We start from the raw sequence: 288,358 nt of genomic DNA on the forward strand, positions 1-288,358 counted from the left end.
TGTGGGCCCCCGGGAGGACGGCTGGAGCTGGTGGAGGAGCAGGGAGGAGCTGGACAGGAGAAGTGAGAGGCCTCCATTCCAGGGGAGGAGACAGGGGGACAGGTGGGGCTGAGGGGCCGGCTGGGGACACAGGGGATGGGGTGGTGGGGTGGGGGCTGGTGCTCTTCGGCCACTTCTAGGACTCACCTCTCAGACCCAGGACGCATCTGTATCATGGCGGATTTCACGTCGGTATCAGGCAGGAGCCAGAGCATGCACTTACCTCTTTATTACAAGTGCAGTTGACAGTAAATTAGGAGGGAAAGACACAAGCTTTGCAAATCTCCTTTGAAAGGATTTGGGGATCAGAGACACGGGACAGCTGAAATCACCTGAGGCTTAGCGTCACAAAGCGGGAAGTTCTGTTCTGTTCGCAGAGGTGGGGACGGGGGGCACTGTTCCACAGGAACTGCTGGACCCTGGACGCTTCTGGCTGCTATGCAGATGAGGCCCAGGCAAAACCAACAATGAGGTTTAATTAGCATGAAGATCTTCCTTTGGATGCTTAGGAGGGAGAACATATAGTGAATGACAGCATTTTTCTTTTTTAGTCTTATGAGGTTGATCACCAATTTAATAACTAGATTCCAATAAGAAATGACAGGTCTGAGGACCCTTTTATTTTTTTCTTTTCAGAAATGCTTTCTAATATGTTGCTATTGTTAACTGGGACCTTTTCCTCAACAGTGTAGATCTCACCAACATTTTCAGTAACAGTACAGAATCTTGAAGCCCTCTGAGCCACTTCCAACCAACTTGAACTTGAAGGTCTATGGGAAGACCACAGCCACTGGGGCACTCTGGGGTTGAGAGTCGGATGGGCTGAAGACTGAGCTAGCAGGCAAGGACTGGTAGTTTTGTGTTTAGAACTTGAAAAATAAAACTGCTGTTCAGCTCATTTCCTGGCAGATTTGCCTTTTGGAAGTTGTTTCCTCGGTTTCTTTTCTTTCTCATGCCAGTGCCCTTTCCTGCCTTTATAGAATGATGTCGTTAATGAATGCTGTGCAAAGTTGAGACTCCTGAAGACGGTTCAAATGAAGGATCAATGACAGTGACAAATCTTCCATTAAGGATTTTTTTTTTTTTTTTTAAAAAGCTATATTTGTTGGAAACCCAGCAGAGTTTCCCATCTAGAAAATGCAATGATAGACACCGAGAACAAAGTTATGGGATGCACACATTAGGGTGCCAACATGCATAACTTAAGTCACGAATAGAAGATTCTATGACATCCTACCAACAAGTTTCACAATTAAAGTAACTCATGGCACCTCTGAGACCATGTGGACAGGTGGCTGGGGTGATAGGAAGTGACCCTCTGACCAAGATGACAGAGAAAACAAGAGAAGGCACAGGCAGAAAGGCAAGATATTGAACTCGAGACTGAATGGGGCACGGGCCCCACCGGAGAGAGGGCTGAGAGCCCTGAACCCAGATCTGTGTCATCTGCAGGACAGCTCAGTGATGTGGTCGAGATTTTGCCTTGGGAAAGTCTGGTCTGAAAATAGGAGACTTAAGTTTTTTGCTGTGGTCTATAGCTTGACCCTCGCTTAGTGCATAATTGTTGTATACTAGTTACAATAAGCCATTTTATAAAACTAGATATCCAGCGGAAAATTCTTATCAAGCCCTTATAACGTCAGGGATCCAGTTATAGTTCAGACTGACTCACACCCCCTAGGAATCTATTGATAATAACTCTGGCCCTCCTGGTAATAAGAAAACATGATGATGCAAATGTAAATTTTGTTCAGCATTAGTATCACAAGGGGCATGAGATTCACTGTGAAGCCAGACTCACAATTATAACATTGTCTATCTGAAAGATTCTTTTTTCAGCCACCTTGATTCATGTGTCCTGGCCTTCACTCTGAAATGATGCGCTGGAAACCATTTGGCTACATTAGGCTACCCTGAAAACCTCTTAAGAGAAAGTGTTCGCTCCACTGGTAAACTGCTTGGAGGCTATACACACAGCCTGGGGCTGAGTGAAGGTGACTGATCCATGGGATTCTCCAGGCAAGAATACTGGAGCTGGTTGCCATGCCCTTCTCCAGGGGATCTTCCCGACCCAGGGATCGAATCCAAGCCTCCTGCATTGCAGGCAGCTTCTTTACTCTCTGAGCCACCAGGGAAGCCCTACAGATTCCAGGGCAGTGGACATCCTGGTCTCAGAGATCTAGTCTGGCTGACGCTGAGGCTCCTGGAGGTTCACTTGCAGAGGTCAAGTGCACCTCCGGGAACCCAGTACTGCCACGGTCTTCCCGTTGCTTCAAGTGTGATCGGATAGACTGGCTTGCAGTGGCCACCTGTGAGTGTTTGCCTCCTCCCACCCTACTTGGCGATTTTAAGTTCCTCAAAACATGAACTATTTTTTTTTTTTGCCCTTGATGTCTGATTTAAATAACAAGGGTGGTATTCATTGCTTTGCTTAGCGATGTCTGCTGGGACATAAGGAAGCATGGTTTTGCTTAGCGGGAGGGTGGGGCAGACGCCCCTACTCCTTCACTCAGCTGTGCCTGCTGGTTCGAGCCACCCATGCTGGGCACCGGAGAAAGCCCCTGACCTGGCCCCGTGCATCCCAACAGTTGCCCAGACCTCACATTTTAAGCCCTGGGCCGGCCCTCAACTGTCAGTGGAATGGAGGTTGCTGCAGGTACCGTGGGAGCTCCTGCACTTTCCCGCCAGAAGGCAGGATCTTCCCAGGTCCCTCCTCTAACTCCAGCCTGGGGGGGACCCGGAGACAGGGTGGGAGGGGACAGCGCCTCCTCTCCCCCATCTGCCCTACTGCTGCAGGGCTGTTTCTACCAGGTCTGGGAGAGCATGGAGGCCCCGGGCCAGCTCTGGATCTCCCAGCTTGCAGCTGACAACCCAGGCAGCCAGGGATCAAGGCTCCTTTGCGTCAGGTTATTTGTCCTTTTGCTCCCTAGTGTCAGCAGTCCTGGGAACAGGAAACGGTTTTATGCAATGGGAAGTGACAGGAAACTGGTGACCGACGACTTTTGAGCTTTGCAGATACAGTTTCAACGTGCACGGAGATACTGACACACATTCCGAGACACATGTGCATGGATAAATAAGAGCTAAATCTAGACCTTACTCTGCTCAGGTTTTAAGGTGGTGCTGTTTATTGACAGCTTCCTGTGCTCTTGGGACTCTGCTAGGCCCTTCAGTCCTTCACAGAATCCTGACAACTTCCCTGGGTTCCACGGTCTGCTTTTACAGGGGAGAAGAGAGTCCGAGGCAGCTGACGTAGTCGCTGCTAAGTGCCAGGACGTCCTCGGCTCCTGGTCTAGACGCCTGTCCTCAGCTGCCTCCTCTAAGGGCTGGCAAACTTCAGGCTGAATGTTCTGGGGCGTGTTGCACTGCATGGGGGTGAAAGAATTCCTCCAAATCATCCGTGAGAAGAGCGTTCCCATGGCTCGGCAGGTCACTCCATGGCCGGGCAAGGTATTGTGATTTCGTATGTTCACTGTGCAGAAGGAAGTACTTCTCAGGCCCCCACTGGCATCGTCTTGAGTCTAGAGATGAAAGGCCTCTATACCCCCACCAGGCCTGGAGCTCGCAGCCCAGACAGGGAGATGGCCAGCTCCTCCCATTCTGCTTGGTGTCCGCTCTGAAGCTCCAGCTGAGTGGCCAGGCCATGGTGATTAAGTGAAAGCATGCCTTCCTGGAATCAGGCCCTACGCAGGCTGAAATGCAGAGACCTGGTCAGCTGCGGGGGAGGAGAAAGTCAAGTCCGGCCATCGGTCCTGGAGGTCAAGGAGCCTGGTGCAGGGAAGGGCCTGGGGCTTCCACTCACCAGCAGCCAGGCGGCTGGAGAGGAGGCTGGTCCCCAAGGTGGGTGGTGGATTACCACTAGCCTGTCCACTGATGGGACAGCTTATGAGAGTGCCTCTGAACCCCGTGAACCCGAGTCTTTCTTCCCTTTCCTCATTTCACAATTTAACAGTTTCGTGTTCTCGATTCCCTCCTTATATTCTCTCGGCTTTCCTGATAGCATTACCTGGATGGGGAGATGACGGAAGCCCCGCCCACTGTGTGCCACCAAGCCGGCCGGCAACTTCCTGCTCCCACTTCATTCCAGACGCAGCTAGAAACTGGTTTTAGAACTTCGGGGACAAAACATGTTACTCAGTTCACTACGCTATGTTTTATTTCCACCTAGAAATGATGCCTCCTGCCAGTGGATATGAAGAAAATGTCACTGTAATTAATGCCAGTTAATCAAGTTGGTGGCCCTTGAAGATCTATAAAAGGGAGCTGAGACACAGTTTTACAAGTGGATTTGAATAGAGTATTTAGGAAACAGTAAATGCTGTCATCATCAGCCTGACTTTGGACAGTTTAGCCAGGGTATGTGAATGGCCCTATAGGACTGGGGAGAAAGCCAGGCAGCCGTACTTCTTTGGTGGGAAATATAAAGAGTTCACCATAAAGAGGATGAGTCATCATTTTTAATCTCTGGAAACCTGTTTCTGCAAGCATTATTTGGTGAAAAGTAGAAAATAAGACTGAAGACTTTGGTATTTCATTGTAACCCAGTAAATATGATTTCTAGAAATCTTCTAATTTTGGATATGTGCTCAAAGAACTTATGCATATTTTAGACAAAAAAACTATCCATTTTAGGTGCAGTTAGTAGAAACTAGCAAACTCAAGCTTAATGGACATGAAGATGTGAGGCAAACAACCAAATAAGCTGACACAAATAGAGATGATATTGAAAATGTTTTTAACAACTGGTATGGCAGGTGTGCAGATGAGCTCAGAGCCTGCTGGCCAGGTGGGAGCAGGGTGCCAGGTGTCAGGATCGGGGATTCTTGGGGGTTCTGGGAGAAGGGCTCGGTCGTGTGGCTAAGAGCTCAGAGCAGTAACTACGCTCTAATGGGTACTGAATATCAATGTTGCCAATAATTGCTTTTTTTTTTTAGTGTATTAAAATTTTTTGTGAATAATTGCTTTTAATTTTACATCTAAATAAAGTTAAAGTGCCTCTGATAAAATATCATTGCTATACAAGTCCTTCAATATTAAATCAAGAGGTACCACAGATTCAGGGGACCGTGGATGCTATGGGCCCATTGTCCCAAGCAGTCTGTTTCTTGCAGACTGAGACCATCTCACACTCTAGGAACCGTTGCATCACATTACAAAAGCTCTTCCCACAGTGGCAGACACTGTGGCCCCTCCCTGTACTTCTGTTTCCTCGGTCACCAAGGGCAAGGATTTTCAGATGCTACTGTTTACTTAGGTAATTATTCTGGGGTGTGAGGAGATTAACAGCTGCTTGCCTTCTCTGGAGCTCAAATATGTCTGTGTTTCTTTTTGTTTGTTTATTTTATTCAAACAAATAATTATTGAAAGGAGATTACTTGTAAAGCATTTAAAAAGCAGAAAGAGCAACAGGCCTTGAAGTCTACCCTCTAGGAATTTTTATGTTCTCCTAGTGTAAGTTTTCCACTAGGAACGCTAGATGCAAGTTTTTAGTGTTCTGCTTTTATTAAGTTGTAACACGATTTTTAAAAAGGAGAAGATTTGGTTTTAACCCTTTGGAAATTATAAAAATAAGGCTTTCAGTCAAATGCATTGTATTGTTTAAGGGAAACAAAAACCCATACATGTAATTTTATTTCAACGAGGAGTACAAAATTGGACAGCTAAGATTTTAAAATACAATTTTTATTGCTGTTGCGAGACTACCCATCTGTACACAGGGTTATCCTAGGCACAGAAATTAAATTACAACAAAATACTTGTGGATGTGGATGAAAACACCTTATACAGAGTCACAGGATTTCAGAACTTCTAAAGACTTCCAAGATCACTCAGTGCAACTCTCAGGGACTGAGCATCTCCTTCAGTGCCACACAGCTCCTTCAGCTACAACTGAGAAAGCCTTTTTATACCCAGCCCAGCATTCCTTTCTCTATGTGACACCAGCAGTATTTCAATTAGACAGAAGAACTTGACGTTTGAAAAGCTTCAGTATCACTATTGGTTAGAATACTGAAAAAAGACAGGCAGAGTTAGAAGACGACAGCATTTTAGCCATGAATAGACACACTTCTCAGGGCACCCAAATGTAAGTTGTAAGAGGAGGCAGCAGGGTGCTGGAGGAAGTCACTTGGGACTTGGAAGGTCTGGTTTGAACATTGTCCCCAGAATTGTCCCCTTGTTGTGTGACGAGTCATGTCATTTTGTTAACTCTCTGAGCTGCTGGTTCTTCGCTATGAAGTGGGGTTAAGACTCAGTTCAGAGCTGCTATGGACTTAGCGAGGTAGTAACTGAAGTGCTTGGCACTCCCTAGGGATTCAGTAAACATCAGCCCTCTGTCTCCCTGGTCCCACTGGGAGCTTAGAAGATACAATATGTGGACTCTGTTGGGTAGGGGATGATTTGGGAGAATGGCATTGAAACATGTATAATATAAGAAACGAATCGCCAGTCCAGGTTCGATTCAGGATACAGGATGCTTGGGGCTGGTGCACTGGGATGACCCAGAGGGATGGTATGGGGAGGGAGGTGGGAGGGGGGTTCAGGATTGGGAACACGTGTACACCTGTGGTGGATTCACGTTGATATATGGCAAAAACCAATACAATATTGTAAAGTTAAAAAAAAAAAAAGAAAATACAATACGGAAGAGAGAAACTCTGGAAAAACAGAACATTTAGTCTACCATCAGTTGAATTTCAGTAAAGGATAATGGCATTTGACTAAACGGCTGGGATGTGAGTAGGCACACTTCCCATGCTCCTAAAATGTTCACTCACACGAGCTATTTAAAACTTAATGCAGAGATTAGGAGTTACACAGTATCCGTTCAGTATGTCAAAAAAATTTAACCACAGATTCATCCTGAAGGAACCAGATCCTAAAGAACAACACATGAACCCAGTCCAGGGACACTACGGAAATCATTCTGCAGTCATAAAATCTTGAAGGTCGGAAAGGTGATCAAAACGCTACGGGTATTTAATTCACTCCCATAACCCTGTAATTAACAGACAATTGTTTTTTAGTTAGTGTCTGTCAAAATATGGAATGAAGATTGGATTTCATGGCACAAAGGCCTGCATCTTGGCTGGGAATGGTTTTACCTCTAAAGTTTCCTTCAGGGTCAAATGAGTAGAAACCTGATACCACCGGCTAACATTTAACCCCAGAAGAGGTTTAAACTCAGTGTTAGTATTACATCTTCAAGGATCTTAGTGGTTTAAAAGGTGGCACAGTTAACATTAGATGGGAGTAGTGCCTTTATTTTACAAATGCTATATTTATGCTAAGAGATATAAATATGCCTCACTGAAGGAATCCACAGTACCATTTTATTGATTTTTTTGGTATTAAAAACAATTCCCAAAGCTCTTCTCTAGGAACACACTCGGAGAAGGCAATGGCACCCCACTCTAGTACTCTTGCCTGGAAAATCCCATGGATGGAGGAGCCTGGTGGGCTGCAGTCCATGGGGTCGCTAAGAGTCGGACATGACTGAAGCGACTCAGCAGCAGCAGCAGCAGCAGCAGAAACACACTAGCTTGATACTCAAGGCCAACCCCAGTCGGGCACCTCCTGTTTTTTACGGAAACTCCTACTGTAAAGTCTGTAAGTCCATACTATCCCATTTTCAAAGTTTTTCTTTATGCCCTCCCTCAGTTCTGTTGCTCTGCCCCAAGCAAGACAGCAAACTCAGCTCCCCATGCTGCTGCTGCTGCTCAGTCGTGTCTGACTCTTCTCGACCCCATGGCCTGTAGCCTATGGGGACAGGCTCCTCCGTCCATGGGATTTTCCAGGCAAGAGCACTGAGGTGGGTTGCCATTGCCATCTCCGTCCCATGCAGACTCACTTAGGTACTCATTTCCATTTGTAAGGCATCGTGTCTTAAGCATCTGCTCTGTTTTGGTTAACTTTTCATATGTATGTGATATTAGCTCCCAGCTTAGTCTGTAAGCCCCTTAGGGTTAATGACAGGTATTCGCTCAGTCCTGCCCGACTCATTGTGACCCCATGGATAGTAGCCTGCACCAAGCTCCTCTGTCCATGGGATTTTCAAGGCAAGAGTTCTGGAGTGGGTTGCCATTTCCTTCTCCAGGGAATCTTCCCAACCCAGGGATTGATCCCAGGTGTCTCTCATTGTAGACAGACGCTTTACCGTCTGAGCCACCAGGAAGTCTCATTTAGATATAACGGGGACTCAAATATTTGTTAAGATAGTCACGCTTAAAATGTGTCATTTTCAACCTTTTAAACAGCAGCTGATAAACCATCTCACAATTTAAAAGGATACTAAAAAAATCTATTCAGGTGATAAACTTTACAAAGATGTTGGAAAAAGTCCATTCCTTTTTTGGACAATCTAAGGACTAAGACTTTTAAAAACAGAACATTTATGACAAAAAGCCGTCAGAGGCTGATGCTTAAAGTCTGAGCAGCATTTTCGTTCCTGTGAGAACTCCATGGTGCTGATGAAAAAAATACTATAACTTTCTATTTTGAAACGTCAAGAATGGCAACAAATATTGCCAGTCAAATTTAGGAGAACAGAAAGTGTATTTCCACCCATGGTTAATTACTGATAGATGTGGCACATTTTCAGTGTCAATGTATTAGATGACGTGGGCCTCCAGGGCGGCTCAAACAGTAGAGAATCTGCCTGCTTCTCAGGTGGTGCCAGTGGTGAAGAACCCGCCTGCCAACGCAGGACACGCAAGAGACTCGGGTTTGATCCCTGGGTCGGGAAGGTCCCCTTGAAAAGGAAATGGCAACCCACTCTAGTATTCTTGCCTGGAAAATTCCATGGACAGAGGAGCCTGGTGGGCTATGGTCCATGGGGCTGCAAAGAGTGGGACACGACTCAGTGATTGAGCAATAACAGTATTAGATGACATTTCTCACAGTGAAAAAAGTTTTATAAGGATCTTCAAATAGGAGCTCACCCATACATATATTGTAACTTTCTGTGTAACATATGAATATGTTGTATCTTATTATGAATATCAAAAAGATGTTTTTGTAATAATATAGTGTTTTCCACTGGAGAAGGCAATGGCACCCCACTCCAGTACTCTTGCCTGGAAAATCCCATGGGCAGAGGAGCCTGGTAAGCTGCAGTCCATGGGGTCGCTAAGAGTCGGACACGACTGAGAGACTTCACTTTCACTTTTCACTTTCATGCATTGGAGGAGGAAATGGCAAGCCACTCCAGTGTTCTTGCCTGGAGAATCCCAGGGACAGGGGAGCCTGGTGGGCTGCCGTCTATGGGGTCGCACAGAGTCGGACACGACTGAAGCGATTTAGCAGCAGCAGCAGCAGTTTTTTCCACATTAAGTTTTAGCTGTTTAAGCTACTGCAAGGCAAACAATGTATTCCAGGAATTTCTGTTGCTCCCTGTACTTGTCATTTGTTGTGTAATTAATGGTGTAATACACATCAAATATGCGCAAGATTGGAGTCTGAGATAAAAGGAAGAGCTACTGTGGATACTGGTGGACAGGTGGGAGGCCTCACCCTGTCTGGACCCAATTCTGCCCTGTATGGTCCAGCTACTTAACTGCTCTAAAGCACTCAATCTCCTTTTGAAATCTGGCTATTCACAGCCACCCCAGATGTTTGTTCTGTGGATTACAAGAAATAATGTAGGTAAGGGTTTTGCATAGTTCCTGGTGCCTAACAGGTACTTAATATTTTTTGGAACATATTTTTAATCTGCCTACACGTACATTCAGTCTTGAAGGGTTGGGAGTTCCAAACAGAACAAAGTAAAGTCTTTGCTCTCAAGGAGCTCACAGTGTAGGGGGAGGGGACAGACAAATTTAACCATAGGAAGACAGTGTCATGTAGGTATGTGAGAGTTGGACCACAAAGAAGGCTGAGTATGGAAGCATTGATGCATCTGAGCTGTGGTGTTGGAGAAGACTCTTGAGAATCCCTTGGACTGCAAGGAGATTCAATCAGTCCATCCTAAAGGAAATCAGTCCTGAATATTCATTGGAAGGACTGATGCTGAAGCTCCAATACCTTGGCCACCTGGTGGGAAGAGCAAGCTCATTGGAAAAGACCCTGATGCTGGGAAAGATTGAAGGCAAAAAGAGAAGCAGGCAACAGAGGATGAGATGGTTGAATGGCATCACTGACTCAACAAACCTGAATTTGAACAAGTTCTGGGAGATGGTGAAGGACAGGGAAGCCTGGTGTGCTGCAGTCCATGGGGTCGAAAGGAGTCAGACATGACTGAGAGACTGAACAGCAACAAAAACAGTGTCAGATGGAAATAAAAGCCATGAAAAGAATTATAAGAGGGGTGGATGGGTAAGCAGAGAGCAAATGGCAGGTGTGTGTGTCTTAAATACATGCATACACTATTTTATACAGGGTGGCAAGGGAAGCCGTTTCTTGTAAGTCTTGAGAAAAAGTGTATGGGGGGGCGGTGCTTAGAGATGTGTGGGAAAAACTCAGCAAGGAGAGGAAACACTGAAGCAAAGTCCTGGAGTAGAAGGACTTTGAACAGAAGGGACTAGGGGCTGGAAGAGCCCAACACAAGGTCACCAAGGCAGCAGGAGCCGAGAGCACCTGGACCCACAGGCCTCTGTAAGATCTTTGGGCTTTTTGCATCTGTGGTGGGGGGACCACTGAAGAACTGTGGGCAGAAAAATTATCTTCAAAGATTTGAAAAGGCAGAACAGAGTAGCTATTGTCAAATGGTGTAACCATAAGGGATTTGATACATAGGAAATGAATACTGTCTATCACTGTTCTTTAACTCTGATGTGGTTCATCTAGACTGTAAGAACCAGTTAGTCATATGAAACTGCAGTTTCTATGGGTCAAAAATGGTGGACACCATCAAAAGTCCCAACCTTATTGGATAGGGTTAGTAAAGGGGCACAGAACACAGGCTTTAGAATACAATATAACTGGATTTGAATTCCACACCTAGGACTCATGAGCTATAACCTTGGGCAAGATATTTCATCTCCTTCTTCTTGGGTTTCCCCTTATGTAAAATGGGGCTAATAGCATAACCTAAGTTACAAGGCTGAACTAAAAATTAAATGAGATATACATTCAGCACAGGGCCTGGGAGCCTAATAAAGAAGTGAACAGATTACAGAGACTGAACATTTTACACTAAAGTCAAATGAATAACTGAGTACCAAAACCCTTCCCAACTATCATTCTGCCGGCCACTAAGGAAACACACCTTACCTTAGTTTTTGAAGAGACAACAGGTTTTGATTAAATTACCATGCCCTGCATTTAGAATATTCATCCTTTAATAGATAATTAGGTGAATATTCTTGGCAACCCACTCCAGTCTTCTTGCCTGGAGAATCCCCGTGGACAGATGAGCCTGGCCAGGCTACAGTCCATGGGGTTGCAGAGAGTCGGACAGGACTGAGCGACTAAACACAGCGCAGCTCAGGTCAATCTTCAATAGCTCCACTAACAATGATGGGTGTTGGTGAACTTAAAATATTTCAGTTTAATGTTTACAACTTTGTCTAGCAAAGCAATTCCATTTCCTCTATCGACTTAGCTTGATTTTAAAAGCAAACTCACTTTATGCTTTTTAAATGAATAGGCCAGAAGCTACTTGCCACTCTAGTTTTTGAAATTCATTTAATAGTTTCAATACAACTCAAAAAGTGTTCCTCAGAATCTTAAACAAAATTTTATGAAAAAAAACAAAAAAACACCCAAAAAACCCACTTATTTAGAACACGGTGGACATGACTACGGCCATGAAACTATTTCAGCACATGTCACTCATACAACGGTCGGTTTTTGTATACAATATTTTGTACACATTATCAATTGAACATGTCATAAAGGGCTTGCAATAAAATGCAGATACACATTTGGTGGCTGACCACATTCTGCAAACCAAATTTTTTGAACGGCAGTGTGGCAGTTCAGAAAATTCCTTCCCAAATAAATAAAAATGTTTGAAATGTACTCTAACCGCAGGAAAATCCTCCTTGCCCAGTGTACGGTTATTTCTGCATGTGTGCAAATACCAGTGTTGACTTTGCGCTTTTCCAACTCAGGCACCCGCTCCTCGGTTCGCCTCGCCATCGCGGCTGCATGGGATCATTACTGGACACCGAAGCCGTCGCGAAGCGCTGCAGACGGCGCTCCCGATCTGCTCCGGACTCGGCCCCGGCGGTGCGCGCGCCTCGCCGCAGCGGCTCAGGGGAGGGCTGGGAGCCACGGAAGCGCGGATGTCCCCCACGCCCGGACCCCGCCGCACCGCCCCGGCTACGCCGTCTGGGGGGCCACGGACGCCCACGGTGGAGGGGAACCCGCCGCGCGACCCCCGAGGCCGGAGGCGACCGCGAGGAGCCCGGGGGGATCGCCGTGCGCGCCCACCGTGTACCCGTCCTGGCGCAGGACGGCCCGGGGGCCGGGAGCGGAGACTACGCTACGTCGCCGCCCCCGCGGGCCCGACGGCCGGGCCACCGCGCGGTGGTAGCGATGGTGGGGGTTCCCCACACCTGGACCCCTAAGCCACCCCGGCACGCGGCCCTCCCCCTCCCCCTCCCGGGGCGCGCCCCCTCCCCGGCCCCGCCCCGCCCCACGCAGGCGCGCGGCAGGCCCCGCCCCTTCCCACTTGGCTCGCGGGGCCCTGTTGGGGGCGGGGCGACCCTCGGAAGGGGCGTGGCCGCCGGCCTCGACGCACGCACGCACGCGCTCTCGGGCCTCACGGCTACGTGTCGGGCCACGTGACGCCCACCCCGAAAGTCCCCCAGTGAAGCAACAGGACGTTAAAAAAAAAAAAAAAAATTTGTTTTGGGGGGGGGTGGGGGCGGGGAGGGTGGCTGAGTGGCTTTTAAAAAACCTATAGTAACGGGGGAAGGGGACGGGGCCGTGCGGCGGCGAGCGCGGCCCTGACACGCCGTAGCCCGTCCCGCTGGAAACCCCACTCCCCCTAACGCCAGAGTCCGACCGCGCCGCCAAGAAGAGCCGGCCCGGCGGCACCCTCTCACCCCCCACACACCCCAGTCCAAAACACCGCCGCCGCCCTCCCCTGTCAAGCGGCCCCTCCCTCCGTTCTCCGCTCGCCCGAAGCGGCGACCCTCCGGCCCGGCGCCCAGGCCGGGCTTGCCGTGCGCCACCTCCGTCACGCCAGCCGCCGCCGTTCTCCTCAGGCCGCCTGAGGGAGACGGCGCGGCGGCGGCGGCGCCTGGGCCGGGGGCCGCGGGGGGCGGCGGGAGGAGGAGCGCGCCGGCCGGGCCCCGCTAACGGCCGCCCTGCGCGGCCCCGCCCGCCGCCCGCCCCCGGCCCTCCCCGCGCCGCCGCCCCTCCCCCCGCGCCGCCGCCGCCGCCGCCGCCGCTGGCAGCGCCGCCTGAACTGAGGCGAACTCCGCCGCCAAGTGAGTGAGGAGGAGGAGGCGGCGAGGAGGAGGAGGAAGAGGAGGAGCGGAGTCAGAGCGCGGCGGCAGCGGCAGCGGAGAGGCGGCCGCGGCGGGGACCAGCCCAGAGAGACCCCGAGCCCGCGGCAGAGGCGGCGGCGGCGGCCGAGCGGGCGCGACCAGCCGAGCGAGCGAGCGAGCGGGCGGGCGAGCGGCGGCGGCGGCGGCCCGGCTCCTCCTCGTCCGGCGCCGAGCGGCCCCGCGCCCGCACTCGGCCCGCGGAGACCCGCCTCCCGCCCGCCGGCCTCGTGAGGGACGCGCCGAGCCGGCGGCCGAGGAGCGGCGGCGGCGGGCCGGGAGCGCGTCGGGCCGCGGGCGGAAAGTGCCTGCGGGGGCGGGGAGAGCGCGGCGAGCGCGCGGTCCGGCCGCCCGGGCGCCCGGCGCGGGAGCGGAGCGGAGCGGGACGCCGAGTCCCGAGCGGCCGGCGGCCGGGGCTCCCCGCCCCTCCCTCCCTCTCCGGCGGCGGCGGCGGCGGCGGGCGGAGTGAGCTGCGGAGCCTGGAATATGGTGGGGGAAATGGAAACGAAGGAGAAGCCGAAGCCCACCCCAGATTACCTGATGCAGCTGATGAACGACAAGAAGCTCATGAGCAGCCTGCCCAACTTCTGCGGGATCTTCAACCACCTCGAGCGGCTGCTGGACGAAGGTGAGTCCTGCCCGGCCCGGCCCCTCGCGGCCCGCGCCCGGGCGGCGGCCCCTCTCCCCGGGACCCGACGCCCGCCGGAGTGTGGGGAGGGCGGGAAGGTCGCGCGGCCGCCGGCGGGGGGATCGTGCGCCCGGGGCCGGGGAAGCCCGGGCGGGGCGCACGGAGGCGGCGCCGAGGCCGGGGGGCGCGGGGCGGGCGGGCCGGGGCCGCGGCTCGGGCGGGACCCGCGGGCGGGACGCTCCCCTTCTACCTCGGGCTTCCTCACCCCGGCCCGGCCCTGCGCCGCTGCCGCCCCGGCGGGTGCGCTCGGGGAGGCTGCGGGGCCGCCGGCTCCCGGCCCGGCCTCGAGCACCGCGACGGCCCCGAGCTCCGCGGGCCTCCCGGGGAGCAGCCCGGCCTCGCCCGCCTCGCGCCTCGCGGGCGCCTGAAGGACACCGGCCTCGGGGCCGCTGCCGGAGGGGCCACCCCGCCTCCGTCCCCCATCGGAGGTCCTGGCGGTTCCCCGAGTGGGGCTTGTGCTTTTGTTTTGGAAGTTTGCGCAGCTTGTAAATACTCGAGGGGACCGAGGACCGTGGGGCTGGGTGAATTAAAAGGCATCCCAGAGCCGACCGAAAGTACAGCCGCCGTAGCCGAAGGCGAGGACAAAATGACAGCGGAAAGCACTTTTCTGTCCTTTTGTTTGGGGAAGCGAGCCCCGTCGGGGAGTTTTAAGTTCACTTTCGGGGTGGGGGGTGGTGAACGCGAAATACCGCGAGGACGCGTGCGGGCGGCGTCCGACTTGGAGAGAACTTGGGCGGAGAGCTTTCCCCCGGGGCCGCGGCCGCCTCGGTGTGTAGGACAGGAAGCCGAGGCGCCCGAAAGGGCGAAGACGAAGCGAGCAAAAGTTTGCAGCAGGGCTTCGTCGGCGGAGAGCTGCGAAGAGCGAGGACCTCCGAGGACGTTCGTTCCGGCCGACTCGAAGAGGGCTCGACCGAGGTCCGCCGGCGCGGCCGGGCCGGAGTGTCCCCGTCCGGGGACGTTTCCGTGGCCGCCAGGGGAAAGGCGACGACCACGAAGGGGGTCAGTTTTGAAAATCGAGTAGCGTGGAGTTTCTTTTTTTTTCTGGTTAGAAGCATCTCCTTGAGGACTGTTCGAAGAAAACGGAAAACTGCTGCATAGCGATGAACATTGGATTGTAGGTTTTTCGCAAGGATTTTGAGAGATTTTTACAACAGACCTGGGAGAAAGGAATCTGAAGGTTGGGGAGTTGGAATGTCACGCAAGAACAAAAGACCGGAAATATCTGCGTGATAAAAGGTGGTTGAAGAAGCATCCCAGGAGCTTTGGTTACCATGAAAGTCTCAGAAACAACTCGAAAGTTAGAAAACTGTTGGATATTACTGTGTACTGTTTTTTGTTTGTGTGTGTGTGCTTATATGTTAAACATACGGCAGTAGATAGATCTCATTGAGATGAGCTTTTTGCCCCCGTAGTTGAAACAGCAAATCTGTTCATATCAAATTGTTCCGGGGAAAACTTGAGCTGTACCTTTAAGGGGTTCTGCTTTTCCTATTTGTGTTGGCATTTGAAAGATTGTGGAGGCAGAAAACTTTCTGGAATGTCAAAAAAAAAAAAAATTGTTGGAACTCTTAAATTGAGTATTTCCAATTGTGGGCGCTAAGGGGCGCCAGTTATTTTTTTTAAGCATAAGAGATGTTTGGAGCAAAATGTGTAACATTCTCAGTTACCTGACCTATATTAAATTTAGTTGAAACTTAAATCATAGGTTATTTTGTCATTCTGTGTCCGTATATATATTTGAAAACACTTCGGAACACTTTTATCACATTTCATGTGATTTCATGAATTCCACATGCGCTGTGGAAGTAATAACGCTATTTTTTCTTGGCACATTTTGATGCATTTAAAGTTTTAGTAGTATTCGTAAAAACTTTTGTTAAGCTTTTTCTTTAAGCCTAGTTGTATAGAAGAAATCCTTTATAGTCATTAAAGTGAAAATAGGCTTTGATTATATTAGGGTTAAAGTTAAGTTGAAGTCTGAATTAAAATGTTGGATTCAGTAAGACAGCATAGGAGATTATAAAAAGTTTGCAAATGTTTTCTCCTCATTTGTACTATTTGAAGTAAATAATTTGAGTTTCTCTGACTAGTTTTGAAAGATTTGTAGTGTTATGTTGGTCTGAAATCTCTAAATGGTAATTGAAGTTGGTTCTAATCTTTGGCATGATAATTTTTAATCTTCTAAATCTAGAATTCCAGTTATGTCCATTATTTCTAACAAAGGTTGGTTTGTTCGTTTCTCTCTGTTTGGAAATAGTAATCGTTTGAGTTTTAAATGTTGTAAACCACTGGTTGAGGAGGAAACAGTCTAAGTAATATGTATTTTTTATTTTTATTATGGTTTACTTCATCTCTGTCTCAGTCTCTGTTGAGTTTTAGCCTTTTCAACTCCCCAGCATAAAGAATGCTCCTGTATAGTAGCTAGGATGTTTAAAAAGGGACAGCATAATGACTAGGAAGTTTGATTGTTTTTTATCAGACCAGTACAAACAGGGAGGGAAGGGGGTTATTCCTTAGTGTGGAATAAGCTGCTTCCTGTAATTGTTAGCCTTATTATAAACTTAATTTGACTTAAAAATATTGGTTTCTGAAGTTCATCACGTTTTTATCTGTGCTGGATTGGATTTTCAATTTGGCAAGTTGTCCTTTACTCCTTTGTGGCCTATCATTGTCCAAAACAAATTAATCTACTTGTTTGTGGTTAGGAATTATAATTTCCTTTGTCCATATGATTGGCTGAGGAATTCTTTTTAAATTTATTTAAAACTAAATTTCATTTCAGTGATTAATCAAGATATTGTACTTACTGACAGTAGTTGTATCTTCTGATAATTGGAAGTTTTGAATGAGTAGCAATTTTATTTTGAAATATTTTTCAAAAGCGTTAAACAAATTTCCTGGTCAGTTTGAGAATATTTATTTGCTCGGTTACACATTGGGGATTTCTGGTTCTAGATTTTGTTTGGTTGATTAAAACTTGAATGCTTTAGAGTGAGCATTTTAATTTTATGCCAAGTTAACCTTTATATTTTGACTGTGGACTATGAACAGTCTTTTTTTGTTTACTGTGTTGGTTTTTTTGTTGTTGTGGGACAGGGTGTCAGATTTTTCTCTGAAGTAACTTTATTTAGCATGGTTGTTTTTTTAGGTTGTTGAATGCATTCTAGGTTGGACCATGAAAGACATAGCATCAGTTGATAATTCTGATACTTACTTAGTCTTCCATTGAGATAGAGACGATCACAGATAGGTTTGAGGTTTTAAAGTGTTAAACTGCTCTTCCTTTAAAGAGAAGTTTTCCACTGAACCACCGTGGGACTATCCATGGGAAAGAATAGGTTTTTTTTTGGGGGGGGGGGAACCTTCCCTTGTCGTGAAAATGAGACTTAAGCAGGAACAGTATTTGAATGCAAATTCTGTTTTAATAAAGTATTGCAATTTAGAATTGAGACAGTATAAAAGTAAAAATAAAGTCACTCCACTTAAAAATCCCAAATAGGGGAAAATGGAGATCTAGAGATATTAAAATTAGATTTTGAGTTTTCATTTTTAGGCAGATATGAAAGTTAATGTGAATATATGGTATAGTTTTTGAGGAAGGCTAGCCTAAATCTTCTTTTGTGAATAACTGAAAAAGTAGTGCATGGTTCAGAAAAAGCAAACGTGTTAGAGTTCACATTAGTGATCTGAAAAATTTGTGTTCACTTTTTCATGATCTTTTTTGGGGTTGGGGGGTGAGGAGAGATGTAAATTTTCTTTTTGACCTCAATTTATTTTTTCTCAGTTTCTTCTCCCTTTCTTACACTTCTTTTTTTTTTAAGAAATCTTGCTCAGTTTAGAATTACATGTTTTTTTTTTTTTTATTGAGAGGAATTTTGTTATATAAGTTTATTATAGTTGATTGTTTTTTTTTCCCCCCTGATGAAGCATTGTTGACAATAATCAATATCTGTGACAAACTGATTTTAAGTTGAAGTAATGAATTTGTTCTTTAGAAGCAAAGGTTGTGCTTTTGTATGCACGGACCTTTGCATTATTAGTAATGAGAAAGAAGCTAGTTTTTGTAATCAGTTTTCTCCATTACCTTTTTTTCTCCTCACCCAGGAGGTGTCAGCAGCTATAATAAGGTAATAAAGGAAATGATAATTTGTATCATGGGTCATTTATTCAACATTTATTCAATACTTTTGAAGCTTAACTTCTAGACAGTGTATATAAAATGCTTGTACATACTATGATGCAGATGATTTCTTTTTCTTAACTTTATCCAGTTTACATGATAATGTACTTGAGTTAATAGAAGTAGGTCTCTGCTAATCACATTTGCTAGTGTGTTTGGTATGAGCACCTTTTCTTAAATGGCTTTGAGAATATCAAATGAAAACAAGATAATTTTATCTTTTAATGCTTTGTACATATTTTATTCCTGTTGTTATCCCCCTACTAGTCACAATCCTGAAGTTGAAATGCATCCGTTTTTCATAAGAACAGATGGTTTTTGGCTTCCTTCTTAAGGGAAATAGATTCCTGCAACAAAAGACACGAAGTGAACCCTCCTTCCCTTTCCTGAGCATGATTCAGGTGCTCCTTTTTTGAGGCCAGTATAAGGTTTTTGTTTCGTTTTTTGACTTTTTTTTTGGGTGTTAAGGAGAATTACACCAGTATGATTATAAGGGCAACTTTTATAATCTGACTGGAACCACATTTTATTTTACTTGAGAATTTACTTTAATATACTTTGATTTATAATGATGCAGTTGTAAGTAAAACTTGGCCTTACTCTGTTGGAGATGTTGGAAGTGCTATGCTGTTGTTTTAGTTTTTGATTACTTAAAAGTTGGAGCCCACTGAGCAGTTTTCTCTTACTTACATGTCAGCTATTGTGAGATATGTAAGGATCTATTTTAGGGTCAGCGGAAGGGGTCAGTGCATGGGCCCATGTGAAGAAGTCATAGTTAAAATTATGTGCTGATTTTTTATTTACATGATTGACAGGACTTTGTCATGTGCTCTGACCCCTCTTGTTTTGACATTGACAGTTCAGTGTGAATTCTACGTGCAAAAATGTATCTCTTAATGAGAACTTTTAGGAAGTGCTTATCCCTTTTTTTGAATTGGCATTGCAGTGTTGGGACTCAAAATAGCTAGGTTGTTTGATGCCCAAGTAAGATTTTTACAGGTTTATTTTCATTTAATAGAAAGCAAAAATAGCATTAATCTTTTCATAGTGAGTACAGTTTGTTTTGTTAGTGTGACTCTGTTACGAAATTTGACTATAAATATAACCCCCCGGCCTGTGTTAGGTACTACTCTCTGTATAGTTATCAACATACTTAACATGGTAATATCATCTCTTTTTTTGTCAGTCTCTGGTTTGTAACGTCATCTCTCTCGTTTGTTTGTTAGAAATAGTTTCTTAAAAGTGGCCACCTCATAGCCTGCATATGTGCGATCTCAGGTATTTGTTGAATTAATAAATAAGTTCACAGTTTAAATTCTTTTTTCATTTCTAGTTTCTCTAAAATACAGGATTAAGCAGATGGTTTTGGGTAATTAGAAAAAAAAGGTACACGTTTTTCTTAAAAATGGTATTTTTTAGAAATTTTAAAATATTTTTTGAAGTACACGCCCTCAAGGAGCTTAATTTTATTTTACTACCATTGGTATGAATGAGAATTAGAAAGATGAAGTTGCTTTACTTAAGCAGTAGTTTCTAGCCAGTCTTATACAAAGTGGATCAGTCCATAGGCAGAGAAGATCTGTCAGTGTTCATCTCAGCTTGTGCATGTTTTGGCATTTATGGAATTACGTAGGTGAACCTTCCCTTAGTCAGTTAAGTATAAAGGCAACATTCAGCAGATAGGTATGTCTTGTACTCTGTGCAAAGCACAGTGAATATGAAAGACTTCTTTTCCCTAATGCTTTGATGTGCTCAGGATAAATAAGGACTATTTGAATGGTTTTAGTTTAGAGGAAAGCTGAGTAAACTTATGTGGCCGTTACAGTAATTTAACACAAATAGCAGGTTTTAAGACACAGGTGTTTATTGAAGCTAAGTTGAAAGTGTCATTACTTAGAAGACTGATAAATTGAAAATTTCAGTTAACTGAAATTTAATTCTCTTAAAAGGAGTCTACTTCTCTGCTTTATCCGTAACAGTGTTTAAAGTAAATCTGTCAAGAGTTTAACAAATACATAGCTTGTCGAAGTTAAGTGATTTATCCAAAATTCTTGTAATTAACAAGGTGATGACTGTACTTAATGTTCTCAACATTTCCTCAGTTTCCTGAAGCAGAAACTCATTTCAAAACCTAGCAATCCTGTCAAGTCTTAATAAAATAAACAGAATTGTGTTTATGTTCATACTGTTGTTTCATATATTTGATTCTAACCTACATATTTTTATTAAACTAAGTTTTGAGGTTGGTGAAATGATTCAGTTTACATTTAGCATTTCTTTCACATTACTTTTGTTAAAGCAGAATTTATCAACTTGAATGCTATTCAGGGAGGTTGAAGTCTCAGAAAAACATGAAAGTGCAGTTAAGTCCATGAAGCGGTCCTGTGCTACGCAGCCATGGTTGTAAGGAAGGGGTGTATGTGTTTGCATGTGTCCAAGCCTGCCTGTGTATAAAGGGAGCCATGCAGTGGATGTGAGCTGGCCTTGAAATCCTTGCGCATGGGTGCTGCAACTGTGAAGTTCAGAGCAAGCATGTTTTTCAAAGTAAAAATCTGTCTGGCCTCAGGATTAAAATGATTATGTATCAACAGTGGAAAAGGGAGTGGATATTAAATATCTTGCTTTTGACTTTAGTGCAGGACGAGTTGTTGTAAAGATGGGGCATGATCACCTGGTCATTTGCAGATTCTTGGAGGAAAAGTACGTAAGATACATATATTTATTACATTAAAAAGAAAGCACTAGTAAAAAGCAAACTTTTATGCAGTTTTTACTTGAAACTTTTCCATTAACTCAATGTCATAATATTTTACAGGGTCTGAAAATTCATTTACAAAGAGTGTTTGAAGGGGATTATACGTGGAAAAAACAGGGAGAAATATGAAACATTTCTTAGATGCAGTTGAGTGTAAGGTGTGCTAAAGTGATGCCCGAAGATGATGGAATTTCAGAGCTACCAGGGATTGTGAGGTGGGGGATGAGGTTTCATTTCACAGGTGCAGAGACCGAGTTAGGAAGCCTTGTGACTGGTCCAGATCACACAGCAGGGTGGGGGCCTTGTGGGTTGACTGCGCTACTGCCTACAAGGAACAGAGGAGGAGAACTGCTGATGCCTTGGATTGTGGACATGATGGGGGAAAAAAAAAACACATGAGGGTTTTCCTGATTCTGTGAAATGTTGGGCTTCAGCAAAATGCTGGTCATAGTTTTGGAGCTAGAATACACACACACACACACATTATTATTACACTATTACACTATTCAGTGGTAGATCTTTATGATAATTGAAGGGCTAATAATAAAGTAAACACATTTTTAGAGAATTTCAACTCATTCACTTAAACTGATTAGTAGCCAAAGGATAGAGCTTTAGCTCTTAAAATAACATGGTGCAAATAAGTCTAGTGAATATTGAGTATTGTTTCTACTCTTCATTACTGTAAATTCCTATTTTTGAAAACTACTCAAGAGGAAACTTGTGTCCGAGTTTACTGTTGTTGGGCAATTTAAATCAGGACTATACACACTTGTGTCAGTTTCAGATTAGCACAGGGCGGTTACAAGCATAGGGAGGCCACTCTGATGGCACCAAAGGCGGATGGTGATAAATCCCGTGGAAGTAGAGCCGCACTAGATGGCCCCTGCACCCTGTTCCCGAGGCCCACACCTGGAGCTTTCACTGTTTCCAGTAATGCGAGAGAATTGAGTATAAACCACCGTTACTTGCCTTTTTACGGTAATGTGTCAACTCTGATAGAATTGATAAGAAGAAATAAACATTTCAAACTAAGACCATGTGTCAGTTGCTCTGAGATTCACTGCCCCCAATCCTTTGTTAGCGTCGCTGCTGCTGTCCCCATTGTGCAGTGGTGCCCCCGGTGTTAGAGCAGGCATTCAGGTGTTGACTGTGCATGGGCCTGTGTACACGTGTGTGCCAGCATGAACATGGAAATGAATGTGTGTTTCTGTCCATATGCTAATGAGACTTAGGTCGCAAAGTGGTAACAGTTCTTTGGCTTGGGAATCTGTTCATGACTTTACAGCTAACTGATTAGTTTGGTGATCTTGGACAAGGTCTGTAACCTTTCTGAACCTTAGTTTCTAAATAGAATTATCAGCTACGCTGGTAACTTCAAAATGCTCAGAAGATGGGGAGAATATTATACGCAAGAGAATTTCTTAGGCTATAAGGCAGCAGCATCTGACTTCTGTCAACACTTTCAGGTTGTTTTTCCTAGGATGGGCAACCAGATAAGCAAGGCAGTTTGTAGAGAATGAGAGAAGAAAACAAAAAGGAGAAAGGTAAATTATCCAAATGAATATCACTAGTTTTTGTGTTCAGGAGAGTCATTCACTTCTAGCATTTTGGAAGTTCAGACACTGCTGAAGTGTCTAATAAGGATTTTTTAAGAAGTAGTTGGTATTAATAGGTGAATGGTATTATTAGTTGGTTTTTAATGAGGTGAATGGGAGGGTAAAAGATATTCCAGCAGAAGGGAAAAGTGAAGTAGTATCAAAACAGTGGTGATGTTTGATTGAAAGACTTTCATAAAAGTGTTTTTCAAGGAGGTTAGTTGAGATGACAGATGCGTCAAGAGAAGCAGTGAGAAGGAAGAGCAGGGCCAGAAAGCCAGTTTACAGCTTTATTGTGCTGGGCTCTGAACTGGGGCGAATGTTCAGGCTTTACTCTGTCCTGTAAGGAACCATTGATGACTTGGGTTGTATCAGGATGACATGATGAAATCTCTGGGGATAAACTAGCAAGAGTGTATAGAACAAATAGATTTAAGGAAGTAGACTTTGGACACTGGAGAATTAAGACAGTAGGGAATTTGGAAAGAATCTTATATTTTCTCCAGATATTTAAGAAAAAATATTTTTTGACTTTTCTGTGTTTTAGATTTTAACTTTTTAGAGTTTTTTTAAAATTGTATTTTAACTGAAAATATACATGCAAATTATTGTTTTCTTTACCTGTAAGTTACTGTATTCATATTAAAGTATTGAGAACACATGGGGCTCATGTTTTTACCTGTCAGTCCAGTTTTTGGTTACTTAGAGTTGAACTTTCATTTCTGTGTGAGTTAAAGAGAATTGAAGAAACTCTTGGTTTGGGGAATCTTGGGAATTTTTGACATAGTTTGACTTAAATTTTTATTTCAACTGTACTTACCTAATACTGTTAAATATATGTTTTATCAAGTACAGTGAAGACTTGCTGGGAACTTGACTGCTTATCATCCATTTTACTGTGTGTGTGTGTGTGTGTCTGTCGCTCACTTGTGTCCAACTCTTTTGCCACCCCATGGACTGTAGCCTGCCAGACTTCTCTGTCTGTGGCATTTCCCAGGCAAGAATGCTGGAGTGGGTTGCCATTTTCTTCTCTGGGGATCTTCCCAATCCAGGGACTGAACCCAGGTCTCCTGCATTGCAGGTAGATTCTTTATTGTCTGAGCCACCAGGGAAGCCCACACTTTAATTTATTTAAGGTAAATTAGAGATTTTGGCATTCTATCTCTAAATATTTATATATCTCTTTAAAAATTAACAAGTTTTCTACATGGTAAATTCACACTGAACAAAATGGATTAATCCTGCAATTCATGTAATAAGCAATCTGTAGTCAGATCCCCTTGTGTGCCAAGTTGGTTTGATCCTGTCGAACGCTTTGCAACCCCATGGACTGTGTAGCCTGCCAGATGCTCTGTTCGTGGAATTTCCCAGGCAAGAATACTGTAGTGGGTTGCCATTTCCTTCTCCAGGGGAACTTCCCAACTCAGGGATCGAACCCCATCCTGCATTGGCTGCGTCTTGGGCACTGCAGGCATATTTTACTGCTAAGCCACCAGAGAAGCCCCTCAGATTTCCTTTTATCTCCAGAATATTCTTTATAACTGAACTGGCTTGTGGAAATCAGAATCTGACTCAGAATCACTCAGTGAATCTGACTGTTAGAGCTTGAAGCCTTAAATCTAGAACCATCTCTCTCTCTTTTTTTAATGACACTGATGTGACTTTCTTGTTACTGAGCTTGTTCCTTTATGTCTTCTGTATCTGTTACTTTGGAATCCATCTAAGGATGGACAGGTTCAAGTATAACACCATGGGTGTCTCTTCCCCCTGGGAACCCAGTTTTGGTTCTGCCTGAGGGAACCTAGAGTATGTTCCCAATGGAAGAATTAGATAGATTCTTATTAAATAATTAATTTTTATTAAGCGTTGGTTTTCAAAGTAAAGTGTTGGTTTGCTAGCTAGCTCAAAAGATGACTAATGAATTTTTTCTGTGTTTCATGATAATTATTAAGGGCTCAAGAATCTTAATAAACTCACTGCAATTAATATTCTTTTTGATGTTCAAGTTGTCACAATTTTGGCCTGTGATAATCTTAACTGGCTTTTGTGTCTTTTGAAAATCTTCCTTGTTTGCTGGGACAGTTTGATGCCCCAAACTCCTTGCCCCACGGCTAGAATTAACCCTTTCTGCAAGGTGTTTTTTTGTTTTTTTTTTTTTAGTGGAAATGGTACTAGAGATGTGAATTTAGTCCCTGAGCATATTGGTTGCTGTCAGGGTGAGGTTACTTCCAAGCCATTGGCCATTTTCTGTGAACAGAGCTCAACAGTTAATGAGTTCATGTTTGTACTTTCAATTCAATCTTAACATTTATTTAATTTTATAATCGTATCTTTCTTTTTCTGCCAACACCAAAATAATGTGGTTTCTGACAGTGACAGAATTTCCTATTTACTTTATGCTACAATATAAAGAACATACTTTCAAAATAATATTGCTAATAATTGTAAAACTACTGAATATGTTTATAACATTTTTAATATATTTTAGACGTGTTACAAATTATAGATACAACCAGTGATCTCTTATTCTTCCAATTGATATAATTTTCTTCTTTATTTCTTTGGATTTATTCAATTTGTAATAAGTATTTTTTTCTACCAAATCTTGTTTTTGAGCTTTTGATGTTGTCAGTTATTAGCTAAGTTCTTTTGCTGTTTTACTGCTGTTTCTATTAGTTTTTACCCCATGTCCAGCAGAAATTATGGGAAAATATATTTTATAATCAGGGGTTAGTGAGTGTGTGTATTTATGGAGATATGTTCCAGAGCGATAGAGAACTTTAAGATAACCTAAAAGGAAAAAGATTGTGCTGTTCAGGTTACTGCTTTGTATCTTAAGCCTAAGGATAGAGAGAGAAGAGAACATAGCAGGCAAAGTGTTTTAATTTAGTGAATTTTTCTGAATAATGTTGGTAAAAGAATAAGGATAGGTCTAAGCTTTTAAGGTCCTATGAGTTAGAGGGAAAAAAATCCCTAGGTAGAAATTAAGTATTGAATTTTATTTTTAAGTAGTTGCAAAATCTCTACTGCAGAGTTTTTGTCCTTAGGAACTTTGGTAGTAAGAAAGTTCTGTTCCAGCAGATGGAGATATTAGTACACAAAAGACAGTGTTTAGTGATTAAAATGTGTTGAGAGATAACTGTCTTGCCAGAATAGGAAATTTTTCTTCCTTAAATTGTAAGAGAAGAGTTGTTGTTCAGGAATATGACAAATATTAGTTGCTGAATTTAATTTGGGGGTAGTACTTAAATCAGTTGTGATATTTCTTTAAAGAGTTTTTTTTTAAGAGACCATATGTTACTATGTTGACTATATAAAATATGAATGGTTTAGGACATTGGATTGATTACAGCAATATTCTGAAATATCCTCTGCCTTTACAGCTTCGTTGTTTGAATAGTTTTGGTTTGTTTTGGAAAGGGACTGTGTCAAGTCTCTTTAAACGTATTGTTTGTATGTTACCTTTGCAATTCTAAAATCTTTACCAGGCAGTTGATTTCTGTTTATTAATCTAGGTATGAAAAAAAATGTGTGCCATAGTTTACTATTACATATTGTATAAAGAGAAAGTTCTTTTGGAGATTGTAGTTTTATTATAGTAATAAAAAATTATCAGCAGTAAAAGGTAATTTTGTCTCACTTTATTATCGTTTATAGCATTCCTTATCAGCTTTTTTTGGTTGGGTGAGTATTATATATTTTGCTTTGAAATGGCTTGCAATTTTAAGTTCCTTCTTAGGAACTTTTTGATTTGTGGAAATACGTGTTTTATTATTAGTTGCTGCATTTAAATTATGTTTCTAGTTGTTATACTGAGCGTTTTTTTTTTTTTTTTTTAATTGACAAGTCAGTTGTAAAATACCATTTTTCCTTCCATTACTTGAAGTTGAACTTGGCCATGAGAGAAGAAGGATGGATATGTTTTCTTCGTTAATATTTGGAGGACCAGGAAGAAGAGGTCTACTGTGGTGCCTTTGTAGAGTGGATAATAGCTTGCATTTTACACCCCCAGCCCCACCCCCACCACTTTTGCTCTTTTTTGTTATTCCTGAAATGTAGAGAATTGAAGATGCAAACTTTTTTTTTTTTGGCCTTGTGGCATGGCTTGCAGAATTTTAGTTACTCTAACTTATATGCAGAGTACCTCCTGAGAAATGCTGGGCTGGAAGAAGCACAAGCTGGAATCAAGATTGCTGGGAGAAATATCAATAATCTCAGATATGCAGACGACACCACACTTATGGCAGAAAGTAAAGAGGAACTAAAAAAAAAAGCCTCTTGATGAAAGTGAAAGAGGAGAGTGAAAAAGTTGGCTTAAAGCTCAACATTCAGAAAACTAAGATCATGGCATCTGGTCCCATCACTTCATGGGAATTAGATGCGGAAACTGGAAAGAAACAGTGTCCGACTTTATTTTTTGGGGCTCCAAAATTACTGCAGATGTTGACTGCAGCCATAAAATTAAAAGACGCTTACTCCTTGGAGGGAAAGTTATGACCAACCTGGATAGCATATTAAAAGCAGAGACATTATTTTGCCAACAAAGGTTCATCTAGTCAAGGCTATGGTTTCTCCAGTGGTCATGTATAGATGTGAGAGTTGGACTGTGAAGAAAGCTGGACGCCGAAGAATTGATGCTTTTGAACTGTGGTGTTGGAGAAGACTCTTGAGAGTCCCTTGGACTGCAAGGAGATCCAACCAGTCCATTCTAAAGGAGATCAGTCCTGGGTGTTCTTTGGAAGGAATGATGCTGAAGCTGAAACTCCAGTTCTTTGGCCACCTCATGCGAAGAGTTGACTCATTTGAAAAGACTCTGATGCTGGGAGGGATTGGAGGCAGAAGGAGAAGGGGACGACAGAGGATGAGATGGCTGGATGGCATCACTGACTCGATGGACGTGAGTTTGAGTAAACTCCGGGAGTTGGTGATGGACAGGGAGGCCTGGCGTGCTGCGATTCATGGGGTCGAAAAGAGTCGGACATGACTGAGCGACTGAACGGAACCAGGAATTGAACCTGGGCTCTGGGATTGAATGTGCTGAGTCCTAACCACTGGAGCACCAGCAAATTCCTGAAAATGCAAAGCTTAATTCACCTTTCACAGTACGGTGCTCAGTGGTCTCTGAATCCTTGGAAAGGTGGTGCTGTGAAAGCAGAGAAGTATCCTAGCATGCTGTCTTTGAACCTTAATGTGAATTATTTTTTTGAAATAAATTATGTCATGAGCATTTTCCCCTCCCATTTTATATCATTTAACAATACGGTTTTTATGGTAACAGTTCATCTTATAGAGGTATATTATAATTTATCAACTTTTCACTATCGTACATATCATTTTGTTTTCAGGAAGCTTGAATGATGATATATCTGTGGTTTCAGAATTTTAATTCTTAACTGTTTAAGAAGCCTTAGGTTACTAAGTGTTGTAATTCTTTTATTTTTGTAATGTGGTGCTTGGAAAGCAGTGTTTTATGCTGCATTCCAGTAGGAAGTGATTGCTATTATGTGACATGCAATTTTTGAGTAATGTCAGTTGCAGATTTCACATAGTAGCTTTTAATGACAACATATTTATTTGAAGTTTTTTTATTCTGTTTGCAAATATTTGAATGCATACTATGTGTGGCATCTTAGGAAAAATACAGCAAAGCTTCAGATTCATTCCATACCTTTAAGTTGTTTGAGTAGTAGGGTAGGTCAGTCAGTTCAGTTGCTCAGTCATGTCCTACTCTTTGTGACCCCATGGACTGCAGCACGCCAGGCCTCCCTGTACATCACCAACTCCTGGAGTTTACTCAAACTCATGTCTATTGAGTCGGTGATGCCATCCAACCATCTCATCCTCTGTTGTCCCCTTCTCCTGCCTTCAATCTTTCCCAGCATCAGAGTCTTTTCTAAGGAGTCAGTTCTTTGCATCAGGTGGCCGAAGTATTGGAGTTTCAACTTCAGCATCAGTCCTTCCAGTGAATAGTCAGGATTGATTTCCTTTAGGACTGACCATGTGCAGTGATTTTGGAGCTCAAAAAAGTAGAGTCTGTCACTGTTGCCCTTGTTTTCCCATCTGTTTGTAGGGTAGAAAGAAAGTGACAGTCACTCAGATCAGATCAGATCAGATGACTCGCTCAGTCGGGTCCGACTCTTTGCGACCCCATGAATCGCAGCACCCAGGCCTCCCTGTCCATCACCAACTCCCGGAGTTTACTCAAACTCACGTCCATCGAGTCAGTGATGCCATCCAGCCATCTCATCCTCTGTCGTCCCCTTCTCCTTCTGCCTCCAATCCCTCCCAGCATCAGAGTCTTTTCAAATGAGTCAACTCTTCGCATGAGGTGGCCAAAGAACTGGAGTTTCAGCTTCAGCATCATTCCTTCCAAAGAACACCCAGGACTGATCTCCTTTAGAATGGACTGGTTGGATCTCCCTGCAGTCCAAGGGACTCTCAAGAGTCTTCTCCAACACCACAGTTCAAAAGCATCAATTCTTTGGCACTCAGCCTTCTTCACAATCCAACTCTCACATCTATACATGACCACTGGAAAAACCATAGCCTTGACTAGACGGACCTTTGTTGGCAAAGTAATGTCTCTGCTTTTGAATATGCTATCCAGCTTGGTCATAACTTTCCTTCCAAGGAGTAAGCGTCTTTGAATTTCATGGCTGCAGTCACCATCTGCAGTGATTTTGGAGCCCAGAAAAATAAAGTCTGACAGTTTCCACTGTTTCCCCATCTATTTCCCATGAAGTGATGGGACCAGATGCTATGATCTTCGTTTTCTGAATGTTGAGCTTTAAGCCCACTCTTTCACTCTCCACTTTCACTTTCATCAAGAGGCTTTTTAGTTCCTCTTCACTTTCTGCCATAAGTGTGGTGTCGTCTGCATATCTGAGGTTATTGATATTTCTCCCAGCAATCTTGATTCCAGTTTGTGCTTCTTCCAGCCCACCGTTTCTCATGATGTACTCTGCATATAAGTTAAATAAACAGGGTGACAATATATAGCCTTGATGAACTCCTTTTCCTATTTGGAACCAGTCTGTTGTTCCATGTCCAGTTCTAACTTGCTTCCTGACCTGCATACAAATTTCTCAAGAGGCAGATCAGGTGGTCTGGTATTCCCATCTCTTTCAGAATTTTCCACAGTTGATTGTGATCCACACAGTCAAAGGCTTTGGCATAGTCAATAAAGCAGAAATAGATGTTTTTCTGGAACTCTCTTGCTTTTTCCATGATCCAGCGGATGTTGGCAATTTGATCTCTGGTTCCTCTGCCTTTTCTAAAACCAGCTTGAACATCAGGAAGTTCACGGTTCACATATTGATGAGAGTCGTTCAGTCGTGTCTTATTCTTTGTGACCCCATGGACTATAGAGTCCATGGAATTCTCCAGGCCAGAATACTGGAATGGATAGCCTTTCCTTTCTCCACAGGATCTTCCTAACCCAGGGAATGAACCCAGGTCTCCCACATTGCAGGCGGATTCTTTACCAGCTGAGCCACAAGAGAAGCCCCTTTGTAGGGTAGGTAGCATGAAATAAAAGTAATAAAATTGGAACTTGCGCAGCCGTCCAGTGGTTAAGACTTTGTCCTTCCACTTCAGGGAGCATGGGATTGATCCCTGCTTAGGGAACTAAGATCCTGTAAGCCTCACAGCCCATCTCCCCCACCTTAAAAAAAAAAAAAAATAATATAAAGTCATATAAACAAGAGAGGACTAAAGATTGTTGTTAAAGAGGTAGCTAGGACATGCCAAGTAGGATCACTTCTCCACCGTAGATAAGCTTAAGTGCCTGGAGTTTAGCTTCTGTCCTGTTGATAGTGAAGGGGCTTCCCTGGTGGCTCAGAGGTTAAAGCGTCTGCCTCCAATGCTGGAGACCCGGGTTTGATCCCTGGGTCGGGAAGATCCCCTGGAGAAGGAAATGGTAACCCACTCCAGTATTCTTGCCTGGAAAATCCCATGGACAGAGGCTACAGTCCATGGGGTTGCAAAGAGTTGGACACAACTGAGCGACTTCACTTAGTGTTTAGCTTCTGTCCTGTTGATAGTGAGAGACCCATTTAAGGCTTTTTCCTTTTATATCTTACTCTTAGGATTTTTTCTTCTCTTTTATATGTCTCCGTATTTATGTTCAGTGTGTATTAATGTGATAGATTGCTATGCTTGCTGCATGTTTTCATATTCTTGAATTTACCCCTTTCCCACCCCTATTCCAGTATTTTGCCACTTCAGTTCAGTCACTCAGTTGTGTCTTTGCAACCCTGTGGACTGCAGCACACCAGGTTTCCCTGACCATCACCAGTTCTCGGAGCTTACTCAGACTCATGTCCATGGAGTCATTGATGCCATCCGACCATCTCATCTTCTGTTGTCTCCTTCTCCTCCTGCCTTCAATCTTTCCTCAGCATCAGGGTCTTTTCAGATGAGTCAATTCTTCTCATCAGGTGGCCAAAGTATTGGAGTTTCAGCTTCAGCATCAGTCCTTCCAATGACTGTTCAGGACTGATTTCCTTCAGGATTGACTGGTTTGATCTCTCTGCAGTCCAAGGCACTCTCAAGAGTCTTCTCCAACACCACAGTTCAAAAGCATCAATTCTTCGGCACTCAGCTTTCTTTGTAGTCCAACTCTCACATCCATACGTGACTACTGGAAAAACCATAGCTTTGACTAGATGGACGTTTATTGACAAAGTAATGTCTTTGCTTTTTAATATGCTGTCTAGGTTGGTCACAGCTTTTCTTCCAAAGAGCAAGCGTCTTTGAATTTCATGGCTGCAGTCACCATCTGCAGTGATTTTGGAGCTCAGAAAAATAAAGTCAGCCACTGTTTCCCCATCTATTTGCCATGAAGTGATGGGACTGGATGCCATGATCTTAGTTTTTTGAATGTTGAGTTTTAAGCCAGATTTTTCACTCTCCACTTTCACTGTCATCAAGAGGCGCTTTAGTTCCTCTTCACTTTCTGCCGTAAGGGTGTTGTCATCTGCATATCTGAATTTATTGATATTTCTCCAAGCAATCTTGATTCCAGCTTGTGCTTCATCCAGCCCAACATTTCTCATGATGTACTCTGCATGTAAGTTAAATAAGCAGGGTGACAATACACAGCCTTGACGTACTCTTTTCCCAATTTGGAACCAGTCTGTTGTTCCATGTCCAGTTAGAACTGTTTCTTCTTGACCTGCGTACAGATTTCTCAGGAGGCAGTTCAGGTGGTCTGGTATTCCCATCTCTTTAAGAATTTTCCACAGTTTGTTGTGATCCACATAGTCAAAGGCTTTGGCATAATCAATAAAGCAGAAGTAGATGTTTTTCTGGAACTTGGTTACTTTTTCAATGATCCAGCGGATGTTGGCTGTTTTATCTCAGGTTCGTCTGCCTTTTCTAAATCCAGCTTGAACATCTGGAAGTTCATAGTTTGTGTACTATTGAAGCCTGGCTTGGAGAATTTTGAGCATCACTTTGCTAGTGTGTGAGATGAGTACAATTGTGCAGTAGTTTGAACATTCTTTGGAATTGCCTTTCTCTGGGATTGGAATGAAAACTGACTTTTTCCAGTCCTGGACCATTGCTGAGTTTTCCAAATTTTTCTGGCATATTGAGTGCAGCACTTTCACAGCATCATCTTTTAGGGTTTGAAATAGCTCAGCTGGAATTCCATCATTTCCACTAGCTTTGTTTGTAGTGATGCTTCCTAAGGCCCACTTGACTTCGCTTTCTAGCATGTCTGGCTCTAGGTGAGTGATCACACTCTTGTCATTATCTGGGTCACGAAGATTTTTTTTGTAGAGTTCTTCTGTGTATTGTTGCCACCTCTTAGTATCTCTTGCTTCTGTTAGGTCCATACCATTTCTGACCTTGAGTGTGCTCATCTTTGCATGAAATGTTCCCTTGGTATCTCTAATTTTCTTGAAGAGATCTCTAGGCTTTCCCTTTCTATTGTTTTCCTCTATTTCTTTGCATTGATCATGGAGGAAGGCTTTCTTATCTCTCCTTGTTAGTCTTTGGAACTCTGCATTATATTTTTCCTTTTCTCCTTTGCCTTTTGCTTCTTTTCTTTTCATAAGTGTTTTTTTGTAAGGCCTCCTCAGACAACCATTTTGCCTTTCTTTTTCTTGGGGATGGTCTTGATCGCTGCCTCCTGTACAATGTCATGAACCTCTCTGTCCATCATTCTTCAGGCACTCTATGTCTATCAGATCTAATCCCTTGAATCTATTTCTCACTTCCACTGTGTAATCGTAAGGGATTTGATTTAAGTCATATCTGAATGGTTTAGTGGTTTTCCCTACTTTCTTCAATTTAAGTCTGAATTTGGCAATAAGGAGTTCATGATCTGAGCCACAGTCAGCTCCTGGTCTTGTTTTTGCTGACTGTATAGAGCTTCTCCATCTTTGGCTACAAAGAATATAATTAGTCTGATTTCAGTATTGACCATCTGTTGATGCCCATGTGTATAGTCTTCTCTTGTGTGTTTTGTGGTTTTTTGCCACTTCTTTTTTTAATCTGTGCACACCTGCTTTGGCTTTTTGTTTTGTTTCATTTGGATTTACTTACCTTTCTATTATGATGCCTTTTAGTTACTGTGTGTGTGTCCGTTGGTTATTGTTTTAGAGTTAGGTGCAGGGAGGAGAAGGACATCTGGATTAGTGAATGTGTGGCTTCTAGAATGGTGAGTTTCAGCTGTGTGCTAAAGGTGAGTTGCTAGCCTATCTTGGTCTGCCTGTGTGGTAGGGGCTTCCCTTATGTCTGGTTTTCATTGGTCTCCATTTGCTTGGCTGTAATGGCTTGAGAGATTGCACTCTCATGTTGGAGGGGAGATGTAGAAGATATGCTAATTTAATTGTGGTTTGTGAGAGGCTTTAGGAAAGTGTTTTTGAGGCCTGTTTCTTGTAATGCTGGCTTCTTCAGGTGGTCTGAGAATAGAAGGGTTCTGTAGTCGAAGAAGTGCTACATATTCTTTTGTGAATTCAGTATGTGTTGATACATTAAATATACAGGACCTGCAACCAAGAATTTTCTGAAATTGGGTAAAAGAATGCTTGTTTTTTTTTTTTCTTCTTGGAACAAACAGTCTGAGGATATATTATGGGAAATACTAGAAAGAGGATTATAAAGACCTGTGTATCTGGAGAGAGGAAAGTTTACATAATAATTGTTTGGGAATCTTGATTTTGAATGAGAATGCTGATTCAAGTCAGATCAAAGTACCCTTTGAAAAGACAGTTAAACTTCATTCAGTTTGGGACTATTTCAGATTCCATCTTGAAGCAAGAAAAGTGTCCTTTCTGGCTTTATATAACAACTGAGACAGAGGATTTCAATAGTGAATTTTATTTGAATCAATGTATGTTACTTCAGTAACAATGTAGATATGGTATTTAAAAAAACTAAAGTCCTGAAAGTAAAAACAGAATTTTGACAATTTAAATAACAGAGTAAAACATGTTTTGAAATAGATATGCATATAGAAATATGTTGGTGTACTAATATAAGACTGGCTCAAGTGTAAAATTTTTAAATTTGGAAAGTATTGAATTTTAAGGTGAAGAAGAAGTGTTACATTTTGAAAAGAAAAATACTTGGATTGTTTAATGAACATTGAGATGCAGTGATGTAACAGTTTTTTGAGGTCTGTGAATCAGTAACCTGTTGAGTGTTTTCCGGGACTTCAGGTTTAATTTACGGGTATAAGATGGTCCCTCGCTCTGTTGTTTCAGTAGTTACTCAGTCTTATAAAAATGACGTTTTGATGACGTTTATAGTTTGCAGCAGCCTTTCCAAAGGGGGAAATACAAGGGTTGGATTTCATTTGGAAGGCCTGAAGGATTTTTATTTAAAAAAGTTTGTCCTTGTTCAAAGAAAAACACTATTATTCAGATTTTAAAGCTGAAATGAATATTAGAGATCACAGTTCCATCTTTTCATAGTATAGTATGTAAATACATTTCATTAAAGGATATGAAGACATTTGACAGACTAGAAACTACTGGTTTCAGAAGTGATAGCTCATTTGGCTCTTGCGGCAGAAGTATATCTCTCTAAGTTATGTTAAGTTACATTACTGGCCAGAAGGTACTTTTGGGCCTGATCCCCTCCATGGAGAATTATATCAGGACTGATAATTTGCATAAGGTGACTCCCTTCTGATGTGAGTAGTCTGAATTATTTTAAATTTTATTTTAGTACTTGAAATACCTGCCTACTGCGTTTTAGCTTTTCCTCTAAAGAGTCAAGCCAAGCATCTCACGCACAGCGTTGTTGTCGTTAAACTGGTGTTAAGTCGGAAGGTTCTCTTGTTTGCTGTGGTCTCCTTCAGCATTTTCTTGCAGGCGAACCTCGGTCTGGGAACAGTTTAATGTGTATTTCCATCAGAACTTTCACTGTCCATGTTTTATACAAATCTTTTAAAGTCATTTGTTAAAGGTATTCCCCCTCGCTGTTCCCCCCACCCCGCCTTTCATTATAGATCATGTGTCTTTTGAACAATGTGATAAAGTCCAAGATAGAGATAAGGGAAAGTGAGAAAGCCATGTGGTATGTTCTGAATACTCAGTTCAGATTCGCTGTCATTGCTATGCTAATACTTAAGAGCATCTGCATTGATGTTCTGTAGAGGTTAAAAGAGGTGTCTGTAAGAAACTTTGTCTTAAGTTAAAGACCTAAAGGGTAAGCCAGTAGAGGGATGGATAAATGGATCAGTTAGAGAATGCTGGTAATGAAGGAAGGTGAAAGTAAGATCTGAGCTAGAAAATCCTAGGCTTCTGTCTAGGTTATAAGAAAATGTACAGTTGTCCCTTGAGCGATACAGTTGTGAATTCCACGGGACATTTACGTGGACATTTTTCAACAGTAGATACTACAGTATGGTGAAGTCCATGGGTGACTGAATCCACAGTTGTGGAGAAACTGGATGTGGAGGGCCAACGTAGGCTAATACTGGCTTACTCATCTCTCTGTTCAAGGGTCAGTTTTGTTTATTTTACAGAGTGGTAGGGGGTGTGAGAAGTTAAAATCTTTCACTTTGTAAATTGAGTCTCTTTTGATTGTTAACGTTATTTGTTGAATAGCAAGTATATATAGCCTGACAGTATAAAAGTGAACCAGAACAAATGGTATAAATATGAACCAGAAAAGGTATATATCTTAAATTTGTAAATGTTTCTTAAAAAGAGACATACTTTGTTATGTACACATACATATATATTTATATAATAACTGAAATGAAAGCTTCATGAAATAATTTTTATTACCTGTGGTATAAAGTAGTATTTTTGTGTTCTATTCCATTAAAAAGATACTGGTTTTGACTAATACTATAAATTTAGTGGATTGTGATCTGTGTGATTTTAGGAAAACTTAAGTTGACTCCTGCTGTAATTTAGTTTTCAGTACACTTAAAAAAAAATCTAGTACTTTGCTGGAGATACAAAGATGAATAAGACATAGTCCAGTTTTTAAGGAGACATACAATGGAATGGAGATAGACATGAACTGAGAAGTGCAGTACAACGCTTTAACTGCTGAGGCAAAGGTACGCACAGGTTAAGATGGAAAGGGACCACGTTTCCTAGCAGGAAAATGAAAATTTTTTCTAGGTTCACATTGTGTGTGCGTGTGTGCTAATTTGCTCAGTCCTGTCCAATTCATTGTGACCCCATGGGCTGTAGTCTCTGCCAGGCTCCTCTGTCCATGGAATTCTCCAGGCAAGAATACTGGAGTGGGTTGCCAGGCCCTCGTCCAGGGGATCTTTCTGACCCAGGGATTGAACCCGGGTCTCTTACATCTCCTGCGTTGGCAGATGCAGTTATGTCCCCACCACTGAGCCACCTGAAAGCCAGGTTCACTACGTATGATCTGATAATCTCTCTTACTACAAGCTTCACTTAATGTGAAATTGAGTTCTGTTTTTTCCCTGTAAATTCTAAAATGAATACTGTCAAATTAACTTGAAAATAAGAAATTTCTGAACTTTTGGTGTACAGGCCAAGTTTGTAAATGTTAGTTTTATAGGTAATATTTAAAAAAAATTTAAATCTCACAAGTGAGTAGTATTGTTGTCCTAAATATGACATGGTAATTGTAATGCCATTATTTTGGAAACATTTTTATTTTTTTCCTTTGAAGTTTATGTTGTGACTTATTAAGAAGGTAAAGTTAGATAGAAGGGTTCTATAAACAGATATATCTTATAAATTATCTCTGACCATTGGTTATTTGCCCAGATAGTGGAAGTTAAACTACAATACAAACCATGAACTTTTAAATGATAGGGTAAAGATAGATACTTAATTATCCAACACTTAAAAAACCATTTTGTCTCTGTATTGGAATTTGAAAATATTCTGTATATTGACTTTTGTGGTTAATTTTTGCAATAACATTGATTGTAAAAGTTAGGAAATTGGTTGCCTTTTATTTTAAAAAACTGAAACCACGGCATTTCTGTAGAATTGTGCTGTTTTTGTGGGTTACACGGCTGTTTTGCATCCTTCGTGAGTGACAGGCTACTGCACCTGGTTGAGGGCGCTAGTGTCTATGGGGCTGTGGTGGTTGCCTTAGGATGAATTCGCTGTTAGCAGTGAAAAATGTTTTCCTTACAGTTCTTGTGCAGCAGGCCATGGAGTAAAGCACATTTTTATAATAAAGGTGATGAATTTAATCGCAGACTGACAGCCAAATGGAAATTGCAGACCTTGATACTGGGAGAAAATTGCCTATAAAGCAACTCTTGAGAGAACAGGCTTTAAATTTATCCACCCATTTCGACATTGAGGAGAACATAGGAATCACAGGATATTTTGCTTGGTCTGTTTAGTTCAGATGAATGACACTTGAGTGTTCTGTAAGAGTTAGAGATAGTTGGTTTAAAGTTGCTTATGCTTTATACATAAAGCCTTTAACACATTTTTGTATTTTATTAAAATTCTAAAATATTGCTGCCTTTTTGTATAACAGCACATTGCTAAGAAAGTGAAGTCGCTCAGTTGTGTCTGACTCTTTGCGACCCCATGAACTGTAGCCCACCAGGCTCCTCCGTCCATGGGATTTTCCAGGCAAGAATACTGGAGTGGGGTTGCCATTTTTTTCTCCAGGGGATCTTCCTGACCCAGGGATGGAACCTCGGTCTCCTGCGTTGCAGGCAGATAATTTATAGTCTGAGCCACTAAGAAAGCCCGCACATTGCTGAGCGTAATGAATTGAAATCCATTCACCACACTTCCTGTCATGTGCCATGTAATTCATATTTCGGCCATTTATATGGTGGAGCACAGTCTTAAAGGATGCAGAAAAATATGGGTTTATAAGTAACGTCGGGCCTCTCTGGTGGCTCAGTAAAGAATTTGCCTGCAGTGTGGGAGACCTGGGTTGGGAAGACCCCTGGAGGAGGGCATAGGAACCCACTCCAGTATTCTTGCCTGGAGAATCCCCATGGACAGGGGAGCCTGGCGGGCTGCAGTCCAAGGGGTCGCAAAGAGTCGGACATGACTGAGTAACTAAGCACATAAGTAACATTGAATTGATAAAATGTCTCTCATATAAACTGTCAGTCTTTACTATTTTATATTTAAACAGCTTATATTATAAAATTTAAGCACAGGATGGTAGAATTTGTATTATGGGAAATCTGGACTTTGTCATTTTTTAAGTAATTAATGATTGTCATTTCTTAGGAATAGCTTAACCCTTGATCCAACATGCAGTATTTAGAGTGTTTAACCTTGAATCTTGGTTTTATTGTTGCATGTATTTTGAGGTGTGCTTTCCCCCCATCGTACACATATTGTTAACAGATATGTGTCCAAATTTAGAGAATTATTTGTACTATTGAAGAGTGAGAGGCCTGTCAGAGGATGGTAAATGTTTAGAATGTAAAAGGCCACTGGAAAATATAAAAGTATTTCTTAATATACTTATGGAAATCACTGGGTTCCAGAAGGAAATAAGAATTACCTCTAGGAGGTTATAAAATTTTGCTTGGTTACACAACCCTGTTCTGATAGATTTTATTTTCTGGATAGTATGGTACATTATATTGTAAGAGTCTAGCTGTAATAAGTGTGTGTTCTCTTTGTGTGTGTGTGTGTAGCAGAGTTTTATTCAAGTATGCAAAGGGACAGAGAGGCTTCTGACATGGACATCAGAAAGGGGATGGAGGGCGTCCCCCTCACTGTAGTCTTATCAGTGTGTTCTCTTTAGGTATAGAATTATGGAAGTGTTTACTTTTAAAGTAAATACGGAAATTTAATATATTTTGGTAGAGCAAGAATAGAAGGAAGAAAAAAGTCTTAGAAATTTTGTTTTTAGACAACAACTTACTAAAGTTGTGCAGATGAGACTGAGGGTAAGAAAACAAGAAATAAGAGTATTGTTTTTTCTTATTAAAACAAGTACCAGCAAGTGTGTCTTTGCCATTGGACGTAGTTTCATTTAAATTACTTTAGTGGTAGATTGATTGTAATAACATCCGTATGAGAAGTAAGCTTCCATGAATGTTGAAGGCGGTAGAGTCCTTAACCATCTCGGAAGTTTGCAAAGTTTAAAATAAATCAACTTCTCTCTTCTCTTACCTGTGATGTATGCTTGATCTTTGGTTTATTTGGTGGAAGTAAACTGTGATAGACCCTAAAGATAGTATTTGTGCTATACGTTTGTGAGAGAAATATTAAGTATTTTAACTCTTATTCTCCTGGTCCAGTAAATTAGTATACGGAAAACTGCATTTTCAGTTTCAGAAAAAAACTGTAAAGTTTCATGCACTTAACATACAGGATAAAGTTAGAATAAGGTATATGGACCATATATAACTTGTGTACGTATATAATATGTTTGTTGATAGAGTTCAAAAATATATTTTGTACATATAATATTTGTATATAAAAATATAATGTATGTATATGACATATATGACTGTAATGATATGTAAGCCTTGTGTGTGTATCTGCCCACATGTGTGATATGTGTGTACGTACCTGTACACTTAGAGTACTTCTTTGAAACTGTACTATTTGTCTGTAGTAGGTTGAGTGTAATTAGTTGTAAGCTGACATTGAATTCCTTTTCCATAGACACTGATGGTGGTTTATTTTTTAAAAAGGCTTTTGTTTGTCTTACTGCTGTGCTTCCATTCACATATAAATCTATTATTGTGATGAAGGTAGTCGCAGTTTAGCTCAAGATTATCTATTACTGTGATAAAGGTAGCCACGACTTAGTTCAAGATTGTCTATGTCAGAGTCTGAAACACCTGAGGCATCGAAGATTATGAGTTCCAGGTGGATTTTAGAATTGCATGTTTAAAGAGTCCTATCACTGAATTAGTTCAACGTTGCAGGTTTGCCAGTGGAGTGAAGGAAGGTGAGTGTCCACAGGAACATTGTGGTTTCAAGACGGCAGTGTAAGATACCATCCTTTTATGTTGTGCTGTTTCTGTGTAGATGACTATTTTAAGGTATTAAGTTGTAGTTACATAAAGATATATTACAAACTAGAATATCTCCTCAACTTCCTTCCCTCAAATTATTCATTTGATGTTAAAATAATCTTAAAGCTCTTGCTGCTGCTGCTAAGTCACTTCAGTCATGTCCGACTCTGTGCTACCCCATCGACAGCAGCCCACCAGGCTCCCCTGTCCCTGGGATTCTCCAGGCAAGAACACTGGAGTGGGTTGCCATTTCCTTCTCCAGTGCATGAAAGTGAAAAGTAAAAGTAAAGTTGCTCAGTCATGTCTGACTCTTTGTGACCCCATGGACTGCAGCCTACCAGGCTCTTCCATCCATGGGATTTTCCAGGCAAGAGTACTGGAGTGGGGTGCCATGGTTAAACCTAAGCAAGTCAGATCCTGGAGCAAAACCTTTTTTAAAGACAGTATTGTGGGAAAGGTGCTGTAGAGGACGGTCACTCCCAAGTATTCAAGAGTCATTTTTATAAGCCAAGTGTACTGTGGGGTTTGTATTCGAGTAGTTTGTAAGATTTTCCAATTATATGTTTCACTATTTGAGGATCAGATCAGATCAGATTAGTCGCTCAGTTGTGTCTGACTCTTTGCGATCCCATGAATCGCAGCACGCCAGGCCTCCCTGTCCATCACCAACTCCCGGAGTTCACTCAGACTCACGTCCATCGAGTCAGTGATGCCATCCAGCCATCTCATCCTCTGTCGTCCCCTTCTCCTCCTGCCCCCAATCCCTCCCAGCATCAGAGTCTTTTCCAGTGAGTCAACTCTTCACATGAGGTGGCCAAAGTCCTTGAGTTTCAGCTTTAGCATCATTCCTTCCAAAGAAATCCCAGGGCTGATCTCCTTCAGAATGGACTGGTTGGATCTCCTTGCAGTCCAAGGGACTCTCAAGAGTCTTCTCCAACACCACAGTTCAAAAGCATCAATTCTTCGGCGCTCAGCTTTCTTCACAGTCCAACTCTCACATCTATACATGATTACTGGAAAAACCATAGCCTTGACTAGACGGACCTTTGTTGGCAAAGTAATGTCTCTGCTTTTGAATATGCTATCCAGCTTGGTCATAACTTTCCTTCCAAGGAGTAAGCGTCTTTGAATTTCATGGCTGCAGTCACCATCTGCAGTGATTTTGGAGCCCCCCCAAATAAAGTCTGACACTGTTTCCATTGTTTCCTCATCTAATTCCTATGAAGTGATGGGACCAGATGCCATGATCTTAGTTTTCTGAATGTTGAGCTTTAAGCCAACTTTTTCACTCTCCTCTTTCACTTTCATCAAGAGGCTTTTTAGTTCCTCTTCACTTTCTGCCGTAAGGGTGGTGTCATCTGCGTATCTGAGGTTATTGATATTTCTCCCAGCAATCTTGATTCCAGCTTGTGCTTCATCCAGTCCAACATTTCTCACGATGTACTCTGCATATAAGTTAAATAAGCAGGGTGACAATATACAGCCTTGACGTACTCCTTTTCCTATTTGGAACCAGTCTGTTGTTCCATGTCCAGTTCTGACTGTTGCTTCCTGACCTGTATACAGGTTTCTCAAGAGGCAGGTCAGGTGGTCTGGTATTCCCATCTCTTGAAGAATTGTCCAGTTTGTTGTGATCCACACAGTCAAAGGCTTTGGTATAGTCAATAAAGCAGAAGTAGATGTTTTTCTGGAACTCTCTTGCTTTTTCCATGATCCGGCGGATGTTGGCAATTTGACCTCTGGTTCCTCTGCCTTTTCTAAGAGTAGCTTGAATATATGGAAGTTCACTGTTCATGTATTGCTGAAGCCTGGCTTGGAGAATTTTGAGCATTACTAGCATGTGAGATGAATGCAGGTGTGCGGTAGTTTGAGCTACAATTCTAAGGAACGTAGTGGTGTGTTGAATGTGTAAATAGCTTGCTTGGCTTGAAAGTGTTATTCTTTTCATAAGAAAACTGTACAACATGTTCAGAATGCAGGAAGTATATTAAGCTTCTTTCAAAACTTGTTCCATTTAATATTGACCTTTTGAAAGTGGGTTTACTTTTTAAGTCTTGATACTCTGATGTCTTACTGAAGGTTCCTACCAGTGTCCCCAGGCACCTGTGAATTGACCTGGTGTTGAGAACTTATATGGGCTTCCCTCACAGCTCTACTACCAGTACCACTACCACTACCACGATGCGGGAGACCTTGGTTTCCCAGGGTTTGGTCCCTGGGTTGGAAACTTATATGGCCTTTTCCACCTTGTTGTTGTTTAGTTGCTAAGTTGTGTCCGACTCTTTGCAACCCCGTGGACTGAGCACCCCAGGTTTCCCTGTCCTTCACTATCTCCTGGAGTTTGCTCAAATTCATGTCCATTGAACTGGTGATGCCATCTATCTAACCATCTCATCCTCTGCTGCCCCCTTCTCCTTTTGCCCTCATCTTTTCCAGCATCAGGGTCTTTCGCAGTGCATTGGCTCTTTGCATCAAGTGCTTTAAAAAAAGGTATACCGAGGGGTTTTAGTGTATATCTTATCTTTTTCTTGTCAATGAAATTATTAGTCTTCAAAGGGATTTGGCTTCAAACCACTATTAGGTAGGGTTTCCTCTTTAGTGACAGAATTTCACTCATTTTTCAGTGTGATAAGGGTGGTACAGTGTAATTAGAAATAAGGTTGTTTTTTCGATTTTGGTTTATATAAGTAATTTTCCACTTGTCCCTATCAAGGCAGGCTTTGGTAAAGACAGAACTTTGTTCTTAGAAATTCTGATCATTATGAACTTTGCATGGGGAAAAATACATATAGTTTTCAAGGAACAAATACCCAATTTGAATGGTAACTTGCATATCTTTAAACCTTAGCATGGCTACTCTGTAATAAATAACCTCTGTATTTGAGAAGTTTTTCAGTAAATGAAGTACCTAGAGCAAGAAAAACAGAACCATTTGCCTGAATAATCATAGATATTACTAAAAATAAGTCAGAAAACTAAGATTTGGGGGAAAAAATCCTTAAGTGGGACAGAAGAATATATTTTAAGCTTTTTTCATGTATCACATCCATCAACATAATTATGTATCATAATAGTGATATACATGTCCATGCCTTTTCACTTTTATTCTCCTTTTCTTCATAATGATTAAGGTGAAAGTTTATGTATCTAGAATCCGGTTTCCCCTCGCTTGGTCTTTTCCCACTTGTTCAGTTGCTCAGTTGTGTCGGACTCTGCGACCCCAAGAACTGCAGCGCGCCAGGCTTACCTGTCCTCCACTGTCTTCCAGAGTTTGTTCAAGTTTATGTCCTTTGAGTTGGTGATGCTCTCTAATCATCTCATCCTCTCTCGCCCTCGTCTCCTTTTGCTTTCAATCTTTCCGACTATAGAACCAAATGAAACCATAGAACTCAGGCTTACTCTCCAAAAAGTGCTTTGTCTATTGTTCAGGCCCAGGTATTTATATCCCAGGACACTCAGCCGCATCCATCAATCAGTTCTAGCAGTCTATAATTTGTTTATGTAGAAACCAGTTCTGACTGCTCGAGTGCCCAGACCATGCTGCTTACCGTGTGTCCCCAGCATGGTGCCTTCACCGTAGAAGGATGAGTCGTGTTCAGTCAGGAATAGCTTCTTGAGCATCTTTTATGTGTCAGATACTCTACAAATGTTTACAAGACTGAAATAATTTTTCCTAACTCAAAAGCTTAGGGCTAGATGTCTTTATCTTAGATGTCCTTAGAGGTGAAAGTCATCGTAGGCCATGGAAAGCTTGCACGATTTGTTGGTGGATATGCAGCCAGTTCCTGGCAGAGATTAAACGAGAATCTCTCCTTTGACTTTTCATTTGGACTGTACATTATTCCTGTCCTTAGTTATTATTGCATATATATTTCTCTGTGTTTCCCTCATATCTCTGATTTGTACCCTCTTTACCATCTTTTTTCCCCCTTTTCTGTCTGGCTCCTACTGTCAGCCATCACTGCTTTTCCCATTATTCTAGACCATTTGTTCTAGTAGCAGCTACATTTAATTTTGGGAGATGGAGCAGTAAGGTATGGAGACGGACCTGGGTTTGAATACTGACTTTAACTTTCAAGTTATGTGATGTTTGGGGAAAGTATTTAATCCTCAAATCCCAGTCTCTGAACTGCGAAGTAGAGATGAGAATAGTGTGTATGTGTAAGGAGATCCCCCTACCCAGACTGGAGTCATAAGGTGCTGTCATGCAGGGCAGACTTTGTAGGGAGATGCATCCTTCAGAAAGGATCTGATCTCATGACTCTCCTCTCCTCCCACCATGAGGGAACTCTGTTTCGTCCCCAGTGCCTTCGTGCTGTGGCATTCCAGGCAGCCCTGGAGAAGGTCTGGATAATAGGAAATAGAGACCGAGTAGCAGCTGGCTAATTTGTTTACAGAGGAGAGTTCATTTTAAACTCTTTCCTGTAGGGAGGTGATACTTCTTTGTCCAGTTCTGGTAGGCTCCTTTTTCCTGGGGGTTTTGTCAGCATGTCTACTCTTGGGAGCCCAGTCTCGAGCAGAATGTGAAGCCTGGAGGAAGCAGGAGCTCCCAATCATATTTAGATTATTGTGCATTTTATCTCTCATTTGATCTGAAAATACAGTAGAGGAATTTAACATTGGTGTAATAAACATGTTACTAAGCAAGTGCTGCTGTTGGTGGTGGTTTAGTCGCTAAGTTGTGTCCAACTCTTTGTGACCCTGTGGACTGTAGCCTACCAGGCTCCTCTGTCCATGGGATTCTCCAGCGAGAATACTGGAGTGGGTAACCATTCCCTTCTCCAGTGAATTCTCCTGATCCAAGGATTGAACCTGCCTCTCCTGCTTGGCAGGCAGATTCTTTACTACTGAGCCACCTGGGATGCCCAAGCTAATGCTAGATTCTCACAAATCCAGAATAAAGAGAGCTCATTAGAGAAGGTGAATACGTTCCTGTTACTTTAGAAATAAGAGGAATAAGTTGTCAGCATAAAACCTATTGATGCTTGAGTGAAGTTTCAGGAATGTTTTGTAGCTTTGTATGCCAAGAGCCCTAATGAGGTTTGCTTAGTCTCTGTTTTTTCCAAGGATTTAGATGTTGGGAATATAACAAATGGCAAAAATGAAGCTATCTGCCCTCCCAGGGTTTACATTTCTTTTGTAGGAGACAGGCAGTATATACTTTTATGGTATATTAGACAGTATGGGAGAAGGTAATGGCACCCCACTCCAGCACTCTTGCCTGGAAAATCCCGTGGACGGAGAAGCCTGGTGGGCTACAGACCATGGGGTCGCTAAAAGTTGGACACGACTGAGCGACTTCACTTTCACTTTTCACTTTCATGCATTGGAGAAGGAAATGGCAACCCACTCCAGTGTTCTTGCCTGGAGAATCCCAGGGATGGGGGAGCCTGGTGGGCTGCCGTCTATGGTGTCGCACAGAGTTGGACACGACTGAAGCGACTTAGCAGCAGCAGCAGCAGACAGTATGAGTTATAGGGATACATTGAACAGGATACAGTGAATCACAGTGTTTTGGGTGGATTGGCAAATTGCAGTTTTAAATAGAGAGATTGGGTTGAGCCTTATTGAGAAATTGACGTTGGAGCAGAGATTTGAAGGAGGTAATGGCGTGAGCTGTAGTGCTGTCTGGGGAGAATGGTGTTCTAAGGGGAGAGAAGAGTCCGTGCAGAACTGAGGCCAGAACCAGCATCTCCCTGCATAGGGCGCAGCTGTGGCTGTGAGTGCGGGACGGTGGCTTGGTCAGGAGAGGAGGGCAGAAAGGTTGAGGGGGAGCAGCACAGTGATTGAGATGGGAAATCCCAGCAGGGTACCTATAAACCTTGTCTGGCCTAGGAAGTCTCTGAGGTCTAATTATTTACGATAATGTTATCTGACTTTTTCACTTGTCCTCCTTGCTTGAGTGTACATTGGAGTGTTCAGAGGCTGCGTGATACTGCAGCCGGTTGAATTGAGAAGAAGCTAGGAAAATCCCACTGTCTCCGTTAAGAAAGACATTTAAACCATTTGCAGAAGTATAAAACAGTGCCTCTCCTCACTATTTTGTTGGAAAATAGAGTATTTTCTATGAAATGTTTTCTGTTAACATGTAATAGAGTTCGCTATTTTTTAAAGTAAATCAAAATTAAATACTTCACTTTTTTTGATTTCTAGTATAGTAGGTATTAATAGATATAAATCTCATGGACATAAACTCTCTAGGCTCCTTGTGGTAATATTTTAAGCATGGGGTCCTGAGACCCAAAATTTTGAGAACAGCTCCACTAGAGAGTTTTGAGCAGAGGAGTGACATATCACTTGGCTTATTATAGGCTAGCTCTGGAAGATTGATAATAGATTGACAGGGCAGAGGTGGAAGCTGGGAGACCAGTTAGGTTATTTTAGTAGTCACAGTGGGAAATGCTTGAGGCTGGAACTAGGTGGTGAAAAGTGGGGTTCTGTATGTATTTTAAAAGGTGAGCATGTAGTACTTGCTGGTGAATTGGATATGATGTGTGAGTGAATGGACTTGCCACTTTCTGAGATGAGGAGGAAAACGTCTAGGGGAGGCAGACATGGAATCTGATTCTGAATGTGTCAAGGGTGCGTGTTTAGAAGGTGGTTAGAGACAGGTGTCTGGAGCTCAAGGAGAGGGTTCATCTGAAATGTCCTCCACCTCCACTAGATTTTGTTGGATTGTATCAGTAATCTTTTTATATGATAGCACTTTAGCTTCCATTGCATGTGTGTGCTAAGTCGCTTCAGTTGTGTCCAGCTCTGCAACCCTATGAACTGTAGCCCACCAGGCTCCTCTGTCCATGGGATTCTCCAGGAAAGGATACTGGAGTGGTTGCCATTTCCTCCCCCAACCCAGGGATCGAACTCATGTCTCTTACCTCTTCTGCATTGGCAGGCAGGTTCTTTACCACTAGCGCCACCTGAGAAGCTTCCATTATAATGAGTTAAAGCTATATGACCTTAAAAAGCATGCTGTATTCTGCATTTTAGAAGTTCACATAAAAACTGCTTTCCAAGAATATTAAATGATAGTAGAATGTGCACTTTGAGTTAGTAAAACTTTAATACAAGTAATTATGTCAGTGGCATTTATAGCATTACTTAGATTTTCTGAGTCTAGTTCTTTGTAAAGTAAAACAACTTTGGTTTAAAAAAAGGGGATCATATTGTTTACCATATTAATGTTTTTAATACCCATTATGTTGACATGTGAATATGTTGCTCTTGTTACAAAGATGGAAGTTTTATTCTAATTCAGTTTTGATACTTGATATAAAAGGACCGTTTTGAATATTGCGTATAGTAGATTTTTTATTAAGGCTTAAAAAACTCCTTAGCTTTTTCATCGTATGAGGCATTTCTCTCGTATATGGGCTGCTGTAGCACATGTGAATGTCGTGTGATGTTAATTTGCTTTAGTTTGTGGGAGTAGGGTGATGCACAGGTAAATGTAAACATGTTGCATTATTATACATCTGAGGCTTTTCCTACATTGAGCTTAGGTGGAGTTTAGAATACAATTAAAAAAGAATTAAAAATCTAATTGTCTCCTGCTGCTGCTGCTGCTGCGTCGCTTCAGTCATGTCCGACTGTGTGTGACCCCATAGGCGGCAGCCCACCAGGCTCCCCCGTCCCTGGGATTCTCCAGGCAAGAACACTGGAGTGGGTTGCCATTTCCTTCTCCAATGCATGAAAGTGAAAAGTGAAAGTGAAGTCGCTCAGTCGTGTCCGACTCTTAGTGACCCCATGGACTGCAGCCTACCAGGCTCCTCCGTCCATGGGATTTTCCCTAGGAACAGCAATTAATCTCTCCCCCTTACACAGACATAATTCCTTCGAAATTTGGGGAAGTTCTGTTTCATTTTCACTCTGATTTAACAAATTCCCTGTAAAGCCCTCAGAGACTTGGAGTTTGAAGAGGCTAAAACACATAGAGATGGACACCTTCTCACCTTCTCAAATACAACTGTGGTAGAGCCTGCTTACCCGAGGGTTTGGTGCTTTATAAGAATATCATTTAAACTGAGTCTTGGTGCCTAGGAGTTTAAGACATTTTGGAATGTGTAATTGTGATAAAAGTAGCATTGTTTGGGCTTCTTAGTTGGTCATTGAATTTATTACTAGTCATTTCTTGTGATGTATTGATACAGAGAGAGCACAGAATGGGGTTCTCTATGAAGAAACAGGAGGATGCACCCCTAAACAATTTTAGAGCTGGCAAAAACTATACATGTGATCTGGTCTAACCTCATTTCACAGAGGAGGGAACTGAGACCCAGAGGTTAAGGTCAAAGCCACACAACTACAAATTGCAGGAAATCAGAAATAAAATCCAGGTTGTATAAACTCAAGGTCAGTGTTTTTTCTCCTACTGCATATAGTTCTTAGCTCTTTGCGACCCCATGGACTGTAGCCTGCCAGACTCCTCTGTCCATGGGATTCTCTGGGCAAGAGTACTGGAGTGGGGTTCCCTTTTCCAGGGGATCTTCCAGATCGCCCATGTTGCAGGCGGATTCTTTACCATCTGAGCTACCAGAGAAGCCCATTTCTACAGAAAGGTCATCGTTTATGGATTGTATTTTTCCTTGTTCTTAAAGAGCATTTAAAGTACATATGTTTTTTAAGCAATATCTGATAAAATTAAAGAGATTGTTTAAAAATTTTTAGTTATTTTGAATTAAAGACGATATTGAATGATTTTGAGATCCTCAGTGTTAGTGCTAAACAGATGTTTTCTTTTTCATTTTTTTTAGACACTAGAAAAGTAAGACGTTTGCATGGCTTTCATTCTCTCCCACAGCTATCCTCCTCCATTAGAATAAGTAACTTTGAAGGCTAAAGCAAACAGTTTTCTGAAAAAGTGAGTTTAGACTTACTTATAGAGAAACAGAAAAAATAGTGCAGACGTTAATGTTAACTCACATGACTAGGAAATTAACATTGACTCGAGATTATTTACTCATTTGCAGATACTTCCTCAGATTTCACTAGTGTTTCTACAGGTGTGCTTTTCCTGGTCCAGGATCCAATCAGAAATTCCATATTGCGTTTGGTGGGGATGTCTCTTTAGTTTCCTCCATTCTGTGACAGTGTCACATTCTTTCATGATACTTTTCTTGACACTTGGGAAGACAGCTGAACATTGAAGAACATTCTTGAACTTGGACTTGTCTGAGTTCAGGCAGTTTGGACCAGAAAACCACAGAAGTGCTGTTGGACCCTTCTGAGCACGTCACACCAGAGCACATGTCTTTCTCTTGATGTTGACCATCGTCTGGTTAAGGTGGTGTCTGCCAGGTTTCTCCACTGTGCAGTTTTCTTTTTTCCTTTGTAATTAGTACATGTCTTGTGGGAAGATACTCTGAAACTGTGCATATAGCCTGTTTCTCTTACTTTTGTTCACCCATTTTAGCATCCATTGAATAGTTTTCTTGCTTGCAGTAATTATTACTCTGGTAGTAATCTAGGATGATTTTTCTTATCCGTCTTTCCTACTATATATATTATTGAAATTCTACAAGGAAAACCTGTCTTTTCTCCCACTTACATTATTCAGTTACTTATATCAGTATAAATGGATTATGGATTATAATCCATTATTGTATTACAAGTAAAAGCTTCTTAAAAATATAATTTTGAAAAGTTAATACATGGAGATGATTCAGAACTCAAAGGCCTGTTAAGAGAGTATATGTTGAAAAATCTCTCCTCCACTCCTGTATCATGGTTACCCATTTTCATTGCTATGAATTTATTTTTATTCTTCCAGAAATATTCAGAGGGTTGGGGAAAGAGTTCTTAGTAAAAATTGCTAGATTCTCAAGTATTAACCATTTATCTGGATTCTGATAACACCTACCATTTTACCATTACATATTCTGCAGATATTCATGGAGACATGTTTTTTAACTAGCTTTCTTAACTTTTGGATTTAAATTTTAATAACAACAAAAGTTAATATAAAGACTCGTTTCTCCTGCATATTCTAAAAAATAAATGACAAGAAGGCAACATTTTTATTAAATAATACTTGATATGTAATAGGTAAAACTCACTAGATTTAAAAGTAACTAACCTCCATACAAAATTTAAATAAGTTTCAGTTTTTTTTCAGTTGATTTTTATTCACTTAAAAAATGCTTTCCCTTTTTTGTGATAGCCTGTTGCCATTTTTCAGTTATGTATCCATTTACTCATTTAGAATTGTCACTTTTCTGGGAACTGAGGCCTAGATTTCATTCATAAAACTGCTTTCTTTTAACGTGGAGTGAAAGAGGAGGGCTGCAAAGACTCTTGGGAGTTGCTAGTAAAACAGTGAACATATTGGACTATGCTTGTTACAGTATGGCTGTAGCAATAAACCAAAAATTGGTTTGTTCCAGTTTGTTATTTTATATTTCTAATTATTATTACCATCTCTTAAAGTGAGTTTTAAGGGCTTCTTGTTCCAGAAGTCCTTTCAGTTCAGTTCAGTCTCTCAGTCGTGTCCGACTCTTCGCGACCCCATGAATCACAGCACGCCAGGCCTCCCTGTCCATCACCAATTCCTGGAGTTCACTCAGACTCACGTCCATCGAGTCAGTGATGCCATCCAGCCATCTCATCCTCTGTCGTCCCCTTCTCCTCCTGCCCCCAATCCCTCCCAGCATCAGAGTCTTTTCCAATGAGTCAACTCTTCCCATGAGGTGGCCAAAGTCCTTGAGTTTCAGCTTTAGCATCATTACCTCCAAAGAAATCCCAGGGCTGATCTCCTTCAGAATGGACTGGTTGGATCTCCTTGCAGTCCAAGGGACTCTCCTCTCAAGAGTCTTCTCCAACACCACAGTTCAGAAGCATCAATTCTTCGGCGCTCAGCCTTCTTCACAGTCCAACTCTCACATCCAAACATGACCACAGGAAAAACCATAGCCTTGTCTAGACGGACCTTTGTTGTCAAAGTAATGTCTCTGCTTTTGAATATGCTGTCCAGATTGGTCATAACTTTCCTTCCAAGGAGTAAGCGTCTTTGAATTTCATGGCTGCAGTCACCATCTGCAGTGATTTTGGAGCCCAGAAAAATAAAGTCTGACACTGTTTCCACTGTTTCCCCATCTATTTCCCATGAAGATGGGAAGACCAGATGCCATGATCTTCGTTTTCTGAATGTTGAGCTTTAAGCCAACTTTTTCACTCTCCTCTTTCACTTTCATCAAGAAGCTTTTTAGTTCGTCTTCACTTTTATGAAACCCTAAATAAAAGTTGCTTGGGCTATCTGTGATCTTGGGCAAATTCTTTAATTTCTGAACCTTTTCTTCCTTCCTGCTTTCCATTCTCCTCCCCCACCCCCTTTTTTTTTGGAAAATGTGTATTATAATAAATACTATCTTAGATTCTGGGAGGATCACATGATAATTTATGTACCGAATTTTAACATGGTGAGGTGCTCATATTTTAAAAAATAGGTAAGTCTTTGTGGTTTATTTTTAGACTTAAGAGTCAATAACTTAATCCTCATTATAATTTTATATGGGGAATCCTATTCTGCATTTTGATTTAAATTAGTTTCTACCATCCTAATGAAAATAACTATCATTTCCTAAGTGTTACTGTTGTAAAAAAAAAAAAAAAAAATTCATGAAGTAACATGAAAACTAAATTGTCCCTGTAAACTCACCTTTTAGAGATGACTACTCTTAGTTGTTGTTATATCCTTTTGTTGACTTCTGTGTGTCTGTCTGAAAATTCACATACTTCAGTTGTGATCATATAATAGACTTTCTTTTCTGTAACCTTTGAAAGGGCCTTTCCAGGGAAATGCAGCTACTGTTAAACACCTTTCATGGTACATAACTGCTGCTGAGAACAGTCAAGGAACTAGGACGGACTATTTCATTTTTTTTTTTTTTTCCAGGTTAGGTTTTTTTTTTTTTTATTTTATTTTATTTTTAAACTTTACATAATTGTATTAGTTTTGCCAAATATCAAAATGAATCCGCCACAGGTATACATGTGTTCCCCATCCTGAACCCTCCTCCCTCCTCCCTCCTCCCTCCCCAGGTGAAATTTACCAACAATTTGAACAGTTAATTTTGGGCAGTTTAAAGAGGGCTGCTGAATTTCATTCGTCATTTTTCTTTTTGTTCTTCCAGTTCTGGATTGATTAAAGAGTAAAAAGGGCCCCATCTATAGCATTGGCAGTAGCTTGATTCCTGCCCCACACCCTGCTAGTTTCAGGGTAGTTGACTCAAATTTAAATCAGATATATTGGGTTGAATAAGCAAAATATGTTCCATTAAATAGTGGATATTCTCTAGTAGCCTGCTTCTTAATTCATTTCTTTTCTTTACCTTGTGGCTATGGCTTTTTAAAATTAGAACAGTGAAGTTATATTATTCTGTGGGTTTTGCTGTGCTTAAAATATCTTTAAAACCCTCTGTATTTGGTAAACCCTGAATTAGAGGTTTCTTTTTTTAGAAGAGATGTTTGTTGCCCCTAAGTGTACAGGGCACATAACATCCATCTCGTTGTGTGTTGGCAGGTGTCCTTTAGTTATAAGTAGACTTTTAATATTACTGTTATAAGATTTAATGAATTTCATGTGAATAGAGACTGGTGATTTGTCAATTAAAACCTAAAACAACTAAAATCTTACTTTGCCCTTTGTCTCACTGTACCAGTTTAGTGTCCAGCAAGAGATGGATGCAGATAGTGAAGAAATCATTGATCCCATTTAAACTTCATTTGGAATGATCAAAGCTGTCATTTTAATTTTGTTTATAAAATCTATACTGTGTACCTCAAAGCTTATATATATTTATAAGTAGTTGACTCTTTACTGAATAAATTAAGGGAAAATGTTAAATTAAAAAGCTTTAATGGTCAGATGATACAGTAACCATTTCATTTCTTTCTGTATTTTAGCTCCAGTTATATTAATTATAATACAGATAGTATTTTTGATGAATTTAAGTGTAAAGGTCAAAGAAAAGCATGTAGATGATAAAGTGTGAATGTCTGTCGTTTGATTACAGCCAGTTGTTGTGCAGTTGCAGCTGTGTCTGACTCTTTACGGCCCCGTGGACTGCAGCACACCAGGCTTCCCTGCCCTTCACCGTCTCCCGGAGTTTGCCCAGGTTCGTGTCCATTGAGTTGATGATGCCATCCGACCATCTCATCCTCCGTTGTCCCCTTCTCCTGCCTTCTCTCTTTCCCAGCATCAAGGTCTTTTCCAATGAGTGGCCAAAGTGTTGGAGCTTCAGCTTCAACATCAGTCCTTCCAGTGAATATTCAGGGTTGATTTCCTTTAGGATTGACTAGTTTTATCTCCTTGCTGTCCAAGAGACCCTCAAGTGTCTTCTCCATAACCACAGTTCGAAAGCATCAGTTCTTCAGTGCTCAGCCTTCTTTATGGTCCAGCTCTCACATCCATGTGTGACTACTGGAAAAACCATAACTTTGACTAGACTGACCTTTGTCAGCAAAGTAATGTCTCTGCTTTTTAATACACTGTCTAGGTTTGTCATACCCCTTCTTCCAAGGAGCAAGCATCTTTTAATTTCGTGTCTACAGTTACCGTCTGCAGTGATTTTGGAGCCCAAGAAAACAGTCTGTCACTGTTTCCATTGTTTCCCCATCTATATGCCATGAAGTGATGGGACTGGATGCCATGATCTTCGTTTTTGGAATGTTGAATTTTAAGCCAGCTTTTTAAGTCTCCTCTTTTCACCTTCATCAAGAGATTCTTTAGTTCTCTTTTCTTTCTGCCATAAGGGTAGTATCATCTGCATATCTGAGGTTATCGATATTTCTCCCAGTTCGTAATTCCAGCTTGTGATTCAGCCAACTCAGCATTTCGCATGATGTACTCTGCATATTCCTGTGTGTGTTGGAAAAGACTCTTTGAGAGTCCCTTGGACTGCAAGGAGATCCAAGCAGTCCATCCTAAAAGAAATCAGTTCTGGGTGTTCATTGGAAGGGCTGATGTTGAATTTGAAACTCCAGTATTTTGGCCACCTGACTCATTTGAAAAGAACCTGATGTTGGGAAAGATGGAAGGCAGGAGGAGAAGGGGCTGACAGAGGATGAGATGGTTGGATGGCATCACGGACTCAATGGACATGAGTTTGGGTAAACTCCAGGAATTGATGATGGACAAGGAGGCCTGGCATGCTGCGATTCATGGGGTCGCAAAGAGTCGGACACAACTGAGCAACTGAACTGAACTCTGCATATAAGTTAAATAAACAGGGTGACAATATGCAGCCTTGACACACTCCTTTCCCAGTTTTGAACCAGTCTGTTCCATGTTCGGTTGTAACTGTTGCTTCTTGACCTTCATACAGATTTCTCAGGAGGCAGGTCAGGTGGTCTGGTATTCCCATCTCTTGAAGAATTGACCACAGTTTCTTGTGATCCACACAGTCAAAGGCTTTGGCATAGTCAATGAAGAGGAAGTAGGTGTTTTTCTGGAACTCTCTTGCTTTTTCTGTGATCCAGTGATGTTGGCAGTTGGATCTGTGGTTCCAGTGATGTTGGCAGTTGGATCTGTGGTTCCTCTGCCCTTTCTAAATCCGGCTTGTACATCTGGAAGTTCTCAGTTATACTTTTGAAACCTAGCTTGGGGGATTTTGAGCATGACCTTGCTAGCATGTGAAATGAGTGCAATTGTACAGTAGTTTGAACATTCTTTGATATTCAGTGAAAACTGACCTTTCCAGTCCTGTGGCCACTGCTGAGTTTTCCAAATTTGCTGGCATGTTGCATGCAGCACTTTCACAGCATCATCTTTTAGAATTTGAATAGCTCAGCAGAAATTCCTTAGCCAGTTGAGCAATTAGAATTAGCTGTCACAACGTTAAGTTTAACATGTGGTTTGCATCAGATTTTGTTCAGTGTTTTGAAAAGTCATCCTTAAAGTATTTCTTTTTGGCTGTGCAGGTAGGTCTTAGCTCTGGTTTGGGGACTCAGCTGCCCATTGGCATGTGGGATCTAGTTCCCTGACCAGGGATCAAGCTTGCATCCCCTGCACTGTAAGACAGATTATTAACCACTGGACCACCAGGGACGTCCCCCTGAAAAGTTACATTTTAATCTGCATTGTTAACAGATTCTTAAAATAATTTTTTAATCCTTTTTAAAATGTATATTATTAGTTTTTTTTTCCTTCACTACTGAGGTGGTAAATTTTTTATATTTCCTAATCTTGTTTTCTTGGTTTAAATTTTTTGTTAAAATTCTAAATCAGAAAGTAAAATAGGGCGATTTTATTCTTTATCTAGTTTTTCATTTTTGTAGCATTGAATTTATACACAGTGTTTTCTACTGATCTGGAAATGACTACTTAATTTTGTAATTTAGATGTCTCAGCCTGTATTTTTCTGTTCTCCAGTATTTTTTTTTCATGTTTTTATTTCTGACACTCTACTCTTCCTCAGAGTGGTTAGCTGTTAATTTGATAATTCAGATTTTAAAAGAATGTGCTACATTACTATGTATAAAATAGATGACTAATGAGAATCTACTTAATAGCACAGGGAACTCTACTCAGTACTCCATGGTCACCTAAATGGGATGGAAATCTTTAAGAAAAGTGGATGTATGTATACTTACGACTGATTTACTTTGCTGTACAGCAGAAACTAACACCACATTGTAAAGCAACTATGCTATAAAAATTGAAGACTGTGCAGAATTGTAAGGTGGCAGTGGATGGGGTGCGCGTACAGTGGTTCAGATGCAGTAAAAGTGGTGGTGATGGAAGAGCTGAAAGCCAAAGGCAATTAAGGCTTAGTGAAACATAAGGATGATTCTAAAACAAAGCTTTTAGTTAAATCCATAGGTGAATTAGGGGAAAGGGGAATGACTCAAGGCCAGTGAGGTATTAGTAGGTTGCATAAAACAGAACTGTGTAATAACTGCTTTTCTTCTTAGGAGCATAATTCACTGACTGATAATTGAGCTTTAGTTTGGAAGAGGAAAATATCAGGATAATTAAAGCAGAGAAATATGAAGAGACAAAGCAGTACAGCCAAAGCAGATTTTCAGGACTGGATAAAAGAATAGTTTTTAAGGTATTAGAATTTGAAAAAAAATGTGATGACTGAGTATCAATTCAAGAAAACATGGAAAATGAGAGGAGTCTGACTGCTAAAAAGGTTAATACTCCCCAAAGCTGAAAAAATTATAGCACAGCCTTTAGATTCCAGAAGTGATTGTTTCCTGTTTAGCTCTGGTGGATCCAGAGGAAGATTCCAGTTCTAGTGTAGCTTGACATGTCATCAAATAGTTGATAAAGTATGCCTGAAGTTTTAATATCCAGGTTAGAGAAATATGAGTGGTATGAAATTGCAGTTAGTTGGATCCTTGCCTCACAGAATAGTTATCCCTTAAGAATGTCAACTGATAGATTATCATCAGTCTGAAGGTATTAGTCTGGTAGAAAGCAACCATGAGAAAATGTTAATTTGTCTCCTGCTGTCTAAGGAAACAGCCGTAGAAGTATGGAATGGTTGAAACTTAGCTTTGACCTTGTCAGCAGTGCACTGTGCTGGCCAGAGCAATTAAGGTATTCTTGAAAGGTGCAAAGGAAGCGGAGTGTTTGGGACTGGAGGTAGGCAGCCTCAGGCTGTGCGTACTCATTGGTGGTCAGGGAAGAATGTGTGTGGTACAGGGTTTTCAATTTTAAGAGAGACAGACAAATGAATTACACCTAAATCAGTAAGAGAGTATGAAACTATGTCATAGAGCTTAGAGAAGAGGGCACTTAGATTTCAGAACTTTTTTATGAGCTTTGGAGTATTGAGTGGGGGTGAGTGGGAGAAATTTCCGGAAAGAGAAAATTCAGTAAATTTATAACATTTAAGAACTTAATTTAGAGATGTCTAAAACAAGTTTTCTTGATATTGGGGTTATTTTGGGGTAATTATAAGTAGTAGGAATTTGTATACTCGGTGAGTAAGCAAATGGCTCTGAACTTTTACTTCTGTAAACCACTGTGGTAGTTTGATGAAGGTAGTGTGGAGATGGGGACATTAATCTCATTGTATCTTGTAATGTTTGATGCAACAAAAGAATGTATAAAGCATGCTAATTATGAGACATGTGTATGGTTCATAAATGAACACCTGTGAGCCCACCACTACGAAGGAGTTAGAGCGTTACCCATGCCCATACCCGTGACAAGTTTCTGTAATACTTTGCCTTTGATCATATCAGCTTGATAGGATAGCATTAACAAAAGCTCTTCTTGCTAGCCTTAAGAATGAAATGCTTTGGAGGCAGCTTTTAAAACCATTGGAGTTATGGGGAAAATAATAAATGAGTTTTTGCCTAGTGAGGTTGGAATCCAATGGATTCAGTCACCATCATTCGATAAGCAACCTTTAATTATATGAAGTACAGGCTACCCACTCCAGTATTCTTGGGCTTCCCTGATAAACTTTTGGTAAAGAATTCGCCTGCAATGCAAGAGACCCCGGTTTGATTCCTGGGTTGAGAAGGTCCCCTGGAGAAGGGATAGGCTACCCACTCCAGTGTTCTTGGGCTTTCCTTGTGGCTCAGTTGGTAAAGAATCCGCCTGCAATGCGGGAGACCTGGGTTCCATCCCTGGGTTGGAAGATACCCTGGAGAACAGAAAGGCTACCCACTCCAGTATTCTGGCCTGGAGAATTCCATGGAGTGAATAGTCCATGGGCTCGCGAAGAGTCGGACACGACTGAGCGCCTTTCACGTACACTTTTCACAGGCACTGAGAGGTTAAGTAAGAGACTCTAAAATGACACGGTTACTGTTAGAACTGGCATCAGAACTTGTTCTGTCTTGAGTGTCCTAAGTAATGTGCCGAGAAGTGCTCATGATTTTCTGGCTAGAAAGGTGCTATTGATAAAGGTGTAGTACTCAGCTGGTTGGACTCCACAGTGAAAATTCTAAATATCTTGTGAACTCAAACTGTCTTAGTTGTCTTTTCATTTCCATTAGTGCTGTCTTGTATGTAATTTCTTTTCTGTTATTAAATTGAGTGATATATTTTAGAGATTGAAATAAATAATTTCATTGTAATTTTGCTTCACATACTCCTGTCATTAGAAAACAAAGCCAGAGTTCTTGTCCTCTTGACTTCTTTCTTGATCCTGATACCCTGTCTGTAGCAGAGTTGACGATGCCTGCTTTTGTGTCTAATCCGTATCTCTTACTTACTGTTGTTCTACCTTAGAGTGCCTCTGTATTCATAGACCTCCCATATTAGACTAAATTTTTTGAGAGCTGGGACCATGACTTGTTTAACTTCAATGCCCTGGAACCTGGCTCATTCCTCTCTCCATTCACCCATCCATCAATCCCATTTACTGAGTATTAATTGAGGACCCACTGTATTCCCAGCCACTATTGTAAGAACCAAGGATATAATAGGTAACAAAATTTCATGGAACTTTTAAATAATCACAAAAATGTTTCTAGAAATACAGCTTAAGTGGTAAATGTATCTTTTCTTCCATTATATCATCTGGTCAGATAGGTATATATTACAGGGTTTTTTTGTATATTGTTTTTAAATCTAGTCATCTGAATTTTTAAATTTATAATTGATTATTTCAACTTTTCTAAGTTAGATAAATTTGTTTACCTGAAAATCACTTTTTCCTCTGCAGCCTATGTATTACTATGTTAATAGATTAAAAAAATACTGAATTATTGTTGCATTCATGGTGTAAAATCCACCTTGTCTTAGTGCATTGTGCCAGTGATGTCTGTGCATTTAGGATGTTTCCATCTCCGTCTGTAAGCAGATTTTGTGTATGGTTTCCTTTTATGCTATTGTCAGCTTTTTATTTGAGTGTTATTAGCTTCATAATAAGAATTGGGCAGCTTTTGAAGAGGAAATTTTAATGGAATAAACTAATGTCGGAAGTGCTTCTACATAGAGACCTGGGCTGAAGGATAGATGTGCAATTTTAATTAGATTAAATTTTTCTCATGCCCTCCATTTAATTATGTGCTATAATTACATAATTATGTAAACAACCATTTATATTTAAATTGTCGGTCACTAGAAATTTGAGAATTGCTGTCATATGCTAATTTTAAGATAAACACTGATTTGATACTGGACATCTTTGGGGATGAGTTCATTATGAAAGCAAAAGTATAAAAAAGAACTTAAAGAATCAAATGTTGCCCGCCCCTATCATGTAGTTAAATACAAGGTACCTTCTTTTGATTTTCTGTTACAAAAGATCACTTGCTATAAGAAATAAACATCTGGTAAACTTTAACAAGCAAATTGTTAAGAGATAAGATTTGTCATAAAATGAACATTGCCATCAGTGAAGTAGAAAGTGTACTGTAGTGCAAAATTCTCACCAGTTGGACTAATAAAGCTGGGTAAAAACATCTTTGATCATGCCTTTTTACTGTAGTGGATTTTATTTAACTGAAAGCAATTTAAATAACTAGTTAAGAAAATTAAAAGTGTGCATTGCTTTTGATAGTTCCTTAATAGCAATAAATTGAAATTCAATGTTTGGAAGGGATACAAATATAACAGGAGTGGTAAATGTATCTCTCTTTCCAGGTGAAGTTGTTTTTTTTTAATATGTATGTATTCTTTAACCTAGTCATCTTATCTAAATTTTCTTATTAATAATTAGTTCTTTGGGGATCTTATTTTTAAATATCAATACTAATGGACCCAAGCCTCTTCCCAAAGGAGGACATAGTCTATATCGAGAGTTGGTTACAGAAACATTCAGCTAACTTAATAATGACAGCTGTTATTAGTGTATTGCAGTAGGGTAGGGCCTGTCCTTTAGCACATTGTAAAAGCTACATAAAGAACTCTTGAAAGAATTGATTTCTTTGTATAGAATTTGATCCATTAAAATAAATTTCCCATTTTTTTTTAAGAAGTCATATTTATACTTGAGAGCTGTCATGATAATTGTTTTTTAAAAATCATTGACTTTAGGTATCTCTGGTTTCTTGTATTTCATTCATTAACTCAGTGTAGTTTGACCTCCATACCATCTTCTCCTCACAACTTCTGGATCAACATTGACTTAATGGTCAAATCCAAGGTACCCTCTTTTTGCTCTTTACCTTACCATGCTTTTGTGGTATTTGATACTGTTGATTACCCTGTCCTTGAATCTGTCATTTCATAGCTTCTTAGATGCCTCTCTTCCCTAGTTCTCTTAATCTACCTCCGTTACTTCTTGGTTTGGAGCTTCTTTTCCTACTCCTTAAATGTTGCTTTTCCTAGGGTCATTCAGTTCTTTCTCCTCCCAATCCCCCCTTAGGACATCTTTTTTGTTCTTGTAGCTTTAACCAGTACGTTTGTGTATCACACTCAGACTTCTGAATCTCTGTATCTATTGGACATCTCTGATTGGGTATTCCAGAGATACTTAAAATATCTAAGGAAGTGGTCCAGTTTGAATTTCATTCAGATTATTTCTGAGGTATAAAGGAGCCTTTGGCATTAGTGTTGTCTGGTAGGCATTCTCGGGGAGGTATTTGCCTGAAGCTGTCATTTGTTTAGGCATGGAGAAATTAGGTAAAATAACTGGTTTGTATTATAGTGAATAGGAGTGTGGGCTCTGAAGTTATTTTTTAATAAAATATATTATTTGGTGTAAATTTGGTTTCTGGTAGAATTTACTTAAGACTGTAGTTTGGTTATACACAGACTTAATCCAGAGAATGACAGTATAGGTCAACAGCTCTTGACTTCTTTAAGTTTTAACACTTAATCAATGAAATCCTCCCTCACCGTCTTATTTATTTTTTTCCTGGACTAGTAAGAATATTTTTTTGTCTAACACATTTAAAATTTTTACTTTTAACAGAAATTAGCAGAGTACGGAAAGACATGTACAATGACACATTAAATGGCAGTACAGAGAAAAGGAGTGCAGAGTTGCCTGATGCTGTGGGACCTATTGTTCAGTTACAAGAGAAACTTTATGTGCCTGTAAAAGAATACCCAGATGTAAGTATATTTTGTTTATATTCAATGTTTTGTTTTGCTATTTTCCTGATTCACATTCTTTGGAAAGAGATATATCTGGTGGTAAGCATTGGCAGCTGCTTAAAAAAAATTTCACACGAGGGACTAGACGTGCGAATAATTTAAAATTACTTAAAAATATATATTTTTGTTTGGATGTTGCTGTGTCACTTTGGAAATGCACATAGTAAAGACTTAGTTCTAGATTTCAGAATTATGGAAAGAGCTTTGGCTTGAATGTCAGAAAGCACCAAGTACAACTTAGTGCTTGTCTTTGGCCCAGCCTCTGAAGCTGCATCATCCTCTCAGCAAAATGAGGGGCTAGGCTCTGATAGCTAAGGTTCCTTGCAGTGCTGAAATTTTTATCATAACCACTATTTATAATTTTTTTCATCTTCGTTCCTTGCTCAGCTATTCTCTGAGTATCCTGTCCTGGATAGCCTCCTTATACTATACAATTATTTTATAAAAGGCTCAAAACTCTTTGCCTTTTGTTACAAAGCCCTACGTGATATGGTACTTTCTGTCTCTGACCTCATCCTAAATGATTTTCCTTCTTCCTTAACACCCTGTAGTCACACTGGCTGTTAAGAATAAGTCTATTCCCAGCCCAAGTACCTTTATGTTTTCTCTGCATTGATCTTAACTGGCTGGCTTCTTCTTGTCATTAAGATTTTAGCTTAAATGTCACGTTAGAGAGGCCTCCTCTGACCATTTAATATAAAAGCAATCTGGTTATTCATTTTTTCACATACGTCTCTATTTTTCTGCAATAGCACTTATTATCTAGTTGTTTTTTGTTTTTGTTTTTAATTTGTCTCACCCCAGCAAAATATAAGGTACTTAAGAACCTGTTTTTGTTATTTACTTCTGTATTCCCAGTGCATGCAATATTGGCACATAATAGTCATCCAGTAGCTACTGAATATATCGAGGCAAATCGATGTCTTTTTGCTGAGCTTCAGAGGACTTTTCTGAAAGGAAGTACAAGAAGGAGTTGATACTGTAAAGTCAGAAATGTGATGTGCAGTCTGAGATGGATTGATTATGTGGGTACTATCGTAGTTTGGAGATTGGAAATAAATGTCAAGTTGATGGGGGAAAATGTTGATATTACATAAGGTGCATTTCTATTAATAATACAGTTTTCTTACAAGTTAATAGATTTACTCTTTTTTTTAATAAGTATTTTTGTTGCAAATATATAAATAATTCTGGATGATTTAGGCAAAAAGGAGTTTGTTGGAAGATAATTCGGTGTAGTACTAAGGGTTAAAGGAATAGCTGGAGAACAAAGCTGTATATAAGACAGGAACCAGGGCAGGTTTGAGAACCTCAGTAGTGGAAGTTTAGGCCTTCCCTGTTGAGAGCCTTGCTCTTTTTCTGTTTTTAACTTCCATTTAATAATACTGTGGTAGTTCATACAGATGCATGTATAAATTCTCCTTCAAACTCCGATTCCATCCAGGCTGCCAGGTAACATTGAGCAGCATTCCATGTGCTACATAATTTGACATCATGCCTCTCAGATTTTATTTTTAAACTTCATATTCTTAGGAGAGAGAATGTATTTTGGGCCAGTTTGCCATGAGTAAGGCCTGGGATTAACTGACATAACCTAGACCACCCTGGGTATTGGATTATTTTTAGGGATGGTAAATTGTGATTTGGGCAGCTGTCCATCCCGGTTGGTGTCTACTACTTTTGTGTTTCATTATCTCTTTAAAAGATAGTGACCTTCTCATCTGCTTGTTTAAAGGATAAAGATCCAGCAGTAGTCTTTAACGTAGACTGTGTAAGAGCATGAGACTGTGTTAGAGAATATAACCTTAACTTGCCTGATCCCCATTCTCAAAAAAAATGTCATGTACGGAGTGATGTTTCTATTGCATTACTTAAAAGACACAAGTCCTGTATAATCCTCTTAAGTCAGAAGAGATGTGTTTTATGTTGTGGATCCAAAGCGGGGAGGCACCTTTTTACTATATTCCTGTCTTTTTCCACCAGTTGAGATTCATTGTCATGGTCAGCTTCAGTTGCTGACAGGTGTGTTGGAGTGAAACAATGTCTAGTTCACTGATTCTCGAAATGTGGTCCTGGGACTGTAGTATCCACACCTCCAGGGAACTTGTAAATGTTCAAACCTCAGCCCAGACTAATTGAATCAGCAACTCCGGGCCACAGCTCAGCAGTCTGCCTTCCAAGCCACGTGGACGATACCATGTACGCTGAAGCTTGAGAAGCCCTGCTCTCATTTGTGTAGGTTGTCATCCTAAGCCAGGCTCACAGGTTGTCACGTAGGGTGCTTTTACCAGGCGTTGTTTTAGGAGGCGGATGGGGGCAGTGAACTCCTGAGGAGCAGGCATTGCAGTAGGAGAGACAGACAAGAAGCAAGAGGATGTTTTCTTTAGGTCCTGTCAGTGCTGTGGGAAAAAGGAGATGCACAGTGGCTATGTATTTACAGTCAAGGAATCTCTTACAAGATGAAGGGAGTGCAGAGACAAGAGTAGAGTGATGGGGGGAGGGCATTCAAATCATCTGGAGAAAGGACGTTCGAGGCAGAGAGATCAGCAGCAGTTCAGTGCACGCTTGGAAAGTGTGATGAGATTTGAGGTTAGAAAGTTAGCAGAGTGCCTATCCTGTAGAGATTTTGGATACTCACTTCAGTTCAGTTCAGTTGCTCAGTTGTGTCCGACTCTTTGCAACCCCATGAGTCGCAGCACACCAGGCCTCCCTGTCCATCACCAACTTCTGGAGTTCACCCAGACTCATGTCCATCAAGTCAGTAATGCCATCCAGCCATCTCATCCTCTGTCGTCCCCTTCTCCTCCTGCCCCCAATCCCTCCCAGCATCAGAGTCTTTTCCAATGAGTCAACTCTTCGCATGAGGTGGCCAAAGTACTGGAGTTTCAGCTTTAGCATCGTTCCCTCCAAAGAAATCCCAGGGCTGATCTCCTTCAGAATGGACTGGTTGGATCTCCTTGCAGTCCAAGGGACTCTTAAGAGTCTTCTCCAACACCACAGTTCAAAAGCATCAATCCTTCAGGGCTCAGCCTTCTTCACAGTCCAACTCTCACATCCATAATGACCACAGGAAAAACCATAGCCTTGACTAGACAGACCTTTGTTGGCAAAGTAATGTCTCTGCTTTTCAATATGCTGTCTAGGTTGGTCATAACTTTCCTTCCAAGGAGTAAGCGTCTTTGAATTTCATGGCTGCAGTCACCATCTGCAGTGATTTTGGAGCCCAGAAAAATAAAGTCTGACACTGTTTCCACTGTTTCCCCATCTATTTCCCATGAAGTGATGGGACCAGATGCCATGATCTTTGTTTTCTGAATGTTGAGCTTTAAGCCAACTTTTTCACTCTCCACTTTCACTTTCTACTGACTGTGAAATGGAAAGCTGTGGAGTGCTGTGGGGTCAGTTAGGTTTTAGTAGCTTATTTCTGGCTTCTGTGTGGAGAAAGGCTATGGGTGATACTGACAGCAGGGAGACCAGCTAGGGGTAGAGGAGGAACTTGAACAAGAGCACTTCGAAATACTCAGATCCTACATAATTGATAACCTAAGAGCCAGTAAGATTTGCTGGCAGATTGGATATGAAGGGTGAGGGAAAACTCAGAGTAGCTCGGAGGTTTTGATTGGTTGAAGTAACAGTCACCAATTCCTGAGCTGTGAAAGACTGAGGGAAGAGCAGGTTTGGGGTGGGGCTTCACATTTCTGACTTAGAGCTGAGTTTGAAGTTTGAGATTCCCTGGTGGCTCTGCCTGCAATGCGGGAGTTTGAAGTTTGAGATTCTCTGGTGGCTTCTGCCTCCAATGTGGGAGACCTGAGTCGGACACAACTGAGCAACTTCACTTTCACTTGAAGTCAGAGATCCATATGTAGGCGTGTCAGTGAGGCAGGTGGTGTATGAGTTGTGGGTAATTACTGGCACCCCAAAATATCTATTTTATCAAAGCTTTTAAAATTAGAAATTCAGTGGTTTATAGGAGAGGAATAGATACAAGCCATTTTGGTCCTCCAGACTAGTTTTTTAATACCTTGATTTTAAATTTCCTTTGAAAGAATTTGGCAGAGTTGGAGTCTGCATGTAGTTTCTCTTTGAGGTTATCAATACATACCAAATGAATAGTATCTAACTGCTGTAGTCTGTACTAGAAACTGTATCTCATCATTTAAAAAAAATAATTAAAATGAAACAAGAGTGTCAAATTTTGGCAGTATAGAAAATATTTTTATTTCAGAATTACGAATTAGGTATTGGTCACAATTTTCTTAATATATCTTAGAGATCATTACATATGCGTTTGTCTTACCTCCTCCTTTTGTATGAGGAATTGATTTTGTGAGCGAACTCACGCTCTTTGACTCGAAAATACTTTTAGTAAAGCTGCAAAGGGGCAGGTAGTGCAGTGGTCCACACGTGTGAACTCAGCTCCTGGCTGGCCCTAGTGCTTGCATTGTGCTGTGGGCAAATCCAGTCATCATTTTCTTCATCTCTGTATAGAGGTGGTCTCTAACAGGCTTGTGAGGACGTGTAAGTGAATTAGTACATGTAAAACATTTGGAAAATGCCATAATGCTGTGTAGGTGTTGCCAGGATGTAAGCTCCAGGAGGGTGGTGGTGGTGTCCTTTTTTATAGTCTCACTGCCTGGCATAATGTCCAGTAAACGGTAGCTGTACGATAAGTATCTGTTGTGTGTATCTGTATGAAAATTTGTCTTTTAAATATTGCTGAACTTTAAAAAAAAGCTGTCTTTTAAGTTTACATATAGCAACTTATTTATAAAATAAGTGTAAACTTGGAGATACTGTTTTGGGTTTGGCTGTGTATACCTCTGGGACTGATAAGAGAAGGAAGCCTTAGATTCAGTGTTTGAGAAATGAGATTGTGCTGTATTATGTCCACAGTGTTTTTTGAATCAGTGGCTTAATGGTGTGGGAATGAGAAGATAATATGAGTAGCTTGTTGAAAATGTATTGAAAATTTTTTACAGATTTAACTTTTAGTATTTATACTTATTAATAAAGTGGATTGTATTGCATCTCTGTTAGTATTAAGCATATCCTGGAGGTGGGAATATTAATTCAGTAAAGAAAACTGCTTGATACAGTTGAGGTACTAGTGGGTTTTTGAGTCAGGTTTTGAATCCTGGCTTACTCCTTTAGTGGCTGTATTTGTCAACAATTGCCACAACAGTGCTCTATGTAAGCTGTCCTAAAACTCAGTGGCTTAAAATAACAAGTATTGATTTCTGTGTTCTTTATTTAGTCTACACTGTGTGGGCTGCAGTTCTGCTGATTGAGTTTAGCCAGCTTGGGATAGCTGGGCCAGCTGTGGGTGTTTCGGTTACCTTTATGTTACCTTTATGTTCCTGCTAGGCTCTGCCCAAGGGGGCAGCAGCTGCTTGGAGCAAGCCCTTCTCCTGGCAGGTCACTGGAGCGTCAGAGCCGAGCCAAATTGCTTAAACACCTGAAGGACCTCTGCTGTTTCTCCCTCAGCCAACATTCCCTTAGCTGGATGGTTGTCAGCTATGGATTGATCTTGCCCTTCGGGGGCATTTGGCAGTTTCTGGAGCTATTTTTGGTTGTCACAACTTGAAAGGAGTACTAATGGCATCTAGTAGAGGTGCCACGGATGCTCTTAGACATCCTACAATGCACAGGACAGCCCCAACAACAGAGAATTCTGCCCCCAGTGTCAACAGTGCTGAGGTTGCTAAACTGTGTTACCAAGTCACTCCGTCCACATGAGAAGGGACTGGAAATTGAGACTGTCACATTGACTTTGAGCCCATGTTAACTTTAGAATGTTTCCTTGTCTATAAGATCATCATAGGATTATTTAAGAGTAATGAAGATAACAAATATATGATATCTGATAGAGCACTCAGTAAGGTTCTTACGATCATGAGTAAGGAAAAAATCCCCATCCTTGAAGGAGCCCACAGTATTGTATGAAAGAGAAAAGCTGTTGCATTAAATCCTTTAAGACTATTTATCATACTTTCATAAAAGGACAAACAGGAATGAAGATTAAAGGCCATCATAGTGTTGGTTTGGCCAGTTATTAAGGAAGGACTTGTTTGAATCCATGACGATCTTATAAACAGTATGTGAATGGAGTTAACTCTGATTAATCAAAGATGTTGTATTTCAGTGAGTCAGTGATAATTGTGTCATTAAAGTTGCCTGGTTATCGTTTCTGTGCTCTGAGAAACGGCTTTATAGGATGTGCCAGAGTGGTAGAGCAAGTTCCAAACATTGGCAAGGGCTAGCTGTCAGGTGCCTTAGTTAGCCTAGTGTATATGTGAACAGATAGATTGCAAAACTGTTTTAGCTTCGGGCATGATTAAGTTGTAGTGAGACTTTTCCCAGAAATATTTTATGAAGATAATTTGACTTTGTGATGTTTTAAAAATGGGTCTTAATTTTGAACAGTTATAGTCTTGAAAGGTTTGTCTTGGATCTAAGCTGTCATGAGGACATATATTGTCAGTGTGTTTACACAGATTGTAAGATGGGTAAATGCCCTTTCAAATATTTTTTCCAGCTTGTAGGACTTCAACATGGCAACGCTAATTAATAACGTGGGTTTATAATGTTTTTCACGGTACTCTCTATGGAAAGTGAAAGTGGCTCAGTTGTGTCCAACTCTTTGCGACCCCATGGACTATACAGTCCATGGAATTCTCCAGGCCAGAATACTGGAGTGGGTAGCCTTTCCCTTCTCCAGGGGATCTTCCCAACCCAGGGATAGAACCCAGGTCTCCCACATTGCATGTGGATTCTTTACCAGCTGAGCCACAAGGGAAGCCCCAGAATACTGGAGTGGGTAGCCCAGCCCTTCTCCAGTGGCTTTTCCTGACCCAGGAATCTAACCGGGGTCTAGCTCCTAATAATAATCTATGTTAATGGTGGAACGTAATTTTTAAATTCCTTTTCAGTTTATTTCTCCTGGGCTTGCAGATAAAATTTGGCTAGTCATAGCTTCTGAGTTGGTATGGAATTATTGGTCAGATTCAGTTTCTTAAGATTGTCACCTGCAGAATGGCTGCTGAGCTGACTTTTGTTTTGGAGAAATTATAAGAGGAGAAAAGAGATCAATGCAGTTGGTTATCCTTACTTAAGCCTTTGTCCTTTGACTTTTGTGACTTTCTTGTTGTGTTGAAAGACTCAATATAAACTACTTTGGTCTTTCGATGTTCTGAGAAACTGATGGACAATAAGTAAAAATGTAACGATCGGCCAAGTCTCTCTTTTCAATGCCTAGGTTAAACCTTGATATTTGGCAGGATATGATCTTAATTACAAGTGAAAATAAAAACATCTGCACATCTCTCTTTGATATTTTATACAGAAACCTCTTAAGGATAGGTTGTTGATTTGAAGAAGGTTAGATAATATATTTTTATTGAATGGTGAAATGTTTCAGATTACATATTAACCTATTGGAGTTTGTAATTTAGCAGTACAATTTGATAACATAGAGCATGTCTTTAAGTTTTAGAAAGAGAGACTATTATTGTTGACTTAGAACTTTAAACAGGTCAATTCAGTGAAGGTCAGTTTCATGACATTTGGTTTTTAAGTTTCATTTTTATTTTACTCTGCAAGGATATTTCAAAGGCCTGCTGTGTACCAGATATTTAATAGGCTCTTTGTGGTCTGAGATATACTAAATTTCTTAGGATGTTAATAGAAATTATTCCAAAAAAGCTTTCAAGACAGTCTGAAAACTAGTTTTTTTTTGGTTTAAATTTTTTCAAAGTTTAACGATTTTTAAAGTAATCTCGTCTTAAAATAGGAATGCTTTCTTTTGTAAGTAACATTTTGATATTAAAAAGGACTAGTGTGTAGAAGAACAAGCTAAAAGATGGAGTTAGTTTTTAGGGAAGAATAATTACTTGTAAGCAAATGTTTTCCAAATTCAGTTGAGATAGAAAATTTTGCCTGTGGTTTATCTTATCCAAAAAGAGATTATTAGGATCTACTTGGTTAAAATTACTGTGACAGAGGTCTTAAGGAATTAGATGGTAACCTCATCACAGGCTTTAACCTCCATATCTCTAAGATTCTCACTGAAGTAATCAAAGGAATAGAAAAATTAGAGAGAAACCTGCTCCTCAGGGGTATTGGGTGTTAGATGTTAAAGGAAAGGTCAAGGTGCTGATCTTTTTTGGCCCATTTTGAGAGAACAGTGTCTCCTGGGAGTGAGTGAAACAGTCAGTAACAGAATCTTCTTAATCCTTACCCTGTCCCCTCCAAAGCTGGTAAAAATGAAATGGGGTGTGGAGTAGTCTACAGTTATACCCCTTGAGCTTGGCCACCCGTTTTTGTGCCTGCTTAACATAGGTGATCTAAGTTTATTTTGTGAGTGAATGAACTCATTATGTATACCTTCTTTTGATTTGAGTTTGAGCAAAAAACCACTGTAGCTTTTGATAGAATTTGTCTTAACTTCTGGGCTTCCCAGGTGGCGCTGGTGGTAAAGAACCCGCCTGCCAATGGCAGGAGACGTAAGTGACGTGGTTTTACCCTGCGGACATTGAAATAGAACTTTTTAATGATTAGCCACAGAACTAAATTTAATTACTTCTTTGGTAAAGTATGTTATATGTCTTAGTAAACCCATCCCTTTAGAACTAAATAGTTTATAATAAATTAGGAAATTCCTGAAATCTAACTTTTGATTACAATGTGTGTGTTGCTCAGTCACTTCAGTTCTTTGTGACTCTCTGTGATCCTGTGGACCGTAGCCGGCAGGCTTCTCAGTTCATGGGATTCTCCGGACAAGAGTATTGGAGTGGGTTGCCCATGCCTTCCTCCGGGGGATCTTCCTGACCCAGGGAAGGAACCCCGGGTCTCCTGCATTACAGGCAGATGCTTTACCACTGAGCCACTGGGGAGACTCTACCAGGCTGCTCTGTCCACGGGTTTTCCCAGGAAAGAATACTAGAGTGGGTAACCATTCCCTTCCTCCAGGGGATCTTCCTGACTCAGGGATCGAACCCTGGTTTGCTGCACTACAGGCTGATTATTTAACCGTCTGAGCCACCAGGAAGCTTTTCCTAAATTCAAAAACAATATCAATAAGTAGCCTGCTTACCATGAATTTGGCCACCCCCATGTTTCATATTGGTATGATAATTTTTTCTTCATTACTTGGTAAGGAATTTATTTGAGTTTAAAAAATTTATCACTGTTGTCTTGGTTGGGGTTATAGAACAGTGATTTATTACTTTTTTGCCTTTTTATTTGTAAGATTATATAAGAGCAGTACAAATTTGCAGTTTTAAGGACAGATTAAACAAAATAAAAAAGCAAAATTTGAGAAATGAGTAGAAACATGAAGAGATATGAGTATAAAACTGTAAAATTTTGATATCTTTCAGTAGCAAGGGCCTGAAGAATGGCAGTGACAGTTGGAACAAAGACAGGGAACAGATTAAAATTAAAATCTTAAGATTTTGTAGTCTGTTACATGTGGAGGATAATACTGTAGAGGAACCAAGAGTAAGAGATGGTAAACATACTGTATTAATAGAATTTAATAATTGAAAATTATTAGAATTTTTACTTAGAATAATACAGAATCACTGTGAACTGAGTTTGTTCTTAACAATTTAGGAACATTGAAACAAGGGTAGTGTAAGTTACCAGTAAGTCAAATGTAACTAAAATTTATGCCCCAGAAGAGCAGGTTTCTTTAAGAGCTGTATTAGTACTTTTGGAGCAGTTATGAGAGTGATATTTATGCAGCAAAATTTAAGAAACCAGTTTCAAAGAGCCTTAGGCTGTATTCATAATCAATACATGGTCAGGATTACTAAATATTTGATATCTCAGACTTACCTGCAGGGTCTGAGGTAACACTTGTAAGCTCAGTCTTGATTCAAATAATTGTACTGTTCTCTGTGTGTGTGTCTTGTGCTGAAGTCTATGCATACTTGCCATTGAATCATGTGGATGAAGTAATGATCATGTACAAGTTTTCATTCATGTGAAAGGTTTGGTTAAGGTACAAAGGATGTGGATGTTGAGCCTAGTCAGTAACAGACAGATGAGGATATTGAAAAGGGGTGGTCATGTGAAAGGAGTATGGTAATGGTATGTTCTGTGATATATGTGGAAAATAAATTACATTTGGGCTCATTGTGAAAGTCAACTGAAATCTGAAGAGGGTTTTTCTAGACTTTGTGCTAAACATTTTGAGCTACCCATTGAACACCTGGTGGAATCAGGGTCTTTAGAAGAGAGGCTTTATGCTATACTGATGAAGTGTCTGGACTCTAGGTGTTCTAGGATTGGGACTACTTTTGTAGCCTCAAATGTGTTAAATGGAGAGGATAATGGTAACTACCTTCTAGTGTGTTGTGAGGATTACGTGACTTAATGCAGGTAAGTCTTCCCTGATAGCAGAGTTGATAAAGAATCCACCTGCAATGCAGGAGACCCCGGTTTGATTCCTGGGTTGGGAAGATCCACTGGAGAAGGGATAAGCTACCCACTCCAGTATTCTTGGGCTTCCTTTGTGGCTCAGCTCGTAAAGAATCTGCCTGCAATGTGGGAGACCTGGGTTTGATCCCAGGTTGGGAAGATCCCCAGTGGCTACCCATTCCAGTATTGGCTACCCATTCCAGTATTCTGGCCTGCATAATTCCGTGGACTATACAGTCCATGGGATCGCAAAGAGTTGGACACGACTGAGCCACTTTCACTTTCTTTCACTTTTCAATGTGGCTAAAGTGCCAAGCATCGAAGTTCACTTTTGAGGAACACTCACAGTAGAACATACTTCATAGTACTCAACATCTAAGAAATGCTGAATAACATAGTCCTTGCGCTTACGATGCTTCCATATTGAGGCATCATTAGAGAGAGACCTGCTCCTCAGAGCTACTGGCTGTTAGGTGTTACAGGAAAGGTCAAGGTGCTGATCTCTTTTTGTCCCATTTTGGGAGAGCAGTGTCTCTTGGGAGTGAGTGAAGCAGTCAGTAACAGAATCTTCTTAATCTTAACCCTCTCCCCTCCAAAGCTGGTGAACGAAATGGGTCTGGTGTAGTCCGAGGCTATACCACTTGAGCCTGGCCACCCAGTTTGGGGTGGGAAATAACAGTTGTTTCTGTGACATCATTAACTCTCACTTGAATTTTATTCCGAAAACAGGCGTCCATTTAATAAGTTTTTGGGACGTGTGAGCGTTCCTGTGCTGCCTGTGTTCATTTCTTCTCTGTGCTGTATGTCGTGTGAGGCACTGTGGATTCACATACACACACGTACGCGCGGTGCTGGTTTCCGATTTCAAAAGAATGCTCTATAAAAGACATGCAGATGATTGCAGACGGTGAGACAGGAGGGCTTTAAGAGGTGGGTCCTCACTTAGGGGAAAACAGCAGTCTCTAGGAATTAACAGCCAAAGAAGTCACTGAAGGACTACTTGAGCTTAATACTATGAAATGAGAATTTGATGTGTTTGGTGAGAAGAGAAGAGAAAGAAAGGTATTACAGGGAACAAAAATTCAAAGTCCCCGCTGTTTTAGAGAACAACATGTTTCTGAACAGAAGGCTAAACGCAAAGATAAAGGTTTGAAAAGTAGCTAGGGATCTTTTAAAAGGCCTCGTGTGTAAGTGTTTGGGCCTCACACTTTCACAGATATTGTCTTCTGTTTGTGTCATCAGACCCTTGTTGGTTTTCATTGCCTTCATATCTTTTATTTTAATTGATAATTTCTTGTTTTTCTGAGTACATGTTATTTAGCTTCCTAAAGAATAATCATCTTATTAACCTGAGTTTGTTTTGAATGGTTTCCTCTTTTTTGCAAATTATATTTATACTCAGAAGAGAAAGACTTGACATGATTTAGGTTATCCAGATTCATATGCTATAAATTTAATATTTTGGTTATTATTGGTTACTTTTCTTCACTTTTGCATCTGTTGGTGTAAATGCTTCTTATATGTCCTGTGCCACCAACAGATGTGTATGAAGGCCTAATATACGATTGGTTTGCAGAATGGTTCCTATAGTAATTATGTACCTTAAGGAGACATATCTGGCTGCTTATCTGGAATTAACATGAAGATAGACAAGGGATAAGACATCTGTCTCTCCAAAAGTACATGACATTTTGATATATTCATTTTTTTTTTAAACAGAAGACTTTCATTGATTTTTTTTTTTTCCCCTAAACTCTAATGTCTCTGGCCATACTGGTTTCAGTTGGTTTAGTTCTGACGTGAATGTTGATTGGTGTTTTCATTTATGTTAGTGAGTAGATGAAAGTGAAAATCACTAGACGTATGTCGAAACTTTATTGTTCATAAATGTCCAGGCAGTTTATTTGCTAAATTGGATAATGACTTCAAATATTGGAAGAAGGCTATGCTATTCACAGTGGACTTTAGATGTAGCAAACTTTTAAATTTAACCTGCATTGTTAACCTTTTCTCGTTTACTGTCATCAGTCGAGTCAATGAAACTATAAATCAAATCAAACAAGATATTCTGGTATTTTTAATTAAAAGCAGTTGTATGGCTAAGTAGTCATAACTTTTCTCTCGTCTTACATACTTGCATAAGATGGCTTACTAGTGTTGACTACATTAGAAGTGGTCCATTTTTATCTGCCGAACAGAAGACTTTATCAAGAAATACACATTTGTGTGTATGTGTTTGATACTATGTTGCTTACATGATATGATGTAACATTTATAAATATCTAACTTAAAATTGGAAAAGACCCTGAGGAGGAGAAGGGGATGACAGAAGATAAGGTGCTTGGATGGTATCACCAACTCGATGGACATGAGTTTGAGCAAGCTCTGGGAGTTGGTGATGGGACAGGGAGGCCTCGTGTGCTGCAGTCCTTGGGGTCACAAAGAGTCGGACATGACTAAGCGACTGAACTGAACTTAAAATCACCTTAGCTATACTAGACAAAATATTTAAAAACAGAGCATCAGTTTATTGTGCGAAAGACAATCCAAAGAAGTGCATCTTGCATTTTTAAAATTGTTTTTCCAAAATTTTAAGCAGAAATTAAACATGTCTTAGAAGCATATCATTGAAATGAATGCTTTTGGAAATCATTTTTTAATACGCTTTGATAGTGTGCCACAAAACATTTTATTTTTGATTGTACATTTCTTAAAAGGTTAGTGGAAATATTTGCTATAATACTTTATGTTCTATCATTGAGAGAACTAATTTCTATTTAAAATTAAGTCAGCAGCATCAAATAGCATTAGACATGATTGTTGTTGACCTCTTCTTTAGAAATTTACATGCCACTTGAGGGCGATATAATTGGTAAGCCACAGAGAGGTCTGTACATAAACAGTAGGGTTAATGAGTGTCTTTCTTTTTTTTTTTTTTTCCTCTTTTCTTCTTTCTTTCCCTTCTTTTGGCCTTTAAATTTTGCAGTTAGCTTAGGCTGTTTGAAATTATTTTCTTTGAATGTGTTGTGACATTGTTTTAATTGAATGAAGCTGCAGAACTAGCATGATAAATCAACACAGAATGAATTAAGGCAAACAATATTAACTTGGAAATTGGTTGCAGTAGACAAAGCAGCTGCTGTGATTAAGTTTTTTCCTTCTCTACTTACACCATTTTGAGAAGGATGACCTTGATGGTTTCGAGTATATTTGAGTCCCAGTGGTATGCACTTAAACACATTTGAGCTGTTTTTTGCTGGTTGTGGTGCAGTAGAGGTTGGTTCATTTTTAAGATTAGGAAAATTTTGTTACGGATTTAATGTTTGACTGGCTTTAAAACATTTTTTATTTAGTAAATAATAATTGGGAGTATTAGCTATGGCAGAAAACCTTTCCTGTGTAATGCTGTGGTTTTAGCAAAAGAGATTTAATATATGAAAAGAAAGAATGTGCCAAAGATGGCCTCTTTAGGGTTTGTGTATCAGGAGTGGAGCCAACCACTTTAACAGAGGGCACAAATTCAGACGTTACATATTCGTTATATGACATGCTGAAGTACCTTCATTCATGCTGCATTTTTCCACACATTCTTTTGCTTGTTTCAGATACATAAGGTATATTTTTTATATGAGTTATAAGATCTGTATAGAGCACAACTGTAATAGAGGAAAAGCTGGCAAAAGTTACTTATTTTAAGAAACAGTCAAGATACCAAATAGAATAAAGTCATTTTCACAGATTTCTTGAGAGCAAGGAGAATTTCTCCTCTTTCTCCTCCTCCCCTTTCTCCTTAGGAAAAAAAAAAAAAATTATAGCATCTATTTCACTCTTGACTGAGTAGCAGACCATGGATACATATTTCATTAGGTTGAACTTGAAAATAAAAGGTTGTTTCCTATTTTACTGAAAAATACTCAAAGTCAGTGAGGCATGGAATGTGGAAATTCTTGTCTCTGTTCAGATTGTTTGAGGAAAGGAGAGGGAATGAACTTTACAGAATCTTTGCCTATATATAAAGATAGGGGGTTAGCAAGGCCTGTTGATAGATTTTCTGTGGTAGGTGTCTTTTTCTCTTTCTCAGACCCTCATTCTAATATATTTTTACCCTGTACTGCCTGAAATCAGTCACTTCTAGATCTACTTAGATTTAAAGGCAGCCTTTTTAAAAATTTCATGGGCTTCTCTGTTAAGTACTAAGGGTAATTCAGAGCAGCTGAACAATTTCAGTAAAATAGGATACAGAAGGGAAAAAAACAAACAAACAGCAAACAGACATCTGCTTGAATGCATCAGAGACCCAGCAGGATTGTGAAGAACTGCTAATTCAGGATTCCTGGGAGGACAGAGAATCAAGGTTGGATGTAAGCCTGGCTTTGTGAAACTGCTTCTCCTCTAGCTAGGTGTGTTTGCTGAACCTGGAGAGGACAGCGGCGAGGCTAAGCTTTGGGGGACAGAGGTCTAACCTATGTAAGCTCCTTCCCATCTCCAGTCTGTGCTTTGGGGAGGAATCTGATGGGTGTGCATTCAGGGGTAAGAGGGAACTAATTTCCTAGGCCTTTACAGACTTTGCATGTCAGCATCAAAGTTGTGTCAACCTCAATAAGTGGAATTGTATTGAGATGATCTTAGGTTGCTAGTTAACAATAGGTGCCTGGCAGAAGCTGACATATATTCCCTCTGGAGAAAGATAACATCACCTTAGGCCTTATATTATTTCTGTAAGCTGTTTAGTAAATACGTTGTCTGGCACACGCTAGAAAACAAGCAAACACACAAAGAATACAAGATGATGTTAAAAAAAATCTGAAGAAATAAGACAAAAGAAGCACATTCATCAAGACTCTAGATACTAGGATTATGCCATATTTCTCCAACTTGTCTTTGGTCTTCATACAAACAATAAGCATAACTTTTATATAGACTCAGACTTTATAAAAGTTATGCTTATTGTTTGTATGGAGACCAAAGACAAGTTGGAGAAATATGGCAGAGTTATGGGAGCTATGAAAGAAGAGTCAAACTGAATATGTCAGAGAAATAGAAAGTATAAAAGAAAAATCAAACTGAAAAATTGCTTAACTGGGATTAATAGATTTAACAGAAGACTCAAAGCTTTTGAAGAGGGAATTAATGAACTGAAAATTACCTCAGTTGAAAATTCAGTATGAAAATAAATTTAAGTATCTTATAAATATCTTTATATCTTAATATATGTAGGCTTAAGGGCAAAAGGTACTACTGGAGAAAAGACCACTTCATAATGACAGAAGAATATAATTTTGTATATACCAACAACACAGTTTCTAATTGTATAAAGCAAATAAAACTGAAAGAAATAGACAAAAGTTAGTCACAGAGGAGTTTGCCTCCTTTTTTTTCCTAAGATTTTTTTGATATGGACCATTTTTAAAGTCTTTAGTGAATTTGTTACAATTTTGTTACAACAATTTGCTTCTGTTTTATATTCTGGCTTTTTGGCCCCAAGGCATGTGGGATCCTAGCTCCCTAAGACAGGGAGCAAAATTTCACTCCCTGCATTGGAAGACAAAGTCCCAACCATTGGACTGCCAAGGAAGTCTCATGAACACCCATGGAATATTTAGAAAAATTGATTATGTACTGTGCTTAAAAGTCTGAACAAGTATTCAGTTCAGTTCAGTCGCTCAGTCGTGTCCAACTCTTTGCAACTCCATGAACCGCAGCACACCAGGCCTCCCTGTCCATCACCAACTCCCGGAGTTTACACAAACTCATGTGCATCGAGTCGGTGATGCATTCCAGCCATCTCATCCTCTGTCATCCCCTTCTCTTCCTGCCCTCAATTTTTCCCAGCATCAGGGTCTTTTCCAGTGAGTCAGCTCTTCGCATCAGGTGGCCAAAGTATTGGAGTTTCAGCTTCAGCATCAGTCCTTCCAATGGACACCCAGGACTGATCTCCTTTAGGATGAACTGGTTGGATCTCCTTGCAATCCAAGGGACTCTGCAGATTCTTCTCCAGCACCACAGTTCAAAAGCATCAATTCTTCGGTGCTCAGCTTTCTTCACAGTCCAACTCTCACATCCATACATGACCACTGGAAAAACCATAGCCTTGACTAGACGGACCTTTGTTGGCAAAGTAATGTCTCTGCTTTTGAGTATGCTGTCTAGGTTGGTCATAACTTTCCTTCCAAGGAGTGAGCGTCTTTTAATTTCATGGCTTCAGTCACCATCTGCAGTGATTTTGGAGCCCCAAAAAATAAAATCTGACACTCTTTCCACTGTTTCCCCATCTATTTCCCATGAAGTGATGGGACCAGATGCCATGATCATTTTCTGAATGTTGAGTTTTAAGCCAACTTTTTCACTCTCCTCTTTCACTTTCATCAAGAGGCTTTTTAGTTCCACTTTACTTTCTGCTGTAAGGGTGGTATCATCTGCATATCTGAGGTTATTGATATTTCAGCTTAGAGGAAAACTTAAAGCTTTTAAAGTATATTTATTGGAAAAGAAGAAAGGGTGCAATACGCTGAGCATTCGTTTCATAATATCAGGAAAAGTACAGCAGATTAAATGTAAAAGAAGTAGAAGGAAGGAAGTAATAAAGGTAAGAGTAGAAATTAGTTTAAGACCCCTGAAAACCATCACAAAATGAAGAAAATCAATGTATTGGCTGGCTACTACTGCATTTTAATGAGCTACCCCAGAAACTTATGTTCAAACAACCACCACTTACTTAGCTCCTGCTTCTCTTGTGCATGCTGGTCGCTTTTGTTCAGGCTGGGCTCACCACAGTGGTTCTTCTGATCGGCACCTGTAGTCAGCTGTGGGTTAGCCAGGCCCCTCTGCTCTTAATAGTTACCTGGGTGTGGGCCGGCATGGAGTGGGTTAGTCTGAGACTGTTACATGGGAATAATAGGGCCTAAGAGAGAAAGTACACATAAGACTGAGCCTTAGGCTTTTAACACACACATTATTCTTTTCATACATTGTATTGGAAAGCCAGCCAGCATGCTAACCCCAGATTCAAGAGGTGAGAGGAACTGCAGAATTACACTGCAAATGGCGTAGGTTAAGGATGCATGGGTAATTGTGGTCAGTTTTGAATGACCTGTCTACAAATTTAATTTAAAATTATTTTTATCAGTCTACCCCTCTCAACAGTAGAAAAGGTACATTCTTTGTAAAGACTGGAAGACTGATCAAGAGAAAGGATGATATAGATAGCCAGTCAGAATTGAAGTGGGACCATTGTTACAGATCCTGTAGATACTAAGACGAAAAGTCCATGAAAGCTTTATATCATCAAATTTGAAAATTTAAACTACATTGACATATTTTTAGATAAACACAAGTTACCAAAATTGACATATGAAGGAATAGGAAATCTAAATTAGGTAACTGAATCCATAATTGAAAACCTGAACTGAGAAAAAAATACTCTAGACCCGGGTGACTTCACCACTGATTTCTCTTCGGTATTTAAAGGAGGAATAGTACAAGTTAGCTTCTATGAGCCATTCCAAAGAGCTGAAAAAGGGGGACTACATCCCAACACATTTTGAGTCCAGTATAATCTTGATGCCTAAGCCCTAAGAAACATATTGTGAAAAAGGAAAATTACAAGGCAGTTCCATTTGTGAATGTAAATTTAAAAAATAAAATTGTCACCAAATTGCTAACAAGCTGAACCTAGTGATCTATAATAAAAGATAATGTGATTAAGTTTATTGTAGAACTATAAGCATGATTTAACATTTGATAATGAATTGTAATCCATTGCATTACCAGAATAAAGGAGAAATACTATGATTGTCTCGATGGTGGAAAAATGTGATACATTTAAACATCCATTCATGACTAAAAATAAAAACTCTTAATGAATTAGGGAATAGAATGGAATTTTCTTAATCTGCTGAAGTATACACAGATTACTTCAGACTTCATAGTGAACTATTGAGAACTTTATTCTTGGAATGAGTCAAGGATAATACACTTGATTTGACTTTGAACCCATGATGTGCTGGCCAGTGCTGTAAGGATGGCCAAAAAAAGAAATTAAAAATATGATTGAAGTTAGGTATTTTTTCTTTTCTCTTATTTGCAAGTGATATGAATCTTTACCAAAAGAATCCAAAAGAACCTACAGAAAAATTAAAATGAAGAAAGAAGAAACAGGGTTGCTGGGTATACTGTATGATACAAAAAGATGAATTATGATTTCACATGTAAAAAAACAAACATGAAATAAAAATATGATTTACAGTAGCAAAAACGAAGCCCCAAATGTTTTGGAATAAATCAAACAAAATCAAGTAAAGGCACACCAAGAAAGCTTTGTATTCTTGAGAGAAATCGAAAAACACCTAACCAAATGACAAAATTATACCATATTCATGATCCTGAAGATTGTTCTAACATCCCAGTAAAAATTATTGCTAGTATCATTTTAGAAATTAACCAGCTATTTCTGAAATCGGTATAGAGGCACGAAGACTGAGACATCTTTGAAAGAGGAGCACGGTGAACTAACATGCTATCCTGTGTATTAAGATTTTGAAAATAAAGTTACATTAAATGACAGTGAGATACTAAGCCAAGTAGCTTAATAGAGAACCCAGAAGTAGACCCATATGTATAAGCATGTATAGGTGTTACTTAAAACAAGAAATGACACTGCACTGTAGGGCAGGGGAAAGGATGGTCTCTTCAGCAACATGTGGCGGGACAGTTGGGCAGCCACGGGAGGGAACAGGAGAAGAGAAGATTGTTCTCGCATCATGGACATCACTTCCTGGCACACTGTAGACATAGATAAGAAAATCATAACAGTAAAGCTTCTGCAAATTAATACAGAGGATATCTTGTTGACCTTGGGATGGGGAAAGACTACCTTTAAACAGGACACAGAAAATATTGTTAAGAGAAGACATGAGCTGCATTAAAATTATATATAATTCAATTCAGTCTGCTTAAATTAAGTCATCTTAAGACACCATTAAAGATGAAAATGGTAAGCCACAGGAAGGGAAAAGGTATTTGCCACACGTGTGACCGCAAAGTAGAAATCAATAAGACAGCAAAACAATACAATAGAATGGTCTGAAAACTTCACATGTGCTTCAAAAAATACACATCTGAATGACCAAAAGCGTAAGTGTTGAAATGTATCAGAGCAAAATCCTCTCCTCTTCTCGGAATGTAACTGTGTATGACTGATTTAGAAAGTAGTTTAGTGCTGTCTACTGAAGGAGTTTCAGGGGAATTTTCTGGGAGATGGTGAAGGACAGGGAAGCTTGGCATGCTGCAGTCCATGGGGTGGCAGAGTAGGACACAACTAAGCCACTGAACAACAATCTCCTTTACCAGCAGTCTTTTCCCTAATGGGACAGTCCTTTGTCCTGCTTCTTTATAGTTTGTACACTCTTGCATGCAAGGGCCTTCCTTAAGTTAGAGCATTCCTCAAGTCCTTGGTGAACTTTGTCTATACATACTTAAGAATGAAGCACAGAATATGAATTAGAAGCTCGTATTCTTGAATGGGGCTAGCTCATTGCAGGGTTCAGTGGGAGCTGATCACCTGAAGCTAAGTGTCAGCCTTTGAGAATGGAGCCAAATGCTACAGTGTGAGAGTCTTTTCTTCGGGCATCTTTTCTATAGATGAAAACTCAAGCCTGATACCTGCAAAGTTAGATGCCTGGCTATTGCTCCTCTTTGAGAAGGCTTTGTATCATTTCCATCTTTTCTTTCTGGTTTTCTGCAGAACTCAATGCGTGAGTTTCTGGTCTCTCTGGAGTTTTGTAGGTCAGATTTGCCATTTGATCATATCCCCTTCTGTGGACATTCTGAGCTTACTTGTTGATTGAGGGCCTGAGGCTTCCTAAACTGAATTTGTAGTAGACTTCATAGACTGTGACCCACTGTGTGGCGGACTTTGTATTGGACGTTTCTTATATATTGTGCTGTACACACGTGCAGTTCCTCATCACAGCAGTTCCGGAAAGCGTTGTCTCCATCACATGATTGAGGCTTGTTTTATATGACTTCCCGATTCTTAATTATTGCTTAATATTGGAGCTTGAATACCAGTTGGGGTCTGTATGCTTTCCAAGTATAGACGTGTAATCATAATACAGTCCTTCAAGTACAGTACAGTACTTCAGTTTATTTAGATGGGGGATATGAGAGGAGGGCTCTTTGACTGGATGACTGCAAGGGTTTAGTTGGTTGAAGAGGTAGGTCAAGTCCTATATGCCAAAAACTAGGCAAGGGTAAAGGGTTTTATTTGAATGTAAAGACATAGTTCAGGCAGATTTCAGAATTTGGAATCTTGTATAGCTGGGTCAAGGACCTGAGAGTCTTTGCTTGGGGTGGAAGAACTGATGTCACAGTCCCCTAGGGAATAGGACTTTCTTCCATCCTCAAATGCGTACGCACACATGTTTCATTTGGGAATCACTTCTCTAAGATGTGGCAGTGCTGGTGAGCAGCTGAGGCAAAGCAGGCAGCCTCTGGAGCACAGAAGACTGAGGAAGTGCCCTCGCTTCTTAAGCGCTGAGAGCAGTGAATTCTGGCATGTTAATGTTATGTAACGATACACTAACAGTAGGAATAAAATGCAGGAAAAAAGTAGGAAGCATAGGTATCAGTAACCTGTTTGAATAAGTTGATAAAAACCACCCATGGATCTTTGTGGAACTGATGATATTCATTTTCTTGTCTTTTATATAGATGACATATTAATAAGGAAAATTTACTTTCCAGTGTTTATAGTCAATCTGTTCCTCTCACTGGCCTTTTAAAAAAATTAACTTCTATGTGTGAATATTAGAAGTTTCTGTGGAGGGATGATAATTATTTATACAGTTATTTCTTATCACTGTCCTTTTTGTGACAAGAGTTAAGGTTCTTTGTTAAAGTAGTAGTATGAACTAAAGGAAGAGATGGGAAATAGGAAAATAAGGATGCAGATACAAAATTGTGCAAAGATTGTGGGGAAAAAATGTAGACTCCTACGTCTTAAATAGTATAGTGTGGAATACAGTTTTGGCCATCAGTGTTCTGGCAGCCAGCCCCAAAACACAATGCTTTCTGAACAGTCGCTGAAGTATAACTTAGATCAATAAGATAGGAATTTCCCCCAGGGATTTCTGTATAAAAGGCAGCCACTATTTAACATAATAAATAGCTCCTGGAACCCAGTCATAGAAGGGATTTGTTGAACTTTTCATGTACACTTGTTTAGAGTGTGCATATTGATGGGCAGTTGAATACAGCACCTGTTTTAGGTAGATTCTGCTGTTCCTAATCCATGATTTGTATTAATGCACATGAAAATTTCAAGCTAAACCATGAACTGCTATCATTACACCCTCAAACTTGGCAAGAAATTAATAAGATTTTATTTCAACTTAGTATTTTTAAAAATTTAATTAGAGAAAGTTAAGTATATACTTTAAGTGACTAATGCACGATGTTGGTTTTTTTTCCCCCCAGTTTAATTTTGTTGGGAGAATCCTTGGACCTAGAGGACTTACTGCTAAACAGCTTGAAGCAGAAACAGGATGCAAGATCATGGTCCGAGGCAAAGGCTCAATGAGGGATAAGAAGAAGGTAAGTCCTTGAAAATGGGGCCGTCCTTTATGTGAATAATGTACTTACACTTTTGAATTTTAATAACAAAATATCTAGATCTTAAAGCAGTATATGTTATTTCATGTCAGAAAATTTTTAACTTTTTAAAGGTGGTGTCATGATTTTCTCTTTTTGATTATCATTACTTTTCATTTAGTTAGCTAATAACAGTTAATCCATCATATTCATGTTGGTTTTTACACTTGAGAAGCCGCCAGTTTGGAAGTTAGACTATTCAGTGTTGTATGTATTAAAGATGTAACTGAAACTTTGAAAAATCTAAAATGTTTCTCTTGATGAGATTTACATGAGAAGAATCAAATGAATTACTGTGGATTTATGTCATCTCATCAGGAGAGTGAGTAAGTGTGGAGGAAGGCTTATAAGTAGCCATACAGGAGTCATTTTGGTTTTCACCAGCATTTCACGTTGAGTTTGTTTTCCAGCTATTTTACTTTAAAGTATATTGTTGTTGTTTTCTGCTTTTCTTCCTTTTGCCACTTCTTACTTTTCTAGTTTAATTGATGAACACCTAGTTCCCTGCTTTAAATACTGTGTTTTCAGAAGGTTTTATTTGCCTGTTTCCTTTTATCCAGTGATGCTATGAGGCAGAATACTTTGAATTCTATCTGTGTGAAAAATGTTTGACTGATTTTTTAAGAATAACATAGGTTTTGATTGCCAAAGATTAAATGTATTGTTAGGAAGGGTTTGTTGTGTGTTTGATTTTTAAATACATTGCCTTGAAAGACACATCAAATGATGGAGATGTGGGTGGCTTTGCTAGAGCGTGTTGTGCATTGAATCCCTCTGTGGAGCTTACAGAGTGAATGCCAGACCTGTAGGTACTCTGACTTCATTCTGACTTCTTTCTAAGCTCTCACCTCATTTCATTTCATCTTTCCCATTAGCTGACTGGGGTCTCAATCATTTTCTCTCCTTACAGATAAACAATGACTTAGTAGTTAAGCTGAGCAGAGAGGCTGTCAATAATATTAATTATCTGTAAATTTTATTTTAAGCTGTTCTTGTCAGATGAGTATAAAGATACTTTGAGGCAAGCATGTGAGTTCTCCCTGAGCATATTTAGCAGTTGTATTTAAAACAATCTTTTTTATTAGAATCTTAAAATAACTTCATCACTGTGTGACTCAGCCGAGGGGCAGTCTTGTATTGCCATGCAGTTTTGGTTCCCATGTTTGCGCTTGTGGTTGCTTTGCTTCAAGCAATGCTGATTTAATAGCCTAGGTACAGTACGACAAGCTCTCAAAACTGATGGTGTATTCATCCGTCAAACAAGTTGTTATGTCAGTTTACAAAGCGTGTTTTGCCCTCTCCTCAGCGTCTTGTCGATTCTGCAGTAGCAGCCCTCCACTCACGCACAGACACTGAGGAGTGGAGCTCAGAGCCCTGTAATGAGGCATCGCCAGTTCTGCTTTCAGTCAGGTTGAACTTGGAGTCTGAAGAACAGTTTCCTGCCATCATTTTGGCATACATTAGAGTGGCTAAGAGTGTAACCTCTGTAACCGTCTTGCTTTCATTTGACTCTTGCTTCTATCACTTAGCAGCTTTGTGATTTTAGCAGATGACTTCATCTCTTGGTGGCATGTGAAGCGGGAGTAGTGAGGTTACTGTGAGGTCACTGATGGCGTGAGGATTACAGAAGTTGTAGAGCGCTTAGCATAGTGCTTTGACATACAGTGATCAATCAGTCAATGTTAATGATTGCTCTTTAATAAATTTTGTTTACATTGTTAGTGCATTTCCTGTTTAAACTCTTACACTGTATCATGGGGGAAGTACTTCAGCTTTTTAAGCTTTGGAAATGACAATGCTTTGTTGTTGCTTTGTGACCTTTGAATATCCCGTATCCTCACAGCTTTTTTGTTTGGTTCTCTGGTGGTTGGTGTGTCCATATTCTGTCTTGTCCACTTTGTTCTTAAGCACAAACAGAAGTAGTTAACACATTATATTTTTTTAATTTGTACTGTTGCCTAATGAAATAAAAAAGTTTACAGATTATACATAATGCATGAAAACAGTGATAGATTAAGACACCAACAACATTTTGACTGCAGATTGCATTTTTAGTTTTATTAACTGCTATAGCAGACATCCTGGAATGTGAAGTCAAGTGGGCCTTAGAAAGCATCACTACGAACAAAGCTAGAGGAGGTGATAGAATTCCAGTTGAGCTATTCCAAATCCTGAAAGATGATGCTGTGAAAGTGCTGCACTCAATATGCCAGCAAATTTGGAAACCTCAGCAGTGGCCACAGGACTGGAAAAGGTCAGTTTTCATTCCAATCCCAAAGAAAGGCAATGCCAAAGAATGCTCAAACTACCGCACAATTGCACTCATCTCACACGCTAGTAAAGTAATGCTCAAAATTCTCCAAGCCAGGCTTCAGCAATATGTGAACCATGAACTTCCTGATGTTCAAGCTGGTTTTAGAAAAGGCAGAGGAACCGGAGATCAAATTGCCAACATCCACTGGATCATGGAAAAAGCAAGAGAGTTCCAGAAGAACATCTATTTCTGCTTTATTGACTATGACAAAGCCTTTGACTGTGTGGATCACAATAAACTATGGAAAATTCTTCAAGAGATGGGAATACCAGACCACCTGATCTGCCTCTTGAGAAATTTGTATGCAGGTCAGGAAGCAACAGTTAGAACTGGACGTGGAACAACAGACTGGTTCCAAATAGGCGTTCGTCAAGGCTGTATATTGTCACCCTGTTTATATGCAGAGTACATCGTGAGAAACGCTGGACTGGGAGAAACACAAGTTGGAATCAAGATTGCCGGGAGAAATATCAATAACCTCAGATATGCAGATGACACCACCCTTATGGCAGAAAGTGAAGAGGAACTCAAAAGCCTCTTGATGAAAGTGAAAGTGGAGAGTGAAAAAGTTGGCTTAAAGCTCAACATTCAGAAAACTAAGATCATGGCATCCAGTCCCACCACTTTATGGGAAATAGATGGAGATACAGTGGGAACAGTGTCAGACTTTATTTTTCTGGGCTCCAAAATCACTGCAGATGGTGACTGCAGCCATGAAATTAAAAGACGCTTACTCCTTGGAAGGAAAGTTATGACCAACCTAGATAGCATATTGAAAAGCAGAGACATTACTTTGTCAACAAAGGTCTGTCTACTCAAGGCTATGGTTTTTCCAGTAGTCATGTATGGATGTGAGAGTTGGACTGTGAAGAAGGCTGAGCGCCGAAGAATTGATGCTTTTGAACTGTGGTGTTGGAGAAGACTCTTGAGAGTCCCTTGGACTGCAAGGAGATGCAACCAGTCCGTTCTAAAGGAGATCAACCCTGGGATTTCTTTGGAAGGAATGATACTAAAGCTGAAACTCTAGTACTTTGGCCACCTCATGCGAAGAGTTGACTCATTGGAAAAGACTCTGATGCTGGGAGGGATTGAGGGCAAGAGGAGAAGGGGACGACAGAGGATGAGATGGCTGGATGGCATCACTGACTTGATGGACATGAGTCTGGGTGAACTCCGAAAGTTGGTGATGGACAGGGAGGCCTGGCGTGCTGTGATTCATGGGGTCGCAAAGAGTCGGACACGACTGAGGACTGATCTGATCTGATCTGATCTGATAGATGAATATACTTTGGGAATATCCAGTTAATTTGAAGGCCTACCGTATGTTTGATACTACGATGAAGAATTTATGTGTAGATTTGTAATGCCAAGGGTGTCTTCTGTAATATTAATTCAAATCTATGCATACTAAACTGTCAACCATGTCATTTTGGTTTACTCTGCTCTGCTCATTGAGTTCTTAAAAATGTTAATAGAAGTTAAGTCACAGTGGAAGGTGCTATCACTTGTTGCTTGGCTATTACTTTGAAAAAGAACATGAAAAATATATGGAGACCAAAAAGTATTGAAATAAATAATAAGGCTGATTGAAGCATATTCTATGAGTTTAAAGGAAAACTAAACTTTTTCGTGCAGAATTGTCAGTTTATGTAAAAGCTGAGAAAGCTAGAAAATCTTAATTTGTTGACTGTCCATGGTATTAATGATGGAATGCTGTTTGCTGATTTGTCAGTAACAGCATGCCATGTCTGTTTTATGGAGTGTTTCTCTGCTGTTTGATGAGTACTTGGCATAGAGTAGACACTGGAAAAAACCATCTGAGAAGGGATGAATGTGTAGGTAGTAAATGAAAGACATAGATGTCCCCTCTGCATTACATTCCCCAAAGTTTTTATGAATAGAGAAAATGATAAATTCTTTGTGTTTTCAGTTCTTTGGGGAAGATAGGCAGTACTATATCATCCTACGCTGTTGGTTTTAAGCAGGGGAATGAATATGCTACTTTATATTTTTCATTTTCCTGGATTGCTGTTACTTCAGAATTATTGATGGGCACAGCAGCATTGTCGTATATAATACCCAGAGGAATGGTACTGGGTAATTGCAGGAGCCTTAGGACAAGAACTTCACTCACACTTCATAACTGACTAGGGAGCTGTGCTTGTCTTTCTACTTCCCACTCCCACCTGAAAATGTTAGTGTGTGAGATGTCTGCTGCTGCTGTGGTTCAGTCGCTCAGTCATGTCCGACTCTTTGCCACCCCATGGAGTGCAGCACGCCAGGCTCCTTGTCCTCCACTCTCTCCTGGAGTTTGCTCAGATCCATGTCCATGGAATCAGTGATGCTATCTAACCATCTCATCCTCTGCTGCCTCCTCCTATTGCCCTCAGTCTTTCTCAGCATCAGGGTCTTTTCCAGTGAGTCGACTCTTCCCATCAGGTGGCCAAAGTATTGTAGCTTCAGCATTAGTCCTTCCAATGAATATTCAGGATTGATTTCCTTTAGAATTGACTGGTTTGATCTGCTTGCAGTCCAAGGGACTCTCAAGAGTCTTCTCCACCACCAGAGTTCGAAAGCATCAATTCTTTGGTTCTCAGCCTTCTTTATGGCCCAACTGTCACATCTGTACAGGACTACTGGACGTGACAAAGCTGTGATCCATGAAAGGGGTGAGATGTCTACAGTTGATCAAAGTCAGGTGTTGGGTCTTCTGAAAATGTCCAGTAGGACTCAGCAATTCTGGTTAGAGCTCTTTGCTTGAAATGAAGGGATGTGCACTCAGGGAATCAGATGGCCATTCAAGGGCTGCTAATAGCAGTGGCCAGATGGTATTAACCACATTTACGATCTGTTCAGTGTCATATTCAGACTGTGCAGAAATCTCAAAAGATAATTTTTACTCTTCTAACAGGAATGAAGACTTAAAAGAGGTCAAGTAACTTATCCAGTCCCTATTTCTAACTGTTAACTGCACTCAGTATAAACATGTATCTTGCTGGACATTGACATTCAGCTCTATAATTCATTCTCTTCAGAATATGAACTTTGAATTTAAAATTAGATAAATCTGTTATAAAGTTTTAATTTAGATTTTAATACATTGCCCAAATATATTTGACCACAATCTGTCCATTCTGAGAGATGTCTTAACTTCTTGAGGAGCTACAGTGTTGTATGGACCATGATCTCTGAAGTATTATTAGAGGGACATACTGTACAATTGCAAACATGGGTAGAATTGCATAACTTTTTTATTTGCCACTTTTCATATGCTTACACATTTTTCTCCTATTCTTACAGTTCATAGATGTTTTACTTAGTTAATATGTGATATTTTTAGAAAAGTTTAAAAGTGTATATGATCAGAGAAAAAGTGTGGCGAGGCACCTGATCCTATCGCTTTTAGAGACTCCTCTTGGTGACAGTTCCGATGTGTCTAATAGATCATTCTTCCTGCGTTGGTGTATACACTTTCACATGTGCTGTACAAAGTGAGTCTTCCTATTCTTGATGCTTTGTAATTAGCATTTCCTGCAGTTCTGTATCCTGTCCTGTCAGTTTAATTGACAAATAATTGAGCATTATAATGTCTGAGACTTTGTGCTGTGTGATAAGAAAACTTAAAAGATAGCTTAAGGCAATATTAGCAGTATATGCAAAAATTAATTTGCTTGTATGGGGGAAACTTAGACTTTTATTTTTATGAAGGATGTTATTACTTTCTCAACACTTTGAAAATGATCAAATTGATATAGTTTTTTTGGTTTTACATACTAAAGTGGTTGTGATAGCCAGTGACATAACGTCAGGTACAAACATGGTCTAGACAGCCCACTTTATTAGTCTTGTTGAATGCTAGATTTCTGACAACCTGGAGCATAAGTGTAGTTTATTAAATAAAAAAAAAACAACAACAACCAGAAAAACAGCTTTGATCACTGCAGATTGTAAGCAGTGTCTATTCAGCCCCTAGCGCCGCGCTGCCCGTCTCCTCCCACGTGTGCCTGGTGTCCCCTGTCCTCCTCGCCCCTCTGTCTGCCAGACGGTCTGGGGAGCAAGTTCCGGACATCATCTCAAGCTGGAGATGCTGTATTAGGTGTTTCTAAAATAGAAGGGCTCTTCAGCACTATCATATTTGTGTTTTCTTTCATCACTAGAACAATTTCTTTGTGTTGTTAAATGTCTGGCCAGTGTTCCTAATTCCCCTCTTGTCTCATAAATGTGCGTTTAAGAGAAGCTTAAATGGTGTCCGTGTGAGGGGCTTACACATTGCATTTGATTGATAGATCTGTTAAGCCATTCTCGCCCTGGCCCCCATTTCTCTTTTGTAGTTTATTTGTAAAGGGTCTGAGTTGCTTGTACCGAACAATTCCCGTGGCCTTTGCTGATTGTATTTTCATGTATTTTCATGGTCATGGCCATGTTTATTAACACTTATCTGTGTCCCCTGTATTTTTGGCAATTTGGTAGTGAGAAAGGTTTAATAAGGTTTAGTTCTCCTGCCCTTCCTTCCTCATTTCCTTTCTTCCTTTTGAAAGAAAATTTTGTAAGTAAATGTGGTGGTGATACCGAAAATGTAGTGTTCCTTTGATTTTAGCAATCATTGTCGATTGTTTTTCAGACCTTTTACTTCAGTGGGAACTGCAAAACAGTTATTACCCTGTTTCTTTGCTATTATTAGTTAGATTTAATTTTTTTAGGAAAGGCTGGATAAATGCTCAGTTGTTTTTTTTGACTCAGTCCCTTATTTACTAGGTTTAAAATAGTGAATTGGTTCCTAGGAATCCTCCAGAGGTGTAGAATTAGTTTTTTTGTCTTGTTTTTATTTGACTATCATTATGAATGCATTTTAACAGTTTTGATGGATTTCAGTTCATTGCACCATGGTTTGAAGGCATCAGTTCTTCGGCGCTCATCCTTTTTTATTGTTCAGCTCTCACATCCATACATGACTAATGGAAAAACCACAGCTTTGACTATACAGACCTTTTGTTGGCAAAGTAACATTGTGTTTGTCATTGCTTTTCTTCCACGTAGCAAGCGTCTTTTAATCTCATGGCTGCAGTCACTGTCCACAGTGATTTTGGAGCCCAGGAAAATAGTCTGTCACTGTTTGGATTGTTTCCCCATCTACTTGGCCATGAAGTGATGGGACCAGATGCCATGATCTTCATTTTTTGAACCTTGAGTTTTACATTATATTGTTTGTATTGTAGTAAACTTGTGGCTGGGCACAAGAAATGAATTATTGTTTTAAATGTTTTCAAGAAGAAAAGTGCTATAATTTTCCATTAGTTTACACAGCCTTTCTCAGCTAGGGTTCCTCATCTTAGAAGCTCTTCAGTTTCACTAAGAGTGGTTCAATAATGAGTACCATTCTAGATAGGAGAGAAGTGAGCTATATATAATTTATGCCTTGGGCCACCACTGGGTACTCGATTCCCTTGTGGAGTCCTTAGTTGAGAAAGACTGTACCCTGTGAGGAATGGGTTTTTTTCTCTCTTTTATATTCCTGCATTACCACCTGCTCTCACCCCTGCTCTTGGTGCCTTCAAGTCAATGCGTTGAGAGTAGGAATTTTTTTGGATTCTCTCTTAAAAATGTTACTTTTATAAAGTGCATGCTTAGAAACTTGCATGAATCTGATTGGGATAGTGCATGTGTGCTAAGTCGCTTCAGTCAGGTCTGACTCTTTGTGACCCTGTGGACCATAGCCTGCCTGGCTGCTGTGTCCAAGGGATTCTCCAGGCAAGAACACTGGAGTGGGCTGCCATTCCCTCTTCCAGCTGAATAGTAGTATTTAGCTTAAGAGTAATTATGAAAATTATAGTATTATATATCTATTTGGAAGGAACCTTATTAAAGCTATGAAGTCTAATACTTACTCATATTTAATTCTGTGATATTTTAGTTCCTATGGTACACATGGTTGTCACTCAGTTTTCCCAACCCCCCACCATAGTCAGTACCTTTTCAGGCAGTAAGTAGTTTTGAATGCTATGAATTTTGTCCTCGAAGGTCTTTTACCCTGAGAGACTGATATGTTGACGGTAGACTAACGCACCGTGCGGTGTAAACAACAGTTGTTATGCATTGTGCAGTGGGGAGCCAAGGAAGTGATGAGTGCTTTCACACGTTGAGGACTTCAGGGAAAGCTAGAGAAGATTGGACTGGAGTAGGAATTGACAGGGCAGATGAGTGGAATGGTGTTCTGCTTGGCATGTTGCCGTGCAAGTGACAAGGTTTAGTGGGAAAAGTGGTGTTGGAGACAGGCTTGGACCTGAGGATATAGGGCTTTGCTGCTAAGCCGCTTCAGTCGTGTCCAACTCTGTGCGACCCCGTAACGGCAGCCCACCAGGCTCCCCCGTCCCTGGGATTCTCCAGGCAAGAACACTGGAGTGGGTTGCCGTTTCCTTCTCCAACGCATGAAAGTGAAAAGTGAAAGTGAAGTCGCTCAGTCGTCTCTGACTCTTAGCGACCCCATGGACTGCAGCCTACCAGGCTCCTCCATCCATGGGATTTTCCAGGCAAGAGCACTGGAGTAGGGTGCCACTACCTTCTCCGTATAGGGCCTTGAATACTATATTAAAATCTTTTTCTTTGGAAAGCAGTGTATTGGCACTCATATTTTTAAAGTAAGAAGTTATATGAGACATTGTTTTTTAGAGAAGGTGGCTATAGAAAGGATGGTGTAGGGAGGAGAGAGCAGAGGCTGCAGATAGAGAGCCAGGCCTCAGACAGCTCGACTCAGAGAGTCCTGTATGTGCGGGAAAGCTTTGAGATTCAGAGCCTCTGATCCTAACTCTGCTCTGAATATAAAACGAAATAATCTCTTAACCTTAGGGCCTTTGACATATTTAATGTCCAGTGTCTCAAAGGTGTCCTACACTAGCTATAAACTAATACCCTAGGAACTTCAGTCCTCCTCCACCTTTTTTTTCTTGTTAATGTCATGGAACAGGGCACTGAATTCAGCCTCAAAAGTGATTGATTGGTTTCTTTTTAAAGAGAAAGGAAAGCCTGCATTTCTGGAAGAATTTAAATCAGTACTTTTCAAATTGTCTGCCACAAAAGACCATTACAACAAAATTGTAATTCATCATAGACTGTTTCTTTTGTAAAATTATTATACAGTGAAATAAATTATCAGAGACAACTTTAAAAGACAATTTTCATCCTGTTTAAACTTTATGTCAGCGGAGGAAAATATCTGGTCAGAATGCTGTAAAAGTTTCTAAATACCCCAAGAACTATATAGCGCACAAGGCTTCTCTGTCCGTGGGATTTTCCAGGCAAGAATACTGAAGTTGGTTGCCATTTCCTTCAGGGGATCTTCCCTACCCAAAGATCGAACATGAGTCTTCTACATGTGTCTCCTGCATTGCAGGTGGATTCTTTACCACTGAGCCACCAGGGAAGCCCTAATGGGCAGAAGTATCCAGTCAGAGTGCTATAGAAATTTCTAAACACTTGATTCTGTCCTGGGAGGCTGCACTTGGGGCAGCACTGGCTTAACTGTCTCTTTCTGGCTGATTGATTTAGTGGGCCTTCAGGGCTGGGAAGGGGCCCTCTGCTGTCCTCTCCTCTGCTTTTCTTCTTTCTTCTCATACCCTCATTTTTACTTTGAGTTTTTTTTTTTAAACAAATTTCATTTTGGAATATGAAATTTCATATGGAATTTTTAGTTCTGTTTCTGGTTACATGTTCATTTTGGACTTAAGCAACTTAGCTTTAAGGTAGTATCAGATCAGATCAGATCAGTCACTCAGTCCTGTCCGACTCTTTGCAACCCCATGAATCACAGCACGCCAGGCCTCCCTGTCTATCACCAACTCCTGGAGTTCACTCAGACTCACGTCCATCGAGTCAGTGATGCCATCCAGCCATCTCATCCTCTGTCGTCCCCTTCTCCTGCCCCCAATCTCTCCCAGCATCAGAGTCTTTTCCAATGAGTTAACTCTTCGCATGAGGTGGCCAAAGTACTGGAGTTTCAGCTTTAGCATCATTCCTTCCAAAGAAATCCCAGGGCTGATCTCCTTCAGAATGGACCGGTTGCATCTCCTTGCTCAGTCCAAGGGACTCTCAAGAGTCTTCTCCAACACCACAGTTCAAAAGCATCAATTCTTCGGTGCTCAGCCTTCTTCACAGTCCAACTCTCACATCCATTCATGACCACAGGAAAAACCATAGCTTTGACTAGACAGACCTTTTTTGGTGAAGTAATGTCTCTGCTTTTCAATATGCTATCTAGGTTGGTCATAACTTTCCTTCCAAGGAGTAAGCGTCTTTCAATTTCATGGCTGCAGTCACCATCTGTAGTGATTTTGGAGCCCAGAAAAATAAAGTCTGACACTGTTTCCTCTGTTTCCCCATCTATTTCCCATGAAGTGGTGGGACTGGATGCCATGATCTTCGTTTTCTGAATGTTGAGCTTTAAGCCAACTTTTTCACTCTCCACTTCCACTTTCATCAAGAGGCTTTTGAGTTCCTCTTCACTTTCTGCCATAAGGGTGGTGTCATCTGCATATCTGAGGTTATTGATATTTCTCCCGGCAATCTTGATTCCAAGTTGTGTTTCTCCCAGTCCAGCGTTTCTCACGATGTACTCTGCATATAAACAGGGTGACAATATACAGCCTTGACGAACGCCTTTTCCTATTTGGAACCAGTCTGTTGTTCCATGTCCAGTTCTAACTGTTGCTTCCTGACCTGCATACAAATTTCTCAAGAGGCAGATTGGGTGGTCTGGTATTCCCATCTCTTGAAGAATTTTCCACAGTTTATTGTGATCCACACAGTCAAAGGCTTTGGCATAGTCAATAAAGCAGAAATAGATGTTTTTCTGGAACTCTCTTGCTTTTTCCATGATCCAGCAGATGTTGGCAATTTGATCTCCGGTTCCTCTGCCTTTTCTAAAACCAGCTTGAACATCAGGAAGTTCATGGTTCACATATTGCTGAAGCCTGGCTTGGAGAATTTTGAGCATTACTTTACTAGCGTGTGAGATGAGTGCAATTGTGTGGTAGTTTGAGCATTCTTTGGCATTGCCTTTCTTTGGGATTGGAATGAAAACTGACCTTTTCCAGTCCTGTGGCCACTGCTGAGGTTTCCAAATTTGCTGGCATATTGAGTGCAGCACTCTCACAGCATCATCTTTCAATACAAATTAAATATTTGTTTCAGATTGGATAGTATTTCAATACATTTTTATAAAATAGTCATTCCTTTGCCTTTAGTGATTACTGAGAAAGCTCAGGAAGATTTGAAATAAAACTTTTGCTACTGTTTTTTAAAGTACAGTTTGTTTTTTTTTTTCTTTTTAATTTGTAAGACTCTTTAAGGGATAAAAAGATGGATCCAATGAAAGTAAACCTGTTTTCATTACTAAAGTAACTCTTTAAGTAACCTGTAAAACTTAAGCTAATTACTCTGCTATAGATCTAATACCACGATGAATTAATTGTCCATGTCTAATGAAATGAGACATGAGTTTCAGTGAAAGGGAGAGTCTATTTTATCACTGGATGCTGTTAATGAGCCTTTTAAAATTCAGTCTTGATTGGATTGTAGTCAATTTAGTTAAGGAATCTTTGAGTATCTTATAGTATATTGTGTATAAAGAAGTTTTTTTCCCTCAGAAAGTTCAGTTCTCTGTGAACAAAATTAGTAGTGGAATGTTGCTATGTGCTTATCATTATGCTACATCAGTTGATTTTCTTTTTTAAAACTCTTTAACAGAGAAATTCAATGGAAACCTTTTGTCAGTTATATTACTAACACATTATCAGACAATTTCATAAGCATAGTGAGCCATCTAACTCTGTCCTATTTTTACTTTTTCTTCTGCAGTTATGAAAGATAACAATTTAAAGAAATTATAATGTTGCTCTTTGAATTTTAAACTGTTTTTCTTTTTAACTCATGTGTACTTGTTAACTCTTTGACTTTTAAAGACATGTACAGTTGTTAATTCACAAGTTGTCATAGGACCAGGATGATATCATAGTCTTTGGGTCCAGAAAATTTTAAACTTATGATTCTTCATTTTGCAAATTATTTATTACTTAAAAGAGAAAATACAAACTACAGCAGGTAGTTAGCACTGCTTTTAAAAGGTCTTAGTAAGTTTTTATCTTAAGTTTTTGCTTAATTCAAACACCTATGCTGCTGCTGTTGCTGTTAAGTTGCTTCAGTCGTGTCTGACTGTGCGACCCCAGAGATGGCAGCCCACCAGGCTCCCCTGTCCCTGGGATTCTCCAGGCAAGAACACTGGGAGTGGGTTGCCATTGCCTTCTCCCCAAATACCTATTCAGTTCAGTTCAGTTCAGTCGCTCAGTTGTGTCCGACTCTTTGCGACCCCATGAATCGCAGCACACCAGGCCTCCCTGTCCATCACCAACTCCCGGAGTTCACTCAGACTCACGTCCGTCGAGTCAGTGATGCCATCCAGCCATCTCATCCTCTGTTGTCCCCTTCCTCCTGCCCCCAATCCCTCCCAGCATCAGAGTCTTTTCCAGTGAGTCAACTCTTCGCATGAGGTGGCCCAAGTACTGGAGTTTCAGCTTTAGTATCATTCCTTCCAAAGAAATCCCAGGGCTGATCTCCTTCAGAATGGACTGGTTGGATCTCCTTGCTCAGTCCAAGGGACTCTCAAGAGTCTTCTCCAACACCACAGTTCAAAAGCATCAATTCTTCGGCGCTCAGCCTTCTTCACAGTCCAACTCTCACATCCATACATGACCACAGGAAAAACCATAGCCTTGACTAGACAGACCTTTGTTGGTGAAGTAATGTCTCTGCTTTTGAATATGCTGTCTAGGTTGGTCATAACTTTCCTTCCAAGGAGTAAGCGTCTTTTAATTTCATGGCTGCAGTCACCATCTGTAGTGATTTTGGAGCCCCAAAAAATAAAGTCTGACACTGTTTCCTCTGTTTCCCCATCTATTTGCCATGAAGTGATGGGACCGGATGCCATGGTCTTCGTCTTCTGAATGTTGAGCTTTAAGCCAACTTTTTCACTCTCCACTTTCACTTTCATCAAGAGGCTTTTGAGTTCCTCTTCACTTTCTGCCATAAGGGTGGTGTCATCTGCATATCTGAGGTTATTGATATTTCTCCCGGCAATCTTGATTCCAGCTTGTGCTTCTTCCAGCCCAGCGTTTCTCATGATGGACTCTGCATAGAAGTTAAATAAGCAGGGTGACAATATACAGCCTCGATGTACTCCTTTTCCTATTTGGAACCAGTCTGTTGTTCCATGTCCAGTTCTAACTGTTGCTTCCTGACCTGCATATAGGTTTCTCAAGAGGCAGGTCAGGTGGTCTGGTATTCCCATCTCTTGAAGAATTTTCCACGGTGTATTGTGATCCACATAGTCAGAGGCTTTGGCATAGTCCATAAAGCAGAAATAGATGTTTTTCTGGAACTCTCTTGCTTTTTCCATGATCCATCGGATGTTGGCAATTTGATCTCTGGTTCCTCTGCCTTTTCTAAAACCAGCTTGAACATCTGGAAGTTCACGGTTCATGTATTGCTGAAGCCTGGCTTGGAGAATTTTGAGCATTACTTTACTAGCGTGTGAGATGAGTGCAATTGTGCGGTAGTTTGAGCATTCTTTGGCATTGCCTTTCTTTGGGATTGAAATGAAAACTGACCTTTTCCAGTTCTGTGGCCACTGCTGAGTTTTCCAAATTTGCTGACATATTGAATGCAGCACTTTCACAGCATCATCTTTCAGGATTTGAGATAGCTCAACTGGAATTCCATCACCTCCACTAGCTTTGTTCGTAGTGATGCTTTCTAAGACCCACTTGACTTCACTTTCCAGGATGTCTGGCTCTAGGTGAGTGATCACACCATCGTGATTATCTGGGTCGTGAAGATCTTTTTTGTACAGTCCTTCTGTGTATTCCTGCCACCTCTTCTGAATATCTTCTTCTTCTGTTAGCTCCATACCATTTCTGTCCTTTATCGAGCCCATCTTTGCATGGAATGTTCCCTTGGTATCTCTGATTTTCTTGAAGACATCTCTAGTCTTTCCCATTCTGTTGTTTTCCTCTATTTCTTTGCATTGATTGCTGAGGAAGGCTGTCTTATCTCTTCTTGCTATTCTTTGGAACTCTGCATTCAGATGCTTATGTCTTTCCTTTTCTCCTTTCACGTCTCTTCTTTTCACAGCTATTTGTAAGGCCTCCTCAGACAGCCATTTTGCTTTTTTTCATTTCTTTTCCATGGGGATGGTCTTGATCCCTGTCTCCTGTACAGTGTCACGAACCTCCATCCATAGTTCATCAGGCAGTCTGTCTATCAGATCTAGTGCCTTGTATTCTAAATATAAATTACTAATCACATAGGAAATACTAAAAAAGTTTTCAGATTCTGATATGAAGGGAGTTTTGTAACATTTCACCTTTGTAACTGATAAGATTAATTTCTGACTAGTAACCTTCTTTTCATTCTTGCATATTTGGCAAGAGTATTTAAAAAAAAAACGTTGTGTCCCTCAGTTCAGCTCAGTTGTGTCTGACTCTTTGTGACCTCATGGACTGCAGCACACCAGGCTTCCCTGTCCGTTACCAACTCCAAGATCTTGCTCAGAAGTCCTTCTACTTGTAAGACCATGGAGGCACAGGGGAGGTTCTCTTCACCTGGCTAGTGAGCTGCCTAGTCACAATTTGAACCCAGGCTGAGTGAAGGGGTTTAATCCTTACATTGCCATCTTTTGATCACCTTATTTCCGTTCTTCCTCTCTGTCTCCCTCTGGCAACCAGAGTGATTTTTAAAAAGTAATCCTGCAGTACATTTTTCTGTGTTCAGTGAGAGTCAGCTCTTCACTGTGGGTGACGAGGCCCTGCTTGATCATGAGTCCTCCTGCTGTCCAGGCTGCTTTTCTCTTTGCTGCCTCTGTGCCAACTATGTGGCTCACAACAAACTGGAAAATTCTTCAAGAGATGGGAATACCAGACCACCTGACCTCCCTCCTGAGAAATCTGTGTGCAGGTCAAGAAACAACAGTTAAAACCAGACATGGAACAAGGACTGGTTCCAAATTGGGAAAGGAGTACATCAAGGCTGTATATTGTCAACCTGCTTATTTAACTTATATGCAGAATACATCATGGGGAATGCGGGGCTTGATGAAGCACAAGCTGGATTCAAGATTGCTGGAAGAAATATCTCAGATATGCATAATATTTCAGATATGCAGATGACACCACCCTTATGGCAGAGAGCAAAGAAGAACTAAAGGGCCTCTTGATGAAAGTGAGAGAGTGAAAAAGTTGGCTTAAAACTCAGCATTCAGAAAACAAAGATCATGGCATCTGGTCCCATCATTTCATGGCAAATAGATGGGAAACAATGGAAACAGTGACAGACTTTATTTTCTTGGGCTCCAAGATCATTGCCAGTTGGTGGCTGTAGCCATGAAATTCAAAGATGCTTGCTCCTTGGAAGAAAAGCTGTGACAAACCTAGACAGCATAATAAAAAGCAGAGCCATTACTTTACCAACACAGGTCTGTCTAATCAGAGCTATGGTTTTTCCAGTAGTCATGTATGGATGTGATAGTTGGACCATAAAGAAAGCTGAGCACTGAAGAATTGATGCTTTTGAACTGTGGTGTTGGAGAAGACTCCTGAGAGTCCCTTCAACTGCAAGGATATCAAACTAGTCAATCCTAAAGGAAATCAGTCCTGAATATTCGTTGGAGGGACTGATGCTGAAGCTGAAACTCCAATACTTTGGCCACCTGATGCGAAGAATGGACTGACTGGAAAAGACCCTGATGTTGGGTAAGATTGAAGACAGGAGAGGGGGATGCCAGAGGATGAGATGGTTGGATGGCATAACCAGCTAATTGTTCTTTTTCCCCTCAAGTAATATGCACAGTGTCTACTAATCTTTCAGGGAAGTCACTTTTTCTGTTATTGCTAATATCTTGTATACTTATATATGTATTTGTCTTTCTGTCTAGATATATGCAAGGTTGTAGTACTCTGTGTCAGAAAATAAAGTAAAAGTTCTCCTCACCCACTGCCAAGCAGTTCAATGTACTGTGTCCATTACCTGATTTACCTTTAGTTACTATAAACTTTTTAATTTGATTATTTAAGTTGTATAGATAATTTATACAATAAAAATAATTTTGCCTATCAACTTTTAGAATTCCAGTTATGTATAGGGCACTTTCTTTTTACTTGTTGATATAAAACAGAGTGAGATTTTTGTGTTTAGGTGGTCTTAAGTATTTGTTCAGGTCTTTCACATATCTTAACCTTCGGTAGGTGCTCACAGGTGTTGAGCAGCATCTTGAGCCACACATTGTAGTGGCCGAGGGCTTAGGGCTTTAATGTACTTTTCATAGCAGGCTATAGTAATTACCAGCCTGGCGTGCTGCGCTCCACGGGGCCACAGAGAGTCAGACACAACTGAGGGACTGAGCTGGTTGATAATTATCAAAAGAAAAGTCACCATGGAGAACAGTACATGAAATTTGTTTAGAGCATCATACATTTGTAGAACTAACTGATGAAAGAATTCTAAATTTAAAAAAAATGATGATGTATTTGGTTTGAGGGCAGAAATCAGTTGGTAGGAAATAAACATTATCCTAATATAGTATCTCTCATGGAGGCTTTTTCCACATGGAGTGTTTTCCTGTAGACAAGGTCTAGAGGCACAAGTACCCCACAGTGATCTTTCATGTCCTCTGTCACCACCAGTTAGAGGATACCTTCTGGGACCTTCTGCAGTTGAGTTCAAGGTGCTCACCTCCCTCACTTGCCTCAAGGCTCGTTGAATTATGCTTTAAGATATACCCCAAAGCATATCATCATTTTCCATTAGGGTTTCCCAGGTGGCTCAGATGATAAAGAATCTGCCTGCAGTGGAGGAAACTTGGGTTTGATCCCTGGGTCAGGAAGATCCCCTGGAGAAGAAAATGGCAACCCACTCCAGTATTCTTGCCTGGAGAATTCCTTGGACAGAGGAGCCTGGTGGGCTGCAGTCCATGGGGTCACAAAGACATGAATGAGTGGCTGTGGCTAACAGTTTCGCTTTCTTTTCTCATGAAACCAGTCTTAGCTTGGGGGTTTCCTGATAGCTCAGTTGGTAAAGAATCTGCCTGCAATCTGGGAGACCCGGGTTAAATTCCTGGGTCAGGAAGATCCCCTGGAAAAGGGATAGGCTACCCAGTTCATTATTCTGGCCTGGAGAATTTTAGTCTGTGTGTTTCAAGTCAAGTGCCTAGACCTGTGGTCTCCTCAAGAGAGTAGCCATTGGCCTCTGTGGTTATTACAATGAAAGCTGAATGAGAGAACAGCTGAGCTGCAGCATCACACAGTCAAGTTGAAGTGCTCGGTGTGGACCTGTGACAAGTGGCTGTCCTTTTGGACAGCAGATACAAATCATTCTCACTGTTACAGGAGTTCTTTTGGTTAATGCTGCTTTAGGCAGAAATGTGTATAGAAAATACAGAGAAGCAAAAAGTGGGGAACAAATTATTCCTGTTTTTAGCTTTGTATTTTGAAATAATATTTAATTTTACAAAAAGAATACAAAGATCCCGCCCCATATACTTTTCATTATTCACCAATTTTTGATGTTCACCAGTTCAGTTCTCTCAGACCTCGATGTTCATGTACCTCACCTCCCTTCCCTCTTTTTCTCTCTCCCTTCCCCTTCAAGTTGGAATAATTCTACTTTCTTTTTTCCTGACCTGGATTATTTTGGGGAAATAAGTTTTTATTATTAAAAATGCTTAAGAGATGATTGTGAATGTTTGGCAGGTTTGTATATTTTTCTATTGGAAAATAAACCAGATTCTAAGGGTGCTTATTTTGTTTTTTAGGTTTTTATTTCCATTGCCATTGATATAATTTGTGTTTAATTAGGTTCATTCGGGAGTCACTGACTTCCATGCTTTTTCCCTTTCTGAAAATCTCTTTAAACTTGTTATAAGAAGTATTAAAATAATTCAGAAATATGCTAATGTTTGAGCTCTTAACTTGTATCCATAATCCCCTAGATACATGATTTCTTTTGGACCAATATGCGGTATATGAATCGGCCAGTGATAAGCAAAACCTAGGCTGGACATAGCAAGTGATGAGTTTTATGGCAATAAAGATAATGAATACTGTCCCTGACATCACTTTTGAGCAGTTCTCCTGAGATGGAATGATTGGATGAAAAAAACACTTAATTAAGCTGTCAAGGAAGACCAGGACCCATTGTGACGTAAGTGCCAGGCTTGATGAAAAGTCTGAGAAGCAGTGATAATAGCATGCTGAAATACAAAGTCTTGTCTCATTGCCGTCACCAACAAAGCACATTTAATTTAGCCTTAAATGGCAAAGGAATACAACCAAGTCCATTATCTCTCTCATATAATAGTGTTTTGTTTTCAGTTTCATTCTCTGATCTGCTCAACAAATCAGACGATTCCCAACTGCTCCGCACACATTTATTCACTTTTTTTTTTAATCTAGAAAATTATTTCTTCTTCTTTTCAAAATTTGTTAACATTTAATCAGTATTTTTTTATTTTCTACTTTAGGCCACACCCAAAACTGGGTGGGGTGAGGAGTTGTTCCCATGTAACAAAACTAGAGAGGAAGACAGAAAATAAATGGTAAAGAAATGAGCTAGCTAATATAGATAGTGATAAGCGCCGTGAAGAGACTAGCATGAGATGGTGTGATGGGTGTGGAATGCTTGTGACTTGAGTGGCCAAGAAAGGGCTGTGTGAAGAGACATGTAACACGTGACAGGACAGTGAAATGAGAGCGAGTGTGAAGGCACTCAGAGAAGAGTCCTGGAGGACAGTCAGGAACAGCAAGGGCGGCGTGGGCGGGAAGCGTGGGAAGGGAGGTGGGAGAGCGCCTTCCGTGTTGGCAGGGGAAGGAGTTCGGATTTTATTGCAAGAGCAGTGGGAAGGCAATGGACGGCTTTAAGCAAAGTGGTGTGACCTGGAGCCTTGAGAGTGGGTTTGTAAAGGGATGTGTGTAGAGAAGATGGAAAGAGTTGAAGCAAGGGACGTGAGAGTGAACTCCTGTAGTTTTAGGTCTGAGTTCCTCAGTGAAGTGTGAGCATAATTAGTGCCCATGAGAAAATTATGTCGTCTTACCACAGAATTTCAGTCATCCAGTTTCTTGAAATTGGCATAGCATAGGAGCATCACACAGAAAATGCAGAAGAAACACTTTAAAAATTTACTTAAATACAAACAACTGTCAAGACTTAAATTTACAAAAATAAGGAAAAAAGAGAAAGCCAGCAAGCACTTTATAAGTTAATTGATAAGGTTAAGAAGCAAAGTCGTAATTTAAAACCTGTAAGTAAAATTAATTGCCCGGGTAGAGACAGTAAATAAGTATAGTTTGCAAGAACGCAGGTGGCCATTTTATCCAATCATACCCAGACATAGGTAACAGCTGTTGATCTGTAAGTGTAAACGTTTCCCTTCTCCCCAGTGTACATGATTATCTACCATACTAACGCTTACATACAGCTTTAATGTAAACCTATTAAGTGAGATGAAAGTGGTTTTCTCAGTCAAGTGTTTGGAATATTGAGGAGTAATAGGTATCATTTAACAGAAAGTTTTAAGCGGCACATTTAAACAATTTGTTGACCAGTATTGAATAACCCTAAATGGACAGTGTGAAGTAGGGTGTTCTTTTGGTCACTTAGCATGCCTTCCCACTCAACTCATGAACTAGATTGTACAGAGGTTTATTCCCTAGGGTGTTAATGTTTTTAACATTAAAAGAAACTCAAGGCATTTGAGGCAGAGATTTTTTTAGACAATAGTTGTTTAATGAGTTGCTTGTATATACAAGAGAAGAGAATAGGCCTGATTGCTCACAATCTGATGTTTGGAAAGTATTTTCCTGGATCTTATTTATTTGCATATCTAATTGCTGTGTAATCAAAACTAAGTGAACTGTAGCTACTTGAAACTCTAAAATGAAAGGCAATCATCTGTGTGGAGGGGATGCTTACATGCAGCCTAGCCTGAATATTAGCATTAAAGGCTTCTTGTGTTTAATTACAGGTGTCTGACTGAGCAGTAAATGTATGCTTGTGTAATAAAGAAGTGAATGTGACCCTGAAACATGAGCTCTTTTTTTTGGTAACAGAGCCTTGGCTTTGAGAGAACTTAGCACCCTTTGTGTATTTTGGTGATAAGGGATTGTGCCAGAATGGTTCTTAATTACCTGCTTTGTTTGATACAGAAAGTAGTGATTTCACACTTTTCTTCCTACCAGTGACAGCACTCAATTAAAATGGGTATTAAAGCAGCTGTAATGCCCTAGGTTATCTACTGGGAAGACATGAGGTAAAGAAAATTAACTTGACTTTTTCCTAGCTGCTTGTTGGCAGCTTTGTTTTTCGTAAACGGAAAACAAATAGAAAACTGTTTACTCCAGGATGTACCCTATATCCATTTATAGACTAACATTATTTCTTGCTGCCTTATAAGTGGATTATTAAATTAAGAGGGATATTCTTAAATGTAATTTGGGGGTAGCCACTGATGATCAGTTAAAGCTCTCTGTAAATTTTAACTTCTTTGAACTTCTAAATCTAGCACAAGTTTAAGGCTCTTTTTTTTTTTTTTTTAAGTTTCCTTATTGTCAAATCAGTAAATTCCCTGTTAGTTTGTGTGGCATCAATTGACATTTCTAACTTGGGTCTCTAATCAGTGTACTTTGGATAATGAATTGCTACTAAGGATGGCTGTGGGGAGATGGCAGGTAATGCATGTAAAGGATGTGCAAGCACATGTACACCCTCTGTACATTGCTTGAGGCTGCTCTACTCAGCGTCATTTCTTTTAATGTTTTTTGTCTATTTAAAAAATTATAAGTATATTACAGTAAACTTCCAGTGTGTTATGTGTGTTATGTTTTTCTGTGCTTGGCCTGCTGTCATGTGCTCTCAGCCAGTGAATGCTAGTAGAGTGGAACACGTGCTTGCTTACATAGCACGTTTCTCATTGAGCATAACATCTATCAGAGTAGTCTCAGCCAGTTGAATGTTCTACATTATGTGTGGTTTTACTCTGCTCTGAGAAGGAATCCCAAATTCTGGCTGACCCCTGAATCACATATGTGCAAAACAGACTTAAAGGATCTCAGCTGAAGATCTGAACTGAGACCAGACTTAGCACCTTAGAAAGTTTGCAGTTACGAGTTGTCAACAACCTTGGCCCCATTGGCTTCCCTCGTGGCTCAGATGGTAAAGCATCTGCCTGCGATGTGGGAGACTTGGTTTTGATCCCTGGGTTGAGAAGATCCTCTGGAGAAGGAAATGGCAACCCACTCCAGTACTCTTACCTGGAAAATCCCATGGACGGAGGAGCCTGGTGGGCTACATATTGTGCGGTCACAAAGAGTCGGACACAACTGAGCAGCTTCACTTTCGCCTTACTTTTTCACTTTCACTTGGCTCCACTGGTGTTTATGAAACTTTACACATGACAACTGGGGGATTCACATTTTTTTTCAAGTGCACATGTGCACTCACCTGGGTAAAAACATGGTAGGCCATAAGGTGATAAAGATTGCAGTTATATAGAGGATGAGCTCTTCCCAAAATGAAATTAAACCCCAAATATTTTCATATTGAATACACATCTGTATAATCCATTGGTCAAGAGATGTCCCAGGAGAAAATAGAAAATATTTTAAATTAAATGATAATGAAAATACAACATAAAATTTAAAGTATGAAGCTGAAGCAGTGTTTACAGGGAATTTATATATCTAAAAGTTTATATTTTAAAAAACTCAGTTACCTGGTTTTCTATACCAAACTAAAATTGGTAGGTAGAAGAAAATAAATTACTGAAATAGAAAACGGACAATAGAAAAAAACTTTTTAGACAAGATTAATAAAATAGAGCTCTAGCTTGACTGATTTGAAACCAAAGAGTGAAGACACTAATTACCAGTATCTGTAATAAAATAGGGGGCTTCCCATGTGGCGCTAGTGGTAAAGAACCCACCTGCCAACACAGGAGACCTAGAGATATGGGTTTGATCCTTGGATTGGGAACATCCCTTGGAGAAGGCCATGGCAACTCACTCCAGTATTCTTGCCTGGAGAATCCCATGGACATACGAGCCTGGCAGGCGACGGTCGATAGGGTCGAAAAGAGTCGGACACAGCTGAAGCAGCTTGGCATGCCATGCAGGCACATAGTAAAATAGGGAATATCACTATAGATCCTACAGATATTAAGAGACTTTTAAGGAGTATTATGGGCAACTTTAAGCCATTAAACTGGACAACCTAGATGAAAAGTCTTTGAAAAACATAAACTATTACCAAGAAGTAACAGAAATTTGAATAAAGAGACTGATACTGATTAAAGAGACTGAATTTATAATCGGAAATATCCCTAAAAGAAAATATAAAGCTTAGGTACTCACACTAAAGGATTTTTATCAAACGTTTAAGAAATAGAATGAATCCTATATGAGTTTTTTCATAAAAGATAAAGAATACTTAATTTTAACTTTAATTACCTAAATTGGTAATTACTAGCTTTAGCATGATACCACCACAAAAAGAAAATAAGGATGTACGTTTATCACTTTAACATCTCTGAATTGATCAGTGTCATTGTGTTAATATAGTAAAAAGTTACATGATTATCGCAATCAGTTCAGTTCAGTTGCTCAGTTGTGTCCGACTCTGTGACCCCATGAACCCAGCACACCAGACCTCACTATCCATCACTAACTGCAGGATTCTACCCAAACCCATGTCCACTGAGTCGGTGATGCCATCCAACCATCTCATCCTCTGTCGTCCCCTTCTTCTCCTACCTTCAATCTTCCCCAGCATCAGGGTCTTCTCAAATGAGTCAGCTCCTTGCATCAGGTGGCCAAGTATTGGAGTTTCAGCTTCAGCGTCAGTCCTTCCAATGAACACCCAGGATGGATCTCCTTTAGGATGGACTGGTTGAATCTCCTTGCAGTCCAAGGGACTCTCAAGAGTCTTCTCCAACACCACGGTTCAAAAGCATCAATTCTTCGGCGCTCAGCTTTCTTTATAGTCCAACTCTCACATCCATACATGACCACTGGAAAAACCATAGCCTTGACTAGACGGACCTTTGTTGACAAAGTAATGTCTTTGCTTTTTAATATGCTGTCTAGGTTGGTCAAAACTTTCCTTCCAAGGAGTAAGCATCTTTTAATTTCATGGCTCCATTGAACAAAATTCAATATACTTTCATGATAAAACCATCTAGCAAACTAAAAATAGAAGGGAATTTCCTCAATTTGCTAAAACCAAATATGAAGATAGAGCAACATCATATTTAACATGAAGATGCAATGCATTTTTCCTAAGATTATGAACAAGTCAGAGATGTTTGCTTTCATTATTTCCATTCCAGTTTGTACCTAACGATAGTCTTAGCAAGTTTAGTAAGTCAAGAAAAAGGAGTTAAAAGGCATACAGACTGGAAAGATGTGAAACTCCTTTTCCAGACTGCCTGATTGCTTATGTAGAAAATTCTAAGATTTTTAAAGGGTGAGTCCAGCAAGATGAGATCTTAAATTTGCATATACCAAATAGCATAGCTTGAAAATATATGAAGTAAAGATGGTCAGAACTAAAAGAAAAACACAAACCCACAATTATAATTTTAGCATCACTCTAAATACCTGATGGAATAAGCACGCAAACTCAGGAATATAGAGGATCTGAACAACACAACTAGCAGACTTGACTCAATCAACAACAGAAAAAGAACTTTGCACCCAACAGTGCCATAATTCATTCTTTTAAAGTACTTGTGGAACATTTTGCCAATAGAGAAAGCCTTAGCAAAGTTTGGAGGTCTGACATTATTCACAGTTTGTTTAATCACAATGGAATTGATCTGGAAATCAGCTGGAAATTTAAAACCAAGCATTGATCGTAAATAGTTAAATTATATGTAGGGATTTAAAAATAACAGTGAAATAGATCAAAATGAAAGTGAAAGTTACTCAGTCGTGTTTGACTCTTTGCCACCGCATGGACTATACAGTCCATGGAATTCTCCACGCCAGGATACTGGAGTGGGTAGCCTTTCCCTTCTGCAGGGGATCTTCCCAACCCAGGAATCGAACCAGGGTCTCCTGCCTTGCATGAGTCTTTACCAGCTGAGCTACCAGGGAGACCCCTTATCAAAGCAAAATTTAATAAATAGAAAACATACTGAATAGAAAACTTTAACTAAAATGTGTTTCTTTGAAAATTCACGGAGTAGATAAACTTGTATAAAAGTGATTAAGAAAAAATCAGATCAGATCAGTCGCTCAGTCGTGTCTGACTCTCTGTGATCCCATGAATCGCAGCACGCCAGGCCTCCCTGTCCATCACCAACTCCCGGAGTTCACTCAGACTCACGTCCATCGAGTCAGTGATGCCATCCAGCCATCTCATCCTCTGTCGTCCCCTTCTCCTCCTGCCCCCAAGAAGCAGGGCAAAGGCTAATAGAGTTTTGCCAAGAAAATGCACTGGTCATAACAAACACCCTCTTCCAACAACACAAGAGAAGACTCTATACATGGAGATCACCAGATGGTCAACACCGAAATCAGATTGATTATATTCTTTGCAGCCAAAGATGGAGAAGCTCTATACAGTCAGCAAAAACAAGACCAGGAGCTGACTGTGGCTCAGACCATGAACTCCTTATTGCCTAATTCAGACTTAAATTGAAGAAAGTAGGGAGAACCACTAGACCATTCAGGTATGACCTAAATCATATCCCTTATGATTATGCAGTGGAAGTGAGAAATAGATTTAAGGGCCTAGATCTGATAGATGGAGTGCCTGATGAACTATGGAATGAGGTTCGTGACATTGTACAGGAGACAGGGATCAAGACCATTCCCATAGAAAAGAAATGCAAAAAAAGCAAAATGGCTGCCTGGGGAGGCCTTACAAATAGCTGTGAAAAGAAGAGAAGCGAAAAGCAAAGGAGTAAAGGAAAGATATAAACATCTGAATGTAGAGTTCCAAAGAATGGCAAGAAGAGATAAGAAAGCCTTCTTCAGCAATCAATGCAAAGAAATAGAGGAAAACAACAGAATGGGAAAGACTAGGGATCTCTTCAAGAAAATCAGAGATACCAAAGGAACATTTCATGCAAAGATGAGCTCGATAAAGGACAGAAATGGTATGGACCTAACAGAAGCAGAAGATATTAAGAAGAGATGGCAAGAATACACAGAAGAACTGTACAAAAAAGATCTTCATGACCCAGATAATCACGATGGTGTGATCACTGGCCTAGAGCCAGACATCCTGGAATGTGAAGTCACGTGGGCCTTAGAAAGCATCACTACGAACAAAGCTAGTGGAGGTGATGGAATTCCAGTTGAGCTATTCCAAATCCTGAAAGATGATGCTGTGAAAGTGCTGCACTCAATATGCCAGCAAATTTGGAAAACTCAGCAGTGGCCACAGGACTGGAAAAGGTCAGTTTTCATTCCAATCCCAAAGAAAGGCAATGCCAAAGAATGCTCAAACTACCACACAATTGCACTCATCTCACACGCTAGTAAAGTAATGCTCAAAATTCTCCAAGCCAGGCTTCAGCAATATGTGAACCATGAACTTCCTGATGTTCAAGCTGGTTTTAGAAAAGGCAGAGGAACCGGAGATCAAATTGCCAACATCCGCTGGATCATGGAAAAAGCAAGAGAGTTCCAGAAAAACATCTATTTCTGCTTTATTGACTATGCCAAAGTCTTTGACTGTGTGGATCACAATAAACTGTGGAAAATTCTTCAAGAGATGGGAATACCAGACCACCTGACCTGCCTCTTGAGAAACCTATATGCAGGTCAGGAAGCCATAGTTAGAACTGGACATGAAACAACAGACTGGTTCCAAATAGGAAAAGGAGTTTGTCAAGGCTGTATATTGTCACCCTGTTTATTTAACTTATATGCAGAGTACATCATGAGAAACGCTGGACTGGGAGAAACACAAGTTGGAATCAAGATTGCCGGGAGAAATATTAATAACCTCAGATATGCAGATGACACCACCCTTATGGCAGAAAGTGAAGAGGAACTCAAAAGCCTCTTGATGAAAGTGAAAGTGGAGAGTGAAAAAGTTGGCTTAAAGCTCCACATTCAGAAAAAGAAGATCATGGCATCCGGTCCCACCACTTCATGGGAAATAGATGGGGAAACAGAGGAAACAGTGTCAGACTTTATTTTTCTGGGCTCCAAAATCACTACAGATGGTGACTGCAGCCATGAAATTAAAAGACGCTTACTCCTTGGAAGGAAAGTTATGACCAACCTAGATAGCATATTCAAAAGCAGAGACATTACTTTGCCAAAAAAGGTCTGTCTAGTGAAGGCTATGGTTTTTCCTGTGGTCATGTATGGATGTGAGTGTTGGACTGTGAAGAAGGCTGAGCGTGGAAGAATTGATGCTTTTGAACTCTCAAGAGTCCCTTGGACTGCAAGGAGATCCAACCAGTCCATTCTGAAGGAGATCAGCCCTGGGATTTCTTGGGAAGGAATGATGCTAAGAAAAAATAAACAGGACTAAATTTGATGTCATTAATTGTAGCACTATTATTTTCTATATCAGCAAGGGAGGAAGAGCAAGCAAACAAACTGAAAGCTTATTGTTCATGTAGAAGTTGTTGTGTGTAGACTTAGTTGTCTTTTTTCCTCTGTTCTGTGGTATATGTTAAAAGGGAAATACAAGTGAAATTATTAAATGCAGTTTTAAGACCTTCTCAGAGAGTTCTATCTCACTTTTTTACTCAGTCATGCTGTATAGTACTCTAGTCCAGGAATTTCAGTGATGTAGCATTTTTAAGGAGTGCGTCATTATTCTTCCCTATAGTTTTCCCCAAGCTACTGAGAGTTTTAATACACATTCCCATCAAGGAAAGCAAAGTCTGAGAGTACAAGTTTATCCTACTTGTAATCTAACAAGTTAACTTGCCAGCATAATTTCAAGGATTCTGGTGGAAGACTCAAGACTTCTGAATCAGAGGCCAGACTTTATTATTCACAGCAAAAGCAGTAGCAGACTATCCACATATTTGCACTGATTCCCTGAGCCTCAGTTCCCAGCCTGACCTCTGTACTCTTAGAGTGCTGCTTTGCTGAAGAGGGACCAAGGTCCCAGCACTTGGGAACAAGCAGCAGGCAGTAGTCTTCTGTGCCAGGATTCAAGATGGGATCTCCTTGTCCTGCTTATTACCTGTGCTCGGTTTGAGAAGATAGATGAGATTTGCACCCTTGCACAGCCCATGGCAATATGCGGGGATGTTCCAGGCTTGTGGGAACCTCTCTCCCCCAAGAGAGGTCAGGCAGGGACAGCTATGTCCTGCTGACAAGCTTACAGTGTTAGTAAGACACTGCAGGTTTCAAAGATGTTAAACTATTTTTTAAAAAGATTGTTAGAATGGGTGATGTTCTATAGATTAATGTTAAGAGTGGAAATAAGGGTCAAATAAGAAATATTGGAGATATTTTTTAAATCGAGGAAAATTCAGTGGAGAACTTTAGAGTTAAAATTTGAAAATGTACTAACTGAAATTCTATATTTCATAAGTTTTTTCCTGAGACAAATTTAATAGTAAAATCGAATAAATTCTTTTTTCTTACTAGAAAGTAATGAAAGTTGTGTGTGTGTGTGGAACTGAATTGACTGGTTTTAAAGTTGTGAGGCTAGCAGAACTAACCTTTGGCGCCTGGGACAGTCAAAAAGGAAAACAAACAACATGGAGGCGTGCCTTGTGTACGTTTACTTTCTGTCGTTTTGCTAATTGTGTGTGTTGCTGAGGGACAGCTGGTAGGCTAGTGGGGTTGGAGAAAGAGCTATGTTAGTATGATATGTGTGTGTATATTGTGGAAAGAGGGCTTCCCAGGTGGCGCTAGTGGTAAAGAACACGCCTGCCAATGCAGGAGACGTAGCGACTTAACGTTGCACGTTGTGAAAAGAAGGGGTAGACACGGGAATGGCCCTTGCATAGTTGAGATACAGCTGTTCAACAGTGATGTTGGGAAAGTTGGGTTTGCATATGTAAAAAAAAAACTCAGAAGAATTAAACACATAAAAATTAAGAGCAAACGGTTAACGGAAGAATCTGTAGGAGAATATATTTGTGACTTCAGAGTAAGAAAGGAATACTGAGAAGAAAACTCCAATAAACGTGAATCCGTTGGGGAAAAAATCTTGTTATGCCAAACACACAGTGAACTACTCAAGGACCAGCCACCAGAGTGTTTGTATACAGGATATATAAAGAATTCATTCAAAAACAAAAATAAGACCACACATCCAGTAGATAACTGGGTAAAATGTGTGACATGACAACTCAGAACAGGAAACTACAATCAACAATGAACCCATGGGAAGATACGTGGCTACATTAATACTTAGAGGAATGCATGTTATAGTGAGAGTAATATATATACTGTTGGATGCCCACTGAGTTATCAAAGTTGTCAAAATTCCTACGTGACTCTCGTGGAGAAGGAAATGTCAACCCACTTCAGTATTCTTGCCTGAAGCATCCCATGGACAGAGGAGCCTGACAGGCTACAGTTCATAGGGTCGCAAGAGCGGGACACAACTTAGCAACTACACCACCACCACCTGACTGCAGAATGTGGAGAAGCACACGCTGACTCAGTGCGGTGGAGGGTGTGTATCGAGACAGCTGCGCTGGAGAGCAGCCTGGCAGAGTCTGTTTGGCAGTGGGTGTTTATTTTTAAGATCTTGTGTTTGAAATTCTGTTATTTGTCAGTTCCTTAAGAAACTCTAAAACGAGTACATGCATTCTGGAAGATGTGTGTTTATGAAGCATTGTTTATAGTGATAAAAATATTGGAAAACATTGATGGGGAGATGGAAGTTCTGGTTTCTCTATGTAATAGAATATTATGTGGTAATAAAAAGGATCAAACGTGCTTGAATTCACATAAACTCAATCTTGAAATTAGGATGTTTAAAAAAGAGAGTTTTTAATCTTTATTCTAGGTACTTTTCTGTTTTAGTGTTGAGAAGTATATTGATGTATTCTTTATGCATTGGGCAATTTGAAAATGGAGCCATATCACACAATGACACGATGGCATTGTTCCTTATGTGAGATGGGACTGCAAGAGACTTTATGTCTCATTTATTAAACTATTAAGAGACACTTTAACTATTGAATACTTAATATTTTGGGGAATGGGGGAGATTGGTAATTAGGTACTGTTTTCTGTTTGAGATATAAAATTGGTCTAGCAATTGATGTTTAATAAGTAACCAAAGTTTTTCACTTTGCTTTTTAATTTTTTCTCAAATCTGTCACCTCACTGCAACCTAATCTATTTATTTATGTAGGGAATTGTTTTCTAAGACTATCCTCTTAAGATTAAATACCAATAAACGAAATTCATCATATTCCTGAAAGTTAAGGTAAAAATGAGAATAATCTTTCAGTAGGTTATTAATGGTACAGGCTCTTTGTAGAAAGTTAAAAATATGTATGCATACCCACAACACACGTACATTCTACTCTGTTTCTGTTGCTTGAAGGTCTTTTTTGGGTGAAGTGCAGGATTTCTAAAATTTCATCTTGCATTGTTATATTTAGTTAAGGGGAAGGAGGGGGGCTTGTGGCCCTTTTGATATACTTTAATGCCTTGATTAAAATGTGGCTTCCGTCATAGCTCAGTTGGTAAAGAATCTGCCTGCATTGCAGGAGACCCCGGTTCGATTCCTGGGTTGGGAAGATCCCCTGCAGAAGGAAATGGCTACCCACTCCAGTGTTCTTGCCTGGAGAATCCCATGGACCGAGGAGCCTGGCAGGCTATAGTCCATGGGGTCGCAAAGAGTCGAACATGACTTAGCAACTAAAACCACCACCAGTGCCTTGATGACTTATTTAAGAAGTCTTTTCATTTTCCCTGTCCTGACTCCTTTCCATCATGTTTATTGAGTAAAGATTAATCAATCAGGTTTAGTAAAGAAATTGTTTTTTCACATCAGAAATAATTCTCTCTTAGCAGTGTGGGTTTGTTACCAGCGCAAGTTCATGTACCTACCACAGTGAGGCCAAATGAACCGAAATGTCAGTGTTTGGAGCAGAGAAAGGCTTATTGCAGAGCCATATGCATTTCAGGTAGAACAAAGATTTAAAACGTAAAAGCAAAATTAAGCAAACCCTCTTGCTGCTGCTGCTGCTGCTAAGTCGCTTCAGTCGTGTCCGACTGTGCGACCCCATAGACGGCAGCCCACCAGGCTCCGCCATCCCTGGGATTCTCCAAGAAAGAACACTGGAGTGGGTTGCCATTTCCTTCTCCAAAGCAAGAAGAATAAGTGGCTTAAAAACCCTGTACTCCCTGATGGTTCTGGGAGAGGTTCTTCTAGGCACAGTGTGGGGGCGTGTGACTTTCTTCTGATTGGCTGGTGGTGAGGTGACAAGGTGGCCTTCCAGCAATCTAATGGTCAGCTTAGATTTGCATCCCCAACGTGGAGGGTGTGCCTTTGTTCCCAAAGAGAAACTCAGATACTGTTCTGTGTATTGCATCCCTTAAGGAAGAGCCTGGACCTGCCCCAAGGCTGTACTGCATTTGTTCCCTGAGTGCTCTTCCTAGTTTCTGCATCCCCTCTGCTCCCTCATCAGCAACTGTTTGAACCTGCCCTTTGGAACTCTGGGAAGGCCGAGGAGGCTGAATAAAATAAACTGGTATTTCCTACAAACAAGAAACCTGGGGCCACGAAAAGACTTTTGTGCCTCTTTAGAGTCCTGCTAGATTTTAGGTTTGGTCCAAATTCTGCAATAAGCTTTAATATTTTTCAGCTTAAAAATACTCTGTAAACCTATTTTGACTACTTTGAAACACATGTTTACCAGTGGTTAGCCTCTTTACATTCGTACCAAAATTATGGCTTTGGTGGGGCTACTTTAAATTTTATTGTATTGTTTTTGTGAAGGTGAAACTTTAATGACAGTATAAGTCAAGGGTTAACCAGAGAAGTGGCAGGACACACACACACACACACACACACACACACAGAGATTTATGATGAGAAGTTGATGTTTACACCTGAGTAGTCCTAGTCCAGAGTCCAGAGCCCATAGTCAGGAATGACAATCTGTGGGGAAGGGAGAACAGTTGTAGACCCATTGGGTGTTTGGAGTAACTTGAGTTTAGAAAAGGCCTCATCCCCAAAAGTTCCATGTGAATAACTCAGGCCCACCTAGGATAATCTCCCTTTTGAATAAAGTCCACTGGGTAATGGCTTTAATTACATACACTGGATTCATTGCAGAACAGATTGCTGCTTGGTTGGAGAGTGGAGAGAAGGTGTATATATGCTACCAAATGGCCATTGCTTCCCTTTTGTTTTCTAAGATCTTGGGAAGGAATGTACTTTTGCTCACTCTAACTGGAAACACACTAGAACCCAGACAACTAACTGTTCTTAAATAGTAGCCTGCTTTTTTGGTTATTGACATTAAAGATTAATTTCATAGACGAGCAAGGAATATGAATTTATGTTAGAAGATATGTAGAAGATACACAGCTATTTCTAGGTGGCTAGGATCAGAAAACTAAGATCATGGCATCTGGTCCCATCACCTCATGGCAGATAGCTGGGGAAACAGTGGAAAAAGTGGCTGATTTTATTTTTCTGGGCTCCAAAACCACTGCAGATGGTGATTGCAGCCATGAAATTAAAAGATGCTTACTCTGTGGAAGGAAAGTTATGACCAACCCAGACAGCATATTGAAAAGCAGAGACATTACTTTGTCAACAAAGGTCCATCTAGTCAAAGCTACAGTTTTTCCAGTAGTCATGTATGGATGTGAGAATTGGACTATAAAGAAGGGTGAGCGCCGAAGAATTGATGCTTTTGAACTGTGGTGTTGGAGAAGATTCTTGAGAGTCCCTTGGACTGCAAGGAGATCTAACCAGTCCATCCTAAAGGAAATCAGTTCTGAATATTCATTGGAAGGACTGATGTTGAAGCTGAAACTCCAGTGCTTGGCCACCTGATGTGAAGAGCTGAATCATTTGAGAAGACCCTGATGCTGGAAAGATAGAGGGCAGGGGGAGAAGGGGACGACAGAGGATGAGATGGTTGGATGGCATCACCGACTCGATGGGCATGGGTTTGGGTGGACTCTGGGAGTTGGTGATGGACAGGGAGGCCTGGTGTGCTGTGGTTCATGGGGTCGCAAAGAGTCGGACACGACTGAGGGGCTGAACTGAACTGAGGATCAGTCAGGAGTCACCTGGTCCATTTGTGGTCTGTATTTAGTTTATACTTAATAATAGGTTTACCTGCCTCTGGTAACTTTTTCTCTTTTTTTCTCCCTGGCATTGATTTTTATATGTTCAATGTACAAACCCCTTTTAACACTTAATGTGAAGGAAAGTGGGAATTCAGAAGATTTTTATCTAAGCGAGATTACAGTTTATTAGAATTCAGTATGGATGTGAGAGTTGGACTGTGAAGAAGGCTGAGCCCCGAAGAATTGATGCTTTTGAACTGTGGTGTTGGAGAAGACTCTTGAGAGTCCCTTGGACTGCAAGGAGATCCAACCAGTCCATTCTGAAGGAGATCAGCCCTGGGATTTCTTTGGAAGGAATGATGCTAAAGCTGAAACTCTAGTACTTTGGCCACCTCATGCGAAGAGTTAACTCATTGGAAAAGACTCTGATGCTGGGAGGGATGGGGGCAGGAGGAGAAGGGGACGACAGAGGATGAGATGGCTGGATGGCATCACTGACTCGATGGATGTGAGTCTGAGTGAACTCCGGGAGTTGGTGATGGACAGGGAGGCCGGGCGTGCTGTGATTCATGGGGTCGAAATGAGTCGGAAACACGACTGAGTGACTGAACTGACTGACTGACTCAGGTAATCTAGAGCAATGTCTAATTCTTACCTCAAATTGAAAAATAACTAGAAACTGACTTGAGAATCCCCATTTCCAGGAAAACAGGTCACATCAACTGAAAATTAATTCATTTCTTGATTCTTTTATTCAGCAGACTTAATAGTTGTACATATATATGTGGTAGGTTATATGCTAAGTTGTGAAGATACAGTCAAATACAAAGATACAGTGCCTGCTCTTTTATAGGCAGGATGGACAGGTACAGGTTTTATTTAAAAGGGGCTCAGAGAAGCAAGGTTGGAAAATGCTATGTTTTACATAGAAATAATGTTTTGCTGGCCTATAGACCTATAAAGTTGTGAGGTTTCCTGGGTATATTTTTCAAAATGATTGCAAACTAGTTGAATAGAGTATCTTATACTTTGGTGGCAGGAATGTCTTCATTACTGTTGCTCTTGGCCTTAAAGGATATGAGCGAAGGATATAAATTCACGTTGTTAGATCTGTACATGAATATCAGTTGTTCGCAGTTCATGAGCTGCTAACTTTGAGGTTTAGGGTTCCATTTGTTGTATCATAGCTTCTATTAAGCGCAGAAAAGAAAATCAGTTGTTCTTGTAGCATGGAACAATTAGGAAAAAACACTTTGTTTTTCAGAGAAGGTAAAGGTAAATCAATTTGTAAATACATTTTTTTCATAGGACGTCAATTTTGTGTTTTGTCAAGACTCAGTGAGGTAAGCCTCGGAAGACGGCAACAATTCAGCTGTTTCCAACTCTCCCAGATGCACGCTCTCCCAATAGGTGTTTGTAGAAGCTTGCATTTATAATGACTGTGTGCATTTATTTATTTAGTGTGTATTCTTCCTCTTAGCGTGAAAGTAGTCATCTAACTTTCTGTTCACGATGATGTTTTTTGGTTCGTGTTCTGCTCTACAGATAAACTTAGCTGAACTGAACTCCCGTTGTTGGATAGAGTTGGTGTTACTGAACACGGTATTTTCTCTCCCATTTTCCACCAGACTTTTCACTAGCTAAACATTTGAGTATGAAGCATACTGTTAAGATTTGTCGGGCAAGAATCCTAATCCTGAGTAGAAACCTAACCCATAGTAGAAATGAAAAGATGAAATACACAGACATGCAGAGTTGCCTTATCAAACCCTGCTGGTAGTAACAGTCCGATGACTAGGACTGCGAGAGAGGTTCAGAATGAAAGAGCTTTTGACACAGCTTCACACAGACAGAGCCTTGGGCTCCCCTGGTGCCTCAGCTGGGAAAGAATTTGCCTGCAATGTGGGATACCTGGGTTCGATCCCTGGGTTGGGAAGATCCCCTGGAGGAGGAATGGCAACCCACTCCGGTATTCCAGCCTGGGAGAATTCATAGACTGTACAGTCCATGGGGTTGCAGAGTCGGACACAACTAAGCGACTTTCACTTTCACTAAGAAGAGTAAGGGTTCACTGATGCTTCTGGTACGGCCTAGGGGAGAGAGGGCACGAGAGAAAGAGTCAGATTTGCATACAGTTTTGGATCTTTTACTTCAATCTGTGACCATTTTCAAAAAGATGTTTTCTCAATTATAATGATTACTATTAACATTATTTCAATCGAACTTTGTTCTCAAACTTGGCCACTGTTGCTGCTGCTAAGTCTCGTCAGTTGTGTCCAACTCTGTGCGACCCCATAGACGGCAGCCCACCAGACTCCTCCATCCCTGGGGTTCTCCAGGCAAGAACACTGGAGTGGGTTGCCATTGCCTTCTCCAAAACTTAGCCACAGTAATTGTTAATTCATAAGCATTGCAGTGATTTCATAAGTTTGTCTTAGGCCTGGGCAAATGTTTTCCATCACATTCATATTTCATTTAGATGGTATATAACATCCATTACCTCCATTCCTTAATTAAGAGGAAGTGGAGCCAAGGATACTGTGAAAGAGAGTAGACTTGGGTATCTTGTCCAAGTACATTTTATTGTGTTTAATTGTTAGCGGACAAGTAATGTACTCTTTCTTGGTCAGTGAAAATATTTTCCTTGGTCACAAAGGAAACATATATATATATATATGTGTGTGTGTGTGTGTGTGTGTGTATATTTTAATTGAAGTATTGTTTATTTACAATATTGTGTTAGTTTCAGGTGTACAGCAAAGTGATTCAGTTAAATAGATTCTTTTTCAGATTCTTTTCCATTATAGCTTATTGCAAGATATTGTATATAGTTCCCTGTGCTACATAGTCAGTCCTTGTTTATTTTATATATAGTAGTTTGTATGTTTTCCTTCCCCACCCTTTTCTTCCTTGGTAACTGTAAGTGTGTTTTCTATGTCTGTGAGTCTGTTTTTGTTTTGTAAGTAATTTGACTTGTAGCTGTTTTTTTAGATCCCACGTATAAGTCATACCATGCAATATTTATCTTTCCTGTCTGACTTCATTTAGTATGGTGATGTCTGGGTCCATCCATGCTGCTGCAAATGGCAACATTACATTCTTTTTTATGGCTGAATGCTTTGCCAACAAAGGTCGGTCTAGTCAAGGCTGTGGTTTTTCCTGTGGTCATGTATGGATGTGAGAGTTGGACTATAAAGAAAGCTGAGTGCCGAAGAACTGATGCTTTTCAACTGTGGTGTTGGAGAAGACTCTTGAGAGTCCCTTGGACTGCATGGAGATCCAACCAGTCCATCCTAAAGGAGATCCATCCTGGGTATTCATTGGAAGGACTGATGCTGAGGCTGAAACTCCAATCCTTTGGCCACCTCATGCAAAGAGTTGACTCATTGGAAAAGACCCTGATGCTGGGAGGGACTGGGGGCAGGAGGAGAAGGGGACGACAACAGAGGATGAGATGGCTGGATGGCATCACCGACTCGATGGACATGAGTTTGGGTAAACTCCGGGAGTTGGTGATAGACAGGGAGGCCTGGCGTGCTACGATTTTTGGGGTCGCAAAGAGTCAGACACGACTGAGCGACTGAACTGAACTGAATATTTGTGAGTGTGTATATCCCACATCTTTATCTGTTCATCTGTTGATGGACATTTAGGTTGCTTCCATGTCTTGGGTATTATCAATAGTGCTGGTGTGAATATTGGGGTGCATGTATCTTTTCAAATTAGAGTTTTCATCTTTTCAAGCTCATAAGTGGGGTTGCTTGATATATAGTAACTATTTTTAGATTTTTGAGGAACCTCCATATTCTCATGGTGACTGCTTCAGTTTACATTCTCACCAACACTCTAGGAGGCCTTCCTTTTCTGCTCATCCTCTCCAGCCCATCTCTGCCCATCCTCTACTTTATTATTTGTAGTCTTTTTGGTGATGGCTATTTTGACTGGTGTGAGGTGATAGCTCCTTAAAGTTTTGATTTGTGTTTCTCTAATAATTACTGATGTTGAGCATCTTTTCATGTGCCTATTGGCCATCTCGATGTCTTCTTTGGAGAAATGTCTATTTAGGGCTCCTGCCCATCTTGTGATTCAGTTGTTTGATTTGGATTTTTTCTTTTTATATTAAGCGGTATGAGTTGTTTCTATATTTTGGAAATTAAGCCCTTGTTGGTCACATTATTTTTAAATATTTTCTTCAGTTCCATAGGTTGTCTTTTCATCTTGTTTATGGTTTCCTTTGCTTAACAAAAGTTTGTAGGTTTAATTGGGTCTCATTTATTTATTTTTGCTTTTATTCTGATGGAACATATTTTAAAGCTGTTATTAAGATTTTTGAAGCAAATAGTAGCTGATTATACACTTATATAGATGTCAGTTGATAACAGGGAGAGGAATATAAGAATTTCACTTAGTTCCATATCTCTGGAACTTGAACATGTTTGAAATGATTTCAAATAAGAAAACAAAGCATCTGAACTTTTATTTATTTTTTTATTTTTTGTTCTACTAAGAGATTATTCCTTTTTTAGGCAATAAAATTGAATTAGGTAATTAGCACAAATTGTAATAATAACAATAAAATAGTTGAGCATTGATTGTAACACTGGATAATGTGTGAAATATATGAAAAGTGATGATTTGTAGTGCTGAAAAATCTTATGTATAACAGGCCAGGTTTTAGTTGGCAAAAGTTCAAGATTTTTAAAAACGTTTTTCGGGAAATTATAAATGTTGGCTGCATAATTGTTATTATTGAAGGAAAGCATTCATGTTACTATTTTTGCCTAGTAAAATCCCTATTGAATGAAAAAAGAAGGTAACTGACCCTCTTTTAGCTTGACCACCACCTTGGGCTTCCCTGGTAGCTCAGATAGTAAAGAATCTGCCTGCAATGCGGAAGACCCTGGTTCGATCCCTGGGTTGGGAAGATCCCCTGGAAAAGGGAATGGCTACTCACTGCAGTATTCTTTCCTGGAGAATCCCATGGACAGAGGAGCCTGTTAGGCTGCAGCCCATGGAGTCACAAAAGAGTCGGAGGCAACTGAGCGACTAACACTTTCACTTTCACCACCTATTAGATTGAAGTGTTCTGTTAACTGTGTTCATACTTATATTCAAACTCTATTGAAACCCATTGAAATCAGGCTAACAACATCATGGAAGAATAGTTTTGATGTTTTTAATTTATTAAACATCTTTGACATGTCACAGTCTAACTCTGGATTGGTTATATTTCAGAAATACCCACAGGAAGTGAAAGTTATTCAGTATCTTTAAAAGGAAAATTTTGTTCTGCACTAATGAGCTATATGACTTTTATGGTTATGTCTTATTAATCAAATTATACTAAAGGATTATAAGAAAGATGTCACTTCTTATATTTTGTTAACCAAATTTTAATAAAGATTATATGAAGAGTCTTAGATTTTTATAGATTTGGAGTGATAGGCAATATAATGTGGGAGAAACATGAAATCCTGGATTCACCTGGTTCTTTCAATTAAGTGACTACCCCGGACTTCTCTGGTGACTCAGACAGTAAAGAATCTGCCTGCAACGTGGGAGACCTGGGTTCAATCCCTGGGTTGGGAAGATCCCCTGGAGAAGGGAGCGACTACCCACTCCAGTATTCTGGACTTGGAGACCTCCATGGACAGAGGAGCCTGGTGGGCTAGTCCATGGGGTTGCAGAGTCAGACAGGACTGAGCAATTTTCACTTTCAATTAAGTGAAGTTAACTTTGCTTTTTATCCACTGAGAAGTATAGGTGTGTGAAATATACATGAACACTTTGAAAATACAAGGAAAAGAAAAAAAAGAACTCTGCTGATAATACTTTAGCTATTTGGACAATTCAGTATTGTGTTTTTGATCATCATCAGACATTATATCATCCAAATTATTAGCCAAGAAGTGCTGCTGCTAAGTCGCTTCAGTTGTGTCCGACTCTGTGTGACCCCATAGACGGCAGCCTACCAGGCTCCCCCGTCCCTGGGATTCTCCAGGCAAGAACACTGGAGTGGGTTGCTATTTCCTTCTCCAATGCATGAAAGTGAAAAGTGAAAGAGAAGTCGCTCAGTCGTGTCCGACTCGACTGCAGCCTACCAGGCTCCTCTGTCCATGGGATTTTCCAGGCAAGAGTACTAGAGTGGGGTGCCGTTGCCTTCTCCGAGCCAAGAGGTGCAGAAGTGTATGCATTTCACAGTAATTATACCTACTAATATCTGGCTGTGTATTAGAAGCATCTGTAGAGCTTTTTAAAAACATAGGTGTTTCCAGCACATCCCTACAATAATTCCTGAGATATGTGGTGGGTTCCTGTCTATGTTTATTTTAGTTGAAATAACAAATATAACCTTAAGATACTTAAATACACCAAATGTTAAATTTACAAACATTTTGGATAAACACCAGACTGTTAACCATGGGTTTTATTTACTAATTCTGATCTTAATTGCAGAACTTTTCAAGGGTGATGGTAACTACCCAGAAAAGAATTATGACATTCCGGGTATTTGAGGGTAGGTAAGAACTGGACATGGAACAACAGACTGGTTCCAAATAGAAAAAGGAATACATCAAGGCTGTATATTGTCACCCTGCTTATTTAACTTATATGCAGAGTACATCGTGAGAAACGCTGGACTGGATGAAGCACAAGCTGGAATCAAGATTGCCAGGAGAAATATCAATATCCTCAGATATGCAGATGACACCACCCTTATGGCAGAAAGTGAAGAGAAACTAAAGAGCCTCTTGATGAAAGTGAAAGTGGAGAGTGAATAAGTTGGCTTAAAGCTCAACATTCAGAAAACGAAGATCATGGCATCCGGTTCCATCACTTCATGGGAAATAGATGGGGAAACAGTGGAAACAATGTCAGACTTTATTTTTCTGGGCTCCAAAATCACTGCAGATGGTGACTGCAGCCATGACATTAAAATATGCTTACTCCTTAGAAGGAAAGTTATGACCAACCTAGATAGCATATTCAAAAGCAGAGACATTACTTTGCCAACAAAGGTTCGTCTAGTCAAGGCTGTGGTTTTTCCAGTAGTCATGTATGGATGTGAGAGCTGGACTGTGAAGAAGGCTGAGCGCTGAAGAATTGATGCTTTTCAACTGTGGTGTTGGAGAAGACTCTTGAGAGTCCCTTGGACTTCGAGGAGATCCAACCAGTCCATTCTGAAGGAGATCAGCCCTGGGATTTCTTTGGAAGGAATGATGCTAAAGCTGAAACTCCAGTACTTTGGCCACCTCTTGTGAAGAGCTGACTCATTGGAAAAGACTCTGATGCTGGGAGGGATTGGGGGCAGGAGGAGAAGGGGATGACAGAGGATGAGATGGCTGGATGGCATCACTGACTTGATGGACGTGAGTCTGAGTGAACTCCGGAAGTTGGTGATGGACAGGGAGGCCTGGCGTGCTACGATTCATGGGGTTGCAAAGAGTCGGACATGACTGAGGGACTGAACTGAACTGAACCTATATTTTTTTAAATCAGGAGGAATTGTTCGTTGATTCCTAATTTATCATTTTTCTGTCTTTCTTTTATTTATTTTTTTTTTACTGTGACTTTAATTTAGAGTCTTTTGTAATTGAGGAACTGGTTCTTTCCTGAAGGTTGTTTATGTTAACATAATATCAGGAAGGAAGTCCTGCAGTGGAGTTAAGGGAAATCCCTGTTATCTGAAAAGCCGTCTTTAAGAAGACTTAGGGAAGGAATAAGAATAGTAGGAGTTACATAGCAGAAGTATGAGGTACTGTGAGCTAGTCACTGCCTTCAGCATCCTTTTTTTCATTCAGTCCTAGCAACCCTGTAACCTTTACAAATGAGGAAGTAAAGTTTCATGAGATGTTTATCATATAACCTAGATCAGTCCGGCTTCTGTCCACTTATAGCAGAGTGAACTTTGATGTCTGTCACTCATCTCAGTTGTAAGTAGTTATTGTGTTATTACTTATTTCATGTCTTTCTTCCTTGCTGGCCTCTAAGTTTTTCAAGGGCTAGCATGTTTGTCCAGTTACCTGTTATAAACCTTGTGCACTAAGAAAGTATCTTCTGTGTAGTAGAAAAACCTAATAAGTATTTACTGAAAAATCAATGAATGTATGAGTGAGTTGGTCCAGGTTATTACTGAGGTAACTGAAATATGGTCCTGAAGTAAGGCTTGCATTCAGGTTGTGTTCTCTCCTCACTGTATTATGTGCCTTGTTCACTTCTGTGGGTAGAGAATGTTTTATTCCAGATATTTCTGCAGTGCTTCTTGTTGTTGTTTAGTCACCGAGTTATGTCCAACTAGTTGGACACAATTCCATGGGCTGTAGCCCTCCAGGCTTCTCTCTCCATGACGTTTTCCAGGTAAGAATACTGGAGTGGATTGCCATTTCCTTCTCCAGGGAATCTCGACCCAGGGATTGAACCCATGTCTCCTGCATTGGCAGGTGGACTTTTTACCACTGAGCCACCAGGGAAGGCTTCTTCAATGCTTATTACTGTATACAAAACCTTTTGCCAGATACGTCAGGAAAGTGATTTCTAATATAGATGAACAGTAGTTTAGCATGTGTTGAGTAAAGAAAAGACATAATCATGGTAAACAAGCCTAGTATGAATTTAATAATGTCCTTTAAATGACTTTGTATTGTGTTTATTATGGTAGCATGCATATATGTTGAGAAACTAGTAGTAAGTTTGTATGTGATACAGCATTTAGTTTATATAATATATATACATATAAAATAAGACAAATGCAGATAAATGTTTGAGGAGGAGTTGCTGTTCAATGGCTACGTCATGTCCAACTCTTTGTGACCTCATATACTGCAGCATGTCAGGCTCCTCTATCCTCCACTATCTCCCGGATTTCACTTAAATTCATGTTCATTGAATATTTGAGAGACCTGATTAAAAATATCATAAAAGAGGTACAAGTTCATATCTGTGCAGAGGTGTAAGAACAGAAAAATAGTAAGCTACTGCTTAAATACCAAACTCTTATTTAGGCATTTAAAAATACACTGAGCAGGAGAAGGAGACAACAGAGGATGAGATGGTTGGATGCATCCCTGACTCAATGGATATGAATTTGAGCAAACTCTGGAGATAGTGAAGGACAGGGAAGCCTGGCCACGGGGTCAGAAAGAGTTGCACATGACTTAGCAACTGAAAAACAGCACAGATGCATTGTGCATACATTTTTTAAAAAGACACCTGTCTTGCTCTCTTGAGGCTTATTATTTTATATTGGATGCAGAGGACTGTATTACAGTATTAAAAGTATTATTATATAAAGCCATAAAGTTCTATGGAAGGAAGCAAAGTGGAGGAGATGAATTCTAATAGAGGGAGTAACTTAGGAAAATATTACTAAAGAAGTAGTATTTCAACTTATTCTTCAGTTATTTAATTTTTTATAAATTCCTCTTACTGCTATTAGTCTCTTTGTATAGAGCTGGTGGACAGATCATGGGTTATTCTTATTTATGGGAAACTGTGGTTGTCCTCCTTTATATGTTGTTTCAAATCTAAAGCGTACACGGAAGGCAGTCCAGTCCTGTGATCAGCTGAGCTCTTCTCCAGTCTGCAACCCAGAGATTACAGGTGGATCTTTATTAAGCTTCTTTATCCTAAAAACTGTATTTCGAAACAATCTCTCATGTTTTATTAAATATGTTTAATATATTTTTATTGACAAAATTAATTTTCTTCAGTTAGTACTCTTTATCCCCAAAAGTTTTTTTCAGCTTTTTTTTTTTTAATTATAACTTTAGTCATGCTATTTTATTTGCTATTGTTCAGTCATCCCTACTCCATATTCATAGGTCATTTCCTGTAATTTTCTATTACTCTTTGATTTTATTATTTTTTTAACTTTTTATTTTACTCTTTGATTTTAAATAGCAGCCTGTTCAAACCATGGTAACAGCACTTAGGAGATGCTGGCAACTATTCTATGTGCTGTACAAACATAACACAGTTAGAACTTACCTCTGTTTTATAGATGAGGAGACCAAGGTTCAAATATTTTGTCCAAGATTAAGGGTAATATCATGAATTCCTAGGAATATCATCAAATGGATATAAAAATCATATTTTAAAATAATCTAGAGAAATAAGAGGCTTCCCTGGTGGCTAGGACGGTAAAGACTCTGCCTGTAATGTAAGAAACCTGGATTTGATCCCTGGGTCAGAAAGATGCCCTGGAGAAGGGAATGGCAACCCACTCCAGTATTCTTGCCTTGACAGTTCCATGGACAGAGGAACCTGGTGGGCTACAGTTCATGGGGTTGCAAAGAGTCAGACACGGCTGAGCAACTAATACTATCACTACTAAACAAATAATTGTTTTGTTCTGAATATCTGTAGAATTTGCTTTCTGAATACCTTCCCTCAGGAAACAGGAGCTCTGTGATAGGGAACCAGGCATTGCCACTCAGTCGCTGTGCCCTTAGAGTGATCGTCCAGCACAGGCCTGGGAGTGGTCTTTGCTTAGGGCAGCAAGGTATCCTGTAGGTGGTTTTATCAAAATGTTCACCTTGTTTCTTGTTACAGTTTTGTGTGAAAAAATTTTAATCTTCTTCCATTGTTGTTCTTTAAATATTACAGTTGTTAACCTTTCTTGTCTTCTTAATATACTGTTGTAAAATCTTTAGGGCAAAAGTGTATAATGAGAAGTTTAGCCGCGTGACATTGAGTAAGTCAGATTTCTGCCCTTTAGTTTATGTCATTTTCAAGTGAGAAACAGGTATTATAATAATATCTACTACCTCTACTAAGGTTTAAAAAGTTTTTTAACTTTATGTTGCTTTTCTTCATAATAATATTAGCTATGACTGCATTTTTGTATCGTGCTTGCTCTGTGAGCATGGTTTGATATATTGAGAGGTTATGTGGCACTTATTATGGTCAGTGCTAAAAGATAGGAGTAGAGTCTGATTTCAGATTCCTTGGAGCTTTTTAGATAGTAATATACATAAGACTTGAAAGATTGAAAGTGGGAGGAGAAGGGGACGGCAGAGGATGAGATGGCTGGATGGCATCACCGACTCAGTGGACATGAGTTTGGGTAAACTCCGGGAGTTGGTGATGGACAGGGAGGCCTGGCGTGCTGCAGTCCATGGGGTTGCAGAGAGTCGAACACGACTGAGCGACTGAACTGATAGTAAGACGTCATTCAAAAGAACAAACGATAAGATGTTTCCTGTACTCCCATTTTGTCTGAGAGGACCTGGAAAATGTTTTATTCAAAGGCCATTTCCGAAATTGAGTTTTTGCCAATTTTGGAAATAAAATGGGTATGAGTAGAAATGGTAATCTTTAACTTTTAATCTTCTTTTCTTGATTTGCTGTCAATAAGTAAATACTTAGATTTAACACTTTAAAACATCACATTCTAAGACAAATGGTTGTTTTTCTCTGCCTTTAATAATCTTTATGTCTGCTAGATGGGGGAAGAAATAAATCCAGTACAAGGTTTCATGTGAATAGTGAAAGGGTTCTGTTAATGCTTTGTGGAAGCACTTCATGCCTCCGTGGACAGTAACTACTTGTATGTGAGTGATCGTTAGCAGCAGAAACGTAGCCCAAAGTTTCCAAAAGGATTTCCAGCCAGTTCCTCAGAGTCTTTTTTTTTTTTTAAGCATTAGGCAGCCACTGATATTTAAACTTGGGGAAAATGAAATTAAAAATCACCTGGTCATTTTTGTCCTTCTGTAGGAAACTGTTTAGTTCCTTCTTTTCAGCCTGACCTATGGCATCATCAAGATCATATTTAGCTTCCCAAATTGGGCATGGATACTATAAACAGCTCAGCTCTAGTGAAAGTTTACTGATTTTGGTCATGATGGGGACATTGGCCATAACTGGTGATACTTAAGTTTGGTCTTGATACACGGTAATTACAGTTAAATTAGAGGAATTAATATATGAGAATTGGAATGAGGACCTAACCTGACACCTTTTTGAATTTAGCAAGTTGTTTCACTATGCTAAATTTAATAAGCCTTTGTAGAATACCTACTGCCTATAAAGACATTCCTAGATAATGATTTCAACAAACTGAATTAAAGTATGTACCCTTGCCTGGAAAATCCCATGGACGGAGGAGTATGGTAGACTACATACAGTCCATGGGGTCGCAAAGAGTTGGACATGACTGAGCGACTTCACTTTCTAATTTCTATATATTATTAGAAAGTAACTTGCTTTGAGAACATGATTCCTGTTTTACTCAAGTTAAAAATTTTTTTGAAGTCAACTTTATAACCGGAGTTAGTCAGTGAACAATTACATATAATTATATATATTTCATTATATATAATGAAATTATTATATAATTATATATATTTATATATATATATTGATATATATATATATATCAAGAAATATTCCTCAGTGTACATTTCTTAAACTGATACTGATTTAAGATTGTATGTACAACTGGAGATAGTTATGTTAGGCTTTATCACTTGGCTTAAAATGTTTTATATTATTTATATTATTTATAAATGGGTTATTGAAACCTTGGTTTGTTTAAATACGAAGCACTTTCCAGAATTCCTTTCTAGAAGATTTTGGGTATGAAGTTCCACATTAAGAGCGCAATAGGGAGAGAAGTCTTGTGCTCATTTGCCTGACTACGAATGTATAATTAAAAGAGTCTGTCAGCAATGTTGGGGCAATCATTGTGTTCTGATTCTTCATGTTATACAATTACTTTGTTGTTCAAACAGATATTGTAATTAGAGCATAATTTTAAATTTCAGAGGTCAGTGACTCATTGAGGTTTTTTTTTGGTTTTGTTTTTAATCAAAAACAAAAGTAGTTTCTCAGGTTTTGAGGAATTTTTTTACTGAATATTTTTATATCACTGTAGCAAGTGAAATGGGTGATGTTTTATTGAAAAGTAATGCTTAAAGCTTATTTCACAACGGTGATTTAATCAGCCCTAACTTAGGAATGACATTGGGTGTATATGTGTGCATTGTATATTAAGACCAAATTTTCATCTTCCCCTATTGAAAACTGTAATGATTAGAAGAATTCTGTGTAAGTGGCCACAGGTTTATCATTTTTGTGTATTTGTGTCATTGAAATTTGGTAGGCATTTCTCTCTTCTAGGAGAAAAGCATATTTGTCGGTGTAAGAAATCTGTTTTACCAGCTATTCTCTGCTATTTATTGATACGGTGTGTGACTCAACCAGGAATTCATTGATGGAGAAAGAGCATATGACTTGGAATTAGGGGGGAAGAACACAAAATAAATTTACCAAGTCATCTCTGTTAATCTGTTTCTTTATCTGCATCCAAATTCCCTACCAGCTCTAAAATTCTATGAGAACAAGCTGTGCTTAAAATACATGTTCCCCCACCCAAATGTTTAAAGGTAAAATGATCAGAGTAGAAAAAATTCTTAAGTGTCAAGACTTCAGTGTTCTGTGTCTTTCACTAATTTATCACTCTCACTAATTTGTGGTGCTATTTTAAGGCAGTTTACTTAGTTTTAGGCTCTCGTGTAGACGATATCATGCTCTAGGAAGTGTAGCAGGCTCTGAAGCACTCCCTGTAGAACCTGTGTGTCTGTGTGTCTGGGGCAGCCTTACCGCCTTAACCTCCTCCCCGACCTGTGAGGGAAGGAGAGGACTGGGACCGCAGTCTCAGGACTGCTGGGACGACTAAGTGAGGGGACATGTTTGATTGTTCAGTGTGGCACTTGGCAAGCAGGAAGGTAGGTAGTATCATCATCATTTTCATTCCTGAATTTTCTTTGTCATCACATGAAAGACTCAGAGCTACTTGAAATGTGTTTTTTGATAGTAGACTTGCCAAGAATATAAACCATAATAAAGTATTATTGGTAATTGTGTCCATGCTTCATAGTCAGGTGTGAATGATATTATAGAATCGTTTTATATGTTACTAAACTTTAATTTACCATATAAATTAAGATGCATTCCATTTCCTTGAATGCTGTCTTGTCATTTCAGACTACCTTAAATAAAAAAACCAAGATCAGTGATTTGAGCTTTGTTCTTATTTGTACACGTTGTAATTGTTTATAAATAACTTGCCTTTGCTGTCATTTTATTATATTAAGATATATAAATTTAGTCTTGCAGTTGCAAAGACTGACTTTTTTTTGTTAACTGCATTCTTCTGATATGTTGTAACAAGGTAATATTGAACTGATAGAATAAAGGAAAAGTGCTGTCTTTTGTAGGATATGAAAATCAGACCTCATGAACATTATCCTAGAAAATCTGAGTGAGTTGACTAGAAGAAAAGTAAGAAACCAAGAATAAAATTTAGGGGTGTAAGAATTTTCAAACGTTAGCTTGCTACTTAAATAGGAGGTCAAATAGAAGCAGGCCCAGAAATAGACAAATGATCAAGGGAAACTGGAGACTTATTTGGGCAGACACAGTAGTAATGAATACAGCACAGCACTGTGAGGAAACAGTATGATTTTAGTGATGCTCATCAACAATAAAAGCTCAGTTGTTCATTTCAGTAAATCTAATAGCTAGAGACAGTGCACAGATAACTATCAGTTATAGTACTACACAAGTAGAGTAGTACTATAAAAAATAAAGGATAAAAGTAAGTATTAAAGAAAACATTCTGGACATGGGTGATCAATTGCATAAAGTTTGTGGGTGTGAGAATCCGTGTTTGTGAATAGGCCAGCTTGTTGACAACCTGGAGAAAATGTAATCAGGAAATGGTGTCTGAAGTTAGTGTGGATTGAAATGCACGGGTGAATGCACAGCAGCTCTCTGTGAGGACCGAAGGAAGCTTATAACTGTTTCAGATTTCCCACAAAACCAGTTAGTTGGTCCTTGTTCTGAAGTATTAAAAATTCACAAAGAACTCAGAAAGCTCATTCAGGATCAATAACAGCTGAGACGTAACTGTGGACTAGTTTGGAGAAAAGAATGAGCTGGACATGTTGAGTGCTTTACAGACACTGACAGACACTTGTCAGTGCGCAGTTGAATTTGGAGGTCTAGCAGTAAGGAATGTACTAGAAGTATAAATTTTGGAATATGTGGATACAAAAAATGCCATATTATTGTATATTGCTGAAGATTTGGTGGCAAGTTATATGAAATTCTTTGGGTGAGTATAAAACAGAAATTATAATAATTTGCAATGAGCTATTTTTTTCACATCAGTTTCTCAGCTGTTTATTTCTGAAGTACTATTAAAATATGACTGTAAAAAGAAATTAATGCCTCAACCACAGTTTCTAAGAGATACACCACCTTTGGTGTGTCTCCATTTTGCCATCAGTCCTCTCTGCTTCATTGCATCCCTTTTTTTTTTTTTGTCCCAAATTAGGAAAGTGAGAGATTTCGGGAGTGGCTTCTTAACTGCAGGTACACTAGGATATAGGAGTAGACACTATAATTTTACTCTCTCTCTTGTTTGTCTATAGTAAAAGAAAACCTTTTTGGGTATCTTTTATTGACTTGCCAATCCCAGATTGCCTTTGTTATCTGTTTGAGAAACAAAAAGAGAATAGAGGGAGAAATTATATTTGTATTGAATAATGACTTGGCTCAAATTCACTGTTGACAGAATTTACTTCACTCTTCCTGAGTTAGAATGGATTACAATTGTATAAAGGTGGCTTCTGCATAGAATGATCTTAAAACCTCTTTAAAAATGAGTTTAATACACTCACAGATTAAAAGTATGCAATTCTATAAAGCCTGATGTAGAAAATACCTTCTCTGCTTTCTAACAAACACCACTGCTCACAGTCACTTCCTGCTGTTTAAAGAGATTCTTTTGGTATTCATTCTCTATTGCTGCATTTTGTGCTTACCTTACCCCTAATTGATTTTTTGTTGTTGTTTTGTTTTGATCTCACTTTTTCATTGTGATGAGAAGTTACTGGGCCCTTTACATTTGGAAACTGTTATCAATTTTGTTTTAAAATATGTATTATGTTGATGACTCTTCTCCCTTCTGCTTTTCTTTTTTCATGGTGAGACGTCAGCCATTCATCGTTGTGACCTCTTGTGTTAGTTCCCTAATCTTTATGTTACCTATTCTCCTATTGTTCAGCCATTTTCCACCTCTGGCTTTACTCTTTACTTGGAAAGAAAATTCACTTTTTATCTTCAAGCACCTCTGCCATGTGTTTTTTTGTTTGTTTCTACTGTCATATTTAAGTTTCAAGAATTCCTTTTTATGTTTTGAATTCCTTTAATAGCATGTTTTACTTGTTTCTAGGATGCAGTGTCCTTTGTTAACTCTGAGGACTTCTGAGTTTTTCTTCTCCTTGCCCAGTAATTGCTTTCTTCAGGCAGTTTCTGTAGTTGGGTTGACCATACTTTCCAGAGAAGTCTTCTGGTCTCTGGCCCCCAGTGTGCGGGCTGAGGGTAGAGTGAAAGAAGGCTAGACACCTCAGCCTTCAGTGTTTTGAAGGGTCCTGTCACCTGCCCTTCAAAACCCAGTTCCAGAATATGGAAATCTTTAGGGATACATTTCTAGTATACAGCTAGAAATTAGGAAGTGCTGGATTGCCAGCTATTTAAGGAATGGGGATGTGGAGAGAGAAGTTAGCCAGTTTTCCAGTCTTAGCTCCACCCTTAAACCACTTCCACCGCTGCCGATTTCCTGAGGCTTTATGGAGGCTCTAGAGCGTAAGTGAATTTCTTCTTGCCTGGGTCAGCTAATACCCTGACTACTTAGCCATCTGCTTTCTAGTATAGTTTCCAAATTTTTCCTTTCCCATTTTCTTCTTTCTCATAAGTTAGTTCGTGCATTTAAAACTCTACAGTGTTTCAGAAGAATTTTAGGAAGGAGTGAAAGTACACAACTCCATTAGTTTCACGGTTTTTGTCTCTCAGTGTTTTAGAAACCATAAGCAAACCCTAGGATAAGTATAACTTTCTTTTATTTTTGTAGTTTTAACTGGTACTTAAATTGTTGAATTTATTAAGAGTATCATTTACCAAGTATAGTTTTCATTCTTAGGCCTTTCTGAAATATTTTGGATTATAAATGTTCCTCAGTTGTCCTTGTGTTAGTATCTGTATACATTAATAATATACACATACATATGCTTTTTTAGTGTCTTTGTCTACTAATTATAACATTATGTCAGTCGTAGGTTTTGGTTTTTTTTTCTTATATGTTTCCTTTTTCTCTTCCTTTGCCTGTTAATTTCTGATAAGATGCCAGATAGTGTGAATTTTAGGGTTTCCCATGTGGCTCATTGGTAAAGAATTCGCCTGCCAATGCAGGAGCCACAGGAGATGCAGTTTCAGTCTTTGGGTCAGGAAGATCCCCTGGAGAAGGAAAGCAATCCACCCCAGTGTTCTTGCCTGGAGAAGAATCCCATGGATGGAGGAACCTGGCAGACTATAGTCGATGAAGTCACAAGAGAATTGGACACAACTGAGTGACTGAGCACACACAGTGTGGATTTTACCTTGTTGGGTGGATATTTCATCTTCGTATAGCTGTTCTTGGACTTTGTTCTGGGACACAGTTAAATTGGAGACAGTTGGATCCTTTTAGGTCTTCTTTGAGTATTTATTTAGGCACTGCTGGCACGGTACTGCTTACACTGCTGACTGACTGTTTTCCACTCAGGAGGCGAGACCTCTGTGTACTTGTCCCAGTGTCCTGTGTGTCATAAAGTTTCCTATCTTGAATCCTTTGATCGGTTCTTTCTCTGGCCTCTGGTATTTCCTCCCACATATGTGCTGAGCAGTGTTCAGTTGAATGCTTATGCAGATTTCCACTCTCAAAGTGAAGTGAAGTGAAGTGAAAGTCGCTCAGTCATGTCCAACTGTTTGCGACTCCATGGACTTTAGCCTGCCAGGCTCCTCTGTTTATGGAATTTTCCAGGCCCAGAATCCTGGAGTGGGTAGCCGTTCCCTTCTCCAGGGCATCTTCCCAACCCAGGGATCGAACCCAGGTCTCCTGCATCTCAGGCAGACTCTACTGTCTGTGCCACTAGGGAGGCCCTCCACTCTCTGTGCAGCTCCTTTTCCCAATACTGGTTTAGGTGAGCTCTAGCTGCTGTGCCCTCCTGGGTCTCGAAGGTTAGTCTTCTCCACTCAGAGAGGCAGCCTGGCACCCTTCCCAGGGCTGCAGCCTCGAGCTTTCCAGGCCAGGAAGCCTGGACGATCGTATGTTGGCTTCCCATCCTCAACCTCACTATCCTCCTCCTTTTTGGTTGTTTTTAGACATGAGAGTGAACCTTGTTGATGTTACTTTATCTTGGCCCAAAGCAGACATTGCTTATTTGTATGGATGTGGAGATACTTTCAGGTTCATTAAAACATAAACACACAGAACTTTATCACTTTTATAAAAAGTGATCACTTCTATAAAAACTTCTATAAAAAGTTTTATTTAGCTTTTTATAGAAAAAATTGATCAGATATAAATTTCAGTGAGACGATATTGTCAATGTTTTTCAACATAAAAATTAAACTCTGGATTTTAAAATTGCTTTTTATTGTTACAGTAGAGGTGTGTCTGCACACTTTGTATTTGGCACACAGATAGCCATGAGGTTCCCAGTTCCTTGACTCACTGACTCCTTGAGTCTCTCAGTTTTTCATGGTGTCCCCTTGGCAAAAAAAAATGCTGAAGAGTTTTTCTTCCCATTTTTAAATGGTTACTTCCCAAACAGCTTAGTTTATCAAAACAACTTAAATTGAAATTTTTGTTTAAATTTTATTTATAAACAACCACATTATTTATTAATGGATTTGTTTTTCTCTTGGGTACTGTTCAGATTCTCAAACTGGACACTACCACCCTCTTCCTGTTCCACACTGATTTTGCATGGACATGGCTTTTTATTACAGCAAGCACTGAAAACCTAGCATTGCAAAGATAAGACATCATCAAAAGGAATGTAGCATGATCTAATGTTGATAAAGACAAATATTTTAAACTCAAAGGTTGCATGGTGTCTGACAGACATCGACTATTGCTGTTTCCCTTGAAGCTTCCAAGTATTTTGTGGCACCTGGTGAGTGTGCTATGCTGTCTCCTTGAATTCACTCCTTGGGAGCACACAGGTGGCCGACCACAGGCTGCTGTGCTTTGTTTGGTTTCCCATTTCCCCTCACAACACTTGGGTGCCTTTTCACACTTAATGATATTAATAGAAAATAAAGAGAAGCATTTAACTTTTTTTAAGAACTCATTTCTATCCTTATTGTCTGAGTTCCATATATTTCTTTTCCTTGGCATGACCTCTGCAAACATGTGAGTTGTGGTAGAAAACTTTTTTTTTTGTTTGTTTTTAATAACCAGTTTATTTTTCTTTGATTGGAAGAATTCAGTAAATAGTATTCACAATTCAGTAAACAGAATACTTATAGATGAAACTTCAAAAAAAAGTATTGTTCATTGTTTATGTGTGGTACATTGCACTGAACCATATGCATTTATTTATACCATTTTGATATTCATGTTGATATTGTTTTTAATTATTAAAATTATATTTATGAAATACTTACAAATATATCTGTATATTATCTCTAAAGCTTAAGGCAAGAAGCAGCTCTGAAATGATTATATTTTAGCTGAAAGGAAAGTATGGCCAATCTTTCCTGTAGCTTGACAGTGTTTTTTACCTGGGGATCACTGGGTCATCTGAAGACACAGGGGAAATGAAATGCAGATGTTCTCTGCTAAAACTAGTGTTTATGATGGTATGGTTAAAAGAGTGACTGTACACCTCACCGTTTTTAAAGTAAGGTCTGATAGAACTACAGTTAAAAGTATCGTTACATTTATTCCTTGTTAGTATTTTATAATGAAATGGTTCCATAATCATTACTTGAAATGCTTAAAACAAATGGCATTTGTCTACACAATAATGTCTGTTGGTAAAATACTTTTCCTGTTCTTGAATTCAGCCAATGTTACTAAAAGCAGTTGCAAGAACATGGGAAAACTGCTGAATTTGAGAATGAAGATGTTGATTCAGTTCCTAAATTTGGCAAGTTACTAGCCACATGGCCTTGACAGGTGACTTGCTTAAATTTACCTCAGTGACCTTTTATTTACTCATAGCAAAACAATGCAAGCATAGCTTAATGATTGCAGCAGGTCATTATTATGGATAGAAAGATGTGCTGTCTCTTTGAAAGAAAAATTTGTAATCATGTGCATTGTAAATTTTTTAGGAGGAGCAAAATCGAGGCAAGCCTAATTGGGAGCATCTCAATGAAGATTTACATGTACTGATCACTGTGGAAGATGCTCAAAACAGAGCAGAGATCAAACTGAAGAGAGCTGTTGAGGAAGTGAAGAAATTACTGGTACCTGCAGTAAGTAATAATTTCCAAATCTTAGATTTAGGCCCAAGATCTTTTTCAGTTAATGTTTTAATTATTATAATGTTTATGTTAATAAAGAATAGGTTATTATTTGTTCAAAATTTTAAGCACAAAATATAAAAATAATTTACAAGTCATTTGCTATAGAATAAGAGACAGACAGTGCTCCATTTCTTAAATGGGAAAGTCTGCTCCCTGTTTATTTTTTGTGAAGTGGAGCAAACCGAATCAGTGGCCTGTTTTTCAAAAGTGTGGTTACCTTTGCATCAGTCTGTTACGGAGTAAAAATGTAGGTCCGTCAAGTAGGGCTGATGAAAGCTTTGTCTCTCTTTTAGATCAGTTTCTCATTGCAAACAAGCAGTGAGTGTACACGAAGTCCACACGAGCTAATACTTCTGTTGGGTGATCTGTGTTAGTAGGAGTGCATTACCTGTGTTGCCTATGGATTCCGTGGGCTTCCCAGGTGGCACAGTGGTAAAGAACCGACTTATCAATGCAGGAGACACCAGAGACCCGGATTCCATCCCTGGGTCAGATCAGGAAGATCCCCTAGAGTAGGAAATGGCAACCCACTCCAGTGTTCTTGCCTGGGAAATTCCAGTATCCTTGTACCTATATTCCTTGTGATTTGATTCTAATTTTTCTAATTTTGATAATTTGAATGTATTTCCATCAGTTTGCATAACACCACACATAACTTACTGTTCAGAGTTCAAACCTTTTAAATTCAAATTGGGGTTTCAAAACAGCCTTACAGTAAGTTCCTTCCCCCACCCAAGCCCCTTCCTCCCGACCCCCCTTCTCCCAGCAAGCACAGGAACTCAGACAAGCCTTAGCAGTTTTTAATTTCACTGCAAAAGTATTGTAATAGGGGTTTTGAGATGATCACACTTAATCTGTAGAGTTGTAGTGACTTTACCTGACAGAATTGTTTATGCTGGATAGTACTGTTTTTTTTATTTCAAATGTTTCTTTGATTTGAATAATTAGTTTGTTTTAGTCTCTTTTGTTTCTTCAATCACAAAATAAACCATGCATAACTAGAGAAAAGTAATTTCTTCAGTTACATATAGTGTAACCAGTCTGGCAAGTCTTCACGTGTTACTATGAAATATCTACTAAAGATGTTCTTTTTATCATAGGTACAGTTAGTTGTTCAATCTCATTTCCATAAATCTGAACTATACCTCCTTTAGATTCTTGAGATCTTCAATATACTTTTATAAATACAGTGTAGCATTTTGTGGAAATCACATCATCCTCATTGACAGATAAGGACTATTGATGAGTGCCCTGATTTTGCTCATCTTTGGGGACAGGTTATCCTTGACAGAAAAGAACTATTGATGTAAATCTGCCTCCACTGTATTTCTTGAAGACAAATTCTTGCCAACCCAGTTAAAATAAATCTCTCTTTTCACTTTTAGTCTTAACCCACTCAATTGATTCTCAGAAATTAGTAAGAGTGATTTTTTTTGTTTGTTTGAAAAAACTGTATAAAGATAATCAATGATTGGACACATCACTCCTCTGGAAGCAGGGTAACCAGTGAGTTACCTTGTCTGGAACTCCTTGTTGTATGCTGAAGAAGTAGTCTTAATTGTAAACAAAGTATAGGTAGTTGAGAAAACTTTAAAAGTCAGAGAAGGAAAATGTTTGTGAAATAATTAATTTTAGGATTTTACTAAGCATATAGATAGAACATTAAGCAGAGGTTTTATAGGAAGATATAATGATAGCCTTCTTATTTTAAGTGGCTCCTGTGAGAAAATTAGTTACTTGAAATTGTTAGGAACTTGTGATTCTTACTTGTGGTTTGTGTTTTTTTAGTTGGGTTAAAAAAACTATAGTTTGTATGCTTCTTACGGAGTTTTACAGTGTGGACTGTTGGTTTTAGCTGAGTATTTAGGCAGGGTGTGTCGGTCATTTCTGTTTATTAGGCCACGTTGCAGTGCGCTGCTGCACGCTTTCCTTTAGTTGTGGTTCTTTAAGCTTCTATGAGAAAGTTACTAATTTAATCTAACCCTTTGATAAAATACTATTTTGTAATTAGACAAATGGCATTTTAATAGATTAATTGTTAATCTTATATATGTAAAACTTAGGCTTTGAGATACGCGTGTTGAACTGGTTTATTGTAATTAGAAAACTCAGATGAAATTTTAGTGCTTGTTTTTTTATTCAGATAATAATTCGCACACTTTTCCTGTGAGCCTTTCAAAATAAATGAGGCTGTTAAATTTCTTGGCTGAACTTACAGTTTTTGCTTAGCATTTACCTAATGTGCTTACACATACACAGTATTTTGGGAAATTGTGATCTCTTATCTTTATATGTTCAAATCACTTTAACATAGATTTGATCCTTACAGAGAACTTGTATGTTAATTTACTCATGTTCTGTTATCAGATGTTTTCATTTCCTTTATTCCCACCACACTGATACCGTAATGTGCTATAAATTTCCATTTCTCCCATTCAAGTACCAACCAGGCCCAACCCTGCTTAGCCTCTGAGATCAGACAAGATTGGGCACGTTCAGGGTGGTATGGCTGTAGACTAAATTTCCATTTCTTTTTGCCTTTTTTAACAGAATATCTGAACCTACTTTTAATTAAATTTGGTCTTAGTATCCTCATGTATATATTATGACAATTGATTAATTATTGTACAGGGCCTTGTTAACCATTTTAAGAACTGTGGCTTTTGGTCTAGAATGGGTGGGCTTCCCTGGTGTCTTAGATGGTAAAGAATCTGCCTGCAGTGTGGGGAACCTGGGTTGGAAGATCCCCTGGAGGAGGGCATGGCAACCCACTCCAGTCTCCTTGCCTGGAGAATCCCATGGACAGAGGAGCTTGGTGGGCTACAGTCCATGGGGTCATAAAGAGTCAGACAGGACTGAGCTCTCTAAGTAGAAACCATTGGCGTGCTTAAGGAGAAGGGAATGACATGATCTGATTAATATTTAGTAAGGATTACTGGTCTGCTCTGTTTAAAACAGAATAAATCACACAATGTGAAAGAAAGGAAGCTCTCATAGGAGTTCACAAATTAAGGCCCGTGGGCCAAAACCAGCCTCCCACTGGGTTTGAATAGCCCATGAGCTTAGCATGGTTTTTACATTTTTTAATGACCAGGGGGAAAAAATCAGAAGAATAATATTTGAAGAAGAATAATACTTCATGAAATGTGAAAATTATATAAAATTCAAATTGCATTGTCTAAGTTTTATTGAAGCACAGCCATGCTTATGCTTCTTCGTTTACATATTGTCTGTGGCTGCATCTGAGCTCCAGTGGTGAGTTGAGTAACTGCCACAGAGACCATATGCCCAGAAAAGCCATTTACTGTCTGGTATCTACAGAAAAAGTTTGCCAGTTCCAGGACTCTTGAATTAATTCAGATGAGAGGTGATGATGGGTTGGGTCAGTGTAGCCACAGAAGTGAGTCATGGTCTCATTTCTAAGCATATTTTTAAAGTGAAACTGGCAGGATTTGCTAATGGATCATCTATGGGATGTTAGAAAGCAAGGCGTCAGGCATGATACCAAAATTTTTAGCCTGAACAACTGAAAGGATATAATTGCTGTTACTCTGATGAAGGGTGTGTTAGGAATAGATTTTGAAGAGATTACTTGGAACTCAGTTTTGAATCTGGTAAATTTAAGATGCCAATAGCTATCCAAGTGTAGCTCTTCTAGTATTGTATTCAGATTAACAAATATTTATTCCAGGTTGACTGTATTTTAGAGCATTAAGGGTATAGAAAGTTATTTAAAGCAGGATGTTTAATGTTTAGGACAGTGGCAGTTCCATAACTATATTTCATAAGGTACTTTTCATAGGTATTCTGGATAAAAGAAAGCCGTAAATATAAGTATTGTGAATCTCTGGTAGAAACCATTTCCAAATTTAATTGACCATCAGAATTTTTTTTCTGAGAGTGTATTCACCATCTAGTGTTATAGAGATACTTGTTTGAGGAATGATCTATAAACTGATGGGTCTGATTTAAATACATAAGAGCAGTCTTTTTAACTCTGAAGCATAGCCATTTTGAAGACATGAAAAAAAGGCTCTTCTTCAGGAACTTTTTCTTTTTTCACACAAATAAAAACTCATTAATTTTAAATGTACAGTTTGACCCTTGACAACTGTGTATATTTACAGCCACTACTACAGTCAAGGTTTCCATTACCCTAAAAAGTTTTCTCTTAGCCCTTTTGCCATCAATTCAGATTACCAAGTTACCATCACAATCAAGTTAGCATCCATCATCTCATATACTCATTGGTTTTTTGTGTATAATCCACTCTTAGCAAATTTCAGGAGTACAGTGTATTAATTAAATGTAACCACTATACTGTGCCTTAAATCCCCAGAACTTATTCATCTCATAACTGAGAGTTCGTGCCGTTTGATGGACGTCACCTCTTCCCTAGCCCCTGGCAACCAACATTCTACTCTCTGGTTGTATGAATTTGCCTCTTTTAAATCAGTTCGCTTTTTCTAGATTTCCTTTCTTTGTACTTTCATGCAGCTTGGCTCTTTTGAGTTTCATCCATGCTGTTGCATGTATCAGTGGGTTGTCCTTTTGATTGATAATTAGCATTCCATTGTATACATAAGCCACAGGTTGTTTCTCCTTTCACTTAATTTTTATTTCTGTGAATACAAATGATATGGAGCATCTTTTAATATGCTTCTTGAGAATTCATATATTTTCTTTGATGAAGTATCTTAAATCTTTCTATCATTCTTCTTGGCTTGTCTTTTTTACTTTTTAGTGTTAAAGCAATTCTTTATGTGTTGAAAATGAATCCTTTATTGGACAAATATTCTAATCTGTGACTTGTATTTTTCTTTTGGTTTTGTGGAAAGGCTTTTATTACAAATCCCATTTCATTCATATTAATAAATATTGAACTTAGTTTATTTCCCTGTTCTTGTATTTTTCAAGAAATTTGTCTTTGTCATCTGAGTTGGTAAATTTTTCATCTTGAAGTTGGTCACAATACTCTATCTTTTTAAGGTCTACTCTGTTCATGTAGGTTGTGTGAGCTATACATGCACACATGTGCACACGTCTAAACTGCCATTTCAGTGCCTTCAAGGAGAACACGCTAGGATACACACACATTATTACAACGAATGGAGGTCTTTATAATCTTTCAGTAATTCAGGGGAAAAATGGGAAAGAAGACTTGAACATTATCTACCACCTTCATCTAAATGGGGCTTCCCTGATAGCTCAGTTGGTAAAGAATCTGCCTGCAATGCAGGAGACCCCAGTTCGATTCCTCGGTCAGGAAAATCCCCTGGAGAAGGGATAGGCTACCCACTCCAGTATTCTTGGGCTTCCCTTGTAGCTCAGCTGGTAGAGAATCTGCCTGCAGTGTGGGAGACCTGGGTTCAGTCCCTGGGTTGGGAAGATCCTCTGGAGGAGAGAGAGCCTACCCACTCCAGTATTCTGGCCTGGACAATTCCATGGACTATATATAGTCCATGGGGTCGCAAAGAGTCAGACATGACTAAGTGACTTTCACTTACTTCACCTAAATGGCATTTATAAAACACATAAACAAGTACCGCAGAATACATGTGCTTTTTAAGTATAAAAGTGATATTCACCAAAACAGACAGTATGATGGAATAGTACAAAAATGCACTCTAATTCAAAGAGAATAAAATCTTAACAGAAAGCATTTTTTGGAAACAGAATTCAGTTATCAGTCAGTCACAATAAGATAAATTTAAAAGTCCCAAATATTGGGAAACATTTCGAAATAACTCATAAGTCAAAGAAGAAATCATGAAATAAAATAGGAAATACTGTGAAGTGAATGGTAATAAAAATACCACATAATATTTGGGATGCAGTTAAAGCATTATTCAGAGAAAATATTTTTAGCATAAATAAAAGGTCTCAAAAGTATAAAAGAAAGGTCATAAGTCACTAATAGTCCACCTTTAAGAAGCTGTGGAAATAAAAACAAATCAAGTAGAAAGAAGATAAAAAAGCAGAAATCAGTGAAACAGAAAAGGAACAAATAGAGAAAATCAACAAAACCAAAAGCTCACATGTAGCACTAAAAGATGAATAAAACTAAATAAAATTCTAGAGAGGTGATGACTTTGGAGATAGCACAGTCTGTTTTTAAAGTGCAAGTTTTAAACTGAATTGTTAATTTAGTTCTTGACCAAAGGATCAATAATTGAAGTCTGTGGTATCGTTGGCCTCCTTTTCGTGTCATTGGGAAAGAAGGATTAAAAGATCCAGCTGTAATGCACTCGCCCCTTGATAGAGCTGTAACGTGAGAGACCGTCTCTCATGTACGGAGGGTGTTGCTGCTGTTTTTCTGCCTTGCACAACCATTTTAATCTGAATGGGAAATCTGTCTAGGGACCCAGAGTACAGTAATTAGCAGTCTCTTCAGAGTGTCAGAGCAGAATTACCATTGTAATGGTTTAGCTGCAGGATAAAAGGATTGAATTTGGGTCTTCCTGTCTGCCAAACTAAATGAGTTGCCATGGGAATTTTTAAATGTGAGAGGCGTTTACGTAAAACAATTTGGCGGGTTTGAATAAACTCATAAATTACAGGTTTGAAAGGAACCAGTCCTTGCTTCCTCTTATATAGGCAAGACTGTACAGAAGGCTGATAGCTTCTTACATTCTTCATTGGAATAAGCTGATCCATGCTGCCATGTGGATGGTCCTGTTATTAAGGCTTGTGTTTTCACTAAATACAGCACAGTAAACAAATTTAAGGAAAAATATTTTGTTCCAGATCTCTGGAGAAAAAAGTGAAAATTGTAAACATAAGTTTGTCTTCCTAAGTTAAATATATCTTCAAGTAATGCTATTAAGTGTTTTGTTTTAATAAACATTAATATAAGATTAATTTTTTGCTTAGGGCATATAATAAAGAGGTATCTTTACACTTCTCATATTTGTCACACAAAGATGAACATTTAAAGCTTTTTGGAAATCAGATGAGGTACTCATACTTGTAAATAGGATTATTTAGGTTGCATGTAAATAACTTGCAGAGAGAGCTCTGTCTTTCGCTGTCTCTCCACAGATCTGGGTTTTAGTGTAATGACTTTTTAGTGAGGAAATGTTGCCTTAAACGCCTCAGGTGATGAATATCTCTCTAAGCTTGTTTAACCTCATTCGTCCTCAAGGTATCAGTAATAGTGATAGTTCTTGCATTTGGTGCTTTATATCTGCTCTCCAGAAAAAACATTCAGTGAAATTTAGGTATTTAAAATTTCTAAATGTGAGACTTACTCACACAATGAATACATTCCTCTGGGTGATCGGGGGGCATCTGTTAACATTTTCAAGCCACAAGATTATAGTTTTGTAAGGAAAGGGAAAAATTGGTTGCTGTTAAATAACCTTCGTGGCCTGAAATTGTAGATGCAAGTTACACATGATGATTCTTTAATTCAGATGAGAAAGTATAAAATAAATATTTTTAAAGTATAGTAAATGAATTTTATAGTTTAATCTTTACTAATATAAATTGTATTAATATATCAAAGTAGTTATCTGAATCTGATTTTGTGTTTCTGAGATTGTTGTTAAACCTTAATTAAACTAGACCCAACTATAAGTAAGACTTTCCGAAAATCTCATTTAAATGTGGAATACAAAGACCATCATGGAAGTGCTAGAAGTCCTGGAATCACAATGGCATGACATGATACAGGCTGAGTGTAAGGCTCTCTGATGGGAGTCGGTGTATACTTCTTGTTAAATGTGGTGAGAGAGAAAAGTTCTTTCAGGAATTGAAAGGTGCTTTTTTTTTTTTTTTTTTTTTTTTGCAGAGTGGAACTACTAAATACATTTTAATAGAATTTTACATCAGTTTCCCTGTATGCCCCACCCACAGTGTTAGCTGTGCTGTTTGTTTATTCTGCATTAGACCAGCTACAGGATCGTTGTTCCAGCTAGAGTTTTCACAAATAATTAAAGCACTGTATTTTTGGATAGATAGCAGTCTATCAGTTCAGTTGCTCAGTTGTGTCCAGCTCTCTGCGACCCCACGGACTGCAGCACGCCAGGCCTCCCTGTCCATCACCAACTCCCGGAGGTTGCTCAAACTCATGTCCATTGAATCCGTGATGCCATCCAACCGTCTCATCCTCTGTCATCCCCTTCTGCTCCTGCCTTCAATCTTTCCAAGCATCTGGGTCTCTTCCAAGCAGTCAGTTCTTCTCATCAGGTGGCCAAAGTATTGGAGTTTCAGCTTCAGCATCAGTCCTTCTAAAGAATATTCAGGGCTGATTTCCTTTAGGACTGACTGGATCTCCTTGCAGTCCAAGGGACTCTCAAAAGTCTCCTCCAACACCACAGTTTAAGAGCATCAATTCTTCAGCGCTCAGCTTTCTTTTAGTCCAACTGTCACATCCATACGTGACTACTGGAGAAACCATAGCTTTGACTAGACAGACCTTTGTTGACAAAGTAATGTCTCTGCTTTTTAATATGCTGTCTAAGTTGGTCATAACTTTTCTTCCAAGGAGTAAGCGTCTTTTAATTTCATGGCTGCAGTAACCATCTGCAGTGATTTTGGAGCCCAGAAAAATAAAGTCTGACACTGTTTCCCCATCTATTTCCCATGAAGTGATGGGACCAGATGCCATGACCTTAGTTTTCTGAATGTTGAGTTTTAAGCCAGCTTTTTCACTCTCTTCTTGCAGTTTCATCAGGAGGCTCTTGAGTAGTTCTTCGCTTTCTGCCATAAGTGTGGTGTTCATCTGCATAACTGAAGTTATTGATATTTCTCCTGACAGTCTTGATTCCAGCTTGTGCTTCATCTAGTCCAGCATTTCTCATGATGTACTCTGCATAGAAGTTAAATAAACAGGGTGACAACATACCTCCTTGACGTACTCCTTTTCCTAATTTAGAACCAATGTGTTGTTGCATATCCAGTTCTAACTGTTGCTTCTTGACCTGCATACAGATTTCTCAGGAGGCAGGTCATACAGTCCATACATGCAGATTAAATTAAGAAAGCATGACAAAGTGTAGATTTTAAGACTTCAGTCACTGTCACTGAGGTCTCTTTAATCCCCATCCAGCCTTAATGTTGTCTGGCACTGGGGTCAGGTTTTTTTAAACAGAGGAGCTTTTCCTCAGACTTGAAGCTTCACTTTTAATGAAGCTTCTAGGTGATAATAAAATGTGTCTTATGTACAAGGTCTCATAAATAAAGACTGAAGAAACACCCTCCTTTTTATTCTTAGAAGGATTTGTTGAGGGATAGCTTTTCTAAGTACAGATTCTGTGGGAGTTGACTGTTTAGATAGCTTGTAACTTTTAAAACAAGGGATTCTAGGCTTAGAGTAATAGGGCAGTGTATGTTTACTCTCTAGGAAATATTTTTACAGTTTATATAGGAAGTCCTTCCATTTTAATCTCTTGTTCCATACATCCCTCAGAATTTGCCTGTTGAATCTCCTATGTAACGTTTTACACTTGCTTGAGCCCACTTATTTTTAAATTTTAATGTTTTTATTCCATAATTAAATATGCCACTCACTGGCTGGGATAATGCATTTTAGTTTTGTTATCTGTTTCCCTATTAAATGTATGATACTCTACACAGATCTCTAAAACTAATATAAAATATATTTTATTAAAGAATTTAAATTATTTAATAGAAAAATAGGTGAGTAATGTCTCAGTATGTCTTTAGTTCAATTATTTTCATACATCCCTTTAATTTGTTTGCATGCCCTTCTGATGGTTGGTAAGTAGCATCATGTTCCTTTTATATAGGTGAAGCGTTTGTAATCCATTCACTCTGTACTAATGTACACTGAAATTGAATTGGCAAAAATGTTAAGAAAACCAAACACCCTGTATTTTATTTAATTGCTCCTTATTTTTTTGATCCTTACAGTCAATTTTTCTTGACAACATTTCAAATGTCTTAGAATTACAGTATTTATAAGTAAAATTCAGGTAGCTACCATTGAGAGATTTAAGAAGTATATTAATGATTCAGTCATAGCTCATGGCTTGAATTGCCTTCTGTATTTTTGATAACTGAATTTTGAAAATTTAATTTCAAAAGTGATACTTTTTAACAACAAGATTTCTCCTTTATGGGAATTTCTCTGAAGCCTATATTTATACTGCAGGGTTATGTAAGTGGATGTGTTTTGTCTATTATTTTCTTAATTTTTAATGCCTTTGTGGAAAAAATAATCTGTAATATACATTAAAATCATTTAAGTATATTAAAATCAAATATAAATTAAACTGACATAGCATGTTTTTTAATTAAACATCTTTATGAATATAGTATCTTCAAATAAGTTAGCAGATTTGTGAATTCACTTACATTGTGATACTGTTTTATGAATTCTGTGAGTGATGACAGTATGCTCTGTTTAAATAAAATTCCTTGATTATTGAATTTAGCACCTGTGGAATTACAACATACTTGTTATAATTTTTTTATATTAAAAGACTCGGTGACTGTCAGAAGCGATTCATTTCACAAACTTATATTGAGAAACTGCTATTTACCAGGCTCAAGACCAGAAAGGTTTAGATTTAGTAATATACATGAGAATAGGACAGAACTAATTAGTTTACCAGTTACCTTTTTGATCACTCAATAGTTCTCAGAAATGTCATGCTCTCACTAAAAGTGAATACTTTTTCAGAGTGATCTCTCCAGTTTGTTCTTGGGCAGTCTCATCAGTAACTGTGTCTCCGAGGACCACTGCCATGGTGATTGTTTTTTATTATGCTTTTGATCTTCAACTCCGGATCACCAGTGTTTTCAACACCTCCCTGTGGATGACGTCTTGGCATCTCAAACATAATGTGTCCAGACCTAAAATCACATCATTCCCGGTCCTCCTCACACAGTGATTGCTCCATTGTGTTCTCTGTGGATGGCATCAGTTGCCTGGAAGTCAGATGTCCTTCATTTCCCCTCTGCTTACCTGCAGACCCCCTCCTTCCCGTCTGCTTTATCACCAGGTTCTGATCCTGTCTCTTAATAGCACATGACTCTTAGCTTCTCTGCTTTTTCTCCTGGGCTAGATCTCTGGTACTCCCTCAAGTTGCAGCTGAGTTCCCTCTCCCATACCTCTGTGTGACCATGTACACTGGAAAAGCCTGTTTAGGACACTGTTTAGGAAGATGTGTGCATCTTCTGGCATGAAGTGGGGAGTAAATAAATGCAATTCATCTTCATGTTATTTATCCAAAAGAAATAATCCCCAGTCAGGAGAGCAGTTTATAACAGTGTTCTTTATAAAACAGGTTAATGTTGAGCCGTGGGGAACTGTTCAGTCCCACCTGACACACGTACGGTTGGTTTTATCCTCTGACCCTCTCTCACTCCTATTTTTAACCCTCCATCCCCACTGGAATTAGCTCAGTTCAGACATCATTATGTGTTGCTTGGATTAGGAACCTATAATTGCCTCTTAATCTTTATGATCTTGCTGTATTTTTCCAAATATTCTCCTTACTGAAGCTAAAGTGATGCTTCTAAAATAGAAACCTAATCATGACTCTCCTTAGGTTAAAACACTTGAATGACTTCTAATTATTCCAAGGAGTACGTCCAATTGCTTGAGCATGACTTGCAAACTGTTATTAACCTTACCAGCTTCATTATTTATTTCATACTCTTGATTCTAAATTTTTGAACATGTTCTTTTTTTCAGAACCAACTTCATTCTTCCTCCTCTTTAACTCTTTAACTCTTACTCATCCTTTGAGTCTCACATTGTGTATTGATGCCCCAAAGCCTTCCCTCCCCTGTTCATCACCAACCCAAATTTAGTTCAACACTCTTGCACTGTGTTTCTGGAAAGTCCTTATTGTCACTTTGTTTTAATTGCTTAATTTTATGTTTCCGGCTCCTTTCCCGACTCCTCCAACCCCACCCCCACCACCAGTTTTCTCGAGGGCAAACTATTTGTTAGGTAAGAACTATCCAAGAGATAGTGTTTCAGTAAACATTTATGTAACGAATATAATTTTATTTTAGAATTTCAGGAACTATAATATAAAAATTTTTGGTGGAATATTTCATAAAAATAGTAGGATATAAAATTGAATAGCAAATATGAAAGGAAAAATTCCATTCATAGTGAAACCTACATAGGAATAATGATGTTTTCATATAGTAGTAGATTATGGATAATTTTAAATTATAATTTTAAAGCAATATAGAAGCACCTAGATTTTGTTTGAGTTTTTGCAACTCCACGGGCCGTAGCCTGCCAGGCTCCTTTGTCCATGGAATTCTCCAGGCAGGAATACTGGAGTGGATTGTTGTTCCCTTCTCCAGGGGATCTTCCTGACCCAGGGATCGAACCCAGGTCTGCTGCATTGCAGGCAGATTCTTTACTGCAGAGCCACCAGGGAAGCCCAAATTTGAAAAGACAATAATACTTGAGTCAATTTGTTCCTAAGTCTCGATCATTTCAGTGTTTTCTGCATACAGTTCTTGGGCATATCCTAGTAAATAATGATCCTGCTTAAGATATTACTGTTTTTGCCTTCCTTGGTGGAACATCATTGGTACTTTTTTCAAAATAAATCAGTTTAGTGTGTATGGAAAGCAATCTATGAGGCAGATGGATGCCTTTCTTCCCTTTTTGTTTTTGTTTTGTTTTGCTTTTGTATGCTCCATGAGGCATGTAGGATCTTAGTTCCCAGACCAGGAATGGAACTTGTGCCCCCTGCAATGGAAGCACAGAGTCCTGACCACCAGACTGGGAGGGAAGTTGGTGCCCCCCTTCCTTGATAAACTCATCAGGTATCATAGGGAATTCCTTGGCAACCTGAGCAGACCTGTTCCCTTCCAGGTCTCCTGTTGATACTACAGTACAGTTCAGTCACTCAGTCATATCCTACTCTTTGCTACCCCATGGATTGCAGCAACGCCAGGTTTCCCTGTCCATCACCAACTCCCGGAGCTTGCTCAGACTCATGTCCATTGAGTCAGTGATGCCATCCAACCATCTCATTCTCTGTCGTCCCCTTCTCCCGCCTTCAGTCTTTCCCAGCGTCAAGGTCTTTTCCAGTGAGTCAGTTCTTCACATCAGGTGGCCAAAGTATTGGAGTTTCAGCTTCAGCATCCGTCCTTCCAGTGAATATTCAGGCTGATTTCCTTTAGGATTAACTGGTTTGATCTCCTTGCAGTCCAGGGGACTCTGAAGAGTCTTCTCGGTATGTACGATTTAAACATTCATCCAAGCCTTGGGGCTTCCCAGATGCTGATAGTGATAGAGAATCCACCTGCCAGTGCAGCAGATGCACGAGATGCAGGTTCGATCTCTGAGGTGGGAAGATTCCCTGGAGTAGGAAATGTTAGCCCACTCCGTATTCTTGTCTGGAAAATTCCATGGACAGAGGAGCCAGGCAGGCTGCAGTTCCTGGGGTCACAGAGAGTCGGACAGGACTGAGCGACTGACAGCATCAGGTCACAGCACACAGCTGTCATCTGCAACTTACAGGAAGATCTGTGCTCTTTGAAGAAAATAACTCCTGGGTTCTTATAACGCTTTTCAGCATTTATCATTTTTTTCCACTACTTTCCAGTTTTGTTTCTGTTAGTAATTTTGTGTTACTAGTTTATGGGTTCATTATTGGATATGGTGTGATTCTTACTATTCATAAAACACCTTAGAATAGCAGCCAAGCCCAAAATGGAAGAGCCCAAACCCAAAATGACTGTGCATAATCAGCTTGCTTAAGCAGAGTGGATTTATTGTTGTTCAATCACTAAGTCGTGTCCAACTCTTTGTGACCCCTTGGACCACAGCATGCTAGACTTCCCTGTCCTTCACCATCTCTTAGAGTTTGCTCAACTTGTGTCTGTTGTATCAACGATGCCATCCAAACATCTCATCCTGTCACCCTCTTCTCCTTTACCTTCAATCTTTTGCAGCATCAGAGTCTTTTCCAGTGAGTTGGCTCTTTGCATTAGATGGCCAAACTGTTGGAGCTTCAGCTTCAGCATCAATCTTTCCAATGAATATTAAGGGTTCATTTCCTTTAGGGTTGACTGATTTAATCTCATGCTGTCCAAGGGACTCTCCAACACTGCAGTTCTTCAGCAGTAGCCCTTATTTATGGTCCAGCTCTGTACATGGCAATGACTGTAGCCATGAAGTCAAGACACTTGCTCCTTGAAAGAAAAGCTATGACCAACCTAGACAGCATATTAAAAAGCAGAGATGTAACTTTGCCAACAAAGGTCTGTCTAGTCAAAGCTGTGGTTTTTCCAGTATGTACGGATGTGAGAGTTGGACCCTTAAGAAAGCTGAGCATGGAAAAATTGATGCTTTTGAATTGTGGTGTTGGAGAAGACTCTTGAGAGTCCTTTGGACTGCAGGGTAATCAAAACCAGTCCATCCTAAAGGAAATGAGTCCTGGTATTCGTCGGAAGGACAAATGCTGATGCTGAAGCTCCACTGATGCTAAGAACTGACTCATTGGGAAAGACCCTGATGCTGGGAAAGATTGAAGGCAGGAGGAGAAGGGGATGACAGAGGATGAGATGGTTGGATGGCATCACTGACTGGATGGACATGAGTTTGAGGAAGCTCCAGGAGTTGGTGATGGACAGGGAGGCCTGGTGTGCTACAGTCTATGGGGTCACAAAGAGTTGGACGCAACTGAACTGAACCGTACATGACTACTAAAAAAACCATAGCTTTGATTATATAGACCTTTGTCGTCACAGTGATGTCTCTGCTTTTTAACATGCTATCTAGGTTTGTCATCACTTTTCTTCCAAGGAGCAAGCACCTTTTAATTTCATGGCTGCAGTCACCATCCTCAGTGATTTTGGAGCCCAAGTGACTAAAATCTGTCACTGTTTCCACTTTTTCCCCATCTGTTTGCCCTTAAGCAATGGGACCAGATGCCATGATCTTAGTTTTATGAATGTTGAGTTTTAAGCCAGCTTTTCACTCTCCTGTTTTCACCTTCATTAGGAGGCTGTTTAGTTCCTCTTTGCTTTCTGCCACTAGAATGGTTATCAGCTGCATATCTGAAGTGGTTGATATCTCCTGGCAATCTTCATCCAGCCCGGCATTTCACATGATGTACTCTGCATATAAGTTGAATAAACAGGGTGACAGTATGCAGCCTTGATAAACTCCTTTCTCAGTTTTGAACCAATTTGTTTTTCCATGTCCTGTCCTAACTGTTACTTTTTTGACCTGCATACAGGTTTCTCAGGAGACAGGTGAGGTGGTCTAGTATTACCATCTCTGTAAGAATTTTCCAGTTTGTTGTGATCCACACAAAGGCTTTCATGTAGTCAATGAAGCTGAAGTAGATGTTTCTCTAGAATCCCTTGATTTTTCCTGATTTATCTCATGCCTACTTTAAAATGAGGTTTTTAGATTGCTTTATAAGTTTCCACTTAGGAGTAGAGTATTTGCAAATTACTTCAGAAGTGAAGTATTTTTCATTCCCAGAGGAATGTGTTGTTTCCAAGTTTTTATTTTTTATTATTTGAATCTTCAGGTGTGACTAAAGCAAACCCTGCTTCCTCGCTTTCGTTGGATGGCTGAGTGTAAGAAGTATTTTACACTCAGAGTAAGAGTGCTTTATCTACATAGTTCTTATCTTTTGTTTAATTTTACCCTAAAGTGCAGCCAGTGAAAGAGATAACAGCTGTCTTACATACCTTTAATTAAGTAATTAAGAGGATTAAGCCAGATAACAAAGGTTAAATTCTCTGTAAACACTTAAAATAGAAAAGGTTACTCAAATTTCAGGGGAAACAAATCTTCAAAAAATGAACTAACTATTCTTTTCTGACCAAGGAAAACTGTTCAGTGTCTCCATGATCTGAAACAGTTACAGTGCACACGGCGCCCTGATCTGCCCGCCTGTGCTGCTGTCGTGCCCCTGGGAGGTCAGGCGGCCGCCTGGCGTTTGAGGAGACTCACCGTCTCTCTGCTGTCCTGCTCTGCTTTCCTCTGGCCTTGAGTTCGCTCAGAGTTCTAGTCAACTGTGTGTAATGAAGGTGTACCTTATGAAGCAACAAAGGAAAAACGTTAAGGTGGGAATCAACCAAAATTAAGGACCTCACCGTAATGACTATATCCAGAAGTGCTCAGTGTTTTGAATATAAGGGAACTGGTAGTGGTGACCTCAGGTTGCTCTAAGGACCATGTGGCTTTCTGCATCTGCTCTCATTGAGGTCATTAGACTCTGCTTGGTAACTCAGAAATAGGATGAATATCTCCTAGTAAAAAATGGGTTACTTGAAAGAATTCCTGTAGATGATTAAAACTGAGTGGCAGGTTTTGTCACCGTACCGCTGTGTGTATTGTAAGCAGTCTGTAGCCATCGTTGGATCCTTACAGAGGTTTGTGATCCTTGCCCACGCTGTCCACCTGGTCTCCATTACACTCTTGTGTTAGCTTCTGTCACAGAATAGTGTTTCCTGCTTCTTCTGTATACCTCTCACAACAAACAGGTTTTCAGAGCACGGTTTTCAGGTTCCCACTCCTTGCCTTCTGCTATCGAATGAGGCTCTCCTAAGCTCACAGTTTGCAGCCATCCTTCTACAGCACCGACCATATAGTTTGATAAAGTCCACCTAAAATACAGTCAATTTAGGGTTTGGGTTTTTTTTTTTTTTTTTTTTCCTATAAAGGTGTGGCTCTACTGATACTAGTATGCTGCCTGAGTTTCGGGTCATAGAAATCTTTCAAAAGGTTGTCATTTATGTTAAGCTTACTATAAAAAGTAATATTTCAAATTATACAGTATTTGATATAGAAAGGAATAAGTGCTTTCTAATGAGACCTGGCTCTTCTGAGGTTGTCAGAACTTTTAGATGAATCTATAGCTTGTCAAAAAAAAGACAATGTATTATCCCAAAAGTATTTGTTAGTCTTATATAATAGTTTATGGAGCTTTGTGTATATGTCTTTGACAGTGAGTGTTTGAGTGCTTTAAGCCTTAAAATGAAATAAAATGCCTTATGCTCTCTCAGTGTCTTACTTTGCTTTATCAGTGTTAAGTTGTTGCTGCTAAACCAGGGATTGTGCTTAAATGGGAGAATGTGTAATAAATGGGAAATAGTAAAATATATGCTAGGGTTTTTCCCCCCTTAACTGTGTCTCTAACATTCTGACCCACAAATTTTTCAGAGGAACAGTCTTTTTTTGCCCTTATTTGAACTAAGGGCTTGCTTTGTAAAAGACAATCAGGCTGTATTACCCAGGCGAACTCTTTCTGATACTGAGTTTCTGTTACGATTCTGGAAATCCCTCTAATGTGCTTCAGTTCGTGAACATCATTCTTTTGGTGTGTTGGGCTGGTTAGCAGAGTATCTGCATCCTAGCAGGTACTCAGTTGCCTCTGTTAACTGAACACTGCGAGAAGGAAGGACATGGAATTAGCGAGCCTTAAAATAATCTAAAGAAATAGCAGATCATCTGCTTAAATTTTTGACACAAAATAAAGTTGGTGACATAAAAAGGAAAGGAAGCTGATGTGACCACAAGTATCAGACGGGGAAATTCAGGTTCTGTGAAGTAGTGCTACAGAGCCTCCTCTTCAATCAGGAAAACAGAGACCACACTAGGTCTTCCAACAGAGAGGATAAAGTAATTTGTTAAATGGGTGTTGAAGACTAAAACAGGAGAGAGGAGACGGAGTGTAATACAGTTTTAGGAGCTCTAGGAATTGACTGTTATCCCAGGACTGGGAGATAAAAGAGAGAGAATGGTGCTGTCATCGCCATATTACCATCACAGAAGTGGAGAGAGTTCTGTGCAGAGGCAGGATCTCTGACAGAGCTGCGCCTTAGCTGACACAGAAGCTCAGCAGCTCACAAGAGTGCGCACACTGGTTGTGCCTGAGGGGTGGGGCTACTCCTTGAGGCTGATTCTACAATTGCTGGGGAAGAACCCCGGAGCCTGGGCGGAGCTGCCCTGACGAGGTGCACGGCTGAGAGCAGCAGGCACAGGAGGGGCGCCCCTTCTGCCCTCAGCCAGCACTTCGGTCTCCCTTCGATGCCGCTTGGTGTGTCTTATTTGTGGGCGCCTAACTCACCAGCTGGCCTGGAAGACAGAACTATGTAGAGTCCTAAACCCAGCCTTTGGAAGCGTATAGCAGGCCAGCTTGAAATTTAATAGTTTCTATATCATCTTGGAGAAAAATACTGTGAAAATGGAGTGGGAGGTAATTTTTCTGCTAGCTCTTTATATGCTAAGTTAGGAAGTAGACCTCAGATTTGTATTAGCCATCTCCTTGGCATCTCCACTGGGGTGTTTAAGCATTTCAAGCTTCGTATTTCCAAACAGAACTTTTGATCCATATCCCTTCGCCTTTAAACCTGAATGTCATTCTTCAACATCGCCTTTTCCCTCCTCCACTGTGTCCAGTCAGTCATCGAGTCCTGTCGGTTTAACTCACTTCTCTGTCAGGGTTGGTACCTGCCCCCAGCCCCCCCCCCACCGCCCAGTTCTTCTGTCCCCTGGACTGGGTTAAAGCTGACGGCTGGGTCTCTAATCATACTTGAGCCCCAAACCGTCCATTCACAAAATACCAAAGCAAGCCTTTCAGGCCCTGGTACGTCACTGCCCTGTGTAAAGCCCTCTATTTAAATATAAGTTAGGTTCTTCGTCAGACTTTTTAGCTGACAGAAGCAGATGCAGGTAATGATTGGTATTAGTTCTTTATAAACTTTGTCACTCGTTCTCTTTATTACTTGTTCAGCCCTGTTCTCCTAGTGAATAAAGTTAATGTACTTTTTATTTAATGCTTGGAAAACCTTTTCTACTCATTATTTCAAATTTATAGAAAAGAATCAATTTTTAAAAATGTATTGAGAAGGTTCATATTTGTGAGGCATTGCAGGCTAAAAGAAGACTGGTTTATTGGCTGTTCGTTGATTCACAGCTACAAGTCATGAGATTTCCTAAAAAAAAAAATGAAAAAACAGAAGAGATACCTTTTTCTTCATGGCTGTATGTGATTGATTACCCCAAAAGGAGTAGCATGAATTTAGAAATGTTTAGGAAAGGCTGAACTCTGGAGAGGCCAGTGATCTGCCTGGGCTGCAAGAAGAGGCACGCAGCATGCTTCTGGACCAGGCCTCCTCTCGCTTAGAGGCGGAAAAGCTCGGAGTATATTCCAGGAGACAGTGGACAGACGATTTCTACCAGTGCAAAACATTTGCAGAAAGGCCTGCCTTTAGAAGTTACTCAGCGCCTTGAATGCTAAGCTAGAAAGTTCAGGCTTTTATTACAGGCAGTAGTTCAAATTATTGGGCTAGTTGACATTTCAGTTGGAAATATTCATATATTTGTTTTAGCTCTCTGTTGTAATTAATTACATTACGTTCATTTTTCTTATGTGAATTCTTTGATGAATTCAAAAGATACTTCCACTTGAAGTCACCATAAATTACATTGCAGAAGGTATAATGAGGACTTTGGATCAGATACTCTGGTTGAAAGCCATTTTGGCATTGTGACATTTGGTAAGCTACCTAACCTTTCTGAGCTTTGGGGATAATGAAGTACCAGTGCCATAGATCTGTTATGAAACATAAATGCTTAGATGATGAGGATTTAATATCTAATTCTAATAAGGTAGAATAGTGTATAAATTGTTCTATTTTAAAATGTTACTCTGATCTAATACTAACCATGAACTATTTCTAGCACTTTAACACAGCTGTTATATATAGCTGATAACATAGCTGTATGTTAAGTAATATATGCATAAGTTATATATATTTGTATAGACCCATAATTTGTCATCCTTAATTGCAGAACCCAAAAAGTTCAGAGAAGTATGTTTATAGTCTGTTTTTATCCCACTGAGTTCAAGTAATCTTTATATAATGTCTTCCATGCAAAATACATTTACCCCATGACCCAGCAATTCCACTTCTAGGTAATTATCCAGGAGAATTGAAAACTTAGGTTTACCCAAAAAAGCCTTGTACAAGAATTTTCATAGCAGCTTTATTCACTGTACCCCCAAAACTAGAGTACCCAAATATCCAGTCATGTCTTGAGACACAGAGCATCATGTTCTGTGAGTGCAGAGTGGGTGGGAGTGCTGAGGATGCAAGAGAGGCTGATTCTGCACTGTTGTGCCAGGAGACGTTGGGGTGGCCTGCCCCCCGTGACGTGACGTGACGCAGTGTATACCGTGATTTGTCCCTTGTGTCAGCGGCCTCCGGTGACTGTCACCAGGGTGCGCGTCGCTGACACTACCCAGTGCACGTGGGGCTGCATGGGTTCTTATCCTCCTCTGCTGACGTCCCTAGATGGATTTTTTTGTTTCCTACACCCTGCGAATTGTGCCTGCACATGCCCTACACATGCACACATGTATTTCTTCCATCATCTTTTTCTTTGTCTTTCTCCCAAGTTTGACACTGCATCACCAGCTAATGAGTATGGTTATACTGTTACCCAAAAGAAACTGTTCAGTGAAAACATATGTTCAAGCACCTCTTCTTTGTACAGCGCTGTGTGTGAGGCATTTTGACTCTTCATTTCTTTCATCTTTATTTCTGCTTAATTTTCAGACATTTTCAAATATGTAGCACTTTTTCACTCTGAAAGATGACTGAAGGTATACTTAACTGTCTTTCTTTCTATTTAAATAAGGTATAGTTTATCTACTTCTTTTAGTATTCTGTTGCTGTTGTTCAGTCACTCAGTTATGTCCCACTCTTTGCGACCCCATACCAGGCTTCCCTGTCCATCACCAACTCCTGGAGCTTGCTCATAGTCATGTCCATTGAGTCATGTCCCTCCAACCATCTCATCCTCTGTCACCCCCTTCTCCTCCTGCCCTCAATCTTTCCCAGGGTCTTTTCCAGTGAGTTGGCTCTTCACATCAGGGTCTAAAGTATTGGAGCTTCAGCTTCAGCATCACTCCTTCCATTGAATATTCAAGGTTTACTTCCGTTAGGATGGACTGGTTTGGTCTCCTTGCTGTCCGGGGGGCTCTCAACAGTCTTCTCCAGCACCACAGTTTGAAAGCATCAATTCTTTGACACTCACTCTTCTTAATGGTCCAACTCTCATATCTGTACATGCCTACTGGAAAAATCATAGCTTTGGCTGTATAGACCTTTGTTGGCAAAGTGAAGTCTCTGCTTTTGAATACACTGTCTAGATTTACCATAGCTTTTCTTCCAAGGAGCGAGTGTCTTTTAATTAGGTTTAAATTGGAAACAAGTTTTAATTTTCAGTATTGTTAGCTTTCAGTGGACAATTTAAAGGAGTTTTATCATAGTATATTTCTAATTCTTCTCTTCCAGTGATAATGCTTACTATTTTTCTTTAGCACGTAATTGTTGTATCTTTCAAGTAAATCATATTACTACTTTTTTTTATCTGTTCACCTTCATAGGAATCAGGAAGAGTAGTTCCACAGAGTGCAAGTGTCTTCTTCACTTTCTATAACTGCAAGTAGGTTTCTGAAAAGTCATCAGTGGCACACTAAACGTTGTTCATGCTGTTTTCACTTACCTTAAGAAACGTTTTTTGTAGTTTGTTAAAAGTCCCCTTAGCAGTTCTTTTTGTTACAAATTATGGTACCCTATTTGCTGTTACAGTGCCAGGGAAGAGTTTTGTATAATAGGAAAGGGCTGAGAAGCTTGTTACCTGCTCCTTTCTTGACTCAAGAAGGACCAACGTTACATCAGAAAAACGTATCATTGGGTTTCTTTCATTTTAAAATGTTAAGTCCTGGGAGTATAATGTGTAAAATATGTGAGCAGCACATAGTTCTGTTTCTACCACTTCTTCATGGGTGAACCTCATTTTTCTGTGGCTTAAGTTCATTCTGTAAGATTTAAACATTTGAGATTTCTAAATAAAGTTAAAGATATCTCATAGTGATCATTTAAAAATAACTCCTAGCAAATGACTTGGGGAGATGAGGTGGACCAGGAAGATAGGCAGTGATAAATGAGATCTAGGCTTCGCACTCAGGGAGCTTGCTCATTTCTTGGTAGTTGTGGTATACAACAAACTTTAACTCAAAGCAGAAACATATGCTCTAGGGGTGACCCTCTAAGAAGGTAGCATTTAGATTGAAGTCTGCAAGGATAAAGTAGGATTTGAGAAGAGGGATGAGGGGTAGCGTGGAGTGCAGAGAAGCAGTCAAGATGGAGGCAATAGGAGGAGGCACAGAGATGAATAACAGGAAGTGATTTGGTTTGATTTATGCTATAAGATAACAGATAGTAGGAGATTCATTGATTTAACTTGAGAAGATTTTTGGGATCAGACCAAAAGTAGCTTAAATGTATTATTATTTTTTTTTTTTTTAGCTAGTAAGAGACTACAAGGGTTTTAAGACATAGCCTGTCAAGAAACATTAAGATGGAAGTTGTGATTTGGGCAGTTAACTGGCCATTAGGCATAGATTGATTGGAGAACAGATACTCTTAACACATTATAGTAGTTGTGGTAATAAACCAATAATGCCAAGACAAGAGTGACAGCAGTAAATGAGGAGGGTGGGGCAAGGCCAGGGTTAAGGAAATGGCCGAACAGTTTGATGTCAGAGACATCCCTGGTTTTTGCCTGGTGTATACTTGTTAATATTAGTAGTGCTGCTTTTCGCTGTGAAGTTTTACATGGCTTGGACAGTGTATCAGATGATCTTAAAGACTGATTTGCTTTAGAATTGATAGCATTTGCTAATTGAGGGGAGAAAGGGATTTGGGGATAAGAAACCAGAATGTAGACCAGATTTTTAGAATTTCTTATGTTTATGATTTTGTTAAATTTTCCTCTTTGGGAGAATTAAAATTTCCTTACCTGAATACCACAGTTGAATCCCAGTTTATTTTTGTTTTTTGTCTTTTAATGAAAATTTAGACTCTTTAAAATGGTAGATACTGTAGAGACTATACTATATTTAATTTACCTAACATTTTCATTGATTCCATTTAAAAGTAAAACTTTTTCAGTGATTGTTAATACGTCAGTGTAGCTTACATAGTGAAGTCACTCAGTCGTGTCCGACTCTTTGTGACCCCATGGACTCTAGCCTACCAGGCTCCTCCGTCCATGGGAGTCTCCAGGCAAGAATACTGGAATGGGTTGCCATTTCCTTCTCCAGGGTATCTGCCTGACCCAGGCATCGAACCCAGGTCTCCCGCATTGCAGGCAGATGCTTTAACCTCTGAGCCACCAGGGAAGCCTACGTAAGAAGAGTCCAAATAGAAACGGAGCTGGTGGCAGTTGAGAGCATCTTGTGTGTGAATGTCCCATTACTGAGTGGGCTTCAGCATGCAGCACCTTTTGTTTCCCCTGGAGAGGGAAACGGCACCCACTCCAGCGTTCTTGCCTGGGGGATCCCACGGACGGGGGAGCCTGGTGGGCGACAGTCCATGGGGTCGCAAAGAGTTGGACATGACTGAGTGACTGAGCACTCACTCACTCACCTTTTGTGTCCTGGATCTTTTTTCCCTGGTTGAAACCAGTGGCTGTAGTGACGTGACACCTGTTCTAAGGTTTTTGCACAGATACGGCTGTAATGTGTACGGACCGTTTCAGGTGCTTAGTGCTCTTGTCTTCTCTACGTATAGGCAGAGGGAGAAGACAGCCTGAAGAAGATGCAGCTGATGGAGCTTGCGATTCTCAACGGCACCTACAGAGATGCCAACATTAAATCACGTAAGACCAGAGCGTACAGCTGTCTCAGCTGTTTTGTCCGCAGACCCCTCTTCTTTTGGCAGCACAATACACGAACAGTTAAAGTGAAGAGTTGAAACAATTGTCACTTGATATGGGGCTCACTGTTCCATTTTTATACTGTTTTCAAGAATGAGGGCACTCTTGATTTTATTTTACACCAGCATGCCTAAGTTTTGAGTTCATAAGCTTTTTCTTTTATTCTTTTGTTGAAATTTCAGCTTTTGAATTCAAGAGTTTCAAAAAAAGTTTTGTTAACTACAGATTTAAGACTTCTAGTTTATTTTGTTACATTTATGCAAAGGAGAAGTGTTTTCTAAAAACTAAAAGCTAATTTGGAATATATATGAATGCAGTGATTCTTCTGTTGAATTCTGTTCTTTCACCTCGCTTGCATGGTTTTCCTCCAGTATTTTTTTTCTCTATTGATTTCATACATGAGTTCACAGAGAGCAGTAGATGATACTATTTTTAATCCTGCTTTCCCCTTAATGTGTATTGTGCATGCTTTCGTAAACTTAGAGGATTGCTTTTTTATATTTAAAATGAAATAATGCGAAATTTATATTTTGAGACTGTCTAAGTTTTATTCATCATTCATATGAACATAATATCATTTAAATTACAGGTATAGAATTTTAAAGACATAGCCAGCTTTCCAAAATATAGACACCCTAGTGTGTTTAGAGTGATTACTTTTTTATAAATGGTTGGCTTTAATTTACTCATGAAAAAGAGTATATCATTAATAGTCATGTGTTTAGGAATGTGACTTTTTTATATTTTCTATGAAGAAGTTAATCACTACAAGTGCAGGAAATTAATAACTATTGGTTATTTTGGCTAAGTTAATACAATGAAAATTATTCTTTCCTTCATTTGAAACTGAAGCTACTCTTTAGAAATATACTAAAACTGTTATTTCTGTGGACTCCAATTACAGAGTGTTTTTAACATCTTTTAATGCAAGTGTTTTCTTGTGCTTCTGCATGTACCTTTATCATGAGATCTTAAAAATATAGACATACCAAATACATGAAGTAAATATAACCTATTTAATGGTCTCATTCTTCCCCCCTCCCCCCAGTGGCTTTTTAAATTTTGCACATTTATTCTTAATCACATTGGGAAAGGGGAAGCTGTTTTGCATTTGATTGGTGTGCTTTGGCATTTTTGTGTGATCAGCGCATGTACTAATGATTTCCTTTTATTTTTCTTCTTTTCTGCTTTTTCCTTTTCCTCCTTCCCTCTCATTTTCCGTGTTTTACACTGCTGTCTCTGTACTTCCTTCTAAATTTCTTTGCTTACTGTAGCAGCCCTTGCCTTTTCTCTTGCAGCGACGGCCCAGGCTGCTCCGAGGATTATCACTGGGCCCGCGCCCGTGCTCCCACCAGCTGCCCTTCGCACTCCAACGCCGGCTGGCCCTACCATAATGCCTTTGATCAGACAGATACAGACCGCTGTCATGCCAAACGGAACTCCTCACCCTACTGCTGCAATAGTTCCTCCAGGGCCCGAGGCGGGGTTAATCTACACACCCTACGAATACCCCTACACGTTGGCACCAGCTACATCAATCCTTGAGTATCCTATTGAACCTAGTGGTGTATTAGGTAAGTTGTTCTCCCTGTATGGTTAACAGCATTTTTCTTCATCACTTTTGCTACCCCAGACTTTGAAATGATATATCCATTTTAGAGAGGCAAGACAAGCTTCCACTGGAAAGACTAAAAATTATTTCAGCCTCTTAAAAGTTCCCCCTTTAACTAATTGTACCTGAAATTTATTCAGATGCACTTTGGTGACTGACGGTCACTTTGGTTGGGTAAATTTGCAATGAACATTTTAAACAGAAAATGCTTTTCACGTTTGACATCACCGAGGTCGTTCTGAGTGTTAGATCCCACCCAGAGGCCTATCCCTTCATCAGCTCCACCACCCAGAGTTTTTAGATTGCTTTTGTGTCGGAAATTTATTTGTCTGCTACATTTTCAATTTTTGTGTGAAAGTCTTTTGAGACATTTTAAACCTGATGTGTGTTTTCTGATATTTGTGGTCACTTAAAATATGAAAGGGACCAGATAAATGGTTGCATTCTTCAGGTTTCTTCAGTTTTTTTCTTTTGAAGTCCTAGTTAATATTAAAGATAAGAGACGTTCTTAGTTTCAGTAGTACAGTATGGAATTGATAAGTAATACTGTCTCACTGAATTAGAATCACAATTGAGGCAAAAATGAAGAAACAAAAAGTAAACAAAAAGTGGTGTGCTTGAAAAAGACATTACTGACGCCTTTTTTTTATAGAGTGGATTGAAATGCCAGTCATGCCTGATATTTCAGCCCATTGACTGCTGGATGAAGGACTAGAGCAGCAGCTGTTCTAACACGACCAGTCAATGTGGACACACTGTTTCTGCGCTGCCCCTTTGTTTTACCAGACAGAATTTGAGTTCTTTTTTCTTGAATTGTACATGACTTTGGTGCTGTGTGCATGCTGTTGACTTTTAGGACTTTGATCTTTTAAAGTTATTTTTTCCCCCAGCATTAATATTGATTTATAAAAATTTGAAAGTTTTTAATGAACCTGGACACTAAGATTGAAACTTGAAAATTCATTGTTCAATTAAAAACGCCACAGTGCTCTGTATGTTATCTGTGTGTGTGCATGCACTCAGGTGCGTTTTGTTTCATGAGCAAATACATTTTATTGTACATGTTTTCCGTTTATCTCTAAATCATTGTAAAAAGTATTACAGGTCAGAATCATACAATAGAACTGTTTCTGAGAGGCTTGTTTCTGTCGCACATTTCTTGAAGCATTTTTTAAAATAACATGTAACCTGTAACCTGTTTACGTTTTCCTTTCTGTTAACGCTCTGTCCTGTGGCCCCATGCTGCTCCTTTCCCCAGAGCTCCTCTCTGCTGCACGCACAGCGTCTGTTCGAGGAGTTTGACTGTTGCTTCCCGCAGGGCTGGCACTCTGAGCCACCAGCTGCTGTTCCAGCACTCTCAATGCAAGATCTCACTGATTTTGCCTCAGCGAATTACACTTACATAAGATTAGTTTTTCCAAAATGAAAAAGGGGTGATGGACCAGTTTACTGCTTAGAAATAGCAAGAGGCACTGCAGTAAAATTTCCCATTTTAAAGCAATGTGCTTTTGTTGTGTTGGAAAATTTTTATTTATAATACTTAATTATTAGACTGACAAAATTGAAAGTAAAATACACAGATACCTAATTGACATGCATAAGGTGAATAATAATGAGCACTAAATGGCAAGATTCCATTATCAGTTTTATTTCTCACTTTGCCACCTAAGCAGTGAAACATGATATTGACCACTTGGAGAACTGAGAAAATGAATTTCAAGTTGCTATGTTATAATCAACTTGCACACAGATAACATGCATGCTATATATCAAGTCTCACATGAGTATTTTAAAATAAGCAGTGCCCTTCAAAACAGATGCAGACATGTGTGTTGGTGGTAGTGAGGAGATTGGTATTAGCCTCAAATCTTCATTGATGACTAATTTTTAATTCCCTTCCTTTTATCTTTAGGTATGGCTTTCCCAACGAAAGGCTAAGAATTCAAGAACGGTCTTAACTGAACCCTCATCAGATCTGAATTTAACAAATGCTTAGTCTCAGCAGCCTCCAGGGGGGTGGGAGGGAAGCTTAGCCTAGCAGTCAGTGACTTACTTGCACTTTTTGCACACTGATAGAAAATAAAAGTATGTTATTAATTGGTCTCGTCTGTAATCTTACAGAGTAACGGTAATTTATAAGGAGTGTACAGTAGTGTACTGACTGCTAAGTGTACTGTACTGTTCGCTTTACTAATCACCTAATTCATTGCAGTTCATACTTATTGACTCGAAGTTTAGAACCACGATCTGTAGGCTTTAAGAATTGCATTTAAACCTTCTTAAGTGATAGACTCTGGAAGTGTGGTCTTAAGGTTAGCAAATAATTGTCAGTATTAAACATGGCATTATTTAAGTAGTCCTGCTGCAAGAAAGGCACTTCAGTGAATATGTGACTAGTAAAGCCTAACTATGTTTGGATCTAATAGAGTTCATGAAATCTGTAACTTGGGATTATAAATGAATGGATAAAATAGGTTAAGGCCAAGATGATTGAAATGAATGCAATATTAATAGATGCATATATACGCAACATATAATGGTTAATTTTAAGACTACTGTGCCTTAACGTGTTTCCTAAAACAAAACTTTTGTAGTAAATGAACATTGAAATCCATTGTGATAAACCTGCTGTTAATGTTTGTTTCTTTTCCCTTGTGAATGTTTTCTAACTTTGTCTTGGTAATTGCAATTTAACTAGGTGCGGTGGCTACTAAAGTTCGAAGGCACGATATGCGTGTCCATCCTTACCAAAGGATTGTGACCGCAGACCGAGGTTAGTTTAGTTCTGCAGTTCTTGTTTATGAGAAATGCGTTGGGTGTTCATAAAGTTTGCGACACCACACCTGATGGAAAAACATCACTGCTTGCCTGCCATCGTTTCTTTTCCTTTTCTAAATTAATTCATAATAATTGAAAGATTTAAGGGTTGGGTTTTTTGGATGTTTTCTTTTCCTCCCTTCATATTTTAATTTATTAAATTCTATTTTAGTATGTACAATGATTTATTTCTACTAAAATGTAAATTAGTCCATCTGGGGAGCTATTAAATTCTGATATTGCCTTATTTTTCAGGAATATTTTTTGCCCTAATTTACCTTTTAGTTCTGAAATTTTGGGTTGGTTTTGCAAAAAGAACTAAGCAGATGGTGCTTTAATGAGAGAAGTAAAGGAATATATTCCTCCTGTGTCCTCTTGGAGAAAACTGAAGATTTAGTTTCCATTTTCCTTTTTAATAAGACACTTGAACCCCACTGTATACACACAAGGATATACATGTCAGGTCCTTAGCTGAAATCAGCAAGAGCCTGTGAAGATGACTTTGATGAAGTAGGATTTTTTAATAAATGAGAAAATCATTTCCCTTTTATTCTTACATTCTTGTCCCAAATCAGATCCTTTGATTTTTGTCATTTGCTGCTAAAATGAATTAGCTGAAGGTAAACATTTGTGGTGACATGAATCCAGCTGTTTGAAAGACCTTTTTTGACTAACCCATGACTGGAAAATAAGTCTTCATTTTTCTCCTTTTCCACATGTATAATTTGTGTCCTATATATGCCCTTGGACCCTTCTATAAAATTATTTATGTCTATTGAGGAGTGATGATTTTGGTTTATTGACATTGTTTTCTGAGTTTGTCATTACAAGGTAGCAATCCAAAGCAAGATTTTAAAAAAGGATTTTTTTTTTTTTTTTGCAAACTTCTGTTATAGCACATCTTTACCTACTAATTAATTTGATCAAGGTCTCTAGTATTAGTGGTGGAAAGTGATGTATTTACACCCCAATCCTACATTTTCTATGAACTTGAGAAAGACCTAACCTGTCAGTTTCACATAGTTATCTTAAATACTGATGGACGCAAATGTTGTCCACATCAAAATAAAATACCTTTCCAAAGACATTGATGATATTTATTTAGCATCATACATAATTAAAGAGTTTTAAGACTTTTAACTAATACATATATTACTCATAGAGATTATTGACTAAACAGATCCCCCCAAGGTCAGCGGTTATCTATGAAGATGATATAAATGTAAGTACATCATGCACCACAAGGAAATAAATGACCCTTTTTGTGTCAGAAAGTCTCCTAGTGAAGGAGGAAATTTAAAAAATCTTTTAAGTAACTCTTCAATTTAAGGAAATTGAGTAATTCCACAAAGAGCTGGGAGTTTTTACATTGTTAGTGTCTAAAACAGTTCTAAAGACTATTTTCAAGTAGTTTTCCTTCTGTTAGCCTTTCCCTGCATGCCCTTTTAAAGAGATTTCTCATAATTTTATTTTACCACATTATTGGTCTACTCAACACTCCAGTGCCTTGAGACAATTGAAAATATTAGAAAGATTATACCGTATTTGAAACTGACAGCACATTCCATGAGAAGCTCTTTTGTAGTTCATGTGTTTTCATTAGTCCTGTCACTGTTTTTATTCAAAATGCAATGTCAGCAAACCGAAATGCTCTTTTTTTCTTTTCCTTTTTTTAAATAACAGATGCTTGTATACTGCTGTTACTATCACTGTAAGCACTCACTGGGTCTAAGGGAGAGGTCTGAAGTCCTTCACTTAAATTATTTTATGATACTACTGTTTTCTCTATTTTTTGAGGTTTTTTTAATGATTATTTTTTAATCTTTTGAAGGGAAGATTATGAGTATTCATTTATGCAAGGAAACTCAGCCCTTAGACGTATAACCATGTAATTCTTTATGAGCATTTAGAGTACTGCATGGTTGACAGACATCTAGTTCTTCACTAAAAATAACCCCCCCCGTACACGTATTTCGAGACTGAATATGAAGCCTGTAAAAGACCAACTGACTTTTTAGTTGTAATGAACCGTCAGTGATTTTGCACGGTTGACACACCTGTGTGTACTGCAGGCCAGGACTCGGCAGAGGACATATTCTAGGTTTACTGGTATATATAGAAACAGGAGTTTGCTTGTTTATATGTTCCACACTCAAAAAGGCATAATCAAAATGTTTCTAAATAATGATTTTACAAAAACCATCATTTACATAATTTGTATAAAAAGCTTAATACAATTTTAATCAAAATTTTAAGTAATTTAAAAAATGCTTTAAGATTCTATATTTCTGGAGTACCTATGAAGTGGTATGACTACATCATGTGAAGTATTTATTTTCTTCTTTAACTTTGGAGTAGCAGTTTTTATTTTAATTAAATAAAATTCCAATTTTTTCAACAAATTCAGGGAAGATTTGGTCACATTGAAGATACAGTATTTTTGTAGTATTTATAAGCTGTCCTATGTGATAGACTTTTAGAAAGCATTTTTTTTATATGAAGGTAAACCAGTCCATTATATAGCTCGTTCAGACTCTGTGAACATTACACCTACTAGGTTTCGATTTATCACGTGGCACAGAATCTGCCTTTGCACTGAGTACCTTTTCATTCGCATCTCCTCTGCCTTAGTCACAGTGGCAGCAGTGCAGAAAACTCTCTCAAACCTCAGAATATAGTAGAAATAATTAAAGCTGTTGAATGAGTCTTAAAAATCATACTACTGTTAAGTGGACCAAGTTTGGTGAAGCAGAATGTGACAGAGGTTGATTAAGGAAGGAGCAACTCAAGGACATTGGGAATGATAACTTTTCCACTTGAGAACTACTTTATGTTTTACTGTAATTTTTTTTTAATTTTTTTGTTCTGTTTGTTATTTTGCAAAAGAAAATAGTATTTACAGGTGGCTTCTTTTAAAATATAAAATATAAAGCAGGAATGTATATGAAATGTCAGATTTTATTGTATTTGCAGAGTATTAGCTTTGAAATTGAATAAAGAAAGCTGTTTGTAGTTTTAAAATGCCTTATTGGTATCAATTAGAAATTTCTTCTATTTTTTGATGTACTTAGAGCTTTTTGAGTATAGAATTTTAAATGGCAGGATTTTACAGTGTTTACATGCAAGTGCATTTTATAAGTGTTCTATATGTGTAAAATAGTATTTCCAGCTGGAAAGTGTTGGCCGGCGCAGAAGGCCTGGCCCTTTTCTGGTTCCCATGATGTTGCCCACACTGCTAGACTACAGTTTAGTGTTGCTTTGTATCATGAGGCCAAGAAGTTCCATGTTGTTTGTAAATAGAATAATTGAAAAAGCAATAAACATTTATTGAACAAAAGAAACTTTGTTTGGCCCAGAGTTTATGTTGAACCAGATTATTCATAGAAATTAAAATTTCTTTAGATTCATTTCTGTTAATCATTGATTATTAATAATCACATCCATCATTAATAGTTGCTTTAATGCTTGCATCTGAGAGAATACTAATGCTTAATAGCAGTCAGATACTGATAGCTGCACTGACTGTTTCAGAATTCTGTATACCAAACCTATTCATTGATGTTGTTTTCCAGTTTCCTTCATTGACTGCTACTAACTATTAGTTGTTAGTTGTATTTTATTTCTATTTTTCCTGTTAACAGTTTTTTTTTTTTTTTTTTTTTTGTGGGAGTGGGCTCTCCTTCATTTGTTCAAATCATGATATGGAATTGTCATGATTTTTATTGTATTCTGTAGATGGTGTCAATCAGTTTGTCAGAATTAAACATGCTTTTTTTTTATTAGTTGTGATTAGTTTTTCATGTTGTCATTAAGCCGTCACTAGCTGAAACTAATCTCTTCTCTATCTTTTCTTTTCTTTTTTTTTTTTTTTTTGTTTTTTGTTTCTAACCACCCAGCCGCCACCGGCAACTAACCTATGACCTTCTGACCTCTGAACTCTTCACCCAATGATGACCTGACCATGCCTGCCTGCTGATCAGTTAACTGGTAATCGCCTTTGCTTGCCTGTCGTCAGTGCAGCGAGCTGAGGCACTTGTCCGTTCGTCTTACCATCTAACCAAACAAAAGACAAAGAAATCGTTGTCCTCCAACTCAGCTTTTGTTTGTTTTGTTTTTTCTTTTTCTGTTTGGGTGAAAGTGGTTCTAGAACCTGCACTGAATAGTAGTAAAGCAATAAGGCCCAATTCATCCCACAGCACTGATCATCTTGTAATGTCCCACCCTAAGCGAACGGTAAGAAGGCCTCACTTCAGAAGGGGAGACAGATGGCCCTTAACTACTCAGTGACAGAGGCAGTTACTGTGAGAGACTTCTAGGAACCTCTCTTCATAGCGAGTCAAAGCTCTCTGAATGTACTGTGTGCTGATGCATCATGCATGAACCTTTGGTCAGGGATGTCATTGGTGAAGCGATTTCAAAAAGTATTCAAAATTTGATATGCTGTTTAGTCACTACAGTGCCCTCAAAGGGCAGAAGTTGCAGCCTTTTTTATATTGCCTGCCAAAATTTGAAGTATTAGAAGTGTGCCATGAGAGAAAAACTTAACAAGGAATTTTGGAAAGTAATGCAAAGAACAAAACTGCAACACTATTTTTAAAAAGATAAATATCTGAGTTAAAATTACTGAACCTTTATTTTACACCTCCTTTAAAAAATATATGAGAACAAGGTACATGCATTATGTGTCACATTACTGGGCAAACTGTTCAAATATTTTTTTTAAACCTCCCTGTATAGAAAAAAATCATTAAGGATGTAAAAGCCATGCTTGCCTATTTGCTGTATACATGTAATGAAATTGTAGATAAAGTGTAGTGCATTGAAACAAATGAACAAAAAAAGTAGATACTTTTACTATACAAGGGTGCTGGTGCAGAAAAAATATATATATTTTTGGAAATGTAGCATTTTATACTTTCAAGTGTTATAAAAAAAGAAAAAGAACAAAGAAACCCTTTATTTCATTAAATGATTTTTTCTGGTGGTTGTCAAGAAACAAAAGACCAAAAGAGCCTTTTTGTCTTTCTTTTTTATTTTTTAAGTATTGGAATAAGTCTAAAGAAAAGAAAGTGCCTTATTTTCCTTCATGGTCATTTAGTCAAGTGTCTTGTAAGATCAGCTCCTCCCTCAGAATACAAGTCAATGCCTGTCACTCAGTCGCCCAGTATGTGAAAGAAGATGTGAGGGGAGACACATGAGTTGATGGTTTGAATTAAATGATTTTTTGCCACATTACCTTGATATCAATTTGCCAAATCTGATACTGTGAAAAAATTTGATAACTTTTCTAATTCCTAACAAGTAAGTTTAAAAGCATCGTTTTAAAATAATAATTGAGTGCTTTTGGTAATTGGTATACTTAATGTTAGCCCAGAGGATTCTGAAATAAAAATTACGTGTGATCAGAACACCATTTATTTCATAGACAAAATTAGAACTTTATTTGGTGGGCGTGTTGTTGGATTTTTCTTTATTAATCGGTGGTAATAGTATACACAGCGTTTCTAAATGACCCAAATTTAAATCAGACTCATTTCTTCCGAACCAGATCGCTTGTGTAGTCCATCTCTGCTGGTTTTAGTGGCCTAAGCCGCCACCACACACACACAATCCCACCCACACGCACGCACGCGCGTGCTCACACACACACATACACACGCCCCTAGCCCCAGTTTAACTTTAAAGGAATGTGAGAAACTAGCATCATTGTGCACATTACACTCAACTACATAAGAATATGAACTTGCAGCTTCTCCGGACGTTCAGTCAGTTTTGTAGCTGAAGTGCTTTGTGCACAAAGCTCTACATCTGAACTCTGGCCTGCAGATCTAAATGATCTGTAAGTGATCATTAAATGCCCAGTACCAGATGTGGCAAATGCCGAGTGGCCGTAGGTCCCCAGCTCATCAACTCCTGCCCTCTACATACCTTCACAGCTTCACAGTCAAAGGTCAGCAGTAAGCTCAGTAAGCACCTTCGCGGTGACCTCCATCATCTTGTCTCACTTGGAAACCGTTTTCAGTTTATTTACTATGCAATAGACATTCATTGTTTTGTATTCAGCTAGCTTTGGTTTAGTGCGCCACTGCTTTGTCTTTCTGTTACACATACAGTTGTTTTGATTTATTTACCATATGTGCTGTGCCATTTTGATTTTTATTTTGTTTGGTTGGTTGAATAAATTTGCGACACTCAAACACTTGAGGTGATAGTTTAAAAACGATACCAGTATTTGATCCAGTTTCATCTCAACTGTGTTATACCTGGACATTTTAGATGTTTATCAAAGGTCTTTTATGGGGAAGAAAGTAAATGTATGAAATAAATGCGTGACATTTGAGTAATGTTGGCTCTGAACAAACGTTTGAAAACTTAGTTGATAAAATTTTGGATCAACTAAAAAAAAGCATGACTTTTGAAATCTCTGAATGCCTTGGTTCTCAGTATTATCATTCTTTATTGAATTTCTTTCTTATTAAAATATGTAGTTTTTAAGACTTTTTTTTTTTCTGACAGTATTATGTAATTTTTAGCGCGGGTAGATGGGAGTGTCGCTTGTATGTTACGTACAGCTGACATGTGTTTTGTCGATTCTTTATTATCTCAGTAGTTTCATGCTGTGTATGTACCATAACCAACCTATTGCCTATGAGAAACATGTAAGATAATGTATTTACAGCCATTGTTACAAGTTTATAATGTATTTTTCTATCTTGTTTTATATGTATGTTATATAACATTCAAAAAGAATTTTTTTCTTGATTGAGAAAAGGATACAAAATGCAAAATCCACAATTTTGATAACTGAAAATTGCCAATTGTTTTGCAGTACTTTATTATATTGGGTGTCTTGTCTTTCTTGGGCTTTTAGTTAGCTAATGAATGAATACATTAGACACTTTTGGGTTTTAGTTGGGATTTTACATAGCTTGCATTTTAATTCTTTGGTTCTTTGCTGTTTCTATTAACCCATAGCATTATTTTAATAAATGTTATAATATCAACCTACTAACTCTGGACTATGTCTGTTTATTAACCTTTACATGTTTAATTAAAATAAACAAATAAAGACAAAAGAATGTAAAGTCTTGAATTACTGGACTAACCCTGAAGGAAGTGACCACAGATAACATAGCGTGACTTGTTTGTATGTTGTGTGTCAGCTGACAGTTCCGCACACTGCTGTTAAAGCGGCTTTGGTTATTCTGGCCTTTTACCTTGAGGGGAGGTGCCAGGAGAGATGGGAACAAAGTAGTGTTGGTTTGAGGCGTTCTTCTAGTCTTGCCACCTGCCTTTCAACTTCTGCATTACTAATTCCACACTTTCTTATTTTTCCTTCTCCAAAATAATCACTGTCTGCTCACAGCGTAAAGGGTAAAGAGATTTATCGTAATGATATACCCAAGAAACCAGTTTGATTCTTTGTTGAACCATTTTTTAATTTTCTATAAGTAGATAATCTAATGGTCACATTATAAAGCAAAGCATCTGGTGACGTTTTACCTTTCTTCAAATTGGTGTTTTAATTGGACGTTTTTCCAGTATACAGTTATGAACTGTTTTGGCTAGCTGCTCCTGTTAAGGAAAGCCAAAGGTAGAGTGGCTCCGTGTCTCAGGCCAGCCCCACGTCGCCATTCATGACGACCACAGACGCAGGCCCCCCCAGCACGAGGCCAGACAGCATCGCTGAGCTTTCTCTCTCGCCCTGTTCCACAGTACAGTCAGAATACTTTAGTACAAGAAGTCTGAGGGGGAGGAACAGTGCATTTGAAAAGTGGTGTATATATCGTGGTTTGCATGGGAGTTAGATTTATTAACTTACCTTCACGCTTTTCTTAGCTGCAGCCTAGGTAAACTGACCTCTACTTACCTATTCTTTTAACTCTTGAGGTGCATTTATGTTTCACAGATACTGGTATTTCCTTTTCTGTGAAATGGTCCTCCTGGATAATAAAAATTCTCAGGATGAATTTTTGCATTTGCAAATAATGCCTTATTTCTGTAAATTGCTTTTTATTTATTTTAAAGTTCTAAAATTTGGGGCTGAAATGAGTCACATTGTTCCAGAAGACATAACCACACCAATATGGTATTAACCAGACTGTCAGAACGTAGCCCCATAGTATATATACATACATGAAATACATAGAATAGCAAGAGCATCAGATTTAATCATAATTTAGATGGTTCTTTTGATCAAACATATTGTTTCTCTGATGGGGAGGGGGCAATCTATTATTGTTAGGTAGACAGCTTTAATATGCTACTATCTTTAAAAGTTCACATTGCCGTACAGTTAATACATATTGTTTTGTGAAAATTTGAAGATAACTTTCAAGCTGCTAGTATACAGGTCATCGTGGTACCATGTACGGAAGTTGATGAAGAATTTCTATGTATTTTATTCTACATTTTCTGAAGTCTGTGAATGCAGTCTCATCTCATTTTCAGTTAAGAGTCCTTTTATGTATAATTACGTTGTATTGCCACCTTTTATGTTGGAAAAGTCCAGTTTTAAAAGACAAAAATGACAAAACTCATTTTTATACAGGCTATAATAGTATTAAACTTGAAATCACCAAATTGTCAGAATGATAAAATGCCAGAGTCAGCTTATTGTTTTATACTACTAGTATTTGACAAAGCAATTGGAAGTTAAGCTTTCAGTTGAGAAGTTGGTAAAGTTATGTACTTGCAGTCAAGCATCTTTTTCTTTGGGAAAATGGAGCATGAAAGTCGATATTCACCAGCACACTAGTACACTCTGTGTGGGAGAGCCCACCTCGGGGGCGGTCAAAGCACCCTGTCCATAAAGCCAAGATATGTGAATGTTCACACAAGAGGTGGTTAAGGTTTCTCAATAAATAATGAATGAATATAAAGGGCTGTAAGTTTTTTAGTCCACCAAAAGCAGACAGTAGGTGTGATTTAAATTACATTGATTTGCTCATTACCAAATCAAGACTCTTCTTTACCAGCTAACATTTATAAATGACAGTCTAAAGTTTCTCCATTTTGAGGGGGAGGGGTTTGTGTGTTTGAAATAAGGTGTCTGTTATGTCTTGGTAACAATTAGCAATTGGAGGGTTACCAGCAAGTGATTTTTAGTAGAGTGAAACGTATTGTTGGATTATAATCCATTATTTAATAGCAAAAATTATCCAGAGAACTTTTTAGACTCAAAGTTTCTAAGTAAATGTAGTTTTTAAACATCTTCAAAAGTTTCTATTTTATTTAAAATGGAAAAAGGATTCGTTTTATAGATAATTTTACTTTTAGAAATATTCATATGGTACACACATGTAATTTTATCTGTGGTTTCTCTTAACATATTACCTATGCCTTTGCTATGAAGACACATAACAAAATTACATGCCTCCCTGGTACTCAATGCTGAATCAAACTGGTTCACCCAAGTGTAGAACTCTCCTTTCTGTCTTTCTGCTGCACTAATTGCAGGGGGCTGGCAGAGGAGGAGGAAGTGTCAGTTCACAGGAGACGTGGCCGGTGGGTGCAGCGAATAGCACAGCGTGGGCTTCTCACCGCTTACAGTGTCGCTGTCCCTTCATGGCAGACACCGCACTGCAGACAAAGCGCAGCTCCCAGAGTAAAAAGTACATATCTTTTTGAAAGTGCTGTTATTGAGAAATTTTGATTACCAAATACATCGTTTATGACTTATATTGTAGTGGTGTGTATGAAACATTTAGAACTTGTGGAAATTGTATATACAGAGAAAAGTTGAAATAGGTCTTTCCAAATCGTATGTGAATGGAGAACCACATATGACTGTACATGACGTGCAATAAACCAACTGGAAAAAGTGCATGTGCTTCATCCTCTCAAGCCGACTGCAGCTGAAACGCTGCTCGTGCAGACCCACACGTGTGTAAATACGCTCGTGTCCCATGCCCCTCCCCAGGCCCACACGTGTGAATATGCTCATGTCCCATGCCCCTCCCCAGGCCCACACGTGTGCAAATATGCTCATGTCCCATGTCCCTTCCTAAACCCCACACGTGTGTGTAAATCCAAACCCCACATGTGTATAAATATGCTCATGTCCCTTCCCAGAACCCACATGTGTGTAAATATGAAAGTAAAGAGTGCACGTTACAGTTTTAGCTTCTATTGGTGCTTTTAACCCTATTGAGAAGAAAATAGAAGAATCTGACATTCTGGAGCAACATTACCCCTGCTGTCAGTGATTAGAATAAAGGAAATCACTAAGCTGATTTAGCTACAGTGTTGCTCAGTTCAGTGTGCATCCAAAGTGCTTGTTTCTAACTAAGAAATGGAGGCGCAGCTGTACGCAGTTCTGCTTGTGTTCTGGTGGCCCTGTGGGGCCTTACCTCCCTGACCAGCTTCTCAAAGGGTATAATGTAAAACAGGTTTTCAAGTTTTCCTCCTAAAAGATCAGATGAGTATGGTTTCTATTTAAAGATGGCTTTCATAATTCATCTATTTCTTAATATTTAGGGAGCAATTCCTAATTGCTTGTGTGCTTCCTTGTATGAAGGGACAGGATGAATTTGGGTTTCCTTCCAGATGTCACTTTTTTTTATATAATTATCTACCTCTTTGTAGGAACTCTTTATGGTCTTGTTAGAAAGCAGTTAAGCTAATCGAACATTCAAAAAATATACCACACCTAAAAGAAAACATTAGTGTTAGTGAGTTAATGTTTTTCCAGAAGAAGTACATTAAAATCCAAGTCTGCAGTTATACATAACTGTTTTGTGGAAAACACGGGGGCCTGTTTTTATGGTCTCTGCAGCGGTTCCAGTTCGAGGGAGCATCTCAAAGTGAGAATGGAAAGTTTTAACTCCTGTGGTTCTGATTTCTTCGTGTATGCCCTGGTTACTTAGCTGAATACCAAGGAAAACTAGGGTGAAGTGATTACAAGTAAAATATTGGAAGAAAATACTCGCAAATTAATCCAGAAGTATTTTCTTACATCTCTTCGAGTTGATACTAAAAATTCCATGATCATTTAACTTCAAACGTCTATCAATGTTAGGGGAGGAATAAAGTGCCTTGCCTATACCCAAAACCTGAATTTTAAAAACCTCTTGTCACAGTGTTTTAAGTAATTTAGCCTAAATATTAGAACGGACTAACAGTGCAGGTGAGAAGCTGCCTTGAACACTTTGAAGTAAATTACATAAATGATGCTTTTGCCCAGTGATTTTTCACTTAGGTGAAAGAACATTGGAAAAACTGTTCAAAAGTTAAACTTACTCTAAATTTCTAGATGGTGAGAAAATGGAAAACTTGATAGTGGGTGGAGCGCTGTACATGTGAAAACACCAGTGCTAAGAACTCCGAGAAGCTAAGGTCTAAATTGGTGTGCCAGGGAAGAAAACTGCATCAGCAAGTCAAACGCCCCACCCTAAACTCTAATATTTTTTAAGCACCAGTTTGTGGGGCTATTAGCAGGAACATCAGTTTTTAAGGCAAAGAAAAAAATTAAGAAACTGGGAGCATATGATATCACATCTGAAAGCAGCCTGTCATCACTCACTGTTGGTTTCAAAATGAATTAAATCTCTCTCATAGCTCCCGGAGCTTACCATGAAAGCAACCTGACATAGCGAGATGCAAAAGCAAAAAAATGTCATTTATACTTCTGTGTCTTCCAAAGAACAATGCATTTTCATTGAATTCTACATGAGTCTGTAACAAAGATTCTGTCCTGTGCAAAGGGAAGACCACCGATGTGAACTCTGTCAGTTACCCATACTAATAAACAGCAAGAAAGCCTTGTAAATACCTTAACTCCTTCAGAGGGGTTAACCCAAATTCTTCTAAATTGCTTGTTATCCTCTTCTGCTAAAGATTGTCCATCTCCACCATGCTAGAGGATTTATAGCAAAGAAAAGCTGTTGAATCAAAGTATAGATGAGTATCTGAACTAAAACTAATGAGAAGTCATTGGTGGGAGGCGCAGCTTGTTTTAATTGCTGAAATACACGTGTAATATTTTTATCTACAGAACTCCACATCTGAGTAAACGTGCAGCAACTTGTGGCTGGAGAGCATGTCATTAAGGGAAATATTGGGAAGCTCAGTCTTTTCCTTACCGCTGTCTCCCCCAAATTCAAAGAGAGGTGCTCCTTTCTTCAAGACCCCGTTGGACAGAGCTGGTGGAAAAACAGAAAAGAAAAACATAAATTTAATCTAAAAATAATGCAGACTTGAAGGATGGAGCTGGTTACCACACCAACTCCCATTTCTTAAGTGTTTTTGTTTATCTGCGATCCCACTAGACCCAGAAGTGATGATGAGACAATGCAGGCTGTGAGTTCTGTCTCCTCGCAGGTTCCTAGCTGAGAATTTGGGTAAGAGGGTCGAAATGAACCACCTCTAGGAGAATCTTCTCATGGGGGCAAGGAATGCCTCGGGTTTGGATGCCCAGGAGGCTCTCTGCCCACTCCTTTTCAGTCTGAGTTACCACCTGTCCCCGCTATGAATGTTTCTGAAGAGTAGGAACTCGTTGTAGAACTGCCGTAATGAAATTGAAATTCAAACATAGCGGGGAGAGAAGTTGTTGGGCTATATGTTAGAAAGGGATTGTTGTAGTACCAAGTTGTATACTAGTGGCTTTAACTAACAGCTAAAAGACGCTGGGAAGTGTCTCAGCAGGAATCGGGTCTGTCTGGCACCCTGTGTTACTCATATTGATGAATTATCAGCCCCACAGTCAACTTCTGAGCCCTTAACTGGATTGGACACATGGTGTTTATCAGATGCAACAATCAATCAGTACATGATTCAATAAACTCAGGAATATGCAATGAACAAAAATAACCGTTTCTCTGCATATCGGAATACATTAAAACCAAAGACCTATGCATCAAATTTGTGTTGCCCAAATATGGTAAAGCCATGTAATAAGATAGATTAATGGTTTAAAATCAAACATGTTTCTACTGCCCATGTCCTTTCAAAAATGCTCCCTTGGTGACCAGTTTGGGAGATTTTGCTGTCATTATTCTTGTTACACATAAGCCTCAAGTATGTGGTCTGGGTAGACAGCAAAGATAGGAAGTTTCAATAGAAGACATCAGTTGCACAGGTAATTTTTAGCCTCTTTCTGCAACAAAATTTATCAAAATTTTCTACCACGCATTAGTTATGCTCTTCAAATGAAGCAGCTCTAAGAAGTTGTTAACAAATTTGTGAGGCTGTAAATTAAAAACCAGAGGGACAAGTGTACACTGTGTATGTTGTACATTTAATTCTGTCGGTCAGCGCAGTGTGAGCTTTCTCTCCACAGGTGTACTGTGGAGCTTGGCCGCAAGCATCCAACTACCTAAAACTTGGTGTATTCCAAAGCAGATTCGAAACATATACCTGCTCCTTGGGAGTGTGTGTGGTTTGTCAAAAGGAATTTTAAAACCATATGTCCATTATCCAAATAAGGATTTCAATTCTGCGTGTGTTACAGTGTAATATGCCAAGTTATTTTACAACGTGTGTGTTCTCAGAGATCCTTCGCTTTATTGAGGCTGCTTCATCCGTTATTTTTCCATGTTTCTTCCATCACAGAAAATGTCACAAATAAATAGACATCATTTTATCTTCTCAATTGAATGCCCTGGTGATTCTGGAAAATTTTTGTCTTATTTTGTTTTCAATAGACTTTCTTTTTTTAAAGCAGCTTTAGGTTCACAGCAAAACTGAGCAGATGGTACAGAGGCTTCCCATATAGTCCCCTGCCTGTCACTTGAACAGCCTCCCCCGTTATCAACATCTTGCACCAGAGGGGGCATTTGTTAAAACTGGTGAACTTGCAATGACATGTCATAATCACCCAAGTCCATGGATGACACTACAGTTCACTCGATGCTGTACTTTCAATGAGTTTGGACAAATGTATACAATCATTAAGATATCATAGGGCTTCCCAGGTGGCTCAGTGGTAAAGAATATGCCTGCCAGTGGAGGAGACTCGGGTTCAATCCCTGGGTCAGGAAGACCCCCTGGAGAAGGAAATGGCAACCCACTCCAGTATTCTGGCCTGGAGAATCCCACGGACAGAGGAGCCTGGAGGAGTCCATGTGGTCACAAAGGGTCACACACGACTTAGTGACTAAACAATGATAGAGTGTTTTCACTGCCTTAATAAGAATTCTGTGCCCCATCTATTCATCCCTTTCCAACCACTGATTTTTTACTGTCTCCATAGTTTTGCCCTTTCCAGAATGCCTTGTAGTTGGAATCATACAGTACCTAGCCTTTTCAGACTGGCTGCTTTCCCTTAGTTATATGCGTTTAGTTCCTCCGTGTCTTCATGACTTGATGGCTCGATTCTTTTTAGTTCCGACTACCATTCCACTGTCTGAATGGGCCACAGTTGATACATTAGGTTACTGAAGGACATCTTGGTTACTCCCGTGTTCTGGCAGTTATATACTGCTATCAACATGCGTGTGCAGGTTTTTGTGTGGCCCCGGTTCCTTTGAGTACATGCCAAAGAGCACCATTCTGGGTCATATGGTAAGAGGACACTGAGTTTTGTAATAAATCTGCAAACTGTCTTCCAAAGTAGCTGTATCCTTTTGCATTCAGAATTTAACTGGAGGATGCTGATTAAGAAGGTTAATATATAGATACATGAGAGTGAAAGTTGCTCAGTCGTGTCTGACTCTTTGCGACCACGTGGACTATACAGTCCATGGATTTCTCCAGGCCAGAATACTGGAGTGGGTATCCTTTCTCTCCTCCAGGGGATCTTCCCAATCCAGGAACCGAACCAGGGTCTCCTGCATAGCAGGCAGATTCTTTACCAACTGAGCAATGAGAGAAGAAGCCCGTATAGATAGATATAGATGTATAGATGTATAGGAATTTTGAGAGTGAACTTTCCAGTTATTTTGTTTCAATAGACAAATCCAATTTGGAATCCATGCAGATTTATTAAAATCACAAATCTAAGTGAAAAAAGAGCTCCCAAAATTCCTAAGCCATTTTATTCACTCAAAAAGTACTTATGAGTGGTAATGACTGTGCTGAATACTCTGCCTGTCCTCCTTGAGACAAGAAGAGACAGCCCTTGCTTTAAAGCAGCCCACAGCCTAGGACAGGGAAGACAAAATCATGTAATATAAGACTAGTATGTTAATTATCCAGCCTGCACATCAACGGGCATTCCAAGCCCTAGATCTATCCAGAACATCTAGTAAAGATGTGATTCTCTCTCGTGAAGAGGGAAGCAAAGCAAACGTTTATGGTTAAAGATGGTTGGATTTTGGTAGCAAGTCTTGCTTCCTGGTGTAGCCAGATCTGAAGTAACCTCATTTCCTCAAAGCCCATCTTATTGAATTATTATTCAATAAAAAACATCTTCAAAAGCCACTTCATTTTGGCCATTCAGTCTTCTGGGAAATAAGCTATTTGTCCTCCTCCTCTGGCTCCTTGTTGGGAAAGACATTTCTTAGGCCCAGGCGCCCAGCAGCTCATGCCCTAACCCTCCGTGTCCCGGGGAACAGGGGTCTCTGGATCCAAAGGCAAGCCCTCGTGTGATGTAGCCCCACCCCAGGTAGGATGCTTATGGCCCTGTACTCCTCACTCCATCCCCAAGCACGGAAATCCCTCCTGTTCCCATAGGATATGTGAACACCAGCATCAGCATTAAACAGCTCTCCTCGAATCCCTTTCCTAGGGTCCTTGTCTGAGAAGAGGCATTTTCTGTAACCATGGCAGCCTAGCTTTTAATCTCAAGACAGTCTATGGACTTTCAGAATAAGAGTCTTTTTTTTTTTTTAAGTCCTTTTGCTGGATCTGTTTTATGAAAGCAGCCTCAGGTAGGAGTGGAAACACACCTAGAGTGATCTTGAAGGTAGGAGCACTGCGTAGGGTGTGCCATCAGTTTCATATCTCCTTGCATTTAATTGTGATTGGAACCTAAGTGCTTAATACATATTTGCAGAGTGGATAAACGCCACCATATGCCCCGTTTCCAAAGCTGATGGCTAGAGAACTGTCAGTTCAAAGGTAAGCTGAGGCCTTGAAACTGGCGTGGGAGCCAGTAGACTGGCTGGTGGACTCCCCGTGATGGCTCCAAGCCAGGGGCATGGAGGCGGGCCATCTGTGGCTCTAAAGTAAGCTGGGCCCGCCCGTGGATCATGGTGCCAATGGGTCAGGACCATCCTGTGCCATCTCCTCCATCTCCAGGACTTAGACGGTGCTCCCCACTCATACTCTGGTCTTCAGGGCTGCCCTTGCTCATCGTTTTAAGCAAACACTTAAGTCATAGACGGGACCCGGAGAGCAGTTTATTAAAGTTTCCCTATAGGGACTTCCCTGGTGGCTCAGATGGTAAAGTGTCTGCCTACAATGTGGGAGACCTGAGTTTGATCCCTGGGTTGGGAAGATCCTCTGACAAAGGGAAAGGCAACCCACTCCAGTACTCTTAACTGGAAAATCCCAAGGATGGAGGAGCCTGGTAGGCTACAGTCCATGGGGTCGCAAAGAGTTGGACACGATTGAGAGACTAAACTTTCTAAACTTTAACTCAGAAATGGCCTAGCATCCTTTTATAAGCATCATACATAAAAAGAATTAGAGAAAAACAATGGACCAAAGCCCCTTAGAAGCAAAAGCCACTTTGTGGTCACACAGACTCACACCCTACTGCTTGCAGATGAGGAAACACACCCAGAGAAAGACCTGGAAACGATATTCCTAAACTCATACGCTGAAGTGATGGAACTGGGAATGGAACTTTTGGTTGGTTTGAACTCTGCAGTATTCCAAGAAGAAGTGGCCCCTTTCAGAGCTGCTGCTGCTGCTGCTAAGTCACTTCAGTCGTGTCCAACTCTGTGCAACCCCATAGATGGCAGCCCATCAGGCTCCCCCGTCCCTGGGATTCTCCAGGCAAGAACACTGGGGTGGGTTGCCATTTCCTTTGAAAGTGAAAATGAAGTCGCTCAGTCGTGTCCGACTCTTAGCGACCCCATGGACTTCAGCCCACCAGGCTCCTCTGTCCATGGGATTTTCCGGGCAAGAGTACTGGAGTGGGGTGCCATTGCCTTCTCTGCTTTCAGAGCTGCTGCTACTGCTGCTAAGTCACTTCAGTCGTGTCCGACTCTGTGTGACCCCAGAGACGGCAGCCCACCAGGCTCCCCTGTCCCTGGGATTCTCCAGGCAAGAACACTGGAGTGGGTTGCCATTTCCTTCTCCAATGCATGAAAGTGAAAAGTGAAAGTGAAGTCGCTCAGTCGTGTCTGACTCTTAGTGACCCCATGGACTGCAGCCTACCAGGTTCCTCTGCCCATGGGATTTCCCAGGCAAGAACACTGGAGTGGGGTGCCATTTCCTTCTCCAATGCAGGAAAGTAGAACCATCCAAATCTAAAGGCATAGTTTTCTCACGGGGCTTTGCAGAATATGAACATCTGTACTGTGAGTGAGCCTCAACCTTCTCACCGTTTTTGGTGGCATTTGCTGAAAACAAAACTGAGAACCTAGGAACCACATTTTCCTTGCATGCATCTGATGGAATCCCACCACGACAGGCAACCCTGGCGCCCGGCCCAGGGCTGAGGGAGAGAGGGGAGGAGGTACATAGGTGGACGCTTCTGGCCACCAGCTCTCCTGGGTCCCCGACGGGCTTGGCATGTGAGGGGCTTGACGGTGGTGTCCAGACGAGCAGTCCTGAAGCTCGGAACCCCCAGGCCCTCGGGTCTGGAGTCCTGAGATGGCCTCTTTCCTGCCATCCCCCCTCCAGCTTATGTTAAAATCCACGCAACCTGTGTGCGTGCGAAGTGGCTTCAGTTGCGTCCAACTCTGTGCGGCCCTCCGGAGGGTAGTACCCTTTCCGCCAAGCTTCCACACCTGCTGAAACCCCCTCTGTGCCCCCTGGCCCATGTGAGACAGCACATGCCCCTTCCTCTGCGGAGAGGAGAGAGGAGGAGAAGGCGATGTGTCTGGGTACCTGGCTCTGGGCCCAAGACCCTGGGGGTCAGGTTGGCTCCCCAGAATGGGGCTTCCCACAGTTTTTCCATTAGGACATGTTTAGAAAACCATGGAATAGGTGACTGGAGCAACGGATAAAGCTGCTGACACTCTGAACCAGACCTGGTTCGGGAGTTCCATTTCGAATCCCCCTTTGCTGCCCAGCAGAAACTGACCCAGCAGTGGAAAACAAATATACTCCAATTAAAAAATAATTAAAAATAAAATAAAATCCACTCCCTTTATGGCAAGGGCAGGGGATGGGGTGAGAAGCTTTCACTCTGGGGGAAGTTGTAGTATGATGGCAACTGTGGCAGCCCACTCGAATGAAGGAGCTTCAGAGTGGAGAAACGTGACAGCTGGGAAGCCAGGGTTGGAAGCTCACCTGCTGGCTTCCACATGGCTGTGCCACCTTTCACTATTTGAAATTTATCTCGACTTTCTATTACCAAATATCTGTTCATTTTTCCTATTAAAACATAAGTAAGCTATTATCTACAAGACATGGGTTTTGGCCTTCCTGGATTCTTTTCCTGCATCCCTGGTCTTCTATTTCTGAGCCAGAGCAGAACATTTTAGCAAGCTTTGACCTCTGGGAAGTTATTTTGCACCGCTGTCCATGTTGATGAAAAAGCTATAGAGGACTCGAGACTTAGAACATGCTGAGTGGGATAAAAACTAGCTTTGTTCTCGCCTTGACCTGGAGTAATCATGTTCACATTATCAGGAACGTGGAGTTCTCTTTGGATCTGCTAATAGTTTGAGCCTCAGCTGCTTCTAATCTCCTTTTGAAGAGACTTGTGAATCACTAATGGGAGATTTCCACTTGGTTTCAATGATTCTGAAATCAAGTTGTTGCTGTTTTCTTTTCTCCTCTTTTTCCTCCCCCAGAGTAACCTGAGTCAGGTTCACCATTTAATTTTGTGGGATTTCAGTTTCCTTGAAGTGAGCACAATTTGACTCATTTCCCACAGAATTTAGTTCCCTGTGTATCTTGTGATCCTACAGCATGGTCAGCAGGGTGGTTCTTAACTACAGAAAATGTTCTGTAGACACTGGCGCTTTACTTCTTAAGGAGCTGTTGTCGCTAATGTCTTCATCAGAAGGCTGTCAACTGGTGGGGCGTGTGCATTTGCAAAGTTCTTACACCTGACGTGGGCTTCTCCAAACTGTAGAGTTCACCACTGAAATATCTACTATTAGAACACTACACCACATCTAGATTGAACCCTAGTCTACAAACTCTTAGATGCTTCTGGTGGCTCAGGGTAAAGAATCTGCCTACAATGCAGGAGACACAAGAGACATGGGTTCGATCCCTGGGTTGGGAAGATCCCCTGTAGGAGGAAATGGTAACCCACTCTAGTATTCTCGCCTGGAGAATCCCATGGACATAGGAGCCCGGTGGGCTACCGTCCATGGGGTTGCAAGGAGTTGGACACGTCTGAGCACTCACGCACCTATAAACTCATGTTTATTTAACCTAAAAATCATTTATAGTGGCAGTCCCCAATCTTTTTGGAACCAGGGGCCAGTTTTGTGGAAGATACTTTTTCCACAGACCAGGTTTGAGGGAGGTAGAGATGGTTTTGTGATGTTTCCAGCATATCACATTTATTTGCACTTCATTTCTATTATTATTACAGCAGCTCCACCTCAGATCATCAGGCATTAGATCCCAGAGGACGGGGACCCCTGGTTTATAGCAGTAATTATTAGTGAATACAAAGGCCTCATCCTCTATAACAAAGCCTAAAAAAAAAAAAAAATCACCTACTGCTAATACTTGAAATGATACACCGAAGACTAAAAATGCTCACCAAAACACGTGTCTGACAATTGTTGCCTTAAAATGTGAGTGCTTGGCCTTCTAAAGGGAGTTAGTTCTGTGGTTGTTTTCACCACAGAAATCAATTGGTCTTGACTTACTTTCATTGATAAATCCTTGGAAAGTATAGACTTAGATCAGGACTCTTGGAGAAGGGAAATAACCCAGTGTTAACCACTTTTCAGTCATTGTGGAGTGCACGGTGCAGACTGAGGGGCTCCAGTCCGCACCGGGTGCCTGGTGACGGGGTGAGGCAGCCCGAGAGGATGCTGAGGCCGGCTCTGCTCTTCGACCGGCGGGGCCACACCCAGGAAACCTGGGGACCGCAGCTAGGATTTTGGAGAAAGGCTTGTTCTTAGGCTTCCCTTTGGGAGGCATGTGATGTAACTTGCAAGCCTCTTTCTCCACACGATGCTTGATTTCTCCTTGGGACAGAGCGGGGAGGAAAAGCACCCGAGTCTGTCGAGTCCCTGATCCAGTTTCTTCACCTGGGGTCTGTCCTACAGGGCGTGTTTGTTGTTTAGTCACTAAGTCGTGTCTGACTCTTGGTGACCCTATGGACTGTAGCCTGCCAGGCTCCTCTGTCCATGGGATTTCCCAGGCAAGGACACGAGTGGGTTGCCATTTCCTCCTCCAGGGGAATCCTCCTGAGCCAGGGATCGAACTTGAGTCTCCTGCATTGCAGGTGGGGTCTTTACCTGTATCACTGGGAAAGTCCCCCCTCTTTCCCCCTGGCTTATGGTGTGCTTTTGAGCCATTTGTATTTTCTCAAATGTTAGCAGTAATGTGACTTTCCCCATCCCTCTTTCAAGGAATGAGGCCCTTGTTGCCCTTGTCGTGATTGCTGTAAAGGGATTTTAGGGTGAAGAGGGTCTGAGTGTGTCACTGACCTGGCCCCAGGGGGCCAGGGACAGGCCTGGGGAAACCCTGCTTTGCTGACCTGCAGGGTCACCCCAGCGCCCTCCCCAGTTTGTACAGACTCACAGTCACACCCGAGAGTGATGTGAACTGCAGCCCGGGTGGAGAAAGAAGGAGGGTTTTCTGTGGCCGAGGAGCAGCCTATTCTCACATCCCATAGAACAGGGTTGAGCTCTTTTTAAAAAGATGTGATTTCTATATATTTTTTTTTTTGGAGTTAGAACGTACTTCTCAGTCACTCGGAATCTCCAGTTAGAGTCTGACACCTGTAAGGTTTTATATAAATATCTTTCTTATATCAAAGCAGTTCCATTCATCGGCATGACGTGGGTCTGTGGTAACTTCCCACATCTGGTGATTTTGGACAGGTTACTGAAACCTCGCCTCTCCGATTTCTTATCTATAAAATGGACGAGCAATGCCCACCTCAGGGGCCCTTCAGAGGATTCAATGAGCTAATGAATCGAAGCTTCTGAGCACGGGGCCTGGGGCTGCTGTATTTTCAGCAAGTACGTGTCATTTTTGCTTTGCGCGTTTCCTGGTGCCATGTGCAGACGTGTTTAAACTATTTGGAGCCACTGGCAGGGGCATTTCCTACCGCAGGAAGGTCTGGGAAGTTGGGCACCCAGGCCCTCTGGGAGTGCTGAGCACCGTGTTTTTGCACATGTTCTACATGATTTCAAATAACTGTCACCTTTTATAACCAGACCTGGGGTTTCCAAATAAAACACAGCTAAAGTCCTCCCACAACTGTAATAGTTTAATAGGGAGCTCAGCTTGGTGCTCTGAGATGACCCGGAGCGGTGGGGTGAAGGCATGGGAGAGAGGTGATATATGTAAATGTATAGCTAATCTGTGTTGTTCTTCAGCGCAAACGCACACAACATTTTAAAGCAAGTATACGCCAATTAAAATATAAAATTAAAACATTGCTATACTTTGCAGAAAAACAAAAAAAGGCCACTAGACCAAGGCAGTTCTAATAGCTTGGCAGCCTACATAAGCAAACCCAAAGCCCATAATGCCTCAGAGTTAAAACACTGAGACCTGAGGCCCGCCAGTTGCACACCGCCCACGAGGCTTTCCCAAATAAGGCAGCTTCTTAAATGTTCACCAGATAATTTCCTTCCCTTGCCTTCAGGTCTCCTTGAAGAGGTCTTGGCCCTACCTTCTGTCAATGGAGCACTGCTATCCCCTTCTAATCTGTGTTGCTTGACTCAAATCAACTTCTGCTCAAATAAACTTTCAACATTTAAAAAATGATAAAGTGAATAAAATTCAACCCACACAAAAATGAATTACTGAAGTAAAAACCTCTACATGCATAGAAAGATACAGTAAGAAAAAAAAAGAAAACAAAAGCTTCTCAGCAGAAGGAAAAAATTAACAACAAAAGCAAAGAACCCACAAAGCAGAGGATAATTAACAGTCTTTCAAAATGGATTTTGAGAGAAAGACGTTCCTGTAAAGCAACTGCAACTCTGAAAGAACATCACAGATCACAATTGTTTAAAAATTCAGAGACGGATGAGACTCAGGGGAAATTTTGGAAAAAATGCCAAATCATTTCATATTGCAAGGTACACAAGGGAAAATGAATATCATGGAAATAAAAATAAGAAAAAGGAAGCAAAGAAAAAGGAAGAAAGTTGATTAAAGAAACTAGAAAAAAAAATTGACTAAACACAAGCGAAAGTTGGTATGGAACCAGGTTCCTTTGCCAGGAGCACAGGCCAAACGCTGACAGACCAGCAGGGAAGGGACTTTCTCATGAGGCCGCCAGGCAAGGAAAGGCAAGAACACATCCCAGATCCACTTCCTAAAGGCAGCAGCTCGAGCTATCGGTCAGAGAAAGCTGAGGCGTGGGGAGCGTGGGGAACGGGGATTGGGAACCAAAGAAAGGTGATTGTTAGCTGCAGGGGTCTTCAGGAGACTCACATCTTCTTATTTTCTGAGGGTGGCGTTTTTGGCCCTCTGACATCAGAAGGTCCCTGGGCGGACACTCACACAGGCCCGGTTACAGGCTTGATTGTCCCAACGGTTCTGAACAGACATGTCAGTTCAGAGCTGAACACCGCTGATTTCAAGTTTCTGAAACGCAGCCCTGGCGATTATCTTATTATTTAGGCTACTAGATGCTTGGAGGACTTGCAAGTGTTTTATATCAACAATCGAAGCCACATTGAGCATGAGACAGGTTACAGGTCTAATGGAGCTGATGATTACCCTTGGTTTCAAAGAGACACGGTATTTGTATAATTGGTACGCACAAGGATATACAGCAATAAAATAGGAAAGATATTCTTAAACTATCATTCAAGAAACGTCTCTGATTTTTTTCATGGTGTAAACTGCCCCCAGTGTTTCTATGGGAGCGATCTACACCTGAGAATAGGCAAGAAAAAGGAGATAAGGAGGCAGGACACAAGCCACCTTCTAGTGGGTTTAGGAGTCAGGGTATTCAGGTCTGTCTCAGAGCTGCTTAGAATGTGTGTCAGGGGAAGGGACAGCAGACCCTGGAACACGAATAAACTTTCAATTATATGAGAAATTAATTCACAACAAGGTGGTGTTTCAATTCAGTGGGCAAAGAATGGATTACTTAATACACATTGTTCTGGCATAGACAGCCACCAAGTAAAAATCTATGAGACTCTTATCTTGTCATTCAGTCGCCAAGTCATGTCTGACTCTTCCCAACCCCATGGGGCTGTGGCATGCCAGGCTTCCATGTCCCTCACCATCTCCTAGAGTTTGCCTAAGTTCGTGTCCAATGAGTCGGTGATGCCATCCAACTAGCTTATCCTCTGTCACTCTCTTCTCTTCCTGCCCTCAATCTTTCCCAGCATCAGGGTCTTGCCCAATGAGTAGGCTCATCACATCAGGTGGCCAAAGTATTGGAGTTTTAGCTTCAGCACCAGTTCTTTCAATGAACATTCAGGATTCATTTCCTTTAGGATTCAAAAAACTAACATCATGACATCTGGTCCCATCACTTCATGGCAAATGAAACAGTGACAGACTTTATTTTTTGGGGCTCCAAAATCACTGCAGATGGTGACTGTGGCCATGAAATTCAAAGATGCTTGCTCCTTGGAAGAAAAGTTATGGCCAACCTAGACAGCATATTAAAAAGCAGAGACATTACTTTGCCAACAAAGGTCTGTCTAGTCAAAGCTTTGGTTTTTCCAGTAGTCATGCATGGATGTGAAAGTTGGACTATAAAGAAAGCTCAGTGCCAAAGAATTGATGCTTTTGAACTGTGGTGTTGGAGAAGACTCTTGAGAGTCCCTTGGACTGCAAGGAGATCCAACCAGTCCATCCTAAAGGAGATCAGTCCTTAATATTCATTGGAAGCATTGATGCTGAAGCTGAAACTCCAATACTCTGGCCACCTGATGTGAAGAACTGACTCCTTAGAAAAGACCCTGATGCTGGGTAAGATTGAGGGCAAGAGGAGAAGGGGATGACAGAGAATGAGATGGCTGGATGGCATCACCAACTCAATGGACATGAGTTTGAGCAAGCTCTGGGAGTTGGTGATGGACAGGGAAGCCTGGCGTGCTGCAGTCCATGGGGTCACAAAGGGTCGTACATGACTGAGTGACTGAACTGATACTGATACTTCTTTTAGGGTTGACTAGTTTGATCTCCTTGCTGTCCAAGTGACTCTCAAGAGTCTTCTCTAGAACTACAGTTTGATCAAAATACACTCTATGTTAATTAAATATTCAATTAAAAATAAAAAACAGTATAACTCTTCAAGAAAAATGAACGATTATATTTACAGTCTGGGGTGAGAGACTCTTTTTGGCAGCCTGGAAACAATGTAATGACAGGCTGAGACACCATCTAGAAGCCGAAAGTTTTGTGTGGGAGAAGAAGAGGTAAGCGTACTTAAACAGGAACAGAAATACAGGCATTGTCGAAAGTAGAAGTGAAAAGTGAAAGTGTCAGGCACTCAGTCGTGTCCAGCTCTTTGTGACCCCAGGGACTGTAGCCCGCCAGGCTCCTCTGTCCCTGGGATTCTCCAGGCAAGAATACTGGAGTGGGTTGCCATGCCCTTCTCCAGGGGATCTTCCCAACCCAGGGATTAAACCCAAGTCTCGAACCCAGGTCTCCTGCATTGCAGCCTGATTCTTTACCATCTGAGCCACCAGAGAAGCCCATCAGACATGGCAGAGAAGGTAAAAATTCACAATTGCTTTGGAAAACAAATTGGGAGTATTTAACACAAAAATACACTGACTCTTTAACCCAGCAGTCCCACTCCTGAGAATTCAGCTCATAGAAACAATGCATTGGACCTTAAGAATATTTGTAAAAGATATTTATCACAATGTCGCTCACAGAGGCAAAACCAAATGTAGATGCAGAGTCAGGGAAATGGTTACATAAGTTACCGTACGATCAGAGTATTAGGCAGCTGTCACAAAAATAATAATTAGAATGATACAGAATTGCAGGAACTGTACAGCATATCATTGTATGTGAAACGAGAAGCTATATAATATGATCTTTCTTTCATTAAAAAAATACCTGACCCCTTTGTGATCTCTGTATAGGTAAGTGCATATCATAAACATGGGTGCGTATGATTATCTGAACACTGAGGAAAATATTTAAAAGCCCGTGACGTCATTGACATCATGTGGTGGAGACCTCTGTGCCCCCAGCTTGGACATTCTTCCGCCTGTGACTCGACCATCACACTCACACCACACATCTTAGCTTTTGGCACATCTCAGCTCAACAACTTCTGTGCTCCCTGGGGTGACACATGCTGCTGCAAATGGGAAACCACGGATCTAAGAGCTCAGATTAGGTGGACATTTGCTTCCTGCTCAAGGTAAGTGTTCAGGGTTGACTAGTAGCTGTCCTTCAAGTGGTAATTTGGGGAAACAGGTCACTGGAGAGCTGGTGACTTGTTATACTACAGCAAAACATTTGGGAAAACTATGCCTGTGGGTGGTTTTCCCCTGAGAGCTCAGTTGGTACAGAAGCTGCCCGCAATGCAGGAGACCCCAGTTCGATTTCTGGGTCGGAAAGATCCGCTGGAGAAGGCATAGGCTACCCACTCCAGTATTCTGGCCTGGAAATTCCCTGGACTGTATACCATGAACTTCCAGATGTTCAAGCTGGATTTAGAAAAGGCAGAGGAATCAGAGATCAAACTGCCAAGATCCGCTGGATCATCAAAAAAGCAAGAGAGTTCCCGAAAAATATCTACTTCTGCTTTATTGACTATGCCAAAGCCTCTGAGTCTGTGGATTACAACAAACTGTGGACAATTCTGAAAGAGATGGGAATACCAGACCATCCGATTTGTCTCCTGAGAAATCTGTATGCAGGTTAGGAAGCAACAGTTAAAACTGGACATGGAACAACAGACTGGTTCCAAATCGGGAAAGGAGTACGTCAAGGCTGTATATTGTCACCCTGCTTATTCAACTTATATGCAGAGTACATCATGTGAAATGCCAGGCTGGATGAAGCACAAGCTGAATCAAGATTGCCGGGAGAAATATCAGTAACCTCTGATATGCAGATGACACCACCCTTATGGCAGAAAGTGAAGAATTGAAGAGCCTTTTGATGAAAGTGAAAGAAGAAAGTGAAAGAGTTGGCTTAAAACTCAACATTCAGAAGACTAAGATCATGGCATCCGGTCCCATCATGGGACTTCATGGCAAATAGATGGGGAAACAATGGAAACAGTGACAGATTTAATCTTTTGGGGGTCCCAAATCACCGCAGATTGTGAGTGCAGCCATGAAATTAAAAGACTCCTTGGAAGAAAAGTTATTACCAACCTAGATAGCATGTTAAAAAGCAGAGACATTACTTTGCCAACAAAGGTCCGTCTAGTCAAGGCTATGGTTTTTCCTGTGGTCATGTATGGATGTGAGAGTTGGACTATAAAGAAAGCTAAGTGCCGAAGAATGGATGCTTTTGAACTGTGGTGTTGGAGAAGACTCTTGAGAGTCCCTTGGACTGCAAGGAGATCCAACCAGTCCATCCTAAAGGAGATCAGTCCTGGGTGTTCATTGGAGGGACTGATGCTGAAGCTGAAACTCCAATCCTTTGGCCCCCTGGTGCAGAGAACTGACTCATTTGAAAAGACCCTGATGCTGGGACTGAAGGCAGGAGGAGAAGGGGACGACAAAGGATGGGATGGCTGGATGGCATCACCGACTCGATGGACATGGGTTTGAGTAAACTCCAGGAGTTGGTGATGGACAGGGAGGCCTGGCGTGCTGCAGTCCATGGGGTCACAGAGACTCGGAGACGACTGAGCGACTCTCACTTGCTTTCCTCACACCTGCAGCACCCCAAAGGCAGACTGCACGGCTGCCCAGCCAGCAGCTCCAGGAAAAGGACTGTGTCCCGACCTTCCCCACGGGTGCAGGTGGCCCGAGTGTCCTGGCTCACGGCCGCCCCTCCATCCACAAGTCGTCGGCACAGTTTTACTCTCCTCCCTGACCTCTCCTTTCTTAGTCACGTTTCTCCCTGACTCTGACCCTCTCGCCCCTTTCTTATAAAGATCCTGCGATTACACTAGGCCCACTTGACTAACCCACGAGCTTCTCCCCATCCATGCCGAGGCCCTTAATTAATCACATCTGTAAAGTCCCTCTTGTCAGGTAACATACTCGTGAGTTTCAAGGGCTAATATTATTAACATCTTTGGGGGGAAAATATTATTCTGTCACCAAGGAGGGAAAAGAGAGAAAGGAAAGGAAGAGCAAAAAAAAAAAAAAAAAAGCCAAAGCACCAACCACTGGTATACTATGCAAAATTATGGTTTTCACTGAGCATAAACAAGCAACTTTTATTCTTTTTTAAAAAAATTTAAAAATAATTTTTATTAGCATACAGTTGATTTAACAAGCAAGCTTTAAAGAGGAAACAGTATTTGAAATAAAGTCATGGAGGAAGAGGCGGAGAGCGAGGCGGCAGAGAGGAGGAGTAGGAAGTGGAGATAGCAGTTTTCGAGGCGCAGTTTAAGCTGGTGTATCCATTCATGCCTCCGGGCAGGCAAAGATATTTCGTAAGAATCATTTCAGAATTTGGTTTTACTTCTTGCCGTATGAGTTTCTGTTCCCTTGTTGGGACCAGAAGAGCGAGTGAGGGCGTGAACGGAGGTTTTCGTTTCTGAAACGGTCCCCAGGTGCTGTCTTTTAAGGACAGAAACTTGCGACTCTCTCTTCATTATAGAATCACAATCCCTTTTTCTTCTTCTCCTGGACTGGTGTTCACGGGACCGTCCATCCACCTGAGAGCCAAGCCGGGCTTCATACAGTGCCTGTCTGTTGGTAGATGCTGGGGAGACCCTTGGGAAAGCCAGGTAACTGAAAAAGCACCTAAAATAAAGTTGTTAGAGCATCCTTTGGAGAAGGCAATGGCACCCCACTCCAGTACTCTTGCCTGGAAAATCCATGGATGGAGGAGTCTGGTAGGCTGCAGTCCATGGGGTCGCTAAGAGTCGGACACGACTGAGCGACTTCACTTTCATTTTCACTTTCGTGCACTGGAGAAGGAAATGGCAACCCACTCCAGTGTTCTTGCCTGGAGAATCCTAGGGACGGGGGAGCCTGGTGGGCTGCCGTCTGTGGGGTCGCACACAGTCGGACATGACTGAAGTGACTTAGCAGCAGCAGCAGCAGCAGCAGAGCATCCTTTGGAGAGGAATGAGCTGAAATTAGATGTGATACCTATTTTTATCCTCTTGAAATTCACTTTTTGGAACCAAGAGTGAGGGTTATACAATGAGCTTGCTTTCTTTCGTTTCTAAGGAGTTTTAGGAATAACCATGCCCTTTTCTTCCTTATCTTGCTCTCACACTTAATACTGGATGTATCCTCATGGAGGCCACCAGGGAGCAGACGGCAGCCCTTGGGCATCCCAGAAAAGGAGGGGCGGGGCACGGGCAGTGCCCAGGGAGTGGGCACAGTGAGGGGCATGTGGGGAGTCAGACACGGATCAAAACGTCAGCACAGTTCCAGTCTGCAATGCCCGAGAAGGCCAGATCCCCACCCCTGACAGGCAGACCCTCCGAGAGCAAGTTAGCAATGTGACTCAGACCCTGCCTTTCCTTCTTAACCTGGGCCGCTCCGCCCACCCACCTGTGGTCCGTCCGGAGGACCACGTGCGTTTGCAGGTGAAGCCGGGCTGGGGCTGGCAGGGGCGGCTCGGTGATGATCCGTTTCGTCCACTGCGCTTGCAGCCCTCACTCTGCGGAAAGTAAAGAGACAGATGAATCCTACAGGGACGCAGACCCCGCCGTCGGCGACTACTGTCCACGGGCCTTAAAAACCGTGGCTGGCTCCAGAGGTATTAGAGCTGAACCATCATTTGTGTTGGTCACAGGGGTTGCGAGTGTGTAATAACATTCCAGAGCTCACGTTTTGCATGAAGCACTTAGGAGCCAGGATGAAGCTGGTTTATAGTTCTAATGTGGGGCTTCAGTGAAAGTTTGTAATCAAGGGTGGAGCAAAGGCTGTTGAGACAATGTCAGTTCACAGTCGGATTCACTGGGGCAGCCTGGGGGGAGTTCCTGTTGTTAAGAGAGAGGGAGAGAGAGAGAGAGGGACACGGACAGGTAGATGGACAGAGAGATATAGAGGGATGGACAGAGAGACAGAGGCACAGAGAGACAGATGGACAGAGGGGGAGAGGAGAGACTGAAACAGAGCTCCGGTCTTACTGGGGAAGCCTGAGGGGTCCTGTCTGGAGCTCGGGGCCCCTGCACCCTCTTCCCGGAAAGGCCCTCCCTTTGGACAGAGACGCGCTGGAGCTGCTGGGCGGGCATCCGGGAGGCGGGGGCCTGAGGGGAGCCTCCGGGACTTCGGAGAGGGAAAGACGCTCTGCTTGCTCACTGGCGAATGGTTGTCTCTTTTCTTTTCTGTGAGTCACGCAGGAAGCCTCTGAGCTGCAGAAAAGCCTCAGAAAAGGTGACTCGGTGCCTCCTGAGCGTCAGGAGCCCTGAGTCCCCGCAGGACTAGGTTTCCAGCCCCGGCCGCAGCCCGCCTTCCCGCCGCGCCAGCCTCTGCCCGCGGGCGGCGGGTCAGACGGTCCGAGGACACCGACGTCTCCGTCGGTGGAGCTGCGTGTGGAAGGCGGCTCTCTTGTCCGCACCCGGAGGCGGGGCGCGTGGGCGAGAAGGCGGCTGGTCCCGCCTGGATTCAGCTCTCGGTCCTCCTCACCTCTGATCGTGCTCCCCGCCTGCGTTCTTACTCCACGGGGTCCAGGCCCTAACCGCAGCCAGAAGCATCTTTCCAAAAACGAACAGAACCAGGTGACTCTCTTGCTTTCAACTCTCTGGTTCAGTTCTGTTCAGTTGCTCAGTCGTGTCCGACTCTTTGAGACCCCATGAACCGCAGCAGGCCAGGCCTTCCTGTCCATCACTAACTCCCGGAGTTGACTCAAACTCATGTCCATTGTGTCAGTGATGCCATCCAACCATCCCATTCTTTGTCGTCCCCTTCTCCTCCTGCCCTCAATTTTTCCCAGCATCAGGGTCTTTGCAAATGACTCAGCTCTTCACCTCAGGTGGCCAAAGTATTGGAGTTTCAGCCTCAGCATCAGTCCTTCCAATGAATATTCAGAACTGATCTCCTTTAGGATGGACTGGTTGGATGTCCTTGCAGTCCAAGGGACTCTCAGGAGTCTTCTCCAACACCACAGTTCAAAAGCATCCATTCTTCAGTGCTCAACTTTCTTTATAGTCCAACTCTCACATTCATACATGACTACTGGAAAAACCATAGCCTTGACTAGACAGACCTTTGTTGGCAAAGTAATGTCTCTGCTTTTTAATATGATGTCTAGGTTGGCCATAACGTTTCTTCCAAGGAGCAAGTGTCTTTTATTTCATGGCTGCAGTCACCATCTGTAGTGATTTTGGAGCCCAAAATAATAAAGTCTGCCACTGTTTCCATTGTTTCCCCATCTATTTGCATGAAGTGATGGGACTGGATGCCATGAGCTTAGTTTTCTGAATGTTGAGCTGTAAGCCAACTTTTTCACTCTCTTCTTTCACTTTCATCAAGAGGCTTTTTAGTTCTTCTTCACTTTCGGGCATAAGGGTGGTGTCATCTGCATATCTGAGGTTACTGATATTTCTCTTGGCAATCTTGATTCCAGCTTGTGTTTCTTCCAGTCCAGCGTTTCTCATGATGTACTCTGCATATGAGTTAAATAAGCAGAGTGACAATATACAGCCTTGATGTACTCTGTTTCCTATTTGGAACCAGTCTGTTGCTCCATGTCCAGTTCTAAGTGTTGCTTCCTGACCTACATATAGATTTCTCAAGAGGCAGGTCAGGTGGTCTGATATTCCCATCTCTTTAAGAATTGTCCACAGTTTGTTGTGATCCACACAGTCAAAGGCTTTGGCATAGTCAATAAAGCAGCTTCTGCTGCTGCTAAGTTGCTTCAGTTGTGTCCGACCCTGTGTGATCCCATAGACAGCAGCCCACCAGGCTCCTCTGCCCCTCGGATTCTCCAGGCAAGAATACTGGAGTGGGTTGCCATTTCCTTCTCCAATGTAATAAAGCAGAAATAGATGTTTTTCTGTAACTCTCTTGCTTTTTCAATGATCCAGTGGATCTTGGCAATTTTATCTCTGGTTCCTCTGCCTTTTCTAAAACCAGCTTGAACATCTGGAAGTTCACGGTTCATGTATTGTTAAAGCCTGGCTTGGAGAATTTTGAGCATTACTTTGCTAGCGTGTGAGATGAGTGCAATTGTGCGGTAGTTTGAGCATTCCTTGGCACTGCCTTTCTTTGGGATTGGAATGAAAACTGACCTTTTCCAGGCCTGTGGCCACTGCTGAGTTTTCCAAATTTGCTGGCATATTGAGTGCAGCACTTTCACAGCATCATCTTTTAGGATTTGAAATAGCTCAACTGGAATTCCATCACCTCCACTACCTTTGTTTGTAGTGATGCTTCTGAAGGCCCAGCTGACTTCACATTCCAGAATGTCTGGCTCTAGGTGAGTGATCACACCATCGTGGTTATCTGGGTTTTGAAGATCGTTTTTCTTATAGTTCTTCTGTGTATTCTTGCCACCTCTTCTTAATATCTTCTGCTTGTCTTAGGTTTCTGTTAACTCTCTGGTGGTTTCTTATAACACTTGGAGTAATAAGAGTAAGAGCAAGGGCAGGCCTTTGCTGAGACCCCATATGGAACCTCACCTGGATCCACCTGGGCCCACCTGGACCCTCACCTGGATCTGTCTGCCCCCACCTGGACCCTCACCTGGACCCACCTGGGCCCACCTGGACTCTCACCTGGACCCACCTGGGCCCATCTGGAACCTCCCCTGAACCCTCACCTGGAACCCCCCTGGGCCCACCTAGACCTGCTCCCCTCTCCACCAGGGGCTCTACACCCCTTGGCTCCCCTGTGCCTCTGCGGGGCCACACCCCTCCCCTGGGACTTCCACCGCCAAAGCCTAGACCAGAACCTTCTCTTGGGGCTCCCTCCCCGCCATTCAGCCTCAGAGCTTCTGTGCCCTCCTTCTAGTGTCTAAAGCAGCCTTTGACACGAGCCTGGCCTCAGCACCCAGCAAGGCCTCAGGGCACTCTCCTCTATCTTATTCCTGACTTGCTCGTTCCCTAGGTCTCTTCCCACTGGGATGCCAGCATCGGTAGAGCAGGGCCTTGCTCGGCTGCACCCCGGGGCACTCCTGTCCAGGAACTGCAGGTGAGCTGCCTGGGATCCGTGTGTCCTCCATTCACGGCTGCTTCCCTGCTGTGGACCTGAGTCCTCCCACCTGTACACGACGTGCACTGCTCAGCACAGGTGTTAGAAGACGTGTACAGGTGGGAGACAGGGCTCTTCTTTAGGTTCCTCCTGAATTACCCGAAAAGACATGGCTCTTCACAGTGGGCGTCTTATTATCCCGGCTGCTGGAAAGGCCACAGCCACGGCTTGGCCCCACCTGTCATGAGGGCCAGGTGTCAGCAGGTTGCATAATATCAAGGCAGATTCGACTTTATTCTCCAAATTGGGAGCTGAGAGCTGGGGAAGTGGGCAGACAGGTATGACCTACTGCAAATCTGCTAACATCCAGGGGGCAGTGAGCTTGGACATGCTTTGTGGACGGTGAACAGAGCCTGGCGCTAACCACACTGAGAGCTTTGTTCCAAGACAACCGTGTGTTGCTATTTTCACCATCTCCTGGCCAGCAGTCCACTTACCCCTGCAAGGACATGGTGAGCTGGGGGTGGGGGCTGGGGGCACCCCGGGCTCCAGGCTCCCTGCAGCATCACTTAAAGCAATCACATTAATGGAGATTTCGTGTTAGCAGAGTGAAGGGCTGATGTGAAACCACAGTGTCTGGGCAGGAAGCGGCCAATTGCTATCTGGGCACAAGCTCCCATTTCATTAAGTCTGCTGCTGTGAAGCCAAATGAAAGCTTATGAAGTTAATTGAGTAAAACACTGAGAAACTGGCATCTTGTCCTAAGGTTGCAGCGACTAGTGGGTCCTGCGGGAATCACTAAGACATTGTTTTGAAGGAAATGATTTACAAGGATTTCGTTCAATATTTAAAAACATAAATGAAAGTTCTAGGGGCGTGTCTGGTCGTTCTGTGGCTGTTGTAGACCAAAATATGTCCTGATACGCTTTAAAAATGCATTTTCTTTGGTATATCACAGAATAATAAAATCTCAGGGTTTTTTGGTTGTTGTTTTAAATCCAGGTCTCCGCCCTCCTATTTGTTTATGTCATAATAATTTTACTATTAATTTACATTTACTAACATCAGTGCAGGCACAGTATTTGTGTGTGAGTTGAACCAGTAGACGTAAGTGTTGTTGAAGTAAAAACTAACCTACCTCTGTCCTTCTCTTTTCCCTTCCCCAGTCCAGGGAAGGCAGTGGATGCTGGGATGGCCTTCAGGGAACCAGGGGTCCTGGATTGTTCATACGGGTCGAGGCTCTGCCTGATCCCCTCCTCTCAAACCCTTTATCCACTCCGCTGACATCTTGGTTTTCTGGCCCCTAAAATCCTCTTGCTGTAGCATCCACTGCCATGGAGTAAAGTTTGTTGTTGTCATTGTTTAGTTGCTAAGTCATGTCCGACTCTTTTCGACCCCATGGACTGTAGCCCACAAGGCTCCTCTGTCCATGGGATTTCCTAGGCAAGAATACCAGAGTGGGTTGCCATTCCCTCCTCCAGGGGAATCTTCCCAACGCAGGGATGGAAACTTCCTCTCCTGACTCATCAGGCAGGTCCTTTACCATCGAGCCACCTGGGAGTAAAGTTTAGTTTTTCATTAAGATGGAAATTCCCCAAGAGAGGACACATTTTGAGCATTTGTTGCTGTTGTTCAGTCGCTCAGTCGTGTCTGACTGTGACCCCATGGACTGCAGCACACCAGGCTTCCCCGTCCTTCACCATCTCTCAGAACTTGCTCAAACTCATGTCCATTGAGTCGGTGATGCCATCTAACCATCTCATTCTCTGTCATCCCCATCTCCTCCTGCCTTCAATCTTTCCCAGCATCAGGGTCTTTCCCAATGAGTTGGCTCTTCACATCAGAGTCTAAAGTATTGGAGCTTCATCTTCAGCATCAGTCCTTCCAATGAACATCCAGGACTGATCTCCTTTAGGATGGGCTGTTTGGATGTCCTTGCAGTCCAAGGGACTCTCAAGAGTCTTCTCCAACACCACAGTTCAAAAGCATCAATTCTTCGGCACTCAGCTTTCTTTATGGTCCACCTCTCACATCCATACATGACTACTAGAAGAACCATAGCTTTGACTAGACTGACTTTGTTGGCAAAGTAATGTCTCTGCTCTTTAACATGCTGTCTAGGTTGGTCATAGCTTTTCTTCCAAGGAGCAAGCATCTTTTAATTTCATGGCTGCAGTCACCATTTGCAGTGATTTTGGAACCCAAGAAAATAAAGACTGTCACTGTTTCCATTATTTTGAGGCTTATCTTCACCATATACCCTTGGATCGTTCCTATGAACAGACTTTAGCAGAAGGGGCAGACAGCCGCTGAGGTGGGGAAATGCTGCAGAAAGGCAAGGTGGAATCCAGCCTGGCTCAAAACTGCATGGCTGCAAAGTTGCCCACAGCCATGGCCATCCGACTGCCTCTCACATGCCTTTGTCTGCACGTCCAGACTTTGTTGAACTTTGACTTTGAAGCTTCAGTCATAGGATAACATCCCTTTGAAATTGCATCTTCTATTTTAACATGTTTTGATTTGAATCACCTTTTTGTCATTTTGTCTCATTTGTGTTCTTTTCTTACAAAAGTCAAATACTTTTTCCGTCTTCATGCAGGATAGTCACTAAGATTATTTAGCTGCATAAGTTAATAACAGTCTGCCATCCAGAAAACTAGTTTGCATTTCATTTGCCAAGAAGATTTTAATAATTAAACGCAATCAATAGTGGGATTATCATTCTAGCAAATATGGGAATCTGAAAGAGACGCTGTCAATTTGCACTTAGTGCTAGCTCCATGGATTCCGCTAATGGCTCTCATTTTAACAAGCTTAATCATTTTTATAGGTTTGTCTCTGATTCCATCTCCTTTCCCTGTTTTATTGCTTGGCTCGTATAAAGGCTTCCGTAATTTAGTTAACAGGAGTGGGGAGGGAGACTTCTGTATTTCCCACTTGATATTGACATTAGATAAGACCCTTCGGAGACCTTTTAATTATCCATATCGTGTGTGGGCTATACTTATATTTTTAAAGGCCCGTTTAATCAAAGAAAAATGGGAAGTTCCACGGTCTTAACTTCCAGACATATTTGTTCTTTGCTAAGCATTCATTTCCTCCTGTCCCTTTGGTTCTCGGGTAAAGGCTGAGGGAGGTTGCAAGCTTCTGAGGCCAGACGCTCCCTGCCGCATGGAGATGGTGACGCTCGGGGCCGCAGTGCTCGTGTTCAGCATCGAGACACACTGTTGATTTCCCCAGGCCTGTTTTCATGCCAACACAGCAGCGGAACCCTGGTCACCTCTGTCTGAACCGTAATTCTGTGAGTGTCTCTGCTCCTCTCCCAGGGGTAGCTGGTCCTCCCTTTGGGCGGGGCTACCATAGATGGTGACTGGTGTTAGAGGCGGGTGGACAGGAGCCTGGCCCCCAGGGTGACCCCTCACTCTCACCATCACTGGTGTGCCCTGAGATGCAGGCAGAAGGAGGAGGAGGAGGAGGAGGAGGGTCCCTCCCCCCACCCCCCATCTCCCTCCCTCCCTCTCTCTCCTCTCTCTCAGGCTCAGGACATCTGCAGGCATAGCTGGAGGCTCAGGGCAGTGTCCCGAGGGCTCGGGGAAGCCTGGTGGGCTAGCCCAGTCTGGGCGGTGTGTCCCGGGGTTGGGGCTTTGTGCAGGGGCTGTGTCGTGGAATGCTCCCCAGCCCCTGTGGGACGGTGACCCCTTTGTCCTGCTGGGGTAGCCAGCCTGGCGCTGCATTTCAGAGCCAGTGACTAGAGAGGACGCGCCTGGGACCCTGCCTGGAACTCAGCCTTCCTGGGACTTCTCTGCACTTTCCACGGTCTCCAGGAGAGCGTGTGGCTGGTCTGGAACTCAGCCTTCCTGGGACTTCTCTGCACTTTCCACGGTCTCCGGGAGAGCGTGTGGCTGGTCTGCACCTTTACAGTTTCTTGTTATTTCTACTTATGTTGTTGTTGTTGTTCAGTCGTTAAGTCACGTCCAACTCTTTGCAACCATCTCCTGGAGTGTGTTCTCACCATCTAAAGTGAGAAAACTAAGATCATGGCATCCAGTCCCATCACTTCATGACAAATAGATGGGGAAACAGTGGCTGACTATGTTTTGGGCTTCAAATCACTGCAGATGATGACTGCAGCCATGAAATTAAAAGATGCTTGCTCCCTGGTAGAAAAGTTATGACCAACCTAGACAGCATATTAAAAAGCAGAGACATTACTTTGCCAACAAAGGTCTGTCTAGTCAAGGCTATGGTTTTTCCAGTAGTCATGTATGGATGGGAGAGTTGGACCATAAAGAAAGCTGAGTGCCGAAGAATTGATGCTTTTGAACTGTGGTGTTGGAGAAGACTCTTGAGAGTCCCTTGGACTGCAAGGACATCCAACCAGTCCATCCTAATGGAGATCAGTCCTGAATATTCATTGGAAGGACTAATGCTGAAGCTGAAATTCCAATACTTTGGCCACCTAATGTGAAGAACTGGCTCACTAGAAAAGACCCTGATGCTGGGAAAGATTGAGGGGGCAAGAGGAGAAGGGAATGCCAGAGGATGAGATGGTTGGATGACATCACTGACTCAATGGACATGAGTTTGGGTATACTCTGGGAGTTGGTGATGGACAGGGAGGCCTGGTGTGCTGTAGTCCATGGGGTCGTGGAGAGATGGACATGACTGAGCTACTGCACTGACTGCCTGAGGAAGCCCGTGTTGTCCTTCCCACTGGAATCCGCGCTTCCAGTATTCAGCCAAGAGCCAGCGGCAGGCAGCCCACAGGTGTTGAGGGCTGTGGTTGTGGGTGGATCCCTGGAGGAGCGTCCACCTCAGTCCTCCCTGGGGGGAGGCAGCCAGGCAGGACTGTGGCCTCGCTCACTGCATCTCATGCACCACGATATGCAAATCTTTAGTAATCAGGATGTCACGCATGAATGAAAACAAGAAAAGAGAACCTGACTCTGAGAACCTGACTTCAGTGTCCTGACGCCACAGCTTGCTGTCGGTTCTGCACAGTGCTGGGGAACCTCGGGGCTCACTCGGGGGAGCCTGTGGCCGTGGGCTTTGTGAGGTGCCTGTCTACAGGGGCTCATCTGCTTGAGGCGGGGCAGGCAGGCCCCAGCGGCCTTTCCAGAGCAGCTGTGGGCTGGATGTGATGGATGGGGAGAGGAGGGGTCACTCCTACAAAAATAAAAAGAGAGCAGAGTGGAAGCTGCTTTTCCTCATTTTATAGACATGTGGCGGGGGTGAGGGGTGGGTTGCAGACTCACTGACTCCCATCTGGGGACCCGGGGGAGGGCGTCTCATGCAGCATCAGGCTCCCTTTGGGGATGAAGACTATTGAATTTCTGTCCAGTGTCTTCTGCCTCGGGGAAGCGGGTGGGGCGGGGGGAGAGGACCGGAGTGTCACACATGGAGCCAAGCGAGGTGACAGTAAGCTGTTCTTTTTGTCTCGCTGGGAAACCGTGTCTGAGCTGGAATGAGACTAGTGTCCACTCTGGAGCTGGCAGATGAACCCGCATCACGCTTTCCAGGGGACGAGCTGCTAGGTCTCTGTGTCCGTCAGCAGCTCATCCCCAGGGCCAGTGGCCCCCTCTTCCCTAGAAGGATTGTGAGAATGAGGAGCATAAAAACACACATGCCAAGATGGAGTCACAAAAACACAACAAACACTCAAGACAGATGAAAAAGTTCCTCCCTGATCCCATAAACAGGGGCTCCCCTTGGCTCAGGCACAGTCCATGGGGTTGCACAGAGTGGGACACAGCTGAAATGACTAAGCAGCTGCAGCAGAGCATGAGAAAGACGTGCAATACACAAGATGTTAATTGGAAGAATTGCCAAAAGGAAAAAGCAGGGTATGTCCCTCCGGGGGTTGATGCTGGTGTGAGTTTTCCAGGAAGGACAACAAAATCACAGATCTCAGCTCTGTTCATTCAAATGCTCCTTGAAGCTGATTCCCACCAGGTTGGATTTATTTCCTGGGGCTTCTGTGACAAATCACCAAGCCCAATGGCTCAGAAAGCAGAAATTTATCCTTTCATAGTTCTGGAAGCTGAAAGTCTGAAATTGAGATGCAAGCGGGGCACACTCCCTCCAGTCTAGAAGCGGATCGTCTCTGCCTCTTACAGCTTCCAATGATTCCAAGTGTTCCTTAGCTGGCAGCCACCTCACTCAAACCTCTGTCTCCATCATCATTGGCTTTAGGCCCCACCTAAAATCAGTCCTGAATATTCATTGGAAGGACTGATGCTGAAGCTGAAGCTCCAATACTTTGGCCACCTGATGTGAAGAAGTGACTCATTGGAAAAGACCCTGATGCTGGGAAAGATTGAAGGCAAGAGGAGAAGGGGACGCCAGAGGATGAGATGGTTGGATGGCATCACTGACTCAATGAACATGAGTTTGAGCAAGCTCCGGGAGTTGGTGATGACAGGCCTGGTGTGCTGCAGTCCATGGGGTCGCAAAGAGTCGGACACAACTGAGTGACGGAAGTGAACTGAGGCCCCAGCTGGACAATCCAGGATCTGCTCATCTTTCTTCTACAGCCTTTCTGAGATGTAATGGACACATGACCTTGGGACATATAAGAAAGTGTCAATAGAATACACTCATGTATTTCAAAATGGCCACCATGGAGTAACTAATACCACCACGATGTCATGTATTCACTGTTTCTCTTTTTGTGGGGAGAATATTTAAGATCTGCTCTCTTAGAAACTTCCAAGTATTTAATACTACTGGCTTAAATTGTTGCACTGTGTGGTATTAAGATATTGGATTGTTAACAATAACCACCATGCTTTAGGTAGATCCCCAGAACTTATTCATGTTTTTGCTGAAAGTTTGTGCTCTTTGACCAACATCTCCTCTTTGCCTCCACCCCTCAGCCCTGGGTAACCACCACTGTATTCTCTGTTTTGATGATTTCAGGATTTTTACATTCCACATCTAAGTGGTATCATACACTATTTGTCCTTCTCTGTCTGACTTACTTCACAGCCTAATGCCCTCAAAGCCCGTCCATGTCGTCACAAATGGTAATATTTTGTCCTTTCTCATGACTGAATGACGCCCCACTGTTGCATGTATATCTCTCACATCTTCATCTATTCAAGAGACACTTAGGTTACTTCCATATCTTGGCTATTGTGAATAATATTACGGTGAACATGAAGATACAGATATCTCAAGGAGATCCTGTTTTCATTTCCTTCAGCTACGTGCCCAGGAGCAGGACTGCTGAATCCCATAGTTCCAATTTTAGTTTTCTGAGAAAAGTCCATACTGTTTTCCATAGTAGCTGTGCCAACCTACACGCACACCGATCGTACAGAAGCGCTTGCTTTTCTCCGTATCTTGGCCAACACTTGTCATCGCTTGTCCTTTGGATGATAGCCCTTGTAATAGGTGTGAGGTGATACCTCACTGTGGTTTTGATCTGCATTTTCCTAATAACTGGGGATGTTGAGCACCTTTTCACGTACCTGTTGGCCATCAGTATGTCTTCTTTGGGAAAATGTCTGTTCAGTTTCTTTGCTCATTTTTAATCGGATTTATTATTATTACTGAGTTGTATAGGATAATTTCAAGATCTTTAACTTAATTACATCTGCAAAAACCCTTTTTCCAAATAAAACCACACTTAAAGGTTCTGGGGGTTAGAAAACAGACATATCTTTTGGAGGACCACCCTCCAACCTCCTGCACAGATATAACTGAATGGTATTTATTTCAGAATAGCAAGTAACAGAAATCACAGCTCAAAACTAGCTTAGACAACAAGGAAGTTCATGAGCTCAATAATTGGAGATACAGAGAACCCAGGTGTGGTACAAGCCAGTGGAGAAGACTTCTCAGAGCCACCCTAAACCAAGAGAGACTCCGTTCTGTACTTCCTCCTTGGTGTCTGGTCGAGGTCTTCCGGCCTGAAGGGGTGGAGCCTGGGCTGAGCAATCATTCCCTCTGGGGCCCCAACCGCACCCGTGACACAGACAAATCATGGTCTATGTCAGTTCACGTGACCGCATCCTGAACCCAAAGCCTAAAAGGAGCTAAAAATGGAAAAAAAACAAAAACAAAAACCAACCATCCAACACAAATAATTTCGTTTAACTCCTTTCCAGCTGATGCTGAGATTTTTCTCTTTAAAACCATAGATGTTTTGGTAGGAAATAATTCCCAGCTTTAATATCCTATAGCCAGAACCCGTGTATCCTAATAATGGTAAAACTGAAATCGATGAAGAGCAGTCTCCTTCAGCAAATTTGCTCACTACTCGCTGTGAACCGAGTGGAAATACATCAAATGAGCCTACATTCAGCAACGTCATCAACCTCGAGTGAGATTTCTGCAGCAAGAAAACGACTATTAAGAAAGTTAAAACTATACAGTGACCAATTTGATTTATTTCCCCTTAAACTGATTGATTTTTTTAATGGAACTACAAGACAGAGTGAGTTTGATGGTATAGGTTATTGTTCAAGGAATGTTCTCTGCCAGCCCTTTCTGCTGCAGGAAAGAATTCTGACCATTTAGCTGACCTCAGCCCTGCAACCGTTCCTCTTGACTTCAGCGGATGCAATGCAACCAGTCTTATACCCACTGGTTTGCCTGCCTTGTGTTGAGCTGATCCTCCAACAGAATGCCCTTCCACTCTCTGGCCCAGCCCAGGCCCCATGCAGACCTGAGCATGAAAGTGAAAGTGAAAGTCACTCAGTCATGTCTGACTCTTTGTGACCCCATGGACTATACATTCCATGGAATTCTTCAGGCCAGAATACTGGGGTGGGCAGGCTTTCCCTTCTCCAGGGGATCTTCCCAACCTGGGGATCGAACCCAGGTCTCCTGCATTGCAGGCAGATTCTTTACCAGCTGATCCACTAGGGAAGCCCAAGAATACAGGAGTGGGTAGCCTTTCACTTCTCCAGGGGATCTTCCTGACCCAGGAATCGAACCAGGGTCTCCTGCATTGCAGGTGGGTTCTTTACCAACTGAGCTATCAGGGAAGCCTGATAGAGCATGAAATAAATGTGAAATAAACATGAGCCATGGAAACAGTGGTGTTCAGGGAGCCTTCTTCACACAGGGAGTCTCCTCTTTATTATAGTTGCAACTAATGAAGAAATTCCTATCTGTGCCTCTTCTGCAAAATCAGAAAAGTCACCCCAGCTAAAAGAACATCTCTGCTCGCCAGGTGAGCCATATAGAAAATCTGGGCTCTGACACATGGGAAATTTCAGAGTTATTTCCCCTCAAAGAAAACAAGAGGTTATCATCTGTCTGAAGACCAGATTCAGAGTCAGGAGAAACAAAACCCTTTATGAACACCCAGTGAAAGTGATAAGTGAAATTGTTAGTCGTTCAGTTGTGTCTGACTCTTTGGGACTGTAGCCCACCAGGCTCCTCTGTCCAAGGAATTCTCCAGGCAAGAATACTGGAGTGGGTTGCCATGCCCTCCTCCAGGGGATCTTCCAGACCCAGGGATGAAAGCTAGGTCTCCTGCATTGCAGGGGACTCTTTAGCGCTGAGACACCAGGGAAGCCCTTCTCACACTCTGCCTTTCTCTAAACAACCGTGTGGAATTTTGAGGCTTTGCTTGTCAAATCGCTTCAGTCATATCCGACTCTTTGCGACCCCATCCATGGACTGTAGCACTCCAGGCTCCTCTGTCCATGGGATTTCCCAAGGCGAGAATACTGGAGTGGGTTGCCATTTCCTCCTCCAGGAGATCTTCCTGACCCAGGGATCACACCCACCTCTCTTACGTCTCCTGCATTGGTAGGTGGGTTCTTCACCACTAGCGCAACCTGGGAAGCCCCTTTGAGGTTTTGGAGACACACACTCTAAAACGTGATGGGTTGAGAGTTTTGGTTGCATCTTTGGCAACCTGTTCATAAGAAGAAGGTATGAGCTGGTCCAAAAGGGGGAAAAAAACCTACAAAATCTATGGCATTGTTATTCAGAGGAGATTTTTCTGGTAGAGTTATGTCTACAGTTTTTCAATAAATTAATTTTACAGACTTTTAAGGGGTAGCTTTTAGATGAATGGATATATTACTTGAATTTAAATTCAGCCCATTAAGTCATCAATTATGTTGTTGTTGCAACATCATGTCTTTAATGTTAATGACACACACAAATAAAAAAGAAACGACACAAGAAAGCTATTTGCTTTACTGTTTGGGGTGAGCTGAGCCAAATGCTTAATAAGATTTACCCTTTACAGTCAGAGCCAGGGCTGCCAGAAAGGAGAACACACAGAAGAGACAGACTCTTCTAACAGGAGTCATTTTGCAAAGTGACAGGACGGAAGACGCAGCGGTGGCCACCAGTTGGGAAGGGCACAGCCTCCTCGGCTGTATCCGCCTGCATTCTGCTCTTCTTTCATTTCCCTGATCTACGAAACCATCCCTCTGGTTCCTATTCCGACTCCTCTGCTCCTAATTTTATTTACTTCCTTGTTTCATTCTTCAAATACAACCCAATTCCACTGAGTTTTTGCTCTAACCCCCCAAAACTTGAAACCTGGCTTTCTCTGATCACAACTCCATATTTCCTCTCTCTAGCTCTTTATTATGATCTTTAACTCAAACTATGGAGTGCTAACAGTGGAAACAGTGACAGACTTTATTTTTCTGGGCTCCAAAATCACTGCAGATGGTGACTGCAGCCATGAAATTCAAAGACACTTGCTCCTTGAAAGAAAAGCTATGACCAACCTAGACAGCATATTAAAAAACAAAGACATTACTTTGCCAACAAATGTCCATCTAGTCAAAGTTATGGTTTTCCAGTAGTCATGTACAGATATGAGAGTTGGACTGTAAAGAAAGCTGAGCGCCGGAAGACTCAATGCTTTTGAACTGTGGTGTTGGAGAAGACTCTTGAGAGTCCCTTGGACTGCAAGGAGATCCAACCAGTCCATTCTGAAGGAGATCAGTCCTGAATATTCATTGGAAGGACTGATGCTCACGCTGACACTCCAATGCTTTGGCCCCCTGGTACAAAGAACTGACTCATTTGAAAAAACCCTGATGCTGGGAAAGATTGAAGGCAGGAGGAGAAGGGGATGACAGAAGATGAGATGGTTGGGTGGCATCACCGACTCAATGGACATGAGTTGGACTAAACTCCAGGAGTTGGTGATGGACAGGGAGGCCTGGTGTGCTGCAGTCCATGGGGTCACAAAGAGTTAGGCAGCACTGAACTGAACTGAACTGATGGAATGCTTTTGTGCAAATTAGAAAAAAGGTATCCTCCTTTGGAGAAGCACTTTGGAAAATGGTTCTCTTCTGCTTGGTCACAGACCACAGGCTCGGTACTCAACAAGATGCCAGCATGGATTTCTACCCGCTTTGGGTGGACATCCCTTTGGGTGAACTTCTGTGCAGTGAGGAAATGGCACAGTCATGTGGGTACCCAGTGCTAGCCGCCTCACTGTCCCCCTTCTCAGCCCCCCAGGTTATGCTGGTCCTCACTAGTCTGTCTACCACCAGACGCCTTGGTAAATCTTCCAAATAAGCTCTTTGGGCTGCCTCTGATTCCTCTTCCTCCTGGTCCTTTCCTGGACCACACCCAGAGAATGTGTGTTTGATATGCCACTGGGTCCTCGGCCTGGCATACGGAGCTGGTAGGATGGTGCTACCATTCACAGGAGTCCTTGGCCAAGAGCTTGGAAAGTATTGAGCCGATGAATGCATTGTTTCCTTTCGATCAGTCCATTAATCAGTCTCACAGCACTTTCTGTCTGCTGTTGCGTTTTGCAGAGAAAGTTGTTCATCTCGGAAGACTAACGTCAACTCAGACTCATGCGATAAGACTCAGTGCTGCTGGGAACTGCTTCTGGTCATCTGGAATGGCTTCTTCTCTTAGGTCCCACAGAACGTCCTACAAAACCACCATCCTTCTCAAACTCCCACACGAGTGTCCGTTTTGGGGAACAGAATGTCTTCCCTTCCGCCTTACTAAATCACCTGTGAAAACTTGTGGCCGTTTGGGTTTTCCCAGCTTCTCATTCTCTGTCTTCTTTCCGTCTTCTCTCAACCTCACCGTGTCCTTCACGCCTCAGTAGAAGAGGTGTCTTTTCTTCTCTCCCAGGCTCCGCTCTGACCATTAATCCAAGCGTGGGCCATCTCCTCTGCAAATCCACTTTCCAACGTGGCCTTTGCCATGTCCTAGAGCTATAATTCTCTTGCTTGCTCCTTTGCTTCGTTTTCCTAGAACAGGCACCCCAATTCTAATCCCTACCACCTCTTACCTGGGGCTATTTCACCAACTTCACAACAGTGTCCTCGTCTAGACGCCCCCATTCAACCTTTATACAGGCTGCTAGACCAGTCCTTCAGAGCTTTGGCCTCTGGTTGTAGCACTTCCCCTCCACATAAAGCCATCCGAGGTCTGTCGGTAGTCCACACAGAATCAAGTCCTAACCCCTTAGCCTGCTCTTCAAGGGTCCACATACTCTGGGTTCAATGGAAAACTACAGCCTCAATTTCTATAATTCAGGCTACCCATTTTTACTACAGTAAATGGAAATATTTTCTTTTCTGTAATCATCAATGGTTTGAGTCTCTGATTTTACTCAAGAGCATGTGTTATATTAAATGGTTTTCAAATTTATTGCCAGCTTTCTACAGGCTGTTTTGTCAATGCCTTTTTTTTTAAGTATAAATGCTACCTATATAATAATTTTACTTCTAAGAAGTTATTCTAAGGAAATAATTGTGGATGAATACAAGATTTAGGTAACACTTTCAATTTAAGTGTGTCACTTTTTACACTGTAACCTTGTTCCTAACATTGTTAACAATGATTAAATTTATCCTTAGTATGTATGTGTGTTACAGAATAAGAATAATATTATAACTAACAAAAGATAGAGACAGCAATTCAGGATGACTTTCAGGTGTTTTTGACCTTAGGATATACCTCATTAAAGATATAATCAAAATGTTGTACTTTAAGGTTATTATAATAATTCTTCTGTGTGGATAAGGTACCATTTTGGATATTCTTTTGGCTTATTTTCAGTTTTTTGAGAGATATTTTTATTTTTAAATTAACTTTGCTTTTTAAAATTTATAAAACATTATGTCAACTTAAAAGCCAAAACCATCGATCAGGAGTATTCAGTAAGATCTACCTTCTCACCTTGGCGCCTCTCTCTCTTTTTAGTTACACAGAGCAGCATCCTAGTGATGCTATTCTGCAGCTTGGCTTTCTTCACGTGACCATTTATCCTATATGAGGGTCACCTCATAACCACAGAGAGATTCCCTATTCCTTAGGCAGCTACACAGTTTTCTGTTGCCTTCAGGTTTAATCAGCTCCATCCCCTACTGATGGGCCTTTATCTTGTTGGCCATCTTTGCTATTATGAGCAGCACTAAGGAAATGATTGTATGAATATGCCATTTGAGTTTTTGCCAGTGTATCTTTGGTGCAGGCACCTACATATGGAATTAATGGTTCAAAAGGGTGATGCATGTGTAATTTCACCAACTCCTGCCAAATCTCTTTCTACCGGGACTGAATTGTATTCGTTCCCACAGCAACGTATAAGAGTGCCTCTGTGTGTGGTCAAACTTCTGGATTTTTGCTAATTTAACTGATGAAAACGGCATCTCAGTGTAGTTTTAATGAGCAATTCTCTTATTATGAGCAAGGTTGAGCATCTTTTCCTAAATGCATAATTTGTGTTTCTTTCCAATGAACTGACTTTCTTTATTGCTTGCCATTTTTTCTATTAGGGCACACTGTTATTTTTTTAGATGGCTATAAATTCTTTTCTATTTAATTAACTTCTATTTATTTGGCTGAATTCGGGTCTTAGTTGCAACATGTGGGGTCTTTGTTGTGTCGTGTGGGGTCTTTTGTTATAGCACACAGGTTCAGGAGCTGTGGTACGTGGCCTCAGCTGCTCTATGGCACGTGAGATCTTATTTCCCCAAGATCAAACCCACATCCCTTCATTGCAAAGCAGATTCTTCACCACTGGACCACCACAGAAGTCTCCACACTGTTACTGTTAAGGATGAAAGCTGTTTCGGGCTTCCCTGGTGGCTCAGTGGTAAAGAATCTGCCTGCAGTGCAGGAGCCACAGGAGATTTGGATTTGATCCCTAGGTGGGGAAGTTCCTCTGGAGGAGGGCATGGCAACCCACTCCAGTATTCTTGCCTGGAGAATCCCATGGACGGAGGAGCCTGGTGGGCTACAGTCCCTAGTGTTGTAAAGAGTTGGACATGACTGAAGCTACTTAGTACCAGCGCATGCATAGCCTTCAAAACACAATCATCATCTTTACATAGTTATCATTTTCCTTTAAAAAATTTCCACCATGCTAGAGTCCACAACCGTCAATTAGACCTACTGACTAGTATTTCATGGTGTTGATGCCCACCTCACACCCCTAGCCAAAGACCATCAGGGACACACACCTGTGCTTGAACAAGTTGTGTTGATGACTTGCTGTTTTGAAGAGCAATGTCCATCACTGAGAACCGTGGGGGTTTCAGTAAGATGGTGTTAAACAGCACGTAATGGGTTTGGGCTTTAGTTGGGTGATTTAGGTGAGGCGTTAAGCTTTGCTCTGGCTTGGACACAGTCAGGAAGAGGTGGTAATTCTACAATTGGGTCTTGGAATAAGTTTATCTAGAGGGAAGGCTAGGTCAAGGCCAGGCTATCTCTGGTAAAGAACAGTCATTCATTCAGCCAGGATGGGGGTGTCCAGGATTGTGTGGCCTGGACGCCGTGCGTGGTTTGTCTCTGTCTAAGCATGACTGCTAAGGTCTTACTCTTATCTTCGTCCATCACGGTCACAGAGTAGCCTTGTCTGATGTGACATTTTGTGAAGTGGTCTGTGTTCACTGGGAGAGCACCGAAGGCTGCCAGGCTGGCTTGCAGCAGCACTGGCATCCAGATAACAGAGCCAGGCCAGGCCCTGGACACCTGGAGTGTTTTTCTGTGTCCCACAGGGCACCAGAGCAGAGCCTCAGGCCCTGTAGAGGCAGGTGACCTCCCTCATGATGGCCAGTGACGGAAACTCTGGGGGATTGAGAGTACCCGTATTTAGGTGTTTATTTCACATGGTATTGTGTAATACCTCAGCACACAGGCCTGTGATTCTATTCTGGGCCAGGGTCCAGAACTATGGTCTTCTTTCTGGCTTAGCCTTTCCATGTCCAGAAGGTCTTGTTAAAAATGATGGAGCCTTGGGTAGGGGAAAAGACCTTGATGCTGGGAAAGATTGAAGGCAAAAGGAGAAGGGGGCGGCAGAGGATGAGATGGTTAGATAGCATCACCAACTCAATGGACATGAATCTGAGCAAACTCAGGGAGTCAGTGGAGGACAGGGAAGCCTGGCGTGCTGAAGTCCTTGGGGTTGCAAAGAGTCAGACAGGACTTAGCAGCTGAACAACAGCAGCAACAGGGTAGGGGGGTCTGGCTCTGAGAGGCGGAATTTTGACTCAGGGAAGAAGGAAAAGGTGGATGAGTTGGGGAGGGTGAGCAGCCCAGGGATGGGGGTGATCAGCTCCAGGACGGGCAACTGGAAAGATTCAGAGTGGTCCCATTTTTCTCCAGTTTTTTCTTAAAATTCCCATTTCTCAGTCCTCTCACCTTAAACAGGACTTATAGAAGTGGATGTCTCTGGGGTAAATGCAAGTGGATAATAAGCAAGAGGAAAGAGGGTTGGCCACATTTGGCGTATTAAAGCTAAAAATCATCAAGCTATGTTAGGAGAGCCTAACAAGGAGGGTGTGGCTCTAACACTTCAGAAAGTGCACACCTGGGTTGGATCAGAAATTCTAAGGCAACATCTAAGTCTCTTGAAAATCTCAAAATGCAAATGATTCACACTTCAAGTTTTAAAAATAACGTATTAGGCCAACAAGAAAATAGGTATTTAAGTAATTAGAAATAGCACTATATATCTGAATATTGAAAGCAGGTTTGCAACCACCTGGAAAGCTTTATTGCTTTTCTGAATTTCACCATTTTCATTTGCAAGAGATCCTTCCCTTAAGTTGTGATGATGATTGGATGTGATAATGTGCGTTCACAGCATCTGGTACACTTCCTGACACATAGCAAAGGCCCACTAAATCATCGTCAACTGTAATAATAATGAATCTGTATTTTCTGCCTTAAAATATTTTGTGCACCTCTATCAAGCTGATATTACCATATTTTCTCTTCATAAAGCATTTTTAAGTTATAATTTGAAGGTCATTTAAGTGGGCTTGTCTACACTGCCAGGATGCAAAAAGTTGAAAATAATTAGGTTGTACAAGTCTTTGCAAGGAGATCCAACCAGTCCATCCTAAAGGAGATCAGTCCTGGGTGTTCATTGGAAGGACTGATGTTGAAGCTGAAACTCCAATACTTTGGCCACCTGATGGGAAGAACTGACTCATTGGAAAAGACCCTGATGCTGGGAAAGACTGAAGGCGGGAGGAGAAGGGGACGACAGAGGATGAGATGGTTGGATGGCATCACTGACTCAGTGGACATGAGTTTGAGTAAACTCCGGGAGTTGGTGATGGACAGGGAGGCCTGGCGTGCTGCAGTCCATGGGGTCACAAAGAGTCGGACACGACTGAGCGCCTGAACGGAACTGAGGGGTCTTTGAGACCATGGGGACGCTGCAAGCTCTCTTTCTTGCAGAAGAAGTTGCAGCCTGCCCAGCTGCCCGTGGACCTCTGCACGTGGTGTGGAAAGCCACTCTCGGGTCCTCCAGGAAGTTGCAGAACTAAATCTTAATGACATAGGAGACTAACCTGAGCTTGGTCCCACCTTGGCTTAGAGCGTGTCTGAAGGAAAAGTCTTACCCTGTGTGTCTAACCTCACTCCTCAGAGGTGCTTCCTCTGCACTAAAGATGCCTGAGAGGCAATGTAGTCTCAGAGCTCCCAGGGAGAAGGCAGAAGGGGGCTCGGTCCCTGCACGGTGCTGAAATGGACAGTGCCACTCTAAGCAGCCAGGTCCCCAGGCTCCAGGGAGGCAGCTGCCATCAGCCCTGTCAGTTCCCATGAGCAAGAGCAGCCTGGTGGGGAGAAATACCACTAGGCGAGGGAAAGGTAGGAAGCTGTGGATACTTGGAACTTAGCTGGTTAGATCCTGCCTTTTCCACTGGAAAACAACTTAAAAAGTAACAACAACACTTCTCTCTAGGCCACCAGCAGCTATAAGCCTGTTATTGTTGCTGTTCAGTTGCTAAGCCATGTCTGACTCTTTGCGACCCCATGGACTGCAGCACGCCAGGCCTCCCGGTCCTTCACTGTCTCCCACAGTTTGCCCAATCTCTCGTCCATTGAGTTGGTGATGCCATCCGACCATCTCATCCTCTGTTGCCCCCTTCTCCTCCTGCCCTCCCTCTTTCCCAGCATCAGGGGCTTTTCCAATGAGTTGGCTCTTCACATCAGGTGACCAAAGGATTGGAGCTTTAGCTTCAGCATCAGTCCTTCCAGTGAATATTCAGGGTTGATGTCCTTAAGGATTGAGTAGGCTGATTTCCTTAAGGATTGAGTGGTTTGATTTCTTTGCTGTCCCAGGGACTCTTGAATCTTGTGTAAGCTTGTGGTCCCATTTAAGCCTTCTTCCCAGCACATGGTGTCTTTCATGCTAATTGGAGGGGCTGTCCAGAGCTTATTGACCAGACCCACAAAACCAGAGTTAAAAAACAAACAAACAACTTTTATGGCTTCTGTTAAGTGGCATCAAGAACAACTTAACCAATAACATTTCCTGCCACTTTCCTCTGGACTGACTGGCTGTGCCCTTAGTCTGAAGCACTGATCACTTGATGATGTAGTTAATCACCAATCATAGTCTTAATATGGCTGTAAGTTGCCAATTATTACCTTTGGGAGTGATGTAGAAATGGACAATACTTTGGATAGCTTTTTTTCCTTTTAAAATATGAAATGCTTTGAGGTTGGAATAGTTACCTATTGGCCATGTGATTGTCCTCAATAACCAGAATTATCCATTGACTCAACACTAAACACTTATCTATTGAGCATGATGGTATGCAAAACAGCAGTCGTCCAAAGAGGTCCACCGCCATATGCACAGAACATGTAACTACGTTAGGCTGCATGACAATGGGGGTTGAAGACTGCAGATGGAATTAAGGTTGGTGGCTAGACAACCTTGAAATAAGGAGATTATCCTGGATTATGTGGGGGAGGCCCAAGGTAATCATAAGCTCCCTTCAGTGCAGAAGAGGGAGGTGGCAAAGTCAAGGTCTGAGTGATGAGAAAGACTTCCTTGCTGGCTTTGGAGACGGCGCAAAAGCGGCCGAGAACCAAGGAATGGGGGCAGGAAAACCAAGGAGACCGTTTCTCCACTAGAGCTTATGGAAGCAACCAGCTCTGCCAGGGTCTTGATTTCAGCCCCATGAGATGTGTGTCAGACTCAAAAGTCTCCAGAACTGTACCAAATGTATGCTTTGAAAGGCCAGTATGTCTGTGATTTGTTACAGCAGCAGTAAGAAACTAATACACCACTGTACCAAATGTGTGCTTTTAAAGGCCAGTATGTCTGTGATTGTTACAGCAGCAGTAAGAAACTAATACACCACCCTCCATGATCCGGGCCTGTGCTGGACCCTGAGCATAGAGTGGCAGCGATGTGGTCCTGCCTCAGTGGGCTCAGGCGCACCCCGGTGAGAGGAGGCAGGGTCGCCCCATGCAGCAGTGACTGTTTCGGTCCATGTCTTCTCACTCACCCCGGTCCTGTCTACATGGTGAGAGCCCCTCAACCCTTGGGGAGGGAGTGGCTGGAAAACTGCTGAGCTCGATGAGAGCAGTGGTTGTTTGGAATCACCCACCTCTCCTTTCTTCCACTCCAGTAAATTACATTACTGCCTCCAGGAGGGTGGGTGTGCCCTTGGCCTTGGGGAGCTTGTCACCTGTCAGAGGATGGACAGCCCCTCCTTTTCAGTTACAGATGCTCTGGCTCTAAATCGCTTGGCCTTGGTTTTGTCATCATGGCATTGATGGGAGAAGGGGCAGAAAGGCGCAGCTTAGCATCAGGACAAGAAGCTGAGCGGGAAATGCTGACTTTGGGGAAAGGAGACAAGCAGAAGGTCGGCAGCAAAGCCCTACTTAAGAACCCAAAGCAGAAACCGCAGAAACCCCTGGCTCCGCTGGGACCCAATTCGAGCCGCGCTGGGTGGAGGTGATGGCAGCGGGGACACTGAGCGCTCCCGTTCTGCTGGCAAGGGCTTTGTCCTGAAGGCGGAGAAGGGCGAGGGTTCCCTTTACTACACTGCACTTTCCAGGCCAAGCCATCCCCCTGTTCGCTCCATCTATGTGGACCAGGTGGCTTCTTCAGGGACAGGAAACAGTGAAATCAATACATCACTGTTTGAGGATCCCTGGCTGCCATGTGGGCCTTGGAGCCTGAGCTGAACTCCCAGAAGGAGGCATGGTTCCAGTCAATTCACCACAATTGCCATTTGGGCTCAGTTACAGCCTCGGCTCTCATTACCCCTCAGCTCCCTGGTTGTCACCACCTTGCAGGACAAGGAATACGCAACAAAGTGTGCCTTTTTCTTGGCTCCTTGTGGCTGTGCCTTTCAGGGTCGAGATGGGAGGGGCGGACACAGAGCTGGCTGGCAGGCACGCATCCCAGCGGAGGGCTTCATCCTTCCCACGTGTGTGAGGGCACTTACTCCTTGAAGGAAAGTTATGACCAGCCTGCTGCTGCTGCTGCTAAGTCTCTTCAGTCGTGTCCGACTCTGTGCGACCCCATAGACGGCCTCCCAACCAGGCTCCCCCGTCCCTGGGATTCTTCAGGCAAGAACACTGGAGTGGGTTGATATTTCCTTCTTCAATGCATGAAAGTGAAAAGTGAAAGTGAAGTCGCTCAGTCGTGTAACTTGATGACTATGTGCTTGACATTTTCACATTCCAAGGCGGGAGAAATCACGTGCAAAGGAGTTGGCAAACATGTAATTTTAGGAAGGAAGAGGTGCCCAGAGAGAAAACGTATCAGGACAAAGGGGATGGAGATACTAGGCAACAGGAGTGGGAGCAGCGGACATAAGGCATCGGGAGGCTGCTCTGAGCAAAGGGAGAGCTTCGTGGGCAGAGGCGTGCTCAGACCCTGCAGGGACTCAGCACGCGGGGAGGAAAGTGATGCCCACTGAGTACTCCCAACAGGGCCCCGTGCCCCGCTCCCACAGAGAAGGTCCGCCTGCCCAGCGAGGGGACTTAGGACCACACGATGGTTAACTAATGAAAAATCCCCCCACCCCTGCACAGTCTTGTATAAATTATCAATATATTTGCAGCAAAGGTAGATTTTGCTGGAGAAGGTGCCTGAACTATCCAGAGTTGCTTCTGTTTCCAGGTTATTTTGTAGATGGAGACCAAGTCTGATTCAGGTCTTCTCTTACGAACACTGCTGATGACTTACCTTCTGAAGCACTTGAGCTTCAGATGACTTAGCTGAAGCACCCACCTCAGATGGCGAATATTAAAGATGCTGCTTTAGAGCAAAGTCTTGACTCGGCTGAACTGAGTTAAGATGTCTGGCAGTGTTTGATGCAGCCACCCCAGGAGGCAGGATGAGCGGAATGCCACGATCCCATAATATGCCCACAGTAACCAAAGCATGCATTTACCAAATAATGGGTTCTTCATATTTTGCACAGAGATTGCACGGTCAGAGCAGCAAGAGCATAAGATACGAAAAGGAGCAATCTTTCCAGGTAATGTAGGGAAAAATGTAATTTTGCAACACTTGATAAAGCAGGAGGCTAGAAATTGAGATTGAGGGAGAATGTTCATTTCTGTTTAAAGAGCATGAATACTATTTGCGGAGGAAATATCTGGCTTTCCTTTCATTTCTAAGAGTTAAAAATATAAAAATTTAAAATGTAAGGGGTGTGTCTTCAGGTCCTGTTATAAGCACGGTAGAGAACGAAAAAGGTGATTTAAATCCTAGAGGCTAAATTTTGCCTTTTTTTTTTTTATGAGTGACTCATAAAATATCTTACTAAGAAAAACTGAATGAACACAGAGAAGGTAATTCTTCTTCATCTTAGGGGAATTTGAAATTATTTTTTAAAGAAAATAGCACACAGGCAAGGTCTTGGTTATCTATCACTGTGTAACGAACTACCCCAAAGGTGAGTGAGTCAGTGAAGTCGCTCAGTTGTGTACGACTCTTTGTGACCCTGTGGACTGTAGCTCACCAGGCTCCTCCGTCCATGGGATTTTCCAGGCAAGAATACTGGAGTGGGTTGCCGTTTCCTTCTCCAACCCCAAAGGTAATGGATTTAAATAAACCTTTATCACCTCAGGGCTTCTGAAGGTTAGGAATTGAACGCAGCTTGGTGCCTTGTCCCCGAGTCCCCGAGGTGGCCACAGGGTGTCAGCTGGGGCTGCTGTCTCATCCGGCAGCTCAGGCGGCATGGGAGGGTCCATTTCCAGGCCTAGGACACTCGTGCCAGGAGGATTCAGGCCCTCACGGGCTGTTGGCCGGAGCTTGTCCTCAGCCTTGTGTGCCTCTCCTGAGGGCAGCACGTGACAAGGCAACCAGCATTCCTCAGAGAGAGTGTGAGAGGGCAAGACGTGGTCACAGTCTCCTCAAAGCCTAAGCTCAGAGGTGCCATCCCACACCTGCTGTTTTCTGTTCACAAGAACTTTCCCCAAACCCCAACCCACTCATGTTGCTGAAGCAGAGATACGTAAAGTGAGGCCATGTCATCCCACTGGAGGCCAGGAGCTCGGCTTGGGCAGAAGGATGTTTTTTTTTAGTTAAGGAAGCGTGAAGAAGGGAGGAGGGGGTCTTTGTGGGATTCTGGGTTTCGGGGCTGAGCTTTAGGTTGACCACACCCTGAATACGTTCTTTACAATGGGGAGTCTCAAACAGCAAGTCTTCTCCTCTTCCCTGGCTTTTCCCAGGCCCTGGGCAAAGCCACGCGGTCCCCGCAGCCCCGTCCTCGCCCGCCGGCCGAGCCTGGTACCATCACTGTGTTACTGCCCAGGTTCTGCTCCTGCAGCTTTCATGAGAGCCAGTGACCAAGGAGCCATTGCAGGAGCTCTGAATTTTAGGTTATAAACTCGGATGATTGAGAAAAGTATGCTATTTGCTTTTTATAAAACTTAACTCTGTTTTTCTAAATTTCAGTCTGTTGCTGGATTTCTTGGTGCGTGGTCTTTCCATCCTACTTTAGACTGGGCAGCTTTTCGTCTTTTGTCATCACTTGGTTCATCTGTGGATGTGACCAAGCTGGGTGCTGGTGTACAGTGTCTGAGCGCGTCCTCAGGGCAGTCAGCGCATCCCCCGCAGTCAGCGCAGGCTCAGTGTAGTCAGCATATCCCCTGCAGTTAGCGCTCCTCCGCAGTCAGCGCATCCCTCGCAGTCAGCTCATTCTCCGCAGTCAGCGCATCCCCCGCAGTTAGCGTATCCTCAGCGCAGTCAGCGCATCCTCAGTGTAGTCAGCGCATCCCCTGCAGTCAGCTCATCCTCCGCAGTCAGCGTATCCCCCACAGTCAGCGCATCCTCAGGGTGGTCAGCGCATCCCCCGAAGTCCCCGTATTCTCAGCACAGTCAGCGCATCCTCAGTGTAGTCAACGCATCCCCCACAGTCAGCTCATCCTCCGCAGTCAGCGTATCCCCCGCAGTCAGCTCCTTCCTGTGCCGTCAGCCCCAGGTGGCAGGTGTTCTGATCAGCGCTGTGCAGACGAGGAAACCAAAGCTGAGGCCGAGGAAGCAACCTGGCTGGGTCCTCCCTGCGGGGAAGGTGGGGAGCTGGGATTTGAAGCCTTGGCTTTTTCCTACCAGAGCTTCCACTCCTCTTGTCTTGCTGACCCTCCTCTGCTTTAAATAACGACCATTTGCACAAGCATCATATTCCCTTTCCAGAATATAAACTTCTGAGCAGAGGGACCTGAATACAGCAGATGATCAATAGATAATTTTTTTGAATTGAATAATTAAACATATAGGGATTGAGTAATGTGAGTGATGAAGTCTAAAAACAAGTGGTTTTATGTCCAGGCAGAAAGATTTTTTTTTTTAAGCATAGGTTCTAGAAAAACCTGATATTAAAAAAAAAAAAGTCTTAGTTCTTAGGAATGTAAATTCATGACCTACCACAGACAGCACTGTACTTCTGATAAGCAGTGTTTGTTCCAACAAGACTGGTTTAGTGTTATGAATTATTTAATTTCTCCTTTAACATGGAAAATAATTCAAATCTGATCCCCTCTTTTGAAAATGTCAAGTGTGATATTGAACCGTTTTCTTAGCGTCTCTGCTGGTGGGAACCTGGCATCACTTCCTGGGCAGTCCATTCTAGACGGGCCCAGGGGCTAGTGCCCCTTCAAAGTCAACTCAGGAATGTTTCTTCGGAGGAACTAAGAAATGAAATGGAGGTGGGATGAGAAGTTTACTGTGCTCAGTATCTGGATATCGGAAATACCAGCCAGTGCTTTATTGAGTAAGAACAGGGTCCCCAGCATCTCAGGAGCAGAGAGAGCTCGGGAGATGCCTGTGCCATCCTCACGGAGGCCAGAGACCTGAGACACAGGCAGCAACTCGTGTGGGAAGGCCTGTCACCGGCCCAGGCGAATTCACCCTCCTCCTGACTCTTCAGCCCATTTTACAGATTAGTGAACCAAGTCTCAGAGAGCTTAGGTAACTTCCTCGAGGCTCAGGAGGAAGCCAGAATCTGCATCCAGACCCAGTGGACATCTGCTTGAGTGCACTCCGGGAAATAGTGGGGGACGGAAGCCTGGTGTGTCCATGAGGTCACAGAGTCGGACGCCACTTAGCAAGTGAACAACAGCAACAGTTCTGATGTTAGGAAGTACATGTGCTCGTTTTCTGTAGAACAAGTGTGTCGTTTGACTAACTTCAAAATCTTGACATGATCCAGTGCTCCAGAGAGAAGGTCCACGTTAATTCTGTGGAAAACACACTCGCTGTCACTCAGCCTCCTTTGTGGGGGAGCTCGGGGCTGGAAAGCTGGGCCTGTGGGATGAGCTAGGCGTCTAGGTCATGACCTGGGGGCGTGCACAGAGAGCGAGGTTAACTCAGTTAACTTGCTTCTGCCATGAAATGACTCCCCTCCACTAAAGACACTGCCTAGGTCCAACATGTTGTTTATGTCAGGACATGTCTGATGAACCCTGGGAAATACGGGATCAGGAGGAGCCTGACATTTCCACTGGGCCCACAGGGAGGCTCGGCGCCACCCCCGTGCTTCATTCATCCCATTTGGAATCGACTCACACACGACCTCTGCGTACGGGGGAAAAACCACTCGATTGGCCGCGTATTTTCCTACTTTCCTTGAATAGCTTCAGATCATTTCATTTCCAAATGGGGATTTGCTGTAAGCCTTTCCAAATCTCCCCTTGGAAGTATGTGGGTGTTGAAATATAAATGTGAGCGCATAAATATTTCACTCTGTACACAGACCTCCTCCCACTCTCCGTGTGTAATGAGGCCAGCCCAGGTGGCAACGTCAACATCCTGTGTCCACAGGCATCCGACAGAGCAGGCGCTGGCAACCACCGCACGTGGGCTCAACCCGGCCCACCTCATAGTTTAATAAACACAATTTAACTCGAAAGACAGCCACACACATTTTGTTTCTGTACTGTCTATGGCTGCTTTTTGTGTTAAAATTACAGATTTGAATAGTTGTGACAGAGACCTTATAGATAGCCTCCAGATCCCCAAAACATTTACAATGTGACCCTTTATTAGAAAAAAAGTTTGCTGACTCCTGAAATAAGATGCAAAATAACATAATATTATAGAAATTCATGTTTAAAGATAGCTTCAGCTGACCCTCATAGCTCAGTTGCTAAAGAATCCGCCTGCAATGCAGGAGATCCCAGTTCAATTCCTGGGTTGGGAAGATCCGCTGGAGAAGGGATAGGCTACCTACTCCAGTGTTCTTGGGCTTCCCTGGTGGCTCAGCTGGTAAAGAATCTGCCTTCAATGCGGGAGACCTGGGTTTGATCCCTGGGTTGGGAAGATCCCCTGGAGAAGGGTAAGGCTACCCACTCCAGTATTCTGGCCTGGAGAATTCAGTTCATCGGGTCACAAAGAGTCAGACACAACTGAGCGATTTTCACTTCAGCTGACCCACATAGCACTTCCCTGGTAGCTCAGATCGTAAAGAATCTTCCTGCAATGCAGGAGACCTGGGTTCAATCCCTAAGTTGGGGTCGCAAGAGTTGGACACAACTGAGCGACTAAACCACCAGCATGGAGGTAACAGGGGAGCACTTTTTGGGGGTGCTGAGACCACATGCAGGGGTCCCCAACCTCCAGGATCTAATGCCTGATGATTTGAGGTGGAGCTGATGTAATAATAAAAGAAATAAAATATATAATAAATGTCGTATGTTTGAATCATCCTGAAACCATCCCTCCCTTGCCTGGTCTGTGGAAAAATTATCTTCCATGAAACCGGTGCCTGGTGCTGAAAAGGTTGGGGACCACTGACGTGGGGGTTAGTAAAGACTTCTACTAAAACCCACTTCATCTCATGCATAGTGTAGTGAAGAGTCTGGGTTCTGGAGACAGAGTGGGTCCCAGTAGGAGTCTTCTCACTAGACGTGTGCCTTTAGGAGGCTGCTTTTCTTCTTCAAAATACCCAAGCAGTTGAGAGGGTAAGAAGAAACAACAGAAGTGAATTTCCCTGTGCTATTTTGTGGGTGGTTTGGTTTCAGAGTTTTGTTTAGCCCTTGATCTATGATAGTTTTCATTCAAAAACAGTGTGTCTAGGAGTCGTTTTAATCCAAACTCTTGCTACACCCTTTCTTGGCCCATCCTCAGACTCCTACTAGGACTCACTCTGTCTCTGGAACCCAGACTCTTCACAACACTATGCATGAGATGAAGTGGGTTTTAGTAGAAGTCTTTACTAACCCCCACGTCAGTGGTCCCCAGCCTTTTCAGCACCAGATTTTGGGAGTAGTTTGTTAAATTACATATTCATTATAACTTTCAACCCACATTATAACTGTGGGGAAAAAATTATACTCCACTCACCCTGAAACTTGAAGGAGGAGAATTTACAATATAGATTCTGAAGCCACTGAAGGAAAAATACTGAAGAGTTGAAGCAGGACTGTATGTAATTAGAAAAATTTATTTTTTAAAACATTTGAGTTGGCCAAATAATTTTCTTTTTTCCTACTTTGCCTATGTGGACCTTTCCTTAGTTAACTAAACTCATAGAAAGTCACCGAGATGAGAAAACTCTGTATTAAAATAACATTTAAATGAATTTTCAGTATGGATTGAATACAAGAACCTGTAAAGATTTATGGCTATTATTTCAAACATCATGGAAATTAGACTTAATTATCTGTGCAATTTGCTGGAAATAGCATTTTAGCATTTTTGATCAAGTATATGTCATTACTTTAAAAATAGAAATGTACCAAGCTGCTTGTAAAAAAATTTCCCCAAAAGCATAATTGCTAAATTGCCCATTTGAAAGAGCCTGTCTTTTTCCTTTCCTCATCCCTAAGAATTTTGTCACCCCTGCCTCTTAAATTGTCAAATAAGTCCTCTGTGTCTGTTTGCTTCCTTTCTTGACCGTGATGATTCTGAGGGCCAGCTGGGCTCTCGTGAGTACCCAGAATATTCCCATGGAGGGAAAAGGGAGGCTATCTATTCCCTTTCCAGGAAGTTTTAGACTTTGAAAGGACTTAAAGAAAGTGGAAGTGTTAGTCGCTCAGTCACGTCTGACTCTTTGCAACACCATGGACTGTAGCCCACCAGGCTCCTCTGTCCATGGAATTCTCCAGGCAAGAATAAGGGAATGGATTGCCATTGCCTTCTCCAGGGAATCTTCCCGACCCAGGGACTGAACCCCCTGTCTCCCGCATTCCAGGCAGATTCCTTACCATCTGAGCCACTGGGGAAGAGTTGGAAGGACCTAGGTGAAAGGCTTTTTACTGCTCGGCTTCTCCTTGGGGAAAAGGAACCTTGTATTTTCTCAGTGTGCCTCTGTCTACACTGCACAGAGGAAATTTGAAATTTATCAAGTTGATGAACTTAGGTATTTCAGCTGAGTAATCGGGCTCGCAGTCTACTCTTTTAATGGCTCCTTTCCATCAGGGTGACAGTGTTAAGTGTGTGGAGCTTCCCTGGAGGCTGTGATTTGTTCCTCATACTTGGCCCCTTCATGGGAGCCTGCATCACACAGGTAAGATGCCGCGGCTTCCCGGGGCTGCGTAGACAGAATGACGTCTCTGTGAACGACACCATCTGGGTTTGGCCCTGGCCTGGTGGTGCCCTCAGACTCGATTTCTCCGCGTTTGCTCAGGGATCCACCCCGAGGCTCCCCGACCCCTCCTGAATCTAGCCGACAGCTCGGCGAGCCGTCTGCAGCCATGCCTGCGCGTGCACCCTCTTACTCCAGGGCTGGTTTTCTGCTTGGTTCTGTTCACCACCCACCCGGCCAAGTCCAGGTACTATGATGTCAGGACCCACTGATTTGTCCCTGACTCTCGCTGGCCCCTGGCGTCCGAATGTCCCTGTGTAGGAAGAAAAGGGCACCACGTCCAGTGCCTGGCGACCTTTGGTGCGGCCCAGAGAGGGTCACAGAGCCTTGGTGTGCACTGACTTTTTGGCAGGACCTCTTGAAAAGCAGCTCCATGTGGAAAGCCAGGGCTGACTCAACTTTGAGACAGAAGAGACCCACTTCTTGGATTTAGATGTGCCAGGAAAGCAGAGCCACTTTGGGAGCTGAGAGCCCTCGGAATCGAAATGTTTAAGACGAGCGCGGGCCGAGAACCAAGGGCAGAGCCTTGAGGAGCCGAGCTGCTCCGGACACAGGTGTGTCTCCAGTCCAGGGCCGGGGACTGAGGTCTGAGTCTTTCAGTGTATGTGTCTGTGTGTGCCTGCGTGTGTCTCTGTGCATATGTCTCTGTGTGTGTGTCTGGGTGTATGTGTCTCTGTGTGTGTCTGTGTGTTTGTGTATGTGTCTGTGTGTGTGTGTCTCTGTGTGTGTATATGAGTATGTGTCTGTGTGAGTGCGTGTGTGTGTCTGTGTGTGTATGTGTGTGTGTATGTGCCTCTGTGTGTGTCTGTGTGTGTGTCCATATGTCTGTGTGTGTCTCTGTGTATGTGTCTGTGTGTGTGTCTGTGTTTCTGTGTGTGAGAGCAAGACAGGGTCAGGGAGAAGGAGAGAGAACAAGACAGAAGTGCCTGCTGGGAGGGAGAAGGTGAAAGATGCAGTCAGCCCATCCAGGTGGAGCTGCCTTTTCAGGAAGCGAGTTCCTATTCCTCCCCTCTAAGACCCGTGGCTCCCTGTCCCCTGGGTGCTCCCTGTCCCCCAGGCGCTCCCCTGCCCTGGGCGCCCCCCAGTCCCCTGGGGCTCCTCTGCCTCGGGCACTCCCCTGTCCCCCGGGCGGGTGCTCCCCTGCCCTGGGTGCTCCCCTGTCCCCCTGGCATCCCCCTTTCCCCCAGTGCTCCCCTGCCCTGGGTGCTCCCCTGCCCCGGGTGCTCCCCTATACCCTGGGTGCTCTCCTGCCCCTGTGGCCTTGTGGTGACTCGCTCTGACGCAGCAGATGCAGCAGGTGACTTCTGCCTGGGCTTTCAGGGGCTCAGGGCCTCCACTCCCTCTCAGGAGGCTGCACCCCGCCCCAGCTACCCTGGGGAGACAGAGCTGCAGGAAGGCTGGGTGTCGGCTCGGCTGCACGATCCCAGGTGTGCTGGTGAGGCCGTCCCACCCAGGCTAACCGTCCCCTCCATGCAGGTGCACAAATGAGCACGGGGAAGCAGCATGGTCAGATTTCTCAGAAACGTGACAAATAATAAGTCAGTGTTGTTTCAAGTCCGTGAGTTCTGGGATCGTTTCTTAGGCAGCAGATGCTCAGTCAAGCTGCTTTGCACAAATGCTATAAGATATTTTGGGGTCTCCCTCCACTTCTTTGGGGGAACACAACGTGCCTCCGATGTGCCCATCCTAGCAGCTGGCAAGGGAATTCCCCTTAAGAAGAGAATATTCTTTGCAAGTAGGGTGGTACTGGGGATGGGTGAGGCTTCGAGAGCTTCTCTGGGGAAGAGAGAACCAAGATGTCAAGGTAACAAAACTTCTGTCCATGAGACACACACAGGGGCCTGGGAGTTCGGGGGAAGGTGGGGAAGGCTGGAGCTGAGCATCACTTTGCTGTTGTTCAGTTGCTCAGTCGTGTCCAACTCTGTGGCCCCCATAGACTGCAGCATGCCAGGCTTCCCTGTCCTTCACTATCTCCTGGAGTTTACCCAAACTCATGTCCAGTGAGTCAGTGATGCCATCCAACCATCTCATCCTCTGTCACCCCCTTCTCCTCTTGCCGTCAGTCTTTCCCAGCATCAGGCTCTTTTCCAGTGAGTCAGCTCTTCACATGAGGTGGCCAAGGTATTGGAGCATCACTTTGGTGGGGGCGTTTGTACAAATGTCTGAGGGGCTTTGATTGGAGTCATCAGCTGATTTGCTGCAGACTATGCATTTCTATGCTTTACACACAAGAGCCTCTGGGGGCTTTTACTTGGATGCTCAGGGATGTCTGGGTTATCTACAGTTTCAGTACGTTGAGGACCTGAGAGATTCTCACATGCCGTAGGTGTTGGTGAGGTTGATGGTGGGGAAGTGGATTCTCTGGGCACCCAAGGGAGGTTAAACTGTCTCATTAAGAGGTCAGAGCAGACAGCCAGGAAAACGGTGGACTCCGAGCACTAGCTTGTGGGTGTCTTGGTTCAAACCTGTGTGATGACTCTGGAGAAAACCAGGACAACCTGAGGTGGGGACCACACTGGGGAACTGGGATCTGCTATGGAGAAAAGGTTAGGGAACCTGACCAAGGAGGTAAAAGACTTAAACTATAAAACATTGATAAAGGAAATTAAATATGATTTAAAAAAATGAAAGCTATCCCATGCTCTTGGATCAGAAGAGCTGATATTGTTAAAATGGCCATACTATCCAAAGGATAGCAATCCACAGGATTAGTGTGATCCCTATCAAATTACCCATGATACTTTTCACAGAACTAGAACAAATCATCCTAAAATTTATATGCGACCATAAAAGACCTAGAATTGCCAAAGTAGTCCTGAGGAAAAAGAACAAACTAGAAAACATAACCCTCCCAGACTGCAGACAATACTACAAAGCTACAGTAGTCAAAACAGCATGGTATTAACACAAAAACAGACATGGCCCAATGGAACAGAATAGACAGCCCAGAAATAAGCCTGCACACCTATGATCAATTAATCTGTGACAAAGGAGGCAAGAATATACAATGGAGAAAAGATAGTCCCTTTAGCAAGTGGTCTTGGGAAAGCCAGACAGCTGCAGGTAAATCAATAAAGTTAAAACACATCCTCACACCATACACAAAAAATAAGTTAAAAATGGCTTGAAGACAACTATAAGATATGAAGTCCTAGAAGAGAATGTAGGCAAAACATTCTCTGAAATTGTACCAACGCTTTCTTAGGTCCGTTTCCCAAGGCAATAGAAATAAAAGTAAAAATAAACAAATGGAACCTTATCAAACTTGTTAAGTTTTTGAATAGGAAAGGAAACTATAAGATGAAAAGACAACCTATGGACTGGGAGAAAATATTTGCAAATAATACAACCAATAAGAACTTAATTTCCAAAATATATGAATAGCTCATACAGATCACTACCAAAAAACAGACAATGCAATAAAAAAATGGGCAGAAGACATAAATAGATATTTCTCCAAAGAAGACACACAGAGGATCAACAGGAACATGAAAAGATGCTCAACGTCGCTGCTTATTAGAGAAATGCAAATCAAAACTACAATGAGGTATCACCCCACACCAGTCAGAATGGCCATCATTAAAACCTCTACAAATAATAAATGCTGGAGAGGGTGTGGAGAAAAGGGAACCCTTCCACACTGTTGGTGGGAATGATAGTTGGTATAGCCACTGCGGAGATCAGTATGGAGTATGGAGGTTCCTTAAAAACTAAAAATAGAGCTACTGTATGATTCAGCCATCTCAGAAAAGACAAAAACTCTATATAAAAAAGATATATGCACCCCAATGTTCCTAGAAGCACTATTTATAATAGCCAAGACAAAGCAATGTAGGTGCCCACTGACAGGTGAATGGATAAAGAAGATGTGGTATATACGCATACTGGAATATTACTCAGCCATAGAAAGAGTGAAATAATGCCATTTGTGGCAACACGGATGGACCTAGAGATGATCTTATTAAGTACATTGGACAGAGAAAGGCAAATATTGTGTGATATCATTTGTACATGGAATTAAAAAAAACGGCACAAATGAACATATTTACAAAACAGAGCCATAGACAGAAAACAAACTTGTGCTTACCAAAGAGGGTAGCGGGGTGCGGTGGGATACGCCGGGCGTTCGGGATGAGCGTACACAGACTACTATACACAAGACAGATAAACAACAGGCACTTACTGTGCAGCACAAGGAGCTATATTCAGTACCTTGCAGTAACCTATCATGGAAAAGACTCTGAAAAAGTACATGTATAGGTATATATAACTGAGTCACTTTGCTACACACCAGAAACTAACATAACGCTGTAAATCATCTATACTTTTAAGAAAGGAGAAGAGCCAGGAAAAAATTGTTGTCCTGCTAGTGAGACTGTGACTCTAAACTGCTTTAGTGAGAACGGGGAGCTCAGACGCTTGCCTGTGCGGGAGAGCCAGGGACGCGAAGGCTCTCCGTGGGTCTCACTGCGTTTAGATGAATGGCGAGCGGATGGGACGCGGGACTCTGCAGGGCTGTTAATTTCCAGGGAGAGAATTTACAGTGTGGTTTTCTGGCTGACTCAGCAGATCAAAGTACTTTCAAGTTAACTTTTTTTTTTTTTTAAAGGGTGCTCCAATTAAGTAATTAACCACTTACTAACATTCTTCTGAATAACTTTATGCAACTATATTAGTTTCGGTTATTAAAAAAAAAAAAAAAAAAAAGACCACAGCTCGAGCAGCTCACAACAGAAGAGACCAGCAGCCGGCGTTTCTGTGCCCGGAAGTCAGGGCGGGGCGTCTGCGTCCGTAGTTTAGGGTCTCCCGAGGTTGCGCTCTAGGTGTCGGTTGGGGCTGGGGTCTCTTCCAAGGCTCTTCTAAGCTCTCGCGTCCTTGGCAGAATTTACTCCTGACGGCTGCTGCTGGGGGGCTGTTCTCAGCTCCCTGAGGCCCCCATGCATGGTTGATAGCGTGGGCGTTTGCTTCTCTGCAGGCCCGAGAGCAGGGGTCCCTATGGTGTCTTCTTTTTTCAAAAGCCCCCTCTGCTTAAGTAAGGCCCACAAGGGACAATCTTTTGATCACCAAACACCAGGGATGGGTAACTTCATGCAGAGTGATACCCCGTACCTCCACAGGCCCCCTGCACACCAAAGACATGTGCACACCGGGGGTGGGGTCGCCCGTCTCAGAGCCCTGCCCCCACAGCATCTGTGTTCTTCAGCAACTCCCTCCCGCCTCTGGAGGGCTGTGCTCCTCTCCTCACTTTGTCCTGCCTGGATGGTGACCTCCCTGCGTGACTTGGGTTTGCACGTGCAGCAAAGCCAACTTCTCTGTTCCTCTGACCACAGGGCTGAGGGTCTGCATCTACTTCCCCCACAGAAAAGAGGGTAAAGAGGAAAGATTTCCTCTCTTCTTTGGTTTTCCAGGGAAAGTGAAAGTCGCTCAGTTGTGTCCAACTCTTTGCCACGCCATGGACTATCCAGTCCATGGAATTCTCCAGGCCAGAATACTGGAGTGGGTAGCCTTTCCCTCCTCCAGGGGATCTTCCCAACCCAGGGATTGAACCCAGGTCTCCCAATTGTAGTTGGATTCTTTACCAGCTGAGCAACCAGGGAAGCCCAAGAATAGTGGAGTGGGTAGCCTATCCTTTCTCCAGCAGATCTTCCTGGCCCAGGAATTGAAACAGGGTCTCCTGCATGGCAGGCAGATTCTTTACACCTGAGTTATCAGGGTTTTCCAGAATATATTTTAATTCAATTAAGTTGAAAGGGAAGAACTGGAGTAAATCAGGAGAACCAGGAAAAATAATGTACCAGTGTCTCATATTTAGAAATCAGATTTTAAGTGCCAGGAAACGTCTGTCCTCCATAGAGGATTTTCACAGAGATGGTGTTCACTAGACACGTGCCCATCTTCTGTGCCAGCCCAGCTTCATGGAGAAACCAGCTTGATGATCAATGCGAAACCAAGGGTCAGTGGGTTTGCATTCTGTTGGACTCTGTCAAGGTGTCCAGATGATGGTTTTACCCTCCTCTCCTTTGTTCTTGGATGCACTCTTCATTCAGAGCAGGACTAAAATCAACCTCTGCGGTGTTTCTGCAGCCAGCGTTCTGTGCACGGAGGTGACTCAACAAGGTAATTAATGCCAACATGAAACCATCAGCATGTGTGGGTGATCAAGTCTAAATAATTCAGAAAGCAACACCCGATGTGTCTGGCATGTTTACATACAGACTCTCACCTGGTTTGCCTTTAGAGCAGCTCCCAGATTCCAGGTCAGGTGGTAGATGATGAATAATGAGAATGTTACTCATGCCCCGAAAGCATGGCATTTGTAAATCACATCATCGTTTTGCTCTTAAGAAAATACCACATGATTCTATTTTGACATATTTTATTTTCAGGAAGAAGAGCAGTTTATGTAGACAGGCTCCCCTCAGAGCGCCTACAAAGGATGGAGCCTTAGCACATTAATAATTGAGGCATGAGTGTTGTCACAGGTATAAATCAAAAGGGCACATTATGCTTCCAGATTTGCCGGTGCTTGCAAATGTATGTTGAGCTTAGTAAGCTGGTGCGTCACCTGCAGGACTATTCAGATGGCTTCAACCTCACCAGCTGCTGGAGCTCAGCAACCAACCTAGCAGCTGCGACTTTGTCGGCTGTTATGACACGGGCCGAGGTTTACCGTGTGCATGGAGAGGGAATCTGCTGAAAAGCTGTGCTCTAGGGCAACGGTTCCCTGACCGGAAGGTGCAGGAGACTCACCTGGGGAATTAAAACACGGCTGGTGCGGCCACTCCCAGTTCCTGATTCATTGCCTTTCCGACAAGGTCCCAGTGATGCTGACCACACTTTAGACTAGAACCAGTGCACTAGAAAAACAGAGGGGTTCTTGTGGAAGGAAAGCTGGACTTTGCTTTAGGGAAACACTTTGATGGAGCCTTTTGGTTGACAATTTCAGCTAGTTCTGACTCAAAAGGACTCAGCACAGAGAAGTAAAGAAAAGGGAAAATGAAGTTGCTGTGTGTGTAAAGCAGGAGGTTTGGGGCTGAACGACAGCCAGAGAGCAGACTCAGGTCTCTGATGATGAGAAAGGATGAAAGAATGGGGATTCGGTCTAGAGTAACATGGTGGCTTCCCTGGCAGCTCAGCTAGTAAAGAATCTGCCTGCAATGCAGGAGACACCAGTTTGCTTCCTGGGTCGGTAAGATTCCCTGGAGAAGGGACAGGCTACTCACTCCAGTATTCTTGCCTGGAGAATTCCATGGACAGAGGAGCGTGGTAGGCTACAGTCCATGGGGTCGCAAAGAGTCTGGCACAACTGAATGACTTTCACTTTTTTCAACATGGTGGCAGGCTGAGCAGAGACAAGGCTCAGAAAGAATATCCTGATAGGGAAGGGTCAGTGAATCCTCAGAAACACCGGAGTCTGTTCTGAAGTCTGGTGTTCAGTTGGAAGTGGCCTGTGGACCTGTGGCATGCTAGCGTCCCTGAGAGCTGCTTAGAAATGCCCAGCTGGGGGGCTTCCCTGGTGGTCCAGTGGCTTAAAGGCCACACTCCCAATCCAGGGGGCCCAGGTTCCATCCCTGGTCAGGGAACCAGATCCCACATGCTGCAACCAAGAGTTTGTATGCCCCAAAGATCCTGCAAAGAAGACAGAAGATCCTGTGTACCACAAGACCTTGCACATCAAAATAATAAAACAAAGAAAAAAGAAATACAGACTTGCGGGCTCCACCCCAGACTGACAGAATCAAAATCTGGAATTCAACAAGATCCCCAGGAAATGTAGGAGTTCCCAGGTGGTGCTAGTGGTAAAGAACCCGCCGAGGCAGGAGACAGAAGAGATGTGGGTTTGATCCCTGGGTCAGGAAGATCCCCTTGGGAAGGGAATGGCAACCCACTCCTGTATTCTTGCCTGGAGAATCCCAGGGACAGAGGAGCCTGGCGGGCTATGGTCCATAGGGTTGCAAAGAGCAAGACATGACCTGAAGCGACTCAGCACACACCAAGTGATGTGATTGCACGTGGAGGCTTGGGAAGCCCCAAGGCAGAGCTGTCCCAAGTTTACGATGTCAGCACCTCCTGGGACACATTTAACATACAGATTTCAGGGCCCCACGCACCCCTGAGTCAGGGTGTCCAGAGAGAGGCCTGAGAAACTGCGTTCAGCAAGAAGGTGAGCTCATTCTTATGATGAAGAAAGTCAGGGGAAGACAACTTAAGGGAATGAGGGAGATATATGTCCATGCTTGGAGCAAACAGAGGTGGGGACAGGACAGGAGCCCCGGGGGCACAGGGCAGGCAGGGGTAAAAAGTTAGCAGCAAGGAGAGTTCATAACAAACGTGATAGGGAAATGCAACCTCGCTGCCAGGAACCCTCAGACCGACTTGCCAATATCAGAAGGCCTCTGGTTTCCTCTAGACCAACTGCCTTCAAATGGGTGGGGACTTGGTCCATCAGGTCCAAGAGGATTATTGGTCCATCAGGGACATTCAGCAATGTCTAGAGACATTTTTGGTTGTCACACGTCAGGGTGTTACCCAAATAAGTTCATTTAGCCCCGACCCGTAACAGCCCAAAGGGCTGAGACACTTTGCAGCAAAGAGAGTTTATTCCTAAGAGAGTCAAGTGAGGAGACTTTGTAACCAGTCTCAGATTTATCTCCCCAAAGGCCAGGGGCTTGGGGTATTGGCGGGATGAAGAATAAAGAGGCAGGTGGTCTGATGCATGGGGAAAGGTGATTGGAAAAAGGCGGGTCCCTGCTGTTCTGCGCAGGCGTAACTAGGCTCCAGACCTCTGCAGGTGTGAAGATGGAGGTGCTCAGTAAGATCTGGTGGTGGGGTTTTCTGCCTTGCAATCTCAAAAAGTCACAGAGGAGACACAACTAGACTTAGCTGATTTTAAGTTCCTGGAAAACGACTCGGGCAAACAGCTTATTGTTTAGGCCTCATGCTGCTTGGAGGACATGCCTTAAAACAACCCTGTGAAGGCAGGTGAAATGGATTTAACCCACTGTGTCGAGGACCGCTGCTGGCATCTAGCAGGTAGCAGGCAGGATGTTATTAACCATCCAGCAATGCACAGACCCTGTATTATCCACCCCTGGGTCTCCGAGGTGCTGAGGCTAGAATCCTGGTCTAGGGCAGCGGTTCTCAGTGGGACCCCAAGCCAGCAGCCGCAGCATCACCTGGGAACATGGGTCTGCTCAGACGCGCACACCTGGGGGTCTGCACGTCAGACGCTCCGTTCGGGGCCCGGTGATCTGTTTCAGCAAACATTCCAGGTGATTCTGACGCAAGCTACGGTCTGAGAACAATGGTACAGCTCACAACACACACACACACACACACACACACACACACACACACACACACACCTCGTCACACAAAAGGGCAGCCCTAGAAGACTTCCATACCGGAGGACACCTGAGTCTGTGTTTCTGAAAGAGTGGTCCGCGCTCCGATTTCCTGGCGTGCCATCAAAATTCAGGGGCCCCACCTCGGACCTGGACATGCACAGCCCCTTCCCCCGCAACCCCACCAGACCACGAGTGGTTCATCCATTCTTTCAAAGTTCAAGAAGCATTGCCTTGGACTCCTCACTCATATAAAGGTCACCGTTTCCTCCATTTCCTTCTCTGGCTGCAAATGATTTTATTTTTTTTCCCCATGTGGAAGCTGTACTTGATATTCAATTTAGCCTGATTTCATGGGTAGGTCACGGTGGATATACACACCCCCAGGGCTCCCAGCCCGAGGCCTGGTGGGGAGGCCCCAGGGGCCTGGGCAGCCGCAGCTGACACCCTGACTTCTGCATGGGGACCGTGCCTGCTCGTCCTTCAACCAGGAAAGCCCTGGCTTCTGGGGAAACAAAGGTTTCGTTCTGCCGAAAAAGGAGAGAACTCCCCAGCTTTCCTCACACCCTGGCACTCGGAGAATGAGCTGTGGATGTGTGGAGGGATCAGCTGTGGGGCCTCTGACCCCTGACCGGCTGCTCGGAGGCCCAAGGGCACCCAGCGGGGGCCGCTCGGCCGCTCGTGAGGCCGGGGGTCAGTGTGTCCGGAGGAGATCACAAGCCCCACTCGGAGAGGCGGTCTCCTCCCTGGGCCGAGGTCAGCCCCCGGCTGGTTCCACTGACAGACTCCTCGTCTGGGAACCTGTGTGTCTTTTGCTTGTGAGGACCTAGCTCTCACCCAGACGTGTTTGGGGATTTCCCTGATAACGTGGCCAGGTTTGGATTGCTCTGGGTTGCTCCAGATGCTTCTCTAGCATCTTGTTTGATTTCAGGTCAGTTCAGTTCAGTAGCTTTTGAACTGTGGTGTTGGAGAAGACTCTTGAGAGTCCCTTGGACTGCAAGGAGATCCAACCAGTCCACCCTAAAGGAGATCAGTCCTGGGTGTTCATTGGAAGGACTGATGTTGAAGCTGAAGCTCCAATCTGTTGGCCACCTGATGCAAAGAGCTGACTCATTTGAAAAGACCCTGATGCTGGGAAAGATCGAGGATGAGATGATTGGATGGCATCACCAACTCAACGGACATGGCTTTGGGTGGACTCCGAGAGTTGGTGATGGATAGGGAGGCCTGGTGTGCTGCAGTTCATGGGGTCGAAAAGAGATGGACATGACTGAGCGACTGAACTGAACTGAACTAGTTTGATTTAGCATCGGTTTATTGGACATCACAGTCTGGCAGATCAGAGTCATGTGACTCTGTAGCAAAGCTGCAAAACATCACGGGAATGTATCTCCCTCCATTCTTCTAATGAGAAACGGAGGCCTCGGAGAAGGGAAGTGAGTTACCCAAGGTCACCTGCTCACAGCACAGTAGGGGTAGGGTGGGGGTTACCCCTTCTCCTCCTTTCCCCCTCCCATCACCCCTAGATGGGAGGCACAGTCAGGCTGGGGGGCCAGTTGCCTGGAGAGTGGATGGAGCCAGTGGTCCTAACCCCTTCAGCCCAATAATCAACTCCAGGGCCACTTAAATGCTTTTCAGGAAACGTGACTGCAGGCTTAGCTGTGTGCAAAGCTCTGTATGAGAAATAATGAATGTCAGGGAGAAGCTGGGTGTTTTATCAGGTCAGTCCATGTTCTGGTTTTAATCTTAATATTTCAAAAATTTGAAACCTCAGTGCACAGGAGATATATTTTCAACCACAACAAGGACAATATCGGAGAACATGAATCGTTTCCGTGTAATTTTTCAGGAGCAGGAGGTCACCAGAGCTGTCCGCCCCTCTTGCTGCGTAGCACACCACTGGACTGCATCTACCAGCTTCCCTGGCGATTGGGCTCTGTAGCCACGCTGCCACGTTCTTGCCACTTCCAGGCCTGCCCTTGAAACATCCCCGCAAAAGAGGCTTGCTCATCCCCCCGCCTCTGTGGGCTGGACCGGGTGACTTTGAAGCCATGAGTGGAAGATGGGAGAGCCAATGCCAATCAACAGGGATCAGCCAGTCACAAGTTTTCACAACAAAACTAAAGCATCACTTGCCATGATGGGGTGGGGGGAGCCTGCCCTCCCGCCTGCTGTGGGCTTCTTCCAGGGAGCCAGCAGCCAGGCACAGCCCATGTGATGCCCCAGACAACAGCGGACCCTCCTTGGGCTGGGTCCTGGCTCTGCTCCATTAGCTGGGAGGGCTTTGTGAGTCGTTAGCTGTTGTGAACTCTGCTTATGCTTTTGTGAAGGGACACACACTCTCTGCCTTCATTTAGGACCATTTCATTCAGGTTACTTGCTGGCCACTTGATGAGAAGAGTTGACTTACTGGAAAAGACCCTGATGCTGGGAAAGATTGAAGGCAGGAGGACAAGGGGACAACAGAGGATGAGATGGTTGGATGGCATCACCGACTCAATGGAGATGAGTTTGAGTGAACTCCAGGAGATAGTGAGGGACAGGGAAGCCTGGCGTGCTGCAGTCCAGAGAGTCGGACATGACTGAGCGACTGAACAACGTGTTGGACATTCGAGCATCTGAATTTTCAACTCTTGTTATTACCCATATGGATCCTTTTATTATGAATGTAGTAGCTTAGAATTTATAAAATGGAACAGTGACTGTTCAAAGAGTCAATAAGAAGAGAAGCCATGAACTTCCAGGGGCCGGATGCATTGTTGTATCTGCTCATTGTTATTCAGCTGCTCAAAGTCTTAAAACATTGTGGGATTAGTTGCTAACACTTAAAAGCCAGGAAATTTTACACAAAAATTTTATTTTCCCACTTTTCTAGAAAAGTCAGAGGGATAGTGAGCCAATATCCCCACATGGCCATGACTGGCTGGAGCTGGGTCACAGCTTCCCTTAGACCCACCCCAGGGCTTCTGTCTGACAGCCGGACCACTCCATTTAGGTTACTTGCTGGCCCTAAGAGCATCTGAATTTTCAACTCTCATGTGACCCCCATGGATAATTTTATTATGAATGCAGTAGCTTAGAATTTATATAGTAAAACCTACATTAAAATAAAAAGAACACAACCTGTAGTATCTGTCTCAGTGAATTGAGCTCAATTAGAATGCATTACTGGAGAAGGCAATGGCACCCCACTCCAGTACTCTTGCCTGGAAAATCTCTTAGATGGAGGAGCCTGATGGGCTGCAGTCCGTGGGGTTGCACAGAGTCGGACATGACTGAAGCGACTTAGCAGCAGCAGCAGCAGCAGAATGCATTACGAACCCATAGTTGAACATCTCCCAGCAATAGCCAAAAACGACAGGCAAAGATGCTGCTTTGCAGGGGAGACTGAAGGGGAGCCCCCAATTATTTGGCATCCTCTGGGTCTAGGTCCTTGGGTTCATGGTCCTTGGTTGACCTAAGCTCATCCTATGAGCCTTAAGCTCCTTTAAGAGAATACTGTCTCGCCCAATCCTAGGGATGCTGAGAAACCCACTTGGAAGTCCTGTTACCATCTGTTTCTCTGGCCCATGGTTTTCTCCAGTTTCTGCTATGCCAAAGAGCAAGGAGTCATCACTGACATTCTAAATGCCTGCTATGTTTAGGGAAGGACCCTCAAAACCTGCATTCTCAGCTCTTCTAATGAGGTCAGTGGTGCCATGCTAAATTGCTTCAGTCATGTCCGACTCTGTGCGACCCCATGGAGTGTAGCCTGCCAGGCTCCTCTGTCCATGGGATTCTCCAGGCAAGAATACTGGAGTGGGTTGCCATGCCCTCCTCCATGGGATCTTCCTGACCCAGGGATCGAACCCACGTCTCTTAAGTCTCCCGCATTGGCAGGTGGGTTCTTTACCACTAGCGCCACCTGGGAAGCAGGGGTGCCGTCATCCCTTGAGAACCATGAGAACCACTGCCGTACAAGCAGCACAACATCCTCCAGCCTAACGGTGTTAGAAGTAGGGGTTTCCCCGGAAAGAGTTAATAGCTCTTGCAAAGCACAGAGCTCACCATTCGGGACTGACTCCAGCGGCCCCACAGGGGAAAACAGCTTGCAAAGCAGTTAAGAGCCTGAAAAGCAGGAGAACAACATTTAAGAAATGGATCCCTGAGAACAGTTATGTTTAAAGCAGAGTAGAGCTGGACTGGCCCTGGTACCGGGAGAACCGTCCTTGCCACTCCGAATACAGCTAGAGACTTGGTTTTGTGAAAATGAGGACTCTCACTATGCAGGGACAGAAAACAAGATGAAAACATTGGTATATGGGGCGTCAAAGAATGGATTCCAAGACATTTATTTCAATTCAATTTCATTCAAGAGATCAGTAGTCATTTATTGTTCTCCCTGGCTCAGAAATAGTCTGTGTTTCATATTTCCCCCCTGGTTATGAATAAAAAGTCACTAAGCAGGAAAATATGAAAAAAAAAATTCTTCTCGAGACAGAAAACTGTTCCGGAGTCGTTCATGCGTGTCCTTCTCGGGTGTCATGTGCGGGGTGGGGAAGGAGGTCGCGTTGTGTGACCGGGGGTCGTGGTGATGGAGGTTGAGCAGGTACCCCAACAAAACCACACAGGCGCTGCCCTGAGGGGGACTCCAAGCGGGCTGACCCAGCAAAACTGCAAAGTAATCCTTCTTTTATGCTCTGTGCCGGGCAGTCTGTGGAAAACATGCTTTGCAAATAGGGCTTTTCATTGAAGAGTCCACCGGAAGGTCAGAAGAAGGTCACCAAGGTGGTCCAAATTTGGAAAATAAGAACCACGAGGAAAGGGAAAGATGGTGCAGAGAGCTGCAGCAGCAGCAGCAGCAGCGTCCCCTGGGGGCCTTAGAAATGCAAATGCACCCCAGTCTCCAGAATCAGACATGCCAGCCTGGCGCCCAGCACTCCAGTTTGTAATGAGCTCTCCAGGTCATCCTGAGGCAGGCTAAGCTTTGAGCGCAGGAGGGGAAGGGGCCCAGACCTCACAGGCAGGAGAAGAGAAGGTGCAGGGGACCAGGGCATCCATATGTCTCTGCCTCAGACTTCTTTCCCTCATCTTCCAATCTTTTCCCTTTCAGGTCCCTGGCCAACCAACCAGGCCATCCACAACTGCCTGCAACTTCATTTCCCAGGTGGCGCTACTGGTAAAGAACTCTTGCCAATGCAGGAGAGGTAAGAGACTCAGGTTCCATCCCTGGGTTGGGAAGATCCCCTGGAGGAGAGCATGGCAACCCACTGTAGTACTCGCTTGCCAATGCAGGAGAGGTAAGAGACTCAGGTTCCATCCCTGGGTTGGGAAGATCCCCTGGAGGAGAACATGGCAACCCACTGCAGTATTCTTGGGCTTCCCTGGTGGCTCAGATGGTAAAGGATTTGCTTGCAAAGTGGGAGACTAGGGTTTGATCCCTAGGCTGGGAAGATCCCCTGGAGAAGGGAATGACAACCCACTCCAGTATTCTTGCCTGGAGAATCCCATGGACAGAGGAGCCTGGCGGGCTACAGTCCAGGGGGTCGTAGAGGTGGACATGCCTGACCGACAACATTTTCATTCATTTACCATCTCATCTCAGGGAACTTCTCTTGAGACCCCAAAGAATGATCAGGTGCATTGCCCAAGGCTCTGACCATCAGGAGAGCTTTCCCTCAACAATAGCTTTTAAAGACACCCCGATTGTTGTCACGAATCCACACACCTAGCTGACTCAACCGTAAACCAAGCTCCTCCTCTGGCCTCAGGCATGGGTGGAGGAGCAGGTCCTGGTGTGACCATGGTGGGTGACTCTGGGTGACCTCATGCAGCTGTCTTGTCCTTCTGGGTCTACTTGTGTTGGAACACACGTACTACTTTCGTCTTACAATGAGTCATAGCGAAAGCACTTTATTTCCCCTAGTAGCGTTGGTGCTTCTCTGCAGTGGTGACTGACAGCCAGGACATCCAATCACTGGCTCCCCTTCCCTTGTTCCCGGTGGTCCTCACGCCTGCCCCTGCTGGTATGACACACCCCCACTGACCTGCCGTGAGGTACAACCCTTTGTGATCAGCACAGGCGAGTGCTGGAGAGTTGAAGAGGAATCATTCACTCTTAGAAGAAAACACATAATTTCAAGAGTTACTGGCTGTCATCTGTACAAATCCATAATGATGAAAAGAATTTATGCTGAAATCTTTTGTCTTATTTATTTTAGTTTTATCTCTTCAAAGCTTACTTTCTTATATCAGAGTCTGGTTCTGCCATAGCAGAATAGAATAAAATCTTAGCTTTCACAATTTAAAAAATACCTAATGTTTCTTAAATAAAAATGAACTGTTACAAAACAGATGCTACTTTGAAGCATAGAATTTATGGTAATTTTACTTTTTAATATGACTTCCCAGGTGGCACAGTGGTAGAGAATCTGCCCACCAATGCAGAAGATACAGGTTCAATCCCTGGGTCGGGAAGATCCCCTGCAGACGGAAATGGAAACCCACACCAGTATTCTTGCCTGGAGAATTCCATGGACAGAGGAGGCTGGCGGGCTACAGTCCATGGAGTTGCAAAGAGTCAGACATGACTGAGTGACTGAGCACACACACCTTCTAATATAAATAAGGAATCGGCTCCTCAATTCTATTTTTTTTTTAACATTTAATGGTATTAATTAAGATCATAGCACCTTAACCAGTAACATACTTTTCTTTCATTTTCAGAAAAAAAAAATCTTTCTTATTCCCCTAGAGGAACCCTGAAATAAATAGAAATGGGGCCAAGACATAATTTCCCTGATTCACTCACTTGGCATTTGAAATTCCACTAACTCCCAATAGTATGTGTTTGAGTATGTTTCCGTGTTCATTCCATTTTTAAAAAGGTGAACTGATTGCCTTTGAGGCTAGAGCAACACTCTATGAAAATGAACTCTTCTTAGGCAGGTAGTTTGCTTGGAACCCAACATAAATGTTGAAGTTATTCTTTTCTACTTGACTACCCACCCAAGTTCTGATTTAATGATATCCTTGTTTACAACCTGATTTGGCCTCTTTGACTGACCCCTGCAAAGGTGCAAATGAGCTGACTCTTAGCAAGACAAGATTGCAAGCCGCAGAACGAGCTGTTTCCCTCCCACCCCTGGTTCCCGTGCTCCATCTTGTAAAGCTGTGCTGAAAAGGGCAATGAGCAACACCACATCTCAGGGGATCACGGGATCCTGAGGCCAGGTTTCTGCTCTGCTTTGCGGGGGCAGGGTGGAGTGTTGCCGCAGTCAGCAGTGCCTGGAAGGAAGAAGCATCGTCCTGCGGCAGCTCCAGAAATTCCCATTTGGTGGGTGGAGGGTAGGGGGGACAGGAAGAAGCAAGGACACTTATTTTGAAACTGTCTCATACAGTAATGTGTCAGCTGCTCAGCTGTGTCCCACTCTGCGACCCCATGGTCTGTAGCCCGCCAGGCTCCTCTGTCCATGGGATTCTCCAGGCAAGAATACTGGAGTGGGTTGCTGTGCCCTCCTCCAGGGGATCTTCCTGACCCAGGGAAGGACCTCGGGTCTCCCGCATTGCAGGTAGATTCTTTACCAACGGAGCTACCAGGGAAGTCCTGACTCATGTGGGGAGGACAGTATTTTTGTTTTGGTGCCATGCTGACTTGAAGGGATTTGCAAGTGTTGCTGGAGACTCAGGGGGTTCACCTCTCCTAACGGCATCACATTTGATGCTCCCAGAAACTGGGATCCAATGAAGAAAAGTCCCAGAGAGGCAGCTGAATCTGAAGCCTCTGACTCCTGCCCAGAGTCAGATTGCCTCTCTCAGGCTCAGGCCAAGAGAGGCGAGGCGCAGACCTGCTTTTGTCCTTGAGGGTGAGGGAAGCTTAGCAGAAAATCAGCTTCTTTCCGTATCTCCGAATCTCCTCCCGTTGCTATGCCTGTTGTAACTGGAGCGAGGCAGCGTGGGTCTGGCTGATTCAGGATTTTATGGCGAATGAACTAGAACAGATATGGCCCTGCTGGCAGGAATCCCAAGCTCATATACTTTCTTCAGACCTCTGACTTGAGTAATGAAAATTCAGCCGTGCAATCCAATTGGGAGCCAGGTAAACAAGAGAGAGAGGGGGGAATAGGAAAAGGTAAATTAAATCATGAAGCAAATGTCAAGTGGAGGGCAAGGGAGAGGCCAGGCCCGAGCTGGGGACGATCTTTGATCTGCAACCAGGATCTCTCACTATCTTTCTGAGGGGATCAAATTAAATGCTGTCAACAGAGGTGGCTGCATGGCAGGGATCTGCAGAATCAACTCCCCTGCTAAAGAGGGGACCATGTCTCCTGCTCGAGGACTCATGTCCTGTTGCGCCCATGACCTGTGAGTCCCTGGCCGTGGGGCTGGGACCACCGGAGCTCATTTCTGCCAGGGGTCAGGGCTCAGCACAGTGCCCAGCAGCTGCGGCCTCTGGAGATGTGGGAACACAGTGCTTTTGTTCGCTTACTTCCAGCCCCAACCCTGACCAGTGGGCTTCAGCTTGGATCTGGCCAGGTCTTCATGCTTGTGCAGATTGACTTTCTTCTCAAACTATTTCTTGTTGTTTAGTCACTAAGTCGTGTCCAACTCTGTGACTCCACGGACTGTAGCCCACCAGGCTCCTCCGTCCATGGGATTCTCCAGGCATGAATACTGCAGTGGGTTGCCATTTAAGATCTCCCAACCCCAGAGGCGGTCTCCTCTGCTCATGTGGAGAGCCTGTCTGCTAAGAAGGCACACGTCTTTGTGTGCAAAGGATTGGAACCCACTGCTAGCAGCAGCCCCGTCGTGGACGGATAGATTCCGTGACCTTGAGCTATTTCACCGTTTACTCCTGGCCTCAGGAATGACAGATTTTAGGGACCCCCTAAACAGAAATATTGTCTATGTTGTGGATTCAAAAACAAAAAACAGAGAGCCGGCTGAGCCAGGGTCCTCTGGATGCTCTGAGGCAGGAGAGTGAGGACTCTTGCATCTGCCAGCTTCATTCTAAGAAGTCTGCCTGTGGCCCCCTGCTTGGCAGTCTGGTTGGAGTGATAACACGGCACATAAACTCACAAAGTCAAAAGCGGATGCAAGGCTTTGCCGGGCTGTGTGTCCAGCAGAAAAGATCAACAGGAGCAGAATCTCGTGAATGTTTGGGGTGAGGGTATAGAAGGCAAACTCTTGGGCCCCTGTGCTGTGTTTGATCCCGCTTGGTGAGTTACCAGTGTTGACCTGGGCGGGTTAACTGTCCTCTTCGTGCCTGGGTTTCCTCTAACGTGCATGGATTAGCAAAATAGACAAGGAAGATTAAATTAGTTCTATGTCCAAAGCACTTGGAGAAGCATCTTGCTCACAGGAAGTGAGTGCCTTGGTTTTATGGGGCCAGCTGATCATGCCTTTTGCCTGATCAATGGGGCTTGTAGGGATTCATGGGAATGAACCACCCTGTCTGGTGGGGTTCAACAGGCAAGGCTTTCCAGAGGGGGAAGGATGTAGGTGGAGCCTCAGGAGACAGTACGCTTTTGGCAGAGGAAACAAGGGAAACTGCAAGAATGCAGGCCAGGAGACTTGCTTTGGGGTCGGGGTGTGGGACCCAGTCCTATTTCGTGAGTCACCCCTGATGGTCAGTACTCCTTGGGTGAGAAGCTGGTCTGGATGGATCCTGAGAATGAATCACAAAAGGCTGCAGCAGTATATCATCAAAACCCGCTGACTCCCTGGCTCATGAGCTGGGGTCATCTGTCAGGGAGAAGCGGCCAGCTCTGGCTGAAGCGGGTGGTTTATTTTGGAGAAACACAAGAAACTCTGAGAGCAAGACTGAGGCAAGAAATGGCTAGTGGAAGGGAAGGAGGACTTTATTAAAGTGCCATCACTGGGTTGGAAGGAGAGCTCGATACCAACTGGACTCAGATCAGCATGGACCTGTTTTGAGGATATCAAAGATGGATCTGTGATGGGAAGCAGCTGGAAGATGGAGGCACTTTGACTCCAACATTTGAAAGGAGTCCACTCTTGATCATGTGTTGAGACTTTGTGTTGGCTCTGAGAAAAGCAAGATGAACTCTTACATTTTTATTAATTTTTTTAGGTGTTTTGTTCTTATTTTAGAAAGTTCACAAAGCTTTCCCAGCTCTGTGCCAGCCCTGGCTTCGGTGACCCCATCCATCAGTAATGCCCTACAATGACAGTAACAGGCCAGAGGGGAGGCTGGGCCGCAGGGCAGCAGGAGGCCATAGCTTGGAGGCTCTGACTCCATTGCAGTCCCAGGGCCGTGGCGACAGCGGTGAGGCAGCAGGATGGAACGTGGGTGGGGGGCCAGGAAGCATCTCGGCCCTCCTGGTCCCGAGAAGGAGCGGGAAGCAGGGGGTGGGCACAGGAGACATCTCGGAAAGCCTTGCAGGCTCGAGGGTCTCTCTCTCCTCAAAACGTTTCCTTCCGCCGTCCCTTACTCCTCCTTTCCGCTCGCTCTGTGTGCTGGGCCGTCATAGGAGTCCATCTTAACCCCACGGTATCCTGTGCCCCTGCACCGGATGGAGACACCTCCTCTTTCTCCTACTGTAGACGTCGTCCCTCTGCGAGGTGATGAGTTTCCACCCGCGTGCATGGCCTCCGCATAAAGCCTACAGCCCTCAGCGTTTCTGGGCTCCTCCCACAGACCGAGCCCCGCCCCCCACCCAGGAGCAGGACGCCTCCTTTTCAAGCTGGAACCCCCAGAATTCAGTCCCTGTAGAGTTTGCCCAGTTTCCTGAGGGATCGTGGCCAGGAGCACCGGGCTAGGAGTGGCCCTGGCTTGAGCCCCTGAGAATCGGGGATCTTGAAAATTCGATCCCAGAATCTGATTTTCAGCTGAAATTACTGAGGACTAAATGCAACACAGAATTAGCCTGTGGTGGTGGCTCGAGGTCTCCATTAGTCACAGAGATCTGGGAGCCCTGCAAGACTGCTCTGAGTTCTAAGGAGAAGACAAACGCTTTACTGAGCATCCTTGGAGACACCTGAATCTTTGGGAGGTGAGAATGAGGCCTGATGAAAAAGCTTTCCCTGGGACAGACAGACGTTCTGGAGCAGTCTGTACCGCGTTCTGGCCCACACATGTGGGTCATTCACGTGCTCTGTTGGCCTTCATGGGTGAGTGTCTTTTGTTGAGGGACTGCCTCTCAGGTTGTAGTTCAGTCACTCAGTCGTGTCTGACACTTTGTGACCCGCCCCCTCACCCCCCACCCCATGGACTGCAGCACACCAGGCTTCCCTGTCCTTCATCATCTCCCGGAGCTTGTTCAAAGTCATGTCCATCGAGTCGGTGATGCCATCCAACCATCTCATCCTCTGTCATCCCCTTCTCCTCCTGCCCTCAATCCTTCCCAGCATCAGGGTCTTTTCCAATGAGTCAGATCTTTGAATCAGGTGGTCAAAGTGCTGGAGTTTCAGCTTCAGCATCAGTCTTTCCAGTGAGTATTTAGGGTTGATTTCCTTTAGGATGGACTGGTTTGATCTTCTCTCAGGTAGATGGAGGTATTCTGGATGAAACGTGGTTCTTCACAAACTTTAAGTGCACAAAGTTAAACATTGTCTGAGTTGGGACTTCCCTCAGGGTCCAGTGGTTAAGAATCCACTTTGCAATGCAGGGGACATGGGTTTGATCCCGGAGAAGGCAATGGCACCCCACTCCAGTACTCTTGCCTGGAAAACCCCATGGATGGAGGAGCCTGGTAGGCTGCAGTCCATGGGGTTGCTAAGTCGGACACTACTGAGCCACTTCACTTTCACTTTTCACTTCCATGCTTTGGAAAAGGAAATGGCAACCCACTGCAGTGTTCTTGCCTGGAGAATCCCAGGGATGGGGGAGCCTGGTGGGCTGCCGTCTATGGGGTTGTACAGAGTTGGACACGACTGAAGCGACAGCAGCAGCAGCAGCAGGGGAACTAAGCTCCCACGTGCTGCAGAGCAACTAATCCCAAGAGCCACAACTGGAGCGTCTGTGCCCCAATAAAAGACCCCGCATGTGGCAACTAAGACCCAATGCAGCCAAACAAACAAGTAAAGTAAGTATTTACAAAGTGAACCAGATCTAAATTTTGTTAAAAAAAAAGATTGACTGGGTCAATTCAAACCAGGTTGTAGTTGGCTTAAATAAACATATTGGACTCCAGGTGACCCGGAACCCCAAGAGCACTAGTACACACAGTGAAGTGATGAGGCATTTCTGTCCCCTGAAACTTAGGAGTCGGTTGTTTAAAGCATATCCAAGCTTTCATCAGCCTAGGTTTTTCTTGGTATTAAAGATAAATTAGATAGTGGATTTTGAGTATATGGTCTCCGACTCCCTGACTAATTTATCTTGAAGGGAGAGAAACTATCCAATAGGAATGGAAATTGACAAAAAGCCCACATTGAATCCATTGGTTAATCAACAGGAATATATTGGCAAAATGATTAACTCTGTTGGAAGATCACGGCTCTGGCTGATTCTTTTTGCAATCTGAGTGAGTTTGGTAGGAGGAATGTGGGTTCCTGTTTGGCCTAAAAGTTACTCACATTTCTCAGGCTGGTGCAAAGGGAAGGTGTCTGGGGAGGGAGGAATTTGCATCACTTATTTATTCCTTGAAAAGTTGTCTGTTATGTCTAAGACGCAGGTTTTAACTTTTGAAACATACACGCTCCGTACAGACACACAGAAACACAGACTTCAGACACACATACAGAGAAACACACACACACACACATGGATGCATACACACACAGACCCACACTTACACTCTGCCCTCAAGACATTTTACATAGACGCCTTCTTGACCTTTTGAAGGAACATGTAACATCAATTTAAAACAATTTGGTTTTGGGCAAGAAAATGATCTGACTTTGGCAAAGACAAGAAGAAAAGTACTAAGACCATCTATTAACATCTATCTGGGCTTGTGTTCAGTATTCATTCAAGCTAATAACCATCACTCCTCGCCAAACCCCGCCCCATGATACTACTGGATTATATAATAGACCTCAATAACTCTAAATGAGCTATTATATTCTGCCATATAATTATATATTTAGGACACATGTATGGTTAAAAAAAGAAATCCACAGAAAAAACAGTGAAACAAATTGCAGAGCAATTTCAGTGACTGATTATATTTAAGCTGTAGTGTGTCAGCTGTTCTCATCTCTTTTTTCAGAGTTCCCAAATTTGCTAGACAATATTCCAGAGCTTTCAAGTGTTGGTCTTTATTTTGGAATCAAAATCATTTTGGAAATGTAAAAAGCCTGCTTTCCTGATCTTTTATTTTTGGGACTCATAAAATATATATAAAAAAAAAGGCACTTTATTTATTTTTCTTGGCCAAGTCTTTTATCTGCACGTCCTAGTCAAACAATAACAAGAAGAATAAAAATAAAAGCAGTTTTCATTAACTGAGCGCTTACTTCTTGCCAAGTACTGTGCTGTGTATTTTATCTCGTCTCATCTTAATCTTCACAACAAACTTACGAGCCATGAGTTGTGTGAAGACCCCAAAGTATTAAGTTTCTTGTTTTAAGGATACAAGGGTCATAAATAGTGGAGTCATGATTAAAGCAGAGTGGGCTGGTCCATTCTGATTATTTGGAGTGATAATGACAGCTAATGTATTTTCATTTCATAAAGTATTTTCACACATGCTATCTCACTGAGGCTCACACCAGTTCTGAGAGTACAGATTTTGGTGTTGTTCCCATTTTACAGAGGTGGAACTTGAGGATCAGAGGGACTGTGATCCTCCCAAACTCAGCTCACTTCCCAGGAGGGCTGCTGGGGGCCACACGGAGTGTGAAGCAAAGCCAGCATGAAAACTGGGTCATCTGAATTCAAATCTGGTGCCACTCATGGTTTCACACTGAAGAAACAAAATCTCTGAGCAAACCAAGACAAACACACACACACCATACCATCTAGGCACTCTCTCTTTCTCTCTTTAGTTGCTAAGTCGTGTCTGACTCTTCGCAACCCCACGGACTGTAGCCTGCCAGGCTCCTCTGCCCATGGAATTCTCCAGGCAAGAATACTGGAGTGGGTTGCCATTCTCTTCTCCAGGGGATCTTCCTGACAGAGGAATCAAACCGGGGTCTCCTGCATTGTAGGCAGATTCTTTACCAACTGAGCTACCAGGCACTAGGAGAGTCTTTTTCCCTCAAGCATCAGTCAGGCTAGCAAAGACATCTCTGTGAACATGGACAGCAAGGAGCCCGCCCAGCTGTGTGCCCGAGCTTGATGAGGCTGGCGGGGCCCTGATGAAGCGGTCCAGCCTCAGCAGCTCTGGACCTCAAGCTGACTCTTCTCGCAGGCCAGGCTGTGATGTGGGGTAAGATCTGGGCAAGCCCAGAAATGCAGAAGAGTGCAGGGGTTGGCCCGGAGGCGGGAGGTCTAGGGGGCTGCGAGGCAGAAGGCCTGGGGGTCGTGGTGAAGAGCAAATCTCGTGAGCAGTGTGTGTGTTGGAAGAATCCTGAAGAGGTCCTTTTCTTCTTGAGGATGCGCGCCGGGGGTCTACAGGCATGCACAGAGCAGCTCCTCATTCATTTAACGCACGATTAGATGTCAGGGCTGTTGGAGCCACATTTTAGGAAATGACTATTCATAATGGAAGTCCTGGCAGGGTTTCCTTATAATCAGCATAACGGGGCGGAGGGCTCAGCTGCGGCACCCACGCCAAAAGGCTCTTAATTTACAAGCGATGTGAACTTACCGCCGGCTGCCAGAGAGTCAGATACGGGAAGCGATACAGTAAGTCATCGGGGGATGTGCTAGTTTTTCTCTTTTCATTTGACAACCACAGGAAGTGGCCATTAGCCAAGCCATCTGAGGGGGAGGCATCTGATTGTTCTGCTACGTGCTCAGTTTCTTGAATAACTCGAAGGCCTCAGGGGAAAGGCTGCTGGGTGGGGGTGGGAATGAGTGTCCCCAGGTGGGTCCCCGACATCAGCCCCAGGGACTGGGGCTTCGCACAGACTGGCCCCTGAAGGGCTCCTGGGATGTTTCCAGGTTGCGCCTGGCTCGCTCAACTTTGTCATAAGCCTTGTAAATCTAGTTTGGGGTATATGGGGAGGGGCGGGAAACGGTGCCTGAAGAACTTACACATATCCAATTGCTTTCTTTGCTCACTTCTAGAAAGAGCAACTCAGCATGATGAGATTTCCCATCTGTCTGTCTACGTGAAGGCTGATGGAGGCAGGACTTCGTCTCCCGGCCTGACTGCTGGGTGCACGGTGTCGCCTGCTCTCCTTTCTGAAGCCCAGACTGAGATCTGAAAGCGGGGAAACCACCTGAAGTCTCAGCTGATGAGCCAAAGCCAAAGGACCTGCGGAGAACCCCGGGATACCCGTATTTGGGAAAGTTGTCTCTGATAAAAGCAATTCCAAAGATGCTGTCATATTTTGCTGAAAAGAATCCTGGGGATGTTATCAGGTAACTAAAGCCACAGACAGTACGTTTGTGCTCAGTCATGTCTGACACTTTGCAACCCCCTGGACTGTAGCCCACCAGGCCCCTTTGTCCATGGGCTTCTCCAGGCAAGAATACTGGAGTGGGTTGCCATTTCCTTCTCCAGGGGATCTTCCCAACCCAGAGATAGAACCCTCATCTCTCACATCTCCTGCATTGGCAGGCGTATTCTTTACCACTGAGCCACTGGGGAAGCCAGAAGCCACAGACAGTGGGCCCTTACATATGCACTAAGAGGGCATCACAGGAGTGTCTGCGGGGAGGACCTCCTTCCTTTCCTACCCCTGGGATGTGGTTTGCTCTCTCAGTTAGAGCTCTGGTTTCATATCTTCCTTTTCCAGCATGGCCACCATCGCTCTTTGACTTCCCTGAAATAAATATTTTGAAGTTCATCAGAAAAGTTTTCTTTTTTTAATTAAGATAAAAGATTTTGATGGAACGGTTCCCAAACTTTCTTGCTATTGAGAATTACTTGGGGATCATTATAACATTCTGATGCTTGGCTCTCACCCCCAGACACCTGATTCAATTTGTGTGGGTGCTGACCTGGGAGTCAGGATTATTCAAAGCTCCTCAAGTGACTGCGATGAACACCGCAGTCTGGGAAGCACGGCTCTGGTCTTTTTACTCTTCATGACATTGCCCAGCATATCCGCTTAAAAAACCCTTCAGCAAATTTTCCATCTTTTCATAAATCCTTTTCTCCAACTTGATATTCCTGATTTTTCTAGAGCTTGCTTATTATCATGATGTAGCAGTCCCACAGGACAAGTTCTTGCTGTACAAACAGTATCATCTGACATCAACAATGCAGGTTTTATCCTCACTTAGGCTGCACGACCAGCGTGGGTCCTCAGGGGAACTGCTTGTGGTAGGCTTTTGGGGACCCAAGTTGACCAGAGGCTTCATTTTGACCCATGCGTCCCTATCACCTTAGAGGAAGAGAACATGGCAAAACGCACACTGGTTCTTAAATCTTCAGCTGGGGAATGACCCTTTATTTGGATTCTCATTGCAACGGCCAAAGAAAATCATATGGTTTTGCCTCCCGTCGAGGAAGCACAATCGTACCACATTCCTGAGAAAAGGAAAGCCAGAAATATTTGGAGAATAGCAACAGTTATGACCCGTGGATTTCTGATGTTGCATTCAAAATTCTTTCAGTTTGGCTAATTCCGTCAAGACTTTTTTTTTTCCCTTATGATTTGAGAAATTAAGAGATTAAATTTGCTTCAAAATGGAAATACTTCCTTGGCTGGGACCCAGGAGGGAGGGTACTCTGCTTTTCTCAAAGCAGATTATATTCTTGGTTTGATTACTCTATTATTAGGATTGCATCTTTACCCCCAAATAATGGCAAATCCTCCTGATGGGCTGCAACAGCCTGTGATTTTTATGCCTCATGTATGAGAAGTCTGGGTGTCAGCAGTCTAGGGCGGGTTCTGAGCCCTTCGGGACTTAGGTTCTTTCTGGGTTTTTGCTCAACCACCCTTAGTATTTATGCCTTTGTTTTCATGTTTACTGACCCACTGTTATCAGATGGCAGCTGCCGCTTCAGACGCCTGCTCCAAGATACGTGCAGAGAAAAGGCGGGGGAAGGACGCAGAAGGGCTCAGTGGCTTCTCTTTGTAAGGCTTTGCCTTTTCATTTGGGAAGGGACCCCTTCTGAGGCTTTCATGTCTGTCTTAATCGGCCAGAGATGGAGTTGCCCGAGAGCCTATGTTGTAGAGGAAGGCAAGGAGACAGACCCAGCCTGCCGTTTAAACTGCCAGCAGTGAGCCAAATTTGTGCTGGAATATCCAAGTCTAGCCCTTGGGCTGTCACCCCTGAGAAGTCCATAAAGCTCCCAAGTTAATTTCTGATAACTTTGTGACCTCAGAAATGGAGTCCAGGCTCCAAGTTGTAAAAATAGTTAAAATACCTTCTATCACAATGTGAGCCTTTATTGGGTAACCTGGGTGGCGCTTTACAATTGACTTCCACTTAGATTTTGGGTCAGGTCACGGTGAGCTACTCAGAGCAATTGTTGCTGTCGTTTGGTTGCTAAGTCATGTCGGTCTCTTTTGTGACCCCATGGACTATATATAGTTCGCCAGTCTCCTTTGTCCATGGGATTTCCCAGGCAAGAATACTGGAGTGGGTTGTCATTTCCTTTTCCAGGGGATCTTCCCCACTCAGGGATCAAACTGGAGTCTCCTGCTTTGGCAGGCGGGTTCTTCACCACTGAGGCACCTGGGAAGCCCCCTTAGAGTAATCAGTTCAGTTCAGTCTCTCAGTCATATCTGACTCTTTTTTGACCCCATGGACTGTAGCACGCCAGGCCTCCCTGTCCATCACCAACTCCTGGAACTTACTCAAACTCATGTCCATGAGTTGGTGATGCCATCCAACCATCTCAACCTCTGTCGTCCCCTTCTCTTCCCACCTTCAATCTTTCCCAGCATCAGGGTCTTTTCCAATGAGTCAGTTCTTCACATGAGGTGGCCAAAGTATTGGGAGTTTCAGCTTCAGCATCAGTTCTTCCAGTGAATATTCAGGACTGATTTCCTTTAGGATGGACTGGTTGGATCTCCTTGCAGTCCAAGGGACTCTCAAGAGCCTTCTCCATCAGCACAGTTCAAAAGCATCAATTCTTCAGTGCTCAGTTTTCTTTATAATCCAACTGTCACATCCATACATGACTACTGGAAAAACCATAGCTTTGACTGTATGGGTCTTTGTCGGCAAATGTCTCAGCTTTTTAATATGCTGTCTATGTTGGTCATAGCTTTTCTTCCAAGGAGCGTCTTGCTACTGTAAGTAATGTATTAATATTCATATATTGAATATGAAAAGTGGAAAACGTCTCTACTAAAACAATATATCTGACGCAATTATAGTTCAGAGACTTTGAATGCCAGAGCTTTAGAATACTGCAGCTGGGTGGGAATTAGGAAGCAGAGCAGTTGAAGTTGAGCATCCCCCATTGAAATGGAGAATTAAGACAATTACCCAGCACTTCAGGCAAGAAGACGAAGTGCTTGTCTTTCTGAGAGTGACCTTCTAGAAGGCCTGATCCATAGCATTCCCCAGGACACCAAAGAGCCACAGGGTTATTGGCATCTTTTCCCTGGACTATTGGGTTTTTTCATTTTGGAGAAAAGTGGTTCTTAGGAGTTAATGGCATTAAGATGTGGCCTGGGCTTTTGGCTGGTAGATCTTCAGTGAAAGCAGATGGCCACAATGGTATTAAAAACTAAAGACTGCAGTAAAGCTTTTAATTGAAAACAATTGGACCCTGCTGGATGGTAATTACCTTGGCTGCTTGCAAATAATACCCTGCCCCTGATGCTGTGAAAAAAAAGCTGAAACCCAGTGAGCAGGATCTGCTTGATCTGCCTCTAATAAGGATGGAGCTCCCCCAAACTACTTTCTCCAGGGATCCGCCAGTAAAATGAGTTAGAAACGAAGGGGAGAATTTGCCATGGCAAGAACTGTAAAAGCAAAGCATTCATTTCTAAAACAACCTAATAGATCCACATTTGCTTGGAGAAGATTGAAATTCCAGCCACCTTCAGGAGACAAAACATTAAGATGCTTTACATGCTTCTTTCTTTTCTCAGTTAATGATAGTCCCTGATGAGGAAGCTGTCTCATTTGGATGATTACCTTTAAGATGTTTGCACAGGAGCTGCTACTCGCCCGACAAGTTGCAGGCCTTGAAAAGCCTAGGCTGAATGGGAATGCCAACTTTCCTTACAGCTCTACCCTCTCAAAGCTGCCATCGACTCAGATAAGGTTTACATGTGGAGTATAAAACTCAGGAGGCATTGATGTAATAATGCTCTTACGGACTCAGCCCTGGGGGTTAATGCACAAGCAAATTTTGGCCACAGATTCCCTTCTAAATCTAGATAACAGACTTAGTTAGAAAGGATGATTTGCGGGAAGTGAGGTGGGAGAAGGTCTTAGGAGGCCATAGGTTCAGTGGGTCTCCCCAGAAGCAACCACCTAAGATTCCACCCAGGGACCTTGGTGGTGGTTCCCGGAATACTATTCTTTAAGGGGCTTCAAGTGGTTCTGTTGAAAAGCCCTGATCTAGCCTGGTCTGCAATGTAGTCAGCATCAGGATCTACATTCCTGGTGGTCATTCCCTCACATCTGTATCTCACCTTAGTGAAGCACTTAACTTCACATAGACTACAGGCCAGGTAGGTTGGAATCACTCCTTCTTGGTGGTGCTCCTTAGGGCTGCTCACAAAGACTGTTTCCCCTTACTTCAGTTCAGTTCAGTTCAGTCGCTCAGTTGTGTCCGACTCTTTGCGACCCCGTGAATCGCAACACGCCAGGCCTCCCTGTCCATCACCAACTCCCGGAGTTCACTCAGACTCACGTCCATCGAGTCAGTGATGCCATCCAGCCATCTCATCCTCTGTCGTCCCCTTCTCCTCCTGCCCCCAATCCCTCCCAGCATCAGAGTCTCTTCAAATGAGTCAACTCTTCTCATGAGGTGGCCAAAGTACTGGAGCTTCAGCTTCAGCATCATTCCTTCCAAAGAAATCCCACGGCTGATCTCCTTCAGAATGGACTGGTTGGATCTCCTTGCAGTCCAAGGGACTCTCAAGAGTGTTCTCCAACACCACAGTTCAAAAGTATCAATTCTTCGGCGTTCAGCCTTCTTCACAGTCCAACTCTCACATCCATACATGACCACTGGGAAAACCATAGCCTTGACTAGACAACTTGGCTCCCTTTGAAGTCAGCTGTGGCCACATGATTTGCTCTGACCAATGAGATGAAAAGGATTGGTCACATGACTTGCTCTGACCAATGACATGCAAAGGATTGGTCACATGATTTGCTCTGACCAATGACATACAAGAGAAAGTGAGGTTTGCCTCTTCAGTGACTCCCCTATTCTTCTTCCCTTTGCCTTTGCATCAGGTGGTGCTCTAACCCCATCAGCCTGACTTCCTGAGTGGCCATGCTGCAGCTGACCTCTGTGGGCTGAGCATAACCTCGACGTCCTGTCCTTCCTAAATCAATGCTTAGCAGAGCTGGGTGGGCTCCTGAGGGGGACCTCGACTTCATGGTGAGGCTGGAGTAAAGTGAAATAGATGAATGCAGACTACTGAACTGTTGAAGACATTGTGGGGAGGTCTGTGCACCTGCCACTACCCTCATAAAGCTCCCATCATGGGGACCGTGGGGCCTTAATCTGGAGAGACTTCTCCTTTCCACCTGCAGACTTCCCTCACTCCTAGTCACAGGAATCACTTTTGGGGGCAGCGCAACAGTGCGAGTGCTTTAGGCAGCCCGTGAAAACAAAGCCCACACAAAGCCAGTGAGATGCTACGGCTCTATTAACATGAAATGGTTATTTAGTCATGGAAAAATTAAAACACCTCCTTTAGCTTCAAATATATCATGATAGTTTATAGAGCAAAAATGAAACACAAAAAGCCCAAACAGATGAGAGAGAATGGATATAAAAGATTTCTTAAAAATAAAATGTTTCCAGTTTGCTGTGGTGCCTCTGGCTTGGCTCTTTCCTTCTTGGAATGTTCTCAGCTGTTTTCAGCAGTTAGCTTCAGTAGTTGTGTACCGCACCACCAGGTGGACAGTTATTTTGTTATGCATTTTATTTAATAAGGGCACAATTCCTTGGATTGTCCTGTGTGACTCCTTCTTGGTTTTCAGGGCAGTTAGCTCTGTTCCATTCTGGAATGTTCTCTTTCTAGAGCAGCCAGGATATTTTCCCCTCTCTGATGAAGTATTGCCTGCAGTGGTCCTGTCACATGGTCCTGTTCTCTCTCAAGAGACAGTGTGGAGGAGCCATGGGTGTCATCAAGCTCCTTCTCCAAAGGGCAGGCTTCTCTTCTGTCCTGCTGGTAGATGTCTGGTCTTGCCTGTCTTCAATGGTAGGAGCTCTCTGAGGCCTGAGATGACCAGTTTCTGTTGGGGGCAGGGGTGGTGGTGCAGTTTTTAGGAAATCCTTCTTTACATTGAAAACAGTTTCTCCTAGTAGCTCCCACTGTTCTGACCATGGGTTCTTGGAGTATGAATCTAACCCTTTTCTATGTGACACGCGTTGAAGTATTTGAAGGCACTATTTTAAAATAGTGAAGACACTATTGAAGACACTCTTCCTTTTCATCTATGAGTTATTTTCTTCAGGCTACACTTAATCATTTTTTCATTCATTCTTCATACAATAGAATCCCTAGCCTTGTAAATCATTCCATCATTCCATCAAAGGGCAACTTGGCTATCGCCCTTTTAAAGATCCAGCTCTCGGAACTTGAGCCCGTGCCATTTAGAGTCTCATCAGTGTCAAGTAGTGTCTTCAAAAATGGGTGTTCAGAGCTCCTAATACAGATGAAAATGATTTTCAAACTCTTGGGTTGTATTTCTTTTCATTTTTAAAAATTTTATTTCTCCTGGTGCCTCTATTTTTTTTCCCATTTCCTTTCTTTTCATTTCTTCTCTTCCCCTTCTCTCCCCTCTTTTTCTGTTTTAATCTGTTGACCACACAAGCTGATTTTGGGATCTGGGGGATGTGTCTGGGGCTGGGGGGTCAGGCTCCATTGGGAATCTCCGACAGCAGAAGTTCTAGAGACAAAGAAAGCATAGGATCACCTGAAAATATGTGTCCAGATATCTTCAGGAATCTGAAGGAAGAGTAATGGGGTCCCAGGAAAGGATGCAGCTAAGGTTCAGGGTTAGACAAGGGAGCACGGGTCACTTAACTGAGACTGAGGAATGGTCTTCTGCAGCCTCAAGCAGTGTCCTCTTGGGGCTCAAAAGGAGCTCAAGCTTTGAATACAGTTTTTGAATCATTGCTTTAGTCTTATTCAGCACTAAAAATTTCAGTTTTGGTGACAGTGCCAGAATATGTGTATAAAGGCCTATAGAAGATACTCCTTGATATTGGATTTTGTTTGAGAAAGATGTAATGGGAAAGCAAGTCAGCTTCAAACATCCCATAATTTTTCATGGGCAGTTAAGATAACTACTTGCTGTTGGTATTATGCTCTATAATTGTACGGTGTAATTGCTTCTTGTAGTCCCATAGTATCTGTTCAGCAGCATTCTATTTTATAGGTATTTTTAAGGTGTATTTTTTATTGATTTGGCCTATACACAGCAGTAAGCTGCTCTTGGATTGATTAGATTCTAGAGTGAAGCTGAAACATTTAGTGCATTGATTCTTCATCTATAAAGCTGTTTATTTGCAGTTCTGCATATATTTATTATCATGGTGTAAGTAATGTTAACATTAAATAGAATATTGGGGGTTGTGTGTGTATTCCTAGTGATCAATTCAAAATCCTGTGGTTATCTCTTTCAAGATGCTGCCCAGGGGCTTCCCTGGTGGTCCTGTGGTTAAGAATCTGCCTTGGAATGCAGGGGGTGGGGGTTCAATCCCTGGGCAGGGAACTAAGATCCCACATAAGTCGGGGCAGCTGAGCCTGCTGGCACAACTAGAGAGCCTGCACCACACCAATGCAGTCAGATAAATAAAATTTATTCAAAAAAGATGCTACTCAGATAAGTCTAGGTCAGTGATAGAAGGCATAAAGCTTTGCCCAGCGGATTACCTTCTGCTCAGACACTGTGTGTTTATACCCTTATCAGGCCTAGAACAGGGCTTGATTAACGTTTGTTGGTTGAGTGATTCCAAGGTGGGGCGGGGGTTATTGTTGAATCTTCCAGAAATTGACACAGCCAAATCCTCCCTCTTTATTTTCCTTGAGCAAAAATGGGATGATTCTTGTTGCCTCTTGGAGAAAAAGCATGGAGTCCTGTAAGAAATGATTCTGGGCTGTCTTACTCATTCCTTGACGGAGACCTCTGAAATTTCCTTCGTGGTCTTCTTTACTGTTTTATCGATGATGTTCTGGTGGCGACTACAATTTGTATATGCAAATAGTGTCTGTCTTTAGACATTAGCTTATTTTAACCAATGGCTATTCCTTTCTTCCCATTTGGCTCCCGTTTTGGTGACCAATGGTAGTATGTAGGCGAGCAGACTGCAGTTCATTTGGGGATGAACGGCAGGGGGAGGCTTTCAGGATGGAATGGAGCCTTATTCTTGGAAATGGCATTAACATTTCAGAGCAACTGGGGGCCGTTTAGTGCACGGATTCTTAAATGTATGAAATATTCTCATTTTCTTTCTCCGCATTTTGACGTGCTGAGTAAAAATCAGAGTGAAGAGGGGAAGCTGGTTTTTGATTGAAGACAGGAAAGATGGATGGAGGCAGGGCGTGGGAGGCAGATCCAGCCTCTCTGGTTTCATCCAGATGGATGTGGGCCCGCGACTGGCTGGAGGAGCCTGATTTAGTTTATCACTGTTAGAGGTGGTTGACCGAGGAAGCCAGGAAGCATTATTCACAGCTCTCTATAAAGTGAATAATTTACTCCCTTCCCTTGGATAGAGTGAAATCTGTAAAGCCTTTGGGACTTTTTGAATAAAGTGCTCCACAAACATGTCAGATGAGTTTTGGTTTTATTACAGAGGAGCCTGGTTAGGATGGAAAGTGGGAGTTGAGTTAAACATAAGGATTTATTGCCTGAGGGAGCCTCTTGGAATGTAATTGCTTTAAGAAACAAATGTGTGATAAAGAAGTGAAAATTACCTGCATGTTATAAATTTTATTTGATATAGTTACATTTGAACGCAGGTGCAAGTCATTTTTTTTTTTGGTAAATAATTAATATTGTATCTGTAGCCTTCCAAAAGTCCCCTGTTATCACTTGAGTATAGTGATTTTCACTCCTGATCTCCAGCTAAGCCTCTAGCTACTGGGCCTGACAGGTGTGTGCACAGCAAGCCCCCGCAGCAGTCACTAAGTTCTCCTGGAAACGGGGGAAGGCGGGTGGCGTGCGTGTGCGTGCCTGGGTGCATGCATGAGTGTGTGTGTGTGTTGGTGCATGAGTGTGACTGGCTGCTACAAAGGGAGGGAGAAGGAGGGGAGGTGGGGACAAGGAGTTAGGGGAGAGGGCTGGGGTTCTACAGATGCTCTGCTCTCCAAGGTCTGCATTTCCTCCTTCAGGAAGAGCAAGCCTGTTGCTGTGGGCACAGTGAGGGCCGGCTGTATTGTTGAAGGGGACGGGAGTGGATGCTGAACCAACAGAACATTCTGTGCTCCGTGGGGGGAGGGCTCATTCTGTTGATGTCATCCAAAATGGAAGTGGGCTTCAACTGCAGGGAATGAGAAGAGTAATAACAGGAGACGTCGTTGAATGAGTTTAGCGCCACTCCTGGCAGCGTAATTCCGAGTGCCTAGGACAGCGTTCTTTCTTTCTTTCCCACCCTCCCTCCCTCTCTGTTTCTTTCTCTCTTCCTTTCCCTTCTTTCTTTCCTCTACTCCCTCCCCCATCTTTCTTTCTTTCTTTCTTTTTTTAAAAACTGTGATTATCCAGACGTGGGTGTTTGTCAAGCATTTTCTTTCCTTTTTTGTAATTTCATTAATGTATTTATTTTAGGCCATGTTGCTGTGTGGGCTTTTCTCTAGTTGCTGTGAGCGGGGGCCACTCTCACGTCGGGGTGTCCAGGCTGCTCATCGCTGTGGCTCCTCGTGTTGAGGAGCATGGACTCCAGAGCGTGGGCTTCAGCGGTTTCGGCCCCTGGGCCCTAGGGCACAGGCTCGCTAGTTGTGCTTCCCGGGCTTACTGGCTCTGCAGTATGTGGGATCTTCCCAGCCCAGGGATCGAACCCGTGTCTCCTGCATCGGCAGGTGGGGTCTTTCCCACTGAGCCACCAGGGAAGCCCACTTTCTTTCTTAAAATGTTTCCCTATAGCTGCTTCAACTGACCAGTTACTGTACTCAATCAGATTCTATTCTTAGAGGACACCAGATCAGAGTCCACAGTGGCCAGTTGGGGCAAGTGAAGGGAGTGTTGTGACCCACAGCCCAAGGCATTTTGGTACTTAAATAGGCTAGAGGAATTTATCTTCTAGCTCTCGTCTTCTCTCAGTTTATTTGTTATTAAAGCAGCTTTGGATCTACCATTATACATTATATATTACATAATATATATAATTACATATTTATATTATTTATTTATATATAATCATGTATGCTTTTTATATAGAACTTTGTGTATGACGTATAATGTATTACTTATTACTGTTTGTTGTAGTCATAAGACTGGGTATAGAAGGTGATGGCAACGTTTAACCATTCATCCGTCTGGCAGCTGCTGACAGCTCCGCTCCTTCACCACCTCCCCAGGGTAACAGAATACTTAGACAAAATATAGACATGCCTCTTTCTTTTAGGGCAATAATTATTATCAAGCAATTTATTTTATTTACTCATAATGCATGCAAAGTTGAGCAGCAACAAAGCAATCGGTTATTTTTGGAAAATACCTTGAACATGTCTTCCCCTTATAACATCTCCATGTTGGTGGCTCAGATAGTAAAGAATCTGCCTGCAATGCAGGAGATCTGGGTTCGATCCCTGGGTCAGGAAGATCTGCTGGAGATGGTACTGGGAACCCACTCTAGTATTCTTGCCTGAACAATCCCATGGACAGAGGCGCCTGGTGAGCTACAGTCCATGGAGGTCGCAAAGAGTCGGACACGACTGAGCAAGTAAGCAGGATGTTTTTGTCTCATGGGAGAGCCGGCTCCAGGGCGGTTGATCTGGTTTTGATCGCAAGGGTCACTCTCATGCTGCCCTGCCGGATAATATGTGTGGTGACTTAAGATTTGGGTTCGCTTAAACTGATTGAGAATTCCTAGGCAAACGGTCGTCTGCTGAGCTTCTGAATCCCAGATGGCTAACCTGAGAAATGCTTCATGTGCTCCAGGGATGCCAGGGGTAGGGGGACTAACCCAGGGTGCAGGCTTGTCAGCCTTGCACTGTAGCTCTGCTTGCACGCTGGTAGGAAAGCTCATGTTTGTTTGCCCTGACATGCTCACAAACGGTTTGCTGTTGAAGCAGGTTTCCCCTTATCCTGGATGATTTTTAGAACAGGAAAGCTGTGCGTCTGTGCTTGGGTAGCTGGTTCAAAACAGATCATTATTCTCACTAAACACAGAGCAGGTCAGAGTGGTTTCCTGAAGCATCTGGTTTGGGCATTGGCCTTGGGTTCCAACATTCATGCTCATTATAAAACGAGGCTTAATAGTCACCTCTGTAGTCCTGCTAGAGGCAGGTTTTAGCAGAAAAACATCAAGTAATGTAGCAAGGTGGTTGACTAAGAGGTTGACTAACAGAAGAGCTACTTGACTCTGCTCTTGTGAAGCTGACGGGACAAGGGGTCATGGTTGTGATGTCCTCATGAACAAAGACTATTCTTTTTTGCATACCAGCCCACAGTGCAGCAGCAGGATGCTGTGGGCAGGAGGAAAATGTTTTCTGAATGAATAACTGAAAAGGGCAGGAGATGAAACAATAAGCAATATTCTAGGAGAGACAGACTGCTCATTTCCACATTGCAATGCAACGTTAGCCATAGGCCCAGGGTGGAAAATGTACGATGGCTTCCTTGCTATTCTGCCGCATGAAGAGTGGGGTGGGCAGAATTCAAAGCCCAGTGACCCACCGCCTTGTATAATTCCCTCCTCTTGAGGAAATCTAGCTTGCTTTTAACCACAAAATTTGGCAAAGGTGAATGGATTTTGCAGCTGTAGTTTAGATCCCTAATCAGCATACTTTAAGTTGATCAGAAGGGAGATTATTTTGTGCGGGCCTGACCCAGTCAGGTGAGCCTTTTTAAAAAGAAATTCTGGAGGCCAGAGACCAGTCCTCATGGAAACTACCTTCCTTATTTTATCATGGTCTTTATTACATGGGACATTGTTCTGCATACAAAACATTTGCAAAATGAAATTGGGGGTCTTGCAATAGAGGCAGGATTATATAAAGTCAATGACAGTGATGTTGGTGGATGTTCCAATCTTTTGATGCCATTGAAAAGTGAGCCTCTGATAGAGGTATTTCAGCCAATGAGTGAAGAGTAGGCAGTCGACAAGGACAATGATGTGTACACGTTTTAAAATATTCGGAGGGACACTCAGGAGCAGTGATGAAGTGTTCTGACTTTTTGTACAACGGAGCCTTTTTCATTGCACCAAGGAAATGAATATATTAATAGAATGTAAGATAGGTTGTGACCTCACCCCCTGTCGATACTTGGGGTGTTGTTTGCTTAATAAGAACCTAAAATGATGTTAAATATAAACAAAACAAATTCATTTTTATGGTTTTCAATTCAAGATAAACCCCAGTCTACTGGTTTTTATCACTATGAAATACTGATTTCTGTTTTATGTGAATTCACTGTGCCAGATTTTCTTCCTAACAACTTAATGATAACAGGACTTCCTGTAATAAATCATACATAATGTAAGTCTGATGTAAACTCCAAAATCCTTTATTCCAAGGAACTGATGAAAGCTAGACTGGACAACGGTACATGTCCACTGGTCTGAATTCCTCTTCTTTTCCTTGTCTGGTCCAGATTAAGGTGGTCCTTTTCTATGTGTTCCATGCGGATCTGCATTTGGCTACTTTTTATCCAAGAATCTTCATGACCTTTTAGGGAAAAACCAGGGTACACATCGGTAAATGTTCAGCATTCATTCAGAGTATTAAACATCCCTCGACATTCTTGAGGTTGTTCCTCTAAAGATGGGATGTAAATTGTTCTATTTGTTGTTTAGTGGCTAAGTCGTGTCTGACTTGTTTTTGACCCCATGGTCTGAAGCCTGCCAGGCTCCCCTCTGTCCATGGGATTTCCCAGGCAAGAATGCTGGAGTGGGTTGCCATTTGCTTCTCCAGGGGATCTTCTAGATCCAGGGATCAAACCTGTGTCTCCTGCATTAGCAGGTGGATTCTTTGCCGTCTGAGCCACAAGGGAAGCCACAGTTGTCCCCCTGCTCCCTTTTAGCCTTGGGAATGCTCTCTCTGCGCTGGGCTATGGAGCTGATCCAGCACGTTGTCAGTGTCTGCCTGTTGTGTTCTGTCTTGTGTTGCCTTGCTCAGGTGATGGAGAACACTCTCTGATTCACAGGTTGATGGGAGGAATAACTGCTATTGGGATTCAAGCTGAGAACAGATTTGCCAAACTGGGCAGAGATTCACCCAGTGTCTTGACCCTTCCCGATCATGTAGCGGAAAAGCTTGGGGACCCCTGGATGCCTCTGTTACTCTTCTCACAACCAATGTGACAGGGGCTGTGATGGATAAGGGTATAGACTCGGGGGCCAGACGGCCAGCATCCGAACCCCGGTTCTTCCTTTCCTGGAAGCGTGACTTGGAGAAGTGACTCCGCCTCCCAGGGCTTTTGTGACCTCATTTGCAGCAAGTATCATTATTTTTCCTGCCCGAGGTTTGTTACGAGGACTGTTGCTGTTTAGTGGCTAAATAGTGTCTGGTTCTTTGCAACCTCAGCGACTGTAGCCCACCAGGCTCCTGAGTCAATGGGATTTTCCAGGCAAGAGTGCTGGAGTGGGTTGCCATTTCCTTGACGAGTTATTATCTGGGCTGTGCTAAGTAAATGTCAAATAAGTGTTTGTTACAATACATTGGACAGATGCCATTGCACTGAAAAATGAATTAACTCTGAGATTTTAGGCGTAAGGTGACATAGAGAAACCTGGAGGAGCGTGGTCACGTGTGTGGGTGAAATGATCCCGAGTTAAGGTGTGCTCAGCACCATTAAACCTCCTTCAAATGTCAGCGCCCGATGTTGGCACATGGAAAGTTTGCTAGGATTGAGGATTCTAAATTATTCATGAAGGCTCTGCAATCTTGAATCCTTTAATTCCATCACAGCTCTAGTACAAAAGACAAAACCAATGTTTTCTGATTATAGATTTTGTAAAATAAGATCCCTTCAGCTGTGCCAGACTGGTGAAGCTATTTTTTTTTTTTTTTTTAATATAGGGCATGGGCTGCTGTATCTGTTGCTTCAGTGAAAGCCCGAAACTGGAGAAATACCAGGAGAAACCCAACTCCCTCAAAGGAAAAATCATGAGCAGAGGTGTTTTAATCTCTGGATGTGATACCAAGCTCGTGAGACTATGCTTTGGGGTTTCTATACAAAGACAAAGGCTGAAGATGGTAACTTAACTCTTTCCTAAGTGACGCAATAGCTCTCTAGTGTGCGTGTGCCAGGTTGCTTCAGTCGTGTCCGACTCTTTGTGACCCCATGGACTATAGCCTGCCATGCTCTCCAGTATTTCCTTCTCCAGGGGACCGTCCCAACCCAAACACACGTGACTTATGTCTGCTGCGTTGGCAAGTGGGTTCTCTACCACCAGCGCCCCCTGGCACTGAGAGTCAGAGGCTCGAGTCTGGGGGCCTTTCTTGTTGGCCAAGTGCCGTTGTCAGGTGCCCGGCCTTGGTGCCTTCCTGCCCACTTGGTCCCTGCTACCGTTTCCTCCCCTTGTTCTCCTCTCTACCTCTCTGGTCCAGCCCATTCTTTAAGCCCCAGAACAGAAACACCCCTGTACGGGGTGAAACACCCCCTCCCAGGGCCTCTCTCCAGACTGCCCCAAGGGGAAGCGATCTCTCTCTACTCGGACTTCCCAAGTTCCATCTTCCGTCCCCTTCCTCCTCCATGCGGATGTATTGTTGGCCACTGTCTGCCTCAGATTTTCAGCTAGAATGTAATTTCAACAAGGAATGAATTCTATTCACATTTCTTTAAATCCATGCACTGCCAAGCACAACAGATGCTAAATAAATAGCTACCAAAGGACTGGGTCCTTGGACCTTCAAATTCTAATCCTGGTTCTGCAGCCAACTTGCCAAAGTAGCTTTCGGGGTGTTAGCCACCCGTACTCTCACACAGATATGCCTTAAATAATAGTAATAACATCATAACAATAGATTGTACTTAGTGAATGCTTGTAAGTTTCGAAATTGTTCTAAGCACTTGACACGTGTTGACTAATTTAATCCTTATAACACATCTGTAAAGCACGCCATCTCATGTTATAGTGGGGAAACTGAGGCACTGAGCTGCGGGGTGACCTGCCTGAGGACGCAGCAGGAGCCGTGAGGGGCAGAGTCCTAGGGCTCAGACCCAGGCGGTCTCTGCCTCAGTCTCTGGATGACACGAGCAGTGGTAACCCCATGTAGTGCCGTGTTAGCTCGGTGAGGCTGTAGTCCCTCAAACACTCGTCTGGGTGTGGCCGTGACGGGATTGGGAAGGAATTACTGAGGGGGTGGCGGAGCATGAGATGGTTCAGTCCTGTCACCAACCCAGTAGCGTGAATCTGAGCGAAATCTGGGAGACAGTGAAGGACAGGGCAGCCTGGCCAGCTACAGTCCTTGGGATTGCAAAGAGTTGGACGTGACTCTGTGACTGAGCAACCACCACTAAGGCCTTTACTCAGTTGGTTTGAAGTGGGGAGATGATCTCGGGTCATCTGTGAGCCTGATTTCATCAGCTGGTTTACAAACAGGGCTGTTGCTGCTGCTGCTAAGTTGCTTCAGTCATGTCCGACTCTCTGCGACCCTATGGACAGCAGCCCACCAGGCTCCCCCGTCCCTGGGATTCTCCAGGCAAGAACACTGGAGTGGGTTGCCATTTCCTTCTCCAATGCATGAATGCATGGCAAGTCACTTCAGTCGTGTCTGACTCTGTGCGACCCTATGGACAGCAGCCCACCAGGCTCCTCTGTCCCTGGGATCCTCCAGGCAAGAACACTGGAGTGGGATGCCATTTCCTCCTCCCCCAAACAGGGCTGAGGCTTCCCCAGAGAGAGAGCGGAGGTTCCGCCTGTCTGTGCCGAGGAACCCCACCCTGCCCTGGTCTTCTCTTTCTTGCCCTCAGCCTCTGCTTGTGTGCGTCTCGCGCTGGTCGTGCTCGCCTGGCTGGACCCTGACTGAGACACGCCAGGACTCCTCCCTGGTGCTCCTGCAGCCTTCTCAGGCTCCCTGCTCTGAAGCCCCTGCTCCCTTAGATCCTCTTTGCCCTCCCTCGGGGCTGTGGTGAGACTCCTCCCCCTCCCCCGTCTCAGGTCTGGCCCTGAGGCCACGCAGGGTGGAACAAATGCTCTCTCTTTGGGGCTGCAGCCCATGGCGTCCAGCACTTGGAACACGCTTCTTTGCATCGTAGGTAATTCCATCCCCTCCTGGCAGCGGGCGGGGAGCAGTGGCAGGGTAGCGGCCAGCCTCATATCTCTCATCAGTAGAGAGAGATACCAGCCCAAGTGTACCCATTAGTGGATACAAAGGATTAACATTTTCTTGGGCCGAGTTGAAAGGGATTACCCTTGCGCTTTGGTGGTCAGAACATTTGCTTTCCTTCCTGGAGTGTTGATAAGTGCTTTTAAACCCGGGAGACAACAGGGCTGCAGTCACTTGGATTACAGTAATGAGCTGGTGATAGTCACACGAACAATTAAAGAGTTCTCCCCTTTAAGTGCAATGGTTGAATCGTTTCCTCCTGAATTAAAATATGCTGCATATCTACAAGTTTCAGAGAGCATGGGTGAGTGTGTGTGTGTGTGTTAACTGGGCACAATCATTTATTAGTAATTCACACCTGCATGCATACACATCCACAGTTACCAGGGATTATTGTGTGTTTACAGGAATAACTGGCTCAGAGGAAGTTTCCTTCACATTACCCAGGCCCCCATTTGAGTGAAATACCATCAGGGCGGTGTTCTAATGCCCTCTCTCCATTCTGTCCTTTTTCCCTTTTGTCAAATAAAGACACAAGCAAAAGCTACCTCCGCGAAGTGACTCGGGTAAAACTCAGAGCCTATTACGTGCACCAAGCTTGGATGTCCTGTTCTGGGAACTAGCAGGTGGCATCATGACGGTGTTCAGAAGGCGGGCGGGCAGGGGAGGAGGAGTGTTGAGAGCACTCTGCTTTGATCTCGCTCCAGAGCGGGGCTGTGTCCCAGGCTCAGGGGGTGGGAGGAGGTGTCTGTACACTTGGCCACTTTGTCGGGGCCTTTGCTGTGAACATGAGTGTTAAGCCTCCACCGCGGAGCAGAGGCGGTCAGGTCTGGACACGGCATGACGCCTGACGTTTACCGCCACCTGCGTGTTCACCGTGGGGCGTCCCTGTGTGGTCCTTCTGGAAATCACCGTCTTTGCAGGAAGTGCTCCCACAGGAGGACTTCCAAGCAAACTAATTGGAGTTTGATGGAGAAGATGGTGTTGGGGAACTTCGATTTTAAATTGAATTCAGGGCTTTTCTCACAAAGTACAAGAAACCAAATCTCATCTGTTCTCTGTTTACCCTGCACGTAGGTATGTCCACGTAGGGTTGTGTGTGCACTTGTGTAAGCTGAACAGCCACAGGTAGGATTTCTCAGTTCAGTGCTGTGATTTCTAAGGCCTAATTCATTTCCACCTTTCTTAAGGATAAACTGTGCCTTAAAAGTCATTGGAGAAATGTGTATGCTCAGGCCTCAGTGGCGTCTGACTCTGCGACCCCATGCACTGTAGTGTGCTGGGCTCCTCTGTCCATTGGAGTTTTCAGGCAAGAATTCTGGAGTGGGTGGCCATTTCCTCCTCCAGGGGATCTTCCTGACCTAGAGATCGAACCCGTGTCTCCTGTGTCTCCAGCATTGCAGGCAGATTCTTTACCCGCTGAGCCACTGAGGAAGCCTGAAATGATCTTCCAATATGACTTTCTCAAAAGTTTGAGAAGCAGAGATCTCAGAGGAAGGAATTGATAAATAGGCTCTCTGTACACTTGGGCTCACTCTTAAAATTTTCTATTCAAACCACTGTGTTTTGAGGGCTGTTTCCATTTGTTTTGAGGGCTGCTAGTATTTCAGATGGAGAAGGCAATGGCACCCCACTCCGGTACTCTTGCCTGGAGAATCCCATGGCAGAGGAGCCTGGTAGGCTGCAGTCCATGGGGTCGCCAAGGGTTGGACACGATGGAGCGACTTCACTTTCACTTTTCACTTTCATGCATTGGAGAAGGAAATGGCAACCCACTCCAATGTTCTTGCCTGGAGAATCCCAGGGACAGGGAAGCCTCATGGGCTGCCGTCTATGGGGTCACACAGAGTCAGACACGACTGAAGCGACTTAGCAGCAGCAGGAGCAGTATTTCAGAGATAGATCAAACTTGTGTTCTTTTTTTTTTCAATTTATTTATTTACTTGAAGGATAATTACAATATTGTGATGGCTTTGATCATACATCAATATGAATCAGCCATAATGGCAAAAGGAGAGGGTGGGATGATTTGAGAGAATAGCAGTGAAACGTCTTCTTAAGGGCGACTGTTTGAGAAAGAAAGTTCCTTATTTTCCTTTTCAGAACTGGTGGCACAGGGTGGGGGACTGAAGAAAGCTGGAGGAACCCCAGGTGCTTCTCGCTTTGTGGCAGAACATGCCCCAGGCCACGGGTGGGGAAGCTGAGGCCTCAGGAGCTTAAGAGACCCATCCAAGTGCACAGTCCTGCCCCTGCACCCCCGACCCAGGGAGGGTGGAGCAGCCCTGATGAATGAATCAAAGGCCTGGTTTCTTCCTGTGGCAACAGGTTGCCTGTGGAGTTCTCACATCCAGACTTCACAAAGTCTGCTGTGGTTTCTGGATGGGAACCCAGCGCAGGGCCTGGAAAATGCGTTCTTGGCAGCAGGAGCCAAGAGGAAACAGATCATGCACCTTTTTTATCCCACTGTTACGGGGTGGGACTCGGCTGCCCCCAGACAGGCTTGTTATGAAAGAAAGTTCACATCAATTCATGAGGCACTGAGCCCGCTCCAGATGAAAGGCCACGGGAAGTGCAGTGCTTCTGAGTGTGATGGGAGCTCAGGAGGGAACAAACGGGAATAATCGAGAGGCTCTCAGCTCGTAAACAGGGTTAATCTGGTATTCATCCAGACAGCGGAATTTCAAACAGGAAGGCCTTAAATGCATCCAGAGAGGGTTCCTGAAGGATGTCTACAGTCTTGCCGGAGGGGACCAGAAAGGAATGTGTCTTCGGTGAGTCGTGGAAGAGTTTGGGGGGTCACTCACCACTCTGTTGCCTGGAGGGGTGGGGGCCTGGGGGCAGGCCTTAGGCTCCCGGCACCTCCTTTCCTCACTGTGTCTGGCGGGTGTTTGGTTGTCTTTGTAGCCTGACACGCAGCGGGCATTTAATAAATATTACCATTTCTCATGAGAACTAGAGCTCCATCTACATGAGAGTCACACACCTGATCGCTGGGGTGAGTGCTCGCTTCTAGACAGTGGCTATTTTCATATTTGGGTAAATCTGCTCGGAAAATGTTAAATTGCTCAGAAAGCCTGAAGGGTTTCCCTGGAAATAAAATAACAGTCAAACCTGGTGTAATCTGTCCTTTAAAATGAAAAGCTGTATTCAATTCCATAAAATGTCAATCAAATAATTTATTCTACCTATTAAATGTATCATAAAATGCTCAGAGTTTATCTGGGGAAACAGACTCACCAACAAATAATTGCAACGTTGCATTGTTAGTTGAACTAAGTGGCCTGAGAATTTGGTGGCAGAGGAGGGAGCTGGGAAGGGCTTCCATGGTCGGTGGAATCCTGCGTGGGCAGTGACATCGTGGCTCCTCTTGGTGGGTGCAGATGGTGGTTATGTTAGCTGGTGGGTGTAGATGTTGGTTATGTTAGCTGGTTGGGCTGACATCTGCCCTCTCTCTACCTGGGCCCTGGGCTGCGTCCACTTGAATGAAAGGATGTCTTCTCCTAATTTTCACAAAGGTGCCCAGTGGGCTGGTAGAGGTTCTGCAGGGAATGTGCAGGGAACATCACAGAGGGTGGGCGCCAGGTCCAGGCAGGTCTCGGTGAGAAGAACTCATCCTGATCTTCTCTCATCAGTTCTCCAGTAGAGGGTCTACGTGTGGTGACCCCAGACTCCAGACCGGCCTGGAATCAGAGCCATCCCACCTCACGTGTAGGCAGCGGTGGGGTGCACGCCAGGCTGCCGTGTTTGGAGGTTTACAGAGTGACTCATGCCAAACAGAAAACTGGAGACAATTTTGCATCTTACCAATAAGAGGCAAGCATCTAGTTTTCCTTTCATGGTCCCACTTTAGTTTTCAAATCACAGATTATATTTTCTTTTTTTTTTTTTTTTTTCCCTCCTATCTTTATTGAGAAGTCTTTAGAAAATAAAATCTACTGAAAAACCAAACGTATAATGTTAACAAAGGCTCTTAAAGCAAGGTTTGGTGTGACCTCAGCTTCAACGTTCAGGAGGTAATGGTAATATTTCTAAGCAGAATAAAGACAAATTTAACTTCTTTGATTTGATACTTAGGAAAGTTTTTTTTTCTTTTAATTTGATACTTTCAATGAAAAGCTTAAGTGTTAGTATTTGTGTTGCATTCAAAATATACCCATGTGTTCTCAAATAACATTTTATACCATTGTAAACATCTTGTACACAGGCCCTTCTAAATAAATATATCCTCTAACAATGAACTGTGATACCTATTTCTTAATGAAAAACTAGGACTACAAATCGCCACTACCGTATTGGTTTGCTGACCCCTACTAAACTGGACTGGAGAAGGAAATGGCAACCTGCTTCAGTATTCTTGCCTGGGAAAGCCCATGGACAGAGGAGCGTGGCAGGGTACGGTCCATGGGGTTGCAAAGAGTCAACATGACTTAGTGTCTGAACCACCACCAACAATAAATCAGATTGATTATGACACTTGCTGTAATCATACAGCTGGAGTTTCAGGAATGGATCTGTAGTAACTCTGGGGCCCCACTAGTCTTTAAATGCATGTGTATTTCTTCGACCACGGGTCCTTTGTGGCATTGGCAAGGTCACCGCTAAGAGTGACATCCAGGAATTACTCAATGCATGCCAACCAATTTCTGCTTAGGCTGAGTATTTTTTTGGCTTAATCATGTCAAATACATAAAGTATATATCAAAACCTAAATAGAAAATACACTGAAATAGATATGTCTCTCAAAATTATCGTCCATGATTGTCAAGAAGCTTTCCCGTATGTTTTCTTCTAGTAGTTTTATAGCTTCTGGTCTTCCATTTAAGTCTTTAATCCATTTTGAGTTGACTCATGTATATGGTGTGAGATAAGGGCCCAATTTCTTTTTTCTGCATATAACTATTCACACTAAGCATTCAGTAAAGGATCCTTTATTGAAGAGCCTCTTCTTTTCTTTGTGTTTTCTTGTCATTGTCACCAAAGATTGGTTGACTTGTAAATGTGTGGATTTATTTCTGGATGATCCTAAAGTAAAAATAGACAAGAGGGGTTGTGTAAAACTATAAAGCTCTGCATAGCAGAGTAAAAAATCAGCAGAGTGAGGAGACAACCTGTGGGGTGAGAGAAAGAACCGTACATCTGAGTCGTTTGAGTTCCTAATATCCAGAGTATGTTAATATCAGGAACTCAAACAACTCATTAGCAAAAAACCTACCCAATTAAAAAATGGCTAAAGGACCCAAACAGACATTTCTCAAAAGAAGAGACACAAATGGCCAGGTGTATGAAAAGATGTTCAGCATCACTAATCGTCAGGGAAATGTAAATCAAAGCCACAGTGAGATGCCACTTCACACCCGTTAGGATGGCTGTCATCAAAAAGACAAAAGAGAAAAAGTCTTGGCAAGGATGTGGAGAAAAGGAGAGTCTTGTGTACCATTTGAATGTAAGGATGTAAAATGGCACAGCCATTATGGAAACTAGTATAAAGTTGCCTCAAAATATTAACATGATCCAGCAATCCCACCTCTGGGTATATGGCTGAAGGGAATGAGATCAGTATCTTGAAGAGATCTCTGTACTCCCGCATTCACTGGGGCATTATTCACCACAGCCGTGATATGGACGTGAACCAAGTGAATGGTGAAGAGTGACTGCGTAAAGAAAAGTGTGTGTGTGAGTGTGTGTGTGAGTGAGTGTGAGTGTGAGAGTATGTGTGTGTGTGTGTGAGTGTATGAGTGACTGAGTGTGAGAGTGTGTGTGTAAGTGTGTGTGAGTGTGTGTGTGTAGACAAGCAAATGTTATCCAGTCATAAAAAAAGACGCTCTGCCATTTGCGACAGCATGAATGGACCTGAACCACATTCTACTAAGTGAAATAGACCCAGAAAGACGATAACTGCAAGTATCACTTCCACGTGGAATCTTTAGAGAGTAAGCAGGACGGTGGCTGCCAGGGGCAGGGGGAGGGGAAAATGGAGTGATATTGTCCAAGGGTATAGAGTAGTTACATAGGATGCAGAAGTTCTGGAGGTCTAGTGTACCAGTGTCTATAGTTAGTAATGTTATACTGCATACCTGGAATTTGCTATGATCATAGATCTTAAGTGTTCACACACCCCCCACACACAGACATATCTATGTGAGGATGGATATGTGAATTAGCTTGATTTCGGTGATGACTTCATAATGTATATCTAGACATCATGTTGTACAACGTAAATATATACCATTTTTAGTTGTCAATTTTATCTGAGTAAAACTTCCCTGGTGGCTCAGATGGTAAAGAATCTATCTGCCTGCAATGCAGGAAACTCGAGTTTGATCCCTGGGTCGGACAGATCCCCTGGAAAGGAAATGGCTACCCACCCCAGTATTCTTGCTTGGAGAAATCCAAGGACAGAGGAGCCTGGCAGGCCACAGCCCACGGGGTTGCAAAGAGTGGGACGTGACTGAGCAACTAACACTTTCAAAACTGGAAAAGGGAAGATTTTGCTTAACTCATAAAAACACATGTGGTGCTAAAATAAGAGCTTCAGATTTTGCCAAAAACTGTTGATCTTATGAGTGGGTTTTAAGATTGAGGCTTCGACTAAACCTCCATAAAGGTAGACATGAGATGCCAAAGCGAGGCACGTATTAGCTGTAGCATTTCATATGACATATACTTACGTGTCTGCAGCCAGTGACACACTTTACCAACTCGAAAAATGCAGTCATGTTTCTTTCATTTTTCAGGTGGTTGCTGAAGGTGCCCTCTGTCTATAAAACAAGAGTTCCGCCACCTCACTTTTGAGGCCTTTCATTCCCTCCTGTCCATGAAAACCCCTAAGAACCTGGGGTCACACTGTTCAGAAGCTGGCTGGTTTCATGGCTTTGGGGCCTGCACTCACATAGCAGTTAAGGCCATTCCTGTGTCCACTCGTGGGCCCCCTGGCCGCCTTGCTCCTGGATGTCACACATTTCAGTTCACACACACTTGCAGCCACTGTGCCCTAACCACCATCCCAGGGGGTATGGGCCTCAAGGGGCTTCCAGATTTAGCCCCAAACCCTGAATTCTCAGCTTCTTGCTTTGAGTTAGGGTGCCAGGCCAGTCTTCCCTGCTTATTTAACTTACATGCAGAAATGTTGTTGTTCAGTCAGTCATGTCCGACTCTTTGCAACCCCATGGACTGCGGCATGCCTGCTTATATGCAGAGTACATCATGCAGAATTCCAGTTGGATGAAGCTCAAGCTGGAGTCAAGATTGTTGGGAGAAATATCAGCCTCAAATATGCAGACACCACCCTAATGGCAGAAAGTGAAGACGAACTAAAGAGCCTCTTGATGAAGGTGAAAGAGGAGAGTGAAAAAGCTGGCTTAAAACTCAATATTTGAAAACTAAAATCATGGCCTCTGGTCCCATCACTTCATGGCAAATAGATGGGGAAACAGTGGGAGATTTTATTTTCTTGGGCTCCAAAATCACTGTGGATGGTGACTGAAGCTATGAAATTAAAAGATGCTTTTTCCTTGGAAGAAAAGCTATGACAAACCTAGACAGCATATTAAAAAGCAGAGACATCACTTGGCCAACTAAGGTCCATGTAGTCAGAACTATGTTTTTTCCAGTAGTCACGTTTGGATGTTAGAGTTGGGCCATAAAGAAGTGTCCGTGTTAGTCGCTTAGTCATGACTGACTCTTTGTGACTCCATGGACTGCAGCCCATCAGGCTCCTCTGTCCATGGGATGTTCCAGGCAAGGATACTGGGGTGGGTTGCCATTTCCATCTCTGATAAAGAAGTCTGAGCACCAAAGAATTGATGCTTTCAAACTGTGGTGCTGGAGAAGACTCTTGAGAGTCCCTTGGACAGCAAGAAGATCAAATCAGTCAACCCTGAATTTTCCAGTCAAAGGAAATCAACCCTGAATTTTCATCTTATTTTGTTTCAGAAAAAAATTTACTATCTGCAAATAGTGAGTGTAGTTCCAGATGGGTAGTATATGAGGTGTGTGTGGTAGAAATGTCTGGCAATGTTTGGAAATATGGGTCTGGAAGTCAAGAGAGAGGAAAGCTATAAAGACCAGTTATCGTGCACAGAAGCCAAATGCGCATGCCTGGAAAGAAGAGACGAAAAGAGGGGTCAGGACAGAACTCGGGGGAAAGCCAACACTGAAAACGTCCAGGGGTGATCAGAGAGTTGGGAGGAGAACCAGAGAGCTGTCTTGCAAAGTCACTGATGAAGAGAATTTCAGTCAGGAAGGATAAAGTTGTGAAAAGGGCCAGTTTTCAAAAAAGATGAATAGATAAGGACCGGACAGAGGTCATCTATTACCTTCCCAGAGCTGCTGTAACAAAGCACCGCACACCAGGTGGCTGAAGACAGCAGAAACTGTTCTCTCACGGTTCAGAGGCTAGAAGTCCAAGGTCAGGGTGTCAGCAGGGCCACGCTTCTTCTGAAGGCCCAGGGAAGAACCTCTCCTTGCTTCTTCCAGCTTCTGGCAGTGCCTTCAGTCCTCGGTGTTGTTCCCCGGCTTGTAGACTCATCCGTCCACTCTCTGCCGCCATCGCCACATGACCTTATCCCTGTGTCTCTCCGTCTCTTATAAGAACCAACAGTTACACTGGATTAGAACCTTCTATAATGTCCTCCTCTTAACTTCATGACATCTGCAAAGACCCTATTTCCAAATTCAGCCACATTCACACCTTTCAGATGGACCTAGATTTTCAGGGAACACTGCTCAACCCAGGGCTTCCCATGTGACTCAGAGGTAAGAGAATCTGCCTACCAAAGCAGGAGTCACAGGAAATGCCAGTTCCATGCCTGGATTGGGAAGATCCCCTGGAGGAGGAAATGGCAACCCACTCCAGTATTTTTGCCTGGGAAACCTATGGACAGAGGAGCCTGGCAGGCTACAGTCCATGGGGTTGTAAGAGTCAGACAGGACTGAGCACACACTGTTCAACCCAGTACAGGTCACCTTTCAAAGATGGTTGGAGACAGAATCATTTCAGTTGGGTGAGTGCAAATTGCATGGCATGGACAGGAAGCAGGAATCGGGGTGTGTGGGTAGTGCCCTGACCCTGTTGGCAGGGCAGAGGCAGCTTGACAGGGAGGCGGGTAGAAGGAGGCAGGCATTTCCCTGTATTTTTTCCTGGGCAGGAGAAACCAGGGCAGGTTTCTAGGCTGCAGAGAGGACCCAGTCAACAGGGCAGACATGGGGAGCGATGCTGCATGGAGCCAGGCCTGGGGGAGGGCAGGGGCCTTGGGGTCTGGCTCAGGGCTGAGGAGCACACCTGGAGGAGGGGGATCAGCAGCCCTGGATGGAGCCATCCACCAGAGGCTGGCTAGCCTTCAGGCAGAGGGCAAATGGAGCTCGGTGTGCTGAGGTCACTCAGAGGCTGTTCTTTCCTTCTCCGTGGGCCTGGCTCTGTTTCTTTGTTCTCTTGATTTTACAGGTAGCTGTGGAAACATATGGCTGCCATGTGCCTCCTCAAAGGCTCTGTGGCTCATTTCTGAAGCCCCGATGGATGAAGCAGTCAGTGTCTTCTCGGGGCTGGTGTCAGCTCTGACAGCCGTAGGTGCACCCCTGGGGGTCCCAGGGAGGCCATCCCCCGCCCCCTGCCCCGTGCACAGAGAAGAATGAAGAAAAAGGAGGAGGAGGACACAGCTGAGCCCCCAGAACCTGGAGAAATCCAGTGAACTCAAGCCCAGAGCACTGTGTACTTTGGGTGGGGGTCTCCACTCCCAGTCCTGGTCTCAGGAAGTTAAGGGGTCACACGGGAGTGACTGTTGGCACGCCCTGTAAGTTCTGTCCTCACAGACCAATGAGTTGATGTTTTGCACAAAGTGCATTTTTGTTGATCTTTCACGATGAGTGTTGGGGAATTTTCAGACATTCTGAATTGCCCTCTAAATTCTGAACTAATAAAGACGCACAAGATTTAGATAGGGTTGAATTTGTTCTTTGCTGGAAAAACTGGATGGGCTGGGGCTTGTGCTGTGTTGAGCTTAGTCTCTCAGTTGTGTCCAACTCCTTGTGACCCCATGGAATGTAGCCCACCAGGCTCCTCTGTCCATGGGGATTGTCCAGGCAAGAATACTGGAGTGGGTTGCCATGTCCTCCTCCATGGAATCTTCCCAACCCAGGGATCGAACTCAGGTCTTCTGCACTGCGGGTGGATTCTTTACTGTCTGAGCCACCAGGGAAGCCCATGAATACTGGAGTGGGTCGCCTATCCCTTCTCCAGGGGATCTTCCCAACCCAGGAATTGAACCAGAGTTTCCTGCATTGCAGGCAGATTCTTTACCAGCTGAGCTACCAGGGAAGCCCACTGGGGCTTATATGTGAGTTCGAAATGAGTTTCCTAGTCTTTTTTCATAAATTGAACTTATGGGCTGAGTTTATGGGCCCCAGCAGGTGGAGGGCCTGCTATGGTGATCCTACAGTCTGCGAGTCTCAAAGCAAGCCCAGGGAAACAGAGGAGGGCCCTCCACGATCAGCTTTCTTTGGCTCTGAGCCCCGACTCTCAGAGAAAGGGCAACCAATGATGGTCAGAGTCTCGTGGTCCCACTTATCACACGCACCATCCTTACATTCCTCAGGAGGAGCCAGCAAGGTAAGAGAGGACAGCTCAAGCTAGGGTGGTAGAAGTGAAAACAGAAAGGGACAAAAGATTGTTATTTACAGAAGCGGAGTTGAGAGAATTATAAGTTCCATGTGCGGTGGAAGTGAAGAGCTTCCTGGAGGATGAAGTCAGTGGTGTCTGTCGCTACAGAAACTGTAAGAAACGTTTGGATCTGGTTATTAGGTGGTTAGGAGTAGGTCACAGCTTGGTGGAACCAGGTATGGTTATGAGCACATAGAAGGTGAAGATAAAAATGATGGTTTGGCTTTTGGAGGGCTAATCATTTTCTGTGAAAGTTCATGTCATCATAATTATCACTTGATGCATGATAAGTGACCTTCAAAATTAGTGGCTTAAAACAGCAACCATTTTCTTAAATCTCACAGTTCTGTGCATCAGAAATTTGGGTAGATGTTGGCTTAGCAATTGTTCTGCTTCACACACACTCCTTTACTGGCCGTAAGTGGCAGGTGGGCTGCTGTGTGAGATGGCTGGGCTCCTGTGCATGACATCTGCAAGGGTCAGCTGGAAGGGTGGAGTCTTCTGGGCCCCTCTCCTCAACATTCGCAGATGTCCTGAAGTCACAATGGCCTTTCTTTATATTTAGCTCTGGAAACACGCCCCTAAGATTCTTGGAAGTCATCTTTTTTTTTTAATAGAGGAGATCTCTGAGGACATCTGCCTTGGACATCCTTAGCAGGACGTTTGTCTGTTTGAAACCATCTATGAAATGCCACCTTAGGTCTCCTAAGGCCTTAACAAAAAATCTTGTACTAACATCTTTGATCTTTGCCCCGAAGCCATCTTTTTCCCCCTTTGAGAATCTTTTGCTGGGAGAGGCTAAGAGTTTATTTTCAAATCTAACAATCCATGGTTCCTTTATATTTCCTCTACATTCTGCTGAAAAAATGAATAGTTCCCTCCTTGTCTTCTTGAATGTCATCATTGCCAGCCAGAGGAAGAGTTCTGTATGCTGCCAGCAGAGCTCCTCAGCCAAACCCAGGAATTTATAGATGATACCTTTCATTTTCCATGTTACTGCAAGGGACGGTTTTTTCAAGCAACTTGCCCCTACATAACACACATAATCTTCTGCCCAGGCTCCAGTAAAAAGCTCTCACTGTTTTTTCTTTTCACTGAGAGGCCCTTTGAAGCCTTTCAGACCTTTTCCCACCACCAAGTCCCAAACCCTGCACTACATGTTGTAATTTTTGTCATAGCAGCAGACTGCTTCTAGGTTAAAAGTCCTCCCCCCGCACCGCCCCCACACCTAACAGCCTGTGGCTGCATAACAAACTAACCCAAAAGTTAGTGACTTAAAACATTAAAAATTTTTTATTACACTTCATATTTGGGAAGTGAAGGATTTAAGCAGGGCTCAGCTGTATGGTTCTTCTGTTCCATGTTGCATCAAATGAGATTACCTGTTATTATTCAGCTGGCAGTTAGACTGGCTTGGGAGGATTTAAGACAAGATCCTGGGGCTTGGAGCTCCGAGCAAAGAGCTCCAGGGCCCTAGCTCTCCTTGGGCTCTGGCACCCTAACAAGGATAGAGGGAAGGCTGGACTCAACCAGGTCCCTCCTCCTCATCTCACATCTCAGGGCTTCCCCACAAACCCTCTAAGGCAGGATGATCAGACTCCTTACATGGTGGCTCAGGACTCTAGGAAACCAAAGTGATAGTTGCCAGTCCTTTTGAAGCAAAGCTATGCCCAGACCTGACCTCATGTCATTTTCTCTGTACTCTATTAGTTGAAGCAGTCAGAGACTTGCCTCAAGCCTATGGGAGGAGAAATGGTTCCCTTCTCTTAGTGGGAGGAGTATCCACAAATACATGGCCATCTTCACTCACTCACAATAGCTCACCAATCAAATTGATCAATCATAAAAATCACCTGCAGATATGTTCTATCAGCATGTAGTGGCATAGTGGGCATTTAGTAAATATTCTTAACTTACTGATTGATGCAAATTAATCTGTTTCCCAAAGGAAATAATAGAGTACAGAGGGGGTCTTTGCATTAATAGCAGATTCTTGGTTTCTGTGAACTTGCTCTGTGCACTTGTGCAAATCCCTCCACTTGACGGAGCCACAGTTCTTTTATTTGCACATGTTAATAATATTCTGTTATGTACTATATAAAGTTCTTCTGCTATACTTGATATAGAAATCAGAAACAAAATATTTTAAAGAGTTTATAAGATCCAAATTGTTCAGTGTTCAACAGAGCTTTAGTGACTAAGCAGAAGAGCTCTGAAGTCAGGCTATCAAGTTTACCTTCGTTTCCTGTGTGGTCTTGATCGACTTCCTAAACCATCTGAGTCCTCATTCCATTAATTGGAAAAAGGCTGTTAAAATCTCGATCTCATGTAGCACACAAAGCACAGTAGACTGAATAGACTCAGTGCTGCTCTAATTGTTACTCTTCAGTGCTCTGAGGCTAGAAGTCAAGGTTAGGTTTGACCATGCCTCATTTTAAGATCTGTGTGTATAAGTCGGTACAAGGAAGGGCGAGAGCCATCCCATTGCAGTGTGAACAATGTAGTCAATGGGGCAGGAATAGGACAGTAGTTTGGAAAATTGATCCCAAATCAAGTCTGTTTGTTGCTATGTATCAACAAGTCAAACAGTAAAAAATACCCATAAAAATGGTTTCTTCCATAGCCATTTGATTTCTAATGAGACAGCTTGTTATTACCCGTTAAGTCCTAGATTTAGCAGTTATGTCAGAAGTCTGCGTCTGTGATATAGTTAATCCTCAGTGGGTATGCCTTGCATAATCAGCTGGTATTTAATTAACATGTGAAACCTCCCTGTTAAACCTAAATTAAATACGTGGTGGGTCTATTTGAGATCATTTAGAATGTTGTCAGAGCAACGTTTTCCTTGGCTGGAATGTCATTTTGTTAAGTCCTTGAGTTTCGAACACTCACATGAAGAGGAAACCAAGTAAGGGCTTCCCCAGGAGAGGCTGTAGAGGGAGTTTAGTGCGGTGGCAAAGTGAGGAATCTCAGCTCTCCGGCGCCCTGCTCCTTGCGAGTGGAGCAGCCGTTCTCAAAGTGTGGTCACGGGCAGCTGCATCTGTAGCCCCGTGAGAAATGCAGGTTCCCGGACCCTCCCCAAACCCACTGAAATGGAAATTCTGGGAGAGGTCCAAAGGGTCTGGGTTCTCACGGGCCTCCAGGTCCTTCTGAAGCCCATCCGTTGAAGGACCACCAAACTAAGGTCTGGTGGTCAGGCAGGGGATACAGTGAATATGAACCATTCCTGGAAAACGTCACCTCATTACATCACCACCGAGAAAATAACCTACCCCCAGAGGGGATCTGTATCTTGGCAATTCTTTTTCTTTTTTTTGTCTTTATTATATTAAACATGTCAGTCAAGAATCCTGGTTCCCCTGGTGATGAGTAACTGGGATATAAATGTGCAGTTACAGATATAAATTCTGAAATGCTTGCAGGAGGTTCACGTCCACTTGACTTTCAACGGGAAGAGATGCTGTGTTCTTCTGCCTGGGCTGCATGCTCCCCCTCTGCCCATCAGCTGGTTTCGGCATACCCTTTACTTCACGTGCTCCTCTCTCCTGTCTCTCCAGAGTTCAAGGACATCAGATGCCATCTGTAAACCGCATCGCCAGAGACCGAGTTATACAGCCGAGCCCGCAGGGAAGCCACGAGATAGATTTAAGCTGGAGCCCTTCAGAAGTGCGGTGGGTGCACGGAGAGGGAAGTGAAAGCAGCCTTTTGTGATGCGGGAGGCAAACTCTAGAAGGCGTTTGCAGAGACCGGGAAGGACAGAGTGAGCAAAGAGAGGACAGGCATCTCTGGGCAAGGGCCACACAGTGGGCTCAACCAGGAATGAGTGTGGTCTCCAGGCAAAGTGGGTTTTGTGTTCGAGCTGAAGTCAACACGCCTATTGCTGCCAAAAGGCACGGACGTCTCAGAAAGGACAGAACGCAGATGGTGGAGGCTCATCTGGGAGGGACTGACAGGACGGTTTCTCTGTCAACAGGACAGGAAAGGCAGAAGAGCATGCGGCATCTCCTTCCAAGTCTTTGCGGACACACGCAACGACGGGGAGGGAGAAACCAAATCCTCATATTGGTGCGAGACACGGAGAGAGCTCAGGACCAAGCCTGGAGTCCGAGCTGGTCATGCTTAGGTTAGCACAGCTTGAGAGCTGGTTATGGTTAGTTAGATTTTCACGTATTTGCCAAACACTGGGCTGTGATGTCAACTAGGGATCAAGTGATTCTATTTCGAAACAAAGCAAAACTCTCCCGCTCTATGATTTTCATTTGTGAGAATTTCCCTGGCCCAGTGCTTATCCTTAGTTTTTCCTCTTTCATTTCTAGGAGGTTCTCACTTTTCCAAACAAGAGGGCTTCTGGTAGGGAAACTGAAAGAGTGGTGTTGGTGACTGTTCTCGTGTGAACGAGGCCCTGAAGTGTGGTCTGAAATACTAACTTCCCCCGGCAGCATCACCGCTGACGGCCATCGAAGAGCAAATGCAAGCTGGCATAAGGTGCGGAAATAATGAAAACCTATGGTCTAGATCATTCGGGCCACAGGAAACCTACCCCAGGGGCACATCATCACCGGAATGGAGGGTGGGGGAGGTCTCATGTTATAGACACGTGCACAAGCCGTCGCGGTCGACCTGCAGCGCCTGCCTGCCTGTAGGACAGGGAGTCTGGGCTGCAGCCTCCAGTGGGCGGTGGCTCCCTCTCCTAAGGGAAGGTCAGGCTGGTCTGGCTCTGACAGTGACTGGGCAGGTCGAAAGGCAGGAGGAATAATACATAATCGACTTGGCCAAAGGAGCTCCCAAACCTCCCCTTCCCCTGCCAACCGTGGGCTCTGACTTGACTCGGTTGGAGCAGCTGAGGGTGGAACTCAGAGGCCAGGGCCACCTGGTCCTCAGAGCCCAGTCCTGCTGAAACAGCAGAGCTGTACAGGAATTCTCTTCACTGTGCATGAAGTGTAGGCACAGTGGGCTGCTCGTGACCTCTCATCCTGAATGCCCTTCTGACTCCAGAGGAGTGTTTTATGGCTCTACAACACCCCACACAAACAAACACATATGGGGGTTAGGGAAAGACAGATTCTTTCAACAGGTGGTTGAAATTTAGCAGCACTTTGGAGGCTGGTCTAAACCAATGGCTCCTAAGCATCCTTTTCCACTAATAGAAATGACTTTGAGACAAATGAACTATAGGGCCCCTCTCTTTTCGGGACTGGATTGTGAATATAAAATGCTTTATATATGTAAAAACCTTGTAGTATGTGGTAATCACTCTGTGTCCAACTCTTTGTAACACCATAGACTGTAGCCCACCAGGCTCCTTTGTCCATGAAAATCTCCAGGCAGGAATACTGGAGTGGGTTGCCATTTCCTTCTCCAGAAAAACCTTATAGACTGTGCATACACTGATATGGCACATAAAATGAATGTCAAAGTCATACTCAAAGTAAACCTTGTATTTAAATAGCTCAGACGTTTTCCCCCCTGAATTACGTAATTGTTTTCCAGCCCTGAAAAAAATAACATTGGCATTTCATAAATAGGGAAGGAAAATCAACAAGATGGGTCTAAACCGGGCTGTGCAACCAGATTACCCGGAAATGAACAAACATGTACACGCAAGACAGACGAGCAGAATCTGTGTCTGACAACACCGCAAAGAATTCATAGGCTGCCGCTCAGGCTCAGGGAGGGGAGGGATGGACGTGGGAGGAGTCCTGGGCCCTGGATACGGCCAATCAGGTGCTCCTGGCGTTCACTTCCTTTCTCCTTTCTCAACCAAGCTTCCTCTGGTTACTTCTGGGACTTCCTGTGTCGTTTCCTGCTTCCATAAAACCGAACCTAATGTTAAGAAAACATTTTCAAAAAAAAAAAAAAGAAAACATTTTCTAAAATTAAAACTTCAGTCAGCTCAAGAAAAGCAAGCCCTGTCTCTTCTTCCTTGAAAGAAATGGCTGGAGTGTGAATCTGAACAAAGGGGCGTCTAGTTAGGAGGACCTGGCTTGTCTTAATAGACGCCCCCGCTCTTGGCTAATTGCCGACCTTGGCTAACTTCACACGGAATTTTCTCCCTGTGTCCAGCGGCCTAGAGATCAGACCCCCCCTCCCCCAGCCCCAGCCCCCTTGGGACGTGTGCTATCATAGGCTGCCCTTGGAGCATCTGGGAAGACATCCAACATAAGTGATGATCAGATGACCAGAGAGGAGAGGAGCTGTCATCTGAAAGGCGGCAGCCCGGGTGGAGGAAACAAGAGTCCCTCCAGCTTCAAAGTCTTCATGATGACCACGAGGCCCGTAAGGCCTAAGACCCCCCCGACTCTTATCTTCATGGCGTTACTTGAGCCTGATCAAGTGCTCTTGTGTGTACTTTGAGACACGGTCAACCTGTTGGACACAGAACAGGTGCACTTGGGCAGCATTTTGCTGTAGCAAAATGACACCACGGGTAAAAGCAATCGGCAGTCACAACAGCCTGTGGGGAGAGGTCAGGAGCAAGGTCTGGGCTGGCCGCCAATTGTCAGGCTTCTCCACACCCCTCATCCCCGGACAAATGGGCTGTCTACACCGCCCGCCTGCGCCGGGGTTTCTAGCCAGTTAGGACGCCCTGTCCTCCCCGGAGGGTTTCAGGGAAGGCTGAAATGTGAATGCCAGATGCGCAGATGTTCTCCGCAACTCCACCCACGGCGTGGAGATCGTTGGCCAGGTCGGCGGGATGGGGACCACAGTTCACTGCCGCTGCGCGGGGGGCGCTCGGATCCACACCTGCCAGGCCTGCCTGGGCGTGGGGGACCTCGATCCAGCTCAGTTGTGGCTTCCGGCTGCCAGCAGGCTCGCAAAGGGTGGGTGGAGAAATATTGTAACGTGGGCTGGGTGAACAATATTTGCTAAATTTAGAGCCATTTGCACCGGCCAGTTCTCGGTTTTGTAGTAGACTTTGAAACAAACATTCTTTATCTGGCAAGGGAAATGATACTTAGAGGTAACTAAAAAGTACTTGGTAGAACTGGCGGAAACGCACATTGAGGGGCAGGTTTCTCATGAGCCAGCCTTGAACGTGCATCACCGGTTTGGCAACGAAAGGGACTCTGCAGCAGGGCTGCTGGGAAACCTGTGCGTTGTTGCGAAGCTGCCGAAACAGCTGTTGGGCGCTTGCCCACATCCTCCTCGGCAGCTCCAGCCGACCTCCAGCCAACGGGCAGGGCCCCTGCCTCCTTTGCGCGGTTCAGCTGTTCGGAAGGTGTTATCAAACTCGAGAGCTCAGACCCCTGAGCGACCCACCTGGGTGGACAGGGAGACCCCCGGTTCAGTGTCAAGGCCTCGGGCACGATGGGAGCACCTGCTGGCCGCTCCTGGGGGTGGGTTTTGGGGAAGCACGGAGGGAGATTTTCCCCTGAAGGAAACGGAGGCTGGCAGGGGCCAAACAACCCGGCCTTCCGGCTGCAGGAAGGCCAGACCGAGGGGCTGGACGTTCAGTTCAGTTTGTTGGGTGCAATTCAGTAGCTCTTTGAGCGCCCCCCGGGTGCAAGGGTTCAAACAGTGTGGAACAGGCAAAAGCGGGCCAAACTCTGTGTGCAGGGACTTGCCCTTCGGTGGAGGACACCCAGCAACATCAAGAAACCTGCGAATCAGGGTGGTTGTGAGAAATTGACCAAACAGGGTGGAAGGCCCTGGGCTGGAGAGAGAAGGACTTCTGGCCTTCATTTAGGAAGACAAAGGCAGAAGCTTGAGTGGGTGGTTTTCCACCTCAGACCTCTTGGGTGCTCTTTCTTTGATGGCCTGCAGCTGTTTGGTCTTAAACATCAGGGCTTTGACAAGATAAAAGTGCAGCGTTTGCTGATCTGTGAGCTTCTGTGTCTTGACCACAGGGAGCCACTCTGGGTTTGGGGAGGGACCAGAGCCAAAAATGCTGTGACATTTACATGGGGCATCACGCTGTGCTTTATCAACTATTGTTTTTACATAGAAATCACTTTTTGCTGACCCTCTCCCACACCCTCTGCATGGTCGCATAACTGGGTCCCTTCTGTGCAGGTTGGAGCCTCTGGAAATTAAAGTCCCCCCGGGACAGGTGGACCCAGCAGTAACTGGGTCATTGGTGCTTCAGGAGAGCATGATGTCCAAAGCCTTTCAGTTCAGTTCAGTTCAGTCCCTCAGTCGTGTCCAGCTCTTTGCGACCCCATGAACTGCCACACTCCAGGCCTCCCTGTCCATCACCAACTCCCAGAGTTTACTCAAACTCATGTCCATCAAGTCGGTGATGCCATCCAGCCATCTCATCCTCTGTCATCCCCTTTTCCTCCCACTCTCAATCCCTCCCAGCATCAGAGTCTTTTCCAATGAGTCAACTCTTTGCATGAGGTGGCCAAAGTATTGGAGTTTCAGCTTTCGAATCATTCCTTCCGAAGAACACCCAGGTGGCATCTCTTCATTTTTTATCTCTTTTAGTCACATTTTAATGAACTTGCTAATTCTACTTTGTCCACTGTAGGTTTGCATTCATCAAAACCGATGGGTGAGAAACTGCAGTCCAGGGCCCGTTGAACTAATTCTCTGAAGCTTTTCTCCGTCCTCCCTGCCTGTCCCCATCATCATGTCCATCAGGCCCAGAACTGGGCCCCTGCTCAGCAGCTCTGGCAGCTTCCCAGTCTCTCCTAATTGACCGCTGGTTTTTCAAAATGTCTGCTCCACGTTCCTGTTCCTGCCCTCTGAGGTGCATTGAGCAGAGCTCAGATATTGATGATGAGCCCCTCGAGGTCAGCTCTGGCTCTGACGGGGGCCTGGACAGCTAATCTCCAATAATAAGAACCACGGTGACCATTGGCCCTCTGCCATGGGTCACCAGCCCAGTGACCTTCCTGACCCTCCAAAGTAAAATAAGCACCCGGCAGACCGTATCACATCACATCACTTCATTTTATTTTTAATTTTTAAAATCAAAGTATAGTTGATTTACGATGTTATGTTAGTTTCAGGTATACAGTAGAGTGATTCAGTTATATACATATATATATTTCAGGTTCTTATAGGTTGTCACAAAAGAAGGGATGAGATGGTTGGATGGCATCGCTGACCCTTTAGATTCTAGCCTTCTAGGCTCCTCTGTCTGTGGGATTTTTTCAGGCAAGACTGCTGGAGTCGGTTGCCATTTCCTTCTCCAGGGGATCTTCCCAACCCAGGGATCGAATCCACGTCTCCTGCATCTCCTGCATTGCAGGCTGATTCTTTACACACTGAGTCATCAGGGAAGCCCAGGTTATCACATGGTATTGAATGTATTGATAATTCCTTGTGCTATAAATAGGTCCTTGTGGATTTCATTTCATTTGTGCCTGACACTTATCACTCCCTGACATTTTTCTCATTTGCATCTCTATCACTGTCTGTCTTTCTAGCTAGCTGTTTGTCCATCTCGTCTTGCTGCCTGTTGCCTCTTTCTCCATCGGTCTACTCTCTTGATTCAAGCTCCCTGGGAGAAGCTTGCTCCATGGTTCACTGCAGTGTCCGCGTGTTCTAGCCACACCTGCCATGTGGCAGGTGTTCAGGAATTATCACTGAGTGCGTGACGTGTGTGTGGCTGAGCATAAACAGGCAGCGGAATCAGGCCGCAGTCAGCTGTCGCTGTCACCTGCCTCTGTCTGTTCCTAAGCGGGCAGGGAGCCAGGCTGGAGGAGGAGCAGGGGTCTGGAGAGCATGCAGCTAGTGACGAGAAGGAACGTGGTGTTCGTGCTGCTGCATTTAAAACGGACCACCACCAAGGACCTACTATGTCGTGCAGGGAACTCTGCTCAGTGTCACGTGGCAGCTGAGTGGGAGGGGATTTGGGGGGAGAATGGATACGTGGGGCTCCCCTGGTGGTGCTAGTGGTAAAGAACCTGCCTGCCAATGCAGGAGACAGAGGAGACTCGAGTGCTATGCCTGGTCAGGAAGAGCCCCTGGAGAAGGAAATGACAGCCCCCTCCAGTATTCTTTCCTGGAGAAGCCCGTGGACAGAGGAGCCTGGTTGGGCTACAGTTCATAGGGTCACAAAGAGTCAGACATGGCTGAAGTGACTTAGCACACTCAGCATGGATGCATGTGTGTGTGTGGCTGAGTCTCTTCACTGTTCACCTGAAACTGGCTCAACATTGTTGATCAGCTGTGCCCCAACACAAAATGAAGATTAAAAAAAAAGAAGGAATGTGGGCATCTGAGGGAACAGAGAATGTCTGGGCGGCTGTTGTCTATGATTTCATGTTTGCAGGATACTGTCAAATACCAGAAATTTTTGGCGGTGCCCTTGAAGAGTTCAAAAGTTTAAAATTGCCACTACACAAGTGAGCACTGTGCTGGTGAAGAAAGCTGTTTACCGCCTCTGTTACTTTGCCAGGGCTGCTGTAAAAAAGGAACACAGCAGTGTGGCTGACACGTACTGCCTCAGAGTTCTGGAGGCCAAAGCCATGGTCAAGGTGTCAGCAGGGCCGTGGCTCCCTCTGAAATCTGCAGGGAAGGTCCTTCCCGCCTCTTCCAGCTTCTGTGGCTGTCAGTGATCCTCGGTGCTGCTGGGCCCATGGGCGTGTCGCCCGGCTTCTCTGCTCTCACATGTGTCGCTCCACGTTGTCTTCCCTTGGTGTGTCTGTCTTGGAGTCTGTTCTCCTCTTCTCGTGTAGACACCAGTCATGCAGGACCAGGACCAACCTTAATGCCCTCATCTTCACTTGATTGCATCTGCAAAGACTATTGTTTCTGAATAAGGTCACACTCACAGTTGTGTGTGTGCTGGCTTTCTCAGTCATGTCTGACTCTTTGCAACCCCATGGACTGTGGGCTGCCCTGCTCTTCAGTCCATGGGATTTTTCAGGCAAGAATACTGGAGTGGGTTGCCATTTCCTTCTGTAGGATCCCAACCCAGGGATCGAACCTGGGTCTCCCACATTGCAAGCAGACACTTTACCATCTGAGCCACCAGGAAAGCCCTAAATATTAATATAATACTGAGCAATTTTTAGAAAGCAGTTACCAAAGTTCCTTCTTGCTTATTTACTGTTATACTCACTACTAATGACTTCCTAGTCCATGAGATCACAAAGAGACGGACACTACTGAACAACTTTCACTCAATGAGCCATTGGTCTTTACAAAGATCGAATCCAAATATTGCATCTACTCCAAACATAAACGTAATCATTGTGCTAAAGTCAGTACGTGTCACTGGTGTTTCCTACGATGACTGTATCCTCCCCCGCTGTCCCCTACTCAAACTATTGCAAAACCCTTTCTGTACCTTGCATTGGGAACACGGTGCTTACATATTAAGACTTGGCCTCTGTTCTTTCCTTGCTAGTCTCTAAAACCATCATCATCGTCATCACACCACGTTATCTCATTGGATCTAAAATGCACCCATGTCTTGTGGACCATTTAGAAAGAAATGCTGCTGCCAATTAAAATAGGAGATGCCATCATTTAAAAAAGATGAACAGCTGTATGTGTCAAAATAAGTACAATCGAGTAATTTTGGCAAATGTTTATATAGCTTTTACGTGTGAGGCATTTTTTAAGTGTTTCTGTACACTTCATTTATCTCACAACTCCCTATGGGGAAATGTATTAATCATTTCCCTATGGGGAAATCATTAATCAATAACAAGCAAAACCAAGGTCTCATGGCTTAACTCAGTAGATGTCTCTTTCTTGTGCACAAGTCATTTATGAAGGCTCAGTTTCCATCTTATGTCACCTCCAAATCAGTTTGAACATGCATGATCATTTCTCTAGGGGGAGAAAAACTTGAAACATCAGCTCTTAAATATTTCTCCCCCAAAGTCACTGACATTACTTTCACTAATATTTCATTGACCAAAAACTTCACAGACTGTGTCAACTTCAACAGGACATGTACCAGGGGTAGAGGAGAATTAGAAATCTTGTTGAAAGTCATGTTTGGGACATGTAGATTATACCCATTTAACAGTCAAGAAAACTTAGGCCCAGACAGGTTAAGTGCCTTACCCAGGACCCTACAGTTAAAATGCGACAGTGCTGGTATTTGAAGCCAGCCAGCGTCACTGTTAACCACTATCTCTTTGTCTCTTGCTGAGATGTTACAAATCACTCCATTGTGCTGGTGGATTTTATGATGTCAAATTAAGTCTGTTAAATAATTTGAGAAATCAAACCTTTAGGATTTGAAAAAAAATGCTTCTTGATTATAAATTGTTATTTCTGAACAGAAATTTTGTTTTTAAAACTGGTTCAAAGACCCTCAACATAAGTTTACCTGGAAGATTACAGGGCTTTGGCCTGAGGGTAGGGCAACCTAAAGGCAGTGTATCAAAGGCACAACAGGTCATGTACCTTTAAGTGATCACTGGGCTTATAAGCCCAGACGCGAACTTGAGCTTTGAAACTGCACAGAAGGAACAAGAAGGGACATCCCTCTACACAGTCTGACCCAGACAATATGTTACTTCTGAAGATTTTTAAAATGAAGACCCCAAATAGGAAAATATTCTCAGATTAACATTCTCACCTCCAAGACTGATACATACACTTCATTTTGAAACACCCTGACTCAGAAGGTTTTAAACCAACAATGCAGACGATCTGAAATCTCTTCTGAGCTGTGAGATGTGGTCAGTGTAGTTTTCCGTTTTCACAGGCTCATTGGGATTATAATTATTTTGATACGTGCAAAGATTAATGACAGGCACATGCCTATCAACATGCTGAACATGGAAGATATCCTTTGCTTGCTCCAAATTTGTCATTCACTTATGGATACTCTTTTCACAAAATTGTCAGGTTGCGGTTCTAAGTCACTATAGACAACCTGAGACCCTTAAACTAATGACCAAACCAA

General features: G+C 42.6%; 1 protein-coding gene across 11 annotated transcripts; it reads left to right on the forward strand.

Annotated features, from left to right (window-relative positions):
• The first annotated feature begins 13,769 nt into the window (after positions 1–13,769).
• QKI (QKI, KH domain containing RNA binding) lies at positions 13,770–174,105 on the forward strand. Of its 11 annotated transcripts, none has more exons than XM_070796496.1 (9): positions 13,770–14,100; positions 53,120–53,221; positions 60,932–61,074; positions 83,014–83,130; positions 135,958–136,101; positions 159,706–159,793; positions 161,125–161,424; positions 164,161–164,235; positions 168,176–174,105. In XM_070796496.1, exons 1-9 carry the CDS (start codon positions 13,959–13,961, stop codon positions 168,190–168,192), a joined length of 1,128 nt encoding a protein of 375 aa, XP_070652597.1. In that variant the 5' UTR covers positions 13,770–13,958; the 3' UTR covers positions 168,193–174,105. The 11 variants fall into 11 exon arrangements, 10 of the variants coding, with proteins under 10 accessions (XP_070652597.1, XP_070652598.1, XP_070652599.1 ...); XM_070796490.1 differs by having other exon boundaries at positions 13,838–14,100; positions 161,149–161,424; XR_011568563.1 differs by having other exon boundaries at positions 13,839–14,100; positions 163,375–164,235.
• Positions 174,106–288,358: the final 114,253 nt, after the last annotated feature.

This window comes from Bos indicus, chromosome 9 (assembly GCF_029378745.1).
Source record: "Bos indicus isolate NIAB-ARS_2022 breed Sahiwal x Tharparkar chromosome 9, NIAB-ARS_B.indTharparkar_mat_pri_1.0, whole genome shotgun sequence".
NCBI classification, from domain to species: domain Eukaryota; kingdom Metazoa; phylum Chordata; class Mammalia; order Artiodactyla; family Bovidae; genus Bos; species Bos indicus.

Coding starts and splice junctions, on each gene's coding strand:
- QKI (XM_070796496.1), top strand. CDS start 13,959: ATGGTGGGGGAAATGGAAACGAAGGAGAAGCCGAAGCCCACCCCAGAT. Junction 136,102..159,705: donor AGAAATTACTGGTACCTGCA/GTAAGTAATAAT, acceptor CTCTACGTATAG/GCAGAGGGAGAAGACAGCCT. Junction 159,794..161,124: donor AGATGCCAACATTAAATCAC/GTAAGACCAGAG, acceptor TGCTTACTGTAG/CAGCCCTTGCCTTTTCTCTT.